General features: G+C 43.0%; 1 protein-coding gene across 8 annotated transcripts; it reads left to right on the top strand.

Moving 5' to 3' along the window:
• Nucleotides 1-33,877: 33,877 nt before the first annotated feature.
• On the top strand, nucleotides 33,878-264,608 carry LOC144674097 (tyrosine-protein kinase JAK2-like). 8 transcript variants are annotated; one of them, XM_078535606.1, is made up of 10 exons: nucleotides 33,878-34,046; nucleotides 107,256-107,316; nucleotides 107,950-108,010; nucleotides 108,436-108,567; nucleotides 179,155-179,409; nucleotides 210,436-210,559; nucleotides 222,811-222,928; nucleotides 226,080-226,225; nucleotides 230,223-230,544; nucleotides 263,828-264,608. In XM_078535606.1, exons 5-10 carry the CDS (start codon nucleotides 179,193-179,195, stop codon nucleotides 263,960-263,962), a joined length of 1,062 nt encoding a protein of 353 aa, XP_078391732.1. In that variant the 5' UTR covers nucleotides 33,878-34,046; nucleotides 107,256-107,316; nucleotides 107,950-108,010; nucleotides 108,436-108,567; nucleotides 179,155-179,192; the 3' UTR covers nucleotides 263,963-264,608. The 8 variants fall into 8 exon arrangements, with proteins under 8 accessions (XP_078391732.1, XP_078391729.1, XP_078391734.1 ...); XM_078535603.1 differs by lacking the exon at nucleotides 33,878-34,046 and adding an exon at nucleotides 34,059-34,376; XM_078535608.1 differs by lacking the exons at nucleotides 33,878-34,046; nucleotides 107,950-108,010 and adding an exon at nucleotides 34,059-34,376.
• The last annotated feature ends 3,465 nt before the right edge of the window (nucleotides 264,609-268,073 follow it).

Genomic DNA, 268,073 nt, shown 5'->3' with positions numbered 1-268,073 from the left:
CCACCCCTCCTCTCCCAGACAATCCCTGCTTCTGGCCGGACTCCGGGGCTTGTTTCCCGTTTCTAGGCAACGGGGACGCGGCTCCAAACCTTCCCGACGCGCCTCGCGCCAGCTCAGCCAAAGGAGCGATACCCACAGGGCACCGCGGCTTGGGAGACGGTAGCCAGGGGTGTGGGCGGAGTCGGGTGCTGGACGGCTGGTGACGCAAGGGGTTTCGCGGGTGCGCATGACGCAAAATTCGTCAAATCGGATCTCCCTGGCTCGTGCATCAAGAGGGTTGTGTGACGTACATTCGGTATCGACGCTGGTCGGCTGTGACCATTGTGACGTCATCCGAGGGAGGGTAGGGGTGGGCCACCTACAGATCACGTGGTGAATAAGTTGCCAGTTCGTGTGTTATCGTGTGTGATAGTGGGGAGTTCCCCAAAAGGGAAAAACCAGTAAAATTTGGAAATGAGCGATACCAGTAAAAATCTATCCGAACTGGATATGTACCGAACTTGTATGACTTAAAATAGAACTCCAAAAATCCTGAATTTTTACTGGGATTTTAACATTTTGAATTTTTTTCTCCCCTTCTGAAGTCATGAATGATTTAATTTGCAGGTATTCATTTACTGTGCATGTGAGGCATAAATGTCACGGCCATGTATCTTACACAGGACTGCCATGAGTCTAGGCTGAGGCTGACATGTGAGGCTCTCAACTTGTGTAATTAGTAATGAGCTGATAAAACATTGATACTTGAACACATTGCTTCATTGATTCTCTAAAGAAATATAACACCTGCACAATTTAAAGAAGTATCTGCATACTAGCGGTATAAGATAGTGGGCAAATGTCCAGGGACTAATATCAATCTAACATTTTATAGGCTGCAACATTTCATCTAAAATTATTGAAAATGCCAATGTTAGCTGTAGTCAGAAAATCAATGTTTAAAGATGCCAACATTTACTTGTATTACCCATTACATCTATGTGATTAGCTGTGTCACAAACCCCTGGAGCAGCACTGAGCTTGAGCAATAAAACTCACTGTCCATGTCCAGTGTACACATACACTGGTTTTAAGGTTCCCTTAAATTCTATTCCCAACCTGTACCTTTTGTTCAGCATTACAATAGTTTTAAAAGTTGTTCCTCTAGCTTATATGAGATGGGGGAATTACGTAATAAAATAAAGGGTGCTTTAAACACTCCTTAGAAAACATTCCTTCTCGCCCAAAAAAAAATCAAAATCAGTAAACTTAAACTGGCTCCCCAGCACATCTCTCACAGAATGACAAAGTAAGAAGAATCTTTGTCAATTACAGACAGGGAAGTTGGAGCACCATCCCAAACACAAAATTAGGACATTGCAGAGCAACAAGATGCCGCTGCCCTCCTCCCAGTCCCTCCTCTATAGAAACTGGGCTCATTGTATTGAACACATGCTGCTTCCCCATAGTCATAGAGGTCTACAGCACAGAAAAAGGCCCTTCACCCATCGGGTCTGCGCCGGTCAAACAAGTACCTAACTATTCTAATCCCATTTTTCAGCACCAGGCCCATAGCCTTGTATGCTATGGCATTGCAAGTGCACATCCAAATACTTATCACATGTTATAAGGGTGTCTGCCTCTACCACCCTTTCAGGTAGTGAGTTCCAGATTGCCACCACCCTCTGGGTGAAAAAATTGTTCCTCACATCCCCTCTAAACCTCCTGCCCCTTACCTTAAATCTATGCCCCCTGGTTATTGATCCCTCCACCAAGTGGAAAGGTTCCTTCCTGACTACCTATCCAAGCCCCCCATAATTTTATACACCTCAACCATGTCACCCCTCAATCTCCTCTGCTCCAGGGAAAATAACCCACTCTATCCAATCTGTCCTCCTAATTAAAACTCTCCAGCCCAGGCAACATCTTGGTAATTCTCCTCTGCACTCTCTCTAGTGCAATCACATCCTTCCTATAATGCAGATTCCAGGACTGCACGCAATACTCTAGCTGTGGCCTAACCAGCATTTTATAACGTTCCAGCATAACCTTTCTGCTCTTATATTCCATGCCTTGGCTAATAAAGGCAAATATCCCATATGCTTTCTTAACCACCTTATCTACTTTAAGGGACCGACGGACATGTGCACCAAGGTCCCTCTGATCCTCAGTACTTCCCAGGGTCCTACCATTCATCGTATATTCCTGTGCCTTGTTTCTCCTGCCCAAGTGCATCACCTCACACTTATCCAGATTAATTCCATTTGCCACTGATCAGCCCATCTGACCAGCTTGTCTATATCCTCCTGTAATCTATGGCTATCCTCCTCACTATTTACCACCCCACCAATTTTCATGTCATCCGCGAACTTACTGATCAACCCTCCTACATTCAAGTCTAAATCATTTATATATACCACTAACAGCAATGGACCCAACACTGATCCCTGTGGAACCTCACTGGACACAGACATCCAGTCACAAAAACACCCCTCGACCATCACCCTATGCTTCCTGCCACTCAGCCAATTCTGGATCCAATTTGCCAAATTGCCTTGGATCCCATGGGCTGTTACCTTCATCATCAGTCTCCCGTGCAGAGCCTTAATGAAAGCCTTGCTGAAGTCCAAGTAGACTATGTCAAATGCATTGCCCTCATCTACATACCTGGTCACCTCTTCGAAAAATTCAATCAAATTAGTCAGACATGACCTCCCCTTAACAAAACCATGCTGATTGTCCTTGATTAATCCCTGCCTCTCCAAGTGTAGATTAATTCTGTCCCTCAGAATTGCTTCCAATAGTTTCCCCACCACTGAAGTTAGACTGACTGGCCTGTAGTTCCCCGGTTTATCCCTTCCTCCCTTCTTGAATAACGGTACCACACAGGCTGTCCTCCAGTCCTCCGGCACCTCTCCTGTGGCCAGAGAGGTATTGAAAATTACTGCCAGCACCCCTGCTATCTCTTCCTTTGCCTCACTCAACATTTCATCTGGGCCTGGAAATTTATCTACCTTTAAGCCTGCCAGACCACTTAGAATCTCCTCCCTTTGTATGCTAATTTCCTCAATTAAATCACAGCCCTTCTGCCTGATTTCCACACCCACGTCATCCCTCTTACTTGTGAACACCAACACAAAGTATTCATTTAGAACCCTACCTACATCTTCTGGCTCCACACACAATTTACCACTATGGTCCTTAATGGGCCCTACTCTTTCCCTAGTTATCCTCTTACTCTTAATGTACTTGTAAAATAACTTTGGATTTTCCTTTATTTTACCTGCCAATGTTTTTCATGCCCCCTTTTTGCTCTCCTAATTTCCTTTTTAAGTTCCCTCCTACACATTCTATACTCCTCTAAGTCTTCCGCTGTTTTGAGCCCTCGCTATCTGCCACAAGCCTCCCTTTTTCTCTTTATCCAATCCTGTATATCCCTTGACATCCAGGGTTCCCTGGATTTGTTGGTCCCACTCTTCATATTTACAGGAATATGTTGGCCCTCTACTCTCCCTATTTCCTTCTTGAATGAGTCCCACTGCTCTGATGCAGATTTACCGAAAAGTAGCTGCTCCCAGTCCACTCTGGCCAAATCATATCTGATCTTATTAAAATCAGCCTTCCCCCAATTTAGAACTCTGATTTCTGGTCCATCCTTGTCCTTTTACATAACAACCTTGAATCTAATGGAGTTATGATCACTGTCTGCAAAATGCTCCCCCACTGATACCTCTACCACTTGCCCGGCTTCATTCCCTAAAATTAAGTCCAGGACCACCCCCTCTCTTGTAGGACCTTCTATGCACTGACTTAAAAAACTCTCCTGGATGCATTTTAAGAATTCCGCTCCCTCTAATCCTATCAAACTATGACTAATCCAGTTAATGTTGGGGAAGTTGAAATCCCCCACTATTACTACACTATTATTTTTACACTTCTCTGAAATTTGCCTACATATCTGCTCTTCTATTTCTCTCTGACTGTTTGGGGGCCTATAGTACACTCCCAGCAATGTGATTGTTCCTTTTTTGTTTTTCAGTTCTACCCATATGGCTTCATTTGAGGAGTTCTAAGATGTCATCCCTCCTTATTGCTGTAATTGATTCCTTGATCAATATTGCGATACTCTCTCCTATTTTACCTCCTTCCCTGTCTTGCCTGAAGACCCTATATCCTGGAATATTGAGCTGCTAATCCTGCCCCTCTCTCAACCATGTCTCTGTGACAGCAATGACATCATACTTCCATGTGTTAATTTGTGCCCTCAACTCATCTGCCTTATTCGTCAGGCTCCCTGCATTAAAATAAATACAATCCAACCTTACCAAATTCCCTTGTGCCTTAACTGGCCTATAATTTCTATGCCTTCCAGACTCACTTGCTTTCTCTTCTAATTTTGGCTGTGCATCTCCCCCTGCTGAACCTCCTCTCAGGATCCCATCCCCCTGTCAAGTTAGTTTAAACCCTCCCCAACAGCACTAGCAAACCTCCCTGCAAGGATGTTGGTCCCATTCCGGTTCAGGTGCAACCCATCTGCCTTGTACAGTTCCCACCGCCCCCGGAAATGGTCCCAATGCCCCAGAAATCTCAAGCCCTCCCTCCTGCACCATCTCTCCAGCCACGCATTCATCTGGACTAACCTCCTATTTCTATACTCACTAGCGCGTGGCTAGTAATCCAGAGATTACTACCTTTGAGGTCCTGTTTTTTAATCTGCTTCCTAGCTCCCTAAATTCTGCTTGCAGGACCTCATCCCTCTTTCTACCTTTGTCCTTGGTACCATTATGTACCACGATCTCTGTCTGTTTGCCCTCCCCCTTTAGAATGACCTGCAGCCAAGTAATCAGAAAGTTGGGTCCAGGAGTGTAGTGGATCTCTGAAAGCCCCACCCAAGTGAACACAGATTATGATTGGTAACACCACACAAATACCACTCTCCCTGATCCTCATCCTTGTACTTGTCTTCTCCCGCTCCCCTCCCTCACCCCAAGTCCAATCATGCTGACACCCTCTAAAATTGCTTGGACTAAATATTTTACTTAGATTTTCACTCCCCATTTGCAACATCACAACACAAGTAAACAGAAAAATTGTATTAAATAAATTCCCTTCCTAACAGCGCTGTGGCTATACCTACACCATGTGGACTGAATCACAGAATCTTTACAGTGCAGAAAGAGGCCATTTGGCCTATCAAATCTGCACTGGCTCTCTGAAAGAGCATTCTACCTAGTCCCACTCCCCTGCCTTATCTCTGTAACCTTCCACATTCTGTCTTTTCAGATAGTAATCCAATTCCCTTTAGAATACCTTGATCGAATCTGCCTCCACCACCCTCTCAAGAAGTTTGTTCAAAACTCCAACCACCCATTGGGTGAAAAATCTTTCTTCCAATCACTATTACTCCTTTTGCCAATTATTTTGAATTAGAACACTCTAGTTCTTGATGCTCTCTTGAGTGGGAACAGTTTCTCATTATTTAACCTGATACCTCTATCAAGTCTCGTGTCAGCCTTCTTTCCTCCAAAGAAAACAGACCCAACCTCTCCAATGTATCTACAGTTTTTTTATCCCTGGAATCATTCTTGTGAATCTCCTCCATACTCTCTCCAATGTCTTCACACCTTCCTCAAGTATAGTGCCCAGAACTGGACACAGTACTCCAGATGAGGTCTAACCAGTGTCTTATACAAATTCAACATAACCTCCTTACTCTTGTACTCAATGCCCCTATTAATAAAGTTGTCCAAGAAGGCAGCTCATTGCCACCTTTGCAAGGGCAATTAGGGATGGGCAATAAATGCTGGCCTAGCCAGCGACGCCCACATCCCATGAAAGAATAAAGAAAGATTGAGTCTCAAGTTTGGAAATTTTCAAATCCACAATTTCCACCCATGATTATATCATAAGATTAGAAGGCAGCAATCATTGTACCTGTATTCTAAAAAAAAGAGGGAATTACAACAAAGTACATACAAGCCAGCGTTTTTATCATTCGTAATGCAAAAAGCTGCTGCAATTCCTCCAGTAAGCACTTGAAAGATATAAGCTAATTCAGAAGAGTTAGCGTGGTTTTGTGAAAGTAGATCGTATATAACTGATCTTGTTATGGTTCTTTGACAGTCAGGAAGGTAGTGGATAGACAATGAATAATAGATATTGTCCCCTAGGTTTTCAGAAAAGATGGAATCCCACACAAGAACTTGTGGGGCACAAGGAAGTGGAGAAAGCCTTATGACAAAGACAGGAAACTAGTCGGGAGATAGGGGGAGCATTTGGGATAAAAGGGACAGTCACAAATTGAAAAGCCAAGATAAGGATTTGTGCTGAGGTCCTAGCTTTTCATTATTATTCAAAAGACCTGGATTTAGGAATAGCAGGGGAGTATATTCAAGTTTGTTGATGATAATAAGCTAGCAGGTATGCTAAGCAGCAAATTATAAAAGGACATAGACGAATAACAGCAAAGTGCATTTATTTGGATTCTGTAATCTCAAACAATAAATCCAGTCACTTTACAGAGGTTTCATCAGAGGAAATATATTTTGGATTGATTATTTGGTCAGAGAAATGGGTTTCAATGACCCAAAGGGCATAACATGTATGAGGAAGCTTGGGGGAGGGGTGGGGGATGAGGTGGGATACAGGGGTTGGTGAAGCAGCAAGGATAAATCCTTGGGGAACTTCAAAGTTAACAGTGCAGCAGAGGGAAGATAAAATAATGGAGCCAAGTGATGGCAGTCCCAATAGACAATAGAGATGAGGTGTTGGACGAGGATAGGTTTGTCAACCATGTCAAGTGCAGCGGAGACGATGATAAGGGAAAATGCATCACACTTGTGATCATAATTACAGAGGATGTTATTTGATTTGGCACCATTTCATTGCTGTGACGGGGTGGAACTATGGCATGTAGTAACAAAGTGTGAATTACTGAACTGTGTATGCGAAAATGGCAGGTTGGAATATAATCTAACTTGGGAAGTTTTGAGGGCATTGAAGGGTCCAGGGACAAAATCAAAAGTTAACTCAGATACAAAAATAGATCAAAAAGAGTTTTGTAATATTAGGTTTCATCTCAAGTGGTATAAATAAAAATAAAGCAAGGAAGTACAACTACAATTACGTTGTGTACTGGTCAGACATTGTTCAAGATGTGTCAAGTTTTGGGGATCCTTGGGAAGTATATGCCTACATACTTTATTTGGAGATGGTCAATGAGGATGGCAAAGCAACTGAGTTAGGGGTCAATTGTGGTTCACTTGGTAGCATTCTCACTCCTGAGTCAAAAGGTTATGGGTTTAAATCTCACTCCATGACTCAATCACAAAAATCAAGGCTGGTAAGCCAGTACTGCACTGTCAGAGGTGCTGTCTTTTGGATGAGGTGTTCAAAACAAGGCCCAATCTGCCCTTTCAAGGTGAATGTAAAATATTCCATTGTTTTATTTTGAAGCTGAGTAAGGAAGTTACCCCTGGTTGTCTGGCCAATGTTTATCCCTCAATCACCATCAGAAAATAGATTATTTGGCTCTTACCACATTGCTATTTGTGGGAGTTTACTGTGTACAAATCAGCTGCCACTTTCCCTCCATCACAACAGTGATTATACTTCTAGAGCACTTCACTGGCTGTAAAGCTTTTGCCAAATAAATGTATGTCTTTTAAAAAATATATAAAAGAGATTTCAGCTATATTCTTTTGAGATAAGGAGTTAAGTGGTGAGCTCCTCGAGGCATTTAAACTAATAAAGGAATTGAGAGATAGAAGTTATTGTTCCCTCCAGTACTGGAATCCAGGAACATATTCTTAGAATTCAAATTGAACCAGTTAAAACCTATTCCAGGAAAAGTAGCTTCAAGCAATGAATTACACGAATTTGGAACACACAGTTTAGATACATAGTTAATTCCAGTCTGGCCTTTATGTAACTCCAGTCCCACATGAACGTGTTTGACTCTTAATTGCTCTCTGAAGTGGCCTAGCAAGGCGCTAAATTGTACCAAACCGTTACAAAGAATATACACACTGTTGAAGAAGACAACCCACCAGCACAATCTCAGGGCAACTGGAAAATGGCCAGACTTGCAAGCAATGCTCACATCCCAAGAAAGAATTTTAAAAAGCTGGAGGTTGAGAGTCAGCATACAGGCAGCACCAACACTACAACAGCCTATATTCAAATTGTTTAATCGAAGTAGGATTGCGCCAGGCGAGGTGAATCAGCAAAGCTGTAAAGAGGTGGCACCAGGACTGGGATCAGTGGAGTAGGCTGAGCCAGGAGAAGATGTGGGGCTGGGAAACTGGGCAGGACGCAGAAAAGAAATGTCAGAACTGGCTAGAAAAGAGCTGGGCATTAATATAAATATATCAAAAAGCTAGAAATGTGTACAAATACAAATTTAAAATGTTATGTTTAAAAAAGTACCAGCTTCAGGCAGCAGGTGGAGCTCTTTCATACAGATGGCGTTTTTATGGAGAAAAGTTTCAACCAAGCAACAACAGGTGACAAAACTGAATGGAACTAAAACCAGAAAATGTGGAAATACTTAGCAGGTCAGGCAGAATCTGTGGAGAGAGAGAGGGGGAAACAGAGTTAATGTTTGAAGTTGATTACCTTCCGTTCGTACTGGAGAAACAGGTTTTAAGCAAGCACAAAGGCTGGGAAAAGCAAGGATGAATAAAACAAGAGGGAAGGCCAGTGAAGGCAGGAGAGATTAAATAACAGAAGGGGTGATGGTGAAAAGCAAAAGGAGATGGCAATGGGGAATGTAAAGAGACAAAAGGTTGGTTAAGAGGAGGTGTAAATGGGAAAAACAAAATCATCACCAACAACCACCGTACAAAAAAATGGGGACAGAGGCAATGATGTAAAATTGTTGATTGTTGAAACTGCTGAGCCCAGAAAGCTGTAAAGTTGTTCGTTGAAAGATGAAGTTCTGTTCCTCGAGTTTATGTTGAGTTTCATTGGAACAGTGCAGGAGGCCGAGGATAGAGAGGTCAGAGTGGGAGTGGGGCAGGGAGTTAAAATGGCAGGCGATTGAAAGCTTAGGGTCATGCTTGCAGGCTAATGCGTTTAGTCTCTCTAATGAAGGGCAGACTGTGTTATGAGTAGTGAATTCAGCACACTAAATTTAAAGGAGTACAAGTAAACCACTATTTTACCTGGAAGAATTGTTTGGGGCCTTGGGAGTTGGAAGGGAGGAGTTAAAATTGAAAACAAAAACAGAATTACCTGGAAAAACTCAGCAGATCTGGCAGCATCGGCGGAGAAGAAAAGAGTTGACATTTCGAGTCCTCATGACCCTTCGGCAGAACTGATTAAAATTGAATCTCTTGCTCTTACATGGGAAGGTGCCTTGGGAGGACGGGGAGGTGAGGACAAGGTAGGGGTGTTGAAAGTGATTGAGGAGTGGACCAGGGTATCTCAGAGGGAATATTAAACATGAGGAGAGGAAGATGGTGGCATCCATTATGGAGGTGACATAAATGATGTAGGATGATCCTTTGAATGTGAAGGCTGGTGGGGTGAAAGGTGAGGACAAGGGGAACCCTATCATGTTTCTGGGAGAGAGAAGGATGAAAGCAATAGTGCATGAAATGGAACAGACAAAGTAGAGAATCCTGTCAATTATGATTGAAGGGGTGAGAGGGCATCTTCGGTTGAGGAAATAGGAAGATATATCAGAAATTCTGGTGTGGGAGGTAGCATCACCAGAACTGATGCAATTGAGACAGAGAAACTGAGAGAATGGAATAGAGCCCTTATAGGGCACAGAGTGGGAGGAATTGTAGCCAAGGCATCAGTGGGAGACGGTTGACTTACTGTGGATATTGGGTGATAGCCTATCATCATAAACGTAGGCAGCAAGGTCAAGGAAGGAAAGGGAACAGTCGGATATGGGCCATGTGAAAGCAAGGGAAGCATGGAAATTGGAAGCAAAGTTGATGAAATTTTCCAGTTTGGAGTGAGAGCGGTGAATTGGTGTCAATACGTTCATCAATGTACTGGAAAAGGAGGTGAAAGAGACAGTTGAGAAAGATTGGAACAAGGAATGTTCCACATATCCTACAAAAAGGCCGGCATAGCAAGGACCCATATGGGTTCCCAACAAACAGGTTTTACTTGGAGGAAGTGAGCAGAATCAAAGGAGAAGTTGATCAGTGTGAGAACAAATTCAGCTGGGTGGAGGAGGGTGATAGTGGAAGGGAATTTGCTGGGCTTCCATACAAGGGAGAATCGGAGAGCCTTCAAGCTATCCCAGTGGGGGATGGAGATGTAGAGGGATTGGATGCCCAAGGTGAAATGAAAACATCTGGGGCTAAGAAAATGGAAACTGTTAAAGTGACGGAGGGCGTTGGAAGAGTTAAGTGGGACAGGACTGGACAAGGGGAGAAAAAGTAGAGTCAAGATAGGAACAAATCAATTCTGGGGGGGAAAAAAATAAAATGGAACATCTTGTTACCTTGGCAGCATTGGCAGAGAAGAAAAGAGTTGACGTTTCGAGTCCTCATGACCCTTCAACAGAACTGAGTAAAAATAGGAGAGGGGTGAAATATAAGCTGGTTTAAGGTGGGGTGGGGGTGGGGGGAGAGAAGTTGGGGAGGTGGGGGTGGTTGTAGGGACAAGCAAGCAGTGATAGGAGCAGATAATCAAAAGATGTCACAGATAAAGGAACAAAGAGGTGTTGAAGGTGGTCATATTATCTAAGAGAATGTGCTAATTAAGAATGGATGGCCGGACACTCAAGGTACAGCTCTAGTGGGGATGGGGTGGAAAAACTGACAGGGGTTGCCCTGTCAGTCTTCCCACCCCACCCCCACTAGAGCTGTACCTTGAGTGTCCGGCCATCCATTCTTAATTAGCACATTCTCTTAGATAATATCACCACCTTCAACACCTCTTTGTTCCTTTATCTGTGACATCTTTTGATTATCTGCTCCTATCACTGCTTGCTTGTCCCTACAACCACCCCTACCTCCCCAACTTCTCTCCCCTCCACCCCCCCACCCCCGCACCCCCGCCCACCCCCCCTCCCCCCCCCCCCCCCCCCCCCCTCCTCCCCCAACCCACCTTAAACCAGCTTATATTTCACCCCTCTCCTATTTTTACAGTTCTGTTGAAGGGTCATGAGGACTCGAAACGTCAACTCTTTTCTTCTCCGCCGATGCTGCCAGACCTGCTGAGTTTTTCTAGGTAATTCTGTTTTTGTTTTTGTTTTGGATTTCCAGCATCCGCAGTAGTTTTTTGTTTTTATCTTGTTACCTTGGCAGCTACTGATAACAAAAACTTATATAATGCCTTTAACATAATAAATTGCCCAAAGGCACTAATATGAGGTACAGCAGGTAATTAGGAAAGCCAATAGAACGTTATAATTTACTGAGAGGGGAATTGATTACAAAAGTAGGGAGGTTATGCTTCAGTTGTACAGAGCATTGGTGAGACCACATCTGGAATATTGTGTACAGTACTGGTCTCCTTATTTAAGGAATGATGTAAATGCATTAGAAACAGTTCAGAGAAGGTTTACTAGACTAATACCAGGAATAGGTGGGTTGTCTTATGAGGAAAGGCTGGGGCAGGTTAGGCTTGTATCCACAGGAATTTAGAAGAGTAAGAGGTGACTTAATTGAAACCTTTAAGATCCTGAGGGGTCTTGACAGGGTGGACGTGGAGAAGATGTTTCCTCTTGTGGAAGAATCTAAAACCAGGGGGTCACTGCTTAAAAACAAGGGTTCGCTCATTTTAGACAGAGATGAGAATTTTTTTCTCTCAGAGCGTTGTGAGTCTTTGGAACTCTCTTCCTCAAAAAGAGGTGGAAGGCAGAGTCTTTGAATATTTTTAAGGCAGACCTAGATACATTCTTGATTAACAAGGAGGTGAAAGGTTATCGGGGGTAGACAGGAATTTGGGGTTACATTCAGATCAGCCACGATCTTATTAAATGGCGGCATAGGCTCGAGGTGCCGAGTGGCCTACTCCTGCTTCTAATTCGTATGTTTGTATGCTTTGGAACGTTATGAGGTTGTGAAAAAGGCTATATAAATGGAAGTCTTTCTTTCATAATTCTTTTACCCATGGGACAAATGTTAATTTTTTTTCCTCTCTGTGACATCCTAATGGACTTATGGGTTTCAAATTTATAAATAAGCTATTTGAAATGATTCCAGTGGAATGTTGGTGAGAGGAAAATGTAAAGATTCTGACTGATCATTTTTATTTCTACCTACATGAAGGAATTGTTTTATGCTGAAAGCAATAATGTGCTTTAAAATTGTGGTTCAACTGTTAAAGGAAAGCAAAATATGTTTAAGTTTCTAAATTTCTAAGCATAATAGTGACAGTAGCCATTGGAGATTGCTGTAAACATTCTCATTCTCAACACAAAAACAGAATTACCTGGAAAAACTCAGCAAGTCTGGCAGCATCGGCGGAGAAGAAATCAGTTAACGTTTCGAGCCTTCATGGCCCTTCGGCAGAACTGGAGCATAGTTAGAAGAAGGGAGAAATATAAATTGGTTTAAGGTGGGGTGGGGTGGGGGGGGGGGGGTGGGGGGTGTGGTGGGGGGTGTGGGGGTCCTGTTAATGTAAAATTAATTAATAAAGGTGGCACTTTCAAATGATGTAATTCAGGGTGGGTCTCCGGACCACTAACCATGTCGTCGGCTTCCCAGATTCATCAATACCTAGGTGACGAACTTCCACGCTTGCCTAAATTATGTTTGCTTCATACTGAAAATCAAGACTTCAATTTATCAGAGCTCCGCTCCCACCTGAGTGTTGTCTCGAAACAAGCTGGGCGAAGGATTTGTACTTCTCAATCTTCAGGAAACTCATGAGGTCGTCCTCCCCCACCCCCCACCCCACCCCCCCCTCCCCCCAACCCACCTTAAACCAATTTATATTTCTCCCTTCTTCTAACTATGCTCCAGTTCTGCCGAAGGGCCATGAAGGCTCGAAACGTTAACTGATTTCTTCTCCGCTGATGCTGCCAGACTTGCTGAGTTTTTCCAGGTAATTCTGTTTTTGTTTTGGATTTCCAGCATCTGCAGTAGCTTTTAGCTTTTTGTTTTTATTCTCATTCTCAATACTGGAGATAAACTGCAATACATAGGTCACAGCTGCATGGCCCTGGAAGATGGTTAAAATCCGGCACTATTTCTTTGTCTTACACACACTTTCATGGAGCTGAAAGCCACTGCATGAAACAGATTATAGTCATATAAAAAGATATTAAATTTATTTACTTAAATTTAAACCAACTTTAAAATTAAATTAACCTACTTAAATTTACTTATCAGTGCATGCTAAAAACATAGATCTCAAATTCCTACCTGCACTGCTGCTATGTTAATGGGAAAACAATTACGTTCACTAATGGTCTGGAGAAATAGATAGCGCTAGATATCCTTGGGTTAGCTCATTTTCACTTTCATTGAAGTATTGGCTGACAGCAGCCAGCTGCCATGAGAAGAGAACCATTCTATTCCCATAACCCCTTGACAAAGCAATGTCAAAGGGTTATGGGATGCTTGCTTTCAGTTTGAATCTCAGAGAGGTCCTAGAAAGAAAGGTACGTGTAACCACTTTGGACTTTGGCTGTAACAAAATAGAATATCCACTTTAATTGTATTTTGTACTCATGGAAGTCTGCAGACATAGAAGATAAGAGCTTGTTTACTTGGTGCTTATTCAATCGGATGATGATTATTGGCATAGTAAATCAGCAGCAAAAAAGGCTGATGTGTTGTCATGTTCTAGGATAAATATTGGAGTGAGGAAATGATCCTTTTAAAATAGGGGTGAAGGAGTTAAGGCATTGGGTACACAGAAGAGAAGCATTCAGAGGCCTAAACTCTTATTTAATTTGTTTTTCCAGAATGATCCCAATCCCTACCTAATTAATTTTCTCGGCTAAGTTCTAATCTTTAATTAAATCTAGCTATAATAGTTTTGGTCTTTAATTTTTTTCCATAATAGCCCCAATCTTTGTCTAGTCAAGGCCCCAGCTCTAGTGAAGTTCCAATCCTTATTTGATTAATTTTCCACCAATAGCTCCAACTTATAAGCACTTTGAACAGAATGATTCCCTGATATTCCATTAATTTTGATGACAGGTTCCAGTCTTTAATTAATTTCCTGATGTTATTTCACAACCCAAGATCTTTATTTCATTAACTTTGTTAACTTTCTTCCTAATTTATTGCCACCATTGCCAACGAGGAAGAAGGGAAGGATAATGTTGAAGACAAAGATGAATTTGGGCTCAAAGTCACTCATGAGTTCCTGCAGAATCCTGCCTTGTGTTCCTCTGAACCATTTTTCTCAAGCTCACACCTTACATCCTTGTTTCCCCACTCCAGTTTTGCTATTGTCACCTGGGGGGATTTAGCATTCATGGAGATTGAGGAGTGGAATGAATAAGGCTGTGGGACCCCGCATCCTGGTACATGCCTGATCAGAAGGCTGTTCAAGGAACATCATACTTGCTTGCAGTCTCTGGTGATCTGTAGCAGCTGACGGGTATCACCCTCGAGTCTGCAGCTCTCATTTGCGGCAACATTGGGAAAGCTTTCCCTTCATTGCACATATCAATGGAATGTGTGGCATCTTCACTGGGATCTGCAGTAGGCTCTACTTTAAGGCAACTAGGGCCCAGTCAGTGTTTTCATCGCCATAGAAACACAGATGGCAGCTGCGTAGGGGAGAGAATAGACAGAACCCTGCGAACAGATTTCATGGCAAGGCAGCTGTACTGCATGCTACTACCTTGGGGTTTTCAGGATCTGATAGCAACTACTAGAGGAGTCATTACGCTGATCAATGGGAACACAATCCAGGGCCCGATGGAATGGTGAAGGCTGGAGTCAAGCTTTATGATTCTATCATGTATAGGATTTCCAGTTTTCCCTCTTAGGCACGCCACACCAGGAGGGAGCTCCAGGACAAGCTCCATTGATGAAGCCAATAGCAACTTCCTTCCAGAAGCCAACTGCCAATAGAGGAGCGTCACCTTAGTCCCATGATGGCTCTTGTAGAAAATGAACAGTCAACCACCTCCGATGATACTGCTCCTCGGGTTGCACCTAGGAGAAGTGCTAGAATAGGTGAAAGAAAAGTACGTTTAACCATCAAGGAGAAGCACACTGTCCGAAAAGTTTAGGTTGGTTTATGTTCACTTCCATCAGCCTCACATCATGCACCATAAACATAAGCCAAATTGTTGACCATTCAACTTTCCTTCCTGGGCCCCATGTTAACTGATATTGTTAATGGTTCCCTCTCCTCAGGTAATGTACTTGCCAACCCCCCCACCCCCACAACACCCCACAATCCCCTCCAGTCTGTCATCACCCCATTCCTCAAAAAACCTACTATCACCCTTCTGACCTTGCAAACTATCACCCGATTTCCAACCTCCCTTCCCTCTCCAAATTCATTAAACGTATTTTGCTTCCAAAATCTGTGCCTATCTTTCCTACAATTCTATGTTTGAATCCTTCCAGTCAGGTTTCCGGCCCAGCCACTATATTGAAACGACCCTTATCAAAATCACAAATGATACTCTTTGTTACTATGACAGTGATTAAGTATCCCCACCTGTAGCCTTCAGCACAACTGACCACACCATACCCCCTCCAATGCCTCTCCACCATTGTCCAGCTGGGCGGTTCCATTCTTATGTATCTGATTGTAGCTAAAGAATCACTGGCAATGACTTCTTTTTCCACTCCCCCACAGTTATTTCTGGAGTCTCCCAAGGATCCATCCTTGGCCCTATTCTATTGTTCATCTACGTGCTAGTCTATCTCACCACCATCTCCTTAAGTCCACCCATCATCTCCGATTTGTCATACTGCATCTCCAACATCTGATATTGGATGAACAGAAATTTCCTCAAACTAAATACTGGAAAGACTGAAGCCACTGTCTTTGGTTCCCATCACAAACTCCCTTCTCTGACCACTGTTTCCACCCTGTTTGAGTAAGACCGTTTGCAACCTTGGAGTTCTCTTTGATCCCAAGATGGGTTTCCAACTACATTTCTGCACCATCAGCAAGACAGCCTACTTCCATCCTTATAACAGTGTGCAACTCTGACAGAGCTCATCTGCTGCTGAAAACCTCTATTATCTCTGGACTTGACATAAGAACATACGAATATGAATTAGGAGCTGGAGTAAGCCATTCGGCCCCACGAGCCTACTCCGCCATTCAATGAGATCATGGCTAATCTGAATGTAACCTCAACTTCATATTTCCTGCATAGCCCCGGTAATCTTTCACCCCTTTGCTATCAAGAATCTATCTAGCTCTGCCTTAAAAATATTCAAAGTCTCTGCTTCCAACGCCTTTTGTGGAATAGAGTTCCAAAGACTCACAACCCTCTGAGACAAAAAAAAAATTTCCTCATCTCTGTCTTAAATGGGCCACCTTTAATTTTAAACAGTGACATGTAGTTCTAGGTTCTCTCACAAGAGGAAACATCCTTTCCATATCCACCCAGTCAAGTCCCTCGGTGTCTTATATGTTTCAATCAAGTCACTTCTTACTCTTCTAAACTCCAGCGGATACAAGCCTAGACTGTCCAACCTTTCCCCATAAGACAACCCTCCCATTTCAGGTATTAGTCCAGTAAACCTTCTCTGAACTGTTTCCAATACATTTACATCCTTCCTTAAATAAAGAGACCAATATTGTATATAGTTCTCCAGATGTGGTCTCACGAATGCCCTGTGCAACTGAAGCATAACCTCTCTACTTTTGTTTTCAATTCCCCTCACAATAAATGATAACATTCTATTCGCTTTCCTAATCACTCACTGTGCCTGCATAGTAACCTTTTGGGATTCATGCACTAGGATTTGTGACCGTGGCTGAGGGTGTTTCCTTTATGCTGCACTCGTCTGTTTCACGGACACATCATGAGTGTTTGAGTGGACATTGATGTTTACGTACTGAGCCCTTAGTTGCAGCTGATGAGGTGGAAGATGTAGCACTCAAGTGCCGCGTTTGGATGTGCCAGGCAATGTTGGTCCTGCAGATCCATGTGTGTGGAGCTAGCTGAAGGTTCATTGGATTAAAGTGTCCCGGATATCCCTGCCTCCTTGGTGTAGTTGCAGGTCGGCATGCTGCCCCTCATCTTTGCCCTGTGCTTCCTCATCCTCTGAGCTACTGCTGGATTCATCATGTGCAGCCGCATCCACTGCGTCAAGGTCTTCATCGTCAACTGCGTCCCCCTTTTCCAGCGCAAGATTGTGCAGAGCGCAGTGCTACCACTATCACAGAGATACGATCTGGGGGGTACTGGAGTGCGCCCCTGAGCGGTCCAGGCATCGGAAGCGCATCTTGAGAAGGCCGATGGTTCTCTCCACCACAGCCCTTGAGGTGTCGTGGCTCCTATTGTAGCGCTGCTCAGCTTCTGTTCTTGGATGGTGGAGAGGCACCTTCTGAGGGGATAGCCCTTGTCACTCAGCAGCCATCCATCAAGCTGAGCCGGAGCACTGAAGAGCCCCAGCACCTGGGAGTTTCTGAGGATGTAGGCGTCGTGGGAGCTGCCTGGGTACCTTGCACAAACTTGCAGAATCTGCATCCTGTGATCACACACTATCTGGACGTTCATGGAGTGGAAGCCTTTCCTGTGGACAAAGGCACCGGGCTCACCTGCTGGCGCCTTGATGGCCATATGTGTACAGACTATAGCATCCTGGACATGGGGGAAGACAGCAATGGCCGCGAAGCCTGTGGCTCACTGTGCCTGACTTGCTTGGTCGCAGCAGAAGTGGATGAAGGTCAATACCCGTCTGAACAGAGCGTCTGTAACCTGCTTGACACAAGTGTGGATGGCTGATTGGGAGACACCGCAAAGATCACCCACCGAGCCCTGGAAGGAGCCAGATGCGTAGAAGTTGAGGGCAACTGTAACCTTCAGAACTGCTGGCATGGGGTGTCCACCCACACAGTTAGGAGATATCTCAGGGCCAATCATCTGACAGATATCGTTGCCTGTTTCCCTTGACAGTCGGAGCCTCCTTCGGCACTGCACCTCAGTCATATTGAAGTAGCTGCTTCACCGCCTGTATACCGTGGCAGCAGGATAGTTGCGTCTTCTGCGACCCCTTCCACCTTGGACAACCTCTTGGACCTGCGCCCCTTGTGCCTGTGCCTGACCTCCCAAAGGTGGCTCCCCTGGAGGCTGATTGTCCACTACTGTCCACTTCTAGCCCTCCCTTCCGCCTCAGAGGAGCTGCCTCCAGTGGAGATGTCAGAACCCATACCCAGGATAAATGGAGGCCTCCGGAAAACTGCAGGCCCAATAAAGATTACTGTCTGCAGACTGCTGAGATGAAGTTTCAAAGTACAGAGAAAGCTGTTGGAAATTGATCTGAACTGCTACCGATCACACAGGCAAGTTTAAAACACTTGCTGCTATAAATACTTCACGCGAAACATTAACATCCCCACTGAGCCCACATATCCCACCCGTGGATGAGTTTTGTTAAAAAGTTACTTACCCGCCTGCCCGTTGCGCCTGTGCGCTGAGCCGAAGGTCGCACGGGCGCCTCAAAATCGGCATCGATTGCCGAGTTAAGTGCCTTAACAAGCCCTTTAATTAATGGCGCATTTCATTGCGCGCCCGCCCAGCTAAATATCGTAATGGTGCGCACTGATGTCTTGACGCTCGCCCGACGTCAGCGCGCGCCATTTTAAGCGCAGACGCGTGGGACCCGCAACCCACACATCATCCATAAAATTCTGCCCATCAACGATTTCTTTTATGACCCTAGGATGAAGTCCATCAGGATCCGGGGACTTGTCAGCCTGCAGCTCCAACAATTTGCTCAGTGCCACTTCCCTGGTGATTGTAATTTTCTTGAGTTCCTCCCTCCCTTTCATTTCCTGATATACAGTTATTTCTGGCATTTAGTCATTCTTTGCTGTTTTTTTATATTCTGTCCCGTCTTATGATCTGCCACCCATCCTTGCACAATTATTTGCTTTTTTTAAAGTTTGATACTATCTTTAACTTTTTTAGTTAACAACGGATGATGGGTCCTCCCCGTGGAATTTTTCTTTCTCTTTGGAATGTCTTAATTCTGTGTATTCTGAAATATCCCTTTAAATGTCTGCCACTGCATCTCTATTGACCTATCCCTTAACCTAATTTTCCAGTTCACTTTAGCTGGCTCTGCTTTCATGCCCTCATAAATGCCCTTATTTAAGTGTAAAATACAAGTCTTGGACCCACTCCTGCCCTGAAACTGAATGTAACATTCAATCATATTTTGATTGCTGCTACCTAGGCGCACATTCACTGTGAGGTCATTAACGAATCTTATCTCCTAGTAAACCTGCTCTCTGGTTGGTTTCAGAACATGGTGTCCCAAGAAACTATCCCAAAAATATTGTATGAACTCCTTATCTAGGCTATCTTTGCCCATCTGATTTATCCAATCTATGGGCAGGATTTTTCGCACCCGCATGCCGCTGGGATCTTCCGGTCCTGCCGCAAGTCAATGGACTTCTGGCTGGGGAGCCGCCTCACCCACGGCAGGTCCCACCCTTGACGGGGCCGGAAAATCCTGGCCTATATGTAGATTAAAATCCCTCATGATTATTGCCCGCCTTTCTGACGAGCTCATTTATTTCTTCCTTTATACTCTGTCCTACCATGTCATTACTGTGAGGGGGCCTGTACACCACTCCCACAAGTGATTTCTCACCTTTATCATTTCTCATCTCTACCCAAACCACTTCTAAATCCTAGTTTCCAGAACTTTGGTTATCCCTCTCTAATGTGCTAATACCATCATTAATTAATAGAGCCAACCCTCCACCTTTTCCTAGCTTCCAGTCCTTCCTAAATGTCACTTGCCCTTCAATATTCAGATCCCAATCAATGTCATCCTGCAACCATGTCTCTGTAACAATATTCCAATGCTCTCCATGCTAGCATCCCATATTCCACCCTACATAAATTTGCTCCTCAAAACTTTGCAACTTGTATCTTAACTCGCTCCTAAATGTAGATAAAAACAAAATACTTCGGATGCTGGAAATCTGAAATAAAAACAGAAATGCTGGAAAAATGTAGCAGGTCTGACAGCATTTGTGGAGAGAGGAACAGCGTTAATGTTTTGAGTTTGCTCTGAAGAAGAGTCATACAGACTCGAAACTCTGTTTCTCTCTCCACAGATGCTTTCAGACCTCCTGAGTTTTTCCAGCATTTTCTGTTTTTATTTCGCTCCAAAACTTATTGGCCCATGACCCCTGTGCTTACAGACTTTCATTGGCTCTTGGTCCAACAGTGCCTCAAAGTTAAAATTCTAATCCTTGTTTTCAAATCCTGTCAGGGCTTCACTCCTCCCTATTTCTGTAGCCTCCTATAAGCCTTTGAGATCTCGGCACTCTTTCAATTCTGCCCTCTTGTGCATTCCTGATGTTGATCACTACACCATTGGTGGCCATGCTCTCTGCTCCCTTGACCGCAAATCTGGAATTCCATTCCTTAAACCACCACCCCCACCCCGCCGCCCCACTTCTCTGCTTCCCTCCCTTCTTTTAAGTTACTCTCTAAAACCTACCTCTTTTATCAACCTTTTGGTCACTTGTCTCCTTTTGTGGTTCAGTGTTTTATCAAAAATCTTTCTTTTGATATCGCTCTTGTTAAGCACCTTGAGGCAGTTTAATATGTTAAAATTACTGATGGACTATATAGAGATGCAAGTTGTTGTTGTAGGCGGTGGGTACAAATCTTCTGGTGACCTCTTGGAAGCAAATCTGTGTGAGGAGAATGCTATCAAATAAAATCACCGCAAAAAGTCATTCACAGCAGGAAAAAAAAATCACAGTTTAATCCTTTCACACTTTTCAGGTTCATCAACTCCTTGCTTTCATCTGTCTCAAATTATCCTAGCAACAGTGCAGCTAATAACTCTTGTTCCAAGTCGCCCTGATGCATTACAAACAGAAAAGCAATGAACGTGGAATTGTAGCACCACTAGCCCTTGTTATAACATATGTAAGTAGGCTCACTTGGGACTTGGCTGTTAGGACACAGGAATATGCAGATTGGCTGAACGGTGATGCAAATGGCTTCTGCTCCACTTTTCATGATTATACACTGAAGTAACATTGGGATGGAATTCTTATCTTTAATAAACATTCCATTTTCAACTTACATTTTTCTTTTGAGTCAAACTGTGGAAAGGCCATAATAAGAGGTTGCATTGTATTGAGTTGAGTGATTATGGACCTGTCTCTGAAACCCATTATGTGTATATATACACACACACACAGTTGCTTGGTAGTATACAACCTGAATATTGCTGAAAAGAGAGATATGCCACTCATAAGGACAAATGCAAGAATGCCAAATTTCAAATAATCACAACAATTCATACTACAAATTCTTTTTGCCCTTAGGCTTGTAATGCATCATATTCTCTATAAACAAAAGGGATCTGTTCGAGACTTATTCCTATTTTGAATTACCAAGGACTTTGGGGAGCCTATCATTCCCCATTGCCTTCTTTATGGCAATGGCTTGGCCAATCAGAGTCGGCTTGCCAACCAATCAGCATCTTTTTATGCTGTTTTTTTATGTTAATATGTATAGAACACCAGGAATGTGCAATCCCAATGCCAGATTATTAAATTTTCAGGTGCTGCCAAGTTTGAGTAGAGGGGAGGAACCCTGAACTCTTCCTTTACAAAAAGGGAGTTTGACAGAGATCCATGGTGGACTAATCTATTTGCAGATGAAGTTCAATACAGGCAAATACAAAGTTCTGGATATTGGGAGCGAAAATAAGAGATTCATGACTCTGGGGTGGGAGGGCAAAGGAGTTGAGAGAGACCTTTAAGTGGCACAAAGAAACAAGACTTTCATATCAACTATCACATCATCAGGATACCCTTTGGAGAGATTGGAGGGTAGCTAATGTAACCCCACTATTTAAAAAGGGAGACAGAGAGAAAACAGGGAATTATAGACCAGTCAGCCTGACATCGGTAGTTGGGAAAATTCTAGAGTCCATTGTAAAAGATTTAATAGTTGAGCACGTGGAAAACAGTTGCAGAATCAGACAGAGTCAGCATGGATTTATGAAAGGAAATAATGCTTGACAAATCGACTGGAATGTTTTGAGGATGTAACTAGTAGAGTTGATAAGGGGGAGCCAGTGGATGTGGTTTATTTGGACTTTCAGAAGGCTTTCGACAAAGTCCCACATAAGCGATTGGCGTGTAAAATTAAAGCGCATGGGATTGGGGGTAGTGTATTGAGATGGATAGAAAACTGGTTGGCAGACAGGAAACAAAGAGGAGGAATAAACGGGTCTTTTTCCGAATAGCAGGCAGTGACTAGTGGGGTACCGCAGGGATCGGTGCTGGGACCCCAGTTATTCACAATATATATTAATGATTTAGATGAGGGAACTAAATGTAATATCTCCAAATTTGCAGATAACACAAAGCTGAGTGGGAGGGTGAGCTGTGAGGAGGATGCAGAGATGTTTCAGTATGATTTGGACAAGCTGAGTGAGTGGGCAAATGCATGGCAGATGCAGTATAATGTGGATAAATGTGAGGTTATCCACTTTGATAGCAAAAACAGGAAGGCAGATTATTATCTGAATGGCTATAACTTGAGAGAGGGGAATGTGCAACAAGACCTGGGTGTCCTTGTACACCAGTCGCTGAAGGTAAACATGCAGGTGCAGCAGGTGGTAAAGAAGGCAAATGGTATGTTGGCCTTCATAGCCAGAGGATTCGAGTACAGGAACAGGGATGTCATGCTGCAATTGTACAGGGCCTTGGTGAGATCACACCTGGAATATTGTGTGCAGTTTTGGTCTCCTTATCTGAGGAAGGATGTTCTTGATATAGAGGGAGTGCAGCGAAGGTTTACCCGACTAATTCCTGGGATGGCAGGACTGACATAAGAGGAGAGATTGAGTCGATTAGGATTATATTCGCTAGAGTTCAGAAGAATGAGTGGGGATCTCATAGAAACCTATAAAATTCTAACAGGACTAGACAGGGTAGATGCAGGAAGGATGTTCCCGATGATAGGGGAGTCCAGAACCAGGGGTCACAGTCTGAGGATATGGGGTAGACCATTTAGGACTGAGATGAGGAGAAATTTCTTCTCCCAGACAGTGGTGAGCCTGTGGAAATCATTACCACAGAGAGTAGTTGAGACCAAAACATTGTATGTTTTCAAGAATGAGTTAGATATAGCTCTTGGGGCAAAAGGGATCAAAGGGTATGGGGAGAAAGCAGGAGCAGGCTATTGAGTTGGATGATCAGCCATGATCATAATGAATGGCGGAGCAGGCTCAAAGGGCCGAATGGCCTACTCCTGTTCCGAGTTTCTATGTTTCTATGTTTGACTAATTCCTCATCACATCTAAACAATGTAAGGTTTGTAAGCCAACTTTCAAAACATATTTTGGGCTTCGGCTATATTGATCAATTTAGTTTTTATTTAATAGAAACTCCAAATTTTTCAGCAAAACATGGAGTATTAGCCGTAAAAGTGCAGAACAAGATTATGGAGAAAACTTCACTCACAGGATATAGGGCTGAATTTTCGGGCTCTGCCCAGGTTGGGAATGGAGGCCACGGGGCCAAAAATACTGGTGCCAGCTGGCATGCCAATCTCCTGATTTCCCTTCCTGGCACCAGCCATTTTTGCCAAGGTGGTTTCAGTGCTGGCAGGGCAACCCATCCCCATGAGGTGAGCAACCAATTAGGCTCACAAAGAGACCTAGCCACATTGAAAAGAGGCCAACTAGTAATTTTCAGTCAGCCTCCAGTTTCCCAACCCAATGGAGAGCAGTTTAACTACCTGGAGGTGGAGATCCAGCAGCAGGCCAGGGGAGGGGAGGAGGCAGCACCCCAGATAGGCCTGGAATCCCTCCTTGTCAGCTTCGGTGAAGGTGTAGTCAAAGGCCTCTAGAAGGGGGGAATTCTTTGTCCACACTGGTGGCTTGACTGCTGTATCGGCTTTTATTTAGAATTTTTAAAAAGTTGGTGACAGACGCCTCCACGTGAAGTACTATCCATTGCAGGCTGCTCCTCCTCTCAAGTTAGAAGGCATCTGAATGGTCCTCCAGCTTTGAGAGCCTGCCCGCCATCCTTAATTGGACAGGGAACCTGTCACCCTGCCAATTAAGTGGGCGGCTCCTGTGAAAATCCCAAAGAGTGACTGCTTCCCCCAGGGGCAGGACTCTGTTTTCCATCCCAGATGTGAAAATCCAGCCCATACTATCTAAGAAGATGAGATTGATTTCTCTCTGTGGAGAGAATGCAGCTTAATGACGCTCACTGCCTGGAAACAGGCCCTTTCACTATATAAAAGCAAAAAAACTGCGGATGCTGGAAATCCAAAGCAAAAACAAAAATACCTGGAAAAATGCAGCAGGTCTGACAGCATCTGCGGAGAGGAACACAATCAACATTTCGAGTCCGTATGACTCTTCAAAAGAACTAAGGAAAAATAGAAAAGAGGTGAAATATAAGCTGGTTTAAGGGGGGGTGGGACAGGTAGAGCTGGATAGAGGGCCAGTGATAGGTGGAGATTACCAAAAGATGTCATAGACAAAAGATCAAAGAGGTGTTGAAGCTGGTGACATTATCTAAGGAATGTGCTAATTAAGGGTAGAAAGCAGGACAAGCAAGGTACAGATAGCCCCAGTGGGGGTGGGGTGGGGGGAAGGGATCAAAATAGGCTAAAAGGCAGAGATAAAACAATGGATGGAAATACATTTAAAAATAATGGAAATAGGTGGGAAAAGAAAAATCTATATAAATATTTGGAAAAAAGGAGGATCGGAATAGGGGTGGGGATGGAGGAGAGAGTTCATGATCTAAAATTGTTGAACACAATATTCAGTCTGGAAGGCTGTAAAGTGCCTAGTCGGAAGATGAGGTGCTGCTCCTCCAGTTTGCGTTGAGCTTCGCTGGAACAATGCAGCAGGCCAAGGATGGACATGTGGGCATGAGAGCAGGGTGGACTGTTGAAAAGGCAAGCGACAGGGAGGTCTGGGTCATGCTTGCGTACAGACCGAAGGTGTTCCACAAAACGGTCACCCAGTCTGCGTTTGGTCTCTCCAATGTAGAGGAAACTGCATTGGGAGCAGTGAATGCAGTAGACTAAATTGAGGGAAGTGCAAGTGAAATGCTGCTTCACTTGAAAGGAGTGTTTGAGCCCTTGGACGGTGAAGAGAGGGGAAGTAAAGGGGCAGGTGTTGCACCTTCTGCGGTTGCATGGGAAGGTGCCTTGGGAAGGGGTTGAGGTGTAGGGGGTGATGGAGGAGTGGACCAGGGTGTCCCGGAGGGAACGATCCCTGCGGAATGCCACCGGGGGGGGTGAAGGGAAGATGTGTTTAGTGGTAGCATCATGCTGGAGTTGGCGGAAATGGCGGGGGATGATCCTTTGCATGTGGAGGCTGGTTGGGTGATAAGTGAGGACAAGCGGGACCCTATCATGGTTCTGGGAGGGAGAGGAAGGTGTGAGGTCGGATGCGCGGGAGATGGGCCGGACACGGTTGAGGGCCCTGTCAACCACCGTGGGTGGAAAACCTTGGTCAAGGAAGAAACTGTTTTTGAAATTGGCATCATCAGAACAGATGCGACAGAGGCGAAGAAACTGAAAGAATGGGATGGAGTCCTTACAGGAGCTGTAGTCGAGATAGTTGTCAGAGTCGGTAGGCTTGTAATGAATATTGGTGGACAGTCTATCACCAGAAATTGAGACAGAGAGGTCAAGGAAGGGAAGGGAAGTGTCAGAGATGGACCGTGTGAAAATGATGGAGGGGTGGAAATTGGAAGCAAAATTAATAAATTTTTCCAGGTCCAGATGAGAGCATGAAGCAGCACCGAAGCCATCATCGATGTACCGGAGAAAGAGTTGTGGGAGGGGGCTGAAGAAGGACTGGAACAAGGAATGTTCCACATACCCCATAAAGAGACAGGCATAACTGGGGCCCATGTGGGTACCCATAGCCACACCTTTTATTTGGAGGAAGTGAGAGGAGTTTAAGGAGAAATTGTTCAGTGTGAGAACAAGTTCAGCCAGACGGAGGAGAGTAGTGGTGGATGGGGATTGTTCGGGCCTCTGTTCGTGGAAGAAACGGAGAGCGATCCGACCATCCCTGTGGGGGATGGAGGTGTAGAGGGATTGGACGTCCATGGTGACGAGGAAGCGGTTGGGGCCAGGGAACTGGAAATTGTTGATATAATGTAGGGTATCAGAGGAATCACGGATGTAGGTGGGAAGGGACTGGACAAGTGGAGAGAGAATGGAGTCAAGATAGCAAGAAATGTGTTCCGCGGGGCAGCAACAGGCTGACACGATCGGTCTGCTGGGACAGTCCTGTTTGTGGATTTTGGGTAGGAGGTAGAAGCAGGCCGTCCGAGGTTGGGAGACTATGAGGTTGGAAGCTGTGGAAGGAAGATCTCCAGAGGAGATGAGGTCAGTAACAGTCCTGGAAACAATGGCTTGATGTTCAGTGGTGGGGTCATGGTCCAGGGGGAGGTAGGAGGAAGTGTCTGCGAATTGATGCTCAGCCTCTGCGAGGTAGAGGTAGAGGTCCTTTCACTATATACCCTTTCTCATCACTTCTAAGTGATGGTAACTCCCCAATTGTTACCTGGACTTTACATAAGCCTTATTACATTTGTCTGACTAAATGGAGCTATTCTGCCGAATTAACACTCTTGCGTTGTAACAATTGTCTTCAGTAAATGCCAGCTATCTTATCATTCAGCACATTCTTTCCATCTCTAACTACTGTTCATCCTTAGAAGTTTCTTGATTTCCAAATCTACAGACTCATCTTGTTCTCATAACTTCAATACTTACCACATGCACATTTATATATTGTCGTGTGTGTTCTCACAGATTTCGCTTCCTTATCCATTTCCCATACCCTGGCCATCTGCTCAAACATTCCCCCGCACCTCACACACTATTACAGAACAGTAATTAAACATTGGTTAGCTAATTCAAAACATTGTGATCTAAAGACTATATCATCATGTTTCACAAAAAAATGTTGACATTTCTCACAATTTCACAATGCTCAATAACCTTATATAAAAACAAAGCAAGTAGATTCAATCCAACTTATCAAATTTACAGCAGATCTCAGTGGCTGTTTCAATTATACCCTTTCCATTTCAGTCTATGACAGTGTCCAAAGTTATTATCAATAAAATAAGAATTTGAATTATACTGCCAGCTTTGTTGAATTGAAATTCCCAGTGGTCATGCTGAACTGTACAGTGCCTTGGAAGACCTGTGTCTAGAGTGCTGTGTATCCATTTGATTCTCAGAACTTAAAGTAGCATTCAGAATTTAGAGGTGATACAGACGATATAATGAGGCTTACGCTGATGTCAGAGGCAAGCAATAGGAGGATTGGCTTAAAAACTATATCCCTTCAGCCTCAGCATTGTCTCAGAGGGTACGTTATGGAGTTATATAAAATAAATACAGCGTACTTTCAAAACATGAAGAAAGTAAGACAAGAGGAAACAAGTTCAGCTTTATGATTTATGGCCAAAATTCCACACCCTACATTTTGAAATTCTCTTACTAAATTCCATAACCTTACTGTACTTCTCCTCACCTCCAAAAGCCCTGGCTTTGGCCAGTTCTTTGTCACATCGCTTAGCTTTTCTCTCATTTCCCACTTGCTCCAAATCTGCAATGTACGAAGTACCTTGTGATGTTTCACTTCTCTCAGCACATTTTGTAAGCACAAGCTATTGTTAGAATTGAGATCAGAAAGTATTTCTTTCCACATAGAGTGCTCAACAGCTGAAACCAGTTTCAAGGGAATCAATGGGCAGCACACTGGATTTGATAGGAAGGCAGTGGATATTCCTGGAAGAATGAGACAAAGGGTGGAATTTTATTTCAGCAGACCCCCCTAGCAGCAAGGGGCGGGGACGAGGGGAGGGGGGGATGGGGACGGGGTTGGTCAGGCAATGTGTCGGGAACATGTACTGCCTGGCAATGGAAGACCCTCTCTTTAAAGGTTCAGTAGGGATGCACATTGCCTTGTTTCTGAAGGCTATAGGAAGAAGAATAATGGTGGGAAGATGTGGGAAGGTGACCCCTGGGTTCTCTGACTCTTCCCTGGAAGCGATGGTGGAGGTGGTGGGGGCTTGAAGGAAAATTCTGTTTTATGCAGACAGGAGGAGAAGGCTCTCCTCCCAAATCCAACAGGCGTCCAGGAGGCATTAGAAGTGGTGAACATCAGGAGTGTGTTCACTCATGGCTGGATACAATGCCGCAAGAGGTATAATGATCCACTGAGGGCAGAAAATGTGAGTGACATGGCACTTTCAGCTGCCAATGCCTACACTTCAACTTCCCCAGCATAACTCTGCAGAGCATTCCTCAAAACAACACACATTACCGTTTCTACTTATTGCTCTCTCTCGAGATACACCCTCACATACTCATCTGATAAGCCAACACTCATACTCCCCTCATCTTTTAGACATCTCATATCCATTCCTCACAGTCCCCAACCGCAAATATTGTCATTTGATCCCCACCACACTCATAACTCTCTGTTTTCTCTCATAGCAGGAGGAGGGCATACAACCCCAGGGAGAGAAGGAGACTGAGACTGGGGGAGATGGATCTTCAGTGTTAGCCACATTGACCACTGCAGAGGAACAGGTGCTAGAGATCAGCAGAGTGACAGAGTCCATGGGAGGAGGCAATGGAGAGATGGGGTTCTGCAACAATTTTGCTGACAACATTAGATATCACACTGCCACTTAGCACATAAATAGCCATTCATGCTGAAATAAAAACAAAGTGCTGGAAATACTCAGCAGATCTGGGAGCATCTGTGGAGAGAATAATGGTGTTCATGCCTTTTTGTATATGTTTACTTAAATGGATCAGCACTTCATTTGAATGCTTCACTGTCTTGCAATCTACTTTGTTGCATCCTGAGTTACAAATGGGCAGTAGTCTTCAGGAGAATGGTATAATTGGGTTGGAAGATGAGAAAAGGGTATGAATGTAATGCTGCTGTGGGAAAGGTTTGTGTTAAGTGGAATGAGGCGACGGATAGAGGATTTATGATTGCTGTGCCAAATGGTCTCTTTATGAGGCCACCACGGGAATCTCCATCAGCCAGGTGAGTATCTGCAGGCACCCTGGCCACATCTATCTCCTCAGAGGAGGAGAATGCTGAGTGGTCTGCACCTTCCTCCTCCTTCATTTCCTTTCTTTTCAGTACCATGTTCTGCAAAGTACAGAAAACTGAAACCATTTTGGAGACGCTTACTGGTACATACTGAAGGGTGATCTCAGATCAGTCCAGGAGCTTGAATTGCAATCCAATGACTTGCTTAATGGCCCTTATGGTCATGTAACTCTTGGATGTCTCCTCTGCATCAGTGGTATGACTCCTCACAAGTGTCATCAGCCAGGTACTCAGAGCGTTGTCCTTGTCTCCAAGGAGCCACTCGCTTATTCTGTGTGGAGGTATGAAAACCTCTTGGAGATGTGACTGTCGCAGAATGAAAAAATCATGGTAGCTACCAGGGTATCTTGCACAGATATGTGTGATAACCTTCTGGTGGTCACATACCAGCTGTATATTGAGGGACTGGAATCCCTTCCGATTGAGAAATACTCCAGGCTGCTCTGAGGGTGCCTTAATTGCCGCATGTGAGCAGTCTATGACTCCTTTACCTGTGGAAATCCAGCCACTGCTGCCAATCCGAGCATCCTCCTCTTCTGACTGGTCTCATCTGACTGTCCTTGTCAAAGTGGACATAATTGGTGGCCCTGACAAACATGGCATCAGTCACCTGGGAGATACACTTGTGCACATGAGATTGTAAAATCCTGCAGATGTCATCAGCAGATCCCTAGAAGGAGCTGGAGAATAGGAAATTCAAGATTGCGGTGACCTTGATGGCCACTGGCAATGTGTCCTGTCCTGGTCCGCTTGGGAGGAGATCTTGTTTCAGGATCCTTCAGGTCATCAGTAACAATCTGCTGCAAAAGTCTGAGATTCTTGAGGGCACTGTTGCTGCCTCTTATGGAGGCAGCTGATCCTCTGTCTGTGGACCCTGAGCTGGAGATATCACGTCCCTTGAGCTGTCAGGAGGATGTAGGCTGGCAGAATGGGCAGACACATGGTACATGTAATTCAATGTGCAAAGTGTGAGGCAGTACATTTTAGCAGAAGGCATAAGGAGAGACAATTGTTACAACTGGGTGAGGGGTAGTGAACTGGCTCCCCTCTAGTCAGTCTCCTCGGTTGGTCACAACAAAATGTTTTCAAATTTCTTTGCTACGTGGATGCTTTTTCCAAATCCAAACTGTACTTTTTTTTTTACTATCTATGCAGTGAACAATAAGGGGCCAATCTAACAAGATTTTCTTGAGCCAAAGGAAGAGTAAATTTATTGGACACTAAACCCAATGAAAATAATAAAAGATACACGTATCAGAAGTAAGGAAAGTTAGAGCCCAAATAAAAAATGAAAAGAATACACAGTTAAGTGTCCTTTGCCTGTGTTCCTGAGGCATAGTTGTTAAACGTTGTGGCCGATTTAGGTTAGTTGGTTCCTTGGGTGCGGTCAGATGTAGAAGGTGTTGCATTTCTTAGGAAATTGCAGTTCGTTGGTAGATTTTGATATGCTCACTTCTTGAGTTGGGTACTGCACTTGTCTACTTGTCCCACGAGAGAGAGAAAGTGAGAGATCTTTTCAGCCTGTTTCTCTGCTGAAGTCTTTTCAAAAATCTCTCTGATGATGTATTTTCCTCTGGCTTGGCAAAATCAATTCTTAAAGCCCTGCTGGTTGTATATTCCAGAGGAATTTGATTACCATGTCTGCTGTAGTCATTGTTGCAGAAGGGGTAATCACATTTTTTGATGTTTCATCTCAGAAACTTTTGACATGTTTCAAGATAATAAAAGACTACAGGAGATGGGTTTTTTTCACACTCCATGGGGGGTTTAACTGTCTTTCCACTTGGCTGGAGTGCAAGTTGTATATCCTGGCTGGCTGGTAGTACCCCATTGTCTTAATAAAATTGCAGTCAATTAAAATCCAGCACTTCACATTTTTAATATCTTCCTTAGATAATGTTGAGCTTCAATGTCTGTAGATTACCAGAAATGTCTCTCCCTCTTCACACTCCCTTGTGGGCACGGATGGGTGGGTGGTTTCTTGTTTGCTTTTCTCACCTTCCCCTTGTAAGGTAGCCTTGCATCTTAAAGCAATTTGTTCTGTGTCATTTCAAATTATGGAATTTCCAGCCAGTTGAAGGCTTTAAAAATAATTTTTTAAAAATAAAGAGCTATAACTTCATGACACAATGTATAGTAGATTGTACACTTTTAAAGGGTTGCAAAAAGGTGTTGGTGCACAAACCTTGGAGGGTGGCAAGACAGCCACAACAAAGCAGTCAATAAAGCTTATGGGAAACCGGTCTTTATAAATAGAGGCAGAGAGTACAAGAGCTAGTAAACTATGCTAAATCTATATAAAACCTGAGCTTAGCCCCAGCTGAAATCTGGGCATCCTACTTTAGGAATGTCGTGAAGGTGAGGGAACAGAAGAGATTTGCTGGAATGGTTCTGGAGATGAATGATTATATGCATTGACTGGAGAAGCTGGGCTTATTCTTCTTGGAGTGGAGAGGTTTTAGAGGAGATTTGATAAAGGTGTTTAAAATTTTGTAGAGTTTAGATAGAATAAGTAAAGAAACCGTTTCCACTGGCTGAAAAGTCAATACCCAGAGAACATGGATTTATGATGATTAGTAATGAAGCCAAAAGCAACGTGAAGAAAATTTTTTTCAGGCAACGAGTGATTTGGATTTGGAATGCGCTTCTTGATAGGGTGAGGTATACAGATTCAATAGTAGCCTTCAAAATGGAATTGGATAAATACTCAAGGGAGAAAAAATGCAGGGGAACAAGCAGAAGAGTGGGAGTAACTGCCTTTCTCTTTGAAAGTCCCAGCAGAGATTAGATTAGCTGAATAGCCTCCTTCTATGCTGCACTATTCCATGATTCTAATAATTGTCTTCCTATACTAACTCCACCATACCACATGGGTACTACATAATGACCATCTTGAACAATAAAATAGCAAGCCATTTTCCTTTGGCCTTCACCTGCACAACATCCTTAAGTTTGCCACCATCAGTGTATTGGTGGGTTACCACTGACTGGAAACTTAACTGAATCAATGATACCAACAGCATGGCTATAAGTGTAGGGCAGAGCATGGGTAGCTGTGACAAGTGGCTCACCTCTTTATCCCTCAAAGCCAGACACCATCTCCAAGGCTCAAGTCAGGAGTGTGGTGGAGTATTTACCTCTTGCAATGGGTGCAACTGCAATTACATTTAAGAAGCTCAACAACATTCTGGACAAAACTGTTAACAGAATTCGTGCACCTATAACAAGATTTCATTCTGTTTTATTTCCCTTCTGGGGGGAGGGGGGGGTTGTATCTAGAAAAAAACATTTTTTATTGCCCATCCTCGGTTAGAAGAGCAAGTAGAGACTCACCACTCCATTACTGTCATACTGTGGCTGCAGTGAATACGACCTATAGGATGCATTGTAGCAAATCAGCGAGGATACTTCAACAGCAGCTGTCTGCCACTGACAAGAACAGCAATATCATACAAGGATCATATCTCCAAGTTCTTGTCCAAGTCAAGCACCATTTTGTCATGGACATACAGTCAACTCCCATCGTTCACGGGGATTCTATTCCCGTGAAATCTCATGAAGGGTGAAATCATAAACAGTGAACTTGCACAGAGATGGTGCACAGTGCATCCTTTCTATGCGGGAAAGACGTGGGAAAGGTTGGAGCTTAACAGTCTAAATTGCAGATGAGCGAAGTTTTGTCGCTGTGAACCGCGATTCAGTGTACATACACTTTTGCGTGGGTAAACGAATTTGCGATAGAGGTGGTTGCAAATGACAGGAGCTGACTGTATACTGCTCTTCATTTATCATTGCTGGGCCATTATCCTTGAATTCCCTACCTAATGCCATCATTGGGGCACCACAAGAAGTGCAGGGGCTCATTGAGTAGATTGTACAAACATACAAATTAAGAGCTGTAGTAGTCCATTGGGCCCCTTGAGCCTGCTCCACCATTTGATAAGATCGATCCTATCGCTGATCGATCAGCTAATCTAATCTCTGCTTGGTCTTTCAAAGAGAAAGGCCCTTGTGGCCTCAATTTTCTGCCTACCCCTGACATTCTTTGACTCCCTTGTTAGTCAAGAATCTATCACCCTCCACCTACTTGTGTCCACCGCACTCTGGGGAGGACAGTTTCACAGACTTAGACCATCCAAGGGAAAAAAAAAATTCTCCTCATCTCCGTCTTAAATGGGAGACCCCTTATATTTTAACTGTATCCCCTAGTTTTAATCTCTCCCACAAGGGGAAAATCCTCTCAGCATCCACCCTGTCAAAACCCCACTGGATCTTATACGTTTCAATAAGATCACCACTTATTTTCTAAACTCTAGTGGATACAAGCCCAACTTGTCCAATATTTCCTCATAAGGTAACACCACCAACCCCATGCCCCCTCCCACCCCACCAATGGAGTTAACTACCACCTTCTCAGAACAGTGAGCAAATGCAGCCTTGCCACTGTCAACCACATCCCAATAACAAACTAAGAAAATAAGATAAAATCATTTATTCTTGAACTGAAGATTGAAATAGGGAAATAAAACAAAACATTAAACCTTGCCAAACTGCATGTCCCAATTCACGCCTGCAATGGTGTGTGTGTGTTTGCTGTGTCATTGTGCATCTCAGTATTTGTTTGCTGTGCTCTAGTTGTGACTGTGTTGCTCTTACATCTGCTGGGTGAGGATGTAAGGGAAATTGCGCTTCACACATGGCTTTGGAACTGGAAGCGAGACAGACACCAACCATTGATCCGTCTGCTGCTCCTGCAGACTAGTTCCGGGTGAAGGAGAATTTGTGTTCCCCCACCTGCCCCGCCTCCTCTCTGGTTTGATGGTAAACTCTTGTGGGTGTATGTGAAAGGGGGGGAGAGAGAGCAACAATTTATAACCAGGGCTGGGCACAGGGGAGGGTGAAGTTGCAGCAAATGTCTGACTTTCTGTCCTGCTCTTTCGCGGCTCACACTCTGTCCGAGTTTTGTTCTGAGCAAAGTGAAGAAGCTGCAGCAGTAGCGGCTCGACAACCAGGAAATAAAGTACAGTAACAAATAAGCAGCATGATTCCCCGGAGCGGCCGCAACTTCGCCTTTTTGTGATATTTTAGTGCATTAACTTTCAAAGCGGTGCGGAGTCAGAGCAAGGTGTCACACACACCGCCAGCGACCCAGTAAGTGTTGCATTTCTAATTACTCTTCTTCTTCTCCCATCCCCTGGTTTTTGAATAAAAGCCGAGCTTATCCAATTCATTTGTGTATTCTTTAACGAGATGCTTTACGTTTTACTGATGGATTTTACCAGTGAGGCCTAACCAGACATTCTCAACTTTTAAGGCTTTTTTCCCCCCCAAATGTCTGGAAATATACACTTTAAAAAACAACATACATGACTCTGGCTGAGTTGAGATACTTTGTGTTTAAAATGATTCCAGTGCCTCATTTCATCTTTTTTTTTATCCGACCCCTATTGTGTTGACAATCAGTTGGTGTTTTACAATGTTCTTTTAAAATATTGCATTGTCATTTTGTATCTGGTTTTGTCCCCATTCGATACCGGGGCCTCTTGTAAAACTGTTGCGCGGTTTCAGAGTAAAATGTTCACTAATTGTAGTGGAGTTTTGGTTCTGATTCTATTTCTGCTTCCTATGGCGTTCAGCGTCGGTTTTGTTTTCCAAATGATGGGAGGTTTAACTTGACGCGAGTCGATCTTTCACTCCCTGGGGTTTTGTTCAGCTGACTGTACTTTTTGGGGGGATTTTCCAGAGGGATTTTCCAGAAAGAGGTGGATATGCTTTCTGTTCTGGAAGAAGGGAACTGGGTGGATGTTAAGGCCTGTGGTGCGTGCAGCAGTGATTTTCAAACATTTCAATGTGCGAAGGATTGCTTCGGAACCTCTTCAAATAACCTGTCTTCCCAGGACCCCTTTCTTCAAACTTGCCCTCCCTCAAAAAGTGTCTTTATTTCGTATTTGTATACAACTGTTCAGAGTATTAGAGCACAGGAGAAGGCCATTTGTCCCATTATGTCTGCGTTAGCCCTTTGAAAGAGCTATGGAGTTGGTCCCACTCTCTTCTTTCCCCATAGCTCTGTAATCTTTTCCTTTGCAAGTATATGCTCAATTCCCTTTTTAAAGTTACTATTGAACCTGCTTCCACCACCTTCCAGCACTACCAGATAGTGCTTTTCAACCTGGGGGGGAGGGGTGGTGGTGGAGGGAAACGTTGTTTAATTTCCCCCCTGATTCTTGGAAATTCATTTTAAACCTGTGTCCTTTGGTTAACAAACCACCTGCCAGTGGAAACAGCTTCACTTTATTTGCTCATACCAAAGCCCCCCTCCCCCAATAATATTGGAGACCTCTTTAAATCTCCTCTTAACCTTCACTGTTCTAAGGAGGACAGTCTAGTCTCCACATTACTGAAGTCAATCACCCCTGCACTGCATGCTTTTGATAGCATATAAAATACAAAAACATTGCTGATGGCACAAACATTTGATAACCTCAGAAACACCAGTGGTGTTTAGTACAGTAATTTATAAGTCCCATGTTTTGGATCAGGGTGGATGGAGTGAAGAGGGAGGTCATGTAGGAGGAGCTATTAAGCTGAATGAATATTAGCATTTGGACGCTTGGCTTTGGCTTCTTATTTCATCCAAATATTCCTCCACATCCAAAAGGGCAAATCAAGTCCAGTGCCAGTGGTTCACCTGCTCATTTTAGTGATTCTGATAAATTTTCATTTGGTTTGAAGTTGCATTTGTGTCAACATCTATCTCTCAGCATTACATTGTATTCAAATTAACATTAAAAAAAAACCATACTGCACCGATTAGCATATTGATCTGTGCTCTCAATTTTCCTCTGGTTAATCTTTCATATGTCAGAGATGGGTGAGTATTTTGGTTTGCCTTGGTGAACCCTAGGAGCTCCTTACAAAACAAATAGCGGGGAGCAGGCGTAATAAGAACGTAAGAAATAGCAGCAAAGTAGACCATAGGGCCTGTCGAGCCTGCTCCCCCATTCAATATGATCGTGGCTGATCTTCGGCCTCCGCTCCATTTTCCCACTGCTCCCTATATCCCTTGATTCACTGAGAGACCAAAAATCTGTCCATCTCAGCCTTAAATATATTCAATGATGGAGTGTCCACGGCTCCCTTGGTTAGGGAATTCCAAAGATTCACAACCCTTTGAGTGAAGAAATTTCTCCTCATCTTGGTCTGAAATGATCAGCCCTTGTGTTCTAGATTCCCCAGCCAGGGGAAACAACCTCTCAATGTCTGTAATTAATCAACAAGATGTAAGGAATGGTAGAAAATAAATAGACTCCTGAAGAAGCCTATTAAAACACTTCCATTTTAAACAGCTGTGCTATTGCCCTCTCAATTTAGCTGTTTCTATCTATCTCCACCCTATGTCATGCATTAGGTAGCCTGATGAGCATTGATGGGGACGCTGTGGTGAAATGGTAATGTCACTGGACTAGTGATGCAGAGGCTCATGATAATTGCTCTGTGGACCTTGGGTTTAAATCCCACTGTGGTAGCTAACGGAATTTGAATTCAATTAATAAACCTGGAATATAAAGCTAGTCTCAGTAATGGTGACCATGAAACTTTCATCGATTGTTGTAAAAACCCATCTGTTTCATTAATGTCCTTTAGGGAAGGAAATCCGCCATCTTTACCTGATTTCGCCTATGTGTGACTCCAGACCCACAGCAATGTGGTTGACTGTTAACTGATCTCTGAAATATTCAGTTCAAGAGCAATTAGGGATGGGAAACAAATGCTGGCCTTGCCAGTGATGCCCACATCCCATGAAAGAATAAAGAAGAAGTCCTGTAATACATGCTGTCTGATAAATGGATATAGACCCTTTGGGTGCTTTGGACTTTATTTTCAATTCTATAAATTAAATGCATTGCTCGAAACATTACTAAAGCACAATGTACTTTTTGCACAAAAGTGCAAAGTAAGGCTGAAAAAGTACTTTGTGTGCTTTATAAATTATCTTGTTTTGCTTTGACAACAGTTTATAATGGAAATTGAAGTTTTTTTTTGTTGTGTGTTAATTCTGAATCCAAGTTGGTGGATACCAAAATGATGCACAAGTATCTGTTGACCAACCCTTTAAAGCTCATGAGTCAGATTCTATACTCTAATCTGAGAGAGAGCTGCACCCATTGCTAACCACTCTCATTACGTGTCAATTCCTAGGAGCCTGATGCAAAATTAGATCGCTGTTGCAGTTGACTATATAGAAGCTGAATCATTTACTTATATTCATTAAAGCTGCTGCCAACTTAAGAGCCATGCATCAGTAAACTCCATTGCAATAAAAGTGCTATAAATTAAAATATGCTATTGTATACATAGATAATTTCATTGAAACCTGCAACGTATTTGTCCCTTGAATACAGTTATGGCTGCAAAACTCCAATCATTTTAATTAGAAGCCTAGTAATCGTAACAGCTAGCAAGATTTAAAAAAAAAATCAGTCTTGATTTGTGATGATACAGTTTGACATTTATTAGTAATAATTGTGTACTCTGATATGCTTACTAACTTAAAAAAATGTACTTGCAGTCAGACACACTAATCAGTGCAATTTTTGAAATGCTTTGTTTCCTCTTTTCATTAACTTTTCATGTATTCCACTCAGAAGTGCGTAAATGTCAGAGTAGAACTCCAGTTCAGTTTTATATGTGGAAGAATGGGGGGAAGAAAATGGGATTGTGCACAAATAGCGTATGAATGAATATTAAAATCAGGCAAAGAGCAGTGGTCTTGATTTTTGGATACCTTCACTCTGAAATTCAATTCTGCACCCAGGTAGCCCAACTTACATTTCACCCCATTTACACCTTCAGTCACCCCTATTCTAAGGATAGCTCACTTTTATTCAAAATAGGTAGCAACTCATACCTTAAGAAATACATTTAGATAGCTTTTAAGAACCATAATTCTACAGAAAACTTTACTTCATTAACCCACTGTCTGGAAAAACCAGTTAAGCAGCTCAAAATGTCAGTATTATTAAGCCTGACACTCCACAATTGATTATCAGCAACCAATTGAATTTTTGACATTTTGAACTTCACCCATAGCACAGTGACCAGACATTAGTCATGGGTTAGCTTGCTGCTCCTGTTTGCTATCTCGACTCTATTGGCTCCTGTTTCCTGCTCTGTAGAAAATGCCAGTTCTGCTCCTGTCCTATTTATAAATGTTGGTGCTGCACCAGTTCTACTCCCATGAAAACTGCTTTCAGAGAGAAAAAAAAATGGCATTTCCAATTCCTACTGTATTGTGAACATGACTGTTACAGCCACCAAATATCAGCCAGAGAGCGATACTACCGCCAATCCCATTGAAAGGTTAAACAGCCTCACATGAGCAGCAGAGCAACAGTATGAGGCTTGCAAGGCCCATGGTGTCCAGCACTACCATGTCTTATAATTTGCCTTTGGTTTAGACCAGGAAATTAGCAGGCAACTGTAGGCGAATGATCTGATTGAACAAAGGAATTGAAATCTGTGTTTAGTTAAAAGCCCTGGCTTTTAAAATGGGCATGGTGGATCAAAAATGTTACTGCAAACAAGGGTTAAAAATAATTAACTTTTTGAAAATTGTTAATAAATATTTTAATCAATTAATGGTTAGAATGAATGTTTTGCCTTTTTAAAAAAAAATACCTGAAGCAAATTAAAGCAAACAGCTGTTTGCATTGTTGTACATGATAAGACACAGTAATCCACATCAACTAGGATTTTTGCAGGAGACTGCAATTTTCATTGACTGCCAGAACAATTCACTAGTTGGCTGTGCCACTTAATCACGCCGTATAGTACATATGGACTGTAGAATATTTCAATGAGTGCCATCCAACACCGAGTTTAGCCCATAAGTCTGGAATGCAGTCAACCAGAATGACTGTTATCTCGCATGCTCTTGATCTGGCTGGCACATCATGTTCCACTGAAAACAGCAGCAGATACTTTTATGATAAGAATTTATCAGAAGGTTATGTTGCACATTTTACATTTGTGCAGAAATTACTGTTTTGTAGTAATGCAAACTGCAATACAACTAAAGTCCTACTGCCATGAGATTGGGACCCTGTCTTGACTTATAACATTTTTTTGTGGGGAGGGATGTGAGATGAACTTTTCTAAATGGCACCAACATAGCCTTCTGTGTTAATTTTGGAATCCTGTTACTTTTGAGTTATCAACAGTCACAGATTGCGACTCTTTCGAGTGCAATCACAGTTCTTGGTTCCCGGGAGTGGGACATGAACCCACACCCCTCTGATTCAAAGGTGAGGGTGTTATGAACTGAGCCACAGCTGACACCTCTGGAATCCTGTTACAATGAAGTGCATGCTTTAGTTTGTAATTGAGAGCGGCTGTTACTAATTGGGAAGGATTAGGGAATTATTCTTAAGTATATATTAACTGGTTTAGAGGGAGGAAAAAGGGAATGTGTGCTTGTGGGTTTGTGAATATACTGGAAGAGGCTGGCTCCAGGTTTGTCTGTTCCTCAATGTATGAACAGTGAATTTAACATGGTAACAGAGAATGAACATTGAGCTCTGGTGATTGGATGTTGAATAAGGAGTTTTTTTTTAGTCTCTATATTCTGAGAGAAAATAAAAGAAATATACTACTCCTGGCAGCCTCTGATGCACAATGGCTGAGGCCTGATGCAAACTCTCAAGCTTTGATTGTCCACTTTTTTTTCGGTGCCTGAACCATATGAGCAATGGAAAGATGAGGTGGAAATGTGGACATGGGTTCCCTCGTTATCCTGGAGGAAGCAAGGCATAGCTTTGGCTTGTCATTACCAGGAAAAAGTAAGATTAGAATTAAAGTATTTTCAGAGTTGGATGTGGGTGACTTGGATACCGAAGGATTAACTCTTTTGTTACAATTTACAGATAAGATTTACAAGATGATTTGTTGGAGGCCTATGAAGTGTGGTCAACTTTTGATAAACTTAAGAAGATGGACAATCAGTCCATGGAAGAGCATATTGTGGACTTTGGTTGTATAAGAGTTTGACAAAGTTTGACCTAAAAATCCCAGAGTCAGTGCTTGCATTCAAATTACTGGAATGTGCAGAGATTTCACATATGGATAGACTTATGGTATTGACGGAGGTTCAATTTCATGGAAAAGACTCCTTTAGAGCAAATGGCTGCTACCCTTAGGAAATCAGTCCTTTCCAGCTACTTTCAAATTGAATATAGGCAACTCTGCAGTGATGCAAAGAATGTAGGACCCCATTTTGAGATTGCCTGAATACTAGGTGTTAGTAGAAAGATGGGGGTTGCTGATAGGCGGTCTGAAGATGGTTGCACTTTTAGCCAATTTGAGAATCAAGACAAAAAGTAGTTCTGGAATGGTGACTGTTGGCGCTTGAACCCTAGAAATGCACAATGATTAACAGATGTTATCGTTGTGGTTCCAAATATGATTATGCAATGAATTTGCCAAAGTGAAGAAATCGTGTCTTTGAGGTAATGCGTGAAACATATAATTCGGATGCTGAGAATAAAGGAATTGTATTGCTTACTGGGAGCTTTAGACGAGCAATGAGCGTTTTTGTGCTGTTGGATAGCAGTTGCACTTCAACGGTGTATGGGGTGGTGCTAGCAAGTTTCAAAACAATGTTATTGACAGGCATAGAACAGAATTTAAGGTTGGGAGTTTGGCTTCTGGGGTCTTTAAACATATTGGGTTGGAAGTAAAAGGTGGGTCTGATGTTACTTTAGATCAACAGTCTTATTTAGAAAACGTTAATCCTATCACAGTCAATCAGGCTGGGTCCTCACAAAAATAAGCAGATACTTCTAAAGGTGAGATGAAGAACCTGTGAAGCCTGGTTGGACAGCTGAATTGGCTGGGCGCATAGATGAGGCTGGTTGCAAGTTTTGATGTCTTTGAACTGAGTACTATAATGAAACAGCCCAAGGTCCAGGCCGTTTTACAGATGAACAAGACATTAAAAAAATTAAAGCTTGAGAAATGTGTGCTGAAGTTTCCATCTTTGGGTGACCAATATAAAATTGATTGTTTTTAGTGACGCCTCTCATGCAAACCTTTGTGAAGGGTTTTCAAGTACAATGGGTTTACAATATTTGTAGTGGCAGAAAGTGGGAAATGTTGCCCCTTGGCCTAGGAAACCAAGAATATAAGGAGAATAGTAGGAAGTACCCTGGTTGCTGAAACTCTTGCACCGCTCAAGATTTTAGAGGAACCTCTGAGGGAAATGTTGAATGCTATATGGACAGTCGTTCCCTTTATGAATGGCAAAAAAGCTAAGTGGATAATGCAAGTCTAAAACAAATGGCGGAGTGAAAGGAAATCTCAAGCTCAAATGAGTGGATACAAGCCATCAGTTATCAGATTGCTTGGTTACCAAAAGGAACACTTTTCTAGTGAGAAATTATTGGGAGAATTAGAAGAAGGATGACTCATGATGAGTCTGAAATGTGTGATTTATTTCTTTTTTTCAGATTTTTTGTTTGCATGCACTCATTAATTTGTTTTAGAAAAGAAGGGAATCTGTTAATGTTGGAATCCTGTTAAAATGAAGTGCATGCCTTAGTTTGTAAGTGGGAGCAACTGTTACGAATTGGGCAAAGGTTAGGGAATTAACTTTACAAGAACTGTTTTACACCATTGTAGGGAGAGGTGTGCTTTTATGAATAAACCTGTGTTAAGGAAATGACTAGCTCCAGATTTGTCCTTTCCTCAATGTATGAACAGCGAAGTTAACACTGGAGCAACTTAACTTCTTTACCAAAGTTTAAAAAATATTAAAAGGAATTCTGCTACTTATTAATAATAACTATTCCCACTATTCTTTGGTTAACACAATTCTGCTTATGTGTTGCTTTCCCTGGCTTGAGAAAGTTTGCAGCAAAACTCTATCACTGGCCTTGGCATTCTGAAATGAAATGTGCTCCCAAATACTAACTGCAAAATAAGTGTGTTGAACGAAGAATTGGTTTTCATATAGGCCAATCAATCACGCTTCAGCTTTCAATAGAATATATTCAATTTGCTAAATTATTGAACAGCCAATTAAACACAAAGCCAGGTCCAGCTTCAGAAAAATGAAATGTATGATATTCCTCCCTAGCCCCCATAAAATAACATTTAAAGTGCAGTATCCAATAGCTCAACTTGCTGCATTGCCCAGACTGCATTTCTTTGTTCTAACTAGAACTTGAGAGCCCATTACCTTCAATTATTTTCAGTAGCATGCCTTGTGGTTGCAGGAACTGTCTCTAATTATTATCTGAATATTACATTCATTGACGTGGATTGTTCAGCAAGATGTCAACATGTTGCCATGAAGAACCATGGTGACAGTGGATTTTTTCATAGTTTGTGGAGGAATTAGTTTTTCACTTAAAGGTATTTGTTACTTTATTTATTCTGTTATGAATTTCAAAGATTTTATTTCAAACAGTGACATATTTATTAGAAAATAATGTTATATTCCTATATTGCACAATTTTTGAGAATAAAGCTGACTAATAGGTGTATTATTTAACAATTAAAACTTAATTACAATAGATTCTAAAACCAGAGTCTCAGGTTTATGGTAATCTGGAGTATGGACGCATAGTCACCAGTATTTCAGCAACAGGAACTAAGTCTTTATTCTCCCTAATTTTCATTGCAAAAATACTTAAGGAACTCCAATCATCTCTGCGTTTGCCTTTAAGTGTAAGTTTTATCAATGTATGAGAAATTTAACCTGAATTTTAGAGACGCTTTGATCTATTGAAATTGAGAGGACCTGACTGGTATGACAAATTTTAAAAGAGCTGGGTGATGCAGTGGGTTTGTCATTATCTTTTATTAATGAGAGTCTGGGCTCACATCTACTCAAGACTGAAGGAGCTAAAGCCTGTCTCTGTCTGGTAGCTTCAAGGGTCCAACATGGGATTAAGTTTGGATAAAACCTTTTTACTAAAACTGCAGGTGCTGGAAAGCTGAAAGAGCAACAGAAAATGATGGACATAGACTACAGATCATTCAGTATATATGGAGAAAAATACACATTTTAATTTTAGATGCAATCCTTTACTAGAACTGACAACTGAAAGATAAGTCCCTTAATAGTCTGGAGGAAAATTCAGGGAGAAGATGGGTTAAAGATACAACAAATACTCCAATCACATAGGAAGTTAATGGGTCGATTGACCTCCAAACTGCATAATTGAAAAAAAAGCAACAGAATACACTAAAAGAACAAGAGCGCATGCACATAACTGTGATGGGAAAAAGGGTTTGGAGGATCCACACTCGGGGGGGGGGAAAAAAGGCATGGAAGTGGAGAAAATTGATGTGAGAAAGAAACAACACGTCAGAATGAAAAATGGAAACGCACAGTAGATCCAACCATCCCCCAAAGCGAGACCAACAGGGCAGCATCCCCTCTCCCCACCAGAACTGTGTTCTGACAAAGGGTCCACACCTGAAACATCATTAACCTGCTGCTTCTCCTTTTCTAGATGCTGACACATCTGTGCATATCGCCAGAATTCCTTACTGTAAAGCAAATTGAGATGGGGAGAACTGAGGCTAAGATCTGAAGTTCTTCAAATCAGGGCTGCAGAATGCCCAGGAGAGCGATTAAAATGTTGTTTCAGGTTGGAACAGTCCAGGAAGCCAAATCTAGTGAGGTCAAAGCGGGGATGGAAGGGGAAGTCAAACTGCTGAGCCACCACGTGGACAGAGTCACACCTATGAACTGAAGGGAGATGTTTGGCAAAATGGTTGCCTAATTTATGTTCAAGTGTGGATATTTGGGGCTTAAACAATGGAGAAGTGTGCGAATGAACAGACAGTATATCTGTGATGGGCGCATGGGAAGGTGCCATGAGAAAGGGCAACTGGATGCTGAGGTGGTGGAAGACTCAACAAGTGCATCTAAGAAACAAAGGTCTGAGAGGAGCTTAAGGCAAGGTGTGTACCTATTGGTGTGGTCCTATTGTAAGTGGCAGAAGATAATCTGTCAATGATAAAAGCTAGTGGTTGCAAGGTGAGGATAAGAGAGAGCCTGTTTATTGTTGAGAGGAGGGGAAGGGAGTGAGAGCAGAATCACGGGAGATGGAGAGGGCACAGCGGATGTCCTGTCTACCATTGTCAAGAGGAAGACTCTATTGAGTGTAAGTGAAAACATTTCTGGAGCTCTAGTGTGGAATAACTGCAACAGAGGTGGATAAATTGGGAGAAAATGATGATGGCTTTACAGAAAGTATGCTGGAAATGTATTTCATTAAGAAGAAATACTAACATGAAATGAGTTTTGGCAGCTCTGTAACTCCTGGTGATTGATGGTCCTTAGCACACAACTTTCCCTAATTTGGTGGTAAATGGACAAACATTATAAGAGCTTGCAAGGGAGCTCCAGTGAGAAAATAGGAAAATATGTTTTTTTTAATTCATTCATGGGATGTGGGCATCACTGGCTAGGCCAGCATTTATTGTCTATCCCTAATTGCCCTTGAGAAAGTAGAAACTCATCTTCAAATATTGGGACTGAGACTAATTGTCACAAATTAGAGGAAGCTTTATTCTGAATGCAGTTGTGTTTTACTTGCTCAGAGGAGGTTTGCCACTGACTTTGGATGTTAATTGTATATTAATTGTGCTTAATTATATGCAGGTGGTGGCCATTAACTGGGCATTCACTGAGCCCTAAAAGTTACAAACTAAGACTATGGTTGTTAGATTAGGAGCTGTATGCTTGTGATGTGTAACTCTGTAAATAAATACTAGTGTATAAAGTTTTATCTTTCACCTTGCTTTCTGGAGTATGACATGGAAAATAATTTCATTCTCCAGTGGTGCACTTTAGGACAAAAAATAATTAAAAATACAGTGCCAATTGTAATTTCACTTTACCAGTTTTCTTTTCTCCTTTTCTCCTGAAGGTGTTAATTCCCTGTTGAGTACTGTGCCATAGCCATGGCGTGTGAATTTGGCAGTAAATATCAGTGGCCTATCTCAGCAAGGAAGCATCACAACCAATTCTGTCCACCTTCTCCACCCAACAGCTAACTTTTACCAAGCATTCTTGTACAAAGAAGAAAAGGAAAGACTTGCATTTATAAAGTGCCTTTTATGACCAAATATCAAAGCACTTTACAACAAATGGAGTACTTTAAAATTGTAGTAACAGGATAGCCAATTTGCACACAGCGATCTCCTACAATCAGCATTGTGATAATGACCAAGTAATGCTTTTTGTTGATTGAGGGATAAATATTGACCAGGTCAAAGGGGATAACTCCCATGTTATTTTTTTGAAATAGTGTCTTGAGATTTTTATGTTCGCCTGACAGTAACGTCTCATCTGAAAGATGGCAGCGCTGACAATGCAGCTATCCCTCAGTGCTGCACTGGAATATCAGCCTAGATGGCTGATTGCTGGATAGTGTTCAACAATGGAAACCTTGACCAATGTTTTCTCGCTTGACTCTTGGTTAAGACCAATTGTAATGTCCCTACCACTGCATCTAGTGAGAGCATCTAACTCGGCACAGATCAGAGATCAAAGCTGGGAAATTCCTTATCTTTACTGTATCTTAAGTATTTACTGGATAAACATGCGAGTCACTGGTGAGTTGGCCTAATTTTTTTTAAATACAACATTTTTTATTTCTGAATCATTGTTAACTCAGGCCCTAAAAATGGCTTGGGAAAATGGATGATAGATTTTGCAATGAGAAATAATGGAAAGTACTTTCAAAATGAGCCAAAAGGGCTTTAATATTTGCATTAGGTTGCGTGTGAAACAAATTCTAAATCTTTTAAGAGCATATATGACATTCTATCCTGTGCCTGTGTAAATAATTGTCTGTACTAATGAAAGATATTAGAACCAAATAAGATTTTTCATGAAGAAAGTTCACAGCTGCTTAAAAAGGCATGCATGACAGTAAATGGAATACAAATCCAGATATTGTTGACTTGAAGAAAGTACATGGGATTAGAATAACTCACCTCATGAGCACCATGAATGAAATATGCCATCTTGCCTGCTGCCATTGGTTGTTTTACATAACCCCCTGCTCTACATTGTGCATTATATTTTCCTCCATGAAGAGAAAAATGTATTCATTAACCATAGCGATTAGGGATTACTAATATAGTGTGTAGTGGAGAATGTTGTACCATGATCAGGAGTGGGATGTGTCTCTAAACCATTTAGCAGTCACTCAAAGCAAGTGGCTCTAATAACAGTTTGCAGAGTGCTCAAGGGGCTCTATATTAACCCCATGGACTATTTCTAAGATCATGACTTTAATTTAAATGTTTAGAGATTTTGCCTTCCCTGCATGCTAAACATTTTAATTTCTTCCTCTTGTGGTACAGGACAGTTCCAAGTTCCTGTGAGGTCAGAGCTAGGCAGTGTTTGAGAGGCACTACCCAAGCTGACCCCTAAGCAACGTGAGCCCACGATAACAACTGCACTTAATTACTGTAACACAAACACATGGGTTTGGCTGTTACTGAAACAAATGCAAGAGTTACAGCTGGGGATGCTATTCCGTTACTGTTTAACATTGATATTTGATTATTGTTAGATAATTGTAACAGATCCCTTAAATCACTCTCATCAATAGCTTGAAACACTGGGACTGAATGACTAACTGCAGACAATTATGATTGTGCTGTAAACATCTAGCTGCCCCCTCAGTTCAGCTTCAGTCACTCCTTTGCAGAAAACCAGATGATGTAATTTCCTTTGGCAATTTCTTTTGTGACTTTTTTGAAGGGTTCCCTGAAACTCCCACCACTGAGAGCCTTTTGCAGTAATGCTGTGTTATCTTAATGCATGCAAAGTGACACGAGGAATTTCTGTGTACTTTTTGGATTTAGATACATAATTAAAGAACTATAAATGTTCTGTCAGTAGCTTTTACTTTTGCCTCTATCAGCAATAAGATGTCTATGTACACTTCTCAAAAGTAATGTCTTTTCATTGTGTAGGGTTTGGGCTCAGTAGACAGAATATTCAGCCTGCCTCTATTGGGAATATGCAAGTTTCAAAGCAAGCGCAAATTTCAGCTGCTAATAATTCAGTCAGTTGGCAGTAAATGTTGAAAATCCAACCTTTGTCCTCTTTAGAGTTCAATTCATTTTAATTTCATCATCTTGGGCCATGTGGCATCAGTATTCAAGAGTGCAAGATTGCTCTCTCTGGTAATGTTGCAGAGTGGACACTTGCTTAAGTGGGCAGAGCTTAGGGTGGCTTACCGTCTCTTCTATTCTTTTATTTTATGATTTTATGACTTCCATGTTGGCAGGGCTGAGGTTGAGATCTTGCATGCACCCCTGCAAATTATGAGTGCATATAGCAATGGTTCCCAACCTTTTGTATGTCACAGCACACCTTTTATATCATTAGAAAAAATGAGGCACACCTCTTATTTTTTTCAACTGAACTGCCCTCCAACAAAAGTCTTTTATCACTAAAACCTCCTAAAGACAGGTCAAGCCACCATCTAATACAATTCTCATCAATTTAAGCAGTTGATAGTGAAAGCTCTAACACCAGTTGCATGTCAAGTATAATTTTTTTTAATAGAAAATGTATACAATTTAAAAGTGTTTCCCATTAACGATTTCAATTATTCAGTTTTTTAAAGTCTGCATTTCTGTGTGATAAGTTCATCTTCCTAACGTGATATAAAAGAAAACAGTTTCTTCTTCATATAAAAAAAATTTAATGAAATTATAAGTGTAAGAATCAAAGCAAACCTGCAAATGGAGATAGTACTGTGAGCAGCATCTTATCAACAACGTTGTTGTGACACCTGAGCCTGCCTCTGTGGGCAGAGTCTCTTGATCCGGGAGGAACTGATGACAGGGCAACTCTCAGGTCTTGTTCCGCTTGGCAGCCGCTCACCCCTTTTGCTTTTTGCACAAGCTGGTGTTGAGAACACCAACTCGCGCAGGTAGGCTGCAGGAAATGGTAAGAGTACTGCTATAGCGTGGTCTGAACCAGATAGATATTCTTGTCCCGCAAGCAACCAAAATGCGTCCAGAGGCATCTCTGCAAATTTCAGTTTGACAGTACGATCCGTCCTGAGCTCTGCAAATTCCTCTTCTTCTTTTAATGACAACATCATCTTTGACGATTCAAAGGAAAGGGAACTAAACGGATCACCCAGTCAAAGTCTTCCATACTTGTGGAGGAGAAGTAGCATTTGAACTTCTCTTGTAATGTTTTAACATGCATGGAGGTGAGGTTGAGTACAGTTTTCTGAGCAGGATTCGCCAATGCCAGCTTGAACATCTCAAATCAACCCACTTGCCACTTTTTCCTACCAAAGGGCCAGTTTTGACCTGAAGCCTTAAAGTTTATCCATGGCAGTCAGAATATCACATTTTTCCCCTGCATTTTAACATTCAGCTCATTCAGATGGCCATCTGAAGGATATGTAAGCTTTGCACACCAAGAATCAAGACATATTAGATCTTTTTGTGGCGATTCATGCAGAGCCAAAAAAATCTTTCAGCATGTGATGGAGCTCATAAACACTGAGAGAGGACCTTCCCCCGAGACAGCCATCACACCTCTGTGTAATGAGTAAAACCTGGTACTCGGCTCCCATTTCATCACACAAAATAGTAAACAAGTGCGATTTCAAACAATGTGATTTTCACTGTTTGCCTAATACTGGAGTTAACTCAGGTGGCATTGTTTTGGCAGCAAGGGCTTCATGGTGCAGGATATAATGGCTGACCTGGATGTCAGGATTCTGTTCTTCCACCTTACTCACAAACCCTTTGACTTATCCCGTCACGGAAGCTGCTCTGTCATTTCAGATGCTATTGCACTTCGTCCAGGTAAGATTGTTTTTCTCCAGATAAGTAGTTGTGACAAGGAAGATTTCTTCCCTGGTTGCGGGACTGGACAATTCTTCCCAAAAGAAGAAATGCTCTATGATAGAAACCCCCGTCAACATACCTGACATTGGCTAAGAGCTGGCAGTTTGCTGGCATCTGTGGGATCATTAATCTGCAGGGCAAACTTTCCACTCTTGCCCTTCTAGCATCTATTCAATATCAACTGACATTTCGTCAAGATGTTGTTTGATTGTATTATCAGAAAGAGGAACTTTGTCAATTTTTTCACAGCATCAGCTCCCAACATTACTCTCTCAATACTTTCGCATGCTTGCAGAATTAGGGATTCTGCAATGGTGGGCAGCTTCTTAAATTTTGCTACTAGCTCAGCCACTAAGTAACTCACCTCCTGCGCATTATCTGAGACCCGCACGCACACCATCATACGTTGATTTTGCTTTCCGTTTTGTGTTCTCAGGCGCCTGAAGTACTGTATATCCTTGCTGGCGAGTGAACAGTATTTTGTATTCAAATGGCGCCTCAACTTACTTGGTACCATTACAGCATTTGAGAGCAAACTGAATGCAAATTAGGCATTCTGGGACAGGGCAAGAGGCATCACCAGCCCACGAAAATCCTAAGGCCAAGTAGTTGTCACTGCCTGTCTGGCTTTTTTCCCTTGAGGTTTTGTTGTTTCGGCCACATTTGAATCAGAGTGGGATTCCTCACTTCTCTTTTTCAAGAACTCATCCATGGCTGTGTATATCTCATAATAAGCCAGCGGTTCATTTGGGGTACTGCTCCAAAGGGGCACCCTTGCCTCAATGCCCCGCAGCACGGAGTTACCAACCTTCAGCTGCTTTCTCGGATCTCTATATTTTTCCCTCACTTGGAACTTCCTTTTGGGGCCTCTTCCCTGTCCCTTCTCCCCTTTTTGGGACCTCTCACTACCCACCTCCCTTGTCCCCCTCTCTGGGACACTGGTTGGCGATGGCACTCTGCACCATGCCACTTGACCCGGTTTTTCACGCCCTTCTTCATTTTTGCCTGTCTGCGCAGGCACATGGGGCCTGTCCTCGGCTTGATGAACGTGAAGAATCCGAACCGCGTGTGTGCAGCCCATTCCGGGATGGTGCATGCGCAGGAGGCCAGAGGTTTATTGGAGTTCCCGATGGCGTACTTGGCTAACCTTCATGGCATACCGATGTGCCACAGCACACTGGTTGGGAATTGCTGGCATAGAGTCTTGATCATTTGAGCCAATGAGCTAACCTGTGTATATTATGGTTCTTGGAAGGAGGGAAGGGGAAGATTGTAATCATTTTAGCTCTGCAATTTCCTGGAATGTCACGATCTGCAACTTGCAAAGATTACACAGTTTCCTGCCCCAACCTTCCCATTCCAGGCCTATTCCAAAAATTTACTGGAAAAATAATTTGCAAATCAGGGACCTCAGGAACAGTGTAACCAACGACATACCCCATCTGTATTAATGGGCTCATTTAAGCTGATCAATATTGCCTTGACCTGAGCCATCGAGTTCCGAAATTCAAATCCTTTTACTGTGCTGAATTTGATCAGCTGCAGAAAATTGTTCAAGTTATGGACGCACTTAACTGATGCATTCTGTTTCCTGCAACATTCTAAGTTATGAATTGGTTTTTTTTAAACCATTTATTTAGAAAGTGACTAATTTGTAAAAACCTGGAAATCTTTGCTTAAACAAAAGAGGACCTAAATAGCCCCATTTTTTTTTTTGGCCTGCTTTTCTTTGGTTCTGAAACAGGGCAGAAAGATCCAATTTCACAGGGCTGTGTCCCAAAGGCTACTGAAATACGCCTAATGTTACAGTAGCTCGGGCAGTGTTTGAACCTACCTGACGGTGGTCTCAAACAGGTGTGAGGCCCTTAACACATGCTAATGAGAAACTGCACACCTTTTTGAGCACCTCTGTCCAAAATTGGTCCCATTTTTCTGGTTTCCTTTGTGGCCTAACCGTTAAAAAGTCTTCTGGAGGCTGTCAAGGTCCAGGTACTTTAATGTAGGGTGGCCAATCTTCCAGGATTCTCTAGGACACGCCTGTGTGCAACCCTGGTGAAAAATCATCGGGACATTAAAAAAGTTTATTTTTGTTATTTTCTTTGAACATTTCTCTTGACCAGATAAAGATACTGAAAATGGGGGAACAAAGGCTGTTTGGCTGACAGTCAAGCATCATACAATTGGGTAATGAGTCTTTCTGCCTTCCAATTGACATAGGATGGATGTGTTGGCTGATGAATGGCTGGAGCATGGGGGCAAGTCATGTGATGAAACTTCCAGGAATACGTTTTATCACAGTTGGCATTCATCCCTTAACGTGGCATCAGTCAGAGCTGGAACACTTCTGGCTCCCCAGCAGCATACTGCAGGCCACTGTCAACAACCCCACCTCCCAGCCTCCCACCTGAGTAGGTCTGGTGCTGTCCAACTTTGTTCCAGGGCTATCTGATGCGCTACTTCAGTAGACCTAATGGGCACCTTCAGCCTGCTAAACTTATTCAGTTGAGGCCCTGTATCCATTGTCAGATGTGATTTGGGCCTTTGGTCTTTTTTATGTATGTTGCGAGCACAACAAACATTTTCAGCCTGAAAATGACCTAACTGGATTCATCCCACATTCTCCTGTTACGACCATGTGAGGAGGGCTAAAATGTGACTCTCCTATCTTGCCACCTCCTAAGTGTGACCATAACAGGGTTTGATGAAGATTTTGGAAGGATGAAGGCGTTTAACTCTGTCTGTGTTTTAGCCATTTATGCACTGCATGCAAAGAAATGAGTCTGCCAGGCTTTCTTGAGGTTTAAACAAAAAAGGTTAGTTTTTATTGGGCAGAACTTTTGCGTTTTCCCCCAGCATAAAATTTCTCGGATGGGCTTTCTGTTGGGTTCCTGCCGCCCTGACCGTTCCGCGATTTTACACTGGGATGGGTGAGGCCTAGGTCAACCCTTGCCTCAACTGAACACCGTTACAACCCCAGCTGATGTTACTACAAGTCTGATTTCAGAGGGGAACCTGGCTTGATAGACTCTAACTTTTTTTAAACCATGGAAGGAAGTTACTGAACAAATTCACAGGAGTCTGCTGATAAACTTTTAATACAGAATAAAACTTCCATTGAACAAGAAAAAGGAATTGTATTTCACCAGACAAAAAGGTTGGAAAGATCTCAATATAAACACAAAGAAATTATTTAAATATTCACTATTCCTTCACCCCCAGCTATGTCTTCACAGACACATACAAATTGGGAAAGATAAAACAATTTACCATATATATCTTACACTGTAATATTCAGGGTAAGTATGTGACACATGTGAATTAACAGGAGAACAGTGATCAGACGCACCACACTTCAAAATGCATGACAGATGTGACCAAAGCAGGTTCTATAGATTTCTCAACAACCCACCCAGACTCTTGTCACACTGAGAGCCAATTGGTCTCACTGAAATTCTGTTTCTCTCGCAGGCTTCCAATCTCTATATTTGAAGATCTCACCTTGGAATTCTCTCCAAGCGTTGCTCCCACTTGGATAGCTTCAACAAGGATCCACCTCCGGGGTTTCAATTTCTCTTTCAGAGGTTCCTTTTCCTTGGATCTCTAAGTACTCTTTGAGATTCTCTGCTGTGCCAAGCAGAACACCGCTGCTCCGAAAGAGTAACTTCGTCTTTATGGCCTGCAGCATAGAGTCACCAACCTTCAGCTGCCCCCTCAAATTTTCTGGGCTTCTCTCAAGCCCACTTTGCTTCAGGTCTGCCCCTTGCAGCTCTTGTCTTTAACCTCAGAGCCTTTTCTCCACTCCTGTCATTTATCTTGACTCAATGGGATCTATCTTTGATCCCTGCCATTGACTCTGCCTGGGACTTTCTTCTGGGGCCTCTTTCTGTCCCACTGCCTGATTTGGGACCACCTTCTTGGTTTGGAATCTTCTCCATGTCCCCCCTCCCCGTGTGCTGCTCCCTGGGACGAAACCCCTCGAATGGCGCTCTGGTTCAGGTCACCTGACCTGTTTCACTCTTTTAATCTCTTTAGGCCAGGAACTGGCCTTGTGCAGATGCACAGAAGGAAAGAATGTGAAAAAAGACTTAACTGCGTATGTACGGCCCTTTCCTGGCTAGCGCATGCATTAAAAGCCCGTGTTCCTGACCTAAAGACAGCAAAAGACCCCAACTGCACATGAGTGGCCACTTCCAGGCTGGCGCATGTGCAGTCGGCTGGAGGCCTGCTGGAAACTAGAGTTCCTGGCTTTTGAAATCCCGATTTTTTTAAAAGTAAGGTATCTGCGTTTCCTAACACCGCTTAAGGACCTCAATTTTCAGGCTGGTTCGAGGAGTTCCGAGGTAGGGGGATGCCCAAAAATAAATGTGTGGGAAGAGGGTGGGGTGCCTCAATCAGCAGCCCCCTTTTAAAGTTGGTCACTCCCCTTCATCTCTCCCTCTCTTGGCCCCCCCCCCCCCCCCAAAATAAGGTCTAGTCATGGAAGATCCTCCCCACGGCCTCTCCACTAACACCCCAATTGTCCTCTGTCCACCCCACCAATGCCTCGCTTACTCTTCCCGCCTTAAGACTCCCAAAAATTGCCTGATCCTGGAATCTGAGGATTTAGGCTGTGGGGATTGCTTGCAGTCCCAGTCCTGTCCACTGCAGCTTCTGGCACTGCAGGGACTGGAGAGCTACTGGCCAATCAGATTGCCTGCAGTTCCCTGAGGTGGAACTGCCTCCTGAGTAAGGGGCAGAAGTCCTGCCTCCAGCCAGTTAATGTTTGTTTCAGACCCCTTTTGAAACAACTCTTGACATCCTCAGCCATGAAATTCCAGAGAAGGATCCATGTCTGAATTGTATTCCACATTTGAACTTTCCAGAAATTGGTCACTGGCAATGTCAGGTGACTTGTGGCAGCCATCTTTAGGTAGTGTCTTTTCTTGTCTTTAAAAGTCCCTTTGAAACAGTTCAGTATATGTTTGTTCACCAAGTGACCTTGCAGATGAATATTACTCGGGCACAAGTCACATCATTGTGACACCTGCATTTCACGAGGAATGAAACGCGAATTTCAATGAGTGTTTCATTACAGACATCCAAATATTAAGAGAATTAAAAATAACACATGCACACCCATTCACACTCTTACTCTAATTCAATCTATTCTGCTCTACTGTGGTTTTGATATCCAGATGCCCCTAAATTTTGTTAGATTCTGGAGAGCAGATGCTGTTATGACACGGCAGATGATTTGTGCCAAGCAAATCAAATCCACGATGGAAACTTGACCATGCTATCACAACGGTTTTGCAATTTGTATTTTTTTCGAGATGTGTGCACTGAATTCACAAGTAATAAGTCTACCGAGACTGTTCGAGATTTCTTTAAAAAAACTAAATTTAAATATTCGTCAAGAAAAGAAAAGATTTCAAGCACATACATAGGACTACAAATTACTTACTGTAATAACTCCTAAAAGTTCTTAATTAACCTGACTCTCAGTTACACTCCCTTTAAGGCAGCGGTCCAAAAATAGATTTTTAGATTTTAAACAGATCCAGATTGGACAGTGGAATTCAAAGTAACACTTCTCCAGCTCCAGTTTCTGTAGACAGCAGGCTTATGCGCAAATGCTGGAGGCTTCATTTAAGTCGACTTCACACACTTCTGTTAGATCTCGCAATGCCTTCTCCTGACACATAGCTTCATTCCCCTTTATATATGTTTCTCTCTTTTTAACATGTAAATTCCATTGTTTCCATATGTCTTTGGAACTTTACCTTTCTCATAATATTAAATCTTTTTATGTTGCCAATATTGTCATTGACCTCTTTGAAATTCAAATCTCCCTTCTTCTATCTAAAAATGCAAATTCCTGTCATACCTTACATGCTAAGACCCCAATCATGTTTACCCACTTAGCTTTTCAAAGACACTTCTACACCTTACTTATTTTGATAACTTTAGCTTGTAGTCTGCTTGGCTACAAAACGTAATTGAATCTTAAACGCAGACAGATCCAACTACTTACCCCCATAAACCTACTTTACAATAAACCAGAAAAGTATTATGAAAATTATTATACTCTCATAACAGCATGTTCTTATATTGCTTTTTTCTTTTCAGGTGCTGGGTCACAAACAAAACCTGTCTTCATTTGAAAAGATTAGGCTTGCATCAGGGTTCTGAAGTTGCTTTATTCTTCTGGTGGTCAGCATGACAGATAACATTGTCAGAAACCCTGTGCCTTTTCGCTGCTGTAACTTCTGAATAGGTATCGCCCATGGGGTTTGTTTTTTTCACATGGCTGTTAGCTCTCAGATCGTTGGCAACAGCCAAGCTATCCTTGGTTACTGGTAGGGGTATTCTGTACCTCCCATTGGCCCTGCCTTCATGCTGCTTAGCACATATCAGGCTCTCAGTATGCAAATTTTCCTGATTGCTCGCCTGGTCCAGTCTGATCGATTTTAACCCCTCGCCATCCACCTCCATATCCTGTGACTTTATTAGCTTAAACCCAGGCACTTTTACAAATCTGAATTCTAGGAGGTTAGTGGGCTGTAATTTGATTTTTGCCTCCTGTAGGAATTCTGATCTGTCATCCGGCACTTCATTTCTGGTGAATTTTCCATCAATACTGCTAGGCTGGTTGAGGTTTAAAACTTGGTCTGTTTCATTTTGTTTAACGATATTTAACCCTGCATGGGTTCCACTCATACTCTCCTTGTGATTTCCACAAGTGTTGGCTGCTCTGGAGTCGATTCTCTTCTCTTCCTCTTTGTTTTGGGAATTGGGAATTCTCCTAACCTGTTCCATGACCCCTGAAACATTACTGCCCCCAAGTGGCAGTTCAGCTCTTGCTGTACTCCCCTGAGGATCTTCAACTGAGTGGGCTATCACCCTTCCTCTTTCTTGGTCTAGCTGGGAACTACCTGGTCCCCATTTAAATCTGCCATGAAGGTGTCTGCTAAACAGATCACTGGCCCTCTCCCTTCATCCTTTTTAACCTTTTACAGGCTCTGCATGGACCTCTTTTACTTCTGCTGGTCTAGCTTTGGCCTTTTTAAGTCCAAGTAGCTCTTCCCTAGCTCCTGCAATTCCCACCGATTCCACCCTGACCTTTTTTATTTCTAGTGTGCTAGTAGGCTAGTATGCAGGCACAGCAAGTAATTAGGAAATCTAATCGAATGTTATCGTTTATTGTGAGGGTAATTAAATACAACAGTAGAGAGGTTATGCTTCAGTTGTGTAGTGTGCTGGTGAGACCACATCTGGAGTACTGTGTACACTACTGGTCTCCTTATTTAAGCAAATATGTAAGTGCATTAGAAGCAGCTCAGAGAAGGTATAGTAGGTTAATACCAGGAATAGGTGGGTTGTCTTATGAGGAAAGGTTGGACAGGTTAGGCTTGTATCCACTGGAGTTTAGAAGAGTAAGAGATGACTTGGTTGAAACCTTTTAAGATACTGAGCGGTCTTGACAGGATGGATGTGGAGAGGATGTTTCCTCTTGTGGGGGGAATCTAGAACTAGGGGTCATGGTTTAAAAATAAAGAGTCGCTCATTTAAGACAGAGATGAGGAGAAATTTTTGAGGGTTGTGAGTCTTTGGAACTCTTTCTCAAAAGGTGGTAGAAGCAGAGTCTTTGAATATTTTTAAGGCAGAGCTAGATAGATTCTTGATTAACATGGGGGTGAAAGGTAATCGGTGGTAGGCAGGAGGTTACTGTCAGATCAGCCATGATCTTATTGAATGGTGGAGCAGGCTTGAAGGGCCTTGTGGCCTACTTCTGCTCCTGGTTCATGTTACTGGCCTAGCTTCAGCCTTTTTAGGTCTAAGTAGCTCCTCCCTAGCTACTCCAATTCCCAAGGATTCTACCCTGACCCAGTTTACTTCTACTGGCCTAGCTTCAGCCTTGTTAAATTCAAGTAGGTCTTCTCTAGCTACTCCAACCCTCATGGGTTCTATCGCCCCTGTAGGACTTTCGAACCGCTCGCAGTTGCCTGTGCCCGTTCTATCGCGCGCGCGCACCCCCCTGCCCCCTCACAAGGATTTCTGAACACCTATTGGTTCCCTGTACTCCTTTGGATTCCTGCTGGCTTTCTCTAGCCTTTTCAACCTCTCTGGACTGTCCCTGTCTTTTCGGGAGTACTATTCTCCAGCCTGCTTCAGCTGCCTCTACCTCCCTATGCAGTTCGTGTAGTCTTAACTCCCTTTCTTGCTGCCTTCTTTGGAATGTGCCCCCCCCTCGCCCCCCTCTCGCCCCCTCTTCCAATGCTTGGAACTCTAACACTATTCACCTCTCTGTTCTAGCTGTATTTTCACTAAGTCTAGTTTTTTCTCTTCCACTTGTCTAAGGTTGCAACCTAATTCTCTGGGTACTAGTTTTAACATTTCAAAGCTCCTGGCTTTCAGGTAAAACTCTAAACTCCAATTCCTTCACCATGTCTTTTAACACCTCGATGGCCAAAACCTTTAAAGCAGCAAAAGTAATTTCCATCAGTTCTAGAAAGGCACAAACATCAAATGTGACATTTTTGTTAGCACAGTAGCACCATGCACAAAGCATGGAATGGACTTTTAAAATTTCTGTCCAGGGTTTAATTTAGTTCCCACTTCCAGTAACTTTCATAATCTGTGGATATAAATTGTTCTCGTTGCCTGTTGTATTCAATTCCAAATGCTAGCAAACAAATTTCTGTTATGACTATGTGAGGAGGGGTAATATATGATTCCCCTAACTTACCACCCCCAAGTGTGACTGTAGCTGGGTTTGAAAGTACTTTACTCAATGCCTGTGTTTAACCATTTACTTATTGTAAAGAAAAAAAAGGGTTAGTTTTTATTGAGTTAAAAACCCAACCAGGTAAAGATAGCAAAATATTTACAAAGGTAAACTGTGTTCCTTGAACTTTCGTGACCCACATTGACACGCACACATGTGCACATGCACACACTCAAAATTTACAAGTTATACTGTAGGTAGTTACTTTCTTAGCCAAATGAAAGTTCAATGCTGAAAAGTAAAGAAATGGAGAGGTCACTGTTTGAGTCCTTTGGCTGAGGCAGATTTTTCACTGGGTTCTTGAAGTTCCAGGAGTGGAGTAAAACTGCAATTGCTGGAGATAATTTTATTTTTAATCCGTAATTGTCTCTTCCAGGAGTCGATGAGTTTTGCATCTGAGGTTCCTATCAATGATTAATTTATAATTTCGGTGCTGGATCTTTAAACTGTAAGAGATGGGGTCTTAACTTGGGAGAGGAGAGAAGGCAACCCCTGCTACTCCATTGGTAGCTTTTCCAGAGGGCTCAACTGTTTGCAGCTTGTATGCAGCTTTAAAGAAGTTTCAAAATGTTTACTTCAGTCACATGACCCCCCCACCCCGCCAAACCCACAAAATGATTTCAAAGGTATTTCTTTATCTGATGTCTGATCCAACAGTGCTTTTGTTTCCTGGCTGAGGGGGTGACCCTGAATGAGTCATTATCCATTTTGATGAGATAGGAAGACATATCTCCAAATGACAATGCTATGTCCAGGTCATTTTAGTAGAAGTGGTTCTTGACATCCCTCCGGTGTAAAATTCCAGAGAAGGATGCATGCCTGAATTGTATCCCACATTGGAACTTTTCAGAAACTGGTCACTGGCAATACCAGACATCAGCTGACTTGTGGCAGCCACCTTTAGTCAGTATCTTTTCTTGTCTTTAAAAGTCCTTTTTAAACAGTTTAGCTTATGTTTGGTCACCTGGTAACATTACAGATTAATATCACTCATGCACAAGTCACATCATAATGACACTCACTCAAATCAAAGACACTTCAGTACTCCACACTGTGCATAAAATATACACAACCGAGTGATGAAGAAGAGGTGCTTTGAATAGCTTTTAGCTGTGAACTGATTCCGTCTGTGTCTTACTTGGAATTGTTTTACATTAATGTATTTAAGTACATTCAGCTTATTTTTCAAAGTTGCTGCAGTGAGAAAACTCCTGGAAATCAAGGAAAATTGAGAATGCCACTGACTGAACTGGGGGTGGGGGTGGGGGGTGGACGGCAAGTGTTCCCTCTATGCTGCATGGGTGCATGGCCATGCAGTGACCAGGAACGTGCTGTGTGGGGAACAAGCAGGCAGCAGCTTTCCTCTTAAGATGCATGCATGCACAGCCATGTGCCAATCTTAAAGTGGCTGCATAATGCAAAAAACAGCCGCACATGACAAACAGTAGTTGGGGGGTGGGGGGAAGAGTGGTACTGGTGGCTGTTATCAATTTTGCATGGTTTTTGCAAGGATATTGGCAGAAAAACACAAGAGGTCCCAGGAAATCCTGGTGCGGTGTGAGTAAAGATATAATTCCCTGAGACCTCAGGTGTAAAACAAACCCAGCTGTGTAGATATGCCATTCTAATGGCGCAGGTCTCCAGGAAATTCTGGATCTTTTGTCTGTTCACATGATGGGTACCAAAAATCTTGTAAAATTCTTTTGTGTACATATAACTTGTACATGTAAATTCCCCAAAAAGTCTTGAATAAAAACCTTTTTTAAACATTCTCCCCAACTTTTCTGAGTTATAGTTCGACTGGAACTACCAGAAAGCGGCTTGGAGTTTCCTTGGTGAGTGCAATCCAGAAGTTGAACCTGAAATTGTGGTCATTTTGCTGATGTCAAATTCATTCCAAACATTCTCACAATCTCATTAGAATACGCCTGGAATTAAAATGGGAAATCAGGGTAAACAGCCAGGAGCCAAGGAGAGAAGCAAGCACTCATCAGCCTGTTTCTTTTATGCGTGAAATTTAAAATTTATTACTAAACCCAAAATTCTGCAAACTTTTAAGCCACATAATTGGTTGGCCTGATGTGTGCCTCTCGAGTGGAAATGCAGAGGAAACTCCCAGGCTGGTGTTCAGGAACAGGAACCCTGAATGATGTTTTCCTTCCTTCACTTTGACTGAGATCAGTTAGATCAACACAGACCAAAGTCCAGAGTTAGAATTTTGTACTTTCCAGTGATATGCAGTTTAAGCCATACCACATCAGGCTTTTTCTCCGATTCTGAAAATTGCCTATATTAGCCAAGAAGTGATAACCATTAACCGTTTGTTCTACCTTCAGTTATGAAGTTGCTGGTTATAGCCTCTTAAGTGCTCCATTCATTCCAGCTGAAACAACTATGCTTACTCATGAGTTTGAAGCTCATTAATATGCACTGAATGCAAGAACAGAGAATTAAATAACATTTTATTGAGGTGCATTGACCCGAGTATAAGAGCCTTATCGATGCAGACTTTTGAAAATACAAAATATTAAAATAATGAGACTCCTTCACCAAAAGCAACATGGCTGGTCCACGGCCATGTGGGGCTGACCAAAGCAAAGAGTGAGACTCTTCCACTTTTCCAGTGAATTTGGGCTTGCAGTCTATCAGTTGTAATAAATGGCCCAGATCGGAGAGCTATCTGGCAATAAATACTCTTGTGTCATTTGTCACTTTCAAATCTGTAATTTTAAGTGCAGTAACACGTCTTGCTGGAGTCCAGTCTGAAACACCGCTACGGTCTGCAATTTCAGGCATGTTGACAAAACTGAACCACACACGAGGCTTGTTTACGCTGAGCCCAGCATTACAGCAACAGAAAGCTTATAAGGCAACCACCTACAAGCCAAACATGCCCTCTCTGATATTCTTTAATGTCGGAAAATAAGAAGTTCTGCTCAGCAACTGCTCAACACTGCCACGTTATGCTGACAATCGCATATAAAGGGCAAATCGCACTTGCGGTAATCTTTCTTTATAAATTTAGATGGTGTAAGGAAAGTTTAAAGGTTTGGTTTCAGATTAACTCGATTTGATTTTCAAAGTATCAGCTAATACACAAACCTCTTGATTCAACCATTTTTCAATCATAGCCGTTTATCTATGGGAATTTCCCTCGGGAGTTTAGGTTGCTCACATTAAGGAATTAATTGCATGAGCAGATTACCTGATATCTGGCTCAACTTGAGCAGGAGCTACTTGTTAATGGTTTGGATTTTTTTTTTGTTCATGGCATGCAAAGGCAGCATTTATAATCCATTTCTACTTGCCTTTGAACAGTTGGTCGTGAGCTGCCTTCTTGAACCACTGCAATCCTGTGGTGTAGATACACCCACAGTATGGTTAGGTAAGGAGTGCCAGGATTTTGATACATTGACAGTGAAGGAACAATGATATATTTTCAAGTCAAGATGGTATGTGACTTGCAGGTATTGGTGTTTCCATGCATCTGCTGCCCTTGTTGTTCTAGGCAGTAGAGTTTGCAGATTTTGAAGGTGTTGTCGAAGAAGTCTTGGTGACTTGATGCATTGAATCGTGTAGATGGTACATGCTGCAGCCATGTGTGCAAGAGGTGGAGGGAGTGAATGTTCAAGATGTTGACTAGGTCATCAATCAAATGGCTGCTTTGGCTAGGGTGTGTTGAGCTTCTTGAGTGTGTTTGGAGCTGCACTTATCTGGACAAATAGAGAATATTCTCTAATACTCATGATTAATGCCTTCAAGAACATGGAATGGCTTTGGGAAGTTGTTGGATACTCAGCCCCTGACTTGTATTCTGCCACAGTATTCCTGTAGCTGATTCAGTTAAATTTCAAGTCACTGCTGACTCCCAGGATGTTGGTGTTGGATGAATCAGTGAGGTTAATGGAATTGGATTTCTCTTGTTCGAGATAATTGTTGCCTGGCACTTGTGTGGTACAAATGTTACTTGCCATTTATCAGCCCAACCTGGAATGTTGCCCAGTCTTTCTGCATGTGGCTGCAGACTATTTCATTATCTGAGGAGTTTCAAATGGAACTGAACACTGTGCAGTCGTTAACAAATATCTCCACTTCTGACTTTATTTTGGAGGGAAGGTAATTGATGAAGTAGCTGAAGATTGTTGAGCTGAAGACGTTACCCTGAGGAACTCCTGCAGCCATGTCCTGGGGCTGAGATGATTGGCCTCCAACAACTATGACCTTCCTGTGCACTGATTGCAAACTCCAGGCCATTGCTTCAACATTAATACCTTGTGGCATGGAATGATTCTTCTGGCATAAAGATCTTCCCTAGTTGCTCAACAACAGTTACGTTTTCAAGTTCTGACTTTAGCTGAAACCCATTAATATAATTGATACTCAGAATCACATCATGCAGCAGGACTATCACATCACATCAACGATAAATCGTCACATCAGGCAGTCAACAAAGGTTAAGTTTATCTATAAATCTTGTTGATTGTTAGACTGCTTAAAAATATGCTCTGTAAAAACTGCTGTTTAAACCCCTGTGGATTAATTTAATCCTTATTGATTTTCCATATTTCTACAGTCAACATCTTGCTCTTTTTTCTGCTTCTGTGTACTTGTAAATAAAGCTTTTTGTTGTGACCAGCATGAATATATAGCTGCCCAATGGATATTGGGCTTTTTCTTCAGAATGGACAGGAGAGCGTAGTGGGCATTCACTTCATAATTGGGAAATGTTACAGAAGACCAGCATATTAGAACAGAGGAAGTGAAGAATCAGGTAAGCAAAAAAACAAAATGAAATGGGTGTAAAACAGTTAAGGGAAGAACAGGAGATGGTTAGCTCCATACATGATAAAAGTAGAAGAGAAAAGGTGGTATGAAAAGAGGAATAAAAGGTTTATGTGAGTCCCAGAGAATGTGCAAATAGTTAAAGCAGGTTATCTAAGTGGGAGAGGAGAAGCATAGGAATTAGGAGCAAGAGTAGGCCATTCAGCCCTTCAAGCCTGCGCCGCCAATCAATAAAATCATGACTGACCTGGTTGTGGTCTCAACTCCAGTTTCCTGCCTGTCCCACATAACCCTTGACTCCCTTGTCTATCAAAAATCTATCTAACTCTGTCTTGAATAAATTCAGTGATCCAGCCTCCATTGCTTTCTGGAGAAGAGAATTCCACATACCACCCACCCTCTGAGAGAAAATAATTCCCTTCACCTCCTTCTTAAAAGGGAGGCCTTTTATTCTTAAACTGTGTCCCCTAGTTCCATTCACCTCCAGCAATGGAAATATCCTCCCGGTATTTACCCTATCAAATCCCCTCAGGGGATTGAAACAAGATTACCTCTCATTTTTCTAAACTCCAATGGGTATAGGCCCAACCGATTCAACCTTTCTTCATAAACCCCTCATCCCAGGAATGAATCGAGTGATCCTTTTTTTTTGAACTGATTCTAACACAATTATATCTTTTTTGCAAATAAGGAGACCAAATCTGTACACAATATTCCAGATGTAGTCTCATCAATGCTCTATACGGCTGCAGTAAAACATCTCTACTTTTATATTTAATTCCCACTCCTTAAACAGTAACATTCCATTCATCCTAATCATTTTCTGTACCTGCATACTAACTTTTTGTGATTCATGTACCAGGACAACCAGATCCCTCTGTATCCCCATGTTCTCCATTTAAATAGAAAATTGCTTTTCAATTCTTTCTGCCAAAGTGGACAATTTCACATTTTCCTGCTCCATTCTACTCCATCTGCCAAAGTTTTGCCAACTCACTTAACCTGCCCATATCCCTTTGCATGCTCCCTAATTCCACTTGACAACTTATTTTCCTACTTATAGTGTCGTCGGCAAATTTTGCTACAATACATTCGGTCCCTTCATCCAAGTTCTTGATGATCCTCCTCCTTCAGGTACCATTCCCTAAGTGGACGTTGGCGACCATGGTCTTCCATTGGATTGGTCCTTAGTTATGCTTGACAAAATACTGCAGTGGTTTGCCGTTGCCTTCTGCAGCATAGCTGACCAGAAAACACTCATACTCTCACTGGCTGCCATCACGTATATTGGAAAGATTTGCAGGCTGATAATCAACCTGTTTGGACGCGTTATGAATGCGCCTTCCTTGGCGATCAGGTTTTGAAGTGGGACTTAAACCTGGATGCTACCCACTGCGCCACAAGGCCTCCATGCCATTGATATAGATTGTAAATAGATGAGCACTGATCCCTGTGGCAGTCTACTAGTTATAGCTTGTCAACCCGAAAAAGACCCATTTTTCCATACCCTTTGCCTCCTGTTAGCTAACCAATCCTTTATCCATGCTAATATGTTACCCTCTACATAATCTCATGTAGTAACCTTTGATGTGGCACCATATCAAATGCCTTCTGAAAATCCAAGTACATCACATCTACAGGTTCCCCTTTATTCACCTTGTTTGTCACTTCCTCAAAAAACTCTAATTAATTAGTTAAACACAATTTCCCTTTAACATGTTGACTCTGCCTGTTCAAATTATGATGTTTCTAAGTGTCTCGCTATAACCTTTCTAATAATGGATTCTAGCATAAATTAATCTGGAAAAGTGGTCTGAGTCTGGTGGCAGAAAAAAGTCAACACCAAGGGCACAACCATCTTATTGGCAGTGTACTGAGTGAAACCGCGTCCTAAGCACCAAATCCCTCCCTCCCCCATCCCTGTAAGCTCAGATATAACCATCTTAGATTACTAACATCTACAACCTGCTGTAATAATTCATATTCTCATGCATGTCTTTTATTTCTCTCTCTTTCTCTCATCATGACTCTTTAGTCATTTAGTCTTGCACTATCATTCCTGTCAGTTAACTAGCTCTTGTTCTCCACATAATCAGTTTTCTTCTGTTTGTGGTCTTTCTCTCCCCCCCCCCCCCGCCCCCCTCCGCCATTATTTTCGATTCTTAGTTTTTTACATAAGGTGTGAATTGTAATACCTTCTCGTTCTGTTGAAGGACTGAAATATTAATATGTCTCCATTCTATCCTCCGTATGCTGACTTGTTCTAGCACAATCTGTTTTTCAATACCTGCAGTTTTTTGTTTCTTAACTGCACTTGAGCAACTAGAGCAGATTCTTTACATCAGAAGTAATGTTCTGTGTTAATGTTGAAACAATGGCCTGGATTTTACAGTCAGTATGAAGGAACAGCGCTCACTGCTCATTACATTTGCAGCTGCCTGACAGACTTTTCATGGGCTGTTGAGGAACAACTTATGGCCACTAGAGATCCTTTTCAGTGTGGCACTCTCTACAGGGGATCTGTAGCTCACGTGAGCAGAGCAAGCAACAGTAAGTCACTTCAGCCAATCGGATTGAAAGAATCTAACTGAGACGTGCAGAGTCAAGATCTGTTTTTCGTGTTTGCTTTTTAATGAGTGTGGGCAATGGAAAGAACACTAGTGTACCTTTAAACAAATTGTTAACTTATTTGTATGCGGCACAAGAGTGTTAGCCTTAAGTTAAAATTAAATGCTCAACACTGTACAATGAATTGTGTAGCATAAGAATGCAATCTCCCTTTAGCTTCCCTTTGTATGTTTGTTTTGGGGCGTTTCCAACATAAGGCTGAGTTCACTCTTGAAACTGATAAAATGCAGTTATCAGTTGTTGCTGCTTATAACAGTTTGTTGAGGCAGAAAACTAAGTGAAAAATCACATGCTTTATGTTTCTCCCTTTTCCTGAGGGGTCAAGATGCGGTACCATTCCATTGGCACTGGCATTCTTCTACTACCTCAACCAGCACTGGCACTCGATACCAGACATTGAAAGAAAGAGAGAATTGTATGTATTTAAATGGCACTTTACCCAGCCATCAGACTTCTAAAAGCACTTTATAGCTAGTGAAGTACTTTTGAAGTGTAGACGCTGTTGTAATTAGGAATAGCGGCAGTCAATTTGTGCACAGCGAACTCCTACAAAGAACAGTATGATAATGGCTATGTAATTTGTTTGTGATGTTGCTTGAAAGATGAATATTGGTCAGAACAGCAGAGATAACTCCCCACCCTTCTTCAAAATAATGCTATGGGATCTCTTACATCCACCTGAGAGGGCAGATGGGGCCTTGGTTTAAAGTCTCCTCTGAAAGATAGCACCTCTGATAATGGACCACTCTGTCAGTACTGCACTGGAGTGTCAGGTTGATTGATTGATTGTATTAGTTGGTGGTGGGCAGGGGATAAAACTCCAATTCAGAAACTATTTATAATATTGTTCCTAGAAAATCAAAAGCATGAGCCAAATATTCAAATATTGTTTCTGTAATTTTGCCATAAATATAAATTTTTAGTTAGCCCGAAATATATTTTTTATCACCATGGTTTCACCTTGTTGGTGAGGTCAGGAATATATGGTACTATTTCTGGTACACCTGTACCATAAAACGATGGACCATTAGTGTATAATACATATTAGGCATATTATAAACTATTCATTATGCAGACACCTGAAATGATATTCGTTCTGCAGAAATGGTAATTATACAGTAAACACAGGATTTTATTTGTTGAGGGACAGAGATATTCCTTTAAAAATATTTTTACCTTGAAGATTTCTTTTTGGATTTTCAATAAGTTGAGTGAGTAATAAAGATCTGAACTTGCGGCCTATGAGTGTGGTGGAAATAAAGACTGTCGATGATTTCAAAAGGGAAATTGGATGGGCACTTGATAGAAATAAAGTTGAAGGGTATGGAATAAAGCATGAGAATGAGACTGACTGGATTGCTCCACAGAGAGGCAGGATGGACAAGTGGCCTCCTGTGCCTTTATGACTTAATGGCTCTATGTTTATACAAGCATTATATGTTTGGTACTTCAAATTTTAATTTTCATTTGAGGTTTGGTTCCTGTTGAGCTAACGGGATCATGCCAACATAAATTAAATGCAAAATCATTGGTTAAGCAATAGAGTCCTTGCTTGTTGGATGGACAATGTGCAGACTGCACAATGGCTACTAAACAAAACAAAGCGGACTGGGACAAATATTCTAAATTGTTGATATCTGCGGGGAATCTTGGGGGTAGTGGTTTTGATTGACAACTGTATGTAAAACAGCTCCAGTGTCCGAGGCCCAACCATCTTCAGCTACTTCAATGACCTTCCTTCCATCATAAGGTCAGAAGTGGGAATGTTCGCTCATGAGTGCACAATGTTCAGCACCATTTGCGACTCCTCATACTGAAGTTGTGCATATCCAAATACAGCAAGACCTAGACAATATCCAGGCTTGGGCTGACAAGTGGCAAGTAACCTTCGTGCTTCGCAAGTGCCAGGCAGTGACCATCTTGAACAAGAGAGAATCCAACCATCTATTGATGTTCAATGGCATTACCATCACTGAATCCTCCACTATCAATATCCTGGGGGTTACCATTGGCTGGAAACTGAACTGGGCTAGCCATATCAACACTGGCTACAAGAGCAGGTCAGGGGCTAGGAATTCTGCAGCAAGTAACTCACCTCCTGACTCCCCAAAGCCTGTCCGGCATCTACAAAGTACCAGTGTCAGTGCAGCTCCAACAATACTCAAGAACCTCGACACCGTCCAGGACAAATCAGCCTGTTTGATTGGCACCCCATCCACAAACATTTATTCCCTACACCACCGACGCACAGTAGCAGCTGTGTACCATCTACAAGATTACACTTCAGGTGCTCACCAAGGCTCCTTAGACAGCACCCTTCAAACCCACGATTACTACCATCTAGAAGGACACATGGCAACACCGTCACCTGGAAGTTCCCCTCCAAGCCACTCACCATCCTGACTTGGAAATAGATCACCGTTCCTTCACTGTGGCTCAGTCAAAATCCTGCAACTCCCTTCCTAACAACACTGGACTGCATCGGTTCAAGAAGGCAGCTGACCACCACCTTCTCGAGGGCAATTAGGGATGGGCAATAGATGGCGGCCTGGCCAATGACGCCCACATTTTGTGAATGAGTGAAAAAAAATCTCTGTGATGAACAACCCTTGTCAGGATCTTCCAGCTACAGGCTTCTGTTGTTAAGCTGCATGCATTCAGCGAGTTAGTCAGAAGTCAAGGGAGACTGAGCTGAATATGCCTTTGCTACAGTATTTCACTATGGAAGAAGCTAGCAACCACATTGCAAGGATCATTTCTTTTTCGATTGAGTGGTAGTTCAAAAGAAGCTTCTTTTTTGGCAGTTTGAAGCGAATAATAATAGTAAATTACTTTAAATTCATTGTACTTGGGACCGTTCATTCATCCATTTAATGTTAGGTAAGTTTATGTGGTGGCTTAAAGCCTGAGCCTAGGATCGATGAGGCATATTAATCTCCCTACTGCAGATGACCATGTCAAATATGTGTGGAATTGTATAAACCAAAGTTCAAATAAAGTTTGAAGGCAGAATTTTTCAACGTTTTCCTAGACATTGGCAGATAAGAATGCACCTTGTTTTGTAGGGAATTGACATCTGAGAACAGACATTGAATATGAGTGTAACATCAAGCACAAAAATCCAAAAAATGACAACTGTCACCCAAATATGTAATTTTTCCAATTTCCTTTACAATGTAAAGACATTTCAAATGTCGAAGAACCCTCTTGAGTGGGCCTCCGATTGTTGCAGCCAATTAATTAAGCTGCTGTAGTTTGGAGAGGGGAGACAATTCAGATGTCAATTCTGTCCATGGAATAATTATTTTTATATGTGAACTGATGATGAAATATACCATCTTCGCGAAGGTAAAGCAGGCTGCTTAGGCCGGAGTTTTCCGCTCCCGTTGGCAGCAGGCATCATGGCTGGCATGAGCGGACAATATGTCAAGAAGGCCAAAAATTTTACACTGTCATGAAAGGTTTGTGAATATCCGCTCCACCTGTCAGTGGTGGGTGGTGTTTCTTGCCGCCGCACATTGGGAACCTAATTTCAATGCTTTAGGATCTCGTTATAAGCCCTGCTGACTGGAATCACACCCCCTACCCCCCCCCCCCCCACAATCCCCAGCCCAAACACTGGATCACCCGGTCAGCATGATCGCATGCCGACATTTTTCACAAGTGTACATAAGTCACATGCACCTTGTGAGCTGCACTTTGCTTGGGACTTCGAGGTTTGTTTGCCTACCTTGCTTCAGGCAGCACTCGCTCAACAGCGCCAGGCTTCATGGGTAGCACCATATCACTTTTATGGGCCTGACAGGCAGGTCTCTACTTAGAGATCAGCCATAAAGCAGGGTGGCCTTTCAACAGCTGCAGGGCTTGGGCTTGCTTGGGGAAGTGGGTGAAGTGGCCTCAGGCAAGGGGAGAGGCCACAGGGCGAGGGCTGTATGGGGGAAGGAGGGTATCCCAGGGTGTGTGTGGAGGCACATGTTGATCTGTGCTAGTAGCCTAAAGATGGTGAGGGCTGAGGAGGCAGTCTCCAGAGGAGATGAGGCCAGATGGGGATGTGAGGGTGTGTGTGAGAGAGTGAGTGGTGATGTCCCTTGAGCTGCCAGTGAGTGAGATGCCAATAAATATGTGTTGGTCTTGAGTGTGTGGGTTTAGAGTGATGAGACAGTTGTCTTACCCTGGCAGCTTGGATGAGATTATTTATCCTCTTTCTGCACTGGATGGCCAACCTCTTCTGTGCAGCGTTGGCACTGACCACCACTGGCAAAGTGGTAAGATTGCTGGACCTGGGTGAAGGACATCACGGCAGGCCTCCAAAAGGCATCCCACTGATGGGTCACTGAACTCTTCTTGGCTTTCGGGGCCATGTCTTCACTGGAGCAGTCCTGGGCTGCAAGCATTGAGAATTGAGTGCGTGGTTGAGATTTTGATATGGCACAGAGAGTGAGGAAATGGTGTGGTAATGGCGTGGCGGGTGATTCCAAAGCTACCCACCAGCCAAGTGGCAGATTTCCTGTGGCTGCATAATTAATGAGATGGGAAGCAGATGATACAGCGCACAAACTCGCCGTTGCAGCCAGCGGGTAAAACGTCTTTTTTCACACCTCGCACTTAAAGTGGAGTATTTATAAAATTTTTACCCAACTGTTTAAAAACGAACTACTTCTTGACTAAAAATATGATGTGAACATATTTTGTGCTGGGCATTCATCTTCCTTAAATCACTTGGGGTTTCTCTAATATTTCCCAATATTACTGGCAACACTATCCATTTGAATGTAACATTTCCGGGAGAACTCAGACCCAAAGAGGTAGCATCAGCCTGTTACCAAGTAATCTAATACCCACCTTAAAGTTTTACTAGTGATTTTCTTTTAATAGAATGCAACCTCCAGACAGTGGGGGCTAAATTGGGTGGGGCAGTGCCATTCTTTGGTTGCGGCGAAGCCACTTAAGGGTTGAAACTGGGGTGCACCTTACGATCACGCACTTCTGCTGGAAGTGTGCCGGTTGCAGCCATGGTGAAGCAGTTGGCATAAACACCTCAGGATTTGCAGCTGCATGCAGAGTAGGCGAGGGTCGTGATGGCAATCTGTGTGCAATCTGCACAACCTTGCAAAGCTGAAAAGACATTAAACTGAGTAAAGATCCCTCCCAACTCATTCCACCTCCACCACCGGCGCTATTTAAAAGGATTATGAATTGAACAGGTTACTTGGTGGATTATTTCTTCTGGCTGTTCATGCAATTTATATATCTTTTGGAGGCTTCCAATAGGCTGAAGTTTCTGATAGGCAAAGTGATCTGACTGGTGCTGAAGTGCTTTTCTGTTCATTTTAAAAGCTTGTGCTGGAACAAGTTGCTTCCAGGCATGGATGGCCTGATAGATCTTCTACTTGATATTGAGCAGGTCTGGGAGCATGAAGAGAGTCCACATAGAGCAGGACAAGCTGTCAGAAGAGGGAGAGAATGGTTCTTAACAGAGGTCAGAATCTACCAAAGGTCTTTTGGGAGCAATTCTCTTATAGTACTCTTAAAGTAACTTCAGTGACGACTAATGCAGGAGATGCTGTTGCTTCACCAAAATGACTGCAATTTGCTAACTGCTGCAACCACAAGTGAAATCTGAAAACAGGGCAATGACAACACTACCTGTGGCTGTGAAGGTGACTGGCACTGAACTTCCATGCACCTGGCTTTGTCTAAGTTACTGCTGGAAATATGAGCGACATTTTGCAGTACACACCTGGATTAGGGACATCACCGAGGATATGCAAAGAGACAGTCTTATCATATTCCTTCTTGCCAAGGACAAGTAGGCAGAGCAAAACACAAGGTTTTACTCAGATTGAGGACCCATGATGTTGCCCCCAAGATGCAGGGTGCCATTGATGGTATACCCATTGGCTTGTGTGCACCTAGTGAACTCGCACGTTTTCGTGAACCTCAGTTTGCAATTACAGGACCATACCATCATGTAAGTGAATATCCATTATCCTGAAAGCAATCACGATTTCTACATTCTGAGGCAGCCCTCTGTGCCAATTGCATTTGTCCCATCGGGGTGGCACAGCGGTAATGTCACTGGACTAGTAATCCAGAAGCCCAGGCCAATGCTCTGGGGACTCGGGTTCAAATCCCACCAGTACAGCTGGTGGAATTTAAATTCAGTTAATAAATCTGGAATTGAAAACTAGTCTCAGTAATGGTGACCATGAAACTGTCATTAATTGTTGTAAAACCCATTTGGTTCACTTCCTTTGGGGAAGGAAATCTGCCATCCTTACCTGACCTGGTCTACATGTGACTCCAGACCTACAGCAATGTAACTAACTCTTAACTGGCCTCTGAAATGGCCTAGCAAGCCACTCAGTTCAAGGGCAATTAGGGATGGGCAATAAATGCCCACATCCCATCAAAGAATAAATTAAAAATATAGGAAAGAGGAACAGGAGTAAACCATATGGTCCTGAGAAATACTACAGAGCATTGACCAACACCTCTGCTGCTTGGAGCCCTGCTTATGATAGGATGCTGCACAACCTGACCATTAAGAGGGAACACCGCTTGTCACCACATATCAGGCAAGAAACTTAGCAATGGGCAATAAATGCTGGCCTTGCCAGCAACGTCTACACCCCAAGAATGAATATGAAAAAAAGTTCTTTGCTGCTGCCACCTGTTGTGCATTGCCTTGTCCTGCAGGAAAGAGGGAAGTGTGCCAGTATGACTCCTGCAATATGTTTAGGTGACATGGCTGCTATGAATAGTGCCTGTGTGAACTGTGATTTGTCAGTGTGAGACTTACAACAGTGCTAAACATATGAGGGTGAGATGAAGCATATGAATGGCAGAGTTGTGTACTGATAAGGATTGTTGGTAGGTGAATGATGGGCATACAGTGAGGTTAGTGGTGCAGTGGTAGGATATGACAGTTGAAGATGATCTTAATGATCTTACTTACCTTGACAGCTTACGTGAGATTATTAACTACTTCTGTCATTCTCTCGGAGAAAAATTCCTGGCACTGACCTCCATTGTCTCCTGAGCATCTGCCTGGAGGGTTCACTGTGGATAAAGGATTTCTCCCCTCTTCACGTTTTGCACCAAACCCTCCACTGTGGTGCCTGAAAAATCTTGATGCTCACTGTTACACTTTCAGTCCATCCTCAAATTATGACAGCCTATGTTCATTTTTCAAAAAGCTCCCATCATTTCTTGTGGCCACAGTGCACCTTAGGGTTGCAGAAGCAGCGGACGTGGTCATGAATGGCTCATCTCTTGGTCTCTTTGGCTGCTTAACTGAGTCTCAAAGCCCAACCTCAGCCGTGAACCCGGTGATAATGCCTCCACTGCCGAACTGCAGCCTACGTGAGCCCAGCCCTTTATAAGCTATGCTCTAGGAACTGAAGTGGCTCAGATGGAACAAAGGACTTGTGAATACGTAAAAATAATTTTTTTAAAAAGTATTTTAAAAACAGATCTTCAGGATTATATGATGTATTATATATTGACCTATAATGCGCAAACTTTAATAATTATATGCTGAATGTTACTATGCTGCTTTATTGCTGTTTTGTTTTTGTTGGCACCTTGGGCTGTGTTAATTTTCAAGTGGGGTTGAATCGGAAAATAGTTCAGGAGATGCTGCACTAGCCACATGCGATATCAGGGCCCCTGCTGCTGAGTGCAGCTTGTGAATGCTTCAATCATTTAAAACAAAAGGCAGCACAAATATAACATGCAGTGCAACAAATGGGCACAGATTAATTGAGTACCTGATCACCTTGCCCATTTTTGGGGTTAGCCACTTTAACCCTCATAGTCCCAAGCAAGTTAGCTAAGTCAGTAAAGAGAAAAGATTTACCAACCCCCTCATTCTTTTGCATCAGGCTTTCTGCTGTGGGCGTGGTGGAAATGCTGGATGACGAAAGTACAGTGGGTTGGACATTTTGTTGTTTTGTGAACTTGTCAGTAGGGCCTACACAGCATGTTGACAGATGAAAGTAACCATGAAAGTGTAACGTAAAGGAAGTATTGCGGGTATTTTTTTTTTCACATTTGAAAAACAAACAACACTGACCCCATTTGCTAATGAACTGTTTTCTGGTGTAGATTGCTAGCCAACACAAGCTTGAATTGAAATGATAGTTTGGAATGAGGAACTTGCAATGCAGAAGTGCTTTATGCATATGAGGGAAGTTTGATAAGTACATGAGGCCATGAAGGAGAAAGAAAGAAATGGATATGCAGATAGGGAGGCTTGTGTGGCGTATAAACATGGCATAGATTGTTCAGCTAAATCATCTGTTCCTGTACTCTAAATACTCCAAATTCCTTGCAATTATATCTTTACAAATTCTACCTGACTTGATTGCTAATTTTTAAAAAATATTTTGTTTGAAAACATAATTCAACATAATCTTTTTATTGAAATCCTACCATGCCAGTTTCGAAAATTTAAAAAATGACCAAAGAGCTGTCGTTTTTTTTTGTAATATGCATCTGGATGACCGATGTCCCATAGGAAAGGAAATTTGCCATCCTTTCCAATCTGGCCTTGCACAAATCTGGTCCCATACAAGCCAATTGGTTTTACCCTCACCCTAGAGGGTAACTAGGAAAGGGCAATAAATGTTGGTTATGCCAACGTCATGAGATTGACTGACTGCCTCAGTCCTTCTTCACTTCAGCTGCAGCATCCACTGTATAATTGAGACGGCCCTTTTCTGTACTGAATGTTATCTTCACCCATTTTGGAAGATTTTGTCTAATGCCTCCCTCACGACATCTTCCCACCCAGCTTCCTCTATAGTTTGATCTCTTCCGTGGATTTGATAATTTACATTGTGTTTCTAAATATGTCATTTAATATAAATTAGGAGATGTAGTAGCGGTTGCTAGGAGAGAGGAATGAGTCCTGGGTTGGTGATAATGGGGTGTGGGGTGGGGTGAGGTAGGGGGGGCACGGTTGCAAACCCAAAAATCAATGTTTTTAAGTAGACGAGTGGGGTTATTTTCAAGCTGTCACCTGGGGATTAGTAAATTGATTTTAAATGACACTGATTATGGATCAATCCTTTAATCCTTCTGTTAGGATATTGTCTTTGACTATCACTGTTCATTATAGCAAAAGTCACAGCAAAACAGTGGACCAAAAATGGAGTAGAATTGCTCTCACCATTTTTCATTCCTATATGTTTGGTGACGAAGCGATAGTCTCATCGAGTGTTGAAAATGGCATCATTAATTACATGAGTGAAGCTTGACAGTTATCAGAACCCCCTTCATGAGACTCTGACCTTTTAATTGCCAGTATGTGACATTCCTTGTTTAAATAGTGAAGTATATTCTATGACCGGAATATCAAACAATACCAGTTGGAATACCAATCAAACTGATCAGATAGAGCAAATGTGGAAAAAATTCACAAAATCATGCTCAGAAAAATCAAGTTTAATCAAAACCCAGCTGGTTAAAAGACTTGAGACTATTTCAAAGATGTAAATTTAAAAGATCATCATTGATTGTTGTAAGTTTACTGAAGTACATTTTGCCAAAGTTCATGGCTGCTTGACAACAGATACATGAATATTAAGCTGTGCTTGTACTTAAGACCTGACTGAGAACAGGGTCCTGAAGCATCATTGTTAATGGTGTGCAAGATGGATTCACTGCTGGCCTGTTCCCAAACTGAATGTATTAATGTGTGATGCAGCTGTCTAATGTGCATGGCTGCTGCCTATGTCCCTAAGTAATGCCTGACCATGCCTTGCTGAATCTGAGAAAGGAACAGTGCCCACTCCGCTGACCCTTTCAAGGTGACTATTTCCTTTATTAATAGAACTTAAAATCAATAATGCAAGCTGTCTGTTAGCCGACATTCTCAAAAATCACTCCAGAAACTTGCTGTGAAGAAACAGAGGCCATCAGGGACATCTTCCTGGATAAAAGATTGGATTACACAGCACTCTTTAAATTTCCAGTGGCATAACACTGTATCTTGATGGTTGTTGATTTTCCATGTTTGTATAGACTTAGAAGTTGTTTCCATGTTCAGTTCTGCATTTATTTCCTCCAGCCTAATTTGTCTTATGGTTTTGTATTTTCTGTGAATTTGACCATTTAAGTTGTGTTTCTGAGTCTAAGCCATTGAGGTAAGCCAAAAATAAGGGCTCCATTTTTTAAAAAAAAGTGTGGTGCAAAACTTAGATTAAAAAATCACACATTTGCCAAAAAAATATTGGGAGCATGAATCTGGCTTGAGTTTATTTGGAAAATGTTTCAATGGAATTTTCAAATAGTAAGTTAAGAAATTTGAATTGTGGAACAAAGGTTTTCTTCAAAACGGAATCATTTTGTGATTAATATCCTTGGGGACTTTTTTTCTCAAATTGTTTGAAAATATGCATGCTAAGGTAACTCTAGCCAAGTCAGGGAATTTTGCCAGTGTAAGACATAGGGAGAGTTTTTTGTATTTTGGGTTAAGAGTTTATGGTCTGACACATATCCAGTTAGAAAAATATATTTGTTCTATTTAATTTATAAAAATTCATTTATATAGTCCCTTACACCCCCTCTGAATATCCCCAAAGTGCTTTCCAGCCAATTAAATACTTTTAAAGCGTAGTCACTGTTGTAATGCAGGAAACTCAGGAATAATTTGCGCACAGCAGGGTACCACAAACAGCAATGTGGTAATGACCAGATAATCTATTATTGTGATGTCGAATGAGGGATAAATATTGTCCAGAACACTGGGGATACCTCTCCTACTCTTCTTTTGAAGGAGTGTGTTCGGGTCTTTCACATCCACCTGAGCGAGTAGATGGGGCCTCTATTTATTACCTCAACTGAGAGATGACACTTTTGATAGTACAAAGGCAGTGCTACACTCCACTGGAGTGTTAGCTTTAATTTTTGTGCTCAGGTCTTATAGTGGGACTCATACTCTCAATCTGCTGACTCTCGAGGTGTGAGTGCTGCCAGCTGACACTAATAACAGACGTCACATTGAAACATCTGGGGCAGAATCTTCCGGTCAGCATGCGGGGGCGGGCCCAACACGCCGATGTGTAAAATTACGTGCGATCACGTTGGGTGTGTGCCCCGATGTCATCGCGCGCCATCTCGATATTTCATTTGGCGGGCGCGTGCTGGAGTTGACTGCACGCCTGCCGGAATCTCAACGGCCTATTAAGGCCATTAAGAAAGTAATTAAAGTACTTAAGAACGCTGCTCGTCCAACCTTAAGGTTGGGGGGGCAGGCGAAAAGCCCAAGCGGCCTTTGCGTTTTTCAGGAAACCTCATCCATGGGCGGATGCGGTTCTCCGTGTCCGCTCCCGCCCAGCCCGCCCGCCATAGGAAAAATTCAGGCCTTGGATGTGCTTTACACAGCAGGGTCTTTTTTTTTTAGGTACAATGATTAACAGGTGTAACAAATCCCACAGTGGAAATTAAATGAATAAACAAATCTTTGTTAGATAGTCAAGGAAAGATTAAAATGAAAGACAATCGAGCTGCTTACTAAGATTATTTCAACTGAACCTTCCATTAAAAATTTCTGTAGCAAAATATTTGGTGGTGTTTAAAGACTGGTCGTCTATATATACTGCATTTTTATTATCTAGAAAGTTAAATTAAATCACTGTGGCATGATAGTGATATACCAAATAAATTTGTTTTTTTACGCTCAAGCGGTTGCAACTATGTTCTTGCTAATTTTATTCCTGAATTTTCTTCTCACTGGTAAACTCCTGTGCTCATCAAGAATAGGGAAATTGGCACTCATGAGTGATAAAAACAAAAAGCTAAAAGCTACTGCGGATGCTGGAAATCCAAAACAAAAACAGAATTACCTGGAAAAACTCAGCAGGTCTGGCAGCATCGGCGGAGAAGAAATCAGTTAACGTTTCGAGCCTTCATGGCCCTTCGGCAGAACAGGGTGAACCCAGTTTCAGTATCCCTATATATAACATGATTACATGTTAGGTAATTCAGCCCCAACATCAACCCCAGAAGAGCTCCCCATACCTTACGAGTGTAATATTTTTCTATTTCCTAAATCAGCTATCCTGTGGGCCTCTGAGCAAGATGACCAAATTAGTTTTGCACTGTGGGCCATGTACAGGCACGGTTCATATAGAGCCCTTACAGTCAGCAGACAAAGGAGCCTTTCATCTCATCAGTTTGTACATAAAACTTTTCTTGTAACTGTACAGAACTGTAGTTCATTTTTTGACTAATTATTGTGCTCCAGCCATTGACCTATTTACAACAGGGTTAAGGTGAAGGATTGTGCTCCACAGAACTCTGCATTCTTGTATATTGAGGTTATTGCCATTAATTTAGTTAATGTCACAAGAATGCAGAGTTCTGTGGAGCACAATCCTTCACCTTAACCCTATTTCACTAACTGTGCTAGAACAATGGCTGTTCTCCACCTCCCAAACAATAAAAACTCAATCCACTATTGATCTATATTAAAGGTTTAGGGATTGAAGGGCACTGAGCTGCTTTGAATGTTGCTTTCTTTAAATTAGGTTTCTGCAGGTTTTGAAAGTTTTAACTAAACTGGCAGTTTATTGTTCATCTTGAAAGGTTTGCAGATACCGATTTACTCTTTGCTTTGAAATGTATCACTGTTATTATGTCGGCAAACATGGAAGTCGGTTTGCAAGCTGCAAGATCCCAGAAACAGCATTGAGATAATTGGACCAATGAATCTGTCATTTCATGTTGGCTCAGCAATAATTGTTAATCAGGACAGCAGAAAACTCTATCTCCTTGATAAATGCCATGGGATCTTTAGCATTTACCTCAGCAGACAAGACCTTAGTTTAATGCCTTATCTGAAAGATTGCACATCAAGCAATGCAGTAACCCTTTAGTACTGCTCTGAAATGACAGTGTAGATTAAATACAGTAATGGCACCATTGAGAAAGCTGCATTAATACATCTTTTGAAAGTGGCATGCATGGGCTGTAATCTTACCTGGCCACTCCTGTAATCATGATTTGTGTTTATTTCTAATATTTTTATGTATTTGGGTGTCTAAAATGTTTTTCCTAGATGGTAATGTTTGTTTTTGTGTCACGCTGAATATTTCGATGGCATAATAACTTTCTCAACATGGAGTCATAGCAATTTTAGCACTGGCTGAGGCCATTGTTAGTGTCATTATGCTGGTTGCCCTAGAGGAGCTTTCTAAATTTAATTCCTCAGCTCTTTATCCCATCTAGGGGTAGTGGTGAGTTTGTAATATGCACACTCTTCAATTTACTGTTGGCATGTGTACACCCCCTTTCAGTCAGCGCTATAAGCCTGCCATGCAAGTTCTAGATTCTAGAATCAGGGCAGCATAAAAGGAAGGCTTATCTTTCCCTCTGTGTGTACCTGTAGCCGCTATTTAAAATGCTTCTTTCTGGTCACCACAATGTGATTCCTCTGTGCGCTATAGTTTAAGTCAGCCGATTGGGCTTTTGGAAATAACATTTCAAAACCCCAGTTATCATTCTTGCAGATAAACAACAGGTATAAATAATTGCAACTCTTTTTTTTTGCCTCCTCTTCAATTTATTCTTCCCTGTGGTCCCCAGCTCTAGGCCCACAAACATTCCTCCTCTCAGCCTTCAGATTTTGACTTTCAGCTTCTCTCAGCATCCTCCAGGTCTCCCTTTTGAACATTCTTAAAGCAGTGTGTGTTATAAGAGTGTAGTTCAGCAGATGAAGATTCTAAAATGCATGGTGTAAAAATTGGCCTCAGTAAGCAGGCCATCATGCTCACATATTGGTTAGTTTGTATGTAGTAGATAGTGGTACGATTGGTTGCATAGCAGCGGAGCTTGTGATCCATGCAAGTCCTTTGAATTTTTTTTTTGTATATAGGATGTGGCCTAGCCATAATGCACCCATATTAAATACATAGTGATGAGTGTAAGAAAGAAATGCCCATGTTCATGCTATTTTAGGTAGGCAAAGGAGATGCTATGAGTCAATATGTGGTTGAACTGGAGGGTTATGAGAGTATAGGTTCCACTGAGATGACTGTTACACATCAAATGTAAATTACTTTGATTTTTGAAATGTTCTGAAATCTTTTTGATTTTCTCTGCTGGCACTGGAAAGATGTCTTGTTAATCCATTTGCTGCTCATGATTAAATACTTAATATATGTGCCACTTCCTCATGTGAAGAAGGTAATGACTTTGTGGTAATCTGACGTGTAATATACCTTTAAGAAGAATGTTATAATGGAAGATCACATGATCTTATTATCCAATGACAGAGTAGCGCAGACTACCTTAGTAGTTTGTAGCCTGTAGCCAGTAATGAGTAGCCTGGGGTAAGAGTCAGTAATGTAGAGACAGGCTTTTAGTTGTAAGTACACTAGTGTAGCTGCTGAGTTCCTTTAAATAAATAATGTGTTCGACAGAGGAACTGTCTGCTGATCTGCTATGTCTGTGGTACCAACTTGTTCATCCCAAAACAAGCGTGCAATCTGGATCCATTAGTCCAACTAAAGCAGTGAGCAAGGATCCAACAGCCTTTTCTCTTTCTATTGTAAAAGTTGTTTATAAATTTTGAGGGACTACTAAAAAAAGCGCAAGATCACATGATCTTATTATCCAAAGACAGAGTAGCATAGGTTAAAAAAAAATGCCCATGACCTTAAACCACATTCCCAAATTCAAATTTGAAGAATGTTTGTTTCTTACCCAAACCCAGATTGCAGTCACTCTTGAACCAGAAATAATGAACATTAACACTAACCATCAGGGAACTGATGGTTATATTTGCTCAGAAGTGTGAGAGAGCAAGTTTCTCTTCATTCCCAAGCTGTTCATTATCATCTCGAACATTACGCCATCAAGATGGAATAGTTCACTAATACAGGCTTCTGATTAAAACAGCAAGGCAGCAATTTCGCTGGGAAATTAATCTCTTTTTAAAAAAGTTGTTGGACTCTATGGGGATCATAACAATATGCATCAGGAAACATTTTAAAACCCAGTTTACTCCGCGACTGAAGAAATCCTGATAATTTGTATAAGCATTTTGATTCTCAAAACAGTACATCAGAAGCAGCAAAAGGATTCTTTAAATAAATTACAGATGTCTATTTATTTTTCTCATAGCGTTAATGAGAGACCTTAGGAGAGATGAACTATAAATAAGAATGAAAGGACGGCATAAAGCCAAGATATAATAAATGATGTAAGCGAAGTTTGAAGTGTTGCATTCTAATCATGATCATTAGTTCCAGTAAAGGTGCTGACTATGTGTGTATATGTATGAGTAATTTATATATAAAAATTCACATCCTATCCTTAATTACCAGCTGCACCCTACCCTGTCTCTGCAACCTTTCCCAGACAATATTTCCTCCTATATTCTTCTGTTCTCTGACTGACGTTTTATACATATCCTAATCTCCTTGTCCCCCCCATTAGACACTTTGCCTCTCTTCCCTAAAACTTCTTGAAAATATCTACCTTTTAAAAAATCTACTCAAAAATCATCTTTTCAACAAAACTTTTGATCACCACTCCTAATTTCTTCCTCCAAAACAAAGCATCTGTTTCCTTATCTATTTTAATTAACCTTCTCCAACCCACAACCTCCACAAACTTTGTTTCAGACCTTGCGTCCATACTGCTCCCCATTTCCCTCTTCATCCATTAGTAGTGTCATCAACTGTTGAGGCCCCGCACTCTGGAATTTCCTTGTTAAACTCTTCTGTAACTCGACTTACCTCTCCTCTTTAAAATCCACTTCCTTGATCAAGTTATTCACTACCTAATAGCTCCTACTTTTGGCTAGGTGGCTTTTTAAAAAATCTGATTGCACCTGCGTGAAACACCTTGGGTTGCTTTACCATATTAAAGGCACGATATAAATGCAAATTCTTGTTTAAGCATTAATTGCTCTCGCTCTTCCCACCTCTCTCTCCCCTCCCACCACACCCCAAGCCCCCTGCCCCCCGATGTAGCTTAGTGCGTCTGACTTAGTGGCAACTGTTGAGTGCAAAGCAGGAAGGTCCCAGGTTTGATTGGAATGAGTTAATTGGTCTCTGCTGGGCACCAACAGCAACATGTATATAGTACCTTAATGTGTTGAGAGATCTTGAAGCATGTCACATAATTAATCTCTTTGAGGTTTAGTAACTGTTAGCAAATGTGGCAGTGATTCTGTCACAGAGCCATAGGATGCATGACTGGTTAATCTGGTCAAATTTATTGAGAAAGAAAGAGGTTATCTTAAGATAGTGTCTTATCCCAAAGAGCTTTACTGTTTCAAACTTTTGAAGTGCAGTCATAGTTGTTAAGCAAATGTGGCAGTGCGGCAAGGTCCAACAAGTGGCAACGAAGACAGACTCAGTAATTGAATACCTGAGCCAGGTAGGTCCACAGACCATTTGGTCAATGTTGGTGATTGACCAATAGTTCTGATCACAATTAGACTCTGCATGGATTGACCTGTCATTTGGGACCAGTATCCTTCCTAATTAGCTCCAGTTAACCCCATAAGCCAGTACCCTAATGTATAGGCTGCTTCTAAGAAGACAGGTGGTGGGAGCCTTAACTAATGCTCCATACCAGTATGCAGTGCAGTTTAAGCTGGTTAAACCAGCAGAAGCTTATGTTATGTTATTATGTTATGACATGGTAAGTGGTATTTACCAGGCTGACCAAATCCCAAAGGGAAACTTGGCCAAGCTTTCATAATGATTTTGCAATTTGTATTTTTTTATGTGGAGGTTTGTGCATTGAAGTCAGAAGTAAGAGTCTACTACCACCTGTGGAGATTTTAAAGATTAAATCAAAGCATTTATTAACAAAAGAAAAGAAAAAGTTAAACACACAAGATTACAGTTACACAGTTAAACTTAATTTTATAACAGTCCCCAAAAGATTTTGACTTAACTAGACTCCCAACGACACACTCCTTTCAGGTAACAGCCCAAATAGATTCTTAATCTGTAAAACATCCAGTAATATTATCACAAGCACCCACTGTTGCTAGAAGGGAGGTGTTTCACAGCTTTTCTCTCCCTCTTACTCGACAATGGAATTCCAAGGCTTCTAACAAAACCTTGCTCTCTGGAACAAGCAAACACTTCTCTGGAGTGGCTAGAGGCTTCTTTTTCACACATCTGTTTCACACAGTTCACCTTTCAAGATCTCACATGGCCACTCCCCATACAGCTTTCCATCTTTCTTTAAATATATTTTCTCCCTTTTGACCTGCAAATCACATTGTCTCACCCTTGCTTTGGAAGTTACTTTCCCCAGAATATAAAAATATTTCAAGTTGTGATTATGGCCAGCACTTTTGGGAAAAATAAATTTAATAACCTTGCGTTATCTATTTTGCCAGTTGTAAAACATCTTTTTATCATGTCCCTTTGAAAATCAAACCACCTCTGAACTTATCTAAAAATGCAAATTCCATTCACACTGAAATGCAGATGGGTGAGCTAAGATGAAGTCCCAGTAGATATTAAATTAGTCACACACACACAAAACACAGCAAGCAAGCCTGCTTTAAAGTATCCCACAGTAATATTAGGAAAAAAGAATATTTCCTTTACACTTGTGTGCTCTGGATTTGGTTTCCATGTAATCACCCAAGCTAAAATTCCGTCCAGAGTTTCTACTCTTGCTATTGTCAGAGCCATTGCAACTTCTAAGGACAACAGCCTAATGTTATTAGGACATGGACTGTGTGTGCATACCATGACTACTGTGTATTGAAGTAGAATTGAGGACATCCTATCCTCAGTGTGGACAAGCAGCAGTCCAAGATAACAGCTGTTCTCTGCAACGGCTTTGATTGATGGGTGCTAAATTTTCATTTGGCAGATGGAATAGAAGACCACCAATATGTTTAATATATCGCCTGGAACTTGACCCTAGGTAATTCTGCGTAATGGAACTTGGCAAGCAAATGAAGTGAAAATTTGTAGGTGATTATCACTGTTATAGGCAGTGCTTTCTCCTCACACTTTTTACAGAAGACTGTCTCCTATAAACTGCGATCTGCTAGTGTGTCCTATGAATGGGTTAGTGTGCTGCATTAGCAACAGTTACCTTTTTAAATAGCCCACCAGGAACTGCATGGGACACTCATCAAACTCTTCTATTTTGAAAAAAAAAATGGTAAATATCTTGCTGCTTTTTGAAATTTAATAAGTTTAAATTAAGACCAATTTAGAACTAAGCAGAAAGATACAGCAAGACACAGGGATACAAATGTCTAGAAAGCTCAATATGAATTTGTCCACATGGGGTTAAAATAGAATGTATTTCTTAAACATTCTGATAATGTGAAAGATTTATGGAAGAAGCTGCCTTTCATAGACGTCCTGATGTGGCCTGTATATGAATAAGACAATAGTTTTCCCATTGTATGGGTCTGAGTTACCAATTCCAGTAACCGAGTATTTTATTGCCAAATTAAGCCTTTCTGATCACTGGGGTTAATCTTGACAAATTAACGAACTTCCTAATATTTATGAAGATAATGAATTTGCCTATTTTTACCAATCGACAAATTTGCAAACATTATGGGCTTTATTTAATACTGAGCTTCAGGACCCCAACATTGGGGCGAAAACAGGACTTGAGCCTGCAGTTGCAAGCTGCAGGGCCAACTTGATGTTTTCACGAGAGGCGGCCTCCTAATTGGCCGCCTGTGGGACTACCTCCATTAAGGATGGGCGAGCAGGCACCTGATGAGCGCCTGCAGATCTGAAGCCTCTGCAGTCCCATTGGGAGGAGATGTAGGCACTGCTGAGGCAGCTTGGTGCCCTGGGCAACTCAAAATGGATCTGTCAGTCAGGTAAGTAAAAATTAAAATTCAGGATGACCGAGGGTAGCAGACCATGCGGAACTCTGGGTAGACTCTTCTGGGGGGAGGTGGGGGGCGGGGTTTGTTGCGAGGGGGCGGAATCCTTGGGCTGCAGGGCCACATTTCATGCCTGTAACTCACTCTGGGGCATGGAGTCTCTGACAAAATGCATAAAATGGCCCTTCATTGTACGAATCGGCTGCTGGCTCTGTGGAGCGGGCAGCTGATCAATTCACAGTTCACCACATCGTGACAGCTCACCAGCAGCTGGACAGCAACAGGAAGACCACTTTGCAAGACAGGCCACCCGGGGGATAGTAAAATTCAGCATTATGGTTTCAGAGAAAAAGTGGGCTGATCATCGAATAAACTTGGCCAAATTAGATTCTGTATACAAATAGTCATTAACAAAGGAAGCTGGGCAACTCCTATTGAGATTATAGATGAATTGAGATGGGTCTGTGTATTGGTTCCCCCTCCTCTCCTGTCCAGAGATGAAGGTTTCTTTTTCCCTAGCTTTAGGTATCTGAAGCTAGTTTCTAATACCATGTTTGTCAAAGTCAATTAATATTCTATAGTTCACAAAGGACCATAGGCAGTTCTCTCCATTGGAGAGAGACAATTTGTTAAAAGCTTGAGGGGGGCACCATTCCACCTCAGGCATATAGAGCAAGGTAAGGAGGCAGGCCGTCATGAACTAGCACAGCCTGTACAGGGGTTGAACCCACACTGTTGGCGTAATTCTGCACTACACTCATCTATCTAGCCAACTGAGCTAACCAACCCACCTTTGTTAAAGTCAAATATAAATCTTTTTTTCACATTTTCAATGCAGGATGAAGACACAGGCCGGGATTTTCCGGCCCCGTAGACCACCAGGATCTTCTGCTCCCACCAAAAGTCGATGAATTTTGGCTGGCCTGCCTCATCCCTTGCGGCAAGTCCCACCACAGTGGGGCTGGAAAAATGCAGCCATAGACTTTTGTTACATTTGCATCTTCAGCTGTACTTGCACCTGCGGTTGATCTCTCTGAATTAATATTAATTAATATCATTAATAATTTGTATGATCAAGGCTAGTGAAAAATCAGCAGTTTTTAAGCTTAATTGCTTTGACTTTGTAACCAGCAAAAATTGAAAAATAATGCTGTCTAGTCTGTGACTTTGTTTAGGTGCAAATTAGTTGCAAGACTACAGTAAATTGATTTGTCTTTATTCTGCACAACCACCAAATAACCAACATAACTTTTGAAAAAAAATGTCTTGTACATTCTACAAGAAACTGATCAGTATCTCAACTTTGTGAATAATGAAAAGCTATCTCACCACTTCTCTGTGAAGATATGATTCTTTTTCATAGCTCTCGAGCAGCATTTTTATTTATGTAAACATCATTCGCATGCATGATAAAACATCTTCTCTAGATGGTGATAATTTCAGTTTGATGTAATATGATAAGTACTTGTAAAGGAAGCCTCAGTTTTGACAAAACAAAACCTCCAGAACATTCACCATTTAAAGGCCTGTGTATCAGCCATGGCTCAGTGTAGGCATTTTTCTTTGAGTCAGAGCATTATGGGTTCAACTTGTGCTCAAGGAACACGTGTACAAAAAATCAATATGACATCTCAGAGCAGTACAGTAAAAGATTCCATGGCACTCTTGAAGAACAGGAGAACTCCTCCCTGGTGGCCTGCCCAATATTTATCTCTCAATCAAGAACTAGAAATATATTATATAAAAGCAAAAAACTGCAGATGCTGGAAATCCAAAACAAAAACAAAAATACCTGGAAAAACTCTGCAGATCTGGCAGCATCTGTGGAGAGGAGCACAGTTTCGAGTCCATATGACTCTTCAACAGAACTAAGGAAAAATAGAAAAGAGGTGAAATATAAGCTGGTTCAAGGTGGGGTGGGACAAGTAGAGCTTGATAGAGGGCCAGTGATAGGTGGAAATAACCAAAAGATGTCACAGACAAAAGGACAAAAAGGTGTTGAAGCTGGTGACATTATCTAAGGAATGTGCTAATTAAGGGTAGAAAGCAGGACAAGCAAGGTACAGATAGCCCTAGTGGGGGTGGGGTGGGGTGAAGGAATCAAAAAAGACTAAAAGGTAGAGATAAAACAATGGATGGAAATACATTTAAAAATAATGGAAGTAGGTGGGAAAAGAAAAATCTATATAAATTATTGGGAAAAAAAGGGAGGGGAATCGGAAAGGGGGCGGGAATGGAGGAGAGAGTTCATGATCTAAAATTGTTGAACTCAATATTCAGTCCGGAAGGCTGTAAAGTGCCTAGTTGGAAGATGAGGTGCTGTTCCTCCAGTTTGCATTGAACTTCACTGGAACAACGCAGCAAGCCAAGGACGGACGTGTGGGCATGAGAGCAGGGTGGAGTGTTGAAATAGCAAGCGACAGGGAGGTCTGGGTAATGCTTGCGGACAGACTGAAAGTGTTCTGCAAAGCAGTCACCCAGTCTGCGTTTGGTCTCTCCAATGTAGAGGAAACCGCATTGGAAGCAATGAATGCAGTAGACTAAATTGAGGGAAGTACAAGTGAAATGCTGCTTCACTTGAAAGGAGTGTTTGGGCCCTTGGACGGTGAGAAGAGGGGAAGTAAAGGGGCAGGTGTTGCACCTTCTGCGGTTGCATGGGAAGGTGCCGTGGGAGGGGGTTGAGGTGTAGGGGGTGATGGAGGAGTGGACCAGGGTGTCCCGGAGGGAACGATCCCTGTGGAATGCCGCCGGGAGGGGTGAAGGGAAGATGTGTTTGGTGGTGGCATCATGCTGGAGTTGGCGGAAATGGCAGAGGATGATCCTTTGAATGCGGAGGCTGGTTGGGTGATAAGTGAGGACAAGGGGGACCCTATCATGTTTCTGGGAGGGAGAAGAAGGTGTGAGGGCGGATGCGCCGGAGATGGGCCGGACACGGTTGAGGGCCCTGTCAACCACCGTGGGTGGAAAACCTCGGTTAAGGAAGAAGGAGGACATGTCAGAGGAACTGTTTTTGAAATGACATCATCAGGACAGATGCGAAGGAGGCGAAGGAGCTGAGAGAATGAGATGGAGTCCTTACAGGAAGCAGGGTGTGAGGAGCTGTAGTCGAGGTAGCTGTGGGAGTCGGTAGGCTTGTAATGGATATTGGTGGACAGTCTATCACCAGAAATTGAGACAGAGAGGTCAAGGAAGGGAAAGGAAGTGTCAGAGATGGACCATGTGAAAATGATGGAGGGGTGGAAATTGGAAGCAAAATTAATAAATTTTTCCAGGTCCAGACGAGAGCATGAAGCAGCACCGAAGCAATCATTGATGTACCGGAGAAAGAGTTGTGGGAGGGGGCCGGAGTAGGACTGGAACAAGGAATGTTCCACATACCCCATAAAGAGACAGGGATAGCTGGGGCCCATGTGGGTACCCATAGCCACACCTTTTATTTGGAGGAAGTGAGAGGAGTTAAAGGAGAAATTGTTCAGTGTGAGAACAAGTTCAGCCAGACAGAGGAGAGTAGTGGTGGATGGGGATTGTTCGGGCCTAGAAATATATTATCTGGTTATTATTCTAGTGCTGATCTTTTTGATCTTGGAAGTGGTACATGTGGATCTGGACTTAAGACAATGCTGGAGAGGATGATAATAGCAAACTCTATCTTTTACTGAACAATATGCTAACTATTTACAAGGTAGACTGTACATAGAGCCATCTCTCGCCATGCTCAGTTGTCATGTGATCCTACATCACTGGTGTAGACTATATATTTACATATTTAACATTAACCCTTTATACTACAATTATCATATTGCTGTTTGCAGGACCTTGCCTCATGCAAATCTGGTTGCAATGTTTCCCATTTGAAACAATGATTACACTTTTTACATGATCTTATTGCATGGTGGAGCAGGCTTGAAGGGCTGAATGGCCTATTTCTGCTTCTAAGTCCTTTTTTCCTATGAAAAGAATGTACTTTTTTGCATTTATGTGGAGAAGGTAAATGCGTGTATGAAACTGCAATCTAAAATAGGTTTGATAGGTTTCTGTATAACAATAATTGACGTTTTGAATTAGCAAACAATTACAAAACTCAGTTTTAGTACTTTGAGCTGATTGCTTCCTGGTTGTAAGTCAGGGGAATTGGGCCCTCCAAGTCAGTGACATTTGTTTTCTTTTGTAGTCTGCACTGCATCTAGGTGACGATGCAGCATAATTTCTGAAATCAATAGCTAATATACTTTTGCATAAGTAACCAGAATTATGTTTGGGTTCACTGAGTCACAGTATGAGGCCACCCTGCTTTACATGTGAGACTTTGGAAATTAATCGTGACGCAGGGAGTGATTTCACCCAATGCTGTTGCTGGAAGTCACTGCCTAAGTGTCATTTGTTGCCTGGAAACATGAGAGTAGATCTAGGTCTCATATCCGTATTATGCTGGAGTTGTTTTACTTACTGTGAAAACACTTGACTATAACCAGTACATTTATTTACATGGTGTTGGTGATGAAAGAGGGTTATCAAAATTCTTCCTGTTCTGAGCATAGTAATAACTACTATTAGGCAAATCACTTCCCTGTATTAGTAAATTTTAAAAACAGGAAACTGGCCCTTTGTATTTTCTTCTAGGAAAATATTATTAGCACAATCTAGAGAATAGGAATGGAATTGAAGGTCTAAAGGATCAGCGTTGGTTCAACATTCTCTTCACAGCCACGTGTTATCACGCTGAGATTAAAAGGGGATTGATTTGCTGATGAACCAGCTATCCTTACTGTTTGTCACTACTTGCAGGGGCACTTTTGTCCAGATTGCCAGCAGTCCATTCATATGAGATAATATTCTTGGGTACCCAACAGGGGGGACTGTCTACTTTTCTTTTGGGTGGAAGAAAGCCAGTTTGGATGACGAGTGAATCCCAAAATAGGGAAGAAGTCAATGGGACAGCCCCCACACATTTGCTGAAAGCACAGGAGACAAATAGGCAGTCATCCCAGTTAAGCCTGGGAAAGAAGCCTGGCCTCACCACAGAAGACTCTCTGATCTTAAGCTCCAGGCCACTCAGATCCAGGGGGTGATCAGGGAAAACTAATTCTCCTTACTAAATTAAGATAATGTGGCATGTCCTATTAACATTTTTCTTTGGGTTTGAAGTTAAGTGAAGTAACTTGAGTTTTGATTCTAACTATCTTTGTATGTTCACTAGTAGTCTGCAAAATAAAACAACTTAATTCATATTTGGCTTCATTTCATTAAAGTGTCGTCTATGACTTTCAGCATATTAGGGAAGGAGACATGAAAGATGATATCCAGTTTAGATCAAAGGCGATAATTTATTTTGGGATCGAGTTATCCTGTCATATAACACGATCCTCTTCATCGTCATGATAAGCTGCTTGCATCTTCATTACACATCTCCTGTCTCCATCTAGTCTCAGCTCATCTGCCACTGTCATCCATGCCTGCATTACCTCTAGACTCAATTATTCCAATTGTCCCTGACTAAGATCCCACCTTGCACCCTGTGTGGACGTGAGCTCGTTCAAAAATCTGCTGCTTGTATCCTAATTCACACCAAGTCCCGTCCACCTATCATCCTTGTGGTCACTGACCTACACTGGCTTCTAGTCCAGCGATGCCTCAAGTATAAACTTCTTATCCATGCATCCAAATCCCTCCATGGCCTTGCTCCACCTTAGCTCTATAACCTGCTCAGGCCTTACAACTCCCAAAGAGATCTATGGGCTCCTCTAATTCTGGCCTCTTGCGATCTTCTTCTTCACTAAACCATTGGTGGCCATGCCTCCTCCTGTCTCTGAAATTCCCTCCCTAATCCATCTTCCTCTCTGCCTCATGCTCCTTTTAAGATGTTCTTAAAACTTACTTCCTTGACCAACTTTCGGTCAGTTGTCATAAGATCTCCTTTTGTGGCTCGCTGTCAAGTTTTGCTTGCAAATTTCTTCTATGAAACACGCTGGGATGTTTTACTGCATTATCAGTGATATATAAATGCAAGTGTTTATTACAGGCACACTCCTGAATGCAAGATACACTTGTTCAAGAGTGAGCAGTGCCACTGAACCTGTGAGAGAATATTTAAGGTAGACCTGAAATCTACAACTATTATGTTTAGGTTACAACTAACAGATTAATTTCCAATATAATGACAGTGAAGCAGAAAAACTCAGTGGGTCACTGCTATTACAGATGTTCAGGTAACAAAGGTTAAATCAGTCCATGAGGATTTTAAAATCACATCACAACGTATTTTATGCACCCTCTGCGTTTGACAAAATTTTAGGAGAAAACATGTTTTCCACAGGCTGCTGTGCATGATGATTTGTGCCCTGCATGGACTCCACAGCTGCAACATCCAGCTCCTTAGCGCCCCTATTTTTGGCACTATGATCATGATTTTGGCTTCAAAATGGTGTCCATGATGCATGCACACACTTCTGGTAACGAGCCATATTAGCTACCATTTTGATGAGGGTGTTAAATTGCATGCACATAGTTTCCACCAAATATGTACAGAGTAGGCAGATTGCGATATAATTCAACATGCCCAACTTTGGACCCTGTCAAATTTTGCCTCCTGTACATCTCTTTAGAAGCCAAGTTTAAAAATATGGAGGAAAGAGCATATTTCCACTTCATTGGGCCTCTAAGTTAAATAAGTGTCAGTCAACCAAGTACAAATGCAATCATACTGTCTCTTCCTTTGAGTCTTTTCTTAGAGACTTTATGTTATGTATTTTGCAATACTTCTGTAGAAGAACAGATGCTGAGATTTAACTACAGAAATGCTAACACTGCACATATAGTTCTGTCTGGCACTCTTCTGTCACCTCATTCCCCTCTCCCTTGGCCAAGGTAGCAGTTTTTTCCCTTCCCCCAATCCGCCTAACAAAATGACATCTTAGTTGGATGCTATCTTACTGTCTTATGATTATTAAGACAAGTTAAAAACAATTGCTTGCCAGTACAGAACTTGACTATTGCAGAAAAGAGAGACATGTTGCTGAAGCTTTTTATCTTGCGCTCCTCAGGACAAACACAAGAATGCCAAATTTCAAACAATCACAACAATTTATACTACAGGAGAAAAAGGTGCTGATTGGATGGTAAGTCGGCTCTGGCTGATGTATTGCCATGGAGAAAGCAATAGGGAACTGTAGGCTTCCCAAGCTCCTGGGCAATTCCAAAAAGGTGTTAGACTTGAACATATTCCTTTTGTTTTTAGAGAATGGGCTCCTGTTTATAAATTTATGTCACTTTTGGCAAGTGTAAATGAGCTATGTTACAAGCTTGACTGATTATCTTAAATTGGTTAATCGTGTAACTGTTAGCAACACTCAGGATTATTCAGCAAGTGCTGCCCAATCGCAGAATCACAACTAACAGTAGACATTTTACTTTGGATTTTGCAAGCATGGGCTGGTTGAGTGTGGTTTGTGCTCTACCTGTTATGGACAGCCAGAAGGACACACTGTTTGATTCAATCAGCCAATCGTTGGGGCATATGGCCTGTGTACCTGGCACCACACGGGCACTTAAATTAATATCGGACATATTCAATTGTGTGGTAGGCAGAACGCCTTTTTGGATTTAAGTGCCGGTGCAATGCCGGTATATAGACAAAGATACCTGGTCCAGACCGCAATCCCCAATCAATAATGTGGTTAATGACTGGTTAATCTGTTTTGATAGTTTTGATCTATTTTGCAGTGTTAACATTTCTGTAGTTGAATCACAGAATCTGTTTTGGTTAATTTATCCTTAATTGAAGGATAAATGTTGGCCAAACTATAGGCAGAGCTTCTTATTCCTCTAATGGTGCACTGGTAGTTTTTTACAGAATCACAGAATGTTATGGCACAGAAGGAGGCCATTCGGCCCATTGTGCCTGCACTGGCTCGTCGAATAAGCATTATTACTTAGTGCCACTCTCCTGCCTTTTCTCTGTACCCTTGCACATTGTTTGTATTCAAATAATCTAATGCCCACTTGAATGTCTCAACTGAACCTGCTTCCACCCCATTTCCAGGCAGTGCATTCCAGACTTGAACCACTCGTTGCGTGAAAATTTTTTTTCTCACATCACATTTGTTTCTTTTGCAAATCAGTTTAAACCTGTGCCCTCTCATTCTCGATCCTTTTGCGAGTGGGAACAGTTTCTCCTCATCTACTCTATTCAGCCCTCTCATGATTTTGAAAACCTTGATCAAATCCCCTCTTAGCCATCTCCTCTCCAAGGAGAACAGTCCCAACCTCTCCAATCTATCTTCATAACTGAAGGAGCCACTCTTGTAAACCTCTTCTGCCCTTTCCCCAGTGCATTCCCACCCTTCCTATAGTGTAGTGCCTAGATCTGTACACAATACTCCAGCTGAGGTATAACGAGTGTCTTATATAAACTCAGCATAATCTCCCTGCTCTTGTACTCTATGCCCCTATTAATAAAGCCCAGGATACTGTATGCTTTATTAACTGTTCTCTCAGCCTGTTCTGCCACCTCCAATGATCTATGCAGATATATACCCAGTTCCCTCTGCTCCTGCACCCCTTTAAGTATTGTATCCCTTATTTTATTTTGTCCCTCCATGTTCTTCCTACCAAAATGCTTCACCTCACACTTCTCTGCATTGGACTTCATCTGTCACCTATTTGCTCACTCCACCAACTTGTCTATATCCTCTTCGCAATTCACAACACTCAAGCTTCGTATCATCTGCAAACTTTGTCCCCTGCACAACATTAATATATATCAGGAAAAGCAAGGGTCCCAATACCAAACCCTGGGGAACTCCTATAAACCTTTCTCCAGCCCGAAAAATATCCATTAACCATAAACCTCTGTTTCCTATTACTCGCCAATTTTTTATCCATGTTGCTACTGTCCCTTTTATTCCATGAGCAATAATTTTTCTCATAAGTTTGTTGTGTGGCATTGTATTGAATGCCTTTTGAGAGCATATGCACACCACATCAACAGCATTACTCTCATCGACCCTCTCTGTTACCTCTTCAAAAAACTCCAGCAAGTTAGTTAAACATAATTTCCCCTTTAGAAACACATGCTGGTTATTCCTAATCAACCCACATTTTTCCATGTGACTATTAATTCTATCCTGAATAATTGTTTCAAGAAGCTTCCCCAACACTGAAGTTAAACAGACTGGTCTGTAATTGCTGGGCTTATCCTTGCAACCTGTTTTGAACAAGGGTGTAATGTTTGCAGTTCTCCAGTCCTCTGGCACCTCACCTGAGCCTAGAGAAAACTGAAAGATTATGGCCAGTGCCCTTGCAATTTTCCTTTCTTTCTTCCTTCAATATCCTTGGCTGCATCTCATCTGGGTCCACGTGCCTTGTCAACTTTAAGTACCAACACTTCCTCCTTATCAATTTTGACCCCTTCTAGTGACAGAGTTTCCCCCTCCTATCACTGTGACTGCAGTAGCATCTGCTTCCTTGGTAAAGACAGATGCAAAGTATTCATTTAACACCTCAGCCATCCCCCCTGCCTCCAAGTGTTAGTACCCTTTTTGGTCCCTAATCGGCCCTACTCCTCCTTTTGCCACCCTCTTACTATTTGTGTGCTGATAGAAGACTTTAGGATTCCCCTTTATGTTAGCTGTCAGTCTTTTCTCATAACCCCTCTTTGCCTCTCTTATTCTGCTTTTTCACCTCCCCTCAGAACCTTCTGTATTCTGCTTGGTTCTCAATTGTATTGTCTACCTGATACCGCCATTAGCACAGTTTTATTTTCTTTATCTTCACTTCTATCTCCTTTTTCATCCAGAGAGCTCTGGATTTGTTTGCCCTATCTTTCCCTTTTGAGGGAATATACCTTGACTGTGCTGACCCATTTCTTTGATGGTAGCCCATCGTTGAGGTACAGTTTTTCCTGCCAACCTTTTGTTCCAGTCTATCTGGCCCAGCTCCGTTGTTGCCCCATTGAAGTCAGCTCTTCCCCAGGTAATTATTCTTGCTGTGGATTGCACATTGTCCTTTTCCACCGTCATCTTAAACCTTATGATACAATGATCATTGTCTCCTAAATGTTCCCCCACTGACACTTGATCTACTTGGCCCACCCCTCAGTTCCAAGAACCAGGTCCAACAGTGCATCCTTTCTTTTGGACTGGACACATACTGCCTTAGAAAATTTTCCTGAACACATTCTAGGAACTCTTACCCCTCTCTGCCCTTTACACTATCACTGTCCCAGTCTACATTTGGGTAATTCAAGTCCCCCATTTATAATTACTTTATAATGTTTGCACCTCTCTGCAATTTTCCTGCAGATTTGTTCCTCTACATCCCTCCCACTAGTTGGCGGTCTATAGACTACACCGAGCAATGTAATTGCGCCCTTTCTTTTCCCCTAGCTCTAGCCAAATTGATTCTATCCTTGAACCCTCTGGGACATCCTCTTTCTCCAGCACTTCAATACTTTCCTTAACAATGCTGCCACCCCTTCTCCTTTTCTTCCCTTCCTATCTTTTCTGAACACCTTGTACCCAACAATGTTTAACACCCAGTCCTGCCCTTCCTTGAGCCAGGTCTCTGTTATCGCCACAACATCATATTTGCACATGGCAACCTGCACTCGTAACTCCCCAATCTTATTTCCTATACCCTGTGCATTCACATACATGCACAGTAACCCTGATTTAGACATCATGACTTTCTCTCTTACTCCGACTCCACCTATTAACTTACTATTCTCTATACTAGTGCTGTCTGCCTCTCCCAGTATTTTGTGCACCCTGGTATTCCTCTCTAATATTCTCTCCTGGCTCTCCCACCCCTGTCGAGTTAATTTAAAGCTCTCCCAACAGCACCGGCAAAACACTCCACAAGGAACTCAGTCCTGGCTCTGTTCAGGTGCCACGTACCCCAGAGCCAGTCCTGGTGTTCCAGGACTCTGAAGCCCCCTCACCTGCACCATCTTTCCAGCCATGCATTCACCTGTCTTATCCTCCCATTTCAGTACTGACTTGCATGTGGCATTGGGAGTAATTTGGAGATTACTACAATTGAGGTCCTGCTTGCTAATTTTTGACTTAGCTCCCTAAATTCTGATTGCAGGACCACACCTCCCTTCTACCTAAGTCATTGGTACCAAAGTGAACACGACCTCTGGCTGATCACCCTTCCCCAGAAGAATGTCTTGCAGCCGCTCGGTGATATCCTTGACCCTGGGACCAGGGAGACAACATACCATCCTGGAGACACGCCTACGGCCACAGAGAAGCCTGTCTGTTCCCCTAACTAATAAGTCCTCTCTCCCTATTGCTCTTCCTTTCTTCTTCCTCCCCTCCTGTACAGCCAAGTCGCTTGTGGTGCCACAAACCTGTCTCTGACTGCACTCCTGTGAGGAACCAACGCCCTCACCAACTTCCAAAATAGAAAACTGATTTTGTGAATGGGACCCTAGGGGACTCCTGCACTACCTGCCTAGTTCTCTTGGACTGCCTGGCAGCCACCCATTCCCTTTCTGCCTCCAGGCTCCTAAGCTGCAGTGTGACCACCTCTCTGAACGTGCTGCCCCGTAGCTCTCAGCCTCACGGATGAGCCACAGTGACTCCACCCACCCCTTGAGCTCTGAAACCCGGAGCTCAAGGTTCTGCAGCTAGCAGCACTTCCTGCACATGTGATCGTCTAAGACACCAGTAGCATCCATGACTTCCCACATATTACAGGACGACACATTCCACTTGACTGAGCTGCCCTGCTATGTCTTGTTTTTATTTTCCTTTGATATATTCACATTGCTTTATGATACTGGCCCTGACCTCTTATTCCTGGAGCTTCTCACTTAAATCCAAGTATAGCTACTTCTTTAAAAATAATGCACTTTTCTAATTTACAGCAATTTAAAGATGGTCCCTAACAACAGTTTCTTACCAACCAATGAACTTATGGTTTTCCTGTGATGTCACGATTTGTTTTTTCTCACTCTCTTTTCGGACTCAGTGCAGGCTGGTTCCGAGCAGCTGACTGGTGTGCCTCTCTGACTTCCAGCCACCTGAACAACCAGCCAAAGCTTGAGTTTAATGTCTCGTTGGAAAGACTGCACCTTTGACATAATAGCACTCACTCTCTTCTGAATTCAATTTACCCTAGATTATGTGTTGGCCATGGCACTGTCTTCTCTGAATCAGAAGGCTGTGGGTTTCAAGCACACCTCTAGAGACTTAAGCACATAATCTAGCCTGGTACGTAAATGCTGTTGACAGAATGGGAAGTTAAACTGAGACCCAACCTGTCCCCTTAGCTAGGTACCCTGGCCAATATTTACTCCTTAAAGAACAGAGGCTATGCTGTTTATGGTATCTTGCTGTGCACAAATTGGCTGCAGTAGTTTCTACGTTACATCAGTGATTACGTTTCAAAAACAGTGCATCAATGGATGTAAAGTGCTTTAGGCTCTGAAGATCCTGAAAGGCGCTATTTAAATGAAGATGTTTCTTTGAAGCCCTGCGATGGGGATTAAACACACAACCTTCTGATTCATTGGTGAGAATATTATGGCTGAGCCAAGCTGATAGCAGCTTCAACTAGGCAGTTAGCCATGGTCCATGAGGGACCATGGGCATCTCTCTCCATTAGAGAGAGATAATTGGTTATACAGCTTGAGAGGTACCACTCAATATCAAGCATGGGGCAAGCTAAGGGGGTAGGCCTCCATGAACTACCACAGCCAGTACAGGGATTGAACGTATGCTGTTGGAGCCATCCTGCACCGACTCTCCCCCGCCCCGCCATAGCAGCTTCAGCAAGCATTTTAATATTGCCTGTGTTGCTACTGCCAACCATCTTAGCTGCACATGTGGTTCGATTAACTTTGGCTTGCTAAGATAGAGAGAAGATAGAACAAAAACATATTGTGCCTTATTTAGCATCATAAGTAGTGAAGTTTGGTGTGTAAAATTGTAAAAAGACATTGACAGATCAAGTGATTGGAGAAAACCGTGGCAGATATGTTTCAGTACATTTAAGTGAGCGATCATCCATTTTGGGCCAACATGGGATAAATCCGTGGATTTATTGAAATGTTGTAAAGTTAGGAACAGTGGTGGTCTAAATAGATTCAGATCTTCAGGTACACAGGTCATTAAAATATCAAGAACAGGTCCAGAAAATCGTCCAAAAGAGAATGAGAATATAAAGGAGGTGGCTTATTGCTGCACTATACAAAACCTGAATCGATTATATCTGGAGTACCGTGTACAGTACTGGGTACCTCACCTTAAGAAAGGAGATATTAGCATTGGAAGGAGTGCAGCACAGAATCCCCAGAATGCTACAGCATCCCAAGGGATACATTATGAGATTGCAGAGACTTGTATTCCATGGAGTATCAAAGATTAAGGAAAGATTGATTTAGGTTTTAATGTTCTGAAGGGAATTGATATGCTAGGTAGAGAGACTCTTTTTCTCCATTAATTGGGGAGTCTGGGACAAGTTGCCGAAACCTTAAAATCTGAGCCAGGTTGTTCAGCAGAGAAGCTAAGAAGCGCTGCTTTGCACAAAGGATGGTAGAAGTGTGGAATTCTCTCCTATTAAAAGCAGTAGATACTAACTCAGTTAATAATTTGAAACCTGAGATTAATAAATTCTTGCTAGCCATGGGTATTAAAGGCTATAGAGTGAAGGCAGGGAGATGGAAATAATATACAGATCAAGCATGATTCCATTGAATGAAGGGACAGATTTGAGGGGCTTAATGGCCTACTCCTGTTACTGTGTTCTTTTTGTGACTCTCAAAACTTATGCTTTTCACTTGTAGACACACTGAAATTATCGGTTTGAACACTCAATTTTAGAAAATCCCAGACTCTTGTGTAATAGATTTTCTTAAATTCATTCACAGGATGTGGGCGTTGCTGGCTAAGCCAGCGTTGATTGCCCATCCCTAATTGCCCTTGAGAAGGTGGTGGTGAGCTGCCTCTTGAACCATTCCAGTCCATGTGGTGTAGGTATACCCACAGTGCTGTTAGGGAAGGAGTTCCAGGATTTTGACCCAGCAACAGTGAAGGAATGGCTTGTGTGACTTAGAGGGGAACTTCCAGGTGGTGGTGTTCCCATATATCTGCTACCCTTGTCTTTCTAGGTGGGATTAGAAGGTGCTGCCTAAGGAGCCTTGGTGAGTTCCTGCAGTGCATCTTGCAGATGGTACACACTGCTGCCACAATCCATCGGGTGGAGGGAGTGAATGTTTGTGGATGGGGTGCCAATCAAGCGAGTTGTTTTCTCCTGGATGGTGTCGAGCTTCTTGAGTGCCGTTGGAGCTGCTCTCATCCAGATAAGTAGAGAGTATTCCATCACACTCCTGACTTGTGCCTTGTAGATGATGGACAAGCTTTGGGGAGCCAGGAGGAGAGTTACTTGCCACAGGATTCCTAGGTTCTGACCTGATCTTGTAGCCACAGTATTTATATGGCTAGTCCAGTTCAGTTTCTGGTCAATAGTAACCCCCAGGATATGGATAGTGGGGGATTCAGCAATGGTAATGCCATTGAATGTCAAGGGGGCGATGGTTAGCTTCTCTCTTGTTGGAGATGGTCATTGCCTGGCAGTTGTGTGGCACAAATTTTACTTGTCATTTGTCAGCCCAAGCCTTGATATTGTCCAGGTCTTGCTGCATTTGGACATGGACTGCTTCAGTATCTGAGGAGTTGAGATTGATGCAGAACATTGTGCAATTGTCAGCGAAAAGGTCATATTCAAATTCACTATTAGCTGTGTTATGGAGATAAAACCTGCAATTGTCACCACACTTGCGTGGCAGTACCAGTAATCAGGAAAATTGGAGAAAAGGAAGAGTGAAGGCCTTATGGAAAACTATTACAGTAGGGACCAATGTAAAAGACACAATAGAGGCAATATACTATTGCCATTTTATTACACATCAAATCAGATTTTTGACAAAAAGTATCTATTCCCTTTGTTTCCTCTTATTATAAAGGCAACTGCTGAATAGTAACGGAGTACTTTGCACCAATTTGTCATTAAGAGTTTTAAGAGTTGAGGCATTCTGAACTTATGATCGAAGAAAGGTCATTGATGAAGAAGATGAAAATGGTTAGGCCGAGGACACTACTCTGCGGAACTCCTGCAGTGATGTCCTGGGGCTGAGATGACTGGCCTCCAACAACCACAATCATCTTCCTTTGTGCTAGGTATGACTCCAACCAGTGGAGAGTTTCCCCCCTGATTCCCATTGACTCCAGCTTTACTAGAGATCCCTGATGCCACAGTTGGTCAAGTGTTGACTTGATGTCAAGGGTAGTCACTTTCACCTCACCTCTGGAGTTTAGCTCTTTTGTCCATGTTTGAACTAAGGTGGTAGTGAGGCCAGGAGCTGAGTGACCCTGGTAACAGCACTATTGATGATCCCTTCCATCACTTTGCTGATGATCGACAGTAGACTGATGAGGTTGCTTGGATTTGTCCTTTTTCTGTACAGGACATACCTGGTCAATTTCCCACATTGCTGGGTAGATGCCAGTGTTGTAGCTGTACTGGAACAGCTTGCCTAGGAACGTGTCAAGTTCTGGAGCGGAAAGTACTATTGTCAAAGTGTCAAGTACTATTGCGGAATATTGTCAGGGCCCATAGCCTTCGCAGTATCCAGTGCCTTCAGCCATTTCCTGATATCACGTGGAGTGAATTGAATTGGCTGAAGACTGGCATCTGTGATGCTGGGGACCTCTGGAGGAGGCCAAGATGGATCATACACTCAATGCTGGCTGATGATTGTTGCAAATGCTTCAGCCTTTTCTTTTGCACTGGTTTAATTTACAAAATTATGAGTGGCATGGACAGAGTAGATAGTCAGAAGCTTTTTCCCAGGGTGGAAGAGTCAATTACTAGGGGACATAGATTTAAGGTGAGAGGAGAAAACTATAGAGGAGATGTGCGGTGCAAGTTTTTTACGAAGTGGGTAGTGAGTGTCTGGAATTTGCTGCCAGAGGAGGTGGTGGAAACAGGTACGATAGTGGTGTTTAAAAGGCAGCTTGACAAATACATGAATAGGATGGGAATAGAGGGATATGCACCCCGGAAGTGCAAAATGTTTTAGTTGACGGGCAATATGATCGGCGCAGGCTTGGAGGGCCGAAGGGCCTGTTCCTGTGCTGTACTTTTCTTTGTTCTTTGTTCTTGTTCTTTGATGTGCTGGGTTCCCCTATCATTGAGAATGGAGATAGTTGTGGAGCCTGCTCCTCCAGTGAGTTGTTTAATTGTCCACCACCATTCTGCCACACTGGATGTGGCAGGACTGCAGAGCTTAGATCTGATTCGTTGATTGTGGAATCGCTTGGCTCTGTCTGTCGCTAGCTGCTTGGTCTGTATGTAGTCCTATGTTGACACCTCATTTTTAGGAGTGCCTGTTGCTGCTCCTGCACTCTTCTTTGAACCAGGGTTGATCCCCTGGCTTCGTGGTGATGAAAGAGTGTGGGATATGCCGGGCCGTGAGGTTACAGATTGTGGTTGAGTACAATTCTGCTGCTGATGGCCCAGAGTGCTTCATGGTTGCCCAATCTTGAGCTGCCAGCCCTGTTCGAAATCTATCCCATTTAGTACAGTGGCAGTACCACACAACACAATGGAGGGTATCCTCGGTGCGAAGATGGGACTTCGTCTCCACAAGGACTGTGCGGTGTTTACTCCTACTGATACAGCCATGGACAGATGCATCTGTGGCAGGTAGGTTGGTGAGGATGAAGTCAAGTATGTTTTTTCCCTCTTGTTGGTTTCCTCGCCATCTGCTGTAGGCTCAGTCTTTCAGCTATATCCTTTAGGACTCAGCCAGCTAGACCTGTGGTGGTGCTACTGAGCCATTCTTGGTGATGGACATTGACGTCCTTCACCCAAAGTACATCCTGCACCTTTGACACCTCAGTGCTTCCTCCAGGTGGTGTTTGACATGGAGGAGTACTGATTCATCAGCTGAGAGGGGTGTGGCCAGTTGGGGGGGTTGTTGGGAGATGGTGGTAATCAGTTGGAGGTTTCTTTGCCCATATGTGATCTGATGCCATGAGACTTCATGGGGTCCAAAATCGATTTTGAGGACCCCCAGGGCAACTCCCTCCTGACTGTATACCACTGTGCTGCCACCTCTGCTGGGCCTGTCCTGCCAGTGGGACAGGATATACCCAGGGATGGTGATGGTGGTGTCTGGGACCATTATCTGTAAGGCATGACTCCACAAGTATGACTATGTCAGACTGTTGCTTGACTAGTCTGTGGACAGCTCTCCCAATTTTGGCACAAGCCCCCAGATATTAGGAGGACTTTTCAGGGTTGACAGGGCTGAGTTTGCCATTGTCATTTCCAGTGCCTAGATCAATGCCGGGTGGTCCATCTGGTTTCTTTCTTTATCCAATTTTCTGTGGTGGTTTGATACAATTGTGTGGCTGGCCAGGCCGTTTCGGAGGGCATTTAAGAGTCAACCACGTTAGTGTGGATGTGGAACTGTCTTCAGGAAAGTGGAATGGGATTTACATCTATGTGTGAATTAACATTTGATACCTAATTTGCTTCTCTAGATCAGTCCAATATATAAGTGGATGGAAAAAGATTCCATGACAATATTTGAAGAAATAGTGGGAAATATTTGTCCCTCTATCAACACCTAAAACAGATTATTCGGTCTTTATTGCATTGTTGTTTGTGGGACTTTGCTGTATGTAATAGGCTGCAACATTTTACAACCCATTAAAAAAAGTACGTTTTTGGCTGTAATGTGCATGAGGTCATGATGGGTGTTACGTAAATGCAAGCCTGTTTACCTGCCTGCCTGTGTGTCTTTAGTTTGTGTCTTGCTTTTGAATACATTCAACATTAATGAACTTGTTTGGCCATGAGTAATCTACAGTCTTGACTGAACACCACTTAACTCATATCTCATTAGAGGTATGCCAAACTCAGTAACAAAGTAACAACCTTACTTTCTCTCCTCTTCTACATAAACAAGGGTATTTGCATTTCACAATGACTATTATAATATTATTGGTGGCTTCTCAAAAACATCCATTATGTTTAGCTGGCTGCAGCATCTTTGTTCAAATTTGTAGTCTTTGGTAGCACGAAGTAACTAAACTTGGTTTAGTAGATTCAGTATCACGGGGAGATGGTGGCATCATGGTAATGTCATTGGATTAGTAATCCAGAGGCCCAGATTAATGCTGTGGGGACATGAGTTCAAATCCCATCACAGCAGCTGGTGGAATTTAAGTTCAATGAATAAATCTGGAGTATAAACTAGTCTTGGTAATGGTGACCATGAAGCTATCATCGATTATTGTAAAGACCCATCTGGTTCATTGATGTCCTTAGGGAAGGAAATCTGCCATCCTTATCCAGTCTGGCCTACATGTGGCTTCAAACCCACAGCAATGTGGTTGACTCTTAACTGCCTTCTGAAATATTCAGTCCAAGGGTAATTAGGGATGGGCAGCAAATTATGGCTTTGCTGGTGATACCTTCTGCCCATGAAAAAATAGAAACAAAAATTATGTGAAAGTAACAATAGCAATTAGCAAAGGTTTCAAATATAAAAATACAATATTTTTTCTCTGTTTAAAAAGCTACAAGCTAGACAAATATAGTCTTCTGTCAAACTGCGCTTGTGCAGTCTTTTTTGTGACATGAATTAGTTTAAGCATTGAGACTACATCTTTGGGAATCACCTTTTCCCCTTGTTGGGCATCATCTGTCTACAACATTTTGCACATATTTCACAATTACACTCCGGCCCATGGTTATGACGAGAGAAATTTCATGTGGCCCCATTAAACACTCTTGGGTTTTATGCTATGGTGTAATCTCTGGGCCCAAGTTTCTTTTATATTGGATGACTTGGTGCAATGCAACTTTTCTCCTTAAACAACTGGGTACTTTGACCCTACTGATATGTTTACACTTTGTCTGAAAAATGACCACTGCTTATATCTGAAATTTTTGATATTACCTTTTTTCTCCTCCTTAACTATTTATCAGCCATCTAATGATCATCCTTCTCATGAAGGAATGTAATCAGTTTCTATATACTGATTTGCTCCTGGCCTCATATTCTTGGCCTTTTTGTTATACTTTGAGATTAAAAGGCTGTAAGGAGTCAATCATTTCTTGAGACTAGAGTCTATGGTTACACTTACATGGTAGGAGTGAAGCAGTGTTAAACAGAACTGAGTCTAAACCAAAATTTCCCTCCAGTATTAGTTTGAGCCCTGACTCCATATTTGAGCATCACAATTGCTATAATTGTAACGACTTGCAATGCACTAATAGCCAACAAGTGGTGTAAATGCAGCATTCATTAGATTTAGTTGTCTAAATAGTAAGAGCATTCTGTTAACCTATAAGTTCCTCACTCCCCCCACCCCCTTCAATTAAGAGTAGGCAAGAGAATGCATTTATTTTTGACAACATTTTCTTATCCAGGTTCACAGGCAAATGATGCCCCTTTTCTCAAAGTCTCAGAATGACACTATAAACTTTGTAACTGTCTAGGAAAAATCTTTGACAGATATAAGAGTGTCTAACTTCTAATGTCCAGGGATTCCATTTGAATTAAATTCTGATTGTTTTGAAATAAAAACAGAAAACGTTTGGAAACTGTCAACTGGCCAGGTAGCTTCTGTGGAGAGGGAAACAGAGTTAATGTTTGAGGCTGATTTTTTTTTTGGAGTTATGACAATCTTGTGGTGTTAGCTCTCCCTTTACACAGGCTGCCAGACCTGCTGAATATTTCCAGTATCTTCTGTTTTTATTTCAGATCTCCAACACCTGCAGTATTTTTCTTGTCTTTTTTGACTACACTTAGTTTCCTGAGCCAAAACTAAGTTATGTGAAGAGTTTTTACTCTATTTTTCTGAATGCAAATTGCAGGTCATGACTCATTTTTGGACCTGCTGAAGTTGCCCACCTCTAATGGCTTTCATGGCTAACCTCTTCCTGCTCATTGACTCTAGTTTTCTTGAGCATCAATGCAATTTTATGAGCGGACTGCTGACCTTAGGATTAGTCAGATAGCACAAGAACTATTTTGTCGGTATTATTTATTGTTCACTTCTTGGATAGGATGAGACCATTTGGCAGGGACAAATCAAATAGACTGGGCAACAGATCAGCATGTTCCACAGATTAATAGCATTTAGGTTCCCAATGCCCAGTGAGCTCCTTCATCAAGCTTTTGAAGCAGGGGTTCAACATATTTGCGGCTGAAATTAAAACACAAAATGCTGGAAATACTCAGCAGGTCAGGCAGCATCTGTGGAGAGGGAAACAGAGTGAACCTTTTCATACCCCACGATCATTCTGTTTGACCCTGTAAGACTATTCTGTCATTCAATCTCTCCTGACTTCCACCCGGTCACAGACCTTCCTTTTATCCTTGCCCCACCCACCCCTTGCTCAAAACCTGTTAGAACAAAGAAAAGTACAGCACAGGAACAGGCCCTTCGGCCCTCCAAGCCTGCGCCGATCATATTGCCCGTCAACTAAAAATTTTGCACTTCCGGAGTCTGTATCCCTCTATTCCCATCCTAATCATGTATTCGTCAGGCTGCCTCTTAAACACCACTTTCGTACCTGTTTCCACCACCTCCTCTGGCAGCGAATTCCAGACACTCACTACCCTCTGTGTAAAAAAACTTGCCCCGCACATCTCCTCTATAATTTTCTCCTCTCACCTTAAATCTATGTCCCCTAGTAATTGACTCTTGCACCCTGGAAAAAAGCTTCTGACTATCTGCTCTGTCCATGCCACTCATAATTTTGTAAACTTCTTTCAAGTCGCCCCTCAATCTCCGTCACTCTAGTGAGAACAATCCAAGTTTCTCCAACCTCTCCTCATAGCTAATAACCTCCAGACCAGGCAGCATCCTGGTAAACCTCCTCTGCACCCTCTCCAACGCCTCCATATCCTTCTGGTAATGTGGCGACCAGAATTGCACGCAATTTTCCAAGTATGACCTAACCAAGGTTCTATACAGCTGCAGCATGACTTCCCAGCTTTTATACTTAATACCCCTGCCAATGAAGGCAAGCATGCCATATGCCTTCCTGACTACCTTATCCACCTGCGTTGCCACTTTCAGTGACCTGTCGACCTGTACACCCAGACCCCTCTGCCCGTCTATGCACTTAAGGGTTCTGCCATTTACTGTATAATTCCTGCCTGTATTAGACCTTCCAAAATGCATTACCTTGCATTTGTCCGGATTAAACTCCATCTGCCATTTCTCCGCCCAAGTCTCCAACCGATCTATATCCCGTTGTATCCTTTGACAATCCTCTTACTATCTGCAACTCCTCCTACTTTAGTCTCATCTGCAAACTTACTAATTAGCTCAGTTACATTTTCCTCCAAATCATTTATGTATACTACAAACACCAAAGGTCCCAACACTGATCCTTGCGGAACTCCACTATCACAGCTCTCCATTCAGAAAAGCACCCTTCCACTGCTACCCTCTGTCTTCTATGACCAAGCCAATTCTGTATCCATCTTGCCAGCTCACCTCTGATTCCGTGCGACTTTACCTTCTGTACCAGTCTGCCATGAGGGACCTTGTCAAAGGCCTTACTGAAATCCATGTATATAACATCCACTGCCCTTCCATCGTCGATCATCTTTGTCACTTCCTCGAAAAACTCTATCAACTTAGTGAGACATGACCTCCCCTTCACAAAACCATGCTGCCTCTCACTAATATGCCTATTTGCTTCCAAGATCTCTAATTTTTCCCAGTTCTGATTAAATCGCCACAGATGCTGCCTGACCTGCTGAGTATTTCCAACATTTTCTGTTTTTATTTCAGATTTTCAGCATCCACAGTATTCTGCATTTCGGTATTAGTAGATGGTGTTGATTGGATGGTGCTTGGTGCGTTTTGAGGTTTCCAATGATGACAAGGTGGGGGACAGACCTTAGTGAAGTATACGTTAAAAATTTTACTGCTGAGTTGAATTGGACTCTCACAGAATTGCATTTATAGGAAAGGGAGGATGGGAGACACAGTATCAGTCACGCAAGCTGTCTGTGTTAATCTCTTAGATAATTAAAGTTAGCTTGAATGTTTTGATGATCATTCATGCCTCCTCTTCATTTGGCTATCAAGCATTTACAGATATCCTGACATTGTGAAAGACGCTATTTGAATAATAGTCTCTCTCTCTACTATGTAAATGAATGTTATTACTTTCTCTCGATGCTTTTAAGATTTTGCTTCAGATTCCAGCAGCTGCAGTTTTATCCTTGACATCTGCCTTGTTGCTGGGAACTGCATTTGTAGCCAGACTGAAAGGCACAAAATCTGTTCCAAACTCTCCTATACGAGGTCCTTCCATATGGGCCTGTAATATTCCTATCATCTCTTGTGCTTGCTGACCTACATTGGTCAAGCAATGTCTTGATTTTAAAATTCTCATTCCTTTTTTCCAAGCCCTCCATGGTCTCACCTCTCCCTATCTCTGTAATCTTCTCCATCCACACAACCCTCCGTGATGGGGATGGGTAATGGGACAACTTCCATTGCGATGTTGCGCAGAGTTCCTATATTGCATTGTACACAGTATAATGTTCATTAAAAGGTAAAGTTTAGCAACAGTCTTGCCTTCAGCAGTATCTGCAAGTCATGATCATGAAGAGCCCCCTCTAAGACCCACAGTGATGATAACAGATAGTAGCAGCAGAAAACATGACGAGAGGAACAACCAATGAAGAGTCCAGTGACTGGAAGAAGCAGCAAGACAAACGACTGCAGGATAAGCACAGTGTGGGAAAATCTTCAACTGAACTCCAGAGAAGGCAACAGTGAAAGGAAGCTGTGGAAAAAATCTTACCTTTACCAGAGTCCTTCGACCATCTGGAAGGCCTAGATTGGGCCGAGAAGTGGCAGAACTGGTGTTGCAGGTTTAGTAACAGAGCAAGGTGTTGCATCTCTCTAAACTTTAAGGTTGTGGTTTAATGGTTGGGTTATGGTAAGCTTTTTATATAAATCGGGCTTAAGTATGTCATGGCTTTGGTCATTTTATTTATATGGTAAGTACAATTCCATTTCAGTGAATGTTTACATTTTTCAAATTTCAGATTTAAGGAGTCGTGTGTCGAATCATCTCGTGTGTTCTGTGGATTTGAAGAAGCTTGTGAGGTAAAGGAAATTACTTTTATAATTGGGTTTATTTAAAAAAAAATGTTTTGATCTAAATTTTCTAGCTGTATTAGCTTACCAGATATCCCAGGTATGTGCATGCCACTGCTGAGTGCCTGTTTTTAAAATAATTAATGGCTGGGCTGGAGTACTTCAACATGGGGGTGAGGAGGAGATGGTATTATTCGGTACCTTTACTCAGCTGTAGTCATGCACAGCAAGAAGACCTGAGTGTACCTGTTAACGACAGAGGAGAGACAGTTTTAAAACAAATATTCAGAATAACAGCAACCAGCCACTAATGAAAGTTTGCATGGCTCTCCAAACTAATGTGGGTGGTTGGTAATTCCACCAAACTACCTACACTGATGAACCATTACATTGAATGTGGGCACTATCAAGAACTGAGAAAAGGCGGTGGGTGCAAAGACTGGATGTCATTAAAAGAGTTGGAAAATTGACCAGTAAATTTATCAACGGCAGGAAAATCCAAGCACTTGTTTTTCTGTTTGGTAATTTTATACTTCAAACAGTGATGTTTAATTTTATTTGTGTGCCTGTGCATACGTGCTTTGATTTGTCGGTCTGAGTAATACCCAGTGAATCAGAGCTATGGTTTTTTTTGTGCTACAGGACTTGGAAACACTCTTGGTCAGAGTGTGAGAACTGTACTGCCCCAGATTTGGCATCAAATGTAAGATTTTATTGTGAGGAGCTTTTTTGGAGTGCGTGGGAAGTGAGAGATTCCATGATATTAATTGTGATTTTGCTTGAACAAATTTATCCTGGTTGTGGGAGTAGCAGCAGGGGAGGCAGAGGAGGTTCTTCTGCATGATGTGTTTCCTTGGAATTTCTTCTGAGTTATATGGGGATACATCCTCCAGCATTTTTGGAAAAGTTCCACAGACTTGTTAAGCATTTAAGTAAGTGAGCACTAAGAGGCTAACATAGTGAATTCAGGAATAATAAACTTTGGTATGGCCTATTGCTCTGTGTGATTGGATTGTAATGCTGGCTATTTAAGCATAAATGGTTCCAAATATTATAGAAAAAGTTATGTTAAACCTGTACAGATATTTAGACATGCTTGGAGTGCTTTTCTGGGCCTCCATACTACAGAAAGAATATAGATGCACTGGAGAAGATACAAAAAATATTTCCAAGAATGATGCCACAACTGAGAAGTTTATAACTTAAAAGAAAGGTGGAACAGATTGTGGCTCCTTTGACTGGAAAAGCCAAGATGGAGAGGTAAAATTGTAGAAGTATTTGACATTGTGAAGGGGTTTTTCAGCAGCTCCCACTGCTGCTGGCGACCTCCAGGCCGGTCATTCTGGGCGGGGACTTCAACTGCATCATCGATGCGGCTGGACGATCCGGCAGGGCCGGAAGCAGATTGGACGCTACGTCCAGATCCCTGATGGAAACAGTTAAGGATGCCAAGCTGCACGACGTCTTCAGCAACCCTGCAGACGGAGCGCAGCGTAGATACACCTGGTCGCGGCCAGACGGGTCCATTCGTTCCAGGATAGACTTCCTGTTTGTGTCCCGTGCATTCACAGTCAGATCCACCGAGGTCAAGCCGGTGTTCTTCTCTGACCACTGCCTCCTACTGGCGGACTGCCACTTGGAGAAGGACCTGAGGGTGGGCAGGGGGGCATGGAAGCTAAATGTGCAACTGCTGACCCCAGAGAACATTGAGGAGCTCAAGAGGGATTACAAAGGTTGGAGAACCGTGAAACCCCTCTTTGAGTCCCTGACACACTGGTGGGAAGTGATCAAGGGAAGCATCAAGAGGTTTTTCATCCTCAAAGGCACCCAGAAAGCTAGAAAGGAACAGAGGGAAATGTCCCGACTCCAGAAAAAGATGCAGAATCTGCTCCGGCTGCAGTCGATGGGGGTCGATGTCAAGGAGGAGCTCCAAGAGGTGAAGGGCCAGCAAGCCTCGCACTTTGCCTCGGAGGCCTCCAAGATCATCTTCCGTTCCAGAGTCCGCTCCGTGGAGCAGGATGAGACGTGCTCACGTTTCTTCTTCCAAAAGGTACACAGAGAGCGCTCTGTGATCAGCAGCCTGAAGGAAGAAGACGGCTCAGTAAAGTCATCCCGGTCCGACATTCTGAGGATCAGCAAATCCTTTTATGCCGGACTGTATGACGTGAAGCCCACGGACAGCACGGCCTCCCAGTCCTTCCTGTCCTCTATCACGGAGGTCTTAGACCACAGTACGCGGGAGAGCCTAGACAAACCGCTAACTCCTGATGAACTGACTAAGGCCCTCGAGTCCTTCGAGAAGAGTAAAACTCCCGGAAGCGACGGCTTGCCGGCGGAGTTGTATTCGGCTCTGTGGGACTTGATCGGCCCAGACCTGCTAGGGGTGTACGAGAGTATGCTCCTGGCCGGTAGTATGTCAGAATCCATGAGGAAGGGCATCATCACCCTCATCTACAAGCACAAGGGGGAAAGGGAGGAAATTAGAAATTGGCGACCCATTTCACTGTTGAATATGGACTATAAGATTCTGTCCAAGGTCATCGCCAATCGGGTCAAATCCGCTCTGGAATTGGTGATTCACCCTGACCAGACCTGCTCTGTGCCAGGCAGGAAGATCTCTGACAGCCTGGCGCTGCTCAGGGATACGATTGCCTATGTACAGGACAGGGGTGTGGATACCTGCCTCATCAGCTTGGATCAGGAGAAGGCCTTTGACAGAATATCGCACACCTACATGGGGGATGTGCTCTCCAAAATGGGGTTTGGGGAGGGAATTCGAAATTGGATCCAACTGCTCTACACTAACATCAGTAGCGCAGTCTCAATCAATGGGTGGGAAACAGATAGCTTTCCGATTAAATCTGGAGTCAGGCAGGGCTGCCCTCTCTCGCCTGTCCTTTTCGTGTGCTGCATAGAACCCTTTGCCGAGTCCATCAGGAAGGATCCGGGCATAAGAGGAGTGACGATCCCAGGCAGTGGAAGCACTCAGGTAAAAGCCTCCCTGTACATGGACGACGTCGCCGTCTTCTGCTCGGATCCGCTGTCGGTGCGCAGACTGATGCACATCTGCGACCAGTTCGAACTGGCCTCAGGAGCCAAGGTAAATCGTGGGAAGAGCGAGGCCATGTTCTTTGGGAACTGGGCTGACCGATCCTTTGTCCCCTTCACTGTCAGGGCTGACGGCCTGAAGGTGCTGGGGATATGGTTCGGAGGGACCGGGGCATGCGTTAGAAACTGGAAGGAGCGAGTGGCTATGGTGAAAAGGAAACTGGGCATGTGGGAGCGACGCTCCCTCTCCATTGCGGGAAAGAACCTGGTCATCAGGTGTGAGGTACTCTCGCTGTTGCTGTACGTGGCGCAGATCTGGCCCATTCCAGACTCCTGCGCGACGGCGATCACTCGAGCCATCTTCCGCTTTATCTGGAGGTCGAAAATGGATCGTGTCCGCAGGGACGCGATGTACAAGCCTCTAGATAAAGGGGGAAAAAACGTGCCCAACATCGCCCTCATACTGATGGCCACCTTTGTGTGCGGCTGCATCAAGCGGTGCGTAGACCCTCAGTACGCAAACACCAAGTGTCACTACGTGCTGAGGTTCTACCTGTCCCCGGTGTTGCGAAGGATGGGTCTGGCCACGCTGCCGCGGAACGCTCCAAGTAGTTGGACCGTGCCGTACCACCTGTCCCTGGTGGAAAAATTTATGCAGAAAAACACCTTTGACCACAAGTCCATCAGGCAGTGGTCAGCACGTAACGTCCTAGAGGCCCTGAGGGAAAAGGAGAGGGTGGACCCTGTGGGATGGTTCCCCGAGCAGACTATCAAAGTCATTTGGCAGAATGCCTCATCGCCAGAACTTTCCAACAAGCACCAAGACGTAGCTTGGCTGGTGGTGAGAAAGGCCCTCCCCGTCAGATCCTTCCTACACGCCAGGAGGCTCACCCCCTCTGCACGTTGCCCTCGAGGTGGCTGTGGTGGGGAAGAGACCGTTGTTCACCTCCTTGTGGATTGTGCCTTTGCAAAGAAAGTCTGGAGAGAGATGCAGTGGTTGCTGTCGAGGTTCATCCCGAGCAGTTCTGTGACACAGGACTCTGTGCTCTACGGGCTGTTCCCAGGGACACACACCGAGACAAACATCAACTGCAGCTGGAGGATCATCAACTCGGTGAAAGAGGCGCTTTGGTCTGCCCGAAACTTGTTGGTCTTCCAGCACAAAGAGTTGTCCCCGACCGATTGTTGCGGACTGGCACAATCCAAAGTCCAGGACTACGTGCTGAGGGACGCACTAAAGCTTGGGTCAGCTGCCGCAAAGGCGCAATGGGGAAGGGTCGCTGTCTAAGACCTTTCTACCACAGCGCACCGAGAGACTGGGAACTGTTTAGAGCCCCTCGGGCTGTACAGATCAAAATGAAAGGCTGTAAATGATTGTAATATTGTTTGTACTGATGCACCTGGTGATACATTTTGTAAAATTTTAACCTGGATTGTACCCTTGTAATGTTGTTTTTGAAATGGTTTTGAATGTGATTGAAGATATTTTATGAATAAAGTATATTTTTACAAAAAAAAAAAAAAAATTTGACATTGTGAAGGGGTTTAATAGGATAGATATACAGATGTTTCCACTTTTGGGCAGTCCAAGACTAGGGGTTATTGGTTTAAAATAAACCCAATCAGGAATTCAGGGGAAACTGGTTAGAATGTGTAACTTGGATACAGGAAGTAAATAGCATTGATATATTTAAGGGGAAGTTAGGTATGTACATGAGGGAGGAGGAAACCGGGGTACATTGATATAATGAGATGAAGTAATTTTTGAAGAACCACATGTACAAACATGGATCAGTTTAGGTTTGTTTCTATATTGTGAATATCAAGTAATGTAATAAGTAAATTTAGTACATCTTCTATGACACTTTTAGGGTGGGATTGAAGAAAAACTATTTTGCTGTCCCTTTGAATATGAGTGCTAAAAGCAGCAGTTGAAAACATTTTTTTTAAAAAAAGAGTTGCCTGCTGTAACTATCCTGTTTGGAGAATTGAAGTGTTATGTAGTTGTATTACCTGTAAATTTGATAGCTGAGTCTTTTTAAAAGTTCTTTTGAACTTCAGTTTTTTTTTAAAAGAAAGATGCTTGAAAATGTCTTCTCTTTGGAGAGTGAACCCAAAAAGGGGAGGAAAGAGAAGCCAAAACAAGCCAATTTAAATTAAAACAAACAAGTTGGGGACCAGACACAACACAGAATGGAGAGAGAAAGCAAAAGAGGTTAGAGAGACGACAACTTTAAACTATTAACTGCAAGGGGCAGGTCTGAAAGATCAAAAATCAAGAGGTTTGTATGAGTGGAACCAGAGTTGGAATCTCATTGGCCAAAAGAGTTAGGTCCAGGAGACAGAACGTGCTGAAAGAGTGGTCTTGAATCAGACTGAATTTGCAGGTATTTTATCAGTATAAGTTAAGGTAATCCAAAACAAAAACAAAAATACCTGGAAAAACTCAGCAGGTCTGGCAGCATCAAGGTATTGTCTGGTTGCTAATGCATGTTACTACTCCTTGTGTTATGTCTTATCCTGGGCCAGTCTCATAATGTAGTTTGTGCTCTCCCTACTCACTTAGCCACTGCCATCACTGGCCTTTGCCTGCAAACTGTTAGCACAGTTAGCACGCCTTAAATTTTCCATGGTGGCTTCTGTTAGTTTGCTAAAATGTGATTCTAATTTCAGGGCGAACATGGTACAACTATTGTTTGCTTTTGGCCTCTTTATCTTTTCTTAATCCCCCAAATTCATATATCCGTGTGAAATTTATGTCTGCATTTTGCAAACTGTGAAAGCAGCAGAATATAAATGCTGGTGGTGAAAAACAATCTCAGTGGAGTTTATTTTTATATGGTTGTATTATAATAGCGCTTAAAGTGAGACTTCATAGAAAAACACTGAACACATTACACCTTCCAAGTTGTCTTTGTTAGTGCTGCGTTACCATTAACACGTGAACTGCGGTTTCCTGCTGCTTAACACTTGACCACACTTGTTAAGCAAATATATGGGCGGAAGTCCTGGGGAGGTGAGTGAGAAAGAATCCTTCTGCATTAAGAGTTCATGGGTAAAGCCCCTGAAAGTTAACCATATTTTCCACTTAGAAATACAAATGGGTACAATTGTAAAATGATGTAATAATTTTGTACCTCTACTTAGGCAAACTCCAGACAATTAGGTGTTAAAATATTCTCAAGGTTACTTCTATGGTCTAGATGAAATTGTAATGGTTCAGAAGTGTGCTGTCTGGTTGCACGGGTGATAGGTTACTTTGTGTTTGTGTTAGGACCATTGATTAAATGATTTAATGCATGAAACATTGCGTATTATTTTTGATACTTTGAGATGATGGAGCGGGGGTAGTATCTGTTCTTCCAAGTAGAGAAGTAGGAACATTTAAATGATTGAATTAACTGTAGAGCTTGTAGCATTTATAGATCTCATGATTTTTGATTTTATGATGAACTACTTTATACTTGCAAGTATGGTTTTAAAAGAGGAACAAGAGTTGGACTGTGCGGCATTGTTGGCAGGAAGAGCAGAGATTCTTAATGAAGCTGCAATGGGCAGTGACTAGTTATAAATAAATATTGAAATTGTTAACGTAATATTTACTTTAAGTAGTTCATCGACAGGCTATAGGACTCCCTGTGCAGTTCTATTAACTGTCAGCATTTGTAGGTATATTGTAGGTCTTTTCGCATGAGATAAAGACCACTTCTTACGTTTTGCAAAGTCCCAATGTAAATTTTTTAATGAGTTTTGGTTTTACTGGCATCCAAAAATCCCTTTAGTTTAGGTGAAAAAATCTTCTTTTGGTGTGTCAGAAATGAAGGGGGATTTTTCTTTGTTGCTGATTGAACTTTTCTGCCAAACAATTTCTCTTTCAAAACTAAGCAAAAGTCAGGGCCCAGCTGAACACAGATTGAAGATCTGGGAGACCTCCCAGAACTGAGAACTTTACACTTTAGCTGGGCCTAGGGTTGTCGACACTGGACATTTTCTTGGAGATTTCATTACATGACCGCCTGAATCCAATTGCACCCCTCTGCACCCCCATTGGTGTCCCAACATGTCCAGTCTCTCAGCGTATTGCCTTCCTACAGTCTCTTTGTTAATCTAATCCCAAGCCAGTTGAAGTATGAAACTAGACTTTTCTTAATAGTTTATTCGCAGAATGCAGCATTACATATACCTGCTTCGTACCTACCAACCCAGTGTACCAGCATTCTCTCTTTATAATCTTTTTGAGAAACAAAATCAACAAATTAAACTAAAAATTGATAAATCAGGAGGGAGTAACAGCTTCTGGTGGGGCACTGTAACTAAAACAAAAACGCGAAAGGAAACTTTCAAAAATTAAATCAAAATCTCATTACCGGGGGTGATGATGCATCCTAGCCCCCATGGTACCCACCGATCGCAGAAGGCCTCTAGCATACTGATGGACACCGCGTGCTCCCTCTCCAGGGCCACCTGGCCGCGAACATAGCCACAGCAGAGGAACAGACAGTTGGGCCAGATGACCCCTTCGGCTGCCTGCATTCTCTCTTTATAAGTGCTCTAAGTATTTAATTAAACAATGCCCTTCACCTGTGTGTCTTAACAATATAATTAACATATTAACCCTCATTATCATATTGGAAGATTCTTGACTGTCAGCCAAAGCAACCTATTTTACCCCATCTCTGATATTTTCTAACTAATATAAATAGAAATGTGGAAAACAAATAGGGGAAAAATGTCATTTATTTTTAATGCTTCTATAAATTTTTTCCAGAGTTGATTGCAGCAGTGTCTTGGGGATTAAACTTCAGTGTCTGGAAACTCCAGGACAATCCTGGAGGGTTGGCAACTGCACTTTGACTGCATACAGCACAAAATCCAGTGTAGTGTCAAACTGGATTTTACGAAGTGCTTCGAAGCAGCCTCTGAGCCATCACATGGCATTGTTTTTAACCTACTTGAGATTAACTTGTATTGTTTAGCGTTAAGGCGCTCCAGCCTGCACTGTCTAAATAATGACTATGAGGGGCATTCTGAGCATGCATGCAACATGCTCTGGGCAGAAGAGTTTGTGTTCAGAATTTTAGGTAGACCATCAGTTTTGAGTGCCTTGTAGCATTTAATTCTCTGAGCCTCTTCGAAACACATTTTGCAGATGCCGAGATGTGTCAGTGCAACGTGTTTTCAATGGGATCTGGTGAACAGTTTACAAAGATGTGGCAGAACGCCAATCTGAATTTGCAAATCTCGGCTGTTGTTTGAGTGGATGTGCATGCCTGTTTGTAAGGAGCTGAGAATATCCTATTTTTGTGGCAGATCTGCAGCACATCATTTTTGATTCGCTACGTCTGTCAGGTACAGCGTTTTGCAAAAATGTTTATACCCATATTGACCGTCAAAATTGAATTAAATCTGCTTATAACTGGATATTGATGAGAATAGGGCACGATTTGATTTGCTTAAAAGGAAACTGGTGTAGTTGCTCGATGCTACACATCCTACCATGTGTAAAACTGTGTGTGTGTGACGTTGCAGGGTTTGGGTTCTGGTGTAATTGGTTTTCTTTGTGAGGAGTAATCCATATAACTATACTGTGTTGAACTGAGCTGTGCATTTTTCTCCACTTACATTTTTTTTGCCTTTGTTTATGTTAATATTTGGCGAGATTAAGTTAACCCAGTGATTGCTGGATGCTTTCTGTTCATAACTAACAAGTTTGCTTTACCTTGTGTGTCTGTCTGTTGACTTCCTTTTCAATATAAATCAATTTGTCGTCATCAAAGTGTCCTTCAGAACAATTTTTCAAATTCCATCAGCGTTCGTTCAAGCACAGATGTGGATGGGAGTGTGAAGCAAATGGTCGCCTGGCTTATTGACTTCAGGCGTGATTTTGTTCTCTAATGTAAATAAGGCTGGGCAGACTTTGGTGCCAGGCGATTGAGGGACACTTAAATTGGGTATAACATAGAAGATTTTGCTTTAATTTTAACTTAAAAAATGCATCTACTGCTGCACTAGTTTGCATTTTCCAGTCTTCCCACAAGCTACTCCTATAGCTCTCCAAGTGAGTTCACTGATATTTCATGATTAGGAGACTTTCAGTTGTGTGTTGATCTGGCCTTGAACCTAGTATTAAATCTTGGCTGCAGATGAGTAACTTCTGGACATGATTGGGCGCAGCATAGTAGGTTTAAAATCTTGACCCTTCCGCTTTGATGCATCCTTATGCACCAGAGCTTAACCTGATCATCTCTGAAGCAAACATGTCTGTCTTCAAATTTTGAGCTTCCACTTGACTATAGGTCTACTTTGAACTGACTTAAAATTTGTTTTTCTGCAAACTGCCTCCACCTCCAAAATGGATTATGGAAACAGAAAGCAAGGGCATTCAGGATTTTAAAATAAATTAGATTGAAAAAAAAATTAAAACAGATACAACTACTTAAGTGGAAAAAAGTGGTTAAATGATGCCTGTTGTGAGAATAGGAGGGGGAAGCATTACATGTTAAATGTAAAAATATTTTGAAGTTTATCTTTGTACCTTAGAGTTAATACTATAATAAAGCTGCTCCTGACATTTGAGTAGGTGTAAAAAATGTACTGCAGTAGTTGCTTCAGTGTGAGCTGGAAACTTTCCCTCGGACAAGCCAGGGAGCATGGAATTTCCCTGAACTTGCCAACAATCCAAGCAAGTGCTGTTCCACTTAGCAATATTTCTTTCTTACTAGTGTGGATATACTAATCAGCTAAATCTTATTTGATTGCACCATAGAATTTTCCTGTACTATTCCCCGTACCAGTCAACTGACCAGACTATTCACACCCAAAATTATCAGTTGGTATCAAGGCCTAATTCACCATTTACCCCTGTAGTGTTTTAGACATGTAATACTCAAATTGCATAGTACTCTCAGACATTAATCAATACTTAAGTGATCTTTTAGAAATAGTTCCCCTTTTGAGCCAAATGCATGGAAATGAGCATTAATAAATGAGAGCTTGATACAGATAGTTATTTTCACTGGGCAGAGTTTAATGCTCTCCCATGTTTGGCAGTGGGGTGCCATTTAATCAGGTGGGAGGGTGGCAGGTGGGGACCTGCTGTTTTACCCCCCTCCACTCCAATTACATGTGGACAGCCTTCCCACCTAATTAATATCCACTTAAGTACCTCAATCCACTGCCATTGGTCTTCAGTGGGCGGGGGGTGCTCGACATGCGCTAAGGAATGCCAGACTGTTTCCATGGGATTGGGGTGGGTGGGTGAGAGGAAGTTGGGCAGCACATTAAAGTGTTAGCCTTAGCTCAGTGGCACCACTCTTGCCTCTGGATTAGAACATTGCAAAGCTTTTTCATAAAGTACTTTACTGAAGGAGCGCTGCACCATCGATAACACCACCTTTCAGGTAAGATAGTCGCTTGGTAATACAGAACTTGAGTATTGCTGAAAAAGAGATACATGCTTTTCATCTTGCACTCATCAAGATAGATTTGCAAGAATACCAAATCTCAAAGGGAACGGCAATTTATACTGCATGAGAATTGGATGCTGATTGGTTGGCAAGCGGATGCTGGTAGAGGCTTTGCCATGGAGAATACTAGGGAACAGTTAACTTCCAAGCTTTTGTTTAAATTCAAACTAGGCAGGTTAACTCTGGTCAAGGCATTGCCATGAGGAATGAACTAGGGAATGGCTGTGAGGTGCTTTAGGATGTCCTGAGATCATTAAAGCTTCTTTCTTTCTTTCTTTCCAACAGTAAAATAGGCCCAGAATCAAGGGTTTTGAACTGCAGCTCGATGTTGAAACAAACACTAAAAATTCACACTATTAGCTTGAGCTTGAACAGGACAGGATTAAGGTGAGGTGGTTCTGGCAGGTGCTGAATGGGATGGCTTCAGTCTTGCTAATATTGAGCTGTGAAAAGTCTGGCTCAGCCATGGCTTAATTTTAGACAGCATCGTAGCAGTCATGGCATCAAAGGTAGTGGTGGACAGGATACATATGTCGTCAGTACACATATGAAAGTTGACCCCATGCTTTTATGTTCCCAAGCTTCTGGATGAGGAATAGTAGAGAGCTAAGCTTGGAGCCTGGGTGCTGACCAGAGTTGAAGACGTGGGTTGATGAGAGGAAATCAGTGTGGAAGACTTTCTGGGGCATGTAGGGGTGAAACCAGGTGATTCCAGTACTCCATGAATGGACCGCTGAGGAAAAACAAATTTGGTAGGGATGATACCTTGGAAAAGGCGCTTGTCATAGGGAATTGACATCAATGACCCCATCAGTGGGTTTTGGCCTTCTAGCAGGGGATCCCTCAGCCCTGTCTGCATTGTGTTAATTTTGCAACCCTGTTGCAATGAAGTGCATGCTCTAGTTCTAAGTGTCAGCAGTTGTTACTAATTGGGGAAAGGTTAGGGCATTATTTGTAAGTATATATAAGAACCGGCCTGGGGTGGGGGTGGTGTTTGGGGGTAGGGAAAGGGAGTCTGTGCCTGTGTTCACTTGGTTATGTGAATAAACCTAAGTTAAGGAAAGACTGGCTCCTCAAGTCTCCTGTACTCAGTGAATGAGCAATGAATTATAATACAATGTCCCCACTGACGCCATAGCTCAGACCTGCTTTAACAAGCCTGAATTACACATTCCAAAATAGAATGCAACAAATTACATCATAAATCCACGAGTTTCTTTCATATTTAATTTGGTTTTTTTTCTCATTTTATTTGTTTCATGCAAGTTAGGCTCTGAGACACTGTACATTCATACGTTGTAAGGGAAAGTGACAGGGGGAACACAAAGCCAGCAAAGATGAAGAGCAAAAAGGTTGATGGAGAGCAGCAGAGAGCAAGATGAACCAGTGCTGCAAAAAAGAGACTATAAGGAAGCCTTTCATCTATCATCCTCCTTATAATTATGAGTCAGACACAGACTATGATATTGATAGTAGATCCGAAGTATATGAACATTCTGGTGCACAAAAGTGGATAAAAGGGCCACCTTCAATGTGGTGCACAAATAGCAAAGTACGATTGCTACCCTTAATTGAGCCAGCTGACCCATTGAGTGTTCTTCTAACGGGGACAACAACAAAATCAAAACTCTTCTTGAAAAACATCAGAAAATATAACAGCTGAGTAGGGTCGCCAAAAAATCTCTCTTAATTATTTCTTAATAGACTACATTAGAAATTCTTCCTACTCGAGCCAAGATAATGTTTCAACAGACACTGAAAATGCAAACGGTGACTCTGCAAATGTAAGGAGTGATGATATAGATGTCGTCTTTTTTACACCGATGATGGAATATATTAACAAACATTGAGGAAATAGGTGTAGATTTAGATTTTGATCCTGAGGATTTTGCGAGTGACACTGAGGATGTAAAGAATGATTAGTAGAAATCTTGTAGCAAAAATTGTAAATCTAATTAAACTAGAGCCAAGCCAAGTAAAGTAAAGCAAATGGAAGGAAATTCTTTGTGAAAAGAAATATTTTTTGTCATATAATGCCTTTGAGTATGTGAGGGACTAAGACCTCATCCTGTATATATATTTTATAAAAGGAAGTATAGAGATTTACTCATTGCCTCTAAAAAAAATTTAAAACTGGACAAAGACCTAAAAATGGCTGAATCTGTGGCCCTGAACAAGAGAAGATACCTGACAATATCTGGGAAACTCTTACATAATTATCCCTGAAGAACCATTAATGACCCTCCCACCCCTCTATGGGCTGCACAGACCTAATTCAAAGAGAGCTATACAAAGGCCATCTGCATTTCATAACTCAGCCTGGCCAACAGGTGTCTGCTGGTCTGCTAAGACAAAGGGCTCGCAACCTTCCTTTCAATTCTTAATGGTTATGATATTCAGCAATCTCAGGGACCTTGATGAGGGATACATGTGCTTTGTCAAAGAGGATAGGTGGGAGTCATGTGATGTTGGCCTGTAGCTGGTGGAACCAGTAATATTGCCTTGCTGAACTGCAAAGTCTCAGTCTTCCTTTTTATCGTCTGACCAGCAGCCTCACAGACAAGGAGCTCTGGCCCAGGTTGGACACCAAGCCCCATCCACACTGCTTCTGCTGGAAATTCTGTACTATGCCTACAAGACTGATTAACCTCTGCATGCCTATCTCATCGTGTGAAGTCAACACCACCAGAAAAGGGATTAATCCAGCATCAGTTTTCAGCTCACTGACCACCGTGAAGGATTACCTCATTGGAGTTTGATTCTGGACTCTGGAACCCATGTGAAACAGTGGGCAGGAATTTGCCCTTGGCTGGGGTGCTCAGCGGGGATGGTCGGGAAGCTGATTGCTGCCCGCGATCAGCTCCGCACTGCAATTTCACGCCAGAGGGCCAATTAAGGGCCCCCCTGCTTGGATCGCGAGCAGCAGTGCTGAGTGATGCCTGTGTGGGCGGTGGGGGGAGGAGGGAGAGCCGGGCCTAGCACTCACTTTGCGCGATAAAGAGCGCTTCAATCCCCCTGAGGCACGGAGCTGCCTCAGGGAGATTGAAGCGTGTGTAAAACAAAAATGAGAATAAAAATTTAGTAAAATATGTCCCATTATGTGACTCTGTCACATGAGCTGGGACATGTTTTTAATTCACAAATAAAGTTTCTATTTAATGTTTATTTGCTTTAGGAAACCTCAACCTGCTCGTGGATCAGGTTTCCTAAAAAATGTTAAGGCTGCTTGGTCTTTTCGCCTGCCCACCAAACGTAAGGTTGGACAGGCAGCGTAAATTAGAATTTAATTAGGTTGTTAATGGCCTTAATAGGCCTTTCAGTTATCGGCAGGCGCATGACCGACTTTGGCACATGCCCGCCGAATGAAATATCAGCGTACGCCCGACATCATCCCTTATCATTTTACGCTTGGGCGTGTCAGGCGCACACCCGCACGCCGAGCGTAATATTCTGCCCAATATTTCTTTTCTCTGTGGTTTCTGCACTGTAAATATTTATTTTCTCTGTCGCTCTTTTACTGTATGAACACAGTTTTGAGTGTACAAATCAACTAACCCTTTGAGTTCATCCTGTCAAGTTTGCTGTGGGATCATAATTATAGAAGATTCGATCACTGAAAACTGAGGGGTTGGGAAATACGCCACCACTTATAAAGGCCAATTAATTTTAATCAGCGACTCCCAACCCCCAATTCCATTTATTACACTCGGTGCTTTTATATAAAATTCTTTAGTTTTGATTCCCTTGGCCTGTCAACTCTTTTTGCCTTCTCCACCTTGAGAATTTTTTACTGTCTTGTCCCATTTAGCATTTTCAACCTCCTTGTTGCAATGTGCACCTTTACCTATGAAAGTACTTATTTGATTCTCTCAGATTTCCCCCCCCCAACTCCACCCCAGTTAGGGTTGCCGGCTTGACACATTCTGGGAGACATCGGCGGAAGTGACATCATGGAACCCAATGGCGTGTTGCGAATGGGTTCTAGGTTTATGAGTTGGCTATGAACAGAGATGCATTAATACAAATCTTGCACCATCACCTCTTACTGCTATTGATGCGCAATGACTTGGGGTGGGGGTGGGGAAGAAATACCGGAAACATCAATGACAAGAAAATCTCAATCTCAATTGAGCTGCTACTTACCCTCTGTCACAGCTGTATCCAGCATCTCTCGCCCTTAACTTCTGGCGTTTCACTTGTGACAAGTCATGTCACCGATTCCCCAACCCCTGGCCCTGGGCGCAGTGTCCTCTGGGAGTTGTAGTCTGCTGTGTGGCCAATTCCCTGCTCTCCTCCACGCAGGAATATAGAGACTATATTTTCCAGCCAGCGCTGTGTGACCCTCCTCCCTTGTTTTGGGAGAGATGATACTGTGAACCAAACAGGCCCAACTCACTCCATGGCATCAATGAAATATTGTTTTAAAATCTCCTGAAAGGCTTTCTTTGGCCACTGGGAGATTGATGCCGATTCCAGGAGTCTCCTGGCCGTTCTGGGAGTGCTGGCAATCCTAACCCCAAATATTAATTTAAACACATGCCACAAAAGCTTTTTTAATTTTCTCTCAAAGATATTGATCTCAGTTCTGATCTGAAGTACCCAATCCTTATAGTACTTCTGTCCCAGAACCAATCCTAATGCCTCTGAATTTTGAGCCTCCTGTGTCCCTCCCCCACCCCACAGACTGCAGTGACAGTGGAGTGTTTGCCCCGTGGTCTGGCTTATTTTGTCCTGACTAATGTGTGGCACTGAAAGTAACCCTGACAATCCTACCATTGCTATCCTGTTTTGGAATCCATTAACTAAACTAATCACCACCAGAAGGATTAACGGAAGAAGAACAAGAGGCCGACAGCGAAGGAAGCTGCTAGACAACATTAAAGACTGGCTTAGCCAGAACTACAACAATGATCATCCACTGTTGCTATGATTGGAAGGTTTGGAAGACTAGAGTCACCTTACATCACTCAGCATGGCACTTAGACGGCGATGACCTAAAAATTGAAAAAAATTCCTTCATGGGATGTGGCTGGATTTGTCGCTGGCAAATTGCCCTTGAACTGAGCGACTTGCTAGACCATTTCAGAGGGCAGTTGACAAATGAACCACATTGCTGTGGTTCTGGAGTCACATGTGGACCAGACCAGATAAGAACAGCAGATTTCCTTCCCTGAAGGACATGAGTGAACCAAATTGATGTTGGTTTCATGGTCACCATCACTGTGAGAGCTTTCGATCCCAGGTTATTTATTGAACTTTAAATTCCATCAGCTGCCACGACTGCTGTGTCCCTGTGCCTCTGAATTACTAGTCCATTGATGTGACCACTATGCCACCATCTCCCCTGTGGGACTCTAGTTGTTTTGATTTTGGTAGGAATCATGACTTCTGATAGATTTTGCCAGGCATACAATGGCATCCTTCTAATTGTCATGCGGTGGAACTTACCATATCCTTAAGAATCACTGTGGCACTGAGAGCCTTCTAGAACTTTAATCCTGAATCTCAGAAAAGGGACAAAAATTCATGGCGGAAAGGGATATAGCAATATATCCATTTCACCCTTGGATTTATTTACTGATAATGTAAAGTTAGTGCCAAGAGAAAATTTGTGTCATGAAAAGCAATGTAGTCACTGATAGATGTTGAACATTTTTAATTCATTTTGTGGCACTTTCTGGTTTGTGGATGGATGGTAGTTTTTGAGGAAAAAATATAGTTGTTTGATGTGTGTGCTGGCTATTTTGAACTACAATAGGGTTTCCTCTTGTCTTCACCTTCCAATTCACTGTCCGCACATTCAATGAATCATCCTCCACCGTTTTCACTACCTCCAGTGTGATGCCAAACCCATCTTCCCCTTCCTTCATCTTTCAGCATTTCAAAGGGACTGCATCCCCCTGAGAAATTCTTGTCACTGTAACACCTCCTCTTGTTCCCACTGCACCTACCCATGCAACTATAGGAGATGTAATACCGTCCTTTCTCTCTGTCCTTTTATCAAGTGTCTCAGTAGGCCCTTCGGAGGATGTCACAGGAAGAAGAAAGGTAAGCTGTAGGCTCAACTAAGAGGGAATCGAGCCTCGGACGGCTTGAGGATTTGAGAGGGCAGTGTCTCCCGAGAGGGAAGAAATGAAAGAGGCGTAACAACCAGAGAGAATGATCTCAAGGGAATAAGGAAAAAAGTACAAATGGGGGTAAAGGATTAAATTAGAAGTGATGGGGTTGGATCTGTGCTGCTTTGATTTAGGCTAAGTGGTCATTTCAGCACAAAAAGCAAAATAGTGCAGGTGCTGGAAATCTGATATAGAACAGAGAAATGCCGGAAATACCCAGCAGGTTTGGCAGCATCTGTAGAGACAGAAACAGAGTTAACGTTTCAGATCATCAGAACTGAGAAAGGGTAAAGATGCAACAGGTTTTAAGCAAGTAGAGAGGCAGGGCAAGTGAGAGGAGGAAAGAACAAAATTAAATGTTCGTGATTGGGTGGAAGTCAGGAGAGATTCAGTGGCAAAAGGGATGATGGCACAAGGCAAAAAGGAATGGTAATGGGTCAAGTAAAGAAACAAAAGATGGGCCTGAACGAGAGGTAAATAGGGAAAACTGAATCATCAGCAACTGCTGTAGAAAAAAAAAACCTGCTCCTTCGGGTTTATATCGAGTTTCAGTGGAACAGTGCAGGAGGCTGAGGACAGAGTGGGAGTGGGGCGGGGAATTAAAATGACAGGTGATTGGAAGCTTACGCGGGGTGGGGGGTGCGTGGTTCATGCTTGCAGACGGAATGGAGTTGTTCTACAAAGCGGTTATCCAATCTGTGTTTGGTCTCCTACCCATTATAGAGGAGACCGTATTGTGAGCAGCAATTACAGTATGCTAAATTGAAAGGAGTGCAAGGAAGTTGCTGTTGTACATGGAAGAAGCAGAAAGGGTGGAGATAAAAAGGACAGGTATTACATCTCCTGTAATTGCATGGGAAGGTGCGGTGGGAACAAGAGGAGGTGTTGCAGTGACAAGAATTTCTCAGGGGGATGCAGTCCCTTTGGAATGTTGAAAGATGAGGGGAGAGGAAGATGTGTTTCGTGTTGGCATCACGCTGGAGGCGATGGTAATGGTGGAGGATGATTCATTGATTGTGCGGACGGTGAACTGGAAGGTGAGGACAAGGGGAAACCCTATTGTCATTCTAAGAAGGAGGGGAAAGGGCCTGGAGCAGACATGTGAGAAATGGAATGGGTGGAGGGCCCTGTCAGTCATGGAGGGGCGCAGGAATCCTTGGCTGAGGAGAAAGGAGGCCATATCAGAAGCACTGATATAGAAGGTAGCATTGTCAGAACAGATGTGGTGGTGGACGTAGAGAAACTGGAGAATAGAATAATTCTCAGCTGGGTATGAGGAAGTGTAGTCAAGGTAGCTGTGGGAGGCAGTGGTTTTAAAGTGAATTAAAAACAAAATTCTGGAAAACTCAGCAGGTCTGGCAGCATCTGCGGAGAGAGAAAAACAGTTAATGTTTCAAGTCCAATATGAGTCCTCTTTAGAACTGGGGTTTTGCTTTTACTTTAGGGCTTATTGTGACTATAGGTCAGCAACCTATCCCCAGAAGTGGAGACAGAAGTTGAGAAAGGGAAGGGAAGAGAAGAAAGATGGACCATTTGAAGGTGAGGGAAGGGTGGAGATTGGAAGTAAAGTTGACCTGAACAAGACTGGAATAAAGATGTTGTTCTGCTGTTGTTTGATGAACCGACCTCTCCCTAGTGTAGGCTGAACACCAATTCTTTGATACCCTCCTACCCCCTAATGGACCATGACTCCAGCAATAAACATCAAAATATAATTTCCTTGATTGTCACTGACTTTGTCTCAGACTTTCCTCCATGCTCTCCAAGCAAGGGCTTTGTTCACAATTGAATGCCCGTGCAAGAGGCAGATGCAGAGAGTGGTGGCAATGGCCGGAGCACTGGCAGAATCCGCAGGATCCACAGCAGGAGGGGTGGGATGGATGGGGTTAGGGGGATGTGGGGGTGGGGAGGGAGATTGACAAGGCTGGACTCCAATGGGGTGACTGGGTGGGAAGGCTGACAAGTGAGCAGGATGGGGCAGTTGGAGCTGCTGCTCGTAAGGAGGTAGCGACAAGTGTCTCAGTAGACCCTTCGGAAGATGTCACGGGAAGAAGAAAGGGAAGCTGTAGGCTCAACTACGAGGGAATTGAGCCTCGGGTGGCTTGAGGAGTTGAGAGGGCAGAAATAAAAGAGGCGGAACAACCAGGGAGAATGATCTTGGGGATAAGAAAAAAAGACGTACAAATGGGGGAAAAGGATTAAATTAGAAGTGATGGGGTTGGATCTAGAATGACAGTAAATAAACATACACTTGAATGGATATAGAGAACTCCAGTTACAAAGACCTGGTTACGTTGCAATTATTAGGTCACATCTATCCAATAGAGAGGGAGTCCAGAGATAGTGCCAGAGCTCCCATGGTGCATTAAAATTGACGTAGGTAGAGTGAAGTTGACTAGGAGCATCACTGAGCTGTTGTCCATGTTTGGGTATAGGTGTGTTGGACAAATGAAGTCTAAATGATTTTGATGGGTAGAGTCATAGAGGTCTACAGCACAGAAAAAGGCCCTTCAGTCCATCGAGTCTTCACCGGTCAAACAAGTACCTAACTATTCTAATCACATTTTCCAGCACTAGGCCTATAGCCTTGTATGTCATGGCATTGCTAGTGCACATCTAAATACTTAAATGTTGTGAGGGTTTATGCCTCAACCACCCTTTCAGGCAGTGAGTTCCAGATACCCATCACCTGGGTGAAAAACTTCTTCCTCACATCCCCTCTAAACCTCCTGCCCCTTACCTTAAATCTGTGCCCCCTGGGTATTGATCCCTCCACCAAGGGAAAAGTTCCTTCCTGACTACCCTATCTATGCCCCTCATAATTTTATACACCTCAATGATGTTCCCCCTCAATCTCCTCTGCTCCAGGGAAAATAACCCCAGTCTATCCAATCTCTCCTAACTAAAACTCTCCAGCCCAGGCAACATCCTGGCAAATCTCCTCTGCACTCTCTGTAGTACAATCACATCCTTCTTATAATACAGATTCTAGAACTGCACACTATACTCTAGCTGTGACCTAACCAACGTTTTATACAGTTCCAGCATAACCTTCCTGCTCTTATATTCCACGCCTCGGCTAATAAAGGCAAGTATCCAATATGCCTTCTTAACCACCATATCAACTTGTCCCGCAACCTTAAGGGACTGGTGGACACGCAGACTAAGGTCCTTCTGATCCTCGGTACTTCCCAGGGTCCTACCATTCATCGTGTATTCCCGTGCCTTGTTTGTCCTGCCCAAATGCATCACCACACACTTACCCAGATTAAATTCCATTTGCCACTGATCAGCCCATCTGTCCAGCCCGTCAATATCCTCCTGTAATCTAAGGCTATCCTCCTCACTACTTACCACTGTACCAATTTTCGTGTCATCCGTGAACCTACTGAAAAATCCTCCTACATTCACGTCTAAATCGTTTATATATACCACAAACAGCAAGGGACCCGACACCAATCCCTGTGGAATCCCACTGGACAGAGGCATCCAGTCACCTCGACCATCACCCTCTGCTTCCTGCCACTCAGCCAATTCTGGATCCAGTTTGCCCAATTGCCTTGGATCCCATGGGCTGTTACCTTTGTTATCAGTCTCCCATGCGGGACCTCATCAAAAGCCTTGCTGAAGTCCAAGTAGACTATGTCAAATGCATTGCCCTCATCTACACACCTGGTCACCTCTTGGAAAAGTTCAGTCAAATTGGTCAGATGTGACCTCCCCTTAACAAAACCATACTGACTATCCTTGACTAATCCCTGCCTCTCCCAAGTGTAGATTAATTTTGTCCCTCAGAATTGCTTCCAATAGTTTCCCTGCCACTGAGGTTAGACTGACTGGCCTGTAATTCCCTGGTTTATTCCTTCCTCCCTTCTTGAATAACGGTATCACATTGACTGTCCTCCAGTCCTCTGGCACCTCTCCTGTGGCCAGAGAGGTATTGAAAATTATTGCCAGGACCTCTGCTATCCCCTCCCTTGCCTTACTCAACAGTCTGGGATACATTTCATCTAGGCCTGGAGATTTATCTACTTTTAAGCCTGCCAGACCACTTGGAACCACCTCCTTTTCTATGCTAATTTATTTAATTATTTCACAGTCCTTCTGCCTGATTTCCATACCCACGTCATCCCTCTCACTTGTGAACACGGATACAAAGTATTCATTTAGAACCCTACCTATGTCTTCCGGCTCCACAAACAAATTACCACTATGGTCCTTAATGGGCCCTACTCTTTCCCTAGTTATCCTCCTAATTTTAATGTACTTGTAAAATAACTTTGGGTTTTCCTTTGTTTTACCTGACAATGTTTTTTCATGCCCCCTTTTTGCTCTCCTAATTTCCTTTTTATGTTTCCTCCCTACACATTCTGTACCCCTCTAAGGCTTCCGCTGTTTTGAGCCCTGGGTACCTGCCATTAGCCTCCCTTTTTCTCTTTACCCAATCCTGTATATTCCTCGACATCCAGGGTTCCCTGGATTTGTTGGTCCCACTCTTTGTCTTTACTGGAATATGTTGGCCCTCTACTCTCCCTACTCCCTATTCCCTTTTTGAATGAGTCCCACTGCTTTGATGTGGATTTACCTAAAAGTAGCTGCTCCCAGTCCACTCTGGCCAAATCGTATCTGATCTTATTAAAATCAGCCTTCCCCCAATTTAGAACTCTGATTTCTGGCCCATCCTTGTCCTTTTCCATAACAACCTTGAATCTAATGGAGTTATGATCACTATCTGCAAAATGCTTCCCGACTGATACCTCTACCACTTGCCCGGCTTCATTCCCTAAAATTAGATTCAGGACCGCCCCCTCTCTTGTAGGACCTTCTACGTACTGGCTTAAAAAGCTCCCCTGGATGCATTTTAAGAATTCCGCTCCCTCTAATCCTATCAAACTATGACTAACCCAGTTAATGTTGGGGAAGTTGAAACCCCCCTACCATTACTACCCTATTATTTTTACACTTCTCTGAAATTTGCCTACATATCTGCTCTTCTATTTCTCTCTGACTGTTTGGGGGCCTATAGTACACTCCCAGCAATGTGATTGTTCCTTTTTTGCATTTCAGTTCCACCCATATGGCTTCATTTGAGGAGCCTTATAAGATGTCATCCCTCCTTACTGCTGTAATTAATTCCTTGATAAATATTGCAATACCCCCTCCTCTTTTACCTCCTTCCCTGTCTCGCCTGAAGACCCTGTATCCTGGAATATTAAGCTGCCAATCCAGCCTCTCTCTCAACTATGTCTCTGTGACAGCACTGACATCATACTTCCATGTGTTAATTTGTGCCCTCAACTCATCTGCCTTATTCGTCAGACTCCTTGTATTAAAATAAATACCATCCGACCTTGCCAAACTCCCTTGTGCCTTAATTGGCCTATAATGTCTATGCCTTCCAGACTCGCTCTCTCTTCTCATTTTGACTGTGCATCTCCACCTGCTGAACCTCCTCTCAGGATCCCATTCCCCTGCCAAGTTAGTTTAAACCCTCCCCAACAGCATGAGCAAACCTCCCCGCAAGGATGTTGGTCCCATTCTGGTTCAGGTGCAACCCATCTGCCTTGTACAGGTCCCAGCGTCCCAGAAACGGTCCCAATGTCCCAGAAATCTAAAGCCCTCCCGCATGCACCATCTCTCCAGCCACGCGTTCATCTGGGCTAACCTCTTATTTCTATACTCACTAATGTGTGGCACTGGAAGTAATCCAGAGTTTACTACCTTTTTGAGGTTCTGTTTTTTAATCTGTTTCCTAGTTCCCTAAATTCTGCTTGCAGACCTCATCCCTCTTTCTACCTATGTCGTTGGCACCAATTGGTACCGCGATCACTATCTGTTTGCCTTCCCCCTTTAGAATGCCCTGCAGCCATTCAGTGACATCCTTGACCCTGGCACCAGGGAGGCAACATACCATCCTGGTGTCACGTCTACAGCCTCAGAAACGCCTGCCTGTTGCCCTTACTTTCGCGTCTCCTACCACTATTGCTCTTCCCCACCCATTCCCTCTCTGTCTGTGCTTCCGTAAGCTGTGGGATGACCACGCCTAAAAATGTGCTATCCACGAAACTCAGTCTCGCGGATGCACCTCAGTGTCTCCAGCTGCTGCTCAAGCTCCGAAACTAGGAGCTCAAGTAGCTGCAGCTGGTGGCACTCCCTGCACACTTCAGTCAGAGCGCATGGAGCATCTAGGACTTCCCACTTTTTGCAGGCGGTAAAACACAGGACTGAGCTGCCCTGCCATGTCTCTAGTAGAAAAAAAAACCTCTTACTTTAAGTTAAATACAGTAAAAAATGTTAAATTATTTTTGTACTTTAAATAAAAACTGGAACCCTTACCCTTCCTTAGCTTAATCTATTTTAAACTTGAGAAAAGCTGGAGAAAACACTCGCCCACTACTCACCAATCAGCTCTCACCTTTGTGCTGATGTCACTTTTTGAAGCTTCCCCGCCCTCGCGCTGTTTCTGATCTCTCCGCCGCTCTCTCGCGCTGTCTTGTGATGTCATTCTTGTTATTTTCAACAAGAACTGGCTGCAGAGCACTCTTCCCAGACTGCTTCACCACGATGCTGACTGCAGGACGCTCTTCCCAGACTGCTTCACCACGATGTTGACTGCAGGACACTCTTCCCAGACTGCGTCACCGCAATGCCAACTGCAGGACACACTTCCCAGACTCCCAGAGTATCAGAGAACAAACTGATTGAGGCATTTCCATGTGTGCAGAATTGGTTGCAGGGCAGATAGGAAGTGGTGGAGAAGTTGGAGATCACCTGCAGATCCATAAGCAGCAGGAAATATACTTCTGCTGGGAGAGTGAACCAGATTATAGCTGAAACCAAAAAAAACCCCAATAAAACTAGTACGCTAGTGACAGGCTCAGCAGGGAACAGCAATGGTGGGGGAAGGGCTGTAAACTGATCAAAATTACTTGGTAATCTAAGCAACAGAACAACAATCAAAGACATTGTAGTTGAGTCTTGCAGGGTCATCCAGTGCAGGAGTGTAGGCTGAAATTTTCCCAGTGCCTTGGAGTCAAGCACAGAGGCGGCGGGGGTCGGGGCGATACCAGGAAAGTGGCGGCAAAACATGGTGAGCAGGTTCCGTGACGTGTTGCTGCCTCCACACACTTTTGCTTGGGTGGAGAATATTGCATTGCAGTGCTAATGGCTACTCACCCCGGCAGCAACAGGGAGCCAATTAGAACAGGTGACTTGATAATTAGGCTGAATTTTTCCACGCCATTCCAGCTTTCCCAGAGGCAAACTGGACCCCTGTGGTGTGCTTGGCCTGCCAGCTCCCAGGAGGGGAGCGCACAGCAGGAAGACCCAGCAGCTCGGCATGTGATTAGTAGGTGTTTGGAAGGCAACGGGAAGCCTGCGAGCCAGGGTAGGCGGAGGCATGCCAGTGTCTTTTTGAGAGCTGGTTGCCGCCAAGAGTGCTCGGGATGAATAAAACCATTCCAGCCCCTCCCTCCCTCCTTCCCCCTCTCTCTTTTGCAGTGCTCCCCCCTGTGGCTGTGATGGGAATGCAGCCACAGCGCAAGCCGCCAGCTTCCCTCACATGCTGGCTCCTGATTGGCCCTCCTGCCTCCACAGCATTCCGAATTGGACAGCAAATGCAGAGTAGCCACCTTCCGTAAAACTAAGCTGGTGGGTGGGCTAGTGAAACGCACGTGGCTGGGACGGGTTTTGGTGTTGGGTTCCCAACACTCGTGGCAAAATTCAGCCGGAAGCCTTGAGGTCCAGAGAAGTCCAGGCGTTTGGAGAAAGAGCCAGTGCTCACGGAGAAAGGTTGTGGGTGGGCAGTAATGCTTTAAGCTAGCAGTTGACTTATAGCTGGGGCTAAAATGCACTTCTTATTAAATTCAGATGAATGTAAAAGTTGGAGATTAGGGGTGAAAGTGCAATGAATGGTACTTTCATCCACACTGTACATGTAAGGAACTCCGTATGAAGCACATCACGTTAGGAGCCATCTTGAAATTCATTATTAAAAGTGCATATATAAAGGTGAGCTGTTGTTGGGAGGTTGCTACCAGAGCCTACGTTGTGTTCCCTGGCCATTGATTTTTATTTTCTCCCCCCGTGTTTGAAATTTGCAATGGAAGCGTATTCATCAGAAGTAATCTTTCCTGGCAAGGTTATGTGAATGTAGCAGTTTCATTTCTAATTACTGGAATAACTTGCTGTTGGTCAACTCTCACACCGCAGGCTGATGTGAAAGCTCTCCTGTCAACAGCTCAATGGACAATTGCTCCCTAAAGGACCTGCTGTAGGAATTTTTTTTAAAAGAACAGCTGTCTTCAGTTTGAAGTTAAGTAGAAAAATAAAGTTAACCTCATGAGGTAATAATCAGAATTGAGTGCAGAATTGAGGTCGTCAAACGCTATAATTAAATATGTACCACGGATGTTTCAGTTTGTGTTTTTAATTTTTCTTCATGCCAAACATTACAAATAACCTATGATATTTTGTGACATTTATTTATAATTGGAAACCAGAATCTGGTGCCCTGAGCTTTTCACTTGAATTGAAGTAAAGAATCATGGAGTCCATTCAGCCTGTCGTACCTTTGCCTGCTCTGTGAAAGAGCAATTTAAAGCTACTCTCACTGCCATACAGGGAATGTGACTGAGAGAGAGTATTGTTTTCTGCTTCTAATGTTTGTCCATTTTGCCCTTAAAAGATGTCTTTTCACGAACCATTCCTGTCACAAAACATTCTCATTTTAATTTGATGAACCATCATCACCGACTTCCCCAATCAGAGAATACAATCATCCCCCACTCATCCTTGAGTCAATCTGAAAAGCATATATACTTCTACAAAATCTTAATTACCAATGTGTATTTTAAAATAAACATTGTTCGGAAAAGAAATCAACATTTATTATTCAGCCTTGAAGTTACAGGTATTGCTTTTAAAAATGCTTATTTATACACAGGTACTTGTTTGATTGTCACTAAATTATCTTAAATAATTGTGTAATTTTGTTTATGATTATCATGATTAAGGGTAGCATATGTTATAATAAAAGTTTGGGACTTGGTTAAGCGTGCACAAAGGGAGCAAATGTCCTTGATAGGATTTTTGGAGATTTATCAGTTGACTTGCAGTTTTTAGACTAAGTTTCTTTTAAAGAAAGCATTTTGCACTTTGTGTTCGTTTACTGCCTGACTGCCCATGAATATAAGTATTGCAATTTTGGGATTGCTGCATTTGGTATTTCATTAAAAAGCCATCTTTTTGCTTTAATTTTGGCGAATATACAGCATAGTGGCAAGAGCACAGCAGCAAGATTTTTAAAAAGCCCGCTGCTTTCATAATCTTCTAGGTTTCAATCAAGCATCCAAATTTCTGATCCGTCTGAATTTGCATCTCATTCAAATACAGATGTGTATTTACAGAATTGGATGGGAGTTCCACATTTTCCATTTTGTTGTACAATACCCTAAACCTGACTCTTAATGTTTTTTAAAAGGACTTTATACTTTTAAAAGTATCTATTAATTAATCATTTATTGAATAGCTTTGACATTCTTACTGTGACTCATTTGTTCAACATCTGTGTAATGACATTTATCAATATAATCATCTTTGCATGTAATGCGTCACATATTATATCTGTGGGAGGCACATTAAATCAGTCTATGTCAGGGAAAAAAAATCATGCATTTTTTTAACCAGATAAAATAATTGTTTTATTTATAACCATCAGCTGAAATGTAGACCCCACAGGGAAGTTACCTCTTTTAAACGTATTTGTTCAGTGTTTCCAAAAGGTCTTTCTTTTTCAACTTAGCTGAATATATAGCCATATAAATAACATTTATAACATAACACACCAGAATTATGTAATTACACCAAAAATATGTAATTACACCAAATAAATCATTGTTCTTATACATAATAACCTCCCTATCTGTTTCAGCATTCTAATGCTGCCCTTTCTTTCCAAGTCCTACCTGTGATTTGTGACTTGGAGTTTGCTGTTCCTCCTTTCCTGTGTTTTTATTCATGAACTTGAGCTCTCTTCACCATTTTGTTGCCATTACAATGAAAGTGAATTCTTTATACCTGGTGTGGGATCCTGTGATTGACAAATTATTGATTTTACACGAGCATTGCATGCTTATATTTTGTGTTTTGCTTCTTTTGTACCCACCTACTTCCCCTGTCAGTCTGCCAATTCCATAAAGATAAAAACAAAAAACTGCGGATGCTGGAAATCCAAAACAAAAACAGAAATACCTGGAAAAACTCAGCAGGTCTGGCAGCATCGGCGGAGAAGAACAAAGTTGACATTTCGAGTCCTCATGACCCTTCAGCAGAACTAAGTAAAAATAGGAGAGGGGTGAAATATAAGCTGGTTTAAGGTGGGGGTGGGGTGGGGAGAGAGAAGTGGGGGGGGTGGTTGTAGGGACAAGCAAGCAGTGATAGGAGCAGATAATCAAAAGATGTCACAGACAAAGGAACAAAGAGATGTTGAAGGTGATGATATTATCTAAACGAATGTGCTAATTAAGAATGGATGGCAGGACACTCAAGGTACAGCTCTAGTGGGGGTGGGGTGAAATAAGACTGACAGGGCGTAACAGGTATAGATTTAAAAATAATGGAAATAGGTGGGAAAAGAAAAATCTATATAAATTATTGGAAAAAACAAAAGGGAGGGGGAAGAAACGGAAAGGGGGTGGGGATGGAGGAGGGAGTTCAAGATCTAAAGTTGTTGAACTCAGTATTCAGTCCGGAAGGCTGTAAAGTGCCTAGTCGGAAGATGAGGTGCTGTTCCTCCAGTTTGCGTTGAGCTTCACTTGGCTTGCTGCATTGTTCCAGTGAAGCTCCACGCAAACTGGAGGAACAGCACCTCATCTTCCGACTAGGCACTTTACAGCCTTCCGGACTGAATATTGAGTTCAACAACTTTAGATCTTGAACTCCCCCCTCCATCCCCACCCCCTTTCCGTTTCTTCCCCCTCCCTTTTTTTTTCCAATAATTTATATAGATTTTTCTTTTCCCACCTATTTCCATTATTTTTAAATCTATACCTTTTATGCCCTTTTAGTCTTATTTCACCCCACCCCCACTAGAGCTATCTGTACCTTGTGTGTCCTGCCATCCATTCTTAATTAGCACATTCTTTTAGATAATATCCCACCTTCAACACCTCTTTGTTCTTTTGTCTATGACATCTTTTGATTATCTGCTCCTATCACTGCTTGCTTGTCCCTACAACCACCACCCACCCCCCCCTACCCCCCCACCTTAAACCAGCTTATATTTCACCCCTCTCCTATTTTACTTAGTTCTGTTGAAGGGTCATGAGGACTCGAAACGTCAACTTTGTTCTTCTCCGCCGATGCTGCCAGACCTGCTGAGTTTTTCCAGGTATTTCTGTTTTTGTTTTGCCAATTCCATAATCTGGTTCCTTATGTGGCCACATTCCGAAATTCCTCCCTCTGTAAAGGCAACAAACAAACAATCAGAACATAAGGAGATGGGGAGGTGAGTCAAAAAAGGCAGTGGAAAGAAGAAGAAAGTAGGCAATAAGTAAAAGCTTCACAAAAAAAAAATCAACAAGAAAAGAATGAGCTGAAATCTTATTTAGTCATCCATTGGAAGAGTAAGCAAGGCACTGGACCCCAGTCTCGGCTGTCAACTTCTCATTGTAAAGCAACAGATCCTCCCAACTGAATTTAATGTGATGATCATAAGTTAGTAAGCTAGGAAGGTGTAAGCAATGTTGAAGGGCCCCTTTTTAAGGGATTTGCACCATTCCTGAATCCAGACAAACAAATAACTTTCTCTTCCCCCAACCTACTGTAAATAGAGCTTCATTCTGCTCTTGTTCACCTATATACACTTTACCATGGCAAAGAAAATCATCAACAACAATACCTTTCATTTATATACGGCATTTAATGTCAGAAAATGTCCCAAAGTCCTTCACAGGAGCATACTGATATAACACAGAGCCAAATGATATGATATTAGGACAGGTGTCTAAACATTTGGTCAAAGATGTACGTTTTAACAACAACCTTAAAGAAGAGGATGTGGAAAGACTGAGATGATTAGAGAGAACATTCCAGATTTTAGGACCTAGATTGCTGAAAGACAGGCTGTATAGGATGAGGCAAAGAGAGTGGGGGAAAGGATAGGTGTCCACAGTTAGTGGAATTCTGAGTCCATGGAACATTGTAGGACTGGAGGAGGTTATAGAGATAGGGAGGAGTGAGGTCATGAAGTGCTGTTGCTAACCCTCCAGGATTGAAGTAGTTTGCCAGGAATTGAAGATCAATCTCCAGGGCACTGCTGTGTGCAACCCTGGAGAAAAATCATCGTGACATTAAAAATATTGTTTTTTTATCATTTTCTTTACCAGATATAAAAATATTGAAATTAGGAGAAAAAGGCTGTTTGGCTGACAAATTAAGTATCCTCCAATTGGGTAATGAGTCTTGTTGCTTGCCAACTGGAGTAGGACGGCAGTGCACCACAAGGATCGATGTGTTGGCTGACTGATGGCTGGAGCGTGGAGGTAGGTCTTGTGATGAAGCCTCCAGGAATGCATTTAATTATAGTTGGCCTATCACGAAGGGATTCAAACACCAAGATGAGAACTTCAAAATTGAGGTGGTAGTGGAGTTAAAATCAGTGAGCACAGGCGTGGTGGGTGAACAGAACGTGGTGCGAGTTAGGACATTTCAACAGAGTTTTGGATGAGTTCATGTTTACGAAAGATAGAAAATGGGAGTCCGGCCAGTGGCTAAGTCTAGAGATAAAAAAGGTATGGTTGAGGGTTTCGACAGCTGATGAGCTGAGGCAGGGACTGAGTCTGGTGACATCACAGAGATGACGGCCACAGATGACAATGACTATCGTAGTTACTGTTAGCTTTTTAAAGAAGGAGAACTATTTTGTATATGAGTGTTACAATGTCCAGCTGGCTAGTAAATAATTTTTTTAATACTCAGAGACCATGAATGTTTTGTTAGTGGTAGATGGAGTTTCACAGGGATCTGGGAAAGTGTGTTGCCTGAGTTTTAACCCAATGATATTACAATTGAGTATATAGGCCACATGTAGAAAGAATCTGTTACTATCGAGGGGACAAATGGGCTGGAATCTTCCACACCTTGAAAATTTTTGACCGACTCTGCATGTTTCAGTCACACACTGGCCAGTTTAATTTTATGGAATCCAGCCATTTTTGCCTCTAATTTCGCCATTCCAATTAGGGATATTGGTCAGGTTCTAGAGACGGGAGTTTGACTGATCACGGACCATTGCTAGAGTGGTTGGCAGCCTTCCTTTTCCCACCAGTAGAGCGTTGCTGAGGCCTGAGGAATTTCGAGGCGCAGCTGGCGCTGTGGTAAGCCTCTAACCCGGGAAGACCGCATCCTTTCCATTCTTTTGCAGGTGCACATTTAAAAATCTTCCAAATTGATTGCATCTCTGACCTGCTGCTGTGCAACTTCCTCCTCCGAGTTGCCAGGATGCTGACAGAGTGGGGGACATGGTGCGACGCTCAGAAGATGGTTTGCTGTGGTAAAATTAGCACTAATTGGTCCAGTAAATACCTTAATTGAATTCCCGATGCTGCTGGGTGGATTGCCATCACTGTTATGAACTCTGGGAACACATTGGGGAGGTGGCCCAATACTTTGTTTAATGAATTTCCTGGCGCCCGCTACCACCACTACCACCCTCTACCCAGTCACCAATGCTGTCTCCACAGGGCTGGGAAAATTCTGCCCATATAGTACCGCCTTAATTTAAAAATGTTCCATTTGAGAGACTGTCATCATTTATTAGCATCATATTAAGCATTTGCTTACCATTCAAAATGAAAACACAAAAGTTAAGAAAAACCGCCAACACAAGTTTAAGTTTTGTCTCCGACTAATTAACAAAGATTATAAAGCATTATATTGTACTACAGACTTAACATTACATTGCTGTATAATGGGTTTGCTGTTGTTTGTTGATACCAGAATATGATTCATTAACCACCCTTGCCAAGTGCTTCACCTAGCAGTTGAGATTCCACATTACTACTGTTAAAATTTGTCACTTGCCCCTCCTGGGAATTTTGCTGATTGCACCAAGTAGTCCGAAGGTTTGTGAAAGGTGGCTGGAAAACCGAGCAAAATCGTCCTTTTGTAGCCTCGTGTCTGGCCCTTTTGAACCCATGGTCTTACACAATCTTAAATTCCTGACCTTTAAGGCCAACATGTTGCTTTCTATCTCTTACACTTAGTGAGCTGATGACACACCCAGATTGTGGTTGACTTTAGCTGGGTCCGTCCTTCAAGCCCTTCTGCACTTACACGTTTAATTGTTCGTAAAGTTTATTTTGGCCTCAAAAAATCATGGTGCTGAAATGTTATTGACTACAGCTTGCAGAGAAGAGGAATCATATTGATGTTTGCAGGACCCAGGGGCATTGTGCAGATAAAAATAGTGGCATGTATTAATTGGTACAAACGTTAACCAAGTAAATCAACACAGAGCAACATTAGCTAGTTTGGTAGAAAAAACACTGTTCATCCCTACGTTATTTTTCAGTTGCAAGATGACAACATGAAGCTTTGCTTTGCTTGCCTTAAAGTTTTACCTTTGATTTGTCAATGTGGCACCTTGTGGGGAAGCCACAGCAGCCTTTCCACTTCAGTTGGAGTTAAAATTGCAATCTGGACCTGATCACCATATCAAATGTAAATCTGCATATTTAAAAAAAGGAACCCACTAGCTTTGAACAGGCTGCTTAGTTGCCTTCCTGAAGTGTTGGTGAAGTTTGACAATGACAGGAACATCTCCTGCTGGATATTAGCCGCTTATCCACCCAGAGTTTACTTGGGCAGGTAGGGTTAAAATCCCATTCCATGATCTTTTCTCTTTCAGTTCAGTTCCCTCCTTACCATCTCCCTTGTCCCCTTTTTGATCTGGAACAATTGGATATGTTCCTTGTACAAGTTTCAGTGCCTTATTGCCTCGTCTCAATCTTTCTGTTGCTCGGTCTTTTGAAACAACTGGGAAGGATGGAAACTTGTGATTGTATATCATCTCATTATGTCCTCGGGACTTTCACCGTGCTGAATTGGCAATGGGTTACTTTTGGAGTCTAGTCACCAACAAACTTTGTTGAAAGAAAGAAAGAATTGCATAGCACCTTTCATGACCTTAGGACAGCCTGAAGTGCTTGACAACCAATGAAGTAGTCTTTAGGTGTAGTTTTAAGCGTTGTAATTTAAATATCGCCCTTAACATAGGACACCATTCCAAGTTGCCTTAGAGAATTGTTACCAATGAAAATTGAACTAAATAAAGAGGGGGATATTAGGAAGGGTGATTACAAACTTAGTCAGAGAAATAGGTTTTTAAGGAGGTTCTTGATAGTGAAAGGAGAGATGGAGTGGTTTAGTGGGGTTGGGAAATTCCAGAGGTAAGGGCCTAACAGACTTTAGGCCAGTGGTAGAGCAAAGGCAGTGGGGAATGCATGAGAGGCCAGAGCTGGCAGGACACAGAATTCCTGGTGTGTTCCAGAACTCAAGATTACGAAGGTAAGGAAGTGCGAGGCTGTGGAGGTATTTTGGCAGTTTTGGCACTCTCACTGTGTTATATAGGTGATCCAGGCAGCTGGTTACTTGAACAAGGGTTTTCATGGCTTAGGGACTGAGGGCCATGCATAGCTTCCATGTAGTGCCAAACCTTAATGGTCGTTATCTGATTTCCCAGAAGCACAAAACACCTTTTAGAGCATGTTAGAGCATTTTAGTTTTCTGTCTCATTAAAATACTGAATGCAGCGTAGTGCAGCACGTGCCTTGTAGCATGTCCCACCATGTAACCTTGAATGACTTGGGAGGAGCTTTCATTCTCAAAGTTTCCTGCTAGAATGTTTATGAAGAGCAGTCTTCCTGTGAGTAGCAGAGATCAGTAGCACTCTAGTTTTGACTTGTCAGCGCAGCATTAAAAAAAAATTGTTGGTAACTTTTCCCCAAAACACTGTTGGATAACAGTTGATTTCCACCCCCCTTTTTAAAAATCCACTAATTGTAAAATGGGCGTGCACTTCAGTGATCAACTGCAAATGTATTTGTTGGCAGCAGAGGATTTGTGAGCGACATATCAGCTTGTTTGTTTGTCAGAGGCAACAAACAGCATAATGCTTCATACCTTGGTCTTACAAAAATGAGTAGGTTAAGAAAAGGTATGTATAAAAGTTTGCTTCTGTATTGTCAGATCCCTCCCTGTTCAAACTCAGCCCTTTTGCCATTTCTCTGTTTCAAGAGTTTTGCGAGTTTGTGCTCAGTAGCTGTCGATCACCTTTTGGGGAGGAGGAGGATAAACGAGATCTTTGCTTCACCACAGAACATAGAAAAGTGGAGTAAAGGTTCACATGCAGCTGCTTTACTGAAATGAAGCGTTGTTTCACCATCATGCTGCAGTGACAAATAGGGAAGTTATACGTTTCCTGACTGACTGAATATGCTGAAATGATTTAAAAGCGCAGTAAGCTGTGAAGCATTCGACAGACGATGCAGCTGCCCTGTTATGAATCTGTGCCATTTCAACAGAAAAGGTCCGGTGTCTAGAATTAGGTGCAACATAAGCTTTCAAACTGAGGTCTGTGGATCATCTAGCATTTTTGACCTACTAACAATTTATTTATGTTGCTGTTTGCATTTTTTTTTCTAAAAGAAAGTAAAGCTTTTCCTGCAGTGAGAGTAGAGTTTTCATTTGGGGCGAGTGATGTTTTTCTTTGAAGTCAGGGATTCTGGAGCATATGCTGGTTTATATGAGGATCCCTTCCACCGCAATCCCTGTCTCGTATAGAGAACCATAAGCTATATCTGGCTACTGATGATTTTAGGTAGTTAAACACTTAGTTAATAAAGGCCGCCTAACACCTTGGAAATTCTTTTATATATTACATAGTGAATTTTAAAAGATAATATAACATTTATGTTGTGCAATGTCGCAAAAAATGTTGGTGTGAACTTGCAGCATCAATATGTTGCTTTGCCAGTGTCGCATGTGGAATGTTTTTAAGTAGTCAATTGCAAATAAGTGATCTATATAAATCCTGCCCGATTACTGATGGCACAAGAATTCTGCAGGTTAGGTGACAGACAAGCTGCGGGTGTACTATTAATTTTATACTACCTAGCAGCATCACAGGAGCCTATAGAGAAACAATGTTGTTCATATTACTCTGGGGCAACATAGAGGTGGCAATGCAATAGAAAGCAACTATTAAGGACCCTTCAGGCTGACGAAGCTGATACTGAGAGTGTTTTGGTTATTACCCATATTTTGAGTGCGGGGGATGAAATTGTTGCTTTAATCCTTGGTTTTATTTCCCAGAAGTGGGCTAGTGTAACAGGATTAAAAGAGTAAATAAAAGCAAAACACTGTGGATGCTGTAAATCTGAAATAAAACAGAAAATGCTGGAAAATCTCAGCAGGCCTGGCAGCATCTGTGGAGAGAGAAACAAAGTTAATGTTTCAAATCCATATGACTCTTCAGAGCTAAAGAGAGGTAGAAATGTGATGGATTTTATACTGTGAAGTTGGGGGTGGGGAGTGGAGCAGGTGGAGCAAAATAGAAGGTCAGGGATAGGTGGGAGCTCAGGAGGGATTTGACAAAGGTGTGATGGACACAAGACAAAGGGAGTGTTAATGGTAGTGTTAAAGACTAAAAAAGGTGCTAATGGTGGCATAAAGGTAAGATAGTAGAATGTGTTACTATCAGAACAAGGGTCAGCGCTCTGTGAAAACAAAACATAAGAACAAGTTGCAGATGACCCTGTGGGGGGAGGGGGTTAGGAATTTTTTTTAAAAAGATCAAAATGGAGGGCAGAGTTCATGGTCTGAAGTTGTTGAACTCAACTGGAAAGTCCAGAAGGCTGTAAAATGCCTAATCGGAAGATGAGGTGCTGTTCCCTCAGTTTGTGCTGGGCTTCACTGGAACATTGAAGCAAGCCAAGGATGGAAATCTGGGTTTGAGAGCAAGATGGTTAATTGAAATGGCAAGAGGCAGGAAGGCCGGGGTCATGCTTGTGGACTGAGCGCAGCTGTTCCGCGAAGCGGTCACCCAGCCTGTGTTTAGTCTCCCCAGTGTAGAGGAGACTGCATTGTGAGCAGCAAATACAGTAGACCAAACTGAAGGAGGTGCAAGTGAAGCGCTGCTTCACCTGAAAGGCGTGTTTGGGACCTTGGACGGCGAGGAGGATTAAAAGAGTGCCTGATATATGCTTAAAATAATGGATGAATATTCATTTTGCAGTGTAACCTATTACTTGCATGACATGGTAAAAGTTTGTGATCACTTTCGCAAACAGCAGAAGTAAACTTTTACCTCCTTGTGCACAAGAATTATTAATTTCATTTTTCAGAAGTAATTACTCTCTTCCAATAATAAATACAATCAGCATGTTCAACCTCTAATCAGATAAATTATTTGCTTTTGAATTTACCTGTCCTGTCCATGAAATGCTGATTTACCCATCGGCACTAAACCACTTACCTATTTGATCCCTTCAATAAATAAAAAAAAAAGAAAAACTTGCATTTATACAATGCCTTTCACATCCTCATGATTTCACAGCCAGTGAAGCACTTGTTTAATATAGTCAATGCTGTGATGTAGGAAACATGGCCCGGAATATCCTTCACTCCACGATTACCATCAAGCCAGGGGGATCAATCCTCGTTCAATGAGGAGCACAGGAAAGCATGCCAGGAGTGGTGGGAGGTATCGTCAACAGTGCTATCAAGTGGTACTTACACAGCATGAACCTGTTCACCAATGCTTAGTTTATGTTCTGCCAGGACCACTTGACTTTTGACATTACAACCTTGGCCCAAAGTGGATAAAAGAGCTGAATTCATGGGGTGAGGTGAGAGTGTCTGCAGCGCTGCCATGATGTCAGTGTGGCATCAAGGAGCCCTAGCTAAATTTGAAGTCAATGGAAATCAGTGGGGGGAAACTTTCCACTGACTGGAGTCATGCCTAGAACAAAGGACGATTATTGTGGTTATTGGAGGCCAATCATCTCAGCCCCGTGACGTGGTTTCAGGAGTTCCTCAGCATAGTGTCCTCAGCCTAACATTCAGCAGCCATTTCGCCAATGACCTTCCCTCCATCATAAGATCAGCAGTGAGCATGTTCATTAATGATTGCATATTTGCAACTCCTCAGACACTGAAGCAGTCCGTGTCTATATGCAGCAAGACCTGGACAACATTCAGGCTTGGGCTGATAAGTGCCAAGTCACGTATGCATCACACAAGAGCAAGGCAATGACCATCTCCAATGAGAGAGAATCTAACCATCTTTGATATTCAACAGCTTTGCCATTGCTGAATCCTGGGGATTACCATTGACCAGAAACTGAACTGGACTAGCCATACAAATACTGTGGCTACAAGAACAGGTCAGAGGCTGGGAATTTTGCAGCAAGTAACTCATCTCATGACTCCCCAAAGCCTGTCCACCGTCTACAAGGAACAGTTCAGGAGTGCAATGGAAAACTCTCCACTTGCCTGGATGAGCACAGCTCCAACAGCTCACAAAGCTCAACACCATCCAGGACAAAGCAATCTGCTTGGTCTGCACCCTATCCACCACCTTAAGCATTCAATCCCTTCACCACTAATGCACAGTGGCACCCGTGTGTACCTTCTACAAGTTTCACTGCAGCAACTCACCAAGCCCTCTTCAATAGTACCTTCTCGAACCTGCAACCTCTGCCATCTAGAAGAACAGGGCAACAGATGGATGGGAGCACCACTACCTGCAGGTTGCCCTCAAAGCCACTCACAATCTCGACTTGGAACTATTTCGCTGTTCCTTCAGTGTCACTTGGTCAAAACCTTGGAACTTTCTTCCTAACAGCACTGTAGGCGTACCTACACCACATGGGCTGCAGTGGTTCAAGAACATGGTACACTACCATCTACTCAAGGGATGGACAACAAATGATGGCCTTGCCATTGACACTCTCTCATCCCAATAAAGGATTAAAAAAATGAAAAATACTGTGCATTCTGCAGTGTGTATGTGTGAACCTGAAGATGGTTTAACCACTACATAGCCAATTACAATTAACAGTTACCTAAGTATTTGACAGTTTTCTAGAATTTAAAGAACACTACAGGATATTGTGGTCTTGTCCTAAAATCTTTTGTCTGAAAGCTCTAGCTTTGTACTTTTAAAAGATATGTCTCAAAAGATTTTAAGCCCCTGACAAAGTGACTTCCTCCAATTGATGTTGCAAATGCTCTTTCATCATTCTACATCCTCCATTTAGCCTGATTAGGCTTTGGTGAAACTGTCATGACCACGCACACACAAACATTGGCACAACATTATAGATATCCAGTGGTGCACTGTCATCTTTTCTTGTGTAGTTTAAAACCCACACCATCTGTCAGTACAGCAGATGTTTCCCCTTCTGGGGCATTCTAGAACGAGAGGCTATCATTTTAGGCTAAGGGCTGGTAGATTTAAATCAGAGATGAGGAGGAATTAGTTTTCTCAAAGGGTCGTGAATCTGTGGAATTCACTACCTCAGAGTGCAGTGGATGCCAAGACGCTGAATAAATTTAATGAGGTGATAGACAGATTTTTAATTAGTAATGGGTTGAAAGGTTATGGGGAGAGGACGGGAAATTAGAGTTGAGGCCAAATTGAGATCAGCCATGATTGTAATGAATGGCGGGGCAAGCTTGAGGGGCTGAATTGCCTACTCCTGCTCCTAGTTCTTATGTTTTTATCAATTAACTTGCCCCAGCTTAAGGTGTTTTGCTCCTGGAATGAAAATTCTCATTGCCAGAGTTTGAGGCAAGAGTTCAGCTCTCTAAAGGAGTAGCTTTGATTAGTGTTAAACGTTTTATTAATGTATTCAAACAATCCAAATTTTGTATTTCTTCTTCAAGTTTCTCCTGCTTTAAGAGCGGGTGGGGTGTTATCCATATGGTGGATGTGGTGAAAGGTGCAGAAGAAGCAAAATGAAGCCAGGATGAAGAGGCATTGAATGTAAAGTGAAGTGTATGGGATATGAAGTGAGGAAGAAGTGGTAGGAATTGTTGGTACTTACGCAAATGGTGGTATATGAGGAAAGGCAGAGGTGTGTGTGCTTGCAATGAGGAAGTGGTGTTTTTATTATGTTGTGTCCAGGTCTTAGTGCAGTACAGGAGTGTGGTGATGACAACTGCTCTGTACATGAGGACTATTAGTGACTTGCAGCGGTCTTTGTTGTCAAATGCACCCTGCCATAGTTTGTAGAAGGCTGAGCTAGCACAGCTAATCCAGTGTTGGATCTCCTCATCAGTGGTAGCCTTTGGGGAAAGGTGGTTACCAAGGTATAGGAAGTGCACAACATATCCCAGAGTCTCCTTCGATATATATAGAGGGTAGATTATTTGGCTGATCAGGTGTGGGTTGCTATGAGTTTCATTTTGGCAACATTCAAGGAATGCTGAGTTTCTTGTCTGCAAAATTGAAGACGTTGAGAATGACTTGTAAGTTTGGCGCAGAGTAGGCAGCAGCAGTGCAGTCATCCAGAAACTGTAGAACATGTATGTCGATATTGGTCATTTTAGTTTTGGAGTGGAGGCAACTGAGGCTAAAGAGTTTTCCATCTAGGCGATATTTAACACTGACGCCACAGAGCAGTTGATCTTTGAGGTGAATAACCACTGTCTGGTAGATTGTAAATAGAATGGGGGCTATCACAGAGCCTTGCATGCCACCTGCATGGATTTTGAAGGCGACTGTTTTAGATCTCCCACTCGTGATGAAGTTTCTTGGGCATTCATATCTTTGGAGCACAATCCACAGAGCCTCGCGATTTACTGAACCAAATGCTTTGGCCAGATTGATGAATGCAATTAAGAGTTCCTAGTATAGTTTTCAACATTTTTCTTGGATTTTGTCTGGCAACAAAGACCATGTTGGAGATTCCCCTGGAAGATCTAAAGTCACACCGTGAGCCACAGGAAGTAGGCAATTCAGGAGGATGCATATCAGGATGTTCCCTGCTGTGGACAAGAGGGAAAAACCTCGATAGTTTCCACAACACAATTTAACTCCCTCCTTGAAGATAGTTACAATTACTTCATTCCTGAAGTCGGGGCAGGGGGTTGAGGGAAGTTTTTCTTCATGCACTCGTCCTACAGATTTTGGAAGGAGTCTTGATGTGGGCGAAAGCCCATCAGCTTTGAAGACCTCAGATGGAATACCATCAGGGCTGCAGGCTCTGTTGTTTTTCATCTGTTTGATTGCTTTTTGCAGCACTTCCATTGATGGTGGTTCACCCATAGATACTACCATGGGGTACTGGGGGATAGCCTGGAGAGTATCAGCTGCCAACTGTGGATCCCTGATTGAGAAGTTGTTGAAAATGTTCTTTCCAGTGTTGACAGATGGGATTGTCATCCTTAAGAAGATAAACAGTATCCTGTGAAAGCAGGGGATTTTGTCCATTTGATCTTGGTCTATAGATGGCCCTGGTGACTTCAAAAAAAAAAAGCTTTGCATATCATGATGGTCAGCATATTGTTGGATCTCTTGCGATCTCTGCTCCCACCACATCCTTTATCTTCCAGATTTATCTTTGGGCATCAGCTTTGAGCTGTTGGAATTTTTTCCGCCTTGAATTGCAACCTTGGGTTGTTCTGCCAGGGAAAGAAGGCTGCTCGTTTATGCTCTAGGAGGTCACATATTTCAACACCGTTTTTGTTGAACCAGTACTGGTCACGATGATGCTCAAAGCCAATGATCTGGGCACAGGAGCCTAGTACTGCAGACTTTTTTTGATCCCATAGTTCTGGAATTGAGTTGGATGTCTAAAGATTTTGCAGATTGGTTGTGGGCTGCACTTGGAATTCTCTCTTTGGTCAGGTTGCTTTACGGCTGAGACATTGATGATCTCTTTTTTTGACTTTTGGGCCTTGCAATATCTTCATCAGAGTCGAGGGTCAGGGCATAAGCACTGATGATGGTGGCATATTAGTTACAGCTGAGCTGTAGGTGTCGTGTCATAAGTCTTTCATTTACACAACTGGGGAGTTCTGGCAGCGCATCCTAGATTCTATTCCGATGGCAAAACCAACTACATGGACATGAGAATCGCTGTCAGCCTTTCCTTTCCAGTAGAAGGTGTATCTCCCCAGTTTGTTGCTTCAGCTGCCCCTCCCCAGGAAGGCTGGTCTCGCTGAGGGCATTGGTGTTGATTTGGAGTCTTGATGGCCACTTGTTATGATTGCAGTTCTTCTTTCCAGATGGTCACTCTTGAGATTATCCAGGAGTGTTTTAACATTCCAACTTACAAAATTTAAAATTTTCTTTCTTTGACCACAAAAGTGGTAACCCCGCAGGGAGTTGTTCCCTAACCAGGAGAAAGTGAGACAGCCTATTTTTATGGCACCCTTTCTTTCCCCCTCCCCATTCAGGGTGAATAGAGAGTATCCTGAAGTGGACTGCTCAGTCATCGATGCTCCTACCCAAAAACACCTCGGTCCCAACACTGGTGTCCACCGACCTTTATGCATCTGTCACCTGTTTGCAGATTCTTGACTAGGGACTCTCAGGTTTACAGCCGTATCTCTGTCACCTCAATTCTCCATCGCCACAGGACATGGCAAATGGACCCTGCTAGAAACCTGCACATGACTTTATTTGATGAGGGCACCTTAGAGCCTGTCAATGTCTACACGATCTTGACAGGCAGTGGTCACGTTTTGGTGACTAGATTGACTGGGAGCACCTTGCCACTGCTTATCCTTTGCAGCCAGTGAGACACACAGTCTTCAATTGTTTATTCTGCCTTTGAGGACTTTTGGACTTTTTGGACCACACTTTGTCTGGCACCTCCCTCTGACCTTGCCGCCATGGGTGGTCTTACCAAGAGCAAGTAGCTCCCGATGGCATTGCTCAAAGGATCATTGGAGTGCAGAAGCGTCTCCTCCATGTCAAGGTGGTGATCCACGGAGGGAGGGGATGTATATGTATATTGTTGATGGATTGTCTGCTAAAGAGCTGCGTCCAATGAACCATTAAATTTTAGTCACCTCACACAGAGTTAGCACCAATTGAACCTTTTAAGATAAACAAACTTTGCGCTAGCAAAACTAACCTGGTTTGGAACTCTGTTGGTAGACTGAGCGGCACTGAAGAATGCTATTCACTTCTTTCAGTGCTCCAGTGGAAGCAAACTATTACATCTTTGACTATTAGATGTCCGTTAGGTCTAATGAGACCCAAATAGATAAGTTGATCAAATCTAAACAACCATTAAATAGGAAGTTTCCTGTTTGATGAATGCCTTTCTGCTTAATGATTTGATTGACAGATGTCACCAAAGTCACATGATCTGTGCCTTTTTGGGCTTGGTGTGTACATTGGCTTTGATGATTTTTGTTTTAGGAAGAGTTGTGGAACTAATGAGGCAATAACAATGATGAGAATGCTAAGTGAAAGAAGCTGAGAGTACCAGTAGGAAGTGCACACCTGTTTTGTGGATTATGAAAAAGCTTTTGACTAGATGAACTGTTAAAAGCTGTTGAAAGTGTTGGAGGCAATCAGAGTAGACTGGAGCTATAAAAGAAAATGATTGTAGTTCTGTACATGGGACAGATTTACAATTGGGACAGTACTTCAAACAGAAGACTTCCTATTTAATGGTTGTTTAGATTTCATCAAATTATCTATTTGGTTCTCATTAGACCTAACGGACATCTGAATTCAAAGATGTAACAGTTTCTTTAGTGCCGCTCAGTCAACCAACAGAGTTCCAAACCAGGTTAGTTTTGTTTGTGCAAAGTTTGTTTATCTTAAAAGGTTCAATTGGTGCTAACTCTGTGTGAGGTGACTAAAATTCAATGGTTCATTGGGCACAGCTCTTAAGCAGACAATCCGTCAACAATATACATATACACCCCCTCCCTCCGTGGATCACCACCTTGACATGGAGGAGAGGCTTCTGCACTCCAATGATCCTTTGAGCAATGCCATCAGGAGCTACTTGCTCTTGGTAAGACCACCCATGGCGGCAAGGTCAGGGGGAGGTGCCAGACAAAGTGTGGTTCCAAACGTCCTCAAAGGCAGAATAAACAAATGAAGACTGTGTGTCTCACTGGCTGCAAAGGCAGGATAAGCAGCTGCAAGGTGCTCCCGGTCAATCTAGTCACCAAAATGTGACCACTGCCCGTCAAGATCTTGTGGACATTGGCAGACTCTAAGGTGCCCTCATTAAATAAAGTCACATGCAGATTTCTAGCAGGGTCCATTTGCCAAGTCCTGTGGCGATGGAGAATTGTGGTGACAGGGACAGGGCTGTAAACCTGAGAGTCCCTAGTCAAGAATTTGCAAATAGGCGACAGGTGCATAAAGGTCGATGGACACCAGTGTTGGGACAGAGGTGTCTTTGGGTAGGAGCATCGATGACTGAGCAGTCCACTTCAGGATACTCTCTGTTCACCCTGAATGGGGAGGGAGCAAGAAAAGGTGCAGTATACTTCAGTAACTGAATTTGGTGTAATCAGGTGCGGGGTGAGACATAGCTGTCTACTATCACCATTATTCTTTAACATCTATGTGCAAACCATGATAAAAGAATCACAAGATGAAGTACAGAAAGGGGTCAAAATAGGAGGTCAGTTGGTGAAGGTAGTGAGATTTTCCTGAGTGACCATCACAGCAGAAAATCTCCAGATACTAATGGATAAAAATAATGTGATGAAAGCTTACAGAATGAAAATTAATGTAAAAAAGAGGAAATTATGAAGATTGGAAGAAATAATGGTGGGAAAGCAGAGATCAAGATAAATGACCAACAGCTACCAAGTACCTGAGCAGCATCTTGTCAGAAGTTAGTTACTGGCAGAAAGCAATCAGAGCTAGAAAAGCAATGACAAAGAATGCATTCTCCAAACATAGCCTAGCAATGCGTAGCCATCTTGAGAAAAGGAGTCTTAGGACTGTGATTTGGAGTGCCTTGCTGTACGTGGCAACCGTGTGGTGATGTAAAGAGGGAAAACAAAAATCGGCTGCTAAATTCGATCCCCCAGCAACAGCGAAGTAACTAACTGGACTTAATAATTGTTTTAATGATTTTCCCTGAGATTTGGAGAAGGTTTCAAAGGGCTCAGTAACCACTGCAGGCATCCGAGAAACCCCAGTCAACATGGGAAAACTCGATTACTGCAGCACCATTTAAAACATTTAAGGCAAGCCTTTCTTGAGCTAAAAACAACGATGGATTCAAAACTTATTTTGCCAGAGCGCTTTGGACAGATGGAGGGGCCAGGCCAGACTAGACACAGAACTGGATGCTATGGAGGAGAAGGTCTTTAAGAAACAGAATTGCATCAGGATTAAATAATAAATCAGAGGGTAAGCAAGTTAATAAATTAGTATATTCAATTGGTGCAGTTGCTGATGATGTGATAGCCAGGCAAGGCATTAATAAATCATCTGACAAATTTGAAGAGGCCATAAAATCCTTTGACAGTTACTTTAACCTACGGAGTAACAACATTTTGGAAGGAGCAATGTTTAATAGAAGGGCCCAAAAGACTGGAGAACCTCTGGACACCTTCATCAATGATTTGTATCGGTTGGTTGAAGGTTGTGAATATGGTGATCTTAATTCTGAGCTGATACGAGACTGCATAGTAGTTGGGGTAACTAACGATACCCTTTCTGCTTCAGTCCAAAGAAGATTTAACTTTGGAGAAGGCGATACAGATGGTCTGACAATCTGAGGTCCATCAGCAGTATGAAGCCATATTAAGAGGGGAAGATAAACCATGGTACAGTACACCCCCAATGTTGGTATAGCTCATTAAACAATGAAATATGAAAGACACTCCAGAACAAAGAAGACAGTTTGCAATTAAATCTCAAGATGGTTGCACCAAAAAGCCCCACAGTCATAAACAGTGCCCTGCAAGCACGGCAGAATGCTTCCACTATAAAAGGTTGGGATACTTTGGGAAAATGTGCAGATCAAAAACCTTTAAACATACGTAAGATCAGCAGCAAATAGTCGCACAAAAAGCCAAAAATGAAATAGAAAAGTCATAGCAAGACAAAGAACAATGCTTCCTGGGCGAGATTAAAGATCCCATATATACCTCCTGGAATGCTGACACGTGTGTCAATAGGCACTTTACTAATTTTAAATTAGCCACAGGAGCAAGTGTGGCGGTCCTGTTTGATTGAGAACCGTGGCTAGCCAACCTTTAGCTGCGGACAACAGACGCACCATTATATCGCATCAGAAGGATGACTACCAGTTATAGGAACGCTTCTAGAACTGCTCAAATACGGGAACAAGCAGATACTGGAGGTGCTCTGTGATTCGCAGTGAAGAATTTTCTCTCTTGAGCCAAGACGCCTGTATTTCCTTCAACCTCATCAAACAGTGGAAGATATCCAGGAACAGACAGTCGTTGAATATAACAAGTTGGGGACCCTCAAACTGTCCAACAGCGCTGATGACCTTGACTGGGACTTCAGTGCAGAATTTTTGACACACTGTCTTTGCTGAGGCAGGTAATCCAGCTGCTTTCCAAACAGATGAAGGTAATCTTCTTCAGCCTGAAGAGGAAACGGATTAGCGGGCTCAACGAGTACCTGAGTGCGACCATGGCTCTTCATCACTCGGCAAATCATCAGAGAGGATCAGAGTTGAAACCTAGGTGATAGGCGATACTGGTACAATCCCGCTTTCATCTGTCAATATTGACCCCTTAGTAAACGCATCTGCCCTGATCCATCCACCAGAATTGGTGGCCCAGGTTGCAAATAACCAAATGGTTTTAGAACTGGAAACAAAACCAAATCAGGTGAGGTCCACCTCGTCTATGTTAGAGGATACTGACCTTCTTACCACATCAGGGTATTGGAGAGGCAGCAAGATGTTAATTAAACACCTTCCTCACCTCAAGGAGACCACAATCGAGGATCCCCCAAAACTTCAGGAACCAGGGGATACATGGAGTCATTGCTCTAAAGACAAAGCATGGTGGACAAAATTGTTTAAAAAGAACCAGCGTCAATTTGATAAGCATGGATAGGGATTAGAGTCAATGTAAAGAAAGGGATACATCCACGACGTCTGACCATGAAAGGGAAACTATTGGTGGGGAACACTACATCAACAAGAGGAGGAAGAAAAGAATTCAGTGTTGAATCTCAAACAACCAAAACACCAAATACTGCAGCTTCTAATGAAGTTGGAACAAAGCAATCCAAGTTGAGACTACCAATCCTCCAGGCTTCAAAACAACACGGATCAGGGAGATAAAAGCAAAAGTTCTGAAGAAGAGTCATACGGACTCAAAACGTTAACTCTCTCTTCCTTTCAACGATGCTGTCAGACCTGCTGAGTTTTTCCAGCTATTTTCGTTTTTGTTACGGATCAGGGAGAGTTGTGAAACCTCCAGACCGCCTAAACCTGTGAAGGCAGAGCGGGGAGAAGGGGTAGCATGTAAATATAATCGTAAATATTTTTGGATAAATACTTGAGAGGAGGTGCAGTATTAGGGTATTCAGGACTAAAGGAGTTAATGTGGGACTGGGAAACAGTACTGCCCACATGATGATGTAAAGGGAGTCACATGGCTGGTAGTAGTCTGGTACTAGTCGAATGGAGGAAGCTCATGACTTGGACTGAAGGAGCCTACTGTTTTGTATATCTGTACGTGGTTATGTTCCACAATAAATAGTCATTGTTCAGACTCTATGCCTCTGAACCTCTTAGACAACCACAACAACATATGACAAAGGGTTGACAGGACTTGCACACAAATGCAAGATTTTTAATAGATTTATAAATATGTAACCATTCTAGTAGCGAAAGGCACTTTTCAGTGTATTACTATTCCAATGCAGACCTGAAAGTCCCAGGTTCAAATTCTGTACTGCCAGCACCCATGGTACCAGACCTCAATAGGAACTAGTGAGGAAATGAGAAAAATGGAGAAACAAAATTATTTGAGTTGAAATGAAAACAGAAAATGCCGGAAAAACTCAGCAGGTCCCGCAGCATTTGAAGAAGAGTCATACCGACTCAAAACGTTAACTCAGTTTCTTTCTCCACAGATGCTGCCAGACCTGCAGAATTTTTCCAGCGTTTTCTGTTTTTATTTCAGATTTCCAGCATCTGCAGTATTTTGCTTTCATCACATTTAAGAGTTGACTAAATGGAGAACAAGTTGAAGTTTTGAAATTACAGTTTAAATACACACAGACCAAAAAGCAACTAAGAACTGCAGTAACGTAGTAATTACTCTTACATGTCTACTTACCTTGTGCTGTTTTCACTGTTCTGCGCATGCATTCATCCCTTTAACATGGTGGCCACACTTCCCAAGAAAAGCCCGCCTGCAGCGCCTGATCATTGGCCAATTCCAACTTTCCTGGAAGTATTTCCCTTGGCCTTGAAGTTTTTCCCTTAAAGGTCTCCGGGATCTGCATTTTCTTTTCACTGCTCCTGACACCAATTGGCCAGGTGGCAGGAGCAGTTGGCGCACAATACATTCACTGACGTTGCAGCTGCTGGATGGATCCAAAAGTCGCACAGGCTGGACGTGGTCTGTAGGCCGTAGTTACCCACATCTGTTCTAAGGCATGCGAATGTGTTGTTGGGAGTGATTGAATAAGATTAGTGGAATGTCGACTACAAGGGAGAAGGAGAATTATGATGTTGGCCAATAGGAGGCTTCTATGAGCAGCTGAAGAGGAAAATGCAAGGCCATGAGGAATGGAGAAATGAGCAGACAACCTGCCCATGGGCCGATCACCACTACTACGTAGGAATGGTTTGCACCTAATGTTTGAGAGTGCTTTAGAAGAAGAAATTTTACAGCTTAAGCCAAAGTAGAGCATTTCTTGGTACCTCCCACACCTGGTAATTATTAATAATATAACCAGAAAATGCTGGAAAATGTTAGCAGGCTAGTAATCACCCGTGGAGAGAGAATCGCAGTTAATGTTTCAGGTTGAGTAATTTTTCATTGAAGTACCCTCTGACCTGAAATGTTAACGTATTTCTCTCTCCACAAATGTTGCCTTAAGCTTTCATCATTTCCAATTTTATTTCAGATTAGGGAGACAGTGGTAATACTAGACTAGTGATCCAGCGGCCCAGGCTAATGCTCGGGGGACATGGGTTCAAATCCACCACGGCAGCTGGTGGAATTTTAATTCAATTAATGGGTCTGGAATATGATGCTTGTCTCAGTAATGATGACCTTGAAACTATCATTGATTGTTGCCAAAAAAACCCATATGGTTCACTATCATCCTTTACGGAAGGAAATCTGCCAGCCTTGCCTGACCTGGCCTACCAGTGACTCTGGACCCACAGTAATGTGGTCAACTCTTAACTACCCTCTGAGATGGCCTAGCAAGCTAACAGAAATTAGGAATGGGCAACAAACACTGGCCTTGCCAATGATGCCCACATCCCATGAAAGAATAAAGAAAAACAATTTCTAGCATCTGGAGTAAGTAGTTCTGTTTGGATGAAGAAACTGTCTATCAACCCTGCGTTCCAAGGCCTCATTTAGTGGGTTATAATTACTCCAATTATTTGACTTTGGAATCCACTGAGACGGCCGTTCAGTCTAGGTTAGATTCTAACTTGGGTTTAAAATGATAACTGGTTTGTGAATTTTGTGCTCATCAGATGAGGGGTGTGAGTTTTGGTGGAGCTCTTCCTCACTTAAGGCAGTCGACATCAAACACTCCCAGATATAACAAGTAGCTGCAGATCTATCTCCACACTGGACTGACTTTAAGAATAAATTGGAAATATGATGCATTTTGTCAGATCAAGCATATCGGTGCGCTTAAAATGCACACTAAGTTTTTGGGGGTGGAGAGAAAAAACTTGCATCTATATCGTGCCTTTTCCATCCTCAGGGTTCCCCAAAGCACTTCACAGCTAGTGAAGTACTTTTGAAGTGTAGTCACCGTTTTAATGTAGGCACAAATTAAACTGAAAGTTTTTGATACTTGAAACAGAAGTAAGGTTAAATAGAGGTTAAAAACATGCTTGACAAATGCATTGACCAGTTATCCTTTTGTGAGAGGACGGTTAAAGGAAGGGGAGGAGATCGGCTACTGCTGTTCCAGCTCTCTAATCTTTTCAAGACGAATGTTGTAGGCTGATATGAGGAGAGGGTTGGTTGTTTACCATGGTTTTAGCACGTGCTGTTTTTCTCCAGCATGTTGAAGACAGCCCTGACCACTGAACCAAACACTCTATGTTTAAATATAACCATCGCCTGTACATCTCCAACTTTATAGTGGAACATTTACAGTGAATTGTAAATGGGTAGAAAATCTAACCTGCAGATGGGTACTTGAATTGGAATGGAGCAACTTGATTTTGGCCAATGTGAGTGTTGCCCTTTGTGAGCAATTTTTAAAATTGTTCCTTTTTTTTAAGCTTTATACTTCTGACTTGAAGCATATGGAGCATTGTTGTTTCCTGGCAAAGCTATGCTCAGTTTTTGCCAATTTTCTTTTTCATTCCTTATTCCTACATTAGACTTCTGACTGAAGCTTGCATCTCTCTTGTTTTTCATTGACTGGATAAGAACTTGAGGATGAAGCGTTTTTTAAAAATAAAATGAACACCTTTCATTTTCATTTAACCAAATCTGACAGGGAGAAACAGAAACTTGACCTGCACTCATCCGTTAAACGTTGAAACAAGCCAGTTGCTTTCCAATATATTAGCTAACTTTTCCTGATTAATACCCAACAGATCCGCTAGTAAGCTGTGATACTACCTGCCATGTCCAGTGAACCAGCTTCTAGGGCAGTATGGGTGGGAAAAGGGGGAAATTGCGCTATCATACTAACAGTTTTGCACTGGCTGCATTCTTTCTTCTTTTGTTTGGTGAAGTTCTGGTGGCTTCACATGGAAGTTAAAGATGTAACCCTTAGTATCATTAAATAATATACAATATCTTAATCATTTACACATGGGGTGACAAAAATGCAAAATTGAGATGGATAGGTCATTGGATTATTAAAATTTTGAATGCTTAATTGCAGTGAGCATTCATGCCTAGCACTATGTAGCATGCCAAATGAAACACCATGTTACATGTTTTGAGTTTCGGCTTGATCTTTCTTTATTCCTCTGCGTTTTCTCTCCATAGCATTCATTCGTCTTCCCGGTGCAGTGCGGAGGCAAGAATATAGAAGTACACTTTTTAAAAATGTTTATATATTGGATGTCTTGTGTGTAACCTGCATTTCCTGGAAAGGTCACACTTACTTCCTGTTACACTGTAGACATCACACTCTAACACAGCACTGACTCAGTCAGTGATACCACTGGTGACCTGTGTTGCATGATGTTCTATATGCCCACATGTCATTGTAATGTAAAGGTGCTCGGCAGAACAAGAGTTAATGCGGGACTGGAGAATAGCATCCCCCACGGTATGATGTATAGAGTCACATGGTATTAGACTCAGAGAGAACAGTCTAGAGAGAACACTCTGGAAACAGCCTGCATGAAGAAACAGCACCATGAATGACAATAAACTAGGATCTGTAAACAGTTAAAGACTACAAATAAATGGTTCATGTTTAAACATACAATCTCAAGATCTCATCATTGAGGCATCTGAAGTGCCCATATGACAACATGGTTGGCAGTGGTGGGAGATCAATGCTATCAGCATAATACAACACAGTTGTCAGCAGTGGTCACTTCTACAAGACATCAGAGATAGTACAGTAATCCGACATGGCGATCCATGGTAATATGAAACATGGTAGCTAAATGCATCAACCCAGAACAGCATCCCAGGGTATGAAAAATGAAAACCAACTGAATCCGAGGGAAAACTTAGAAGAAAGCTTAAGGACAAACTTAAAGAAGCTTCACTACAAACTTGGAAGTGGGGAACCCGCAAGAGTTAGTGGAAGTCCATTGCAGAAAGTTGTAAGAACCTGAGTGACACAGTTCATGAGATTGTGAGCAAAAATACAAAAGAAGTAGCTGTACTTGCATTTTAGAATAGGTGGCAGGCTGAAGTGAAAGAGAATTGCCAATAAAAAGAATTTTAAAAAAAAACTGTAAAAATTGGCTGGCAAGGTCGAAAGTTTAAGCAGAGCCTGCAGAGTTTTTTTAAAAAAGAGACCTGTAGATTTCGAAAATAAAGTGCTGTCTCTTTAAGTTTAAAAAAAAAAGGACCCTGATTGGACCGTGAGCCCGCCAAAACTCCCACGGCGCGGGACATTCAAAAAAGCCATTCGGGAGTTAAAAGAAAGCATCGCCCGAAAAAGGAATGCTCCTACCTTTGGAAGTTTAAAACAGTTTTTTTTTAAAAAGAAGGCTGAGGAGCCCACCCAAATCGGGAAAATCACGGGAAATATGCACAGAGAAACTGACAACTGCAGAAACAACCCGAGAGGTAAAACGCACAGTTTCTGCATGGAGAGCTCTTAAAGTGGTACTGGCCGTATATCAGCAGCTACAAAAGGTAAAAACAGCCCTGGACGGAAAATTAGAAGAGCCAGATGCATTTTTGCTATGGAAAGAGCTAAACCAGACCCAAGAGTGGGAGTCTTGGAGAAAGCAATTTTTAGTTTGCTGAAGAACTACAAGATTAAATAAAGAGTCAAAAGAAGTACAACTTGGTAAGTTTTTATTCATCTTTGGTTCACTTGCTGGTGAATTACTCCACAGTCAACATATAGGTCCATACTCCACAACATTTGGCGAGATATTAAAAGGCTTTGATAGCTATTTTAAACACCCAATAGCAACAAAGGACCCAAGGGCAACAAAGGACCCCAGATGGAGGGCAACTGAAAACCCCAGAAAGAGGGACCAAAAGATTCCAGAGCGAGGGAGACAGATGGCAGTGCAGAGTGAGCAGATGGCTTTGAATGAAGGAAAGCTACCTGAGGTAACTCAAAAGGAGCAAAACGTGCAAGAGGCAAATGAACTGTCCTACAGGAAAATGTTCACATCAGAGATGTACTGGAAGATTCGAAGTGCAAGAATCAAGCTGAGTATATACCTTTGAAAATGCACAATAAACTGAAGTCTCCAATGAACCAAGCTGTTCGAGATCTGAACAAACAAATTTCAAAGACGACACAAAGTTATCAGGAGGAAATAATGACCGTTAATTCCACAGTTGGAAAACCAGTGCTGGAGTAGAAGGGAGCTGTTGTGGTGGGACGGGCTTCACTTGAACCATGCTGGGACCAGTGCCCTGGTGAATTGAATAACTAGGGCTGCAGAGAGGGCTTTAAACTAAATAGTGGGTGGGGGGGGGGATTCTGGAGAGGGGATATGTAGGTTTACAAAGCAAAAGGATATGGCAGCCTTGCAGCGCAGCTATTTAGGTAATGATGCCCAGAGTATGACAGGAAGGGACAGAGTGTACAAACATACAAAAATAAACAGCAATTAGGGTCAAAGGGGGAAAAATGGTTAAAAAGGCAAAATTAACAGCTCTTTACTTAAATGCACGTAGTATTCAGAACAAAATAAATGAATTAACAGCACAAATAGAGGTTAATGGGTATGATCTTAAAGCCATTTCAGAGACATGGTTACAAGGAGTTCAAAGCTGGGAACTAAATAGTCAGTGGTATGTGACTTTTCAAAAGGACAGGCAGGAAGGAGAGGGTGGTGGGATGGCTTTGTTGAGGAAGTGATGGAATAAGCATGATAGCAAAGAATGATCTTGGATCGGAAGATGTAGAATCCATATGGGTGGAGGTAAGAAATAAGAAGGGGAAGAAGGCATTGGTGGGAGTTGTCTATACGCCCCTGGCAGTAGCTACATGTAGGACAGGGAATAAATCAGGAGATAATGAGGGCATGTAAAAAGAGCAGTACATTAATCATTGGTGACTTTATTCTTCTTGTAGATTGGGAAAATCAAATTGGCAGAGTTGGCCCGAGCAAGAATTCAGAGTATATCCAGGACAGTTTCCTAGAACAATATGTTGTGGATCCAGCCAGGGATCAGGCTATTTTGGATCTGGTAATGTGTAATGAGGCAGGTTTAATAAATGATCTCAGAGTAAAAGATCCCCTAGGAAACTGCGACCATAACATGGTAGAATTTAGTATTCAGTTTGAGAGTGAGAAACTTGGGTCAGAAACAACTGTGCTAAACATAAATAAGGGTAATTACAAAGGGATGAGGGCAGAATTGGCTGGAGTGGTCTGGGAAAGGAATTTAGCAGAAAAGACGGTTGATAAACAATGGCAGACGTTTAAGAAAATAGTTTATGACTCTCAACAAAGATATAGTCCAGTGAGGAAGAAGAATTCAAGGAAGGGGATAAACCAACCATGGTTAACCATGAAAGTTAAGGATGGTATCAAATTGAAAAGAAAAACCTACAATGTGGCAAAAATTAGTGATAAACCAGAGGATTGGGAACATTTTAAAAAGCAACAAGAGATGACCAAAAAATAATAGAGGGAGAAAATAAAGCAAGTAATATAAATAGCAAGTAATATAAAAGTGGACAGTAAGAGCTTCTTTAAATATATTAAAAGGAAGAGAGAAGCCAAAGTGAACATAGGCCCCTTAGAGAATGAGGCTGGGGAAATAATAATGAGATCCAGGAAATGGGAGAGGAGTTGAATAAATACTTCGCATCAATTTTCATGGTAGCATTCCAGAAATACTAAATAACCAAGGGGCAAAAGGTGGGGAGGAACTAAATACAATAACTATCACTAGAGAAAAAGTACTAGGGAAACTAATGGGGCTAAAGGCTGATAAGTCCCTTGGACCTGATGGGTTGCATCCTAGGATATTAAAGGAAGGAGCTACAGAGACTGTGGATGCACTGGCAGTAATCTTCCAAGAACTCTTAGACTCTGGAAAAGAGTCAGAGGATTGGAAAACTACCAATGTATCACCCTTATTCGAAAAGGGAGGGAGACAAAAAACAGGTAATTATTGGCCAGCTCGTTTTACATTTGTCATTGGAAAATGTTAGGGTCTATTATAAAGGATGAATAGCAGAGCATTTAGAAATACATAATCTAATCAAGCAGAGTCAGCGTGGCTTCATGAAGGGGAAATCATGCCTGACAAATTTATTAATTCTTTGAGGAGGTAACAAGCAGGATAGATACAGGGGAATCAGTAGATGAAATATACTTGGATTTCCAAAAAGCATTTGGCAAGGTACCACACATAAGGCTACTTAATAAGAACTCACGGTGTTAGCATGGTTAGAGGATTGGCTAACTAATAGAAGAGAGTTGGGATAAGGTGGGCATTTTTAGGATGGCAACCTGTAATTAGTGGAGTGCCCCAGGGATCAGTGCTGGGGCCATAATTATTTACAATATATATATTAAAGAATTAAGTGAGGGAAGTGAATGTACTATCGCTGTTTTTGTGGATGACACACAAATAGGTGGAAAGGTAAGTGGTGAGGATGATGCAAACAACCTGCAAAGGGGTATGGACAGGTTAAGTGAGTGGGCAAAATCTTGGCAGATGGAATATAATATGGGAAAATGTGAAGTTATGCACTTTGGCAGGAAGAATAGAGGAGCTGAATATTATTTAAATGGACAAAGACTGCAGAAATCTGCAGCACAGAGGGATTTGTTGTCCTTGTGCATGAATCACAAAAGGCTAGCATACAAGTTCAGCAGGTAATAGGGAAAGCAAATAGAATTTTGGCCTTTATTTCAAAGGGAATGGAGTATAAAAATAGGGATGCCTTGCTAAAACTATACAAGGCACTAGTTAGACTACACCTAGAATACTGTGAGCAGTTTTGGTTCCCTTATCTAAGGAAAGATATACTGGCATTGGAGGCAGTCCAGAGAAGGTTCACTAGGTTGATCATGGGTATGGAGAGATTTTCTTATGAGGAGAGGTTGAGTAGGTTGGGCCTGTACTCATTGGCATTTAGAAGAATGAGAAGCAACCTTATTGAAACATATAGGATTCTTTGGGAGCTTGACAGGGTAGATACTGAGAGGTTGTTTCCCCTTGTAGGAGAGTCTAGGACCAGAGAACATAATCTCAGAGGAAGGGGTCACCCATTTAAGACAGAGATGAGGAGGAATTTCTTCTCTGAGGGTAGCAAATCTGTGGAATCCTTTACAGTAGAGGGCTGTAGGGGCTGGGTCGTTAAGCATATTCAAGGCTGAGATTTTTCATCAATAAGAGAATCAAGGGTTATGGGGAAAAAGGCAGGAAAGTGGAGTTGAAGATTATCAGATCAGCCAGGATCTCATTTAATGGTGGAGCAGACTTGATGGGCGGAATGGCCTATTCCTGCTCCTACGTCTTATGGTCTAGCTAAAGTGTGAGTTGGGAAAACTCAACCAGATGTACAGCTAGCCAAAACAACAGGCAGAAAAGACATGCAAATAAGTTGTGACCATGAAAGACTCCTTGAAGAAATTAGTATGTAGGTATAGAAAAACCTGAGGAGCAAAAAAAAAATGTTGAATATTACTTAGAAAAAGCTGCACTGGAACTACCAGTAGAAGCAAAACTATGCACCGAAGCCCAGAGTGAGTTTGAAAGAGGTCAACACGAAAATAAATGGTTAAAGGAACAACTGATTGTTCTTCAAGATCAAATGCAAAAGGAGTGTGTAACCATTCAGCGATATGAAGAAGTGGAGACTGTCTTGAACAGCAGAAGAAACTTGAAGAGAGTCTATTGAGTTATAGGAAAGCTCAAGATTAAACAAGCGAGCTTTGTGATGAAAAAAGGCTGTTGAAAGACCTTCATATATTACAAGAATTCCTCAGAACAAAGTTTATTCTTCTTGAACATTACGAAGAAAAGCAAAATGAATGTGACGTCATTTTGAACAAACTGAAGACTCAGCAATGTTCTATATTCCAGGAGGAAGCTGAAAGCTACATGAAACAGACTGATGGGCTGACAAAGCAGTTGAATGAAAAAGAGGAGGCATCGAAAGGAAAAGCTGTAGAACTTCCAAACTTTGAGCGGATAATGAATCCGAGTGACACAATTACAGAACCGAAACAGGTCATGACTTTGCTGGAGATGGACTTGGCCAACCATGAATCCAAAATGAAGGACAAGGACAAAGTTCTATTGCAGACAGAGAAAGAAAAGACAGCTATAAGATTAGAAAATGTAAATCCCACTGACGTGCAAGGAACTAGAAGAAGAAAGAACACTAGATGCCTCAGACATACTGAGAACCATTGAGCTGAATGGAAAGATTCATAAGCTTGCAAAATGGTTTGAAAGTAAAACAACAAACAAATGTTTGGCTGAAATTGCAAGACAAGTGGAACTTAAGGTTCTGTTTGTGAAACAAATATGTCTAGTAAGAACATGGCAGACACTACAGAAAAAGAAAATTCAAGTCCATTCTAGGAATGAACGGAATGCCCATTCCCTTCGGAAGGAATGGGACATACCCCAGTGCCCAATTAAAATCAAACGGGCTGATAATAAAGAGAAACGCAACTTGAAGGAGCACAAAAAGCAAATCAAATGGAGATAACCAAGTACCAGAAATAGAGTACTACCACTATTACTCCAAATGTGACAGACTGATTTATGGAAGAACTGTTACGCCTCAAGATCATCTGAATTTATAAAGTCAGACGTGAGATGGGGGAGCAGGGATAACAAGTAAAAATTCTATCACAAATAGTTATACTCCGTTGGAAAGGAAAAATTTCTTTGGAGAAGAAAGGGGGACGTTGTATGATGTATGTGCCCACATGGTATTATAATGTAAAGTTGCTTGGCAGAGCAAGTGTTAACGGGAAACTGGAGAATAGCACCACCCATATGTAAATATTTAAAGATTACCAATAAAGGATTCATGTTTAAACATGTAAATCTCAAGATTTCATCATTGAGACAATAAAGAACCCATATTACAACAATCTGCTAGTGTGATTCTAGACAGACAGATACCTCCACAAAAGTGCACTGTTGCTTTGTAGGTTTTTTTTTCAGGAGCTCATTATTGTCATGAACCCTGACAAAATTAAACATTTTCTGTCAGTGATTTATTTGAAAGCTTTTGTAGCTGATAAGCAGACATGTTTTTCAGTGTAGTGGTGCTAACGTCGTGTGGTAAGGAATGGGACATTATAGGTATAATAAAAAGAATAGTGGATGTGTTAGCCTCTAACTTCTTTTCCTGTTCTACCTTGTATTCCATTTTCCCGTGGTTTTTATCCATCATCCTAACATTTTATCATATTCAAATTCACTCTTGGAAGACTGAATTAACTTTGTGGTATGCTTATTTGCTTCCACTTTTACAAACTTTAAAGATGAGCTTTGGGGTTATGAATGCGATCTCAGCCACAGATTAATGTATTTTTAGGACCAATTAAAAAACCAAATTTTTTTTTGTTTTGTTGGGGTGAATATCCTGCTAATCAGAGAGCAACATTGGTTGCTCGGGATGGAGCACTTTTCTGTCAATGTCAAGCATTACAAGACACGTACAACATGGCTTGATACAGAGTAAAAGTGTCACTAGTCTACCTCAATAGTGAGAGCCAATTTCTAGTGGATTTCCTTTGCACCAGTATAATTTGTACTGTATTTCCTACATCAGCCATTTTAAGGGCCCCCTGAGCGAAACTGCCAATTAAGACTATCCAAACAGCAGAGGGAGCATCTTATTTATCCAGTCTGGATTTGAAACCTGATGCAGATGAATTAAAATGGCGACACAGGTTAATAAGGCCATAAAGAAAAAGAATGCACCAAAATCCATTTCTAGAGGGATAGGATTGAAAAGCAGAGAGGTTATATGTTAAACTTGTATCAAATCTTGAATTAACCACACTTGGAGTACTTTATGGAGTCACTTCCACGTTACTAAAAGGATAAAGAGGCACTGGGAAGGTGCAAAAAAGATTTACTAGAATAATATCAGAACTGAGCGATCAGGAAAGATTGAACAGGCATGTAGATCTTTTCTCTCAGAAAGAAAAGGCTGAAGCGTGACCTAAAGTAGGCCTTTAAGATTATGAAAGGGTTTCCACTTGAAGGGAAGACCGGATCTAAGGTCTGTATATCCAAGATAGTCACTAATGTACCCATAAGGAATTCAGGAAAAACCTCTTTACCTGGAGAGTGATTAGCATGTGGAACTCGTCACCACCAGGAGAAGTTGAGGCAATAGAAAATATGTATTTTAAGTCAAAACTAGTCAGAGGAATTTGTTGATGGGGTTCAACGAAGGATAGGAGGAGGCTTGTGTAGTGTATAAACATGAGCCTTTTGGGCTGAATAGTCTAGTTTATGTGCCTTTGTAATACAGTGAAAGAATATTACATATACCATTACACCTGGAGTACTTTGTACAGTTTTGGTCTCCTTATTTGAAAATTCCTGGGATGAGGAGCTTATCTTATGAAGAAAGGCTCAACAGGTTGGGTTTATACTCATTGGAGTTTAGAAGAATGAGAGGTGACCTGATTGAAATATATAAGATCCTGAGGGGATTTGATAGGGTAGACACCAGGAGGATGTTTCCGCTTGTGGGAGAGACTAGAACCGGGGGAAACAGTTTAAGAATAAGAGACTTACAGTTTCAAATGGGGATAAGGAGGATTTTTTTCCTCTCAAAAGTTCATGAGTATGTGTAATTCTCTTCCCCAGAAAGCAGTAGATGCTGGGTCATTGAATTTATTGAAGGCTAAGTTAGATGGATTCTTGACAAACAAGGGAGTTGAGGGCTATAGTGGGCAGATAGCAAAATGGAGTTGAGACACAACCAGATCAGCCAAGATCTTATTGAATGGCATAGCAGGCTCAAAGGGTTGAATAGCCTACTCCTGTTCCCAAGTCTCTAAGACTCTGCACAATACCCAGTGTTCTATCCACAATTGTAATACATTGTTCAAAATACATTTTTCCAAAGTAAGTTAAGTAAGATCCCTGCTGGTGTTCCAGTGCTGCCCCTTGAAACTCTTTCGAGTTATCAACAGTCATAGATTGCAACTCTTTCGAGTACAATCACAGTTCTTGGTTTCCGGGAGTGGGACATGGACCCACAACCCTCTGACTCAAAGGCGAGGGTGCTATGAACTGAGCCACAGCTGACACCTCCTGCTGCCCCTTGAAACTCTTTCGAGTTATCAACAGTCACAGATTGCAACTCTTTCGAGTACAATCACAGTTCTTGGTTTTCTGGGAGTGGGACATGAACCCACAACCCTCTGACTCAAAGGCGAGGGTGCTATGAACTGAGCCACAGCTGTGAATGTGCCAAATATTTCCTGATCTGCTAACTAGAATTGCACCACTTGACTAATTCATCCAATCTACTGGAAAACTATCTAAATATTAACTCTACTTGGGGTGTTTCCTAATTGCATAATATTAATACTCAGCAGACATGTTCAGCCAGAAATTCTGTGGTCTAATTCAGCACCAAAGCAATTGACCAATCAATTAACCATGAACCCACTAATTACATTAGCAGACAGATACACCTGGTTGCTGTTTCCTCCTTTATAAAATTTTCTAACGTTCATAAAGAATAGACCATTGTCTAATAGATGTTCCTAAGATTTTCCTGTATGTAGTTCAACAGGCTAATGTTGCTCTGAATCAAACATGGCCACATATTGTGGTACTTTCAGTTAAATAAATACATTTCATCCTAAACCTTCATACATACAACCCTAAACCTTCATGTATGCAATTACAACTCTCATGGCAGATAATTCAATCACCTAATTGTTACGATTGGGTAAGGAGGAATGAGCTGGCTCCCCTTCAATTCAGCCCTCTCGGTGGTACAACAAAGGCTTTTAAATTTTTTTTCCCCGAAAATGCCTTTTACAATCCAGATGTATGTATTTGTTAATAAGTAGCCAATCAAACAATGTTTTCTTGAGTCAAAGAAAGAGTAAGTTTCAGTTACTAATCCTGAGAGGGAAAAAAAAATGCAACGACACACACACGTACAGATATCAGAAGTAAGAAAATTAAAGTCCAATAAAAAGTTGAGAATATATGATTAAGTCCTTTTTGCTTGTCTTTGAGGTGTAGATTGTTGAATGTTGTGGCCATTTGAAGTTAGTTGGTTTCCTGCAGAATTCCAGAGTTGACTTGGTTCAGGTCTGCACTTCGTTGAAGACCATCTTTTTTAGCTTCAAAGAGAGTGCGAGAGAGTGAGATCTTTTACTGCTGCCTCCCAGCAGTGTTTTTTAGATGACTGCGAAGTTTCTTTTGCCGCCTTTATTTTGATTCTGCTTTGCAGAACCAGTCTTTAAAACCCCTGTTTGTATATTCCAGAAATGAATTTTATTAGCATGTCATGTAGTCATTGTTACAGATCAAATATTCCCATTTTTTGATCTTTTCGTTTCTGACTTTTAATGCCTTCCTTTCAAGAGAGTCCCTGTTTGAAGTGGACCTTCACACCCCCAGTGAAATTCCATGCAACAGATCTGCAGTGCAATTCACACAAACCTTTCAGAGTAGTGGTCAACTTATAGCATCAAACATTAAGAAATTCATGGCAACCATTTTTTGATCACTGTCTTTTCTTGTTTTTTTTTTAAAAACAAGTCTTCTTTAAACAGTTTAATATGTCTGTGGTTAGCTGGTGAAGTTGTAGGTCAACCTCACTGAGTTTCCTGTCATCTTGACGTAATATAATTTTTTAAAATAGTGTTGTTTAATTTTTGAAGGTTCTTGCCCCCACTCCTTGCCCATCCTGTTAAACAATGATTACATCCATATTATTTCAAAGTATAATTTTTTAATTTGTAATTGTGTGGAATGCCAGACCACAAACCACTTTTAGCAGATATGCTGCTATTTGTTGCTTCCACATAAATAATCTGACTGTTTATGTACAGTGAGTCTTTGTAATATTCTGAAAGAGAACTGGGTTTGAAATGTATTGAGACAATTCTTCAGTGTTTATACAGAATAGTGTTTGGCACTCAAATTTGGAAACTTGATAAATGATGCATGCAGTTAATGAGTTATGTTAGTTCCGTGTTGTACAAAGGTGGGATATAGAGTAGATCCACCCAAAAGACACCACCCCATATACAGATGGTCAGCCGGTCTTGCACAATGATTTTCAATACTTGGAGAGCAAGAAATGAGAGTGAGCGTGCAGTAAAATGCATGCATAATGTCGGACAAATAATGCCAAGACTGAAAATATAGTGCTGGAGTACATCACAGTTGGCAAAGGAGCCAGGCCTAAAGAAAAATGAAGGCAAATTTAAGTAATCCCGGAAACATGTACAATAAGTCAATTTTATATATGTTTTGTTAAAAATGAGCAGGTTCCGATTGTTTTCAACCATTTACGCTGCTAACCAATAAGCAGATGAGGAAAGCAATTGTGGAATTACTCAATAGTAAGAAACATTGCAGACTGGTTGGTGGAAGTTAAGACTATGCTGATCCTTGCTGCCTTATCAGACATTTTTAAACTCCCAAATGAGATCGAGAGGCTTTACAGAAGGCCGCAACCTTACTCCCACCTCGCGTGAGGCTGAGTGGCCAAGTTTTCAAAGGCAATTTTTTTTTTAGACAGACTTAAAAAGAGAGTAACGGTGGTTGACAGGGCCCTCAACCGTGTCCAGCCAATCTCCCGCGCATCTGCCCTCACACCTTCCTCTCCCTCCCAGAACCATGATAGGGTCCCGCTTGTCCTCACTTATCACCCAACCAGCCTCCGCATTCAAAGGATCATCCTCCGTCATTTCCTCCAACTCCAGCATGATGCCACCACCAAACACATCTTCCCTTCACCCCCCCAGCGGTATTCTGCAGGGATCGTTCCCTCCGGGACACCCTGGCCCACTCCTCCATCATCTCAACCCCCTCCCACGGCACCTTCCCATGCAACTGCAGAAGGTGCAACACCTGCCCCTTTACTTACCCTCTCCTCACTGTCCAAGGGCCCAAACACTCCTTTCAAGTGAAGCAGCATTTCACTTGCACTTACCTCAATTTAGTCTACTGCATTCATTGCTCCCAATGCGGTTTCCTCTACATTGGAGAGACAAACGCAGACTGGGTGACCGCTTCGCAGAACATCTTCGGTCTGTCCGCAAGCATTACCCAGACCTCCCTGTCGCTTGCCATTTCAACACTCCACCCTGCTCTCATGCCCACATGTCCGTCCTTGGCCTGCTGCATTGTTCCAGTGAAGCTCAACACAAACTGGAGGAACAGCACCTCATCTTCCGACTAGGCACTTTACAGCCTTCCGGACTGAATATTGAGTTCAACAATTTTAGATCATGAACTCTCTCCTCCATCCCCACCCCCTTTCCGATCCCCCCTTTTTTTTCAATAATTTATATAGATTTTTCTTTTCCCACCTATTCTCATTATTTTTAAATGTATTTCCATCCATTGTTTTATCTCTACTTTTTAGCCTTTTTTGATTCCTTCACCCCACCCCCACTGGGGCTATCTGTACCTTGCTTGTCCTGCTTTCTACCCTTAATTAGCACATTCCTTAGATAATATCACCACCTTCAACATCTCTTTGTCCTTTTGTCTATGACATCTTTTGGCTATCTCCACCTATCACTGACCCTCTATCCAGCTCTGCTTGTCCCACCCCCCCCCCTTAAACCAGCTTATATTTCACCTCTCTTCTATTTTTACTTAGTTCTGTTGAAGGGTCATACGGACTCGAAATGTTAACTGTGTTCCTCTCTGCAGATGCTGCCAGACTTGCTGAGTTTTTCCAGGTATTTTTATTTTTGTTTTGGATTTCCAGCATCCGCAGTTTTTTGCTTTTATATTAAAAAGAGAGTAGTTCCACTTGCCTTGGTTGGCACAGTAGGTTGTTTAGCAATGGGGAACCCTGACCTGGGTGTTTTTGTTTTTGCTGACTTCCTACACAGCCTGCATGAACAGTTTCAATCACTCTTTTAGATTTTTGACCTATGTCAGTGAACTTGAATCGTGTCACTGGAATCAGCAAGCAAGTGGGACTTTTTGGCTGCATGGGGAAAATGCCGAATAGAACTTGTAAGCTAGTGAAGTCTTTGAAGCAAAGCCACGATCACAGGAGGCCAAGAGTGGAGCTATTTTTTTTTAAGTCCAAACGTGTAAATGTAGACAGCGCCAATGAAGTGCTGACGATCCATGTCAAGAAGCGGCAAGTTGACCTGTTTGGTAAAACCCCACTTCCTCAGGAAACAAAACCTGTCCAGGTGGTTATTCTGTCGGTCATTCAGGCAGCCAAACGACCAGGGATGGATGTTGCTGATAATGACGCAAGAACATAGTTTAAAATGGGGTAGGTAACAGAATGATGTATTCAATTACCTGCTGGATGACAAAAAGATGGTTTAAAATGTCTTGCGCCTTGGTGGATGCTTATGGAAAATTTGGCAGTACTGTCGTGAGCCTAGTAAGGAAAGGATTCCACAGAATTCTGAAGGTTCAGGTTGGTGAAGCTCAAATGCTGTCTTCATGCAGATATCTGATTTGACATTGACCATGGAGTAAGGAAGAAGGACAATTACTTATCACATTGTTCTTATTCAAGCTAACTTTCAAGTTTAAGGGTATCTGAACTGACTCTGTAGCCCAGAGATTGCAGGAATTGTAGACCTTGTGACGAGCAACATGAACTCACCCTCCAGATCACACTATATTTGTGCCATGCATGACTGAAATGCAAAATGGTAATAGCGCAGTGATATCAATATTGCATCTGTGACCTCAAGAACATCATGCCCAATGGCGTCTCTCTTTAACCAATGAAGCAAAAGGACACAGAAAGGAACAGAGCAAAGGGTGGAAGAAGGAATTGGGTAAATCAGAATAAAATTAAAGAGAGAAATAAACCCAAGCTGATTAAGAGAAAGGGGAAAAAAGAGACAGAAATTAAAAGTAAGGAAAAAATGAAAAAGAACACATTGTAACCTAGTTGCATTTGGTGGACATGCTGTTTAGCTTCTTGAGAAACTGAGTGAAGTGGGATAACTGTGAAATATACAAACATCCTCGATTCATGAAGCATTAAATCAGCATGATCATTATAATCAGGAGCAAATGGATCTGTTTTCATATAATCGTAGGAAATGCCAGGTAAAAAATACTAAGAGCCATCTCTGTCGCCTTCTACCATGTTGATAATTGCATGATAAAATGATGATGGAGTTGTTCAGTTCGTCTTCTGGAAATCTGGAAATACCCACCCAAAGTCAATGAACCTTTGGCTGGTCTGTGAAATTTTCCATCCTGCCTGTGAGGATTCCTGTCGTGGACAGGACCGGAAAATCCTGGCTATAGAATCATGAGATGAGGAAAACCCAAATGATAGAGCACTTTGGTAACCAAAAGCCCAAAGTTCCTTTTTTCCTTCCAAGCATTGTACACTCACACAGTATGCCTCAAATTACTCATACTGTAACCCACAATGTGTTCTGAAAGAAACCGATCTCATTTGCACTTTTGAATGTCAAAACAATTTTGCAGCCTGAAAACGATTGCCTTGCAACCATTAAGGCTGAATTTCCATCTCAGTCTGAGGACGATAGGGAGCAGGGGTCAAAATGGTTTTTGGGGGTATGGGGGGCTCTTCTTGAGGATTTCGAGGGCTACTTTTTGATTTTTGGGGCTTCCTTTTGTTTTGGGGGGGGGGCTCTTTCCCAATTCTCATTAACTCTTTATTAAGTGATTGAGTCATGCTGTAACATTGCCTTCTGTATTTTTGTTGACATATGGGGTATTTGGACTCACAAGGAAGCAGAATTAGAAGAATTCATTGATATTCTCAATAGCCATCACCCCACCATTAAACTTAAAGCCACAACGCACAAGGAAGCACGCATAAATTCCTAGACAAATTGGCACAAGACAACAGGCGTAAGTTAGCAACAAGTTCTTTTTTCAAAGTAACTGACGCACAAAAAAAACCATCAGCCTAAACATGCTTTCTGTGGACTGGTGAGGTTACAGCTAATGTGTCTTTTTCCACTGCATATGCACAAAGCTGGAAGGTTTAACCAAGTAGTTCCCTTTTTACTGCGTATCAGGTATTAATCTCAGATTAAATTTAACAACTGATCTAGCATTGACATTGATTTGTAAATTTCGCTCCTGAAAGATCTGGTTCTAATTTTTAGATTATGCTCCCTAAGCCTAGACTCACCTTAAATGAATTGATCATTTGGCCATGAAAAGCACTTTGAAAATACAAGTCATTCATTACCGTGTGGGATCTTAGTATATGCAAGATGATTAAATGCTTGTGTCCAATAAAGTCATTGCACCTCAAGCAATTCACAGTATGTGAAATGCTTTGAGATGTGCTAACACTTGACTGCAAACCTTTCTTATGAAAGAAAACTGTTCAGTATTTAAATTACCCAATTAACACAATGTTCATTGCAATAGCATCCTTAACATTTTTCCCCCATACAGTAGCTCCTGAATTTACGGAGCCTTAAGCTAGAGATTCCACATGCATTTGCAAGGAATTCATTACCTCAGTGACTTTAAACTTTCCTGGCTCCCAGTTAGCCGAATATTCCTTTGTTGACGAGTTTAAACTGTTCTCTCATCTTCACAATCTCTCTCTCTCTCTCCTTCACTACCTCTTGCCACTCCCTCACAGCCATTCTCTCCCTCCCCTCCCCCACCTTGTTGGCCTTCAGGCCCCCTGAGGCACTGGGGACTAAGCTGGTTGCCTAGAGGCCACCTTCTCGAAAGAGTTGCAATCTGTGACTGTTGATAACTCGAAAGAGTTTCTGGTAGCAGATCAGGGGGGCAGGGGTGGACTAGCAATCAAGGCAGGCTTTGAGGCTCTCCCAGCCTGCCAAGTCACAGCCACCACAATGGTTTCCCCTCCACATCAGTGGCTGAGTCCATTTTTTTAAGTTAAAAGTTTAAAATGTTGACGAAAGAGCGTCTCAAGATGGAGGCCCCCCCCCCCCCCCCCCCATCTCTCTTTTTTACCTGAAACTGCAGACCGCTGCTCCTCCCAAACTGCAGGGCTTCCTAATTGCCCAGCAGCTTCAAGAGCCTGCCTGTTGTCCTTAACTGGATGGGAAGCCTGGCCAATTTGGAGAAAATCACTACCATAAGACATAGGAGCAGAAATCAGGCCATTCGGCTCATCGAGTCTGCTCCGCCATTCAATCATGGCTGATAGGTTTCTCAACACCATTCTCCCGCCTTCTCCTTGTAACCTTTGATCCCCTTACCAAGCAAGAACCTATCTATCGGTCTTAAATACACTCAATGACCTGGCCTCCACAGCCTTCTGTGGCAATGAATTTCATAGATTCACCACTCTCTGGCTAAAGAAGTTTCTCCTCATCTCTGTTCTAAAAGGTCTTCCCTTTACTCTGAGGCTGTGCCCTCGGGTCCTAGTCTCTCCAACTAATGGAAACATCTTCCCCACGTCCACTCTATCCAGGCCTTTCAGTATTTTGTAAGTTTCAATCAGATCCCCCCATATTCTTCTAAACTCCATCGAGTATCGACCCAGAGTCCTCAAACGTTCCTCATATGTTAAGCCTTTCATTCCTGGGATCGTTCTCGTGAACCTCCTCTGGACCTTCTCCAGGGCCAGCACATCCTTCCTGAGATACGGGGCCCAAAATTGCTCACAATATTCTAAATGTGGTCTGACCAGAGCCTTATAAAGTCTCAGCAGCACATCCCTGCTTTTATATTCTAGTCCTCTCGAAATAAATGCCAACATTGCATTTGCCTTCCTAACTACTGACTCAACCTGCAAGTTAACCTTAAGAGAATCCTGGACTAGGACTCCCAATTCCCTTTGCACTCCAGATTTCTGAATTCTCTCCCCATTTAGAAAATAGCCTATGCCTCTATTCTCTACCTGGTGACTATTTACCATGCAGTCCAGTGTCTTGACCCCAACAAGTGGTCACAACCCAAATCCCAAAATCCTGCCCTTAAATGGGGCATGGATGGCAAGACTGACACAATTGCTGCCAAGCCAGATAAAAATATTTCTTTTTGAGAAAAGGGCCTAGAAACTCTCGGAGTGAGGCTCTGCAGTTTCATCGTTCACTTTCTACCTCCAAAGTTGTGCGTTATGTCAGGATCATGAATTAAATCATTAACATTGTCCTCATGGCATGAATTACCAATCCAAAATGGCTGCGATGAGATTAATTTGCATTACCAGTGTAAATTAAGAAATTTCATGGCACAAAATTCATTACAATGGCAAGGCTTGTGGTGAGGTAACAATTTTTTGGTTTCGTTGAGGCTAATGGTTGAGAGCAGCAAATTGTCCAGCAATTTGTGTTGAATTGGAATTCGTGGCATGTCTCTTTATCAGGATTTGATGTATATTTTACAGTTTAATAATACAGAACACTGTGAACTCACCTTTTCTACAACACCTAGGCTGTATGTTAGGAAAAGACAAATAATTTACAAAGAATTTTGAACATAAAATGAAGTGGGCTGCCAGTTATGCATGCTGCATATTTCAGATATAAAAGCCGGGTTTTTCCGTGTCCGCTGGACATGTTTGGTGGCACGTTTAGTGGCATGACCTTACAATATGGTGCGATTGATTTCACAACAGCGTGAAACCAGTTTGTGATCATCTGCCGAGCCCGTCAACGGTGGGCTGTGTTTCCTGCCATTGGATGTTGGGAACCTCATTGTAAAATATCTGCATATCGTTATTAGGCCAGCCCGCCAAAATCATCCCCCACCACCACTACCACCACCCCAACCCCCGCCCTGCTGGAGGGGATGGTGCAAAGGCTGCCTTGTGGTTGAGGTGACTTGTGGGGGTGGGGTAGGTGCAAGGGTTGCCCTGCTATTGAGGTAAATTGTGGGAGGTGGGGGGCAAGGGCAGGCTCATGGATTAATATAGCGCACAAACATTCAGGGTGTAGGGTAGCATGGGTGAGGGAAGCGGCCACGCATTAGGGACACCTTTTATATAAAGTGACCACTCCTCTGCAACTTAGACAGCTCAAGCACAGCCATTGATATGATTGGAGTCGGGCTTCTAACTTATCTGCCCACTCAAGCAACGCAGAGGCGCCAAAGTGTCATCAAGTGATCCAGAGCTTTTCACATCACCCCAGCACAGATTGGAAAGTCATGAGCATTTTAGTGGACTGCAGAACAGGTGTACGACTGCACACATTGTGCAATCTCCTTACTAAAGCTGGCCATGGAGCAGTCACTGGTGTAGGCGCTCATAACCTCTTGCAATATCAGCATCTTGGTTTGGACCAGTTTCCCCCATAGTTCAAGCTAACCGTGCAGCCTTGCAGCGCGGGTTAGGAGAATGCCTGTGCCTGAGCTGAGAGCACAGCATGCAGTCCAATAGGCAAAGCTGCAGCCAATCGGCCGGGTAGAGTGGGGCGGAGCTGGGTGGGGTCTAGGGCAGCCATGCCGTGCACTAATCTCTGGCCATCTAAGTGGTGGCCAGTACTTTCTGGGAAGTGTTAAGGGCCTTCAGACTTAACCAGGACAAGTTTTTAGTACACCTATGCTAACCTCCATCTACTGTCGACTATCAGTAAAATTATCCCTTTTAGGACAAGTTTAGAGTCTACACCCACATCGAGGAGCTCGAGGCATAGCTTGTCAAACTTTTCTGGAGTAATCTTGTTCAAAGTACCTCCAACTTTCCTGAAGATTCCATCTTGTCGTTCTTGCTCATTCAAGGAGTTGGCATCTCGTTTAGTGTTGTTGCTGGCAGTCTCTCTCTCATCCTGCAGGCGGAGTATATCAGGAGCATGGAGCCTGGTGAGTTAGCTGTAAGCCTGATGGCCTACAGAGAGCAAAGACAATGGAGGAGAGGGTGACTGAGGCCCTTTCTGAAGAAGGGTCTTACGGACTCGAAACGTTAACTCTTATCACAGATGCTGCTAGACCTGCTGAGTTTTTCCAGCATTTTCTGTTTTCATATCATGGAGACACAGCCATGAAACTTTAGAAGTAGTTGATCCTTTGTCCACCTTCAGCACCTGAGCTCTCCAGGAGTACAGCACCACTGGTCACAGCTGAAGAGATGGGGGCCAGCCCCACCTTAAAGGTGCTGAGAGCACACAGAGAGAATTAGAGAACTGTGTGTCGCCTGCCCACTACTGCCCACTGGCAGCAATGACCAGCACTGCCGAGGTGCAGGCATCACTAATATGTCCAGGGAGTGTGAGGCTGGTCCATCACTTTGGTCTGAAGGCTGCACAAAGCACAGGGACGAGGCCCTGGACTGAGACACCTGCCTTTTATCTTGTGCAGAAAGATTCACATCTGAGTGACAGGAACACTGCTCACCAGAACAAGGAGCCATAGGCAGGGAGACATTCTTGGGAGTTTATTGGCAATAGTGAACATTATGTACAAGTGATTAAGACCCATGCCCAGGCTCTGCAACTAATTCTTCTTCACTTTCCTAACCCTGCCGCTACGTCTTATTGCTCCCCGGACATCCACAATAGAGTTGGAGGCAGTCTGCTGACTGTGACGCCCTGTCTATGATGACCTTGGCGGGCATCCTCTGGAGGGTCGAGACTTGGAGGGCCTTGGCCCGCTTTCGGGGTCCTGCTGTGTGGCAGTGGCACTCTCCTTGGCCTGTGGAGCTGCTGAGGTCACAGGAAGAGGGGATTCGGATGGGCCGGAGACTCCCGGAGTCACCTCGATTGATGGCCCTGGGATGTGCACCTGCTGATCCTCCTCCCTCTGGGCGCCCGAGGCTCCCAGGCTGACTCCTTGAGGAGCAGGGGTAGCTGGAACGAGAGCTGCCCGGCACCCCTTTCGCATACATACTGTTGGAGGCCAACTATGGCATCAGCGATGGAGTTCACCCTGCACAGCAGTACAGGACTGAAGACCTGGACCAAGGTCTCCATGGCGGCCACCATGCCATGAGTGTTGACCTCGGTGTGTTGCAATGCCGGCGCTATCACCTCAGCCTGAAGGCGGACGGATCCCTCCATCGTGCCTTGCAATCTGAGGAGTGCAGCGGACATCCCTTCCTGATGTTCCCGAGCTTACCTTTGCAGCTCCAGCAACTGTGACATGACCAACTCCAGAGGCTCATCATCTGACTCGGACTCAGCAAATTTCTGGCCTCCAGCAGTCCTCCGAGTTCCGGACACCTGGGATGTCGCTGCTGTGGATCAGACAGTGTGATGTGCTCACCTGATTGTGAACCTGAGGCTATTCTAAAGCTAGGACCCACTGAGCTGTGTGTTTCTGCGCTGGTGAGCGCTGTGATGGAACTTGATGGAACTTGAAGGAGGGTGCCTCCAGATTCCTTGTCAGAGGTTTCTTCGGGGCTTGATTGGAAGCCCAGGGTTGTGGACTCCATCAGCTGTTTCCCAGATGTGCCTGTGAAAGCAAGGAGAGATAATTAGTGCATGGTGGTGGCCTGTGAAACAGGACACATCACTCACAGCATGGTTATCTGATGGGTGTTGCACTGCTGGACCCTCACTTGGTAGAGCATCGCCGACCTCACCGACAGCACAGGACCGATCCAGATCGTCACCGGCCAGCTGGATGGTTCTGTTTTCAAAGGCTGTGAGGACCTTGATTTCAAGCATTCCTCCACCAGTCTGTGACCTCGCTCTCTTGTGTGCCAGCTTGTACTGCATGAGTAGAGATGGAGAGAGTGTATGCACCACACTTGCCAGGCCAGATGGTAAGTAGCCTGGCCTGTGTGGGTGGTGAGTGGTCCAATCGACGGGATGAGGACAATGATGGTGTGTGTGAGAGAGTGAATGGTGATGTCCCTTGCACTGGCAGTAAGTGAGGGCCCTGTGGATGTGTGATGGGTTTGTGAGTGTGTGAGTTGAGAGCAGTCTTTTTGCCTTTCATGGACATCTTCCCTGCAGCAGATTTGGGCTGGAAGCACTGAGATGTGGTGCGCACGGCTAGGCTTGAAATATGGCGCCTGGCGTGATGAAGCAGTGAGGTGATGGCAGTGGGCGAATGAGAGCCCGCCCGCCATGGAAACGGTGTGTCTCCGGGGTATGCATAAATAATGTGGCGGGTGGAACGATATGGTATGAAAACCCACCATCGCGGCTGATGGGTAAAATGTCGTTTCTCCCGCCCGCTACTGCTCCTTGGGCAGAATCATCCCAGATTTGCACTAAATGTTAAATTCCTGTGTAATAATCAGCAGTACTTATTACATAAGCTGTGTTGTATCTTCCTAGCTTGTTCAACATTTCTATTTCTTAAACAATGTTCAACTCCCATTCCATTCTTGGCATAGGATTTGCCAGAAAATCCCTACTAACACTGCCGTCTCTGTCTTGGTGAGAGTTCATTTGACTGATGGAATGGTAAGGAGCTTGTTATCAAGTGAAGCAGTGAGAGAAAATGTGATCTGACAAGTTTGGAGGTAGAAAGTTTGCATCTGTGAATTTGTGGTTTGGACATTACTTCACTAAACTTTGGGGGACTGGAGAGGGGGGTGGGGGGTGCGGGGGAGGTGTGGCGCACAGAGGTGTTGGAGTCGAGTGTTTAAAGATAACACCCAATGCTTCATTTTTATGCAAAAATTCAGAATTTCCCAGATGCTTCGAAGCGAATTAATACATTACAAGAGTGACTGGACTTCAAAAATATTTCATTGGCTGTAAATTGCTTTGGGATGTCCTGGGGTTGTGAAAGGCACTATATAAATGCAAGGCCTTTTTTTCCCCCTTTCAAATTACAGTGGGACTAGAACAGTTTAACCCGTTGCTGTAGTTCTAACTGCAACATTTTGCTACGTTAAACTTGAAAGATTCAGCAGTGCCAAAAATGACAATGGAAGCGCTGGTCTGCCACTGTATGTGCTGCGGGATGCAGTAGCTGATGAAAGGTACCCGCTCATAGCTCGCACCTTCTGGAGTTTCCTGAAGCAGATCAGGTCGTCACATCCAACCGGCTGTTAAAACATGCTGACATTTGCTATATAAGCTGGCTTGTGAAGAAAACTGCAATGTGGCTGAGGCACTGGAGAGTTGCCTGCTTGATTTCGCAGTTGGCAGAGAAAAACTGGGAAATGAGAATAAAGAACATTGTATTTTGAACCGTTCTTCCAAAAAAAACCTTTGTAAAAATTGCAGGATTATCTGTGCTATGCTGCTATCCTTGACCTAGTGGACTTTATCAGGAGATGTCTCTGTTCTCAGTGTTGTCATGTTCTGACTTTTGTGGTGCAGTTCAGCTCTATTTGCACATTAGTGCCAGTTGTGCTCTCTGAGACACGCAGACTTGCTAGTAACATCAAGGAAAGTTGGGGTCTGTAGCAAATGCAGGATGATGGTCTGTAAAGGAGCAGTAAAAGTAGTTAAAACAGCAAATATTTGTAAAAAATCGACTCAATTATAAATACAAGCTCACCATCCAATATTCAAGTCAGAAACCTCTTCCTCCAGAGAGTGGGTAGAACGTGGAAGTAATTGTAGTGCATGTTACTTTTGGGGGTGTGCTTGATTATTAACAAGGATCCATTTGAGAACTTGGCATCTGGGCCATTTCCTGATGACATGTGACAGGAATTGAAGTATTGTTGCTACTTGATGAGTGGAAGTCACAGAAGAACCTCGTGGAAAGATGCTGATGACACTAAATGTGGCTTAATCAGACATGAGCTCCATACTCACTCTTGATCCAAGCAGTTATTGATCGTAAGCCCAATATTGTGTGAATATTTATTCGGTCAGCTGATGAATTCCAGTCAGCAGTACAGTTTTTGACCCAGAACGCGAGAGGCTGAATTCAAACATCAAGCCCGATATTTCGTTCGCACTACTGGCTAAGCACCTCCAGCTTGACAAAAAGTCAGGAGGCGAAATTGGCTGAACCAGTCCTGTTTCTGTCTCAGGACAGCACTGATAGCGACCTTGAAAGGATGCACTTGCTTAGACTCTAGCCTATTCTTGACTGAAGGGAGAAATGAATATGTGGTGACTGAATACCTGTGGTGGGGATAAGATTTTAAATTAGTCTTAAATATAATGTGCGAGGACAGAGGTGGGTTTTCAACTTGCTGCCTTGGCATAACACTGTTGCGGGCCAGTTGTCCATTACAAAAGTGGCCTGCTTTGCAACTTCATTGATTTCAGTGGATCTGCAATGCCAGTTTCCCACTCTGGCAGCAAGTTGAAACATCTGCTGCAGTATAATTTAAAGTATAACCTCTTTTTTTTCATTATTGTTTTAATTTGTCTTTATTTCTTTTTGCTCTGCAGTTGTGAGGTGAAAAAGAAACTTTGCCTACTGTTACAAAATGATGGCCTGCATTACGGTAACTGATGTGGAAACCGGATCAGCCCCACTCCAAAATGGAGACCTTCATCAAAGCTCACAAACACCCATACAGGCCGGAATGGGATTGCGAGTAAAACTTTATCCTATCCCTGGAAAACCAGATAACAACTGCCTAACATTTCCACCAGATGAATATGTCGCAGAAGAGATCTGCATAGCAGCTGCCAAAGCCTGTGGTGAGGGTACTTTTGATATTTTGACCGCATGTACTTGTGCAGTATTTTTGTATCATTGTATGGGGGTTTTTTTTGAGCATCTCAGTGTCTTTAAGACAGAAAGAAATTAAGTGTGCACTTCCCTCTCTCAGAATAGTCAAGCGCTGGGGAAATTCCATGCTCCAATTTTTTTCCTAAAAAAGTGTAATTCAAAGGGATCATTTATCAATGTCTGCATCATTCTGCATTTGCATTGTTACCAGCAGGTATCGCTTAGTGCAGTTTTAAAAGTTGTCATTCCTTAACTAAACTCTTTGGGCTGGATTTTCGAGAAGGAGACTAGTATTTGGAGTCAGAACAGTTCACATACCAGTCCCTGTTAAGGAGGCCCCCGCCCACCACGTTTTCGTTCTGGAGAGTTGGGGGCGGGTTGGAGTTGGGTCCACTGCCTGCAGAGGCAGTCCTGAGAGGCGGCAAGAAAGGGGTGGATGGCGAGGCCAGCAGGCTAGAATGCCTGCCTCTGTTTACTGGGGCATCAGCCCAATTTTAACCAAGAATGTCAGGCTCTCAAACCCTCAACACCCTGCCCCCAAGCCATTCACCATGCACCCCGTGCCCCCTCATCTCTCAATGCTCCCTCAAATCTCCCATGCCACTCATGCACCTTCGCACGCACTCTCCCAGTATCTACTATGTACAGAACCAATGTAAACATTGATTACTGAGATTTAAGTATATTAGCCATTCTTGAAGCTTAGCCAGGAATTCATAATGAGGCCATCTGGAAACTATCAACAAAATCAGACTGAATAGATGGTCTCATTATGAATGCTTGGCTGAGCTCCAAGAATGACTAATCTACTTAACTCAGCAGGCAATGTTCATACAGGTGCAGAGGGGAGTGAAAGCTTTGTTTGCTCTCTATTATTTTGCAATAACCTGCTGTTTCTTTGAAGAGTTTTTTCACTATCTTTGTATTTATTTACACAAGATTAAGAGGCCTGAAGTGGATAAAAGCTTCTGACACCAATAGTATTAGTGGCTATGATTGATAGGTCATTTTACCTTCTTATACAGCTGTCAATGTATTTCAATGAGAATGTTATTGGCTGTTTTCTTTTGATGACTCGGGCCTGGGGTTCACCATGGTTCCCGACTTCTCTGACAGGCTGCGAACCATGTCTGTTAATGGAACAGGTCTGACTCCACTAAAATTTTGGGGGGTTGAAAATAACGACCCTCAAAATGGAGCTGGCAGGGGCAGGAATGCTGCTCGTGGGCTGACAACCCTCACCCTTCCCCCATGCCGGTAAAAATTACCAGAAACTGAATGGTAGCCGGAATATCGGAATTGGGTTCCACCCGCCGTTTTTAAAGGGCTCCCATGTCACCCTGACTTGGTGAAAATCTGGGTCTTTATGTTTATGACTTGAGCGTGTTGGACTGTGGGGGACTGACCACCCATCAGTGATCTGCTGACTGGAGCCATCTGTGGGATTGGTGGAAATGAAAGGAGTGAGAAATAAAATCTTGCATTTACTGTAACCTTCTTCGCTGCTCGTTCCTTCTGACGGGATGCAGAGATGGGGGAAATTATAATTAGGAGTAAACAAATGGCAGAGACATTGAATGAATACTTTGTATCAGTCTTCACAGTAGAAGACGTGTAAAGAATTCCGGATGTACTGGGAAACCAAGGGCCTGATGATAATGAAGACCTTAAAGAAATTAATATCAGGGAAAAGAGTACTAGAGAAATTAATGTGGCAAAAGGCCAACAGGTTTTAAGGAGTCGATGGCTGACATCCTAGGGTTTTAAAGAAAGTGTCACCAAAGATGATGGATGAATTGATTTTGATCTCCCAGCATGTCCTAGATTCTAGACTAGTCCCTGTGGATTGGAAGGCAGCAAAATTAACCCCACTTATTCAAGAGAGGAGAGGGAAAGAAAACCTACAGGCCAGCTAGCCTAGCATCAGTAGTAGGGAAAATGCTAGAATTAATTATTAGGGAGACGGTCACAGATTATTTAAAAATGTATAAGATTTACGAAAGGAAAATCATGTTTGGCAAACCTTTAGAGTTTTTTGACATTGTGCAAGGTGGATGTAGTGTATTTGGATTTTCAAAAAGCATTTGATAAAGGTGCACCAGATCATGAACTCTCTCCTCATGATCTGAAGTTGTTCAACGCTGTCCTCCATCCCCACCAACTTTCCGATCCCCCTTTTTTTGAATAATTTATATATTTTTTTAAATATATTTTTCTTTTCCCACCTATTTCTATTATTATTTTAAAATTCATTTCCACCCATTGTTTTATCTCCACCTTTTAGCCTATTTTGATCCCTTCCCCCCACCCCACCCCCACTAGGGCTATCTGTCACTTGCTGGTCCTGCTTTCTACGCTTAATGTCACCATTAGCACATCCTTTAGCTAATATCACCACCATCAACATCCTTTTGTCAATGATATCTTTGTATCTTTGGCAATCTCTTCTTTGCCTCCACCTATCACTGGCCCTCTATCCAGCTCTACCTGTCCCACCCCACTCAAACAGCTTATATTTCACCTCATTTTTCTTTTTCTTTAGTTCTGATGAAGAGTCATACGGACTCGAAATGTCAACTGTCTTCCTCTCCGCAGATGCTGTTACACCAGCTGAGTTTTTCCAGCTATTTTTGATTTTGTTTCAGACTTCCAGCATCCGCAGTATTTTGCTTTTTTCTTAGTTGCTGAGAGATTGAACTGAATTTTGCCGTTTGAGTTGCAAACCCAGCATTGGGCTGATTTCTGGGTCGCAAATCCAGATGTGCTTATGGCTGGATATAAGATGCGTTCTTTTTGGAAGAGGCCAATTAAGGAGCCACCTCCACCATTGCCATTAAATTAGTGGTGGGGGGTGACGCTGTGTGGCCTAGGGATGCGTGAGGGCCAATCCGAGTGCCTGAAGTGAATGGTGGCTGGCAGTCTCACTGTGAATGCTGTGTGCTGCTAAGGTGAATGGGGCAGGAGATGGCCGCACATGGTGGAGGCACTGTTAATGAGACCAGCAGCTAGTCCCTCATGCCCAGGACAATCCAGTGGATCCAACTGCAGATGAGATGCTTCCAGTGAAAGCCTTTGTATGCGAATGTCCTGAGACTTCTCTATTTGGTTCTTTAGACTGAACACTGCATATACATCTCATGGCGCACAGACCTCTTGCTCTGCTTTCACCTCGTGTGAGTAGGCAAGCTGCAGACAAATTGAAGATCCCCTGTGCTGACTGCAGAATTCCCTTGCCTTCAAGAAATCACCACCAGTTATTTCATAGGCTTCTTGCTGCTACTGAGCAGGCAGCCATCATCTCCTTGAAGTTGGCGCTGGAAAAAGTGTGGGGAGGCAGCAACACCCTGGAAGCCAGGGTGGCATAGTGGTATTGTCACTGGACTAATATTCCAAAGACCCAGGGTAATGCTCTGGGGACCTGGGTTCAAATCCCACCACAGCAGATGGTGAAATTTGAATTCAATGAAAATCCAGAATTAAAAGTCTGATGACGACCATGAAACTATTGCTGATTGTTGTAAAAACCCATCTGGTTCACTAATGTCCTTTAGGGAAGGAAATCTGCTGTCCTGATTTGGCCTACATGTGACTCCAGACCCACAGGAATGTGGTTCACTCTTAAAATGGGCAATAAATGCTGGGCCAGTCAATGACACCCACATCCCATGAACGAATAAAAAAAACCTTGTCTTCCCTGAATTTACTGACCACCTCCCACCTCCAAAGCCACCTCCACAGGGCTGACAGCTGAGGAAGTTCTATTCAATGGTTGCACTGACAGGAGAGTATAGAACTAGGGGGTCATTGTCTCCAAATATGGGATGGGTCATTTAAGACTGAGACGAGGAAAAATCAAAAGGCCGTGAACCTGTGGAATTCTTTACCAGAGAGCTGTGGATGCTCAGTCATTGAAAATATTCAAGTCGGTGACCAATAGATTTTTGGATTGTGTCCCTTGTCAAGTCTGCTGCCCCTAAACCTCCCTCACCAACCCTCTTCCCCACTCCTTTTTGCCATCTCTTTTAAAAGATTCCATGGGTGCTAGAACCCCTTTATTGTGTGCCCAAACAGTGAGCATCTGCTGGTTAGGGGGAGACCTTTTGGAGTAGAGTGGCACACAATTTGTTTCCCCTGCCTAACCTTGGCCCTTATTCCTGCCCTGGGTTAAATCAGTTAATTTAGCACCGAAGTCCTGGCCTTTGTGGTTCAGTGCCATACCAGCAATTGCACAACCATCAGAGCACCATTTACAGTAAATTTGAGTTACTTCCTGGTGCTAAGCTGTTCAGGTCTAAATTGTATCAGAATAGACCATGCTATGAATTTCCAGCCTTTTTCAATCTGTATTGTTTCCTGATTAATATTTATTGTTTTAACTAATTTTGCCTGTTTTGTCCTTAAGATGAGGCTATAGACCCATTCTCCCACTACTTTGCAGGTTTGTTCTCTGTGTAGCTCCCAGGTTAACCGTGTCGCTGTTTTGACTGCCATTGATGCTGTCTTAGGTAAAGTTGCATCATAAAATGATGCAGCACAGAAAAAGGCAATTTGATCAAAGTGCTTGTGTCAGCACTTTGAAAGAGCTGTCCAATTGGTCCGCTCCACTGCCCTTTACCCATAACCCTGCCTTTTTTTCCCTTCAAGTATTTATCCAATTCCTTTTTGAAAGTTACTTTTGAATCTCCTTTCACCAGCCTCTCATGCAGTGCATTCCAGATCATAACTTGCTGCCTGAAAACAATTCTCCTCATCTCTCCCTGGTTCTTCTTCCAATTGTCATAAATTTGTGTCCTCTGGTTATTGATTCTTTTGCCACCGAAAACACTTTTTCCCCATCTTCTCTGTCAAAACCCTTCAGTACGTTGAACAACTCTTATTAACTCTCATATAAAAGCAAAATCTGAAATAAAAATAGAAAATGCTGGAAAAGCTCAGCAGGCCTGGCAGCATCTATGGAGAGAGAAACAGCATTAATATTTAAAGCCCAATATGACTCTTCTACGAAACTGAAGAGAGGCAGAAATGTGATATTTTTTACGCTGTTGAAGTAGGCGGCCGGAGGAGGTAGAACAAAAAGGAAGGTTAGGGATAGGTTAGTGGGCAGGAAGGAATAAATGACAAAGATATCATGGAACAAAATGCAAAGGGAGTGGTAATAGTTGTAGTAAAGAAACAAAGCATTGGTCCAGAGTATGTGTCAATGGTAGAATAAAGGACAGTTATATGTGAAAGCAGAAACATGAAAACAAGATGGCCTTTGGCAAACAAAAATCAAAATGGAGGACAGATTTCATCACCTGAAGTTATTGAACATAGCTGTAAAGTGCCTAATTGGAAGATGAGGTGCTGTCCCTCACGCTTGCATTGGGCTTCACTGGAACATTGCAGCAGGCCAAGTGCAGAAATGTGAGCATGAGAGCAATGTGGTTAATTAAAATGACAAGCAATTGGAAGGTCGGGGTCATGCTTGCAGACTGAGTGGAGGTGTTCCACAAAGCAGTCACTCAGTCTCCATTTGGTCTCTCCAGTGTAGAGTAGAGCGTATTGTGAGGAGCGAATAGAGTAGATTAAATGGAAAGAAGTACAAGTAAATTGTGCCTTCACTTAAAAGGAGCGATTGTAGACTTGGACAGTGAAGAAGTAGAAGGGCAGGTGTTGCGCCTACTGCAGTTTCATGGGAAGATGCCGTGGTAAGGGGATGAGGTGTTGGAAGTGATAGAGGAATGGACCAGGGTGTTGTGGAGGGAATGACCTCTTCAGAATGCTGACAGGGGAGGGGAGGGGAGGGGAAGATATGCTTGATGATGGTGTCATGCTGAAGGTGGCAGAAAAGGCTGAGAATGATCCTTTGAATGTGGATGCTGGTGGTATTGAAAGTAAGGACAAAGGGAACCTTATTGTGGTTCAGGAAGGGGTGAGGGCAGAAGTGCGGGAAATGAGTCTGACATATTTGAGGGTCCTGTCAACCACAGGGGTGGGAAATCCTTGGTAGAGGAGAAAGGAAGACAGGCCATAAGCACCATTGTGGAAGGTGGCATCATCAGAACAGAGATGATGGAGACAGAGAAACGGAGAGAATGGAAAGGACTCCTTACAGGAAGCAGAGTGTGGGGTAAAGTGGTCGAAGTAGGTGGGCTTATAATGAATATTATTAGACAGTCTATCTCCTATTAACTCTTCCATTAACCTTCTCTGTTCTAAGAGAAATAATCCCACTTCTGCTGTCCCCCTGAAGTTTCTCATCCCTGGTATCATTCTAGTAAATCTCTTCAGGCATTTCTCCAAATGTGTGGTGCCCAGAATTGGAAGGTAGTGACATAATTCCACTATTTAAGAAATAAGAGAAAACTGGGAACTATAGGCCAGTTGGCCCAACATCAGTAGTGGGCAAAATGCTCGAATCGATTATGGGGGTCATGGTAGCAGTGCACTTAGAAAGTCACAATATAATTGGGTGGAGTCAAAATGGATTTATGAAAGGGAAATGGTGTTTGACAAATCTGTTAGTTTTTTGAGGATATTACTCATAGGATGGATAAAGGTGAACTCGTGGATGTAGTGTTATTTGGATTGTCAAAAATCATTCAGTAAGGTGCCACACAAGGTTATTACATAAAATTAGGACTTAAGAGTTTGGAATTAATATATTAACATGGGTTGAGGGTTGGTTAATGAATAGAAAACAGAGTAGGAATAAACAGGTCATTTTCGGGTTGGAAGGCTGTAACTCGGGTACTGGAAGGATTAGTACTTGAGCCTTAGCTATTTACAGTATACATCAATGACTCAGATGAGGGGACTAAGAGTAAGGTATCCAAGTTTTCGGATGATACAAATTTAGGTGGGAAAGTAAACTGTGAAGAGGACGCAATGAGACTCAGAAATGCATCCAGAAGCACCTAGGTTTCCTTGCACATGAAACACAAAGTTAACATGTGGGTAAAATAAGCAATTTGGAAGGCAAGTAGGAGGTTAGCTTTTGTTACCAAGTAAATAGAGTGTTACAGACAGCGGAGAGACAGGTAAACTGTACTTATTTCCTCTTATCACCTGTCTGTAAGCAGAAGGTGTTTTGGATTATTTGTAAAGTATGCGGTGGTGTGGTTTACCAATCCCTCGGTTTGCATGACCCAATATACTAACAATCCACAGCAAACTCGCGTTATGATTAACTCAGAAGGTTGGTTTATTTCTCATTCAAAAGCCCAGGGGAGGAGTGCCCACAACTTCCCACTGCACTGCGTGCACGCACGCACACACCACGGGGAGGGGTTGGAGTTACAGAGAAAGGAGTTTTATAATACAAAAACCACAGAAATGAACATTAGTTCACTGTGATTTCCAGAGTCCTGGAGGTCAAAGTCCAGAGGATGTTTGCTTTGTGGCGGGATTCAGTTTCGATGAGTTTCTGGTCAGAGATAACAATATGAAGACCCTTGAAATAAGCAATATTGCAGCACGATGGGGCCATTCTGTGCTTAGACTAATGCCTGCTAAGTGGTTTGAAACTTTTAAGATCAAGCAGGCTTTATGGAATTGAGAAGTGGTAACTGACTGCTTACTCAGCCAGGTTGCTGGTGTCCTTTTCAGTTGATGTTAAAACAGCAGTCTGAGGATTTCTCAGTTCCCAAAGGCACATAGAGATTTCAAAATAGTCATTCAAGTCATGTGACCTTCCTTCCCCACAATAACTTCTAAAAGGGATGGTTATCCAATGTCTGGAACTAGCTTTGAGATAACTGATAATGTCCCAGTCATTAGTTGTTGAAAGAGTTATCATCCATATTGAGGATCTGGTGTTGGGAGGCCATTATGTAGGCAGATCCACTGACTCCACTAGCAAGATGAGCTTATCAGATGTAAATGATGTCCCTTTGGTTCCCTTTTCAAATGGACCTGGTGTGAAATGAGTCTGTTAGCAGCTTTGCAGGCATAATGAGTTTCGATATGCGAGCCTCCTGGTTTTGTGGTTACAATGGAGAGTGAGATACTACCAGCTGAGAAAATAATTATTTTGTTCTTGTAACTCCTGGCCAAATTCTGTGGTCATGTGACTTGTAGCAGTCATCTTTTTGGTTCAGTAGAAAGTCCATTTTTAAAAAAAGAGCAACAAGGATAAAGTTCTGGATTTCTTTTCATGTCCCAGGGACTCAACAGGAGTATAATAGTAAAGAAGTCTTACTGAAATTATGTGGAGTATTGGTTAGGCCACGCAGTTTTGGTCTCCTTACCAAAGGAAAGACATGCTTGCCTTTGAGGGAGGGTAATGATGGTTCATCAGACTGGTTCCTGCGAAAAGGAGATTGTCCTGCGATAAGGAGATTGTCCTATGAGGAGAGATTGAGTTGACTTGGCCTATATTCCTTGGAGTTTAGGAAAATGATCTAACTGAAACCTGGAACATTCTTAAGGGGCTTGACAGGGTAGATATCGAGAAGATATTTCTCCTGGCTGGGGCATCTAGAACAAGGGGTCACAGTCTCAGAATAAGGGAGCAGTCATTTAGGACTGAGGTGAGAAATTTCTTTACTTGAGTTGCGAATCTTTCCAATTCCGTACCCCAGAAAGCTATGGATGCTCAGACACTTTGCTGCAAAGGAAATTAAGGGGTATCAGAATAATGTAAGAAGTTGGAGTTGAGTTAGAAGGTCAGCCATGATCTTGAATGGCGGTGCAGACTTGATGGGAAACACAGACTCCTCCAACTTCTATTAGATTCTTATGAACACACTTTTCCAACTGGGGCCTAATCAGTAATTTATAAAGGTTTAGCTTAACTTTCTTGCTGTTGTACTCTATGCCTCAATTTATAAAGCCAAGGATCCTGTATGCTGTTTTAACAGCCTTCTCAACTTGCCCTGCAGCCTTCAAAGATTTATGTAGGTGCAACCCCAACTCTGTTCCTGCACCCCCTTTAAAATTGTACCATTTACGTTACATTGTCTCTCCCCATTCACCCTTCACACATCTGTGTGTTAAGTTGCATCCACCATGTGTCTGCCCATTTTGTTAGACTGCCCATATCCCCTTGAAGTCTCCTCATTATTAATTATATTCTTGAGTTTTGCATCATCTGCAAATGTTGAAATTATGCCTTGTACACCCAACTCTAGGGCATTAATAAAAATCAAAAAGAGCAGCAGTCCTAATGCTGATCCCTGGGGGATACCACTGTATACTTGCCTCCAACTTGAAAAACAACCCAGCACCTTCTACTTTCTGTCTCTTAGCCAATTTTGTATCCATGATGTCAGTGCTGCTTTAATGCTGTGTCCTTAAATTTTGCTAAAAAGCCTGTTATGTAGTTCTTTATCAATCATCTTTTGAAATTCATATTTACAACACCAATTGTATTACACCCTCTACGTTACTTCATCAAAGAGCATTGGTTGCTTTCGTGAGCGATCGGGGTGTATTTGTTTTGTGGTGGGGGTTGAATCATACTGTTCTTTATCTACTGGTATAATCGTATGATTTAAAGAGTTAACAGTCATACTCCATTGTGACCTGAACCTGATATTTATTTGAGTCTGTTACACGTCTTCAATCTCTCTGAAGACAAACCCAGCAAAAACTTGGTGAGTTGAGGCCAAGTATGAATTGTTGAGATGCTTTGAGTTTAGAAGAATGAGAGGTGATCTCATTAAATCTTACAAAATTCTTACAGGACTTGACAGGGTAGATGAAGGAAGGATGTTTCCCCTGGCTGGGGGGGTTTAGAACCAGTGGATACAGTCTTATAATAAGGGGCAGGCCATTTAGGACTGCTGAGATAGGAATTTCTTCACTTGAAGGGTGGTGAATCTTTGGAATTCTCTGCCCCAGAGGGCTGTGGAGGCTCAGTTGTTGAATATGTTCAAGACTGAGATTGATCGATCTCTACATATTAAAAACATTAAGGGATACAGGGATAGTGCAGGAAAATGGTATTGAAGTAGAAGATCAGCCATGATCTCATTGAATGGCAGAGTGGGCTCGAAGGACTGAATGGCTATTCCTGCTTGTATTTCTTATGATTGAGTATTGCTGAGAAAAGACATTTTGTTGAAGCTTTTCGTTTTGCGCTCATCAGGACAATCACAAGAATACCAATGTCAGCAGAAGCAACAGCTTTATACTGTATGAGAAGAGAGTGTTGATTGGTTGGCAAGTGGACTCTGGTAGAGGCGGTGCCATGGAGAATGCACCAGCTAATGGTGACTGACAGTTAACTGCCAAGAATTGTTTGAAATTTTACATCAGGCAGCTTGACTCTGATTAGTCAAAGCATTGCCCTGAGGAATGAACCAGCAAATGGCTATCACTTATTTTGTTTAGCTGAAACAGGTACATATTCTTTCTGTCTGCAAAGAACAAGGCCCTGAGCATTAATAAATGTAGCTTCCAGTACACATTAATGTGTCACACTGCGAGCCCAACTGACAATCTTAAATTGGCTGTCAGTGTAATTTTTAGTACACTGAGGATTATTTAGCAAATATTGTCCAATCGCAGAATCACATCTAATGTTGGACACTGTGTTCAGAGTTTTGCAAGCACAGGTTTGTTGGGTACGGTCTGTATCTTGCCCGTTGCGAGCAGCAGAAGGGACATGATGTTTGATACGATCCGCCAGTCTTTGGGATGTACGGCCTACATACCTAGCATCACACTGGCATTGAAATTCATATACCACATTACTCATTTGTGTGATAGGCAGTGTGTTTTTTTGGCTTGATGCAGCATCCTGTTCGTGGTTAATATCACTCGTGTTGCTACTGCATAGCAGCAGCATGAAACAGATAGCTTCACCTGTTGCTCAAATGCTTGCGATATCTTGGCCTTCCAGGGTAATCTGAGGTAGACTGGGCACTTTTCAGGGCTGAAAGTGACAGCCTTAGGCCCATTCATGAGCTTGCGCGATATACAGTGTGAAATGATCTGATCAGGGTAGCCATTACCCTGCAGGATGTCTTTGATGCGCCCTATTTCAGCATCAAACTTGCACGGTGAGCATTGACATTGGTATTCTTGTGAGTGTCCTAATGAGTGCAAAATGAAAAGCTTCAACAAGATGTCTTTTTTCAGCAACATTTAAATTCTGTACTACCAGACGACTATTTCTTATGTTCATTTCACAGTAAGGTGAACATACAAATGGGCAATATGGCCAGATTCACTTCATTAATCTAGTCCACACAACTTAACTTTACATGATAATGTCAAATAAAGAACATGCTATGCCAGCAGATATCAGTGAATCACCATAATTGACAGAAACATGTTGGCCTCGTCTAACCAGCAGTATTTTCCAGCATTTCCCAACCTTTTCACCTCAACGACAGATCTCATGATTTTCATTTTCACACTGTCTGACTGCCCTCACTGCTTTGCTGGGTGAAAAAGCCCTTCTGTGTTACTGTTTCTCTTTTTATCTTCCTTTGTTCACAGATTGTATTCAAAGGATATTGCAACACAAATGGGCGTTCATTTGATTATCTAGCCAAGCCAAATGCTCGTTTAGTCTTTGAGGAAAAGAACTTCCACTGAGCAGATTCATCAGCTTCCATCTTGGTGCCTTTTTGTGGAAATAAAAGTTAGCTTAAGAAAAATCATTAAAAGCAATTTTTTCTCTCCAGGTCTTTTTTGTGAACAAGTGGTCTTAAGATCACTTGGCCAGTTCAACTACCTTGCCCTCTCCCCAATCAGGCATCCTTAAGCATCTGCACAGTTCCTTCCATCATGCTAATTAAGCACAGAGCGAGGATTGGAACTTCACCTTTCCCATCTGTAATGTTTCAACTACTACTGACACAAAAGCAAAATATTGCAGATACTGGCAATCTGAAATAAAAACAAGAAGTGCTGGAAAATCTCAGCAGGTCAGGCAGCATCTGTGGAGAGAAAGGGAGTTAACATTTCAGGTCGAGTGACCTTTCAGCAGAATGTTAACTCTGTTTTTCTTTACAGATGCTGCCTGACCGGCTGAGTTTTTCCAACATTCTTTGTTTTTATTTCTGACTACGACTGAACCAGTTATCTCTAATGCCTCCTCTACAGGAGGCTCTCGACTCAGCATGATCCCTGATCTCCTTGTTTACGTTCACCCTTGGCCTAGCAACAGTGGAAACCTAAAACGTTCTGAGCCCTTTACTGTACCCACTGGGAATGTAAATCATGTTGTGTGATCTTGCTATATATGGGTAAGTAGTTTCTGAAAAAAATATTTGATCTGCAGTGGTAGCTGTAATACTCATCCAAATCTCACAACATAAGGTCAGCAATGTTGTAATTGTTCACCGTTTGGGGGCTCTCATTACATTTGGAACCAGCTTTGATCATAGATGTAAAGCGAATAGTCTCCATAAGAGATCCTGATCCACAGCTGTTCTACATTGCTGCTATATCATCTCTTCATAATTTTACTAAACATAACGCTGTGTTTAATGAGTTGAGGGAAACTCTGAAGAAAACAAGCTATGACACTGCCGAGTGAGAGTTTGTGCCTGGTTAAAGTAAACATTAAGTCAACCAAAGGATTTGTTCTGAAGAATTTGCCTATGGATCCAAGCCCTCTATATTGTTTTGTTCTATCCTTCTTTTCTGCTGAGTTTCTCCCTTATGTGTTTGTTTTAAAGGCGGTAATGTTTTTGAGCTTGTTTCATCAGTACGAGGCACCCCTTTATGTCCTGCCAAAGCAGTCATTCTTCTAGAAAATGGGTGTTAATAGATTACGTGACCACAGGATTATTGAAGCTGAGCCTGATTCTGGCTTCAGTAGCTGTCAACATCCATCTGCTTTTGGGAAGTGTTGCTAATCCAGAGCTGGAACATTGGTCTTGATTTTTTTTCACTCCTTCCCTATAACCCAGAGCCGCAAGGGTTGCCAATGATAGCTCGCCTACTTGGTTTAAATTACCTACACAACACAGACTGGGGTGGAAAGTGGGATCTCATGGCTTGAATGTCGCAGCTACTCACTGTCTGAACCATTATGAAGTTTTTGACCCTCCACTATCTCATAAATATGCTTAGTTTTAATTAAACAACGATTTGTCGCATATGCCAGAAATCGGCCACACAAGTACAGTAATGTCCCTAAGGGAAGAGAATCTGTTATCCCTAATTGTTGTGGTGTACCAATCACTCAAGTCCCATACAAATGGTTGACTCATAAATGCCCTCAGAGGAATGAGGCATGACCGTTAAATCCTGCCTAGCCGGTGACATACACAATTTTTAAAAATTCATTCTTGGGATGTGAGTGTCACTGGCTAGGTCAGCATTTGTTTCCCATCCCTTACTGCACTTGGGAAGGTGGTGGTGAGCCACCTTCTTGAACTGCTGCAGTCCAACTTGTGTAGGTGTGCCCACAGTGTTGTTAGGAAAAGGAGTTGCATGGTTTTTAACCCAGTGACAGTGAAGGAACGGCAATATATTTCCAAGCCAGGTTGGCATGTGGCTCAGAAGGGAACTTGCAGGTGGTGGTCTTCCCGTGCATTTGCTGCCTTTGTCTTTCGAGGTGGTAGAGGTTGCAGGTTTGGAGGATGCTGTCAAAGGAGTCTTGGGGGTGCATCTTGTATATAACAATCTCACATTGTCATATACTAAATGCACCCCCAATTTTACATTGCCATATATAACAAATATCTTTTGTTAAAGTGTTCACTTGCCAATGTCCCCTGACATTGGCATTTTCTTGTGAATTGTCCTGATGAGTATGGGATGAAAAGCTTCAACAAAAAATGTATTTTTTTCAGCAATGCTTAAGTTCTTTACTACCATATGACTAATGTCCTTTAGGGAAGGAAATCTGCCATCCTTACCTGGTCTGAGCTACATGTGACTGCAGACCCACAGAAATTAGGTTGACTCTTAACTGCCTTCTGAAATGGTCTAGCAAGTCATTCAGTTCAAGGGATTCAGAGATGGGCAACAAATGCTGGCCTTGTCAGCAATGCCCGCATCCCAGGAAAGAATAAAGAAAAAAAATCTTAGTATGGTGGGTATTTCAGAAAGCAAAGTTGCATTTATGAATCCAAAAACAACTTTTTCTTCTTATTCATTCATGGGATGTGGGCTTCATTGGCTATGCCAGCATTTATTGGCCATTCCTAATTGCTCTTGAAGGTGGTGGCAAGCTGCCTTCTTGAATGGCTGCAGTCCATGCGGTGTAGGTACTCCCACAGTACTGTTAGGGAGGGAGTTCCAAGATTTTAACCCAGCGACTGTGAAGGAACGGCAATATATTTCCAAGTCAGGATGATGAGTGACTTGGAGGGGAACTTCCAGGTGGTGCTGTTCCCATCTATCTGCTGCCCTTGCCCTTCTAGATGTTAGTGGTCGCGGGTTTAGAAGGTGCTGTCTAAGGAGCCTTGGTGAGTTCCTGCAATGCATCTTGTAGATGGTACACACTGCTGCCACAGTGCATCAGTGGTGGAGGGAGTGAGTGTTTGTGTATGGGGTGCCAATCAAGTGGGCAGCTTTATCCTGGTTGGCGTCAACTTCTTGAATGCTGTTGGAACTGCACTCATCCAGGCAAATGGAGAGTATGCTATCACACTTTTGACTTGTGCCTTGTAGGTGGTGGACAGGCTTTAGGGAGTCAGGAGGTGAGTTACTTTCTGCAGGATTCCTAGTCTCTGATCTGCTCTTGTAGCCACAGTATGTATATGGCTAGTCCATTCCAGCTTCTGGTCAATGGTAACCTCCAGGATGTTGATAATGGGGATTCAATGATGGTAATGCCAGTGAACATCAAGGAGCAATGGTTAGATTCCGTCTTGTTGAAGATGGTAATCGCCTGGCACTTGTGTGGTTCGAATGTTACTTGCCACTTGCCAGCCCAAACCTGGATATTGTCCAGGTCTTGCTGCATTTGAACATGGACTGCTTCGGTATCTGGGGAGTCACGAATGGTGCTGAACATTGTGCAATCATCAGCGAACATCCCCACTTTTGAACTTTATGATGGAAGGAAAATCATTGATGAAGCAGCTGAAGATGGTCAGGCCTGGGACACTACCCTGAGGAACTTCTGCAGTTATGTCCTGGAGCTGAGATGATTGACCTCCAACAACCACAATCACCTTCCTTTATGTTAGGTATGATTCCAAACAGCGGAGGGTTTTCCCCCTGATCCCCATTGACTCCAGTTTTGCTTGGACTCCTTGATGCTACACTCAGTCAAATGCTGGCTTGACGTCGGTCAGGAGCTGAGTGGCCCTGGTGGAACCCAAACTGAGCGTCAGTGAGCAGGTTATTGCTAAGCAATGACCCTTGATAAAAAAACAATGATGTGATGAAAATAATGAAAAGTGAAGCAAGAAAATTAAAGATACTAAATTTCTAGTAATTTTTTTTAATGTTATATGCTGACCACTTAGGCTCAGTTGGTAGGACTCTAATGTCTGAGTTAGAGATCCTTTGGTTCAAGTCTCACTCCAGGACATGAGCCCAGAATCCAGCTTACATGTCTGCAGTGCTGAGGGAATGACCTCTAGTCGGAGGTGTCATCCTCCATTAAACCAAGGCCTAGGCTGTCTGCCTACTTGACTCTAATAGATCCTGTAGCGAAACTCAGAAGGGTCAGGAGCTCTCCAAGCCACTGGCCTCGATTCCTCCCTCAAACAGTACCACCTAAAACAGATTAATTCGTCTTTGATATCATTTCTCTTTGTGGATCTTGATGTGCACAAATTAGCTGCAAAAGAAAGGTTACTAGAATATTTAATAGGGCATGATATAAATGTCATCGTAAAAAAGAGTCACTTTGGCATTTGATTTATTAATAACATTTTTCATGGTACAGTGTTTACATTGTGATTTCATTGAATATTTTTAAAAATTATTTGATTTTGTATACTGTAGCTGTTTGACTTGTTGAGGGGCAGATCTGGCTGTTGATAACTCTCTCTGTCTCACCCTTGCAGCTTCGTCCAGATGTGTTGCCAGACTTTTCAGGGTGGGGATCACAGCAACACATTGCCCCACCGTCACCCAGTGTTCATACCCTCTCCATCAGGAGGCACTGGATAGCAGTAAAGGATTGGAACTTTGCCTAATATTTTTAACCCTTTCCTACTCTAGGAGTATTGAAACCAGTAGTAGCTCCCAAGCTGCCAGCCTCGATGAGATCAGCTTGGCTCAGCACTTAGTTGTGCATATTAATAAATATTAGAGATTATTTGGTGCATTATGGAATATGAGAAGTACCAAATGATAATCATGATAACTTGAAGTGTTTGGGCTTACACAGCAGCGGGCAGGGGACTCGCCACGTCTGTAGCACAACCTACAAACCCGTGTGGGGTTGCTTGTGGGCTCTTGGGGAGGGTCCCCCATTCAAAGGCACACAGTGTCTGATCGAGGAGCCCGCTGAGAGCCACCCCCTGTCTTTGCTGCCATCCTCCCTCCCCCACTCCCCTTCAACCCCCACCCCGCGACCCTCCTCTCTCCATCACCCACCTGTGGCCTCGGGTCCAGTGACAGAAGTGGTCCTCGGATTGGGGTGGGAGGGAGTTGGGGTGGAGGGGGTTGCTGTCATACCAGCAGCAGCCACCACCTTCCTAGTGGCGCTGCAGTTCAGTTGAGCTGCCAGCCTCTGATTAGCCAGCAGCTCTTGGCATACAGAACTTCTGCCCCTGAGTACTTGATCCCGGGCAAAGATCTGCAACTCGCCTGTCAAGTGCTTGAATGGCACAAGAAGTGGTGGGCCTTCCTGAAAAGAGAATGCATGGCTCTTGCTGGCTCTTAAGCCAGCGACCAAGATCCCTGTTGCCTCCATTAGATTTTAGCCAGTGATTCCCCTTACTTAATTTTCTGGCGATTTCCCCTTCCATATATTTTAGCATAACAAGGTGGTGCATGCTAGGGGTTCCCCAGAATCTGATACTATTGTTTGTTTTTGTAAAAGGGAATGGAAAGTGCAGATTGTAATAGCTTCAAGGAAATGATTGAGTCATTGCTCGTGGGAAGTCGTTCTAAATGAAACCAGTGGGAGTTGATTATTTTCTTCCTGTCTCTCACCAATTTTCTCCCTTTTCCTCTTTCTCTTCCTTCTGACCACCTTCCCCTCCCCTTCCCCCTATTTTTAAAAAAAGCATTGACTCCTTGTTATGGCATGTTTCCAGAAATTCTCTGATATTTTCAAATGGGCAGTTTTCATGTCTGAGGCCAGCCACATGCTGATTGTTAGGTGAGAATTAAGTCTACAAAAATGTGTTTACACCAGGTTTTGCTACATAGCGATGATTGGATGGCCTGAGCAACTTGCCCTTGCCTCTCATAGAGGTCTACTGAGGCCAATTGGGTTAGATCTGCTAATTGAACATAGTCTGATAGAACCGGGGCGTTCCTAATCTGTGTGGCTCAACTGCTTGTTGCGTCACCTGGGCACGTATCTTTTGCTTCTATGAGGAAGGTCACGCCTATTGCTATTGCAGCAAGGGTGTTTGTATTTTGTTTTCTTATTTTAATTTGTTGTAATAGTTTAGTTTCTGTAATGCACTCTGAGGACTTTGCATTTTCTCACTATTTATAAAGCACAACAATTTGCAGCCTAGAGAATTTCTAATCAGATTATATTGGTTCATAGCACTTTGTTTTACTTTTGTGATAATTAGATCATTTTTTAAATGTTCTTCTGTGACATCTGAATGTTTACATTTGATTTGAATAGTAGTGCCCTTCAGTTGTGCCAGAAGATGGGTTGATCAACTATTGTAGTGCAGGTTCTCACTGAAAATACTGGAAAAGGCTGACACTTATTTGGTTAAGATTGCTCCCTCTGTTTTCAAAACAAAATTGTCTGTGCGTACAAATGCATTCCCTTTCTTAAAATCTGTATAATTTGTTTTCTTATCTCCCCTTCTACAATTAGTATCATCTGTATTTTTTAATTCACTTTTATCCTTACCCTTCTTGGGGGTAGCAGAGATAGCAAACCAAGAAAATTATCTTTCAAATTTTCACTCTCTGTTCCTTCTCTTATCATGGTTACATAGAGACAGGAAAGAGGCCCTTTAAGGATCTTAGTCACCTCAACCAGTGATTGAATGCTTGATACTTTCAGAGCTTGAAATTAGGTACTTTCTCGGTGTTTTCCCTATTGTGATTATTGTCATACCAGGTGCTTTCTGTAGATGATAAAGCCTCCGTTCTGGCCTCTTCCCCGTACTACTCTTAAGGCAAACACCAATCAGAGAATAACAGTAAATCCATTTATAACATTGATTGCCCTAGCTTCTCTTCCCCCAATCACCTTCTCAGAGAGGAGTGTTTTAAGGTTTATTGTTGAGATGTGGAGAAAGGCATTTGTATTTTCCCTACTTGATGACTATGGCTGTCTCCTGGGGACGGGGGGGGGGGGCACTGAGAACCATCCTCCTGACCTTTCTTCTGACCCCCTCCCCCTTCCAGCTAGCAACTCCTCCCTACAACCACCATCCTGTCCTCGCTTACCTTTGGCCTGGGTCCCTGTTGATCCTGGGCCCCTGGTGAGTGTGTTACCGGCAGCAGCCACTGCACCGGACCAACAAAAAGCTACTGGCCCTAATTCCAGGGGAATGCACAACACTGACGAGTTAAGTATCTTATGAGCGCTTAATTCTGGCGGGCCTTCCCCAGCCGAGGCAACCCGAGTTTCTTCCAAGTTCCCTAGCTGGCAGGCGAGACCCTTGTTGCCAACATTAAATTGAGCTCAATGATGCTGAGAGCAGCTGAGGAGTCACTGGATCGGGAAATTGTGCCATGCTATATTCCCTTTGCATGGTTTGGTTCATAAACTCTGTCCTGTAAATGTTTTGAAATACCGCATTGTGATTCAAAAATAATATACTGCTGAAAGGCAATGATCAATGTAGAAGAATAAAACGAGTCTACAAATAATTTGGCAATAGCAGAATTTTAGAATTTTGTACGAATTCTTCTCAGCCACTGTGCTATTATGTATGGAATGTATGGAGTGCATCCAAAACAGTTTCCTAGAACGCTACATCATGCAACCAACAAGGGAAGAGAATACTTTAGATCTTGTTTTGTGTAATGGAAAAGGCGAATTAGTAGTCTCATGGTAAAGAGTTCTCTGGGAAAGAATGATCATAATATGATAGAATTTCATGTCAAGTTTGAGAGTAAGGCACATAAGTTCAAAGCTAGACTATTGAACATGAACAGTACGTGGGGCGAGTAGGTTAGGGTAGATTGGAAAATTAGATTAAAAGGTATGACTGTAGATGAACATTTATAGAAATATTTCATAATTCTCAGTAAATCTACCATAGTTGAGAAATAAAAACTCAATAGGAGAAGTGATTCATCTGTGACTAACTAAAGAATTTAAGGATAGAAATAAATTAAAAGAAGCAGCCTTTAATATTTCAAGAAAAGTAGTCAGCTTGAGAATTGGGAGAGTTTTTGATACCAGGAAAGGTTGAGCAAAAAATTGATAAAGGAGGAGAAAATAGAATGAGAATAAGCCAGCAAGAAATATAAAAACTGCAGAATGTAAGAGCTTTTACACGCCCATAATAAGGAAGAGAGCAGTAGAAGCAGGATAGGCTCTGAAGGTATCAAGGGGTATGGGGAGAGAGCAGGAGTATGGCGTTGAGACAGAGGATTAGCCATGATCATAATGAATGATGAAGCAGGCTCGAAGGGCCGAATGACCATGACCTCCCATTATCTATGTTTGTATGTTATGTGGGTCCTTAATAAATGAGATAGGAGAAATTATATTGGAGAATAAGGAAATGATGGAGATGTTAAATATTTTGTGTCTGTCTTTATAGTAGAAGACATGAAAAGCATTCCAGAAGGGTCTAAAACCGATGAAGAACTTACAATAATTAATATTAGTAAAGAAAAAGTGTTGGAGAAATTAATGGGGTTGAAAGCCAGCAAATCTCCTGGACCTGATGGCTTACATCCTAGGGTTCTAAATGAGGTGGCTGCAGATTTAGTGGATGGACTGGTTGTGATCTTCTAAAATTACCTAGTTCTGGAACGGCCCCAGTAGATTGGAAGGCAGAAAATGTAGTACCGCTATTTAAGAAAGCAGGGGGAGAGAGAAATTGGAAAGCACAGGACAGTTAATCTTACATCAGTCACAGAATTGTTATGGTGTAGAAGGAGGTCCATTCAGTCCATTGTGTCTGCACCATCTCGGAGCATTTTAATTTAGTGCCACGAAAACAAAAAATGCTGGAAAAGCTCAGCAGGTCTGACAGCATCTGTGGAGAGAAAGACAGAGTTAACATTCGAGTCCGTATGACTCTTCTTCAGAGCTCTGAGTTTTTCCAGCATTTTTTGTTTTTGTTTCAGATTTCCAGCATCCGCAGGTATTTTGTCTTTAACTTAGTGCTGATCTCCTGCCTTTTTCCTGTAACCCTGCACAGTGTTTCTGTTTAAATAATCACCCAATGCCCTCTTGCATGCCTCAATTGAACCTGCCACCACCACACTTCCTGCAGTGCATTCCAAATCCTAACAACTTGCTGTGTGAAAATGTTTGTTCTCACCTTGCATTTGCTTCTTTTGCAAAACACTTTAAAACTGTACCCTCCGGTTCTCGATCCATTTACGAGCAGGAACAGTTTCTCCCTATCTACTCTGCCCAGACCCCTGACTGTTTTGAAAACTTCTATCAAGTCTCCTCTTAGCCTTCTCCTCTCCAAGGAAAACAGCCCCAACTTCTCCAATCTTTCCTCATAACTGAAGCATCTCATCCTTGGAACCACTCTCGTAAACCTCTTCTGCACTCTCTCCAATGCATTCACATCCTTCTTATAGTGTGGCGCCCAGAACTGCACACAATACTCCAGCTGAGGTCTGACCAGTGTCTTTTATAAGTTCATCATAACCTTCCTGCTGTAGCACTCTATGAACCTATTAATGAAGCCTAGAATACTGTATGCTTTAGAAACAGCTCTCTCTACCTGCCCTGCCACCTTTAATGACTTATGTACATTTACACCCAGGTTTCTCTGCTCCTGCACACCCTTTAGAATAGTACCCTTTATTTTATACTGTGTCTCCGTGTTCTTTGTACCAAAGTGTATCACCTCACACTTCTCCACATTGACCTTTATCTGCCACCTATCTGCCCACTCCACCAAAGTGTCAATGTCCTTTTGAAGTTCTACACTGGCCTCCTCACAATTTACAATTCTCCGAAATTTTGTGTCGTCCGCAAACTTTGAAATTGTCCCCTGCACGCTACGATGTAGCTCGTTCTGTATATCAGGAAAAGCAAGGGTCCCAATACCGACCCCTGGGGAACTCCACCTCAAACCTTCCTCAAGCCTGAAAAATACCCATTAACCAATACTGTTTCCTATCCCTCAACCAATTTTGTACCCACATTGCTACTGCCTTTTATTCCATAACCTATAATTTTCCTCAAGTCTTTGTGTGGCACTGTATTGAAAGCCTTTTGGAAATCTATGTACACCACATTAGCGGTCTTGCCCTGATCAACCATCTCTGTTACCTCTTTAAAAAAAAAACTTGAGCAAGTTAGTTAGACACAATTTTCCTGTAACAAATCCATGCTGACTCTTCCGAATCAATCCACATTTTTCCATGTGACTATTAATTCTATGCAGTATCTGGGCGATGCAGGAATCCATAATTAAGGAAGGGCACCGAGAAAATTATAACATGATTAGGCAGAGTCAACATAGTTTTACGAAAGGGAAATTATGTTTGACAAATTTATTAGAGTTTCTTGAGTATATAACTATTGGGTAGATAAACAAGACCCATTAGTAAAATTGGATTTTCAATAAGTAAGGTTCCACACTAAAGGTTTATTTTATTCTTTCATGGGGTGTGGGCCTCGATGGCAAGGCCAGCATTTCTTGCCCATCCCTTCTTGCCACTAAACTGAGTGGCTTCCTAGGCCATTTCAGAGGGCAGTTAAGAGTCAATCACATTCCTGTGGGTCTGGAGCCACATGTGGGCCAGACCAGGTAAGGAAAGGATGACCGATTTCCTCAGGACTTCAGTGAACCAGGTGGGTTTTTACACAATTAATGATGATTGTCATGTGCAATGTGTGAAGAGAATACAAAGGACTAAATTTTCCCGTTTGGTTTTAAAACAGGAGACGGCTTAATCTTTGGGACCTTAACCTGAAAGTCAATTTCACTCACGACTCTCTTAATGTTCCACAATTTTAAACTGACAGAAGCTATTAAACTTCCTGTTATGGTGTGAATAATGTGCTTAAACACAGAACCAAAAAAGCCACCTGGTTCAATCTGCTGAAGGTGTCCAATTAGAACCCTCCTCAGATGGGTGCAGAGCCTCCAGCTGCTTCTGGTGCAGCCTGCTCGATACCCCATGCTGGGAAAGGGCCCTCATGCAGGTGTGCCCTGCATGAGCTGAAAGTCCTCCAAGTTGGCACTGTTATGATGTCAAACAGTCGCACTGACCTGTTTGACGATCTACTTCCAAACTCAGATCATGCAGATCCATTCAACATATTTTGCTTGTCACTCACCAAAGAACTTGTGTTCAGCTGCAAGAAGGGCCCAGCACGAGTATTATTTAAAGCCATCGTCATTGGCAGCCCCTCGGAATTGAGGATGATGTCCGCCAGGCTTGGTGAGACTTCAGATGACTGAGGAGCCCAATTCTGGATTCACATGTTCTCCCGCAGAAGGGGCACGTTGTTGCGTAGGGGAGTGAAAATTGCAGCCTTGCATTGGCTTCCTTCTCCTTCCTCTGCTGCCGCCGTTCTGCCTCGCTGTCAAGTCACTGAGCCTCGAAATGGCTTGCGCCTTGATGGACCAGGTGGTGCCATGCCTAGCAATCGGCAGCATTCTCCTCCCAGTCAATGGTGTTAATGGCTTCGTGCTTTAGGGTGACCTTGAGCATATACTTTTAAATAATGGTATAAGGATAAGGCACCCAACTTGCAGGGAAGGAATTTTACATAGGATATACAGCACAGAAACAAGCCATTCATCCCAATAGTGTTTATGCTCCGCTCGAGCTTCCTTCCATCTTTCCTCATCGAAATTTACTATTGTAACCATCAATTTCCTTCTCCCTCATCTGCACGTATAATTTCCCCTTAACTGCATCTATACAATGTGCTTCAACCACTCCCTGTTCCAGATTCTCACAGCTCTTTAGAGTCACTTTTGCTTTTACAAAGTCTCTGGAAGTGTGTTAGAGTGGTTTCAGAGTTCCTGGAAGGCAGACAAAGGCCACACGTAGGCGGCAACCGGTATGGGACCCAGTGGATCTGTAACGTCATAGGGAGATGCAATTTACGCTGCGGAGAGGGCAAAGTCTCAAGTGTTTCTACAAATATAAATATTTTAGAAGAAAGAAACTCTGACCAATTTGTAACCTTTGGGGTCGACGTTACAATAGCACTGTAGATCAACATTACTGTTGTGTACATCATTGTTTGGACAAGACAAGCAGCCCTGCTGACAGACAATGGGTTTGAATGTCCAGCACGCCAGGGAGTTGCCCTATCAGTCACTACAGCCCCAAAGGCAACAGGATGTTTGATTTTTTAATGTACACACTGAGCTGCTGCTGACTGGAAATATTGAACATTTTTCTGATTACATGATGTCAATTTCACTCACGACACTCTTAATGCTCCTCAATTTTAAACTGACAGAAGCTATTAAACTTCCTGTTATGGTGTGAATAATGTGCTTAAATATAGAACCAGAAAATCCGCCAGAAGAGGTTGAAAACCCCCAAAAGAATGAAGATAGGTGATTAAGAGATGGTTTTTTGACTAGGTAAATTAGTTGGCTGGGTCACAAAGGGAGGAGTTCAATGATTAAGTAAACAGCTGGATTTATGCTGCAGCAAGTTACATGGATGTCTTTCTTCATTGTTATTGTCAGAGGTTGCACAGATTCAGATCATTCATATGATCTCTGAGAAAATGTAACAGATATATACTTTCTGCAGCAGTCAGTTTATTTTGGGCTGCAACGGAAGTTCCTAGCATGGTTGATTACTCACACTTTTGCTTGTCCCCACACACCCCCACCCTACCCCTAGTCAAATTTTACTTCGAATTGTACAGCGCATAAACAGGCCATTTAGCTTAATAGAAACATATCAGTCTTCACACTCCACAAGAGCTGCCTCACACCTTTATCTTCGCCTACCGAGCTATTCTTCCATCCCTCTCTCCTTCATGTACTCACCTCACTTCTCCTTCAATTCACCTACATAAATCAACTCAACCATCCCATGCGGTAATCAACTCCACATTCCCGCCACTCTGAGTAAAGAAGTTTCTCCTGAATTCCTTCCTGAATTATCTTATATTTATGACCCTCAGGTTTGGATTCCCTGACAAGTGAAAACTTGAGGCTGGATTTTCCCCATAGGAGAAGAGAAACGGCGGGTGGGTTCGATTCCGGGTCGCGAAACCAGAACCAGCAGCGATATTCCCATGTCGGGGCCTTACTTGAGTAAGAGAACGGTTCTGCCATCCAATGAGGCTGCCAAGATGTGGGAACAGAGGCAGGCTGCCTCCAGAGTGGGCAGGATGAAAGGGCACCTGTAAAATGGTTCTCTAAGTGCTCCTAAGTTTAAAGCAGTAGAATTGCTGCTTCCAAACCATGTGGTCAGCCAATCATTAACCTGCACGGCATTCTTGGTCAATTCCCTCCTGCCTTTCCCAAACCTAGGACCCTAGAGAACACTGCTGTACACCTTCAATACTGGGGGGGGGGGGGGAGGTGTCAGCTGTGGCTCAGTTCATAGCACCCTCGCCTTTGAATCAGAGGGTTGTGGGTTCATGTCCCACTCCTGGAAACCAAGAACTGTGATTGTACTCGAAAGAGTTGCAATCTGTGACTGTTGATAACTCGAAAGAGTTTCAATACTGGGAGTTTAAGGCAATCCTTGTGTGTAAGACCTCAATATTACTGTATAACCTCTCCATTCCAGAATGCTTGGTGCCAAGTTTTCTGGATTTCAGAATTTTCTGGTTTATAAAATGATATTAGAATGCCCAACCACAACTGTGTGAACTGGAAAACACTGGATATAAATATTTACCTGAAATGTAAGACAGTGATAAAACATTATAAAGCATTGATAAAAATGGTTTTACTTATCCAAGAACTGTACCTTCCATGTTTCTCCACCCAAAGTGCAGTACTAAAATGAGGCCCTGAGTTACTTGGTCTGCTCAGTGAGACTGCTCAGAAAGATTCCAAACAACCGGCATTTCTGAACAATAGATTTTCGGACTGAAGAGGTTCCAGAGTATCTCTTCATATGTATTTGCTTCCACATGGACTGCCACCAGTATGACCCTTCCTGCCACCTTCAATAGACTTTCCACCCTTTATTGCGTGCTGCTCTTCATAAGATAGGTAACCCACCATCTTACACCATGCCACTATTCTCCACAAAGTTTTCTTGTGTCCTGACTTGCCTCCGACTTGCTGCATGCCAGCCCTCACTATGTCTGAAGGCTGAGAGCTCGGAAAGGCCAGCCATCTCCACCAATGTTCCAAAACTTCTAAAAATCGGGCTTTTAATATGCCCTTGAGCAGTTTAATTGACCTGTTAATGAGCGTGGGTCAGTTCCAAGGCTAGTGCTTTCTTCCCCCTTCTCATGAAATTCGCTGACAACGGAAGCAGAGGCAGAACTTCCGGCCAGGCGATGTAGCGGCCGTTTTTTTTTCTGCCTGTCTCCATTCTGACCTGATCTGAGATCGGAAAATCTGACCCTTGTTATCTACGTCTATCTCATTGAACCCATTAAGACCACTATCAGATCACCTCGCATCCTTTTTTCTAGAGCCTGTTCAATCATTCCTCTCAGTGCTGGTATTATCCTTGTCAGTTTGCACTTTTTCCAATGCTTCCCTGTATACTTTTTGTAATCTAGAAGTCAAGACTATACCCAATACCTCTGATCTAACCAAAGTTCTATATAAGTTGAGTATAACCTATCTGCTTTCGAGTTCTGCTTTCCTAAAAATGCAACCCAGTGTTTTGCATTCCCATTGCTTTGCTCACCTGTTTGCTCTTTTTAATGATTGTGAATCTGGACCGCTAGATCCCTTTTTTTACCACTACCCCATTTGGAGCTTTATTTTTCAAGGAGTAAGTGGCCTCTTTATTCCCCACCCCCGACCAAAATGCACCACCTCACACTTCTCTATATCAGAATAACTTTACCATTTGCACGGCCATTCTGCAAGTTTCTTAATGTCGTCTTGTGTTTTGTTGCAGTCTCCCTCAGTGTTAGCCGCCTTCTCGTGCTGTTAGGGATGGGTAATAAACGTTGGCCTCCCCAGCAATACTCACACCCTGTGGACAAATAAATTGAAGAAAAACGAAACCCTCAGTCTGGGGTCCTCCACAAATTTTGATATTGTACTTCCGATTCCTACCAAATCATTAAATGTTAATCGTGAACAATGTTGCAAGAGGTCCCAGGACTGATCCATGCGGAACACCACTTCTCAGCTTCTGCCAGAAAGAGTAACTTCTGTTTAACCACTGCACTAGCTAGTTTGCTGTCCATTCAGCTTTTTGTCCTGATTCCACCTACTCATGAGCCTATTATTTGGTACCATATCAAGTCGCTTGAAGGTCCATATGTATTACATCCATTGCCTTACCCTTATCTACTCTTTCGGTTATTTATTCAAAAGTCAAGTATGACCGTTCCATTTAATCCACACTGACCACTTGTTAAGTGTGTCGTTATCCAGCTTTCTGTAGTTGTTTGAATTTGAAAATCACTGACCAGTAATTCAATTATATTTATTTTCTCTGCTTAAATCTGTTGTCTGTATTTTATTTGCTGCATTCACAACTCTTATCTCGTTCCTTTAAATCCTGTCAGCATTATCCATGCATGTGGTTTATATATGCTCTTGTTCATGCTGTTCAATATTACTGTGACTGTAACAAAAACGGAATTACCTGCAAAAACTCAGCAGGTCTGGCAGCATCGGCGGAGAGGAAAAGAGTTGATGTTTCGAGTCCTTTTACACATACTATGATTCATTTAAAGAGGTGATGAACTGGTTTTAAAGGGCGGGGAGATCGGGTATGGATTGCTGGCTCCGGTGGGAGGCAAACCTGCTCGGCCTGAGGATATGGATCTTAACAGTCGGCTCCTGTTGCCATCGTCAATTTTCTCGCTGACCCTCCTGAACCTGGTCAGATCCGCTACCTGGTTGGCGGTCCAGGAGAGGGGTTGGTGGCAGGAGGCCGCAGTTGGTGACCCAAGCAAATAATGAAGGGTTGGACCATGGGGAGGTGGGGAGCCTGAGTCAAATGGAGTCCATGGCTATTTTTTGTGGAGCCCTGGAGGAGCACTCCTGCCCCCCTCAGCCCACCAAATTAAATTTAGTTACTTGCCCACATGGGCCTTTTGTGGTCCATGGTGTGTCTCCTGGCAGGTCTGGCTGATGGCGAAGCCATCACTGCTCCCTCACTCAGGCCTCCACCTAAACTTGCGCACCTGGACTCAAATATGTCAGGTCTCTGCTCTGTCTATTTGAAGAGGGCCGTGACACCTACATGCAGTTGTCCTGCTTGCCTGTTCTCATGGGTAAAATTGGAACAAGGTAGGAAGACAGTGGGATCAGACCGGGTAAGTAGCTGGCCTTATTTTGTCTGTCATTGCCCCTCACCCCCCCCCACCCCCTGAGTCCAGTTTTCGGCAGGCAGAGGGTAGCTTAAAATTGGGCCCATACCGACGGTGTATGTTCTCCTGCTCCCTCTTTGGTCACTTATTGTTTTCTGCTCTCACCTCTTTTCCCATTCTAAACCCTGGAGGCAGATTAATCCAAGATGACTAATTTATTAATTTCATACCTGTGTTTGACAATCAACTGTGATGCAATTGCTGGCACTTTTGGAATTTGGGAACAAAACCTTATCCTACCACTATACGGTGTTACACATTGTAACCTCAGTGCATTCTACCTCCTCTCAGCTTTGAAACAGTTTTGTTTTGTTATGTTATTTCCTCTTAAAAATGCTCACGCATAAGAAAAAAATGTTGAGTTAGTTAGTTACAAACATGTGAACAGTGACCGAGAGGAAACGACCCTATGTTTCTGTCAGCCTTCTCCATACAATTATGTCTATATATATATAGCATGTATATATATATATTATATAGTATGTATATAATGTACATAAAACCAAGTTACGAACATGTGAACAGTGACTGAGAGGAAACGACCCTATGTTTCAGTCAGTCTTCTCCATACAATTATGTCTATATATATTATATATATATTATATAGTATGTATATATATTATCTAGTATGTATATAATGTACATAAAACCAAGTGGCCTGCTGCTGTGAAAAATACTGAATAATTAGAAAACCTTCATGTAGTACATGAAGTTGAAGGTCAAAATAAAGATGTGGAAGCAAAGCAGGTAGGTGGGGTTAATATATAGATCAGCCATGATCTCATTGAAAGGCTCGAGGGACTGAATGGCCTATACTATTTTGATGTGGTCTCCCTGGATGCTCTGCAAGAGGTTGCAACAGTTTATGAAATTAGCAGATTCCTTTTTGTCTGGAGCCAGGGTATAACTTGTGCCATCAAGATTATTATTATTTTTCATTTCTTGACTTAGTAGCATATTACCTTTGTTGCTGTATACTAATAAAACCATTTTACACAATGAGCACACTGCTTTTCATTGGGAAACAGAGCAGCTTTGGAAAAGGACAGGTGTTTCCAGGACCACCCCTATTTGAAGGAGGTGCCCAAAAGGGTATTGATGCTTTGAAAGTATTTGCCCTCACAGAAGATTAAAACTCATTCCATTTATGACTGACTACAAGGAACATTATCAAGCTAACCAGCAACCACTTTTATGGGATGGGGGCAGCCTGATGTTAAAAGGACGCCATTGATGAAGAGCCTCTCCTCGCCCCCACCGCCCCCCCCCCCCCAACTTCTTCCCCCCTCCCCTCTCCCTCGGGGAGGGCGAGAGCTCGGTGGGAAGGCCATCTGAAGAATATGAAGCATCCCCCCCACTTACAAAGCTGCCAGCCAGGGAATGTAAAATTCTGCCCATAATGTTCTGTTATCCCACATGAACCCTGATTTTAACCTAATCCACCCGTTGAAAATAGAGTGGGATCATGTCAGATGTCCAATTTACACACTTGAATCATAGCTCATGTTAATAGTGTAAAACTAGCCGTTTTGTAAATTGGGTATCTGACCCAAACATGCTCCTTTCTTGCTGGATGCGTTGGATTTGAATCAGGGTTTAGAGGATTGAGAATTTCCCATATACATCGTGTTGGGCAATCCTGACTTCATGCTGATCTTCTATTTCACTAGCACTGAAAACGATTTGATGAAGGGGGAGATCTTCTCAGCATAACCTCCAATTCATGCTTCAAAATGAAATGCCCTGATAACTCGATTTGTTTAGCAATCAATGAATTGCAGCCTGTGATTATCTGAGGGTGTGTTGGGTTGAGCAGGTGTACTAACTTTTCTTGCATGTGAGTGAGTGACCCATATCTAAAGCTGCATGTGTTGTAAGCACAAACTTTTCGAAGAGGAAGCAACTCCACACTGCACCAGTTACTTTGGCCCCTACATTAGCAGTTTCAGACTTACAGTCAATGACATACTTTCTGCGTCCAGCATATAGTCATAAAGTCATAGGATCATACAGTGCAGAAGAAGGTGATTAGTCCAATAGGAACTGTGGAGCTGGCTTGATGGGCCATCCATCTTTCTTTCCTGCCTGTTTTTTTTAAGCCAAGTTGAAGACGCAAGATAAAGTTAAGATGGAGAATTTATTTCAAGCTTAGAATTTCAGGGAAGAACTTTTTATCCAATTGTGGTGTTCTTCCTGGATCTATGCCAAGTAATAGTGTGCTAAGAGGCCATTTCTTACCAAAGTACCTTGCTACATGTAAGCAGGGGAAATGTTGTGGCTATTTATTTTGTGCGGCGAGGGTTCAGGGAGGGTAATTCTTGCTAATAATTGTTTGAACAAAGCACAGAGAAGAAAATGTGTACTTCAATTTTAAACCTGTTTATATCATTGTAATTTCCCTTATGTTTCGTAACAACCCTTTCCTGTTCAAGCTGAGATAACTACATGCCCACCTCTGTAGTTTGCTGCCAGTGTAGTTTGTGGTTTAATTTTTTAGCAATAACTGTGGCCATAAGGTCCTGTTTACTTCCTTTCTCTCCAGTAACGTTTTATTTTCTTCCACATTCTGTTCAGTACCATGTCGGACTGCCAGCCAAGAAATGAGTATCAACATAATTTCGAGCTGAACCTAGCTACGTCTCTGTGCTTTGAGCAGACTGTCTTTTTTGTTAACCAGTTTAGAGAGATGTTTCAGGATTTCATATTTTAATATGCAGATATTGGCACAGAAATACTTTGTTTGCAGACACTTCTTAGCCTGTGCACATGTAAATCGCTATTCTCCCCCACTCCTTCCCTAGTATTCTAACCACTATTCTGCATATGGAGCGGGCTTAAAACCTATGTATGGAGAAAGGCTTGAATTGGTTTCAGTCATATCTTTGTGCTCATAAACACATGAACTACTAATGTGCAGCCTGACATGCCCTCAATTGCTGTAATTTAGCAATAGTAAATGTTGTATGTTTGTATGTATATCCAAGACTTTACCATGTCAACAAATGGTTTGGCGTAAAGCAAGTTTTGTACTAAAATGTTCACCCCTCTGATCATAATTCTATTCACACACTTTGAAGTTCACTATTGCAAACAGATCATTCATTAGATCTTACATTGGCATAAACAAATAATGTTTGAGGAAATGTACATGACCATAATGAGTCGCAGAAAAATTAGATGACAGGTAATTACAATTTCAAAGCAACATTGAGTATCAATAGTTTTACGGTTCTCATGCTGGCCAAATACATCATAACAATAGTTAAAACAAAGAACAAGCTAATAGCTGAGGAACCAACAGTGTTATGATTTTCACTTGTGCTAAACTTGGATGCCCTTGGTTCAACAGGTATTCCACCAGTGTACTATACCCTTTTTGCTCTGATGAGTGAGAGAGACCGCTCTTGGTATCCTCCAAACCATGTCTTCGATGTTGATGATTCAGCAGATGAATCTACTATTTTCCGACTAAGGTAGGTTGAAATGTCCAAGCATTAATATCAATATCCAATAAATCATGTTGTCTTCTATAAAAAAAATGTAGGACCTCTTCTTTCTTCCAAGGTTGTTATTGATCTTTAGCAAGTAGCATGTTCAATCACTGACCAAACCCTGGAGAAGAACTTGATTGTATAATGTGGACTATATTTAAGAGAATGCTAATACTTACCCTAATATCCTTTATCTCAAACACACTCAATTATGTGTTGTACTGCTGATAACAAGTGTCCCTATTTTTTCTACGTGGGTCACTAAGTGGCTTATCATAGAACATTGGGCACAACATATAAAAAGCAATGGAATTACAATAGAGCATTTGATTACTATTTGCCAGTTGTTTCAAAGAGCTATCCAATTTGATTTGCTACCTTGTTCCTTCGCCATAGCCTAGCAAAGTTTTCCTCTCTCAGGTATATTTCCAACTATCGTTTCAGACATTGCATTCTATATCGTGAGAGCTCGCTGCGTCAAGATTTTTTTCTCCTTATCTTGCCTCTGCTTCTTTTGCCAATCACTCACAATATTTGTCCTCTAGCTATGAAACCTCCTCCCAATGGAATCAGTTTTTCTTTATTAATTTAATCAAAACCCCTGATAACTTTGAGCACCTCTAGTAAATCTCTCATTAACTTTCTCTGCTCTCAGATGAACAACCCCAGCTTCTCTAATCTCTTCACGTAACTGAAGTCCACTTGACTCCCTCTCCAAGGCCTTAATTCCTTCCTAAAGTGTGGTGTCCTGGACTGGACACACTGTTCTAGCCGAGGCCCAAACTGGATATTACTACTAACGCTGGGAACCTGCTTAGGATGGAGGTTATACATTCAGATTTAATAACTAACTTTGTTTGCAGTATATTGTTGGTGGAGATTTTTTTAACTTGCTCATGGAATGTGGGTACCCCTGGTAATGCCAGTGTTTATTGCTCATCCCTACTTGCCCTTAAGACCGTGAGCTACCCTCTTGATCTGCTACAGTCCGTGTGTGTAGGTGTACCCTATGGGTGGGATTTTCTGCTCCTGTCAGTGGTGGGCTTAATGGTGGGCAGCAGGTAAAAATATTACGGGAGCACAATAGTCAGATTTACGTCAGCGTGAAAACAGGTCACGGCCCTCCACTCCAGACTTCAGTGGTGGTACACGGTTCCCACTGCGCCATGTCGGGAATGGCAAATGAATACATTTGAATATCTTAAATGCTCATTATGAAGGCAGCTCGCCCAAAGTGCGCCTCCACGCTAGACCAAAAGGTCACACTGGTGTCAAATTAGAGCAGAATCATTCACTATCTGATATAAGGGACATACACCCGGGGAACTGCACTTCACTCGTGACTTTGAGGCATGTTTGCCTACCTTACATCGCACATCGCTTGTGGCACCTCCAACTCCGTGCCAGGTTGCGCAGGCAACAGCACAATGATTTCAGGGTGGCTTCAGAGCCAAGGGCTCTATGTACCAGACCAGTGGTAGGGCAGAAGCAGGGGGTTGAAATGATCTGGAGGCCAAAGGTTTGACTTAGGGGTGAGGGTGAGGACAGGACAGAACAGAGGCAAGAGAAGGGGCTGGAGGGCAAAGACCTGACTGGAGGGCGGGGGGAATACTGGGGAAGGGTACAGTCAGACAAAAGAATGGATGGGGGGGTGTAGTTGAAACGTCCTTGGGGGCCAGAATGGGAAGTGAGTCTAGGGCTGAAGCCCAAAAGTGAGTCAGGGAGAATCGAGTAAAGAAGTGCTTCAGTTTAGATTGCTGAGGTTACACAGACTGCCCTTGTGCGGGGCGGGTGGGTAATGTCAGTCCATTGTCAATAGTGCTCAGCAAGGTGTGCAGGGCCTGGTCACCACCTCACGTATGTCGTTTTGGGGTTTTCTGGCATATTACTGGGCTGGAGATGGCACAGTCGTAGTCAGGGGAGTCATAGATTGGGAGCAGGTAGTGGCGAGGCAAGCACTCGATGGTCTTATAGGGTTGTCTCTATCTGTCACTGTGCAATAGGCCTCAAGGTGGGGAAGGGTGAGGTCCACATGGGGCATCAATGTCCACCTCAAATGATTCAGTTGGTAAGACAGAGATGTCCACCACAATCGTTATGGGATCAAGGATTACAGTGGGAGGACTGAGAGCTTTGGGGGGAGGGAAACCTGTACATTATGCTGCTCCAGGACGATGGAAGGGATTTCCACAGTCACACAGGGAGCTGGCCTGGTAACAGAACCTCCGCACCACCACCTTGCAACCTGAACCCATGGCGCAGTAGAAATTGAAACTATGAAAACACTCTGGTGGGGAGGGCTTTCGGGAGGAAGGGATCACAGCGCTGGTGGGTGGGCCGACTTAAGGGGCACGCAACTGATACCCGTATTCCCAAATGAGGAGGAATGCACAGCCGAGGCATGTTAGGAGCATTTTAATAACAATAGATGCAACCTGGAGCCTTAATTTGTAAATCGCATTTATGCAAGATTAATTCCGATTCACACCACTAATCGATCTCCTTGCAATAACCGCTTGTCCCAAGTGTAGAAATTCCCCATGCAACAATAAATCCAAAACCGAGTAGATTACTAGACAAACTGCAGAAGGCCATTGGAAACTTCACCTCCAAACCGTGCAGCTGGCAGGTTCAGAGATGTGAAACCCTAGCCTCCCCCTAAAATAATCTCACTCCCACCCTGAACATTTGCCCTCGTGTAGTCATAAAATGCATTGGATGAGGATTCCAGCAGCACATCCAAGCTCCTATCGAAAGCAACCTGATAGCATGAGGTCTTGGAATAGGGGGAGAGGTGTGGGGGATGCATACTGTGTTCCTGTAATCTGTCATTGAGCTGCGAAGGAATTTTGTGGCGAAGAGTTGCCTCGATTGAAACTAACCCCTTGAAACCGCAGTCACTCACTCATCACTGACAGGAAGAAAGACTTTGGAGGTTGACGCTCACATGTAGTTTTTTTACAATATTCCAGCAGAGAGGAGAATGTGAGGAAGGTGAATAGTGCATTTAACGTTGCCTTCATCATCGCATGCAGGCAGGGGGAAAGGTGGAGAAAAGTGCGAAGTTGATGTCAGGCTTGGCAAACGGAGGTTCATCACTCTGATGAGCAAGGGGCAGCAGGGCCCCCTCTAGACCCAGAGGATGAAACTCACAGATCTGCTGAGTGTAGGTTGCTTGCAAGATTGAGGGTATATAGAAGACGCATGTCAGTCCTTCAGATGAGCGAAAATCAGTGTCATCGACGCCTCTGCACATCCAGGGATCTGGTGGGTCACATCTTCCACAATTTCCAGGAGTTGATGCTGCTGGGACTGTTAGGACATCCATTGCCAGTGGCTCTGGAAGTCACCACATCTCTTAATTTCTATGCGAGTAGCTCCTTCCAAGGCTCCACTGGGGACCTTTGCAGCATCGCTCAAGCTTCCGCTCACAAGTGCATACAGGAGGTGATGGATGCCCTCTTCACATGCACCTTGCTAGGGACCAAGCTAGCCAGGCAGTGCCAGCACTGGGATTTGCTGCTGTTTCAGGATTCCCACAGGTGCAGGGCGCTATCGACTGCTCTCGTGCCTTTAAGAACTCCCTGGCTAGAGCCAATGCAATACATTCGCTCAATGTACAGCGGGTCTGCAAACACAAGAAACACGTCATGCAGGTATGTGCAAGATACCAGGAAGCTGCCACGACTCCAACATCTTGAGTAAATTGCAGATTCCAGACATCTTCGAGGGCCCACACCACATCCAGGGTCGGCTCCCTGGCAACGAAGGCTACTGGCAAAATATGTGGCTGATGATGCCCCTCAGGCAAATATCAATGATGCTCATGCTGCCACACAAACATTAGTAGAGCGCACCATTGGGATATTGAAGATGCAATTCCGATGACTCCACAGTTCTGGCGGCGCACTCCAGTACACTCCCCAGACGGTCCCATGGATCACCATGGTTTACTGTGCCCTGCAAAACCTGGCACTGCAACAGGAGGGAGGACCTGCCAGATGATGAGATGGAGGAGCTGCACGTCTCCTCTGAAGATGAGGACATCGAGAGGGCTGAGGGCGATAAGGGAGGGGAAGCTGAAGCTGCAGGGGAAGAGTCCGTAGCACAGGCCAGATGAGGCAGGCTTGTACACCAGGCACTAATAGCCACCAGATTCCAGGATGATGACAAGATGCAGTGATTATTGTCTCGGGTCACTGGCCTCTATGCTGGGCCCACATTACCACTGGCGTTGCTATCCTTCTCATTTCAACCATCCATTTCAATCTTACACATTGGGGTCACCAGGTCCTCATCCTTTGAAGGATGAAGAATGATGAACTCTCGGGAGCATGCTGAAATGTGGTACTAACTACAGGAGGGCCATCCAGCATCACACATCAGATGGCGCAGCATCTTCAAGCACCTCCCCAGCGTCCCAGTCGCTACAGCAGCCTACAAGAGGCAGGAGTTGGAATACAGTCCTCATTGTGCTCGTGACTGTATGCCTTCAGTCTGACGAGGTGCCTCAAGGAGAGCAATCTCCAGCTATGGGACAACACTTTTTGTATGTGACTTCAATGGTGAAAATGTGAGGTGAGATTTGGGCCAAGCCAGCCAAAGATGTTCTCTAAGTGCTCATGCATTTTAATCAGTCCTCAGAGTTACTTCAATCCTCATAACATCGACATCCAGCATTCTCAGTGAGGCATTCGGAGCAGCAGTCAGCCTGACCTTTCACTGGGTATGGAGGAGCTCATGAGGACCATCTTCAGACACCTGCCTGCAACACAGGAACATGCTTCCTCTTCAACACGATCATTTTCTCCTGATGGCCTAGCTAGTCCAAAAATGCAGACAGACCATGGAGCCCTCAAGGTTCAGCATCTTTGATAATAAAGATCACACATCAGCTGCATTCCATCCTTGCTCCTAGCCCATTTCCACCCTCAGCATTGTTCTCCCATCTAGCTAACAAATGCGCATCGAGATCAGACTCAATTGTTCAAGTGACCCTAACACATCACCACCTCTTTAGCCCTGAAAGAAGACTCATACAGACTTCAAACGTTAACTCTGTTTCTCTCTCCACAGATGCTGCCAGACCTGCAGTGTTTTTCCAGAATTTTATGTTTTTATTGCAGATTTCCAACATCTGTAGTTTTTGCTTATAAAATTCTGAGGGACAGGATTATCTCCACTTGGAGAGGCAGGGATTAATCAGGAATAGTCAGCATGGCTTTGTCAGGGGGAGATCATGCCTAACAAATTTGATTGAATTTTTTGAGAAAGTGACTAGTTGTGTAGATGAGGGTAGTGCAGTTGATTTAGTCTACATGGACTTCAGTAAGTGAGGCTTTTGACAAGGTCCCGCATGGGAGAATGGTCAAGAAGGTAAGAGCCTATGGGATCCTGGGCAATTTGGTAAATTGGATCCAAATTTGGCTTAGTGGCAGGAGGCAGAGGGTGATGGTCGATGGTTGTTTTTGTGATTGGAAGCCTGTGACAAGCGGTGTACCGCAGGGATTGGTGCTGGGATCCTTGTTGTTTGTAGTGTACATTAATGATTTAGACGTGAACATAGGAGGTATGATCGGTAACTTCGCAGATGACATGAAAATTGATGGTGGCGTAAATAGTGAGGAGGAAAGCCTTAGATTACAGGACGATATAGATGAACTGGTAAGATAGGCAGAGCAGTGGAAAATGGAATTTAATCCTGAGAAGTGTGAGGTAATGCATTTGGGGAGGACTAACATGGCAAGGGAATACACAATGAATGGTAGTACGCTAGGCAGTCCAGGGGATCAGAGGGACATGTCTAAGATGGTTCAGAAGGCATATGGGATACTTGCCTTTATTAGCTGAGGCCTAGGATATAAGAGCAGGGAGGTTATGTTGGACCTGTATAAAACACCAGTTAGGCCACAGCTGGAGTACTGTGTACAGTTCTGGTTGCCACACTATAGAAAGGATGTGATTGCACTGGGGAGGATGCAGAGGAGATTCACTAGGTTGTTGCCTGGGCTGGAGCGTTTCAGCTATGAAGAGAGATTGGATCGGCTAGGGTTGTTTTCCTTAGAGCAGAGAAGGCGGAGGGGGGACCTGATAGAGGTATACAAAATTATGAGGGGCATAGATAGGAAGAAACTTTTCCCCTTAGCAGAGGTCAATAACCAGGGGGCATAGATTTAAGGTAAGGAGCAGGAGGTTTAGAGGGGATTTGAGGAAAAACTTTTTCACCCAGAGGGTGGTTGGAATCTGGAACACACTGCCTGAGGGGGTGGTAGAGGCAGGAACCCTCACAAAATTTAAGAAGTACTTAGATGAGCACTTGAAACGCCATAGCATACAGGGCTATGGGCCAAGTGCTGAAAAATGGGATTAGAATAGATGCTTGATGGCCGGCACAGACACAATGGGCCGAAATGCCTGTTTCTATGCTGTATAACTCTGTGACTCTATCACCATTTGAAATTAGCATCGCAGAGCTCGTTGGTGATTTAGGTGAGGGGACGGATACCTGAACTTATGGCCCAGCTCTGCATCCCTACATGTCCACAATTGCCTTGTGGGTACAATGCAGATAACTCCAAAGCCGCTAATGGTAAATGCAGTAGCTTTGAGTGCCAGGACAAAAATGTGTCGGCAAGGGGTCAGATCTCAGGAATGTTGAGGTAGGAAGGTATGCGCTAATACCTTGGAGCTGTACAGATTTTCGCTCATGGAGTTGACAACGATGACGGCAGACATGAGCACGCAGGAGCTCCCAGTGTTGGCTAATAGATTGAACTCCCTCACGGCTGACAGAGAGTTCATGGAGATGAAGGAAGAATACCTGTCTCCATGCACATCTATATCTCCCCTTCAACAATACACCTTTACCTTTCCACAGTGCAGGTGAGTCGGGGAACTACATGAGCCTCCATCTTACGCAGCCAGGAATGAACACACTAGAACCAGCAAAGCATGCCTAAGAGATGCCTTGCACAAGTGTACTTTACATCAGGAATGAGCTGAGAACCCACACACTCTGTTACGAAATGGCGGCACACATCGACCTAAGCCACATGATGCGGCATCTGCAATAAGTGGGGGAGGGAACATGGTGCGAGACCTGATTGATCACTACCCAGCTCAGCATACAGAGGAGGCAAACACAAGAGGAGATATGGAATGGGTACAATTCTATTTACGTTGTTGGAAATTATGTACATCTGGAGAACACCCATGCAACCATTGTGCTCTTAGTATTTCTTGACCTTCCTAACCCTACCACTAAGTCTTAGTGCACCCCAACATTTACAGCGGAGGTGGAGGCAGCCAGCTGACTGCTATGCCCTATTGTTTGTGATAACTTTGGCAGGCGTCCTCAGGAGGGCTGAGACCTAGAGGGCCCTGGCCTGCTTTGGGTGTCCTGTTGTGGGACCCAACAGATGCACCCTCCTCGGTCTGTAGAGCTGTAGTTGATGGGGTCATGGGCAAATAGTGAATGGCCCCTGGGTGCCCAGCTACTGGTCCTCATCCCTATGGATGCCTGAGGGCCTCTGGCTGACTCCTTGAGGAGAAGGGGCACCTGGAATGAGTTTGAGTTGCCCTGGCCCCCTCTAGTGTAGCCACTTCTGGACGCCTCCAATGCCTACAGCGGGGGAATGCAACTCCTGGACTAAGTTCTCCATGGCGGCCGCCGTCCTACCAGTATTCACCTCAGTGCACTAGCGTGCCAACAACGTAATGACCTCAGACTGAATGTGGACAGACTCCTCCATTATATGTTGCAATCTGCGGAATGCATCTGACAACCCTGCCTGATATTCCCGTGATTGTTGCTGCAGCTCCAACATTTGAGTTCCGAACAAGTACACAGGCTCTTCACCTGACTGAGACTTAGCGGAATCCTTGCCTCCAGCAGTCTTCCAAGTGTCGCTGACCATGAATTGGCCTGCCTCCATCTTCTGTGAACCAGAATGTGTGATGTGCTCACCAGATTGTGACACCAAGCCTGCTCTAGATCTAGGTCACACCAAGGTATGTGTGTCTGCACTGGTCGAGGATATGGGTGAGCGTTGTGACAGATTTTCCAGTAGCATGTCGTTTGGATTCTCATCCAAGGTGTCCTCAGAACTGGAGATGAGAGTCTGGCTCCCAGTGTCCCTGGGGCATTTGCCTGTGGTGCCTATTAAAGAGAGTAGAGACAATTAGTGCAGGGCAGCAGACTCCAAAGCAAAACAATGCATTCAGTGTTGCTGCCTGAAGGAGAAGCTGGTGAATGGTCCTCACTTGGGTCTGCACCGACCTCATTGTCACTGCAGGCACGGTCCTGGTCCTCTCCAGCCTGCTCAACAGCATGGTCCTCATAGAGAATGAGGGCCTTGAGCTCAGGCGTCCCACCACCAGTCTGGGACCTCTCCCTTTTTCTGCAGGACAAGCTCACCTACAATAAGACAAATGATGAGGGTCAAATCAGGATGCTTGCCAAGGCAGATGATTAGGATGCCTGGCTTGTGTGGGGGCTAGGTGGAGCAGTGCACAGGATGAATATGTGAGCTACACAGGATATGGGCCCAGATGGAAATTTAAAGTTGTGTGCGAGAGAGTGTGTGTTGATGTCCCTTGAGCTGACAGTGTGAGAGATCCCTATAGAGATTCATCCTGCTTGTGAGAGTATGAGTTGAGAGTGATGAGATGGTTGACTTGGTGGAACGGATGAGATCATTCATCCTCTTCCTGCACTGGACGGCTGATCTGTTGTGGCCTGAGTTGATGCTCACTGTCCTGGCCACCACCTCCCAAGCCACAGTTTGAGAGGTTTTTGGACCTCCTCCTGCTAACACGGGGGAGAGCACCTGCCGGCAATCCTCAACGACATCAGCAAGGTGACCTGGCGACACGTTACTAAACTTGAGGGTTGAAATCACCTTCCCTTTGGGGGCCATCTCTCTGTTGCAGCAGTCCTGCGCTGCAGACATTGAGAAGGCTGTGTGGGGATGCAGTTTAAATGTGGCGCCCACTGCGATGATCCACTTAGGTCACAGCGGGGCGAGGGAATGACAAGCTGCCTGCCCACAATACGACATGTTCCCTGTTGATGCACATTTAATGAGTTGAGAAGCGTACAATAGGGAGTGAAAACCCGCCATTGCAGCTGGTGGGAAAAACGCTGCTTTTGCTGCCCAGCGTCACACCTAGTCCACGGAGCAGAAAATCCCACCCTAAGAGTGTTGTCAGGGTGAGTGTTCCAGGATTTTAAACACAAGATGCCCACTATTTCTCCTTTGACATCAGTCAACAGAAAATAGCACATCATCAGGCAACCGCATGCAGGTTAAACATTCTGTCTCGATTTGGATACAGGAGAAATAATACATTGAAGCAAAATTATATTGGGAAAAATCTGAAAGAGCACAACCCAAAGCGAACTGGAATTTGCCAACAAGAGCTGAATACTTCTTTCAGGAAACTACCTTGAAAACTGTCGTGGCATACAAGTTCCTTTGCATGAACCAGTTATACTTTTCGTTTTGTTGTCTGCTTTATATGTAGAATGTGAGAGTCATACTTGCTCACAATGCCTGGATGACTTTGACAGAGAGAAAGACAAGTGAAAGCAATGTATTTATAATCGCTTTGAAGACAGTGGCACCAATCCCTTGAGCAAAGGCGCAGTACATGGAATGCTAAGGCAAAATTAAACATCCGAAAGCAAAATACTGCAGATGCTGGAAATCGGAAATAAAAACAGAAAATGAAACAACCTCTTCAATTGGTTGTAAACACCTGAAATGTTAAATCTGTTTCTCTCTCCACAAAATTAAACAACTTTGAGTTTGAAGCACCTTGGTATCAAATACACTTCAACTTAGAACAGCGTATCTTTGGGTCTCGGCTAGACTCAATAGGAACACTCTAATTTTTGTGCCCGTATGTTGTCTAACAGAGATGCTAGCATATTCATCTAGGCTGACACTACAGTGCGGAACTGAAGGAGTGCTGCAATATTGGAGATTGGAGGGTTTCCACTTTGGGCAGAATTGGCCATTCTGGCACAAGTTGCACCCAAAATTGTTCCCAATTTGAAAGTGCAGTTCCCCTTCCACTCTCCCCCCCCACCCCCCCCACCCACCCCCCAAAACCGGATTTTGCATTTAAACTCATTTGCATATCGCCAAATGCAAAATTTGCCCTCAGCCAGCACAATTGGGCAGTGTTTAAAAGGTAATTAAAGAAAAAGTTTTGCTTTTTAAAAAAAAATCCTTGATGTATTTAAGATTGATAGCTTAGTAAAATTTGATGAATACAGCAGAAACTAACTTATCACAAGACAAAAAATAAGCATTTTAAATCCTAGGAGGACATTTTCCCAGCCTTGTAGAAATGGGTTTGGGGTGGGTGGGTGGGGGGAAGGGGTAGGAGAATAGGGGAGGCCATGTCGGGATGGTTCCCTGACATTTTGGCATTGCTGGGGAAAATTCTCAGGGAATGGCTTGGAACAAAGTCGGCAGCTCGCTCCACAAAGACGTGCAGCCAATTTAAGACCAACTTAGGGGCCATTTTCGGAAGGTGCTGACAGTTCCTCCTCCCCAATGATGGCCCTACCAGCTATCGGCTTCTTTATTCTCTTTTACAGAAGGTGTCTGTAAGTGCCTCCATGTTGTGGCGTCCTTGCCTTTTTGCCTTAGCAACGCCCAACTCTCCCAGTGGGGCTGTCAGTTGCAGGGGCCCTCTGACTGGGCCTCTCACCTCAGGAACCTGCCCACAATCCTTAATAGGACACCGAATGTGGAAGAAGCCTCTTAACAGGCTGCCTGCCATAACATTGCTAGGTCAGGATTATGACATAGCCAGGAATTTTCTGGCTACCGTGTCAACCTATCACCTATGAGTAGCCCAATTTTAAATGACTGAGCACAGTACTGCCCACACAGTGATGTAAGGAAGCACATGACCCAGAGCCAAAGTCAGCCTAGAGATGGACAAAGATGTGCAAAAACCTAGGAGGGAGTCAGCTCCATACCTGTACCCTCTACTCTATTGTATATAGGTATATAGTTATGGGTTGTTAAAGATTTGCTGTTAATATACTGAAAACTACCAAGCCTACGTCATGGTGTCTGAAGCAAGATTCTTTAATTAGTATCAGTTGCACTGATATCAGGCAAATTGCACCAAAAAAACTAGCACATTCGAGTGGAAACCCCTTTCAGGTGAGATGTTAAAATGAGGCTTTGTCTGTCTTCTCAGGCGGGCGTAAAAGATCCCAAGGCATTATTCGAAGCAGAGCAGTGGAGTTCTCCCAGTGTTTTGAACAACATTTATCCCTCGACCAACCCCACTAAAGTAGATCACCTGGTCATTTATTACATTCCCATTTGTGCAAATTTGCTGATTTTGCCCTCATCACAACAGTGATGCACTTCAAAGCATTTAATTGGTTGTAGATTGCTTGGTCAGATGCTAAGGACATGAAAAGTGCTAGATAAATGAAAATTTGTTTGGTCTTTCAATCTTGACCAAATGTTGTCTGTTTTGCACAGCAGTAGTGTAGAGAGCACAAGCTCCATATTGAACTCCAGCTTTTAAAATTGTAGCCAAGTAAGTATAGTGGCTGTTGTAGGGATGGGAGGAGGGGTGCGAGGCAGTCTTCAAAGTGATCTTCAGGCATGGGCCTCCTGGATTGCCACTGATAAGTGGCCTTAATTGGCCTGTTAATTGAGTTAACAAGCGACTCACCGCTTATGGAAAATGGCCGAGGGTCGGGACTATGATGGGGAACTGGCAGGCCGGCCAGCATTGACAAATTCTGCGCTTGCCCACCTCCATTCCTGCCCCCATATCAACAGCAAAATCCTGCCATGAATTTCAAAATGCAGGTGGTAAGACAGTTAAATTGTGAGATAGTGTAACGGGACAGTGTGTGAAATGGAACCTCAGATTCTTCCTAGATGGGTTTTTCAGCAACTGAAGTGCCAGTTAACTAGTACAAACCCATTCATACCGTGTTAATCAAATTATACCGCAGCTCCATATCTCACTGCTTTCTGTAAAAATGGATCTTGCCAGTGAATCTTTAGAATGAGAGTGCTGCTTCTCTAGTCTCATTCTTATGTGGGAATGCTCCACCACATGTTACTGGCCATCTTTTGTGCTGAGGGGTGTTGTATGTAGTTAGATTTATTTGACAGTCTATAGATTAATTTGACTGAGAATTTAATCGAACTGCAAAAGTAATCCTTTTCATATTATCTCCACAGATTCTACTTTCCACATTGGTATAGTCCTGGAAATAATAGAGCCTACCGCTATGGCGTTACCAAGGGTGCAGAGAGCCCTTTTATCGATGATACTATAATGACGTACCTTTTTGCTCAGGTACAATTTGTGACATGCTTTCAGCCAGTAATTTTCACATTAATAGCATTCCTAATTACAAGAGAGGTGTTGGAGCTTAGATTTACTGCATTGATATACATGAAGCCACTGGTGATTTGTTATTTATACACAGCCCATAGATGTTTTAACTGTATAATGAGATAAATCTTTGTGTTGAGCCCTTAATTTGAGTTGTATATTTGTCCTGCTAAGTGATGCTAATAAAGAAGTAATGACCGTTGACTAAATTAATAAATTCATATTACGCCGTAGAAATGGGAACTTTTTACATCAGTAGAAATCCTACCTATCCTGTCATGGAGATGGACAATGCCCAGGTTGAAAGGTCAATGTAGCTTTGGAGCTACTTGGTTTACGGTCAGGGAAATCTTAACATATTGCTATACACTGATGAGTAACTATCATTAAGACAAGGGTATAAATTTTCATAATGAAAATAAGATTTCTATGTAGCTGTTTCTCTTAACTAAAAAACTAGTGACTCACAAATTAACAACAGGAATTTGCAGCAAAGATTCGGCTCATTGTGTCCGTGCTGTCTCTTTGTTGAAGCAATTCAAAACTAATTCCATTTTTTCACGCTGTCCTTATAGTCATATCTCTCCCTCTACTTCAATTATTTATCCAATAATTTTTCAATAACCCTTTGCATAATGAAAGTTACTGAACCCATCTTCTCAGTCCGTGATAATGGGTTGGGTTTAAAGCTCCCCCATTGCTGGGTTTGAAGGGTGGGGGCCGGCAATCAATCTAGCAGATGGCCTGCCTGCCACCTATCTGCCCCCACCACCCCCCCAACAATTATACAGGTGGCATTGGGCGGTCCGTACACCCGTGAGCCAATTTGGACCTTTAAATGGGCAATTTGTGCCCATTTAGGGGCCTCATCCTGCCATCGCCAGCATTTAACCAGCAGTGGGACAGGCCTATGCCAAGCCAACAGCCTGGCAGGTTTCCCTGCTCAGGCTGGTGCTGGGAAAGGGTTGCTCCATCCTTAACTGGCCTGCAGCCCCATTGGAGGGACCTTCCAAGCTGTAACCATTAACCACAGCATCATAGCAACACACTTGACCTGAAGAGTGTACCGCACTGTATTTGGTAACACTAAACAAGAATCATCCTTTTAACCACACCAGAAGCAGATTTTCAACAGTTGCATATATATGTATGAGAACTAATACCTGGTTGAAATCCATGCTGCAAGCTTGATTTGGCCTCTGGGGAGAACAACTGTAAACATCGCCCACTTTTTTACCGCAATTGGCATCCCAATCCCAAGAACATTGACCTCCAGCTCCCCTTTATCTCTCTACTCAGTTCCCAATCTCTTGTTCCTTGGCCCACAATGCTCTCCTGGCCCCCCGATGCCTCTTGCCCAGGCTGGAATATGACTGAGTACACAGCAGTATGCAGCTGGAATGGCGTATTTTGCTTCAGGTACACTTCCCCACCCAATATTGACAATATTGACGGATAGCTGGAGAAATGACTGAAGAAGGTATTGAAGCTTCATTTTAGAGAACGTAGCAAGTATTAAAAGGATTACTTTTTAAAATCCATGCCCCCAGTGGAGACTTATGAGGCTGAACTTTCAATTTGGGGGCAGGAAACAAGAGGCGCAACTGTTTCCTTGCCCACCACCAATAACCCCCACCCCCTTTCCCCCGCACCTCGCCTTCAAGGAAAACGGTCACTGCTTGGAATTTTGACCTGGTTGCTCCTTTAATTGACGTGGAGACAAGTACCTTGTTCAGTTAGGACAGAGGCTGGGTTCTCAAGGCTGGAGGGCCAATTGGAGTCCTTCCAGCTTCAGACGAATACCTGGCTGCAGTAAAGGTAAGGAACTGAGAGAGTGGATTAACAAGAAGGTGCTCTTTCAGTTAATTTTTAAACAGTTTGATTTAAAAAATACAAAAATTTCTGTTGTTAATTTGTGAGTCACTTTTTTTAGTTAAGAGGAACAGATACATAGCAAACCTTATTTTCATTATGAAAATGTAAACCCTTTCTCAATGACAGTTACCCGGTGAGAGCCCTCTACAAGGTGGCCTTTGGCTGCACTCTCACCCAGGCCGGCAGGGAGAACCTGTAGGCCGTGCTTGGAGTGCAGGCCCTCTGGCCTGCCGCTGACTGACGACTTCCGGACAGGTGAGCTGCCCTCCGTTGCCTCGGAAACTGTATGCCAACTGGAAAATCTGAGTCATCCTCCACTACTTCCCTTTAACAAAGCTCTTAACAAACCTAATTGGCTGCCCTGAACCTGCCTTGGGCAAAATGTCTGACACTGGAAACAGGGTGACAGAGTTGGTACATGGCCCATGCCATTATTTTTGGGCCCTGTTCCCAACCTCAGCTGGGCCCGAAATTCCTACCCATAGCCTCAGGTGAAAGAATTGATGTTACTGCTTCTCTGAGAGATTCGTCCTCTCTGGGATTTAGGGTTACCAACCCTCCAGAACTGGTCTGGATTCTCCAGGAATTGAAGATCAGTCTCCAGGGCACTGCTCTGTGCAACCCATGGGAAATATCATCGGGACGTTAAATAAGGTTTTAAATTATTTTCTTTGAGCTTTTCTCTATACCAGATAGAAAAATATTGAAAATGGTGGGGGTGGGGGAAAGGCTGTTTGGCAGACAATCAAGCATCATCTAACTGATGAGTCTTTTTGCTTTCCAATTGGTGTAGGAAGGCAGTGCGTCACAAGGATGGATGTGTTGGCGGATGAATGGCTGGGGGCAGGTCATATGATGAAACCTCTAGGAATGAATTTAATCACAGTTGGCAAACCTATTGGGATTGCAGTATTTACCCTGAAACATGTTCCTTGAGTTTCTGTTTCAATTATTAAGCTGTATTAAAAATGTATCAGGATTAATTTATACAGATTTTATGTGGTAAAAGCCACGCATAATAGATGAAAGTTATCAATGGCATTTACGGAGAAATAAATAAAGGAACATAAGTGCATTGTGCTACAGTGCTAGGATGGAAGTCTGCATGCCCCTCTGCCATCCGATAAGAGGAGATGCCAACTGGAGGTCAAAGGAGAGGCATGGACATGTTCTTGGTGCATTAAAGTCTGATGAAGGAATGAAGAGTGAGTATCTAATTGTAGCTTTTCTTTCACAGTGGCGTGATGACTTTATTAATGGATGGGTAAAAATACCAGTTACACATGAAACACAAGAGGAATGTCTTGGTATGGCAGTGCTCGATATAATGAGAATGGCAAAGGAGAAGGACCAATCTCCTTTGGACATCTATCATGCAAACAGGTAAGAAGGCAAGCGGTGATTTTTCAGACTGGAGGGAATGATACAGTGATGGCCCCCAGGAGTTGGCGTTCAGACTACTGCTTTCTTGAATGTATATGAATGTATGTTAAGTACCTGGACTTGTATGTTCAGGGCATAGTTCAAAGTTTGAAGGTGACTTGAAATTCGGAAATGCAGTAACAAGTGAGGAGGAAGGGCTGGTGAAACGTTCAGGCACTTGTCAGATGAAATTTAACAGAGAAGTGTGAAGTGATTCACTTTGCAAGGAAGAATGAGGAGCTATATATAAGTGGTATGATTTTAAAGGGAATGTGGGAACAAAGAAACCTGGGGTGTTTGTACATCCTGGGGGTTACCATTGACCAGAAACTGAACGAGACTAGCCATATAAATACTGTGGCTACTCTGAGGTCAGAGGCTAGGAACCCTGTGGCAAGTAACTCACCTCCAGACTCCCCAAAGCCTGTCCACCATCTACAAGGCAAAGTCAGGTGTGTGATAGAACACTCTCCACTTGCCTGCATGAGTGCAGCTCCAATAACACTCGAGAAGCTTGACACCATCCATTACAAAGCAGCTTGCTTGATTGTCACCCAATCCACAAACATTCACTCCCTTCACTACCGACGCACAGTGGTAGCAGTGTGTACCATCTACAAGATGCACTGCAGGAATTCACCTAGGCTCCTTAGGCAGCACCTTCCAAACCCAGGACTACTACTATCTAGAAGGACAAGGGCAGCAGACACATGGGAACACTACCACCTGGAAGTTCCTCTTCAAGCCACACACCATCCTGACTTGGAAATATATTGGCCGTTCCTTCACTGTTGCAGGGTCAAAATCCTTGAACTCTCTCTCTAACAGCACTGTGGGTGTGCCTACACCACATGGACTGCAGCGGTTCAGGAAGGCAGCTCACCACCACCTTCTCAAGGGCATTTAGGGATGGACAATAAATGCTGACCTAGCCAGCGACACCCACATCCCACCAATGAATTTTTAAAAATGTGTGCAAGTCTTTGATGGTGGCAGAACAAGTTAAGAAAGCTATTAAGAAGGCATACGGGTTCCTTGTATTTATAAATAGAGGCATAGGGCCCAATATTCATGGAGTGACATGTTTGGAGGGGAGGTGGTGGTGGTGGTAGGAGCCTTGGATAAGAAACAAGGAAGTACCAATCTTCTGAGCACGTCTTTTAATTATTTTCTGATGGTTCCCCACCCAACAGCCAACCGGATTGACAAGTTGTCTACCGATCAGGTGAGAAAACCTGCAGCACGATGATGCAGCTGAGAAACAGAGAGCTGGTAGGGTGACAGGGAGAAATCGCAGTGGCAGTGGGGAGGTCTCATGGTTAGCAGTAGGAGGAAGAAACGGCAGGCGCGCAAATATTGGTTGGGTGGAAAAGACAGTGACCGTGGGCTGATGGTGGCCCGCTGGGGTTGGGGGCAGGGCGGGGGATGGTGGTAGTTGGTGTTCAGGGTTTGGGAGGGGAGTGGCTGAAAAAATGGCAGTTGGTGCTAGAGGGCGTGGGTTTAGAAGGTGCTGCTGAAGAAGCCTTGGTGAGTTTCTGCAGTGCACCCTAAAGAGTATAAGCCCTGCAGCCAAGGTGGAGGGAGTGAACGTTGAAGGTGATGGATGGCGTGCCGATAAAGCAAGCTGCATTCCGTTGGTTTGTGTTGAGTTTCTTGAGTGTTTTTGGAGCTGCACTCATCTAGGCAAGTGGAGAGTATTCCATCACACTCCTGAAGATGGCTTGAAGACGCTGGACAGAGTTTGGGGAGTTATGTGGTGAGTCACTCACCACAGAATTCCCAGCCTCTGACCTAGGGTTGGATTTGAAATTTTTAAAATTTCAACTTATCATCCTAGCTAAACCCACCCTGTCTTGGGGATTAAAAGTACCCCGATAGAGTACGAAAGCAAGGAAGTTATGCCAAAGCTTAAGGAAACTGGTTAGGCTCTGCTTGAGTATTGTGTTCAATTCTGGGCACCATAATTTAATAAGGAGAGGGTGCTGAGGAGATCTGCTAGAATGGTATCAGGAATGAAAAAAAACTTCAGATATGTGAAGCGACGAGAGACTGGAGTTGTTCTCCTTAGAATAGTGAAGATTAAAGGAAAATTTGAGTATTGCTGAAAAAAGAGACATGTCAAAGCTTTTTGTCTTGCACCCATCAGGACACTTTGCAAGAATACCAATATAAGGGGAAAGCAGCAAGTTATACAGTATGTGAAGAAAGTGCTGATTGGTTAGCATGTGGACTCGGCAACCTTGTAAATAGGGTCTGAGCCACTTGCTCACCATGCAAGCTGACGCTGAAATAGGGCGCACCAAAGGCATTCTGCAGGATAATAGTTTACCTGATCAAATCATTTCGCGCTGTATATTGCGCAAACTCATAAGCTGGCCTAAGGCCGTCACTTTCCGCCCTGAAAAGTGCCTAGTCTACCTCAGATTACCCTGGAAGGGCAAGGTATCTCAAAAATTTGAGCAACAGGTGAAGCTAGCCATTTCACGCCGCTACTATGCAGTAGCAACACGAGTGGTATTCGCCACTAACAGGATGCTGCCATCAAGCCAAAAAGATGTTCTGCCTATCACACAAATGAGTAATGTGGTATGTGAATTTCAGTGCCAGTGTGATGCTAGGTATGTAGGCTGTATGTCTCAAAACTGGCTGATTGTATCATACAGCATGTCCCAGTTGCTGTTCGTAACAGGCAGGCTACATACCGTGACCAATCAGCCCGTGCTTGCAAAACTCGAAGCACAATGTCCAACATTAGATGTGATTCTGCAATTGGACAACACTTGTTCAATAATCCTCAGTGCTAAGAATTGCGCTGACGATCAACTTAGAGAAGATTGTCATTCGGGCTCACAGTGTGGCACATTTGCCGTACTGGAAGCTACATTTATTAAAATACAGGGCCCTGTTCTTTGCAGACAGAAAGAACATGTACATCTCTCTATGTCGGTCGCTTCCCTCTTTAAGACAGTGCTTAGGACATTCCCCTTTGGCCAAACTTCTAGTCATCTAACCTAATATCTGCTTAAGTGGATCAGTGCCATACTTTGCCATGCTTATGTGAAGCGCCAGGTGATGTTTTATGTGCTACACATATATAAGCTATAGTTGTTGTTGTTATAATCTGGAATACAGTATCTGAAAGGGTGGTGGAAACAGATTCACTAATAACTTTCAAAAAGTATTTGGACAAATACTTCAGCAGAGGAAAGATTTTCAGGCCCATGGGGAAAAGGTTTAGAGAAATGTTAGCACCTTCTGTCTCCCTCTTTTAAGGTGTATTCAGATTATCACCTTGAGAAAAGAAAGTGCCATAGGATTTGTGTTTGTTAAGTGAATGCCGAGTTCTCTGTGAATTTTGCATGAGTTGCTAACAATTTAAAAACCTTCTCACCTTGGCAGTCTGACAGTGCATTGTCCAACCACACGTACTACACTGATGGTTGTTACTTTTGTATCTTAACACTCTCCCCTTGGAGAGTAGTATGAAGGACTTCCAGCCTTGTTAAGTCTAGAAGGTAATAATGTGAACAATTATTCCATGGCCATAACCATCTTGATTGTATGGTTAGTCCTATATGGCTGGAGAGATTTATAGTGAATTCATATGAGGACTCCATTGGATGTCAAACTAGAATTCTGAGGCAGAGCTCCAATCCGGTCCCTACTCACCAAGACTGCCCTGAACAGGGTTTGAATTTGCACCATCTGACTTGGAGGTGGAAATGCTACCAATCGGCAAATACTTGCTGCTAGTATAAATCTGGTGAGGTTGTGGCTTTCACAGTTATGTTTCTATTCCTAAACTGCGGTGAGTTTCATTTGACCTTGGAGAAAAAAAAGAGTATGCCGTTTAGTGTCTATTAACGCCAACCCAATTCAACTGATAAAGACTTTTCGGAAGATGTAGAGCTTAAGATGGTTCCCATTTGTACCAATAATTTCATTGTTTCAATTCCAGTTACAAATCGTTGTTGCCGAAAAATATTCGCCTAAAGATCCAAAATTACCACTTTGTAACAAGGAAGCGGATTCGATACAGATTTTACAGGTTTATCCAACAATTCAGCCAGTGCAATGCAAGCGCTCGAGATCTGAAGTTGAAGTATTTGATTAACATGGAAACTCTTCAGCCTGCCTTTTTCTCGGAGTATTTTGAAGTGAAGGAGCCAGTGCAAGGACCTTCAGGAGAAGATATATTTACAACCATCATTGTAACTGGAAACGAAGGAATTCAGTGGATGAAGGGGAAATGTAAAGACCACAATTTTCAGTCTGATCAGGTAATAGCCACAATAATTGAAATACTCTACCTGCATTAGTTGCATCTTTTATGGTTAAGGCCTCAGGAGGATTAGCTTAAAAATGTTACATCTGTAGCGTACTGTTTAAAAATTCGATTGTAATTCAGTTTTCTTCACTTCATATATTTTCTCTATTGCGATGCCTCACTGAGCTTATAAAGGCTATTGTGTAAGCTACCATCATTTATCATATGCCTTTGCAAGAGATTTACTTGGTAAACACTCCGGTTGTCCAGGTTCATAAGTAATCTTGAAAAGTCAAACCGCAAAATTCATCTGGTTGAAATTGAATCATGTTTTGCACAAATTGCTGTCTGTTTCATTTGAACTTGTGTTTTCTTATTATTCTTAAACCACTTTCAAAAATCATTATTCTGGTTCATTGTGTTACACTGAGTGTAGAGCACAGAAACAGGTCATTTGGTCTAACTGGTTTATGGTCCAAACATGCCTCCTCCCACCCTATTTTATTTAACATGATCAATATATCCCCCTGTCTCCTTCTCCCTTGGGTGCTTATCTTAAATGCATCTATGCTGTTTGCCTCAACCACTCCTCGTGGTAGCGACTTTGGATAAAGAAGTTTCTGCTCAGTTTCCTATTGAATTTATTAGTGACTACCTTATATATATCACCTGTGCTTCCTCTAAGCCACGCGACCACACAGCAACAAAAAGTTAACCCTCTTAAATCACTATGCAAATTTAAAGGAGCCACACATTTGAATAAATCGCCCGCACACTACAAAAAAAAAATTAGAGGGAACGTTGTTTATGACCTCTATTTTTGGACTTTCCCGCAAATAGAAACACCTTCTCCACATCTAGCCTATCAAATCCTCCCATTAGAGTAGAGTCGTGGTGAACAGTTGTTTTTCGGTCTGGAGAATGGTATTGGGACACTACTTTCTTTGATTTATATTAATGACCTAGACTTGGGAGTGCAGGGCACAATTAAAAATTTGCAGATGACGCTAAACTTGAAAGTATTGTGAACTCTGAGGAGGCTAATGATAGACTTCATGAGGACGTGGATAGGCTGTTGGAATGACCAGACATGTAGTAGATAAAATTTATCACAGAGAAATGTGAAGTGATACATTTTGGTAGAAAGAATGAGGAGAGGTGATATAAAATAAAGGATACAATTCTAAAGGAGATGAAGGAACAGGGACCTATGAGTATACTTGCACAAATTGTTGACAGTGGCAGGGGAGGTTGAGAAAATGGTTAACAAGGCTTTATAAATAGGAGCATAGAGTACAAAAGTGAGGAAGTTACGATGAATCTTATAAAAACATTGCTTCGGCCTCAACTGGAATAAGGTATTCAAATCTGGGCACTACAATTTTGGAAGGATGTTAGGGCATTGGAGAGGGCATAGAAAAGGTTTAGGGGAACGGTTCCAGGGATGGGCGACTTCAGGTACGTGGACAGATTGGAGAAGCTGGGGCTGTTAAGTGATCACTGAACAGCATGGTGTGAAACAGGTGGTAGGGTACATACATTGTTATTCCTGAGCTTGTCAAAAAATGAGCAGAGAATGTTAAATGTCTTTCCGCTTGGAAATGCGAGGGACGAAGGATTTCGTTGATGTTCATGCAAGTCAATTACATTTGTAGAAGAGAAGCTTGAGAGGAGCTGTGATAGAGATGTTCAAAATAATGAGGAATCTAGACAGAGTAAATAGGGAGAGATTTTTTGCCCATTGTTGGAAGGATCCAGAACACCAAATTAAGGTGATTGGATAAAGACCTACAGGCAACATAGGGAAAACCTTTTTTATGCAGTGAGTGGTTAGGGTCTGGAGTGCAATGCTTCGGTGTGTGGTGGAGGCAGATTCAATCTTGACTTTCAAAAGGGAATTGGACAACCATCTGAAAAAGTTTGCAGTGCTACAAGGAAAAAGCAGAGTGAAACTAGCTAAGTAGCCAGCACGGACACAATGGGCCGAATGGCCTCCTGTGCTGTAACCGTTCTGTGATTACCCTAAAGGCCTCTATTAGGTCACCCTCAGTCTTCTCAAAAGAAATGAGCCCCAGCATGTTCAGCCTTTCCTGATAAGTACATCCTTTCAGTTCTTCTATGATCCTTGTGAATCTTACACCTTTTTCAATGACTATTTCTTTTTTGTAATATGGAGACTAGAACTGTACATAGTACTCCAACTATTATTTAACCAAGATCTGAAACAAGTCGCACATAATTTCCCTGCTTTTGAATTCTCTTCCTCTAGAAATGATCCCAAATGCTTGGTTTACTTTTTTAGGATTTGTGTATTTGCACATCCAGATCTTCATTCCTCTATCCCTTTTCAGACTCTTACTATCTAAGCAGTAAGTGATCTCCTTCTTCTTCCCATTAAAATGCACCACCTCAATTCATCTATATTGACATTAATTTGCCAATTACACACCCATTTTGCAAGCTTTTGGTGTTTTCCTGTTTTTTGTCACCTTCGTCCTCTATACTAACTACATCCCACAAATTGGTGTCATCTGCAAATTTTGAAGTTGTACTTCCAATGCCTGATCATTAATGCAAATCATGTTAAGAGATCTTTGTCCTCTAGTTGTGGACCTTCTTTCCCTGGTTTCCAAAATCACATATAAAATGTATATTCTCAAGTACATTGAGGTTTAACTTCCTTAACTTAAGTAAATTGGGTCATAATTTTATCTACCGCAACATTTTTTGTTATTGATGTTTACAGATCTTCCCATGTAGATTAAATCAAGGACAGTCACCAATCTAGAAACTTGTTCTTTGGATATCTCGGAGGTTGTTATTAACTAATCACTGAACAATATGCTGTGAAGTGGGTGGTAGAGTGTACACATTGTTATTCCTAAGCTTGTCAAAAATGAGCAGAGAAAGCTAAATGTCCTTCCATTTGGGAAACACCAAGGGACAAAGGATTTCTGTTAATGTTGGTGCAGATCAATTATATATGGCGTTATTTACATGTTTTTTGAGGTATCATTGCTCTGATTTGACTGCTGAAACTACCAAGCCTGTGTTCCAGATATCCCTGAACAATAGAGATCCCTGCCTCCACTTTATATATTGCAGTGTATTTATTTGCATATGTGAAGTTTAAATAATAAGGAAGTATGGTTAGATTTATTACTGTAACTCGGGTCTTCCCCATTCTCTGAACATAGTTTAGCCTTTGCAAACCACTCTCCTGTCTCCTCAGTCTTTTATCTGAAAGACAGTTGGTGAAGGATAGTATTGGAGGCAATTTTTTACTCAGTCTCATATCTATTTACAAAGTTAAACATTATGAGCATAAACCTCCTAACTCAACCACACCCTTCTTGACAGCCTTCTGTCTCATATAACTATGGTTGGTGCTGTGGTAGTCAACTTTATGTTAAACATTGCCTGGTGGGGCTCAGGAGCCCCACTCTGGCATGGCAGTCTCTGCCCCAATTGCTGAAGATGAAAACAGTGGATTGAGAAGGGTTTTTGCCCACATGCCATGAATGAATAAACATCGCTGGCTAGGCCAGCATTTATTGCCCATCATTGAAATGATTTGCTGGCCTCTGTTGTCTCTGGGCCCTCTTCTCAGCCAGTCGAGCTTTCCATTTCTGTTCACCTCTTCCAAATCCCTCTCCAAACAGTCAGCTTCCAGAAGTCATAGCCATCAGCAACTGTATCTTAGTTCACAGTGTCGATGTCCACCATCTTCAGATCTCGTTTGCAGGTATCCTTGTAGGCGAGGTATTGATGCCCAGCAGTTTGTAACCTAGCGGCCAGTTCATTGTACAGAAGGCCTTTGGATATATGCCCACTGCCCATCTGATAAATATGGTTGAGCCAATGCAGACATCATTGGCTTAGCAACGAATGTATGCTGATGGAATTAGCATGCTCCAGGACCTCTGAATTGGTGACCTAGTCCTGCCAAGATATGCCAAGGATTTGCCTGAGATAGTGAAACTGGAAACTGTTCAGCCTCTTCTGCCTAGCATGTGTTGACCATGCCTCACCACTGTAAAGGAGTGCACTGAGGTCACAGGCTCGGTACACTCGCAATTTGATGTCTTAGTCAGGTTGCTGTTGTTCCACACACACTCTTTCTCAGTTTGGACATAATAGCTGCAGCTTTTGCAATGCGTGTTTTGATTTCAGCATCAAGTGACAGATTGATGGCGATTGTAGAGCCTAGATATGTGAAACTTTTAACAACCTTCAAATTCACATGGGCAATGTAGATAGATGGTGGGTATGGTGACCATACCACAGTTTCAATAGGTGTTTCTTTATATGTGCTCAAGTGGAATCCCAGGTAATTCCCACCACCTGTATACAATTAAACACAGTTAATATACAATAATCATCCATGTTGTCTCAGTTGTTGCATCACTCGAGAGCCAAGATGTTAAAGCCTGCAAGTGATCAATGCATCTAATATGTGCTGAACCTAAGGATGTAGCATGATCTTCCTAGCTTCAGATTTAAAGGGAAAATGAGTTCATGGTTATAATTATGCCTCAGTTGGTACAATAATTAATGCTGCTTCTTCGCTTCTAATACTTGGGCCCATTTCATTGGTTCCCAAAACTACTATCTTAATGAGCATCAGGGCCAGATGGGAAATTGGAAACTAGTTTTGGTTTTATTTGACATTTGATTTTTCTACAGCTTCAGGCAGCCTTTCCTGGTATCATGACAGCATGTTTATAGAATTCTGCTAATCCTGCAACTTCTATGCTTAAAATTGTATGAGTAAATATTTTACAGGAAGGTTCTTTCTATTTATATATCTATAGCATATAAACAAATCTGGGTAGCGTGCATGCCCTGCCTGTGCCACTTGACTTCCATTGTCATATATTTTATGCTAACTTTTCCCATTATGATTTATTAAGTTCACATCTATGCTCCTGGTTTACAATCTGGCCACTGAATTTCACCCCCCCCCTCCCAACCATCATTTTCTCAACCTGGAATTTTGTAGGTAGTTTTAGTGATGGAGAACATTTGGAGGTTGGTATGTCAATCTGGGGTTGAATAAATCCCTGAGAATGCAAACAGTCTAAGACCAGGGAGGAGAATGGAATCAATGATGAATGTTACAGGGGCTGAAGCCGACAGATTTGGTCTTCCCGATGCTTAACTGGAAGAAATTGTGGCTCATTTGTAACTGGATGCCGGACAGAAAAATCTGACACATGTAGGCATTGAGACAGGTCACAGGGAGCTAGTTCTAGATGTTGTCAGTGTACAGGTCGGAGCTGACCCCATGTGTGTGGATGATGTCGCCAAGTAAAATTGATTGGAGAGATTCAAACATGGGGGTTGCAAGACCGATTGGCATAGATTTTAAAGGTGGGAACAGTTTCAAGACCTTTGGGCCTGAATTTTTCGCTCGTTGGGCCCGAACGGGCGTAAAATGATATGCGATTACGTCGGGCAAGTTCCCCGACGTCATCACGCACTCACGTGATAGTTTAGTTGGCGGGGGTGCGTGGGAGTCGGCAGCTCATCCTCCAACAATTAACAGGCCTATTAAGGCCATTAAAGATCTAATGGAATTCAATTTTACGGTTGGAGGGCAGACAAAAGTGCCAAGCAGCCTTTGGATTTTCTGCAAAGCCTCATCCACGAGCGGGATGAGGTTTTGATCCGTCAGTTTAAAAAAAAATTCAAACCAATTTCTAACATGTCTCTGCTCATGTGACACACTCACATGAGAGGACATGTTGTTAACATTTTTAAAATCTTTTTTATTTTTCACAATCTTCACCTCCCTGAGGCAGCTCTGTGCCTCAGGGAACATTTCCTGTGCGCGTGCGCAAACTTGGGTGCTCGCCCTCCTCTCCCCATCACCCCCCACACTGGCAGCGCTGCAGGGCGCATTTCACATGGGCCAGTTTCACAATTGGCCCACCAGTGTGAAATCGAGGTTAGGCCCCAATCGCGGGTGGCGGTCAGCTTCCCGTTCGCCCGTCCGACGAAGGCAAAATCCTGGCCTTGGAGAAGAAAGGAAGGGGAGAGATGAAATGTAGTTTGTAAGTCAAAAGGATGCAAGGGGGGTTATTTTAAGGATGATGATGGTGAGGTGGACAACACCTGGGCCTGACTTTTTCCACTCATCGGGCACATGTGACCGGTGGGCCCGAGAGCAGATGGGAAACGAGCCCCTGACCACGATCGACTTCTGACTGCGATTTCACACTGGCTGGCGAATTAATGGCCAGCCAGCGTGAAACGGGCGCTTAAAAAGGCTCAGCACTGCCGGTGGGAGCAGGAAGAGGGTGGGCGCCAGTGTCACTGCGAGTGCTGGTGAGCCCTTCCAGTGAACTCCCTGAAGGCAGACAGCTGCCTCAGGGAGCTGCGGGCCTCCTGAGAATAAACAAAACAACAAAAATGCTGTAAAATATGTCCATGCAGCACAACCAAGTACCTGAAAGCGTACCTCATTAAAAAAAAAAGCAGCCCCCAGATATCTCTTTCTATTTTATTTCCCCACGGACATTTCGTCCCGCCCTGGATCGAGGTTTGAGAAAAAATGGGAAGGCCGCCTGGCCTATTGGCCCATCCGCCAACCGTAAAAGTGGACCGGCCACTAAAAAATCACTTTCAATTGCCTCCTTAATGGACTTAATTACCCGTTTAATTGTTGGTGGGTGCACTTCCGACTGCTGTTCCTGCCCACTGAGCGAGATATCAACGTCATCTCCTGCTATTTCGTGGCCGGGCAGGTCAGGCGCGCGTCCGCCCGCGGGACATAAAATTCTGGCCCCGCTGAGAAGGGACGACTTACAATGCCAACCAGTGTGATTACCAGGGACAGCAGTTAGTTGGTTATGAGCTGGAACTCATTTGCAAGGTGAGCTCATAAGGGGCGTAACTGGTGGCAGGAGAGAAGCAAGAGGAAGATAGATATTCAGGATGAGTGGGAAGGTTTGATTTGGTGGGCAAAGTGGAGCAGTGGAGGCAGATGAATGGATTGTCTCAATCTTACTGACACCAAAATCAATAAGCTCCTTGTGCTGCCTCCCAGGGATGCCACCCAAAAATACCATGCCAGTTTTCAAATGTACGCTGATGACATCCAACTCAAGCTCACTATCACCTCTCTCAACTCCTCCACCTTGTCAGACTGCTTGTCCAACAAAACAGTACTGGATGAGCAGAAATTTCCCCAAATAAGTATTGGGAAGAAGGTGAAACCATTGTCTTTAGTACCCGCCAAACACTTCATTACCTAGCTACTGACTTCATCCCTCTCCCTGGCATCTGTCCAAGGCTGGACCATTCTGTTCACAACTACGGTGCCGTATTTGCCCAAGGTGAACTTCCAACCATATCTGCACAATCACTGCGACCACCCATTTCCACCCCTGCCTCAGCTCATGTGCCGCTGAAATGCTCATTCATGGCTTTGTTAGCTCTAGACTTGAGGAATCCAACTCGCTGCTGGCTCACGTCCCACATCCTACCCCCCATAAATTTGACAGCATCCAAACCTCTGCTGCCTGTGCCTTAACTCACAAAAAGTCCCGGTCAGTTATCACCCCTGTGCTCGCTGACTTACATTGGCTCACATTTAAGCATTTGACTAGATTTTAAAATCCTCATCCTTATTTTCAAATCCTCCCCCCCCACCCCCCCCCCCGCCCCCCCCCCCCCCCCCCCCCCCCCCCCCCCGCCCCCCACAACCCCCCCATGGCCTTGCTTCTCCTTATTTCTGTTATCTCCCGGTATTCTTAGCCCCTCAACTTGCCAAGCTATCTGCGCACATCTAATTTTGGTCTCTCAGGCATCCCCTTAAAGCCCATGATGTTGTCCGGTGAGGTCTGGTGGTCGGTACCTAAATTTATTGCATGCCAGATATGCTTTTGGCCTTGAGATCGAGTGAGTCAGTGCTGCTGGAGTGGGAGATCAAGCGCGTACATGTGGTGGTGCATGGCCACAGAAGATCAGCCGATTATGTTGTAACTCTTTATAGAAACAGTGGGCCGTAACTTCCATAGAGTGGCAATCACAGCCAGATTGCCACTTTGTTCCTTGTTACTTACCCTGAAATGCAGCCGCACTTTTCTCACTCGACCTTCCAATTCGGGCCGGGTGAGAAAAGTGCAGTGCAGCGGGTTCCCAAGGCTTTGTGTCAAGGGCAGCTGAGTCAAAGGTAAGGAAGAGGTACTCACCTTTTTACAGTGCTAGCCGTAAAAGTTGGTGGTGGGTGTTGTGGGGGGCAGTTGGGGGGTGGGGGTTATTCAGGGGTATAGAAGGCCGTCGAAAGGATGGTGAGGGCAGTTGGGGGTGTGAGAAGGGTAGTTAGGGTTGGGGAGGGCAGCCAGAGGGGAGGGGGCTAGTTGGGGGATCACAGGGTATTCGGGGAGGTTCAGGGTACTATAGTTAGCCACAAGTTGAAGTGGTTTTAATTCTTCTAATTTTTCCTGGGTAGCTATTGCTGTAAGACAGTCGGAACCATCCGAAGTATGCAATTTAAATTGGATTATTGGATGGTTCCCAATGCCAGGGCAATTGCCCAACAGAAGTTTGAACTTCCTGGGCAATTGCCATGCAATCCTCCCATGGGAACGTCCGGGGTGAGGTGGGGGGGTCCCAGCGCATTTTTGGGGTACCCCCCACCAGCCCGACGCCCTGGAGCCCAGAAGGTATTGGTTTCTGTCTAGCAGCTATAGAGGTAATGGTTTAGATCTATTAGATCTATGCCACACTCTTTCACTATTGGATAAGCTCAGTCCTTTTTTTGTTACTGACGTGGCTAAAATTATGCCATTTGCTTTTTTATAGGACTGTATCCAAAATTTCCTCCTAAATAACTTTGTGCATTTTCTCTTATTTTTTTTAAAATTGTCCCCATTTTTTGGCTCTCTGTCACTTTAAGCCCTGTCCCCATCAAAGTGCTTCCAACGTCACTTAATATTTGGTTGTCTGTGAGTGCGCAAGAGCACCTCAGGATGACTCATCGGTCGTTTCCCATCCTGAGGGGCAACCCCTGCCACCACTGTACTTTCCCCATAAAACACAGTGAGGACTGAGAAATGGCCATGTACAGAATCTCAGAGAAGATTATGTCCTGAATTTTCGCTCGCCCAGAGTCAGGGTGTTTTCTTACTCCGCAAACCCAACCTGAGAGAAAGTGCCCCAGGATTTTCGTTCCGGTGCAGCAGGGTTCTCTGGGAATGCGGAGGCTGCCAGGCGCGGAGACAGGCTGTGTAGAAGACCTGCCTCAGTGCCCTGGCACTTTGCGAGAGGTTTTAAAAAGTACATTAAAACAAAACAAACCACCCAGTCCTCACACCGCCCCCCCCCCCCCCACCCACCCCCCCCCCCCCCCCCCCCCCCCCCCAACACCACACACACACACACACACACACACACTCCCAATGCCCCATCCATGCCATCTCATGTCCTCTACCCACCCCCCATGGCTCCTCCTACCCTCCATACCAACCTACATACCTATACCCACCCCGTGGCCCTATATGGCCCTATGCCAACAATGCCAACCCATGCTCCCACATATCTCCTTTTGCCCTTACACCTACCATGCCAACTTACTCAGTATCCACCATGAGCAGACCTCAGGAGCCATGCTGAGATAAAATAAAGTTCTAAGTGTCTATTGCAGACTTTATTTTTATTAAATCACACTCTCACTCATAAATTCCTATTCATTGCATTTGCATTCCTTCAACTACATAATCCATTATAAGAACAACCATTTCATTCATGTGCTTAATTCTTTATAAAAACAAGCTTTGGAATTCATAGTCCCACTTCAAAGAATCATTTGGAACTGTCAATCAAACTGTGAAATGGAAGGCACCCCATGATATTGGAAGGTTGTGAAATTAGTCACACGGCACAAATAATAACCCTTAGACTTATATCAATGGAGTGAAATAGCAAGCAATGATGTATTCAATGTTCCACAGTTTTTTCAAAGATTTAAAGGGCAGAAATTTTAAATGCCTTGACAGCTTGACAGTTACTTCTGACAGTTTTGACATTTTCAATGCATTTAAGTACTTTTTAACACACATTCCTGTCCGCTTTCAACAATCCCAAAGGGCAAATTATCTTTCCCAAAGGACAGTTCACCTCTTTCAAAGGTGTCCCGCGACCCTAGCCAAAGGGGTACCCTTCCTCTCCAAAAGGGCGCTCCACTTTTCCAAACGACTCCACAAAGTTTGGACCTGCTCATACCAGGTTTAACCTGCACATGTTGTGTTTCCCACTCCTGACTAACAAAGTTCAGACATGACTGGAGGCAGGTACTTTATAAGGGCAGCTGCCTCCACAAAATGCGCAAGCGCAAATCTTGACCTGGCCCCATTCCTGTCCCTGTGAAAACGGCAGGTACCATGTTCAGGGGTAGGCTACCGGATTTTGGCCTCCTCTGCTATTTTCACAATGACAGTGAGGCTGTTCGTTGTTGAAAAATTTCAGATTTAGCCTTGCTAAAATGGAGTTGTTGAATGTCTTCATTTTTGTTTTCTTTTCAACATGAGAAAAAATTGACTGTACAGAATCTGATAGTAATTGTTCGGATAATCGGAGCTATGCAATAGTATGATAGACCAGAGCTTTTGGCATCTGATTGCCTACACCTTGGTCTTCTTGACTACAATTGTGCTTTACAGGATGAATTAAATAGAAATGTCAGGGAGTTGTTTTTTTCTCTGGGATTACTGGGTACTTCTGCTAGACAGACTAGAGTGGAACAAGCATAGGAAGGGCGCAGGATATCCGAATGCCTGTTGAACCGTGGCTGGCATGGGCTATGGAGGGAGCCCGAGAGGAGTGTTATTGCTACAAATTTAAATGAATACACAGCACATTTTCAATCTAGATTCAAAATCCTGGTCCAGTTAGTGTGCTTGTCGTTCATGACAGTACAATAAAGAAATGCACTGAAACATAGCACATCTGTTTTGTCTTTGATTCATTCCAATTGGGATAGGATGTAACTAGCTTGTGAACAGTTTATGATTGTTGGGTCTAGTTCCAATATTCAGAAGATTCCGCTGTGCTACCCATTTCTTTGAAGTACTTTTTTTTTTGTGAATGCTGTATTTTTAACTCAGAACATTGGGTTGAATCCAGTCCAGGCTGCTGGGATGCTAGACTTTGTACTTTGCCTGATGGAAATGCCATTTGAGACTATGCAAATAGAATGGATCAAGGTTTGGAAACTCTGAACCAAGGTTTTGTACTATTGTGAGTAGGTCACAATCATAGGTATTGACAAGGCACATTAAGGTGGTGTGAGAAGTGTAAGTATTATACCAGTCTAGTATGAGTTGCTCTTTGATGGTTAGAGTATATTGGATCAGAGTAAAGAGCACTTTTTGTGTATATAACACAAATGAGATCTAAAGAGAAAAGAACCTACGTTTGATTTTCATGACCCCGGAATGTCCCAGTGCACTTTACAACCAATATAATACTCTTGAAGTAAAGGTGGCAACCAGTTTGTGAAAAGCAAAAGCAACAATGAAAAAATGACCAGATAATTTTTTTTAATGTTGATGGGGGAATAAATATTGGCCAGAATCCACTTCAGCACTGTCAGCGGGCCTTTTCTATCCACCTGCCAGGGCATTACAGGACCTTGGTTTAACATCTCATCCAGAAGACAGCATCTCCAACAGCGCAGCATACCTTTAGTATTGTACTGAAGTGTCAGTCTGAATTAGGTGCTCAAGCCTTCAGAGTGAGCTTTGAGCCCGTGATCTTCTGACTCAGAGGTGAGAGTGCTAACATTGAGTCAATGCTGACAAATACTTTGCCCATCCTTATTGTAGGTACAAAAAGGAGAGGTAAATACACAGGAACAATAAATATAGCGCTTGTGCAAAACCTAATGGACAGTTGAGTGTGTCAGAGGAATGTAGCATAAGGGTGTTCGGCAGAGCAAGGGTTGACGTGGGACTGGAGGACAGTACCACCCACATAATGATGTGGAGAGCCACATGATAGGCTGCCTGTGGAGAAGAGCCTGGAAGGAGTCAGCATGGAGACAGCACCCATGCATGGCAGTACCTTGGATATGTACATAGCTTTGGGTCTTGCCCATGCCTGGGTGGTCCTGAGAAAGAGCAAGGCGGTGTCTAATGGTACACTTGAGGACTTGTACGACTAGTGGACACCACAAGGAATGCAGTGTTTTGTGTACACCAGGAATAATAGAATTTGGTATTCTAAAATCTCCATGGTTTTGCTCAAAGTTATTGAAGAGAAAGATCCAGTAGACTGTGTAGAAATTTCACTGTCGGGTACTTACTGATTTACTTAATCTACTGAAGCAAAGGAATGACAACAGTTGAAATCACTAAGAAAATTTTCTTGATAAATTTCCCAACTTCAAAAATAACTTTGTAAAGCTGCAAAATTTCAATCTTCATATTACAGCCTGTTTTGAATATACCAGTGGTATGCTACAATATTCACAGAGGGCAAAGACCATGATGTTATAGTTTTTTTAATTATTTGCATTTGCATTCATATTTATCCTTATGACAGTTGCACTCTTAAACACGTACGTAGTTTCTGTTTTAATAAGGTATAGATTTCATTTTCAGTACAGCAGTGTCATTCTGAAGGTGGGGTTTTGAAATTTTGTACCTGATTACAATAGCTCGGATTTTGCAGTGAATAGCAGTGAAGCGACAACGCTTGCCGCTGTCCTCGAACAAAACTACCCACAAAGATCTAGCGATAGCTGTGACGGCATTTTCACCGTTCTCGACACCAGTTTCAATCTGATGTCTTGGCACTGATATTAGGCAACCAGGGTAAGCAGCCGATTAATCAAATTAAATTATTCACACACAGCAAACTAGATGATTAAAATACTTAATATTCTTCAATTTTAAGTTTTCATGGAGCAAAATAAATGATTGTAACTTGATTATGACAAAAGTGAAAATAAAAATATTTTTAGAATCATATTTTAAAAAATTATGATTTTTTATCATCATGGAGAAATTTGACATTTTGCAAATATAGAATTAGCTTCTCAGAGCTAATGAGGTTGTTTAGCAGTAATTTTGAAGATAGTATACAGGTTCAAAACTCAGTTACATCAAAGTGGAGCTTTTCAATATTTTTACAAGTCTAACAGTGTAAGAGTGGAAATTCCCATTATTTCAAGAGATTTCCCATTGACTGCAGTCTGGAGTTGCCTCAACAGTGTACCCTCTGGAGAAGTGTAGAATCACAGACAGCAACTCTTGGATTTCTATGCTATTCTGCACCTGTGCAGCCTCACAAGGTTGCTGGCAGTTTGCAGTGGAGTAATGGCAGCAAATGCTGACAGTTCTACCATCAGTACCAAGGCAAAATCTATACGTGACATCACCAGCGTGTTCCCTTGGAATCAAAATAGAATTTCACTATAAATTCAGATATGCTCAAGGTGCCTCCCAGCACATTGTTAGCGTTGATGCTGGCCTCATGTTGCCTGGATACTTGGTTTTAAAATGTATTCCTTGTTTTAATTAATAGTCAATTATTGCTCCCAAATAATTTTTTCTCTTTTGCCAACAATGCTAAGACAAGCTCATGTTTTTGTTTCCTGTTACCTTACTGGATAATTTGAATACACCTTTAGTTTTTGTAAATTAATAGTGAATCTAAATCAATAAACATTTGATAGCATGATATTCAGGTTGGTAGTTACGAGCTAAACTCTGTTATTTTTTCAATTGTGCAGATCGGAGGCCATTATGAAGTAGATCCTTTCTAAAGGCAGTTTTATACTTTTAGTCATATGATTTTCGCTAGTCGTGTTTGAAGTTATAGACTAAATATAAGTAAAGAGGATGTCTGTATAACAGCAGGATTCTCTGTGCAACTCAGTTACCTACTTGATACTATAAACGAGTCACTAATAAATGCATGAATTGAATTGTCAGTCTGGTTCACTAGTTCATGAAGAACCTTTTAAAATACCCTTTGATATCTATTTGAGAGGTGGCTGAAAATGCTTCAGGTCTGAATTAAACTGGACAGCTATGTCAAATGCCTTGCATAGCATCAACAGAGACGGGAGAGATGTTGGTCTAGTGGTAATGTCACTCGAGTAGTAATCCAGACGCCCAGGTTTATCAGCAAAGGTCACGGGGGTAAATCCCCACCGCAGCAATAGTGGCATTTAAAACCAATTAGTAAAATCTGGAAACGAAAGTTATTCTCAGTAATGGTGACAATGAAACTATCATCAATTGTCATTAAAAAAAAAACCTATCCGGTTCACTAATGTCCTTTAGAGGAGGAAATCCACCATCCTTTCCTGGTCTGGCCGACATGTGACTCCAGACCCACAGCATTGTGGTTGGCTCTTAACCGCCCTCCGAAATGGCCCACGAGCCACTCAGTTCAAGGGAAATTCGGGATGGGCAAAAAATGCTGGCCTTGCCAGCAATGCTCGCATCCCATGAAATAATGCATTTTTTAAAAAAAGCTGCGTTAACGCCCATATTTGCAAACATGCCTGACTAAAAATTCAGGTTTGAATTTAGATTGACGATCGTTGGTGAATCCCTTGAATCACAAATTGTTTTGTTCCAATTGCAATACATGCAGAAGACGATGCTCAAATAGACCAGTATTTTAAGTAGGCATTTACAAGAAGCTTGAATATTAAATGGAAGGGATGATGTAATTATGTAATCCATTTAGTATAGTCTGTCAGTTAGGTCCATGTTCCAAGGCTGTACAGATCATTTCCCCCTGAACCTATGTGTGTCTGTTGAATCAGAAATATCGTAGTTTATCTTTTTAGAAGGCTGTATTTGCATCTGCCTATTATTTTACGAGCTGGTGGTCTATATCCCTTAGATTGCCTGCTTATGGGCTGAAGTAGCTTTCAGAGGCAGGTGATATTTATGAAAACATTTTTGGCAAGTGTCTTGCTGTTTGTGAAGGAGAAAAGTAGCGCTTTGCTTCCATCACAATGTTATTTTCAAATGTGCACTCGAGAGATAAGAAAAAGGTTGAATGCTTCATGAAGACTGTGCGCGTCCCTTTAAGCTTCCATGGTTTGTGGTTTCTTCATCTTACAATCGGATCCTCTAGTTTTCCTGTCCTGGTTCAGCAGAAACATCTTCTACTCAACTTCTCATGATGTGGCAAACAAGGATGACGTCCCTTGCAGTTTTTGGTTATCTTCCAATGCATTCTGATTTATATTCAGCTGACGTTTTTTTCCCAGATATGCTGCGACTGATTCAAGACTAGTTTTTAACAAATTACTTACTCCAAGTATATTATGTTATCCCTTATCAAACAATCCAAACAATTAAGAGTCTGTAAATGTAAAAAGCAATTGCTGAAGGAAAAATAACTTAATTTGGGCTTTGATATTTAATGACACTTTTTTCTATTCCAACCATCACAGACAGGCATGGACTTTTTGGCGGAAGCAATTACTTTAAACTTATAATGAAGCCCTTAACTTAATGAACTTAAAAAGCTCTTGAAGGATTATGCTTTGTTTGTTTATTTCAATAACGTACTTGTCCAAAATGCATTGTTGCCATAATTTTGAAAGTCATAATGCCATTCTCAGGCATCTTGATGTTCTTGCTGGGCAACTCAAATAATTTATCCACTACTAGATGCGATTAAAGAGTATCGTTCATTAGTTCATGAATTAAGTTGGGCCAAACTCTTTGAAGTGAAATTTGAGCAGATTGTGGTAAGCCCTGTGACATGTTGCACATACGTTTCACAAAAGCCCAACAAAAGACTATTAGTTAAGCTGAAAGATGGTACTAAACTAGAAGGACAGTGGAATCGGAGGAAGTAGCTCAATTACAAAATTAATTGAACAGAATTTGTAAGTGGACAAAGCAATGGCATATTAAATTTAACAGTGACTTGTAAAAGTCTGTGCAATGAAATTAAAAGTGAACAACTACAAAAAGTCATCAGTGCTGTTGTAAAAGCTAAGAATGAAGTTGAAATTGAGCCTGAGACTCGATGCTCAATGCGTCCAATCAATGCAGAGCAACAATCAAGAAAGTCAGTCGAATTTTGAGCTATGTATCCAAGAACAGTGGATTGGAATTCATACAATGCTCAGATGAAACCACACTTTGAGTGCCGTATGTTCAGTTCTGGTTATTGAAATACCAGAAAACCTTTTATTTTTGCATACCTGAATGAAACATCAGTTGGATGTAATTTGGTACGCACTGGAGAAAAATGTGCAATACAAAGAATCCAGATTTGAATTAATATGAAGAGAAAGCACGGTGGTGGAAGTATAGAAATAGCTGATGCTGTTTCTGGCACTCAGGCTATTTCAACATGGCAAAACTACATCAAGCTACGTTTTAAGTGACTAAATGAGAGTGTTACACTTTCTTCAGTATATTCTGGAAGCCACTTTAAATACCTCTCTCCTTCATAATTTCCCTGTCCAAAGAATGTTTTACTCCTTTGAGGGATAGCAAACTCATTTGAAACTTATGGTTTTGCTCTGTGAAAAAATGTCAGTTTAGTGTTATTAAGTTTCGAATTTATTACTCCAGTGTCTCCTGCTAAGTAGATATTCAACTTTTTCTATTTTTGTGGGCTTCACAGTAATAAATGTAAGAATGCATTTAAAATGGCCAATCAATTGAATAAGCCTTGGCCTAATAGATCCTCCTAAAGTAAAAGAGTGACTCCTTTAGTTACTGGCTTATAATCTGCTGAGGTTAAAAAGGGTTACTTGAAGGTGACCATTCAAAGATGACATTTGGTACCTTCACGTCCCATGTTGTAGATCAAGAACATGTGGATTGAACTAGTGTTTAAAAATAAGGGGTCGGCCATTTAAGATGGAGATGGGGAGAATTTTTTTCTCTTAGAGGGTTGAGTGGCTTTGGAACTCTCTTCCCTAGAGAGCAGTGAAAGCAGGATCATTGAATATTTTTAAGGCAGAGGTAGATAAATTTTTGACTAACAAGGGAGTCAAAGGTTATTAGGGGCGGGGTAGGTGGCAATGTGGAGCTGAGGCCACAATCAGGTCAGCCATGATCTTGTTAACTGGTGGAGTAGGCTAGAAGGTCAAAGGCCTACTCCTGCTTCTAATTTGTATGTTTGTATTGCCAGTCCTGCTGAAGCCTGATTTAAACAATTCTATTGAGTGAGATGATGCTCATACTCTAGGTAAAACTCCACTTATACTTTGAAGGGGAAAAGTTGAACTGATTCAAGAGAGTGGGTATAGAAACCAATAAAAAGAAACTTTAAGTGAAACAACTTTAGGTGAATCAGATTTTCCCATTGCAACCAACGTAAAAACTGTAGTTATGTTCTGTAGGACCTTTCTCATCCAAAAAAAATTTAAAACATTATACTCTAAATTGAAACACTGTACATTCCTAAATTTCTATATTTGTGAACGAAATACATTTTAGAATACGATAAATTTAAAAATATAAAAGAAATATGCTAACTCCTTAATGCTATACCCCTTACATTAAAAATTTACTGTTTTTAAGTTTTAAGTTTCTTAGAGGCTTGGGCAGGGCTAATCAAGCCCCCTGCTAGAGAGCAAGCGAGAGCAGCAAATGAAGTAACTTGCCTAATCTGGTCCTGTAACTGCCGGATTCATCTAAATCTCTGTGATATAAATAAGAGAGATTAAATGCCCTACCACAGAGTGCCCTGGTACAGAGCGGAATTACTGGGAATTTGGTGAGAAGGGAGTTTGGGAAGGTGGGTGGCGGCGGGGCGGGGTTGGGGTGGGGGGGGGGGCGGTACTCTCATTCTCTTTTCCATTTCTTTTTTCTTTTTCTTTGTCTTTGTCGTTCTCTTTTTTCTTTTTCTTTCTCTTTGTCTTTCTCTTTCTCTTTCTCAGCCTGCAGGAGACCCAGGAATTGAAAAGCTGCATGAGAGGGCTGAGTCTTGAAAACATCCAAGAGTGACATCACAGGAGAAACACAAGTTCATCAGTTGGTGAGAAACTGCTGTGAGGAAGCATCTTCAAGCATCTGAAAATTTAGAAAAACGCATTCTTTTTTAAAATTGGAGCTACTTAGATTTAAGTAAGAAATCCAAGCAATAGGGAAGCAAAGTTAAAGTCAAGGCCAGGTAAAATAAAGCAGTTTAAGTAAACCAAAGTAAATAAAGTTAATATGAGGGAAGTAAATTGAATCCGTGGCAGAACAGCTTGGCCTTGTGGAATGTGTGTCCTGCAATACGCGGGAAGTCCTGGACGCTACCGCTGTCCTAGATGACCACATGTGCAGGAAATCTCACCAGCTGCAGAACCCTGAGCTCCAGATTTTGGAGCTTGAGTGGGGCTGGAGTCACTGTGGTGCACCCATGAGGCTGAGAGCTACGTGGAAAGCGCATTCAGAGAGGTGGTCGCACCGCAGCTTAGGAGCCTAGAGGTAGACAGGGGATGGGTGACCACCAGGCAGTCAAAGAGAACTAGACAGATAGTACAGGAACCCCCTGGGTCTCGCTCGCCAATTGGTTTTCTGTTTTGGATACTGGCAAGGTCGTTGGTTCCTCGGAGGGGTGCAGCCAGAGCCAGGTTTGTAGCACCACAGACAGCTCTGCTGTGTAGGAAGGGGGGAAGAAGATGGGAAGAGCAGTAGCAATAGGAGATTAATTCATTAGGCGAACAGACAGGCATTTCTGTGGCTGTTGACGTGACTCCAGGATGGTATGTTGTCTCCATAATGGCCGGGTTAAGAATGTTACAGAACGGCTACAGGACATTCTTCTAGGGAAGGGTGATTAGCCAGAATTCATGGTCCATGTTGGTACCAATGGATAGGAAAGGGGATTAGGTCCTGGAAGCAGATTTCAGGGAGCTAGGAAAGAGATTGAAAAGCAGGACCTCTAAAGCAGTAATATCAGGATTACTCCCAGTCCCATGTGCAAGTGAGCATAGAAATAGGAGAATTGAGCGATTGAACACGTGGCTGGAAATGTGGTGTAGGAGGGAGGATATCAGATTCCTGAGGCATTGGGACTGATTCTGGGGAAGGTGGGACCTGTACAAGCCGGATGGTCTACACCTGAGCAGGACTGGGATGAATATCCTCATGGGAGGATTTGCTCGTGCTGTTGGGAGAGGGGGTTGCGGGGTTGTTGACACAAGACTGGCAGGGAGCTGGGAACCTGAGGACAGATTCAGAGCAGGGAACGAGAGATGGAGAATTAATGAGTGACGCTGAAAGACAGAAGAAGTATAGGTTAAAAAGTACACAGCACAGGAATTTGGCAGCGTTAAAGGGTATATATGTAAATGCAAGGAGTATAGCAAATAATGCCAATGAGCTGAGGGCACAGATAGGCACATGATAGCATGGTATCATTGCTATAACGGATACTTGGCTTAAAGAGCGGCAAAAATGGCAGCTCAATATCCCTGGATATTGAGTTTTCAGGCAGGATAGAGGGTGGGGGAATAAAACGGGTGGGGGTGTAGCATTAAGAAACAATTACAGCTGTGAGGAGACTTGATATACTAAATGAAACATCAAATGAGGTCATATGGGTTGAGTTCAGAAATAAAAAAGGGGTAGCCACGTTGCTCAAAGTATACTGTGGACCCCCAAATAGCGAAAGGAATTTAGGAGTGCAAATATATAGGCAAATTTCTGAATGTAAAAACAATAGGGCAGTAATAGTTGGAGTCCCCACAAAGAAAAAGGGTGGTGCTGCCAAATCTAGAGCCCCCTGGTTATCCAGAAGCATACAGGGTAAGATAAAGCAGAAAAAGAAAGCTTATGATAGTCACAAAAAGCTCAATACAGCAGAAAACCTAGAGGAGCATAGAAAGTACAGGGGTGAAGTAAAAAAGGAAATTAGGAAAGCAAAGAGAGGATACGAAAAAATATTGGCAGGTAAAATCAAAGAAAACCCAAATATATTTTACCCAGTACATTAAGAACAAGAGAATAACTAAGGAAAGGGCAGGGCCTATCAGAGATGTACATAGTAACTTCTGTGTTGATGCTGAAGATGTGAGCAGGGTTCCCAATGAGTACTTTGCCTCTCTTCACTAAGGAGAGGGATGATGCAGACATTCTAGTTAAGGAAGAGCAGTGTGAAATATTAGATACAATAAGCATAATGAGAGAGGAAGTACTGGAGGGACTGGCATCCTTGAAGGTGGATAACTCACCAGGGCCGGATGGATTGTGTCCCAGGCTCTTGAAGGAAGCCAGGGAGAGAATAGCGGATGCTCTGGGGGCCATTTTCCAATCCTTACTATGTACAGGCAAGGTATCAGAGGATTGGAGGTTTGCGAACGTTGTACCAATATTTAAAAAGGGCGCGAGGGATAGGCCAGAAAATGATAGGCCTGTAAGTCTGACTTCGGTGGTGGGCAAATTATTGGAATCAATTCTGAGACACAGAATAAACTGTCACTTAGAAATGCAGGGATTGATCAGGGATAATCAGCATGGTTTTGTTAGGGGAAGATTGTGTCTTACTAACGTAATAGACTTTTTTGAGGAAATAAAGAGGATTGAAGAGGGTAGTGCAGTGGATGTTGCCTACATGGATTTTGGTGAGGCATTTGACAAGGTTCCACATGGCAGACTGGTCAGAAAAGTGAGATCCTATGCAATACATGGGAAGGTGGTGAGTTGGATCCAAAATTGGCTGAGTGACAAGAAACAAAGTGTAATGGCCGATGGATGTTTTTGCGAATGGAAAGCTTTTCCAGTGGATGTCCACAGGGCTCAGTGTTGGGCCCCCTATTTGTTTGTTGTGTATATTAACGGTTTGAACTTAAATGTGAGAGACATGATTGGGAAATTTGCAGATGACACAAAAATTAGCCGCGTAGTTGTTAGTGACGAGAATAGCTGTTGTCTCCAGGACGATATCAATGGTTTGATTGAGTGGGTGTAAAAGTGGCAAATGGAATTCAATCAGGAAAAGTGTGAGGTAATGCATTTGGGGAAACAAAGCAAAGGACCACTCAATAAGTGGGAGGATATTCAGAGGGGTTGAGGAAGTGACAGACCGTGACGTGCATGTCCACAGGTCCTGAAGGTGGCAGAACAGGTGAATAAGGTGGTAAAGAAAACAAATGGAATGCTTCCCTTTATTGGACAAGGTATTGAATACAAAAGCAGGGATGTAATGATGGAACTGTATAAAACGCTGGTTAAGTCACAGCTGGAATTTTGTGTACAGTTTTGGTCACCACGTTACAGGAAGGACGTAATTGCTCCGGAGAAAGTACAGAGGAGATTTACAAGAATGTTTACAAGAAAGTACAGAGGAGATTTACAAGAATGGGCTGGAAAATTGCAGCTATGAGGAAAGATTGGAAAGGCTAGAGTTGTTTTCCTTCGAACAGAGGAGACTGAGGGGTGACCTAATTGAGGTGTACAAAATTACAAGGGGCCTAGATAAGATAGACAGGAAAGACCTGTTTCCCTAGCTGAGGGGTCAATTACCAGGGAGCTGATTGGTAGAAGGATTAGAGGGGACCTGGGGAAAAGCGTTTTCTCCCAGAGGTGGTGGGCGTCTGGAATTCACTGCCTAAATTGTTGGTTGAGGCTGAAATACTCAATTCATTTAAAAGATACCTAGATCTGTACCTGAAGTGCTATTACCTGCAAGGCTACAGACCAGGCGCTGGAAAGTGGGATTAAAAATGAGCGGCTAGTTTCTTTTTTCTCCTTTTTTGGCTGGTACAGACACGATGGGCTGATTAGCCTATTTCTGCAACATAACTTTTCCATAGTTCTATGATTTACCTTGTGCTTGCCTACTTTCCTGCAGACCGACTCTTTCTCTCAATTGCCATTTCCCTGCCCCACTTGCTGCTTCCCTGCCTGACTTCCTCACTCACTGCTTCCTCTTTCAAACCCTCACTGCGAGTGAGGATTCTGACAGGGTTAGTGTTAGGGAGGAAGTGAGCGAAGAGGCAAGAGCAAGCTGCGGGCGGAAGGGTTGGTGAGGGAAGCAGTGAGTGGGGAGAGTCAACAAGAGAGATGGTAAGAGTCAGGGAGCGGAAGAGAGTTTCAGCCAGCAGGAGTCTCGGGGAGCGGGAGAGAGTCTTGACCGGCAGGAGAGAGAGTCTCGGGAAACAGGGAATGCTGCTCCAAAATGGTGCGTATTGGATCACGCATTCTGCATCAGCCCTGGCGCGATACGACGCTAACGTGAAAGTCCTGATGCTAAATGTGCACACCAGTGCAATTATATCTATGGCACTAAAGCAAAAAGATGCTCAATGAGGCAATTTAAAACAGGGACTTCCTGTACAATTATAACGGGGATACAAGAACAGTGATACCTGTATCAGCAATGCTGCAAAACCAAAGTAAAAGGTGAATGCTGTAATGTGAATCTTCATCGGAGGCGAAATTACTGAAACAAAGGACAGGGGATCCGCTTGTGCACGTCAAGAGTTCTGATATATCAATTACTTTCACAAAGCCACACCCAGTTGGTTTAATAGCCTGTGAATGATTTTTTTTTTTAAGATGCAAATAAGTGAACACTACTGAATATTGCGCAAAGGTCAACTCAGTCGAGCACAAAGAGTGAATCGTGATGGTTCCAAATGGGAAGTGAAGTCAATATATTGTGAAGGGGAGAATTCAGCAGGACAAAAGGGAGGTAGTTAAATTCAAAGTTGTTGAAGTTGATGTTCAGACCAGAAGACTGACGAGTACCCAGAGATTCTGTTTCTGAAGTCTGTTGGTTGAAGCCGTTCAGGAGGTTAGAGAGGGAATGGTGGATTTGAGTAATGGAATATGGCTTTGCAGCCACCACCCTTCATGTGGTGCATTTAAAATATGCAGCAGTGGGTACGTCATGAGTAGAGGATAGGCACTTCTCCATGGTGATGAGAGAGGCTAAGGAAAATACTGAGGGCAACTCCGTCCTAACTGTCCTTGTACACTTTCTGGCATCTGGTTTAAAAAATTTGTTGTGATTTCCCCTCCACAATGGGGCTATTCTTCATTTCAAATATTTTAAATGTGTTGACTAGGTGCTTCAAGATGGAGGTGCCCTCTCTCTTCCTTAACTGTTCCTTCATTGCGGTCCTTAACTGGGTGGCAAGACTGTCCTCTGGCTACTAATTGGCCAACCCAACTACAATCAATGAGAGTGAGGGGTAAGGTCAGGACTCGCATTTGACTCTGACGTCTGGGACCTGACCTAAAATGGAAAATCCTGTCGTCCTGTTTGATTTGAGCACGTTTCAATGGAAGGGGACCCAACAGAGGGATCTCCATCGATAAAAACAAAAAACTACTGCGGATGCTGGAAATCCAAAACAAAAACAGAATTACCTGGACAAAAACAGAATCTCCATGTCTGAGGGAGATTGATCTGTTCACTAAAACAGTAAAGGTGTTTACAAGGCATCCATTATTTTCTTCCAAAGAACAGGGGGTGTACTTTGAGTAGAAAGCACTTCCATCAGACCTGCCTTTTTATAGCACCAGCAGGAACCACAGGATGAATTATCTGCCCAGCATCTTATTTAACCGTTCAAAATAACCCTGCGTGTTATCACACAGCAAGAGCTAAAATGAAATTTGCTGCTAACATTACTTCTAGTGGCAATAATATATTTACTGTCCTACTTCATTCTCTTTGTACATGCCCATGGTCGCTGTTTAAATATCTTTTCTATTGCTATTCAGTAAAGGAAACATTTTTTTTAACATGAACAGATATCCCAGGAAATGGACTGCAAGCCAGGAAAAGAGCAATTAAGAACAAAACGTGTGTCAAGGAGATGGATCTGAAGGAAATTTGAAAAGGGAGAGAGAGACAAGCAGAGAATTTTAGGCTGGAAATTCTTGAGTGTGTGGCCTGGGCAGCACACAAGAGACCATAATATGAGGAACAGAATGTTTAGGGAAAAGATATAGAGATGGAGGTGGTTGCAGAATTTGAGTGTGGCAAAGCTATGAAGGGTTTTAATAAAAATTAAGATTTGAAATAACTTAACGAGGTTGAAAAAGTGAAGCACTGACATTTGCTGACATTTTAACTTTTTACCAGAAAGCTACTGCAGCTCGAGAGAAACTAACTGTGACTGATTTATAAATTAAACGTAATGAAAATTGCGCAAGAGACAGGTTGGGACTATTGTGCAGTTCATTTAATCGATTGACTGGCTGGGTGAAAGAGCAGTCATTCTGCTTGCTAGATCCTGCTACCCTGCCTGGGCTTGGCTGCACTGAGGAGCGAGCTAACAACTGTAGAACTAATATTGTGAGTCCTCTGCCACCTACACTGGAGTGCCCTGTAAGTTTTCCTGACACTTTGCAGAAAGTCAGATAGTTAACCTCACTCAGAGGGATGACATTTAGTGAATGCGTAATGTCTGAGTAATTAACTGGAGATGAGTACCAAGATCGTGATGTGAATGTTCCAGAGAATGTTGGATTTTCCAAACAACATCCCCCTCACAAAAACATGTTGATTGACTAATCTTAACACGCACAGACTTAACGTATGTATATCTTTTAAAATTGTTTTGATTTCTTTCTTTTAAACTGACATCCAAGCCCCTGCCAGTGCTCTTCTGTAACTGACCACGAGGGATGTGAGGCAACAACCAAAGTTGATGTTTTATTTCCCTACACCCCTTGGGACACAGCATGGTATCCCATTTGGCACCATTTCCTATTAGGTGCAAATATCATAAGTTCATTTGCGCGGAGAGTTGCTGCTATGAACTTGCATTCCACCATTCTGCAATTCCATCTCAGTATGGTGCTGGATAAACCCATCAGGAAATCTCCTGTTTGGAGAGAAGCCAGATGTTTGGGTGCTTTGGGCTAATTTTCTCCCTGCAGTAGCATGACTGCATTGCTAATACTGTTTAGCATTCAGTCTTGTTTTAACTCCCTATAAAAGTGACCTCACAAGATTACTGCAGCACGTTGCTGTGGAGGGGGTGAGCAATTACGCTAACCTTTGATAGATTTAGTGCTCAGGGCATGGCGAATGGAACTCATTGTATCTAGTTACGTACCTCCATATCCATACCCAAATTTCACATGAACCGTGTCCAAACCTTGGTGAGACCGCACCTGAAGTATTCTGTACAGTTTTGGTCTCCTTATCTAAGGAAGGGTATACTTGCCATAGAGGGAGTGCAATAGAGGTTGACCAGACTAATCTCTGGGATGGTCGGATTGTTTTATGAGGAGCGGCTGAGGAAACTGGGCCTCTATTTTCTGGAGTTTCAAAGAATGAGAGGTGATTTCATTGAAACATACAAAATTCTTACAGGGTGTGACAGGGTAGAAGTAGATAAGATGTTTCCCCTGGCTGGTGAGTCTAGAACCAGGGAACACGGCCTCAGAATAAGAAGAAGGCTATTTAAGACTCTGATGAGGAGGAATTTCTTCACTCAGAGGGTAGTGAATCTTTGGAATTCTCTACCCCAGAGGACTGAGGAAACTCAATCATTGAACATGTTCAAGACAGAAATAGATAGTTTTCTGAATACTGATAGCATTAAGGGATATGGAGATAGACGGTGGGTCTTCGGTGGCCTCCTCAGATTCCTCCTCCAAGATGCTCTAAGGGCTGGGACTTATGTTGGGCTCTGCGTGTGCAAGATCTGCTGATGCCAATAACAAAGAGAAGATAGTTTTAGTTCATGACCAGACATAACATTTGAGTGCATGTCACTCACTGTGAATGTCAGGACGTAATGAACTTATGGAGGTGTCCTCCATACTAGGTTGCTGGGATAAGTTGATCTCCCCTTTCCCACAGGAGTGATTCTTGTCCTCCCCAGCCAGCTTGGCGGCATCCTCCTCAAATTTGGTGAGGGGTATAATGTCGGCCGTCCCTCCCCTGGCCTGGGATCTTTCCCTTCTGTTGTGGGCCAGCTTTGATTGCATGCAGACAAAAGAAAAGCATGTGATGAGAAGGGATGGAGCAGAAGTTGGGAAACATGCATGTCCCTGTGTGTGTGGTGAGCCCTCCCCAGAAAGGGCTAAGGATGGAGTGTGAGCAGTGTGATAGATGAGATGGTGGTGATGTGAAAGCAACCATGAGTCAAGTAGTGGTGATATGTGTCCCCGGCTAATGGTTGTGTGAGATCCCTGAAGAGAGTAGCCCTTTGAGTACATGATGCCATGATGAGAGATTGATGTTAAAGGTTGATTTACCCTGGCAGAACGGAAGAGATCATTCACCTTCTACCTGTACTGGACTGCGTTCCGGGTCCGATGGCCAGCCATGCTTATCTGCTCTGCTATGGCAGGAGAGGTGAGGCTGGTGTGCTTCTTCGAGCCACCCCTGAGGTAAAGGACGTCCCCACACTGCCCTACTCCTCTGGTCGAGGCCTGGAAGGTGTCATGGCAGAAGCAGGGTGCAACTGCCGCCTTCTGGTTTACGGCTGTCTCTGAGAGTCTCTGGAGGCAGCTGGGCTGGAGGGAGTGAAATGCGCGCACTGGGATGGCGTTTAAATATGGTACACGGAGCTTTGACGCCATTAGGTAATGGTGGGGTGGAAAAATTAGTTCCCGACCTGTCACGTGATTCGGAGAGATACTCACCTCTGCATAATTAATGAGCTTCCGAGTGCTGAGTCAGACGTGATTCCCCGCCATGCCAACCAGCGGGAAATGTGTCACAGAACCCACCCCATCACGGCACTTAGCTTCAAAAATGAAAAACTCCACCCACTGTTTGCTTTTTGAGGAAGGGGTTAGCTGCAATAACATGCACAAAGATTTGCAGTTGATTTAATTGTATTGTGCCTTACATTCATGGGATGTGGGCATCGCTGGCTAGGCCAATGTTTGTTGCCCATTCCTAATTGCCCTCAAAGTGACTATATTCCACAAGATTAGGGTTTTTGGGATTGGGGAATAATATATTAGTTTGGGTTGAGGATTGACTAACAGACAGAAAACAGAGAGTAAAGAAATAAACATAACATTTTTGTGGTTGCAGGTTGTAACTAATGCAAGGCTCAGTGCCTAGGCCTCAGTGATTTGCAATCTATGGCCAAGATTTTTCACACCCAATTGGGATGGGACTGTTTGGTGACAATTTGTGTTGGCAAACAGGCTGAGGAGGGAAGGCTATCTTGACTGGCTCTCTCTCTCTCTCTCTCTCTCTCTCTCTACCTTACCTAAAATTGTGTACCTTTCAACCTGTAACCAGAGAACACTCATTTGAGCCTAACCATTTGCATTTGGAACTGCAAAACTGAGATCAGTTGGTGAGAATTTCCAGGCATCCACCGGACCAGTGGCCCGTCTTCCAGGTCAACAGCATTGAGACCTTGTGGACTTTATCCTTTGTTCTAATGCCCATCCTTCAAAACCCATCTCTGCAGAGAGACTCTATCTGCTTGTCCTTTGTTTGTCTGTGTGTGTGCTGGGGGAATTCTTTAGGAGGAGATAGACTTCCTCATTATACTTCCTGATTACAATTGTGTGTTAACCAGTACTTGCAGCTTGTTAAAAGAAGTTTCGTTTTAAAATAAATTAATCATTCTAAGTTTTTGAAAGACCGCTCAGAGTCTCTTTTCTTCTGGGTACTAGAAGTATAGGTACACAATTGGCCATTTCAGTGGGAAAATTAAACATTTAAATTAATGGTACAGCCTGCGGAGTAGCAGGGCTTGATAATTCACGCACTCCTCCCATCCCAGTCGTAACATAAGTGAGAAGGAGAAAGAAGCCCTGTGAGATACCTCTCCTATACTAACGTAGGGTGCCTTGCAGTAATGTTACTGGATGTTTTATGGATTACGAATCTGTAGGGACTGTTGCCTGGAAAAGGGTGTTTATTTGTGAGCCTGGCTAAGTAGAAATCTTTTGGGAAATGTTGTAAGACTAAATTTAACTGTGTAACCGTAACCTTGTGTGATTAAGTTTTCTTTTGTTAATAAATGTTTTAATTTGATATTTAAAATCTCCAAAAGTGGTAGTGGAATCCTTACTTCTGACCAGTACATATACCTTCTTGTAATAAGAATACAAATTGCAAATCGATGTGATAGCTTGACCAAGTTCCCCTTTTGGATTTGGTCAGCTCGGCAATTACCACTTGCCAAATCATAACAAAATATTGAAAATTCACCCTCATGGTCCAAGCAAACCGCAAAGCCTTGGAGTGCAGGTTTGGACAATGCCTACACCTGAGATGAGAGTTCAGGATGCAGTCGAGTGGCTGAAGCTGTCACCACTCAATCATGTGATATGGAGCGGTGCTGGGTGGGGGCATGGTGAACCATCATGCTCACCAAACTCTAGGTATCCATGTGGTGGCCCGGACTCTCCAGCATGCGTGATGGGGCCTTGATAGGCAGCCACATGTGATGACTTGACCAAGAGTGGTCCTTAAGAGACAATTGCTGACCCTCATCTCTCCATTTGACACTGAAGTGAGGAGCCCATCAGGACCAAGGACCCCAGTGATCTCGCTGTCTGCATTATTGCTTATAGGCAGGAGAGAAGATGGAGAAGAATGCAACGGAGGTGCCTGGCTCGCCAAATGGAGGAGTAGAACCCTCAAGACATTGGGACAGCAAGGCCTCTTCCGCATGCAGAGGATGAACCCCAGAGACCCATCGTTCGTAGGCGCCTCACTAAATCCAGGTTCTATAGATGGCACATGAACTACCTGCCGATGATTGCGAACCAGTGTTGCTGACGACTGTGCATGTCAAGGGAACTGGTCACTTTCACAAGCCTCCACCCACAAATGTATCCAGGAAGTCATGGACACCATTTTTGCCGAGGCACGCACCTTTGTCAATTTCGACAGGGATCAGGCGAGCCAGGAAGAAAGAGCGCTGTAATTTGCTGAGATTTCCCAGATGCCCACAGGTGCAGGGTGCCCTTGACTGCACTCACGTGACTCTTAAATCTCCCTGGCAACAAGCAGCCCAGTATGTGAACCACAAAGGTTTCCTCTCTCTCAATGTTCAGCTGGTCTGCGACCATAGCAAACAGATCTGCAGGTTTGTGCAAGATACCCCGGAAGCGTCCATGACTCATACATCCTCAGCAGTTCTCAGATCCCTGACATCTTCTAGAGACAACACAAGCTGAAGGGTTGGCTCCTTGGGGACGAGGGCTACCTGCAAAGGACGTGGCTGATGAAGCCTGTGCAGTGGCCTCAGACTGCTGCTGAGAGAAGGTACAACGAGAATAATGCTGCCATCTGGAGTTTGGTGGAGCACACCATAGGGATCCTGAATGCTCGATAGATCTGCAGAGTACTCCAGTACACTCCCCAGAGGGTGTCACACATCATCGTGGCTTGCTGCAAGCTATGCAACCTGGCAATGCGAAGGGGTGAGGAGCTGGATGATGAGGAAATGCAAGAGCTGCACGTCTCCTCCAATGAGGAGGAAGTTGAAGGGGAGAGGGTGATGAGGTCCTGGAAGGGGAAGATGCAGGCGATGAGGCCATTGCACTGGTCAGATGAGGCAGATATGCTCGTGAGGCCTTCATTGCCACAAGGTTCCAGGAGGAGGATGATGAAATGCAGTGAGGACACTCCTGAGATCTTCACATTGCACCTTGGGTGTGTCTGACACTTGTCCAGCTGAGGGCAGAGCACATACACCCCGTGAGACGCTGCTGAGGTACAGTGGGTACATGGACTTTAGCAGCACTTGATCCTTTGGCAGGCTTCATCACCTGTTCCCTTCAGCGCCACACCTTCACGTGTCAGGAATGGTGACGAGATGGGGGGCAGACCCACCTGTAAGGTGCTGAGAGCACACAGAGAACATCACGGGGCCCAGTGACGGCTGGGTCTTGCAGCAAACACAAGCTATATCGAGGTGCACGCATCACTGATCTGGATAGTGACTTTGAAGCCGGACAATCACTGTGCTCAGAAGGTTACAAATTGCACAGGGGAGAGACCATGGACGGTGATACTTGCCTTCATTTTATGCAGGAACCAAGGTTTCACATCTGATTGACATGAACACTGCTCATCATAACAAGGAACCATAGACAAAGAGACATTCTTGGGAGAGTATTTACAATGGTCAATATTACGTACAAGTGAGTAACAGCCATGTCCATGTTGTGCAACTACATCATCTTGACCTTTCTAACCTTGCTGCTGTGTTTTGGTGCATCCCCAACATCAACAGCAGAGTTGGAGGCAGCCTGCTGACTGCTACGCCCTGTTGTCTGTGATGACCTTGGCGGACGTCCTCTGGAATGCCGAGACCTGGAGGCCCCCGGCCTGCTTTTGGGGTCCTGCAGTGTGGCAGTGCCACCCTCCTCAGCCTCTGGAGCTAGAGATGCTTGGGCCACAGGAGGAGGGGATTTGGATGGGATGGTCACTCGCGGAGTCACCTGGGTGGATGGCCCTGGGGCGTGTACCTGTTGATCCTCCACCCTATGGGTGCCCAAGGGCTCCTGGCTGACTGCTTGAGAGGAAGGGACAGCTGGCATGAGCTTGAGATATCCTGCCACCCTCTCGCGTTGACACTAGATGCCAGCAAGTGCCTTAATTGTGGAGTGCAGCTCCTGTAGCAATGCAGGACTTAAGTCCTGCCCCAAGGCCTCCACAGCGGCCGCCACCCTACCAATGTTGACCTCGGTGCATTGGCATGCTGGCCCTATGACCTCGGTCTTATGGTGGGCAGAATCCTCCCTGGTGTCATGCAATCAGAGGAGCGCAGTAGACACCCCTTCCTGATATTCCTGATGTTCCCGAGCTTGTCTTTGCAGCTGTAGCAACTGAGGTATGACCAAGTCCAGAGGCTCGTCATCTGACTCAGATTCAGCAGATTTCTGGCCTCCAGCAGTCCTCCGAGTGCCAGAAACCTGGGAAGTTCCTGCGTCTGCCTTCTGTGGATCAGACAGTGTGATGTGCTCATCAGATTGTGACCCTGAGCCTACTCTAGAACTAGGTCCCACCAAAGTGTGTCTCTGCATTGGTGGAAGCTGTGACGGCTATTCAATGTTGGTACCTGCAAATTCCTCTTCTGTGGTGTCCACGGGGCTGGAGTTGAGAACCTGGCTCGTGGACCCCCTCAGCGGCTTCCCACATGTGCCTGCAAAATAAAGGAGAGATAATTAGTGCGTAGCAGTGGCCTGTGAAACAGGACACATCACTCACAGTATGGTTGTCTGATGGATGTTGCAGTGCTGGACCCTCACTTGGGTGAGCGTTACCAACCTCTCCGTCAGCACCTGAATGGTCTGCATCCTCAACGGCCAGCTGAATTGCTCTATTTTCAAAGTCTGTCAGGACTTTGAGGCTGGGCATTCCTTCACCCGTCTGAGACTGCTCCCTTTTGTGTGCCAGCTTGTCTTACATGAAGACAGATGGAGAGAGTGTAAGCAGGATACCTGCCAGGCTGGATGAGAAAGATGCCTGGCATGTGTGAGTGTTGATTGGTGCCATGGATGGGATGAGGAGACGATCCACAGGGCAGATGAAGGTGTGTGTGAGTGAGTGAGGAGTGGTGATGTGCCTTGAGCTGGTAGTGAGTGAGATCCCTGTGGATGTGTGATGGGCTTGAGAGTGTGAAAGTTGAGTGTGTTGAGAAGAGTGACTTACCCTGGCAGAATGGAGGAGATCATTCATCCTCTTTCAGCACTGGGTGGATGTCCTCTTTTGGAGTGTGTTGGCGCTGCCACCGCCTCACATGCTGGATTTGTGAGCTTGCTTGCTGGTCTTTGCCCAGAACAGGAATAGAGGACATCGCAGCTGGCCTCCACTGCATCTAGTAGGTACTTGAGGAGGCATCACTAAATTTAGGGGCAGCATGTTTCTTAGCTTTGGCAGCTTCTATCTCTTGGAGAGTGCTGGCTCTGCAGGGGTGGCCTTCAATATGGCACCCGGATTACTGATGCTCTGAGGTCATGGCAGGTGGGCGAATCCGAGGCTGCCCTGCCAGCGATCCAGTGTAAAACCCGTGCCTCTGATTTTTTTTGACAATGTTCCACACGATATAGGATGAAATTCCACTATTGCCGTCAGCAGGTCAAACGCCAACTTCAGGGAAATCCCCAGCCTGTATCAATGATGTAACCTACTTTCGTAGGAAGAATAGAAAAGCGGATTTTTTTTTTAAACTGAGAAACTAGTAAATGTTGATATGCAGAGGCATTTGGGTAACCTTGTGTACGAAACATAAAAAGTTAACCCACACGTACAGCAAACAATTAGGAAGATGGTATATGAGCCTTTGTTGCAAGGGGGTTGGCGTATAAGAGTAAGATGCCTTGCTGCAATTATGTAGGGCTTTGGTGAGACCACAACTGCAGTACTATGTGCAGCTTTGGCCTCCTTACCTAATGAAGGATATACATGCCTTGGAGGGGTTGCTATTAAGGTTCATTGGAATGATTCCTGGATTGAGTGTGTTGACCTATGAGACCCCATTGAGTAGAATGAACCGACATTCTCTGAAGTTTAGAAGTTGATTGTGTTGAAATGCGTAAAATTCAAAGAGGACTTGATGGGGTAGATGCTGACTGGAAACTTCACCTAGCTGGAGAGTCCTGAACCTGTTCTGAGGACAAGGGGGTCGACCATTTTGGACTGCATGGAGGTGAAATGTTTTCCCTCAGATGGTTGTGAATCTTCGGAATTCTCCACTCCAGCGGGCTGTGGATACTAATTTTTTGAGTATATTCAAGACATGGATTGATAGATGTTTGGACGCTAAGGGAAATGGGAGTTGTGGGGATAGGGCAGGAAAGTGGAGCTGAGGTAGAGGATCAGCCATGATGGTATTGACTGTCTGAGCAGGCTCGTGAGGTTGAGCAGCTAACTTATCTTGTGCCTAATGTTCTTATCCCAGTAGATCATTAGTTGCCACTTGCCAATACAGAATAACACAATTGCTGACTGCTGCGTAGGTTCTTTAAAGGTTGCATATTTCTCACATAATATAAATGGACATATCAGGTTATCTTTCGATAGACAGATAATACACCTTCAGAGAGTTTTATCTGGCAATTGTGAATCGGTGCTGGAGCTCACAAAGGAGCAATAGAGCTAAGGTCAGCTGAGATTTCTTGTAGATACAAAGATGCTTAGAATGTACAGCACAGAAACCAACCCAGCTGGTCTATACCAGTGAATAAATCACACATGAGCCTCCTCCACCCGACTTCATCTATCCTTATCAGCATATATTCCATTCCTTTCTCCCTCATGCTCTTCCCTTTAATTGGAAAATCTAAAAGACCTTTGTTTTCTTCCATGGCATGTTAGAACTACAGAAGAATGAAATGCAAGAAAGCTAGCTGATTTCTAGTTGATCTGCTGTAAGGTTTCACCATCATAATGTTTGTGTCTGTTGGCAGGATCTACAGCCTTATTGCGATTTCCCTGAAATTATCAACGTCAGCATCAAGCAAGCAAGCAAAGATGGCTCCTCCGAGGGCAGAATAGTCACCATAAACAGACAGGACAGCAAGACTTTGGTAAGAGTAACATAATTCAGATTTTACACAATACATATTTAAGAAGGGAAGGTCGCTGCACTGATTGGAGTATATGCAAGGACCTCTCAGGGACCCACTGACGAAGGCTGGAAACTTGCTTGTGCCTTCTTCAGCACCATATGCAGATCAGGAGGAGCAGGTGTGCTTCCCCCCACCTCCCCAGGCCCCTCAAGGGAACCCTTTGCCATCTCCCAGCCAATTACAGTGCCTCCCTTCCCTTCTGCCAATTATGGCCTCTTTTTGTCCTCATTAGTGGGGATCACCCCAAGGGCCCCCAGCTGTGGCGCTGGCAGCTGATGTTAGCTCCTGGGCACCGGCCAGTCTGTCCATTTTGCTGGTTGCCACCTGAGATATGGAAGAAAAACATCTTCGTGCGGTCCCGCTGTTTAGTTCATCAAGAGCTCCTATCCCCAACTTTGCCAGGTTCTTCAAGCCCACGACAGGGCAAATTTGCCGGTATAAAATTTAGTTACTCCAAAATTCTTGTAAAAGGAAAACCACTAAAGGCTTGACCCCAGTGGAATTGGGGCAGTTCATGGCAAATGTCATAGGTGGAAGGCTGCAAGTAACAGCAGTTTCCTTGAAAACAGCAGCTGAACAATTGCTTTGCAACAAGTACCAATTTACACTTGACATTTCCAGAATTAAAAATGTTAAGAGGAAATATAATCATTAAATTAGATACAGATTAATGTGAAAGAAAAAGAACGACAGGCTACACCACACGTATAGTCACCTGAATTCCATGTTTGCCTGACATTATGGATGTACGTGACCATGATATGTGAAGAGATTGTTTGAGAGATAAAGACCAAGGTTTTTCAATTGTTAACATTGACAGCAAGCCATTGAAACAAATTTGGACTATTGGTTTTATAGCTGGAAAATTTAGGTCGAAGTATTTTTGAAATTTTTTTTAAAGTTTTGTAAAATTTCATTGACAACATCAGATGCCATTTGCCCTGCTTGTTTTGTGAGGTCAAGCCCAAGCCTCACAAAGCATTATAAATATTTACACTTCTAAATTTCTTTCGTAACACCTCCTCCTTACTTCATTTTAGTGCAAGTTGAATAAGGCAGAAAGAGTCAGTAAAGGAACAAGAGAGCCCATTGTATAAAAAACAGCCCTTTCATGTGGTTATTTCTCATCGTTGGAAGTGGGTGGCCTGTAAAAATGGCAGCACCGCCTTGTGGCCGGACATTTCTGCCTCCGTTGCTGGCATCGCCAAAGGGCTTGTTGAAGTCACGACTCTGCAACCTTTGGAATTTTCTGCGGGTGGTGGTGGGGAGGGCAGGGGGGTGTCTGTGATCAGCATTCAATAGCTGTCTGAATCAGACCAACTGCGGGCAGGGGAGGACCGGGTCAGTCACATGGAGGCCAGAAAAGTTTGAAAAGGCAAATGTTCACCCTTTTCATAGTTTAGAGTGCTGACCCCTTTGAAGTTAAAGCTGTAGCAGCCATGTTTCCTACTTTTATATTCCATTCCCCTTGCAATAAATTACAACATTCCATTTGCCGCACCTGCAAACTAAATATTTGCGATTAATGCACCAGGTCACCCAGTTTCCTCTGCACTGCAGCATTCTGCAGCCCTTCTCCATTTAAATAACATGCTGTTTTTCTATCCTTCCTGCCAAAGTGAACAAGTTCACAGTTTTCACTTGATATTCCATCTGCCAAATTTTCGCCCACTCACTTAACCTGCCTATATCCCTTTGCAGATTCCTTGGCCTGAATTTTTGCCTCTTCCTGTAGATGCTGTGCTCAGGGTGGCTCTCTTTCTCCTTCATGCCACTTGTTCTCCTGCTCTGGCCTGATGCCCTACCCTTCCTGTTCCCCTCAACCTCCAAAGACCTTGATTTCTGAGGGTGGAGCACCCATTTCTGGTTGCACCTTTTCTGGTGCTCGGCTGGAGACCAAATATCCTTGCCCACTGCTCCAATGCCCATGCAATGCCAGGAGGCTGTTGACCCTCTAAATTGGCAAAATCCTTAATGCTGACTCCTCCCCTAACCTGCGATGGGCTGCTGCAATGTTAACTTTAACATTTGCCTTACTAAAATTTTCTGGCCCCCACAACTGACCCCCAACGTGGTCTTCCTCTTCCTGCAGGTGGTCTGACTCAGACAGTTATTGAACTCTGGCCACCTCTCTGGAAGATTCCAAAGGTTGCAGTGTCGGGAATTCAACAAGCCTTTCAGCAATGCCGAAAACGGAGGCAGGCCACCCGGCCACAAAGCAGTGTTGCCATTTTTACAGCCCCCTGCCCCTTGATGAGAAATAACTGTGTGAAAGGGCTGGGAACTTGTGCGTTTTGTGCTATGGGTTCCCTTGTTCTTTTACACGATCTTTCTGCCTTATTCAACTTACACTAAAGCTAAGGAAAGATGCTGTTTTATGTGCTAGGAGGAGGCATTACAAAAGAAATTTAGAAGTGTAAACCGTTTTAATGTGTTGAGGCCTGGGCTTGACCTCAACAAACCAAGCAGAGCAAATGGCATCTGATGATCTTGCTTTGACAAGTTGTCCCTCATTTGGCACTAGCTTAACTGAGTGCAGGAGGATTGACAACCCTGTGGTGACCCAGTTTCTCATTTGATGGTGATGTTGTTGACATAGGGTTTTTGTGTGATAGGTGCTAGTGTTGTGCACTCATCAGGAAGCTTTCTTGTTCTGGTTACCTTTTCTGGCCCAGGTGATGATCATGTCAGAGATGCCAACTTCCTTCAACAGAAAGCTAATTGTTGTTCCTTCAGCTCAAATTGACGGATGTATCCAAGTTTGTATATTAGAAAGTATCTGCTGCTTTGTAAACTTTAAACTTTATAGAACAATGTTTCTGTTGATTGTCAATTCTAAAACAGTCACGCAATTATTTAAATAACTTACTTCAATTAGAAGTTCTATTCATTGTTTTAATAATTGGAATAATTGATTGTGAATTTTGCATTCAACTGTGCCAGTTGAGGCACAAATTGGGGATACACAGTCAGAAATTTGGATATGCATGCATGAAGTCATGCCCATTATTTTCTGTCTGAGATTTTCTGGTTGACTTCATTTTTGTGTTTGATCCAGGCTTGATTTGTAATTAGTTGCAACCTAAGCCTTCTACCATAGTGTAAGGAACATATATTTTTATTTCTGTTGGACTGTAGATTAAAATTACAATGGTTCCAGGTTGAAAGATGTGCCCACTAGAACAGGATGAGAGATATATACAATGTTGCAGTCCTGGAACAGAGTGTGCCTTGAAAGACAGAATGGTACCAGAAAGGAGTCCTGGACCAAGGGAGCTGCCTGAAAACAGCATTTTAATTGGCTCCTGACCAGATGACCAGGTTTTGTGTGAGTGCAGCAGAATAGCTCCTAGCCTGAAAGGAACAAGACCTAAAACCTTTTTCTCCTGTGTGGAAGATTCCAATAATTCCGCAATGATAGCTAGCTGGTTTTTCTCTCATATCTCTATAACCTGCTCTCTCTCTGAAAATCTCTGCCAAGAGGCAAAGGAGAAAATCACTGTTAGAGACATTGAAACACAAGTTTTCAACCAGTGAACAATATACTGAAAATGCTGGAAGACCGCCTCGTGTCATCAACAATAAATGAAAGGAATTTGGAAGACATCGATCAAAATCAACCCATCGAATCCTGTACTCTGGATTGGTGCTGTTGAACTGTTTTATCCCACCCTTAAAATCCATGTTTTGTTTGACTTATGTGTGTTGTGTCAGTTTTGAATAAGCAGTTAATTGCAGCTTTCACAATTATTTCCAGCATTAGAGGCTCTGGAATAAACTAATATAATTACTGACCATAATATGCTTGTGTTGAAAACGGGCCCAGCTTTAAATGGAGGGAGGAGGCAATGCAAATATGCTAAGAAAGTTGGTTTGCAGAATAACAAAAGATTTCCACCCTTTAAATATTCTAGTCCAGTTCCAGCTCATAAATCTCCGTAATAACTCCTAATACCCACTGCTTAGCAGGTAATTTTCTGATTATTTCTGCTTCCTAACGTTGCAGTCACAAGTTAACAACCTCAAATGTATGATCTAAATACACTGGAACTTTTCAGCTGTTATATAGCTGTGTGGATAATGA

The sequence above is a fragment of the Cetorhinus maximus genome, unplaced genomic scaffold, assembly GCF_964194155.1.
Source record: "Cetorhinus maximus unplaced genomic scaffold, sCetMax3.hap1.1 HAP1_SCAFFOLD_553, whole genome shotgun sequence".
NCBI classification, from domain to species: domain Eukaryota; kingdom Metazoa; phylum Chordata; class Chondrichthyes; order Lamniformes; family Cetorhinidae; genus Cetorhinus; species Cetorhinus maximus.
Note: the sequence above shows the minus strand (reverse complement) of the source record. Positions and strands in the feature narration are given on the sequence as shown.

What these genes read in the sequence shown, in the direction of transcription:
- LOC144674097 (XM_078535606.1), top strand. Translation starts at nt 179,193, where the DNA reads ATGATGGCCTGCATTACGGTAACTGATGTGGAAACCGGATCAGCCCCA. An exon ending in TGACGTACCTTTTTGCTCAG is followed by an intron (nt 222,929 to 226,079) that starts GTACAATTTGTG and finishes TTTCTTTCACAG; the next exon opens with TGGCGTGATGACTTTATTAA. An exon ending in ACAATTTTCAGTCTGATCAG is followed by an intron (nt 230,545 to 263,827) that starts GTAATAGCCACA and finishes GTCTGTTGGCAG; the next exon opens with GATCTACAGCCTTATTGCGA.